Source organism: Thamnophis elegans, chromosome 1, assembly GCF_009769535.1.
Source record: "Thamnophis elegans isolate rThaEle1 chromosome 1, rThaEle1.pri, whole genome shotgun sequence".
NCBI classification, from domain to species: domain Eukaryota; kingdom Metazoa; phylum Chordata; class Lepidosauria; order Squamata; family Colubridae; genus Thamnophis; species Thamnophis elegans.
The window spans coordinates 73688678-73967877 of record NC_045541.1 but is presented as its reverse complement, the minus strand read 5'-3'; the positions used below and the strand labels follow the sequence as shown (position 1 = coordinate 73967877).

The window sequence follows — 279200 nt, the reverse complement described above, 5'->3', positions numbered from 1 at the left end:
CCCCTGGAGTGGGGAGGGAATGGACATTTTTATAGTATCCTTTCCATGCCACCCCCAACAAGCCACACCCAGCCAGCCATGCCACACCCACTAAGCCACGCCCACAGAACCGGTAGTAAAAAAATTTAATCCCACCACTGGTACAAGATAAGGAGGTGTGATGATGATGGTATTGGCCAAAGTCTATGTCTCAGAGGACAGGCTATATATCAGATCATGAGGTAGAAACAAATTGGGGATCGTTTTTAGGCATTGCCCATTTCACTACAAAACATTTCCTGAGATCTCAGATCTTATCAATAGGTTGGTTTTAAAATCTCCCCAGCTACTGTTGCTGGAAGACTACAATCTTTATACCTAGGGAGAGAATCACAGACATCAGAGGTTTATACCACTGTGGCAACCATAGTCTAAACCCACAAAGTTGTTATGTCAGTTTTAATTTTCCCATCAAAGCAGCTGGTAGTAATGTGAAGTTGGAGGGCTAATGATTAGTCTCCTATTGTGGTCAGATCATTTCTTGAGGGATACTTTCACTGCAGGTGGTGACACAAATTAGAATAATCCATCTCTAGTTCTTATTGATCCAGAGGGATTTCTGCAAGAATTTAGGGAATTGCTCCGCTATCTGATAGGCAGTTCTACCAAATATTTGGAATATGAAGGCAATCACAACAGTTAATGAGTTTGGCCAGGAGTGGCCTCTAACCTAGGAGACTCTTTTGTGGAATAAAGCCAGGAGTTAATTTGACCAAACAAAAATAAAAGTTTGCATTTGATCCTATGCTGTGATGATAAGGGTGGTTCATCTCTCCAAGCTATGTTCTCCAATATCAACATAAAACCACAATGTGGGTATTATTCCCAGATATATATCTCCACCCTGGGCTGAGTCATAGGATACTATAGACTTGATGCCTGGATTGTGTAAATGATTGGATGGGAAAGAACAAGCTGAAGCTGAATTGCTACACAACAGAGGTGCTTTGCCCAAGACTCATTTGGCTTCAGTTGTTACTTTGGATGGAATAGCAGCTCTTCTAAAGAAGGAAGTCTGCCACTTGGGGATCTCCTAGACTCATGGCCACTGCTTGGGTAGGCAGTTAAAGATGGTACAGTGGGGTCCTTTGCTCAGATTTGGCAGGGCACCAGATTAGGCTAGCCAAGTCTTTATCCCCTCCTGGATAGATTTCTGCAGTTTGCTTTATGTGGGACTGCTTTTGAAGACTACTGTACTCAAAAACATACAACTGCTATAAAATTGAATGGCTCTGCTAGATGAGACCCCCCCTAACTTTAGAGTTAGAGACCCTCTACATCTAGTATTGGTGTTGGGGCTGCTACATCAGTTGCCAACAGGTTTTTGAGTATACTTCAAAGTGCAGGTCATCACTATGAAACTGTATGATTTTGCCCCTTGGTAACTTCAGTACCACCTGCTTCAAATTGAAATGATCCGTTCTGTGTGTGCATTGCAATTAGAAATTCCAAAACCTCTCATAAGATATTTGGAATAATTATATTTCTTGGGTTTTGTTCTATGGAACGGCTTATCCCCAAAGATCCAGATTGGTCTTCATGAAAATAGTTAAAACAGAATTATTCCATAGAGGATCTAATGTATTGCTGGAATGGGACACCAAGGGAGGGGCATTGTTTACAACCTTGAACTGAATGTTTGTGTTTATAATTCTACATACTGGTATGTATGAAATCCACCAGATGTCCTCGTAGAGTTGGCAGCAGAGAAATAAATAAATACATAAATAAATCACTCCCACCCCTACCCGTTTCAGCCATTAAGATTGTGTGAACATGGCGTGAACAGCCATGGAAATGAATGACTAACAACTGAATGGTGAATATTTCTAGATGATCTCTGCAGGTATGGCACTCCATCAGTCCTATCCACTTGCTTAGCATTCTTCTGCAACAATTGATGCTTATCAGCTGCTCTCTATCTTCCACCTGCCATTCTCATTTCTTGAGACCTGCTGTCTTTTTTGATTTGAGGAAGCTTCTGGCAGAATGTGCTTCTCCTGAAGCTTGCTTCTGACTTAAATCTCTTCCCTCTATTAACCCTAGACTTGCTTGACCTGTTTTGATTTTTCTGACTCTATAAAGCTATCTGCCCCAGAAGGAAAAAAAGGAGACTATCAAACATGTAATCTCTCCATATTCTTACACCCAAAGCTATGCTTCCTGACATTAAATTGAGTCTTAAGTAAGGCTCTTGTGAAGCAGTTTTGGTTGGTGGGTTAGTTGCCATGATTTTTTTTCACATTTAACAATTCTGGCCCAAATGCCTCACACATTAATGTCCTTCTGTCAATCTTGACTTCTGTAGCCAAGTCTTGCCCCTTTCTTGTTTGTCAACACAAACCTGCATAAATCACTGATAAATACCATCCAGTACAATATCATGAAAATTGCTGTTCCCCTGCTAATTCCCATTTTGTCTTATTGATTCTATTCCCAGTAACTGCATCAACCAGCTTCCAACATTGAGGGTCATGATGATTAGCAGATTTTTATATAGTGTGAGACTGCTCTTCAATGGTGTTAGAACAATGGAGAAATTAATTACTTAGACACCAGAACAGGTAAGTTTGATTCAACTCATCTCACACTTGGCCTGGGGATACAATGAAGGCAACATCATGAGGACAGGCTGGAAACCCCCCAAGATGGCTACTGTTAGTGACAGTCGCATTTGAGAACCACATTTCAATCTGGTATGTTTTATCCCTCCTGCCAATGGATTGGGGCAGGATAATGCGACGAGTAAGGCTGGTAAAGGGACAATCTAGTAATTCATCAGATGACGAAAACCATTTTTAAAAAAGGATTTAAAATAGTCAGTTTGGTGTAGTAGAAAAGGAGCTGATCGAAAAACTAAGAGACTGAGGGTTCTGGCCAGCGGTGAAATCCTCTAAAGTCTGCTACCGGTTCGGTGAGTCTGCTCCCGAGCGTGCACTTTGTGAGGCATGCCCCACAGTGCTAAAAAAAGAAAGGTAAGTAGAGGGGAGGAATCCGCTGTGCCACACGATTTAGATTAGATAGAAAGCAGGAAATCCGACAATGCTAGCTAATATAAATCACACGTCACAGCTGATCGTTGGAAATACCGGTTTGCCTGAATCGGTAACATTTTTTACTACCAGTTCAGGTGAACCAGTCCGAACTGATAGCATTTTACCCCTGGTTCTGGCCCTCTCTTAAGCATGAAAGCCAGCTGGGTGACTTTGGGCCAGTTAATCTCTCTCAGCCCGACCCACTTCATAGGGTTATTGTGAGGGAGAAAATAGGAGGTGGTCATCATCATGATCATCCGAAAGCAGGAAGGGAGTTATCACAGAACAAAAACAGGAGTTGCAGCTGTTCTCTAAAAGAGACACTGCAGAAATGTTGAAACCAGAAAAACGGTGAATAGATCCAGCAACCAAGTCATCCTGTTTTTTGCCTTTGATTGGACAACCTTTGAATCCCCAACTATTAAACAAAATCTATTTCAAAATGTTCAGCAGATTGGAAATTATTTTGGACCTTAACAGACCACAGTGAAATATGGAAACAAAGATAAGAGATTTAATTCTTTACTTTGAAATAAGATTCCATTTAATTTTCTTCCTCTGTCGTCCTGGCCAACAGTGGGATTTTTGACCTTTGTCCACTTAATAGACACCACATCACATTTCTCTTAGTCGGCTGAGAAAGCAAATGATTTGATAGGTTACCAATGTAATGTCCCTGATTGTTTTATATGGTTGAAGAAGGTTTGTGTTGCTTGTTAAAAGGACATAATTGTTTGTCTGCACTTGGGAGGTTATGAAAACACATTTATAGGCTCTTTTACAGGAATCTAGTGGGATTTTTATGTCATCATCTGTTACAATAAATGAACTGGGCACTGTCATTCCCTTTGCAGACATGTGCTATGAATTGTATGAGGAAACGGAACAGAAGCTTGTTCACAGACCAGTTAGACTAACATCTTTTATTTGGAACTGCCCTCAGTTTTGCAATTCAACTTCAAGTCTGTCTGTCTGGCTGACTTTGGGCGATAAATGGGCTATCACTCTATTTTGTTGAATTTATGAAAAAATTCAGAAGTGTGGTAATAGTGGCCTCACGTTTTGTCAGATTAGTAATAAATGAACTGCCCAGGGCATAATGAACTGTAATTATATATGTACTGCTGTAAGTGATCACTTAACAAATATTTATTCCCTGGAGATGGGGATCCCCTCTACCCAGTCAGCCAACCCCAATATAGCAGGCCCCTATTGGGGGCCCAGACCAAGGAGCAGAGCCAAGGTTATAGGCTCTTCCAGAAGGCCAGGAGTGTCGAGGCGGATCTCAACTCCCTTACCTCAATAGTGGTTGATACTTGCCCAGTGATGTCTCCAAACTTGTGATTGAAACCCATGAATTCAATTCATCCCCAGGACAATTTCAGCATTGTATATACTTCCAAATTGGTGGGGAGCAGTATTATGTGCCAAAATGTGACTGACTTTATTGCTACTACTGGGAGGAAATGCAGTATAACCAGTAACCGTATCTACAGACAGATTCTGCATCATACTAAAAAAGTGTCATGAGTCTCAGTTGACCAAAGTTATGAGAGGTGGCAGAGGTCATTATCATGAGCCCATCTGGAAGGACTGCAGCACAAGGAAGATTGCAAAATGGAACACAACATGAATAAGATAGCAAAAGCACACATTTGAACAAAAAAAAAAGAATAAAGCAGTTATGTTCTGCATGTGTTTACTAAAATCTCTATTTCAAATACATGATTTGAACAAGGGGCAGCAACTATTGCCCCCTTACAACTTGTGGACGACTCAGGGAGTTGAAGTTCACAGGTCATAAAGAGGCCATAGTTGCCCTCTTTAATTTAAACCTAAGACAATATATAAACAACCATCACAGTACTAACATTGAAAACGATGACTGATTTTATTACATATGATGAATGAATGAAAGAAATAATTTTAAGGACATTAAAAAAATGAACGTCAAGTTCTGAATTTAGGATGAGACGGTAGCATCAAGAAGGGACCTTGCCTGAAATGGTCAGGAAGAAAAGAAGTAAAAGTAGAGCAATTACAGGAGGAAAAGTTGCATATCCTGGATGAGTCATAGATTAATTTCCCAATAGAATGAATAGAAGCAGACATAAGGAAAGAAGATGTGGAGGCTACTTGGAGGTGATGTACTAGTGGCAATGTGCTGGAACTAGTTTGCACAGGCTCACACGAGCCAATTGTTAAATTTTCTGGAATTTTGTGAGCCAGTTAAAAGCAGAACTGAGCTGCAGTGCACACTGCACCGATCAGTCCTTTGGCAGCTCATAGTGTAGCAGCGCTAATAGGCAGTAAAGCTATTTGTTATACGGTACCGTCAGCACACCACTGAACAGAGGGATAAAAATGATGTTACGAAGCGCTACAGAAACGTGTAGAGTTGCAATAATGGGAAAAACAAAAAGGATGGTTGGGGGAATGAGGATGGAACGAAACACCAGAGGAGACCCAATTGTTTATAAAAGAAAGATTGCTGCAAAAATGTGGATGGGAGAAAGTGATGGATAAAGCATAACGAGAGAAACAGATAGTTGCAAAGAAGTGGTCAACAAAAGTGAGGACTGCTCAATAGTAAAAGAGGAAAAGAAAATGCAGAATGATTTTGATGGAAACCAATGCGGAATAGTGGAATGCTGTAGAAATATTGACAAATATTGACAAATTGTGGCATATAGCTGAATATACTATCACAATATAACTGGTGATACATCATTCAGATATTAAAATCTGGATGTGGCTTCCATATGAGTAGGTGATTTGTTAAAAGGTATGGAGACTTGATTTATACCTGATGTTTAAATAGGTGATTCTAGACTTATGTCTAGTCACTTAGCATCTGCTCGAAGTTATGACAATTTCCCCCCCAAAAAAACTAATTACAACCCAATTTTGAATTTCAGATGTCCACACATGTACGTACGTACACACACACCAGGGGTGGGTTTCAACCGGTTCGCGGCGGTCCCTGCGAACCGGTTGGTCGGCGAACCTGGAAGTAAGTAACTTCCGGGAATGGCGAAGGGCCCACCCGCGTGTCTGCGCTCCTTACCCGGTTTTGACGAGTTCTGCGCTTCCACGCATGCGCAGGATGCATACAGCGCCTGCGCGATCCTCCAGGAGCAGCTGGAGCATCGCACAGACCCTAGTATGCATGCGTGTGCCGCGCGTGGGCACGCGTGCGCCACACGCGTGCACGAGGACGCCGCCGGCCCCATTCCAACCGAACCAGTTGGAACGGGGCGAGAAACCCACCCCTGACACACACACACAAACACACACACACACACTCATTCACACTCACTCACTCACTGGTCAGCATTTTGAGTACTTTGCAATAAGTTCACCTTTATAGCTATTTGCAATGTCCCTCAGTCGTATGATCATAATTTTCGATGCTTTTTGCCAGTTTCTAGTGTTTATTTCTAGTTGCCAGCAAAACATGTTCATTGGGTGAAATTGATTCATTTAATGACTGCATCATTCGCTTAATAACTGCCACATTAGTTTAACAACCATCGCAATAAAGATCATAAAATAGGGTCTGGTCATGTGGTGACCTGCTTAATGACCACAGCAATTTATAGCTGTAATTCTGGGCTTAATTACAGTCATAAATCAAGGACTAGCAGGGTTTCGCAAACTGTGAAGTGCAGGCAAAAACTTTTAGTTAGATTTAGTTACCGAACAGAGTGAAAAACTCCTACAATAAATCCATTCTTCCAAAAGTTTCGTCTTTTTTCATAGTTCATTTGTGTTTATTTTGATATTTGGATTTTTACGGGAGGTCTGTTTAAGGCAGTGTTTCTCAACCTTGGCAACTTGAAGATGTCTGGACTTCAACTCCCAGAATTCCCCAGCCAGCGAATTCGCTGGCTTGGGAATTCTGGGAGTTGAAGTCCAGACATCTTCAAGTTGCCAAAGTTGAGAAACACTGGTTTAAGGTAACATTAAAGATCTAATGGCAAAAAGTTTAAGAACCCCACCCTACACAAAGGGAAAATAGGGAGAGTGAATGCTAATCGGGTAGGATTTAGTTTGCCAATGAGGAGGAGCTTGGTAGAATTCTAACCAAAGAGTACAGGAAGTGGCAATGAGCAAAATGCAAGGCAGCTTTCTGCCTACAGAGGTCAGAATGAGGGAAGGAAAGCTTATTGTACGTTTACTGAACTAGAGAAAGAGTAGGACGAAGTAGCTTGAATTATATAATGTTTTGTATGAATATAGAGTTAATTGTTGCTTGCTGAGTAAGAAGAGAGCAGTAAGTAAAGCAAGTGTGAGGCTAAATGGGATGCTTAGTGAATGGCTCAACATAAGCAGGAAAGAAAACAAAGTTATCATCGTGAGTACACGCAGTCCAGAGGTGAGTTCCTACCAGTTCGCACCTATTCGGTAGAACCGGTTCGTCAAATCTACCGAACCGGTTAGAAGAGGTTCCACCAGTGGACCCGGAAAGCAGGCCACACCTACAGAAGAGGTTCCAAAAAATTTTGAAACCCACCACTGATGCAATCTTCGACTTACAGCCATTCATTCTGTGATCATTTGAAGTTACAACAGCACTGAAAAAAGTGACTTGTGACTGTTTTTCACACTTAAGATCATTTCAAAATTCAAGCACTTGACAACTTTTACGACCTTCTAAGAAACAAAATCAATAGGGAAGCCAGATTCATTTAACACAGTGTTTCTCAACCTTGGCAACTTGAAGATGTCCAGACTTCAACTCCCAGAATTCCCCAGCCAGCATTCGCATTCACTGGCTGGGGAATTCTGGGAGTTGAAGTCCGGACATCTTCAAGTTGCCAAGGTTGAGAAACACTGATTTAACAACTCTGTGGGTAACTTAAGAACTGCAGTGATTCGCTTCAAGTGAAGTGAGTGGCAAACTCATTTCACAAACTCACTGTCTTGCTTAGCCACATAAAGTTTGGGCTCAATTGTGGCCATAAGTCAAGGACTACTACATGGCAAGAAAGTTTGTGATGAGTGGAGTGTTCTTGAAGACATAAATGAAGGGGGTACCTTTATAGAGAGACAATGCTGTATTTTTGGATGAAAACTCAAATGATACAGGGCAAATAGAATGTTAGATTGTCTGATGCAATGAGGATGATGAAGCATGGATTAAAATATATATATCTAGGACAGTGATGGCAAATCTTTTTGGTACTGCGTGCCGGAAAGGGAGCACACATGCGCGCTCATCCGGACTGCAACCTGGAAGTGGAGCTTCCCAGGGGGCATGCCTGCACTGGAAACTGAACTTCTGGTTTCCAGCATGTGCAGGTGCACCAGCAAGCTAGTCTTCCAGTTTCTGGCACACATCAGTGGTGGGATTCAAACAATTTAACAACCGGTTCTCTGCCATAATGACCAGCTGGGTAGGCATAGCTCAGTGGTCATGTGACAATTTGGCTATGGCCAACTCACATCAATGGGCACTTCGCCTTAGCTGTTACAATGTAATAAGGGTTAACCAGAGAGGCAGTTTCTGTAAGCAGGGCAATAAAGATGAGGCTAGAAACAACACCAGAATTTTTCCTTCCTGCCTTCCTTACAGGATTAGCCCTGTAAAGTGGGAAAAAAATAAAATAAGATTTCTTCCAACAACTGGTTCTCCGAACTGCTTAGAAAGTTATGAATCAGTTCTCCTGAATAGGTGCGAACCAGCTGAATCCCATCACTGGCACACATGCATATGTGACAATCAGCTGGCTGGAGTGCATGGTCACACCAGAAAATGGAAGATCAGCTCTTCCAATTTCCAGCACTGCTGCACACACAAAGGCCAGCTGATCATCATGTACACCAGAAACCCAAAAGAGGAACAGGCAATGCCATGCATGCCAGGCGACATGGCTCCTTGTGCCATTTTGGGCATGCATGCCATAAGTTCGCCATCAGGAGGCTGTTTTCCAGGTGAAGTGGAATAAGCACTTGGAAATGAAAAAGTGGAACAAGTTGATAAATTTGCATTTCTTGGTAGAAAATTTATTCAAGATAAGAAAATGCAAGGAGACATCTTAAGTTGTGCAAATGCTGACAGAGTTAACAAATATGATGAAAGGAACAAGTTCTTGTTGAAAGAAGCAAACATGGCTGAGTATAAAAACATGCTTTGGTCCACCGTCATGTGGAATGAGAGTTGAATATGTCAGAAAATTATAAAAATAAGTTGCATGCAGTGGGAGAAGAGCTTAAGAATGTGCATGATAAAACAAGAAAAGATCAAGAGAGCAACAATGAATGGGCTGTACAGTAACGATTGAGTACAAAGGCATGATTTCATATAGAAAGAATGAACAAGGATCAATTCTCTAAACAAATGTATATGAGTGGTTGAGAGGAAGGAGAAGGCTGAGAAAGTCATGGCTGGATGAAATTGAATTCCTCTGAAGGAAAAGATGAGAAGTTTAAAGAAATCAACATATATATGGATGTGGTAGAAGTAAGGGATGGCTTGTATGGACAGGAATAGTGTCTGATGCTGTATATATTATATTTAGCTACAGTTCCTTTCATTGTCTAATCTCATGCCTTTAATTTTTTTAGCTTATTATTCTTACTCATTTCTGCACTTTTTGCAGTGTTGCTTACCCCAAAAGAGAAATATATGATTGTGTATACATATGTGTATATCTACATATGTTCTAGGCACACTATTTTCAGTGATGTGCACTAGGGTTCTCTCAGAACAATGTTAATAGTAGAGAACAAGACAAGATTAAAGGCAGAAGGATAATAAACTTTAGGAAGTTTATGAATATATAAATTAAAAGCACTGAATTAGCATGGGTAATGACTACTGGGTATTTTTTTAAAAATATGAAGCTTGAGATAAGCAAAAGGAAATTGAAAGGGCCTGTCAAAACATCCCCAGCCTAGTGCTCTCCAGATGCCTTAGGACTCTAGAGTTGGGAATTGTGTAATTCTAACACATCTGGACAGCAACAACATGGGATAGGCATTTCTATTCATCTTGTTCATTAGAGATTTAGTCTCATCAGTAAGGCGACGGGTTATTTTTCCTTCCGAGCTGGAAGAATAAGAACACAGAATATCCCATGAACACTTTCCCATTTGAGTCTCCACTAATATAAGGATCAAAGTGTTAAGATAAGTTCAGAATACAGGTAGTCCTGGATTCACAACAGTAAGTACACCTGCCCGTTATGGTTGTAAATTGTAAGTGTCATGAAATGAGTTGTCATGTGGCAGTTAAGCGAATGCCACAGTCGTTAAGTAAACCCATTGTTCATGATGGTATGGTTTTGCTGAAAACTAGAAGGGCTGGTTTTTGTCAAAACCATCATATCAGAGGTGGTATTCAGCAGGTTGTGACCAGCTCTGGAGAACCGGTAGCAGAATTTTGAGTAGTTCAGAGAACCGGTAAATATCACCTCTAACTGGTCCCATCTATTCTCTGCCTCCCAAATCCCAGCTGATTGGGAGGAAATGGGGATTTTACAGTATCCTTCCCCTGCCACACCTACCAAGCCACACCCACAGAACCAGTAGTAAAAAATTTTTGAATCCCACCACTGCATCATATAACTAGTCATGTGACCACAGAACCCCACAAATGGCTGTTAATGCAGCCATTTTGCCAAAAGTGCAGTCACGTGACCATGGGTTGGGGAAACTGTTAGAACTTTGGATCCAGGTTGTAAATCCCCATTTTTTCCAGCAGGTTGTAACTTCCAAGTATCACTAAACAACCAGTCCTAAATCAAAGGCTATCTATAGAGTACAGAAAATATAATACTAGATCATGACATGAAAAACCTGGACTCTTAATAATACCTTGATAGGCAGGCAATAGGAATCGGCCACGGCTCTCACCTTCCCTGTTGTTTAAGGGTTCCAAATTGGGCGCAGTACAGAGAATGTTTAAATTTCAGGGGGGGGGGGGACTCTCAAGAACATTTGGCTTTTAAGTATCTTGATTTAAAAAAAAATCCCCATAGGAAAGCATTACAAAATTCTCATTTGTCCCACTTTCCCTTTGCTAGCTGAACAAAAATGGAAGTTCTGCATATAAGCTGATCCTGCTCCTGCTAGCCCAATCTATTCTTCACCGGGAAAGGCCCTTGCTCAGGATGGGGCTCAAAAGTTGCCAGGTTGGAAAGAACATAGACAGAATGAACAAGTCCTTCAAACCCACGCCTACCCTTAAAGCCTCCAGCGCTCATTTAAATTATAGCATGTGCAACCATAAGCAATTTTGAGAAATAACAACTCGAAAAGAAGTATAGTCTCCTTCATCAACGTGTGCCAGTCTATTCTTGCAGATAAGTTGTAACTGGTACAACACACAGGGGGAAAGCCTCTCTTCTTTCCCCTGTTGCCCTAATTTGACAAACAAAGGGTATATTGGAGGGGCAAATCTGTTCTTCCTGTTGTGTAGCTAGATACCCAAGTGAAAAGCCTTGTTCATTACATTTCCATGGTACGCATTTCCAAATTCTTCTTCCCACACATATTCCATAAGGCAAAGCGCTTATTCTTCTTCACAGCAGCCAATTAAATATTTCATTAGTATCTTGGTTTTGTTGGTTGGGAAACGAGAACAAGAGAGGATTGCTTTCCAAAATCTGCAGAGTATTTGAAATTCAGCAGCAGTTCCCACCCCAGGCCATCCTTCTCACTTTAGGTTCCCACGCCACCGCTACCGTTCTGGCTTAGCATATATAGCCACACTCTGTCTCTTAAAAAGAAATGCTGACTTCTTGAGAAAGATAAAACATCTTTACCTGCCCAAGTTATATATTTGTAGTAAATTGTGTTATTCATGACAAAAATGGTTTTCCAGGCTAAGGAAGTTTATAGTAATGTTCTTTACAATCAAGTGGAACATTTTTGCTATGCTTCACTGTAACTCTGTGGATGAAGCTGTTCTGAAGTTATTCGTCATCTGTAACTGTAAAAAGTCCACTGTTTTATTCCTCTCAAACAGAGTCTCAGCATTTCCTCAGACATCATTATAAACACAATAAATTGGACAGCCAACTCTGTTTCTAATGTTCACCTGAAGAAAGACGACAAACAACACCCCCCCCCCCCGTCCAAATAGCAAAGCTTGAAGAAGCATTAAATTGTTTTTCAAATTATGGAAGCTGAAGTCATTGCAAGGAGGAGACACTAGATTTCAATGGCTAATAGACTCTGAGAGCCTCATCCCTTGCTGCGAATTTATCTATTCCTTTGGATCTATCAAACACAGTGGCCATTATGCCACAGTTCATAACAGTGAATTTCATCAGGACACCTCGCGTGCTTGCCGTATCAAGAAACATGATTTCACTTGACCACAAAAGAGTTGTATTTTGGAAATGGAGATGGGCTTGCCCATTTATGCCTCTTGTGGGATTTCTGAATTTTAGTTTCAAATTCACAGCACCAGATCCCAGAATTTCTAAACAAGATCACCCACAATAGGGAGGAGAGCAAAATGCTTTTGAACCATCTCACTGCGAGAGCTCAACCCTTAGCTGATCAGGACATAAGTTGCAAACTATTTAAATACCCCATTTACTTGCTTACAATTAGCCAGGCAGCCAAGCATTCTGCGCATACAGGATTCTTGCTCTGAAATAATTCTGGGTTGGCTCCCAATAAAGAGTATTTCAAAGTGCAATTTGTACACATTTCCCCCAGATATTTATAAGACTTGCCTGTTCCCAAGCAGACTAATACTTTCTGCGCCATGATATGCACTGAAATGCCAGCCTGCTTACAATAGCCCGAGCCAAAATATAAAGCTGCCCTGCCCTTGCTTAGCACAGCTCAAGACCAGCTGCCTTAAAGTCAGCTTATTAATCAAAATGGAAAGGCAGTAGGAGAGAGAGAGAGAGAAAGAAAGAGAGAGAATGAGAATGAATAAGACATACAGTGCTTGGCATCTTGGACCTCTTGTTTCCTTGCAGCATCCTCTCAGAGGTGACGGAGAGAATTTCCCACGTGCCTAAGCTTGGGGCTCTCGAAGTCCCAAATGTGACCAGATGGGCAGTTATTTCCTTCTGCAAACACCTGGAATGATTAAGCTCTACTGTTCAGTAACTGTTGGTGCGAGCACAAGCAAGGCTTGGCTAAGGTAGGTTAGGGCTGGGCTGGGAGCTAACAGTTAGTTCCACCCACTAATGTTATCCAACCGGTTACTTTCCTTATTGTTAGGTTTTCCTTTAAAAAAACAAACTTTGAAAATCAACAAGACAAGTTTGAACTTTCTGTGGCAGTGATGATAGAGCTCCTTGTGCAAGTTGCCAGAGGGAGAATCCATGGGCCTCTCCAAGTTTTCTCAGTCTTTCTACCAAAGCTAACTCAACCCACATCTCAAGTTTTAAGTCACTTTCGGAAGAATGGGGTGTCTAAAATGTACTGGGTTAAAAATGAGGTTGAATGGCCATACGATTTGAACCATTTCCTTTGTCAATTTGAAACACGGTGGAGTGTCTCTCTGACCACGGTTCCTTCCCTTGCTTTATGCCAGCTTTTCTCAACATCCTCCAGCTATTGTGGACTACAATGTCTATCAGTCTGGGTCAGCTCAGTCAATGACTCTGGCTGTCATGAGGAAAAATGCCCTTAAATGCCCTTAAGACAGGAAAGAATGCTTTCATTTCTGTCCTTTCTCTCTTATCTTAATTTCCCAGATATTTCTTCTCTTTTGTTTCCTTATTTACTTCATTCAGTGACACCATGTCAGGTCTCAGGGGCTGAAAACAATGTGGAAAATGGCAAACTGCAATTGCAAAAACAAAAGAGAGAGAGAGAGAGAGAGAGCCAGTTTAGCGTGGTGGTTATAGCAACAGACTAGTTCTGCCTTAGGCACAAAGCCAGCTGGGTGGCCTTGGGCCAGCCACTCTCTTGGCCCAAGGAAAAAGAAGGCAAGGGCAAACCACTTCTAAACTCGTACCAAGAAAATTGCTGCCACGAGTCAAGACTCACTTGAAGGCACCAAGTAAAGAGCAGCTGTTTTTAAGAGCATTCTTTATTTTAATTTGTTTTGGTTTTACTTCGCTTAATTAGTTTATATATGTTCCTGGTGTATCATAATAATACTTAGAACACCAGAGTACAGAAATGTGAGAAATTGGACCTTAAAAGAAAGCCTACAGTGCTACAGTTCTGCTGGCTCCTTTTGCAGGCTGAGTGAGTGAATTATAAAAAAAACCATTTTGGGAACAGTAGCTGTGGATTCTTCCTTTGCAAGAGGCAGTCTTCTATCCAAAGGGCTACTAGAGGTTCATTCAATATCTGAAGTTGTCTCGCTTTGAAGAGCTGCCTTATTAATGGTTGCTTCCGGATAGACTTGCCAAAACACAGCCAGCAATGCCTCTTTAGGATTTAATAGAACAGAAGCTGTTGACAACCCTTATTCATTAGTATGTGTGTATGTGTATGTGTATGTGTATGTGTATGTGTATGTGTATGTGTATGTGTATGTGTATGTGTATGTGTATGTGTGTGTATGTATGTATATATATATATATATATGCCGAGGTGGCGCAGTGGTTAGGGTGCAGTACTGCAGGCCACTTCAGCTGACTGTTATCTGCAGTTCAGCGGTTCTAATCTCACCGGCTCAAGGTTGACTCAGCCTTCCATCCTTCCGAGGTGGGTGAAATGAGGACCCAGACTGTGGGGGCGATATGCTGACTCTGTAAACCACTTAGAGAGGGCTAAAAGCCCTATGAAACGGTATATAAGTCTAACTGATATTGCTATTGCTATTCTTTTGACTGTTTTTGTTTGGTTTTTCTCTTAACAGTGGTAATCTGTTTAAGAAGAATGACCTGGAATGTAGCATTTGGATTGTGTGCGTGCGTGTGCGTGAGTGTGTGTTTACAAGGAAAGGGGATTGCAAAGTCTTCGCTCACTTTTCTTCTTTCTGACACCCTCCTTCCCTGAGTCTTCTGCTAAATTCCTGAGAGGTGAAGCGGTGCACAAGGATTCCTCACACCTGTGCCTACACTATTTTAATTTTAACTTTTTATAGAAGAATTTTAGGCTTTGAGAATATCAAGGGATTATTTGAAATTAATGTCAAGCCTCTCCTCTGCGTGGTTGTTTTTCACCTTTCATATTCACGGCAGAAAAATTATTTCCCCCTGCACATCCTCAAGGGGAAGATAACTACAAATAAACACACATTATTTTTTTTAAAAATGTTCCTGTAAGTCTGTATGTGCACACAGAGGAACAAGTATGTGGGTATACTTATAAGCATGCATATAATTATGAGGACTGGGAAAAAAGAACCAGAAATCTTATGATCAAACCCCTACAGTTTCCAGGGACGTGCAGTCAGGGGAGGTGGGGCCGCACCAGTTTCATGAGGAAAAGAAAAGAATTTTTAAAATAATTAAAAAGGCTAAGGTAGTTGCTGCCAGACTCCAGAGTCACAGTGACTCTGAGTCTGCTTAGTGCTAACTGTAGGGGGAGGTGAGAGAACTATGGGCCTCCTTTGCATAAGGAATTTTTCGCCTTTTAACCCTTGCTCAGAGTTAAGCAAGGGTTAAAAGGCGAAAAATTCCTTATGCAAAGGAGGCACGTGATTCTCCTGCCTCCTGATCTGGGAGCAGCAAATCATGCCTTGCCTAAGTAAATTGCTTTTTTATTTAATTTTTTACATTTTCATCATGGCGGGCGAACAAGAGGAGAGTTGAAATCCACAGCTGGAAAAGGTATGTGGATCGGACGGAGGGAGGGGGGGATTCAAAATGATTGTAATTTAATTTGTAATTTTTTATTGTGAGGAATTTGTGTGTGTGTGTGTGTGTGTGTGTGCGTGCATGTGTTTCTTTTGGGGTGGGCGAGGCGGTGGAACGCGGCAGTGGCAGGGACATTCTCGCCGCTGTGTCCAACAAGCCAGGCGTCTCGCGTTTATGTCCACCATAAACGCGAGATGCCTGGCCTGTTGGACATAGCGGTGGTGGGGGGAGGAATGGGCTGGCTGGGCTGGCTGGCTGGGGAGGGAGGAATCATGGCTGCTCAGGCCCCGGCGGCAGGGCTTTAAAGTGGAGGCAGGGCCCCGGCGGCAGGACTTTAAAGTCCTGGCGCCGTGTCCGCCATAGAGAGGGACCAGGTCCCGCTCTATGGCAAATGGCACTGGGACTTTAAAGCCCTGCCTCCGGGGCCCTGCCTCCACTTTAAAGCCCTGCCGCCAGGACCCTGCCGCCATTTTAAAGCCCTGCCGTTGCATCCCGGGCGGCAGGGCTTTAAAGTGGCGGCAGGGCCCCGGCGGCAGGACTTTAAAGTCCCAGTGCCACATCCGCCATAGAGCGGGTCCCGGTCCCGTTCTATAGTGGATGCGGCGCCAGGGCTTCGGCGGGGCTTTCACGCTTGCCTCTCTGGCCATGAAGCTCACCGCACGTCACTGACAGTTTCAACCTTCAGCTGTCTACTGTGGACCTCACTCTATTCCTAAGAGGTCTATAAAGGGGGCGTGCATGAGCACACCAGCGTGCCTACCGTCCCTGTCCTACTGTCCCCATTTACTTGTATTCATTTCCTTTGTTCATGTCCATGTTCATACTTATACCTGCTATCCTGTACATATTTCACAAACAAACAAATAAATATAGACTGAACCACAACATTTGAAGAGCAATATTTTACACAGGGAAAAATTGTTTGGGTACCCAGAAAACACAAACACTTATTTGGTTTGTAGATCAACAGGATAAGGAGTAAGGTAAGTCTCATTGCTCTTCCTGTTTTTGTATGTCTGCATTGGTCTGTATTTATTTAAATTATTATTATCACTAGTGGGATGCCGTAAGAGCATCTTGTGATTCTAGAGTACCTGTGTGTGAATGTTTTTAAAATGATTGAGTGCTTGGGGAGAAGGCCAGGTGGATGAATAAAACAAATACTGTAGAAATCCAAATATACCTCACTAAATATTCCAATATAAAGAGCTGGTTTGGTGTAATGGTTGAGGTGCTGGTATAGTAATCAGGAGTTTTAGGCTTCCCGCAGATATGAACACTGGCTGGGTTACTTTAGACCAGACCTCCCCTCTATCTCAGCCCAACCCACATCACAGTGTTATTGTGGGAAAAGAGGAGGCAGGATATTAGGTATGATTGTCACCTTGAGTTATACATAAAAGTGGCAGGCAAAATATGATTATTGTTTATTTGAACAAGATACTGAAGTCTTCTTTATAATATAATGCATTGTAATGTGAACTGTAGATACATAATTGGAAAAACAGATATAATGTGAAAGAAGGATGGAGACAGTTCAAGAATGGTGGTGTAAAGAGCAAGAACTGTTAAAAATAAAAGCCTTACCTGACAAAAGGTAGCACTTGGACAGCAGATCAAGTTACAGTTTCCCTCACATTTACATTTCTACTGCAATTATGGTAATTGTTTCTAAATTGGCATCTACACATGTAACTAATAAATACAAAATTTTGCACAATGCCATGTTCTTCTGTTTTTATTCATTTTACTGATTTATTAAACTTTTACATGCTGCATCTCTCCCCTATAAAAGTGACTTGGATAGTTGTTTTTTCTTCTTCTTCTTCTTCTTCTTCTTCTTCTTCTTCTTCTTCTTCTTCCTCCTCTTCCTCCTCCTCCTCCTCCTCTTCCTCTTCCTCCTCCTCCTCCTCCTCCACCACCACCACCACCACCTCCTCCTCCTCCTCCTCCTCCTCCTCCTCCTCCTCCTCCTCCTCCTCCTCCTCCTCCTCCTCCTCCTCCTCCTCCTCCTCTTCTTCTTCTTCTTCTTCTTCTTCTTCTTCTTCTTCTTCTTCTTCTTCTTCTTCTTCTTCTTCTTCTTGTGATGCTTGAAGGCCAGGAGGCAAATTGCTAGGCTGAATCAGTTTGCGGTCCAAGAGGCTGTGGGTGGTGGGAGAGAAGAAGACCGGTACTGTCCAAAATGAACTGTCTCCTGATATAATCTAGCAAATGACCTTGGAGAGCACAACTGATAAAATTAAACAACTGATTTGGGGGCAGAAGATTGAAAGTCATTGTTGAAATGAATTTCCAATCTATGATGGATCAAGTTCAGGAGTGGGCTACTGGGAGTTCGGAGGGGTTTCAGAGAACCTCTAGCTAAGATTCTGTGCAGCTCGGAGAACCCTCAAATCCCACTCCTGGCTGGCCCCTCCCCTCCCAGGAGTCCCCACATGGCCCGTTTTGGATGCAGGTAAGTGTAGGGCATGCATGGAGGCTCAGGGAAGATTAAAAACGGGCCTACCGGCAGTTCAGGAAGGTCAGAGATGGGTTTGTTTCTGGCCTCCAGAGCCTGGGGAGGCCGTTTGCGTCCTCCCAGAGGCTCAAGGAAAGCCTCTGGAGCCCGAGGAGAGCAAAAACATCCCCTCTCCACTGTGGTACAGGAGCCTGACTAGGCCCCGCCCACTGCAGCAACCGCGCAGAGAAACTCTTGCTAAAAGTTTTGAAGCCTACCCCTGATCGAGCTACAATCCTATCTAGTCTAGTTCAGCGCTTCATTACACACAGCGGCTAATTGGGATGCTCACGGATCTGGACAGGATGTTCCATCTCCCTCAGTATTTTAGGGATTCTGCCTGTGATGCAGAGGGCAGGAAATCACCATCAGGATTTGTGGCCACTGATAGCTCGACCCTCCATGAACCTGTCCAATTCTCTTTAAAACCACTCAGATTAACTGTGGCCGCAATTTAAATGTGTGATGTGAAAAGTTATTACCTCCTCGTGTTCTACCATTGCTTTTGAAGCAGAAACAATTCTTTCTGTCCATACTATTTTATGCCATCCATCTCATGTCTTCCTCTATTTCACTCCAAGTTATTAAGCCCCAATTGCTTGGGCCTTTCATTGTAGGAGAGTTTCTCCAGCATCCACATTATTTAGTTTTTCTGTAAATGGGGCCCTTTCCTTAGTACTAAAAATAATAATGGTAACCAATACTCTGTAATTAATAAAGGACATTATTATACTAGCAGTTCTATTTTCCGTTCACATTTTACTTTCCAACCTGATTTTCCCCCCCAGTAGCTTCATATTTGAATATTTTCCCTGAGCTGTCCACCATGACCCCAGCATCCTTTTTGCAGCACCTCAGATCTCATTAATGAAGCATATAAACATCTGGTTAGATTATCTGGATGGGAAGGTGCAAGCTGACAATCTTGGCATCCTTGTGGTTCTCACTGAGGCATACAATTATCACTTAATTGCACTCAACAAGTCATTTTCTTTCACACAGTAGCTACCGAAGCAGCTGCTGTACTTACTTCACTGTTCTTGTGTAACCTTCCAGTGAACCGGGATGGACTGAACAGGAGTAGTTCTTCTCCACACAGAGCAACTGTTTTAGCAGACAATTCCCATGCTCAATTACTATTCATATTAGCTGTTCCTCTGGTTTGTAGCACTCAGAGATGCAAACCAGCATAGCCATCAAGAGGCCCAGCTGTAGAAGGGAGAAAGACACAAAACGAGGATTGGCTAGCTGTTCAGCCAGGGCTATAGAAGTGCTTATTTCAGAAAGGCACTAAACTTAGCATCTTTTGTTTGCAAGAAATATAGCAGATGATGCCCTTGGTTTTGGACTTCCTTTTCATGTTCTTTAGCTTCTCGATAGCTCCTGGTTAATCTTTTCAAGGTGAAGTGTTGTCATTTGGCATCTGGAACTCTTTGTTCTGTGTCTGCAGATTTCTATCTGCCTCCTTCTCATCTAATGTGATACCAGAAATAATGCCCACCAACCCCAAGCTATTCATGACGAAGAAGCTTTCTTCATAAATCATTTGGTCGCTGCATCTTCCCATAAGGCACCACTATCAGAACTTTGCTCAGATTTCAGGATAGTGAGACAGGGTAGAAGAGTTTAAGTATTCGTGATACAGGAAGGGATATTGTAAATAATTGTGTGACGCAGGGAGGGTACAGGTAGCCCTTGATTTAGGACCACAATTGAGCCCAAAATTTATGGTTGCTAAATAAGACATTTGTTCAATGAGTTTTGTCCCATTTTACAACCTTTCTTGCCATGGTTGTTAGGTGATCACTGCAATTGTTAAGTTAGCATGGTTGTTAAGGGAATCTGGCTTCCCCACTGACTTTGCTTGTCAGAAGATTTTGATCACATGACCATGGAGATGTTGCAACAGTCATGTGTGAAAAATAGTCATAAGTCATTTTTTTCAGTACTGTTCTAACTTTGACTGGCCACTAAATAAATGGTTGTAAGTCAAGGATGACTTGTATTGGACTTTCATAGTGAAACAATGTTGGGTTTTGAAAAACCCCAAAGCTAAAGCAATTTAAGTTTCTGGGTTGAGTCCTTGGAGCCACTTCCATTAGACCCTCGTGCTGATCAGTTCTTTGGGGCTGAGTGGAGTCAACCAAGAGACAATGATCACTAGGTTGGGTTGCTTAGGAGTGCCAGCTGCTGATGCAAGCCAAGTAGAATAAGTAGGTAGAGGTTAGACTACAATATTTTTTCAGAGTATAACACGCACCTTTTTCCCTCAAAGAAGAGGCTGAAAATCTGGCTGCGTCTTATACACTAAATACAGCATTTTTTGCCACCTGAAACTCTGCCCCTTCACCAAAATGGCCATGCATAGCTTTTAGAAGGCTTTCAGAGAGGACCTGGGGGAGGGCAGAAATGAGCAAAAAATGGCCCATTTTTGGTCCCCCCCAACCCCTAGCAACACTCTATAAGCTTCCTAAAGGCTATCCGTGGCCTTTTTTTTTTTTTTTTTTTTTTGGCAAAAATGGAAAATGGGCCAGTTTTTGCTTCTTTTTGTCCCTCCCCCCCGGAGCACTCTACAAGCCTCCTAAGGGCTATTGATGCCCCTTTTTTGAAAAAAATGGGCCAGTTTTTGCAAAAAACGGACCATTTTTGGGAGGTTTGTAGAGTGCAAAAATTTAAATTTTCCTCTTCTAAACCTTGCTGCGTCTTATACTCCGGTGTGTCTTATACTCCGAAAAATACAGTACTTTTTTGTCACCTCTCTTCATTAGAAGACTAGGTTAGTCTCTTTAAAGTGTGAGAACTTGGACTTCCCCACCTCCTCTTTTTCCAAACACTACTTCTCACACTGGAGCATATATTGACTAAAAGTTAGCCTGTGCTTTCATGGCTTGGATCTCTGTATGTTAATCTGAAGCTTTCCTGTCACACAGCACTCAGAAGCAGAAAAGATGACACAGCTTTTTGAATACAGAAATCTATCTGCGAATGAAACTATGCTATGCCATGCAAGGACTTTTCAAAATGTCTTGACAAGGAGGAGCCAAGAAGTCACTATTTCTCTTTGCATGGAAACAGCTTGTAAGTAATAGGATTATGAACAATTGCATCAAGCCTGTGAAGCAAGATTTTCTAAAAAGCTGTAGGGCAATTGCCTCACCTTCAAAAGTAACTCTTGCAGAATTCTTTGTTATTATAAAATACTATAAAAAATCATGAATCTGCTGGTATCCCTGTTTGATTGACGGCCACGTCACATATTGTGACTTGTTCTTATATCTACCTCCCACTCTGTGGACTGTATTCCAGTGCTTTTGATTAGAGTTTTTGTAGAATCATAGCATATAGACTCTACCATACTCATTGTTATACACTGTTATTTGTTATAAATTGTTATTTGGATGGCATTTGAGCCTAGTAAAATAAACATTGACTGACTGACTGACTGATTGATTGATTTGGGCTTAACTCTCAATGACCATCTAGGCCAAAAGGCCCCCAATTTGACCTTCAGGGCTTCCAATGATTCACCCATCCCTACTGTGATTCCATATACTTTGCTGCTTATCATCCTCTTTTCTTTCCTTCTACACTTCCCAGCATCCCGTAGAGTACCCCAGGCAAAATGGTTGCCTACATGATTCTGATCTTTGTAGATATAGACCCATAATGGCACCTGAATATATTTCCCAAGGCCTTTATTTCTCCCCTATCAAGTGCTAGTCTGTGGTGGATTTCTTGATTGCTAGTTCTTTTACTGTTGATAGCTGATCCAAAAAAGCAGGAACTTTCCATTGCTTCAATGTCTTCATAGTCAAATCTAATGCAGGTTATTGATGTTTTTCTTCCATTTTTAAAACCACACTTTTCTTCCAATCCAGCCTTCTTTAAAATATATTAAGCATATAAACCTGAACAAATAAGGATACAATGTACAGCCTTGTCTCATTGCTCTGCTGACCTGGAGCCAATTTGTTTTACCATATTCTATCTGTATGGAGGTTTCCTATTCTATCCCATTCTATTTTGAATGATGATACAATATGTTGGGATTCCCATTTTTGTAAGAACATTCCAAGCTTAATCTAGTTGACACAATCAAAGACCTTTTTATTTAGGCTTCTTTTTGGATTTCTTTGATGTATTCAATTATCCAGCATGCATCAGCAATAGCTATTGTTGAGAAAACAACAGTCTCTTTTCTAAAACCATCTTGAACATCTGGCATTTTCCTTTCTATGTACAGCTCTAATCTAATTGTATGCGTCAAAGCATTATTTTGCTAGCATGTGAGATTAAGGATAAGGTGTGATACTATGTACACACTATTGAGCTTCCTTTCTGTCCTCTGTTTGTTCCACAGTTTGTTTTACTTTTGGAAGGAACACTTGTCTTGAAAGAGAAGTTTTCTGAGCCAAGAAACAGAGGAATACTTTGACATTTCGAAGAATTGCAAGCCCCTGGTTAGAGCGCAATTTTATCCTCATCTCATGCCAAATAAAAATTACTTCTTTACTTAGCAATTCCCAAGTACAGAACCCAACCAGACTGTGGGAACCAAACTTCAACACACAGATGGAATAGCCTCCATCAAGCATCTAAGAGCAGCAGATTATTCATGAGAAACATTGAGTTTCCACTTCCTGTCTTCTCTGCATCTGCCACTTGTGATGACCTCCTCACTCTGGATTATAAGAGGGCCAATCATAGGTATGATATATCATTATGATGATGATGATCATCATCATCATCTTTGAGTCAGTCTTGACTCTTGCCAACTGCCTAAAAACTTTCTGCAGTTTTCTTGGCAAGACTTTTCAGAAGTAGTTTGCCATTACCTGCCTCTTAATCAGGAGTGAAATTCAGCAGGTTCTAGGAAATTTTGAGTACTTTGGAGAACCAGCAAATACCACCTCTGGCTGACCCCGGAGTGTGGTGGGAATGGGGATTTTACAGTATCCTTCCCCTGCCATGCCCAGTAAGCGATGCCCACAGAACTGGTAGTAAAAAAAAATGAATTTCACCACTACTCTCAATGCTAGGAAAGAATGACTGGTTAGCTTTGTGCCTAACATGGGACTAAAACTCATGGTCTTTCAATTTGAGTCTGGTGCCTGCAAATCCGAGTAAGTCTTCTTTAGCTATCCCAACGTGATTCCTTTCAGAAGTGTTGGATTCCAGGGCCCAGATGTTCATGAATTATGGAAGCTGAACTCCAATGTATCTAGAGGGCATCAAGCTAAGTAAAGGCAGCCTGTTGTTAGAAGATGCTCTAATCAAGAAGCGCTGACTCCCCAGAGGAGAGATATGTGTCCTTAAATACAGAGGTTGTTTAGTAGGATATTGCAAAGCATAAAGCTCCTCTGTCCATGGATCCCAGGAGTTCTAAACTTGTACACATTTCCTTGCTGATTCCTCCATGTCTGCAAACAAGGGATTAATAAAGAGTATTTTAGAGACCATTAAGTTGTACGATGTTTAAACGAGCCAGAGTCTTTTGGATGCTAAACTAAATAGCCACCTGAATTGCTTGTATTTGGTCAGCATCTTTGCTCAGCAGGCTTCTGAGGTTAACTTTAATGTTAGAAGGGCATGAAATAAACTGAAACATAAAAATAAACTATAAGAGTTATGAATAGCAGTTTAACTTTGTGGGGCCTAGCCTAGAATAGTTTGGGATAATGTGTAATGAAATGAAAAAAAGCAGCCTTAAACAACAGAGCTTACTTAGTTAAGTAAGTGGAAGTATCAGGAGAATCCTACTGCAAGAGAAAGTTCTACAGAAGCCTCCAGCCAAGGAATCTGAAAAGAAAACTCAATGCATATGCAAATATTTTGTATCAGGTATAGCCTTTCCTCAGGAAGCATTAGCTAAGCTAGTCCTCTCTCCAGCCCATGTTAGATTTGCAATCAAAAAGTCCAACTTAAACATTCTAGGAGGTCCTAAAGCAGATGTATTTTTTTCAATTCCTGGCATCTCTTCTAAGGCTGAAGATATTCTTTGACAAGATATAGAACAGTGAACAATTGTTTCCAAGCCTGGCGTGGGAGGGTATAGGGCTGGGCAAAGAATTGTAGCGAAACTGATGAGAAAGGAATGCTCCTAATCAGAATAAGATCTCTTTTTCACAAGGAGTCAGTTATATATGAATGACTGGAGTGAAAACCATTATCTAAATTTGTCCTTTATTTCCTCCACCACCTCTGCTCCCAGTACCATCTCCAGATTTTTGTTTCCACCAGATGTGCAAAATTCTTTATTTTCTCTTTGAAGGAATAGCCGCTAAAGTTCTATTCTACGAAATATTCTTTTTTAAAAGGTAGATCCGGGGAAAGAAAAATAAATTAAGTCACATGTATAACTGGAGCCATTTGTCATTCCCCGGCAGGTATAAATGCTAAATGCTGGAGCAGAGAGCTGTTCTCTGGGAAGCTAATCAAATGCTAATGTGGCAAGCCACTGAGATCTGCTCCATATCTGAAGAATTGCTTATGGCCTCAGGAACAGGATCAGCACCAATTTAGGAGCTGCTCTTCAGGAGTAGAAATTCTCTAACCTATATGTTGAATATGCAAATAGGGAGTGACGCTGAGGGAAGGCTTCACTCAGGTCCGGGGTTAAATAGGACATTAGTATAACCGCTGCTCATTGGTCCATTTGAGTGGCGGGGGAAAATAAAGCAATGTCAGTGGCCAGGCTGCCTGTCAGTGCCCTTTAAAAAGAGAGTGCTGTCAGCAGCTGGCTGAGCTGCTGGCAAAATAAAAAGCTGAAGTCATTTTGAAGTCCTGCCCCTTCATTCACCCCCCAATTTAACACTATATACACCATGATTCAAGGGTGGGAGAAATTCTGCAAGGATTCTTTCTCCAGTAAGAAACAACCAGGCAAGAAGCTGCTTATTTGTTGTGCGTCGCTGATCCTGCTGCTCTTTTTATGGCGACTATTTGCACGACAGAAGGGGCGCAGTGGCTAGGGTTGCGGGAGTGACCGTTAGGTAAGAGCATGTGGGGTGCATGGGGCATGTTTTCCCCTCCCTTTCCCCCCTCCGGCCTCACCTTCTCACCTCGTGTTATTTGTGTGGCAAGCAATCAGAGATATGGCGGGGACTGGCTGCCATGCATTTAAATATTTTCAGGGAGGTCTTATTTTCAGGGAAACATGGTATTACTGTTATTTATATATTATTAACTTATCTATAGAGAGTTGCATAATCATATTTTGGATGGCTCAAAAATTGCCATTATAAAATGAATAATTTTTTTAAAGAAAAAAGCTAGTCAGAGTAAATATACTTATTACTAATAGGTTATCTTTTATTTTAATGAACTAAAGGAATTCAAAACAACCATTCTTTTCTGTGGTCAAGAAATTGGTGTATTTCAGGAGTTAGATACCACTAAGAAAAAGTTATCTCCATAGTAACAACTAGGCTCATGTGGTTTGATAGATTATTATTATTTTATTTTATAAGCTTATAATTGCTCTGATTGAAGCCAGCTCTGAGCAGTAGGCAATTTCTATTTATTGTAAATTCAAACAAAAAAAATAATTCCATTCACATATTTGATAAAACAATATAAACACATTCATCTAAAAAGATGTGGATACAAGAATCCTGTTAAATCAAAATAACTTAGGAGGACATTTGAAATATTTAAGAAAGGTACATAATCCATGAAATAATCTCATCTCAAGACATTCTGAACTGTAATGGTTTAACTTCAATCTGAGCCTATAATAGACCAGTGCAGCCAGAAAAGGGGAAAGTATAATGCGGTCAGAAAAATTGATCTTCCCTTTGTACTTCAGATTAAGTTAGTTTAAAGGCAGCTGACATACAACAAGATTCCCATGCTTACAATTGCAGGTGTGCCTTAAACGCTACAAAGCACTCAGTGGTGAATCCCCTTGATGGCAATTTTGCTTCAGAGCAAATGCATGATGGGCCTAACTTCCATCAGAGGCAGTGTTTCCCATTCTTCAGTTATTGGTGTCATATCATGTTTTATGATAATTTTGTAGCTGTTGAGATTTTTTGGCTGTATCAGTGAAGTGCTCTTTCAGTCCAAATGCAAAAAAAAAAAAAAAAAAAGTGAAATGAATTCCCGGGATTGTAAAACAGAAAGAATGCCTCAGCGGAGAGCTGAAATGGCATCTTGCTTTGTGCAGTGAAGATGCAAGCACATAATTAGTCTCCCTGGCCTGGAGCTGGCCATCTTGAGTGGAAATGGAGAACTCTCTTATTGAAATGAAGAGGGAGAGGGAGGCCTACGCCATCTCAGAAGGTGGAAATATAAGCCCTCACTCAGCTGCTGCTAAATATGGAGAACAGAAGAATCTAATAGAACAAAAGCAAAAGGGTCTTTACTTTCCTGAATAGATGGGAGAATCAGCTTAGATTCATGGTGAATCTAAGCAGCTCCTTGCTTTCTCTTTTGTCTCCTCAGGGAACCATGTTTTAAATTCAAGTTCCTCTTGCTTTGGGGTGAGTGTAATATTTTTTGCAAAGAGATATGCAAGGAGCATATCTCTTTGCAAGACTTTTCATGATATCGTGGTTTATTGGTTGTTTTCTTTTGCTTTATGGTGCTGCGGAAAGTTCTAATCAAATGTATTTAATAAAAAAGTTCTAATCATGTATTTAATAAAAAGCTTGTGGTTTAGACAAGAATATTTCTTTACATAATTGGCTTAAGGCTGATCTTTCTTTTTGCTTTCCTATTTGTAACATTTTCAGCTCATGCATTAAAAAAAGCCCGAAGAAACAATCACCCACCCAACCCCTTCTCTTCTGGGTAGTCATTTTGTGGTTTTGTGCTCAGCAACCTTTTGTGAGTTGAATGGCATGTTGAAGGCTCACAAAAGGAATAGAGGAACATAAGGATTTCCGGGAGTGGGATTGGTGAGAGGGATAAATTCAAAGACTAACCCAGGAGTTAGCTCCAACATTCTTGAACAACCCAAAAGAGATACAAGGCTTTATGCTATGGGTTCCTAAAGCTGGATTTTCAGGGGAAGACTATTCTGTAGGACAGGAGTTATCACAAAAAGTCCTTCCCATGCTTCATTGGATGGTGGAGCTTCTGCAAAGATCACCAAGCTTTCCAGTGATTGACAAGATCTGTAACAGTGAAGGTTTCTATTAAGGATCCTGGTCCCAATTATAAGATCGTGAGCCCCCAGCTAAATAGTCAGCAGACTCCTCAGCGTGGTAGTCAGCAGAGTGACTTGGTCACTCCATTTTTGACGTCTTTATGCTACATCTTGATGTAAAACCTTTCTATTCTGAAATTTTCCAGCCACAATATCTTTCATGCACTAAAATATGGATTCCTGGAAGGTTTCTTAATTCTACGGCTATCATTGAACATTTTCTAAAACTTACAGATTGGAAACCTTTTTTAAAAAAAGCTCTATTAATGTTTATTTTTTATTTTTTATTAACTCTTTAGCTGGAATGATGGAGTAGACTAACATCTACACTTATACCTTGAAATAAAGACTTTCTAGTAAACAAAATGTGTTAAACCTCCTCAATTTGCAACTTTGGAAATTCAGTCATATTTCTATAAATGTGTAATATCTTAGCTAATTTGTATATCAACATATTTCTATCACTGGTAATGAAGACATTAGTTAGTTTTGTCACTTGAGAGCCGTTTCAAATGGTTAATTAGAGTTCACATAATATAATTTGATCCAGGAACTAACTAGACTCAAGCAGTTGAAGCAGGGAGCCTAATGGTAAAGGCTTAGCCAAATTGTTCTCACATTTTCATGTTTTAATTTGAATTATGGGGCTATCAATGAAGATGTCATTATCATTTATTTTAGTTATACAAAAGCTACACCTATTAGAAAGAATGTAATAGATCTTGTTGCCTAGTTTGTACATATTTGTTAACTGATTACTAACAATTTTGTACATGTTTATTATTAATTCAGTCCATCTCAGAGTTCATTAATTCTTATTCTTAGGTGCATAAAGCTGCACACTGAATATGCCTGCATAGAATTAATGACATACCTTACTTGTTTTTAATTCTTTTAACTTAATTTACAGCAACATTCTATACATTTTAACAAAAACAGTTCCACTGAATGACATCTCGAAATAATCAGTTTTGATCCCGTCTTATTTTTGATGGGTTGGTCCATAAATATTGATACAATTTAATTATAATTTCACCTGATTGTGGGATGAAGCACATCTGGTAAATGGCTACCAGTGTGTTAAGCACATGACTGAATTCCAGCATTTTTGAAATGGTGTCTACTTCAAAAGGAATGGGCTACCTCTGTCAGGCGCTGTCAGGATATCCTTTGAAGATTTCGTGAAGGAAGGACAAGGAAACTACTATATTCACATTGTTTAGGCTCTCCATTGCTGATTGCTAGCAAGAACGCAGGCTTGGTGTCAGTTTGCCTACACATCAAGCAGCTCCTATGCCTCTGCCTTCATTCATTCCACTAATAATAGTGTTGGGTTCCCACTTAACTACCACCCAACAGCCCTGGCAGGCTTAGCTTCAATCAGCAACCACTGAATCCATCAGTGAACAAAAGAATATTCATTTTGCCTTGTAACCAACCTGCACTGAACCCTCTCCACCCCCTGGAACTTAACAATAAAGGATAACATACACTTCATCATAAGGGTCTTTATGCTAAGTTTCTTCTTCAAAGTTTTCAGTCCTCTATCTGGAAACCAGCGCCAAGGTCAAATCTCTGATCTTCCGAAGATTTCTGTTCTTCTAACCCCCAGCATCTTTGCCAAAACGTACAAGCTTTCTCATGCAATAATTGATGGCTTCTCTAGAAGTCACATTTCTTTGCAAGTATCTAACAATAAAGGTTGCGGTGCAGCATAAATCTGAACGTAAAAAGACAGACCTCCCCTCTTTCTTTTCCTTCAAGAAAAAAAAAACAAATTAAAAATGTAAGAGCCAAGCCGTATGGCATAGTTATCCTCTTAGTAAAGCTAAATGTCTTTTACTGCCTTGATGAATAAATTAAACATGGTTCACAACTCTCTAAGTCAATATTGTGCTATTTGAGACATGCATAAAATGTATACAGCAATTCTACGCATATTTACTTAGAAATATAAAGCTCATTCTTGGTAAGCTTATTCATAGGTAAGTAGAGCTTCCAAATATAAAACAGATATTAAAAGTAAGATAATGCAACGAGAGAGTAATAAAAACATAGCCAGAAAGACTATTAAATTAAAAGGAGCTATCAAAATGCTAAAGCAAACTGAAACCAAAGAAGACTTCAGCAATGCAGTTTTTAAGAAAACCCAGGTAGTCCTCGACTTAAACAGTTCATTTAGTGACCATTCAAAGTTACAACAGCACTGAGAAAAGTGACTTATGACTGTTTTTCACACTTACAACCGCCATAGCATCCCCATGGTCATGTGATCAAAATTCAGACTCTTGACAACTGAGTCATGACAGTCACAGAGTTGTGTGTGACTCATGACAGTCACACACCGCTGAGTGCTGCGATAACTAAGTGGAAAAAATCACAAATTCCACCACTAAGCATCTGCTTTACAAATGATATACATATCTCCTTTTCTAGAAGACTTCCTAAACCCTCCCCCCTTTTAGAATATAAAAAAATGAATGCACTTTCAGCATGTTTTGTTTAGATCCCTGTTGTGGCCCGGCAGGAGCCGTTGGAGCTGCCGCCAGCGAGAGGTCTTATGAGTTGGCCCTGGCGGAGGTGGAGGACCCTGGACAGGGTTCCGACTCTGAGCAGGGTGAGGAGAGACTGGTTGGCCACCAGGTGGCATCTGAGCCTTGGATCAGTGGGGAGGAGACAAGAGTGAGTGATCCAGAAAACACCTGTGAGTTGTTCCGGGATGCATGCCGTCGAAGGGCTACTTGGCGTCAAGAACAATGGAGTAATTACAAGAGGTGATTATGCTCAGCTGATGCTCATTAAGATCCTCTCCTGATTATAAAAGAGACTGCTTGTGCCACACCTTTCTGCAGAAGTCAACGTTAAGGATTAACAAGAAACAAACTTGGCAGGCTGGATTGCTGCCAGAGTTTGTTTGCATTGCTGCCAAGTTTTGTAGGACTTGCTGCCAGAGTGCTTACCTCCTTGTTTATGTGGCTTGCGGCCAATGAGAGTCTGGACTGATTAAAAGAAACCTTCTCATTTACGTTAGTTTCGGCTTTTGTTCCTGGACGGAGGAGGGGGGTCAGAACAGATCCCTATTTAAACATGATCAGGAATCAGATTTTGGAAAAAAAAACTTGATTATGTACCAGAAAATTCCTAATTTGCATCAATATTAGGATTTGGAATTTATTTATTTGCTTGTTTGTTTATCCCACCTTTATTATTTTTATAAATATTTCAAGGTAGTGAACATAACTAATACCCCTTCTCTTCCTATTTTTCCTCCACAACGACAATCCTGTGAGTTGAGTTGGGCTAAGAGAGCGTAACCAGCCCAAAATCACCCAGCTGGGAGTGAACTCTCTATTATTTTCTCTCATCCCCATGAAGTGATTTTCTTCCATGTTTTTTTTATCCTTCTGTGATGTCAATACAGTATAGTCTGAAATCTCCTGGGTACCACTTTTCTTTAACTGTTACCAAACTAATGAGTTAGCATCTCTCCTGAGAGTTTATTGGAAAGGACCAAGCCAAACCCATTGCAGGACTCTTGCCTCCCATTCTACTTCTCTTCCTTCGAAGGAACATGTCTTTCCATAGGGAAATTAAACTGGGAAATTAAAAAATGACCATGCTAGACAGAGGCAGTGATAAACTGCTTCCATACTATTGTTAAGAAAACTGTACGGATAGATCCAGCTAGAGACCAGCAGTGGAGATCTCTTAGTAAAGGAGAATATTTGTAGCTCAGGGTTGAAATGAAGGGTCCTTGCTATTCTCTGAGCTTGGTTATTTTCTTGCAGATGTTTCACTACCCAAACTAGGTAACAAAATCAGTGTTGGCAGTGCTGGCACGAGCACTGATGATGTTGGGGAATGAAACATCTGAAAGAAAACAATCAAATTCAGAGAGCACCAAGGACCCCTCATCAAAGCGATTCCATGTACAAAGTTCAGATAACGAAGATCCCTTTCTCCTGTCCTCTCCTTCTGTTCTCGCATGATCCTGTCTATTTCTGGCTCCGAGGCATCAGAACCGGTTCAGACTTTGGAGGACTCGAAGGAATTTCAGTTCCTGCATATTGATGCAAATTAGGAATTTTCTGATACACAGCTGAGTTTTTATTTTCAAAATCTGATTCCTGATAGTGTTTAAATTAGGAATCCAAACAGAAACATGCAGAAAGTGCACTCATTTTTTATTTATTTAAGAAGGGGAGAGGATTTAGGAAGTCATCTAGAAAAGGAAATATGTGTCTCTTTTGTAAAACAGATGCTTATTGGTGGCATTTGTGATTAAGAAACCTATTGCTATTGTCAAGCACAAGTACAGAATATTAAGTAGCCTTAATTTCCTTCCAAGGGTTGATAAGCCCTTGGCCAAATGCATATTATTAGAACAAATTTCAAATTTCTTATTACAGCCTAATTTTCTATTGAACATGAATGATAGCTTTAGTAAAGTATAAACTGTTATGTCTCATTATTTAAGGGTATTTCTTGGACCGAGTTTAGGAAAGATGACTTTCCCAATAGCAAATGTTTCAGTTACGTTTGCTATTGCCTGGTTTGGTGGGAGTTTTTTCTATTTTTGGAAGAGGGTGTGGGAATAGAAACTAGTGTAAATGAATAATAAGTAATAAAAAGTACAAATTAATAAAAACAAATAATAAAAACAAGCAAATGGCAATGCATGTATATTTTGATGCATATACATTTTGATGCATATACATTTTGATGCATATACATTTTGATGCATATATTGAACAAACAAGAGTCCTACTTCGATTTCGGAGATGGATTTGCATTTCTTGAACATAGTAAGTGAGAAATATTTTCCTTGCTTCTTATTCAGAGTTTCTCAGAGATTTCAATAAAAGCAAATAAGTCATAACTTGCATGGAGTACAAAGACATGATTCTGACAAATGAATCATGTATGGTTACTCATCAGGGAGATCATTAGTATCTGGACTTGGGAGCCTCCTAATATGGATTTTGTGCCATTCCTTACCTTGCATCTTTAGATTGATAGAAGGGGATATATGAACTCTTGAACCAAGAAATATAGAATAGAATAGAATAGAATAGAATAGAGTAACAGAATTGGAAGGGACCTTGGAGGTATTCTAGTCCAACTCCCTGCCTTGGCAGGAAACCCTACACCATTTCAGACAAATGGTTATCCAACATCTTCTTAAAGACTTCCAGTGTTGGAGCATTCACAACCTCTGGAGGCACGTTGTCCCACTGATTAATTGTTCAAACTGTCAGGAAATTTCTCCCTAATTCTAAGTTGCTTCGCTCCTTGATTAGTTTCCACCCATTGCTTCTTGTTCTACTCTCAGGTGCTTTGGAGAATAGTATGATTCCCTCTTCTTTGTGGCAGCCCCTGAGATATTGGAACACTGCTATCATGTCTCCCCTAGTCCTTCTTTTCATTAAACTAGACATACCCAGTTCCTGGAACCGTTCTTCATATGTTTTAGTCTCCAGTCCCCTAACCATCTTTGTTGCTCTTCTCTGCATTCTTTCTAGGGTCTCCACATCTTTTTTACATCTGAATGAGTTTCATCTTAAGTCCGACTATTTTGTCTCTCCCTACTGGTGCATCTTCACCCAGCTTCTACTGTCCTTATGAAGTTCCTGCTGAAATAATGACAGTACTGAGCATTGTGCCATTGTTTGTGCATCATGCTTCAAGCGTGCTGTTTGCTTAATGAAAGACCTCTGATCTCTCCCACCATGAATCATGCTGCTTCCCTGAAGATGTTTTGCTCTGTGGACGACTTAGCTTTGATAGTCGTCTTGTCTCCAAACCTGTACTTACGCATTTATTTTATTTATTATCAAATTTATGTAGTCGCCCATCTCTCCCAAGGTGACTCTGGGCAGCACACAATAGTAGATAATAACAGCGGCAATATCTAAATTCACATTGATATTCACTTTATATTTGTAAGCTCTATTTACTGTATCTATGGTTAAGCTTTATGGAAAGCGAGTCTTGCTTCTCAGTAAGATTGTATAAGATTGGTCTATAAACTGTAAATGAATTTTATATTATAACAACAGAGATAAAGCAAATTTGTCTCCCCTATCATTATTCTTACTGGCATTAGAGCTACTGACAGAGAAGGTATAATAAAATAATATAGTAGAATATACAACAAAAAAAATTCCAAGGCACTCAGAATCTTAACGAAATTTGAAAGCTTCACAAAGACTCGAATCCCTAGCACCCCGTAACAGAGTTAGCTCCCGTTACTTGTCCCAGTTTCTGCCAACCTAGCAGTTCGAAAGCATGTAAAAATGCAAGTAGAAAAAATAGGATCCACCTTTGGTGGAAAGGTAACAGTGTTCCATGTGACCAAGGAGATGTCTTCGGACAGCGCTGGATCTTTGGCTTTGAAACGGAGATGAGCACCGCCCCCTAGAATTGGGAATGACTAGCAGATATGTGCAAGAGGAACCTTTACCTTTACCTTCATGATTCAGAGACTGAGGAATGTGTGCGTTCTAATGAGGATATCACTGAGGAGGCCAAGCCAGAGGACTTTGAAGATGGTATTCCCACAGTGACATGGCCTTCAGCAAACCCTCTTTTTCAGATCTTACTGGGATATTCCACTTGGATGGCAATCTCCAGGCCTTTACCTGGGGTATACAGAGCTTTAAAGGTGACAACTAGGACTGTGAATTGTACCTGGGCTAGCAACCAATGCAACTCAATGGTAGTGGTGTTACATGAGCAAAACTCTCATGTGTAGCATCAGGGTGAAGCATCAGGAGGCCTTCAAATCAACTTGCTGCAGAATGCCTGGCAATAATCCAGCCACAAAATGACCAGGGCACAAGTAACTGTTAGCAAAGCTTCCTGATCTACAACTGAATGATACAACTGACCCACATAATGGTACAGGTAGTCCTCAACTTACAACAGTTTATTTAATGACCATTCAAAGTTACAACGGCACAGCAAAAAATTGAACTTATGACCGTTTTTCAGTTACGACCTTTGCAGCCTCCCCAAGGTCAAAAATTCAGCTGTTTGGTAACTGGCTCATATTTATGACCGTTGCTATGTCCAGAGTTCATGTGATCATCTTTTGCCACCTTCTGACAAGCAAAGTCAATGGGGAAACTAGACTGACTTAACAGCTGGGGAACTAACTTAACTGTTGGGAGTATACTCCTAGTGTTGGGTAGGCAATCTATATCTATCTACAATAACAAATGGTCGTTGTTGCTTTAAATGAGTGGATGTACTTAACAACTGTAATTAACTTTACTATAAGAAGGAGTCAAGAGAGCTCACTCTCTCTCTCTGCTTGTCTTATGCTTGATGACTTGATGACTGGAATTTGAACTGTTTAATAAATTGTTAATGTTTAATAAATTTATATGCTGCCCAATCCCGAAGGACTCCGGGCGGCTTACATAAAAGACAATTTAAAAGAATACTAAAAGATTTTAAAAATAAAAAATAAAGAGACAAGGCAGTTAAAAAGACACAACGTGCACTCAACCTTAGTGGGGCTGGACCTCATTCAGGCCCCAGGCCTGCCAGAACTGCAACTGTAAGCTATTGTTTGTTCTTTGAATTGTGTTTGGACTAATATCTACTATCTACTATCACTGCTTGTGAAGCAATTATCAGTAGTAAAACTACTTGTTTTTACTAGCAGTGTCTGAAACTCTATTCGTGTGTTTCTACTAGCATCATTCTTTTTCTCTAGCTGTACATTCCGCTGCACTACTTTCTGTCTCCCAACATTAACAATTGCAATGATTCACTTAAAAACAGTGGTAAGAAAAGTTGTAAAATGGAGCAAAATTCACTTAACAAATGTTTCACTTAACAACAGAAATTTTGGGCTCAATTGTGGTCGTACGTTTAGTATTGTGCAAAGTTTCTACTGGCCATAGCCTCTATCTGCTGTTCAAGTAGGAGCTGAAAATTCAGGAGGATCTCCAAATTACAGGCCAGACCCATTTGGGAGAGCACATCCCTTCCTGATGGACTCTCTCTAGATTGAGGTAGCCCCTGACTCTATAGCCCCTCTGTTTTGGTAGGTTTCAGTTTAAGCATGATTCTTCCTCTTCAGATCCTAGCAGCCTCTAAGCCCTGCAGACCCTCTGTCCCTGGAGAGGGACAGAGATCCAGAGATTGCGATAGATCAGCTGCTGAGTAGATTTGCATTTTTTATATTCTACTACAGAAATATTTGATTTTTAGACCTGAACTCAGAACATATTTAAAAACTATTGTGACTGTATAGGTCAGTGAGGGCTAACTTTTTTTGATAGCGTCCCAAAAGCGAGGGAAGCTGCAGGGGGGTTGTGCGCAGGAATGCCACACCCATAATGCTATGCGCACAACCCCAGCGCGCATGTGAACATTCCCCCCTGCGCGTATGCACGCACCTCCCACTTTTGGCACACTTTTTTCACTCTCCCCAGGCTACAGAAGCTTTCTAGGAGCCTGGAGAGGGTGAAAACAGCCTCCCCTGCCCCCCCCCCCCCTTAGAGGCCCTCCGGAGGTTTCAGGAGCATCCCTGAAGCCTCTGGAGGGTGAAAAACAGTCATATGAGCAAACTGGAAGTCCGTTCCTGAATGTCTGGTTTGCCCGTAGGGCCAGTTTTTTGCCCTTCCAAGGCTTCAAGGAAGCCTCCGGAGGGTGAAAAACAGCCTCAAAAGAAGACCAAAGTCAGTTGGAGCTGACAAGGCAACACCTCGCATGCCCTAACAAATGGCTCCGCGTGTCACCTGCCAATCATTCAAACTGGAAATGGTGCTGATTGATGGGAGGTTACTTATGACCAATTCTCAGAGTTCTGGCCATCACCGAGACCATGGTCATGTGATCATGATTTCCGGCATTGCTTGCTAACTTCCCAACTATCAGAAAATCAGAAGTTGCGGTCAGGTGAGGTCCTTGTTTAATGATGGAAATTGGGACTATTGGGATTCTCTTGATAAGTAACATGCAATATCACAGTTTATGACCACATTGCTTAGTGATGGCAATTCTGGTCCCAATGGCTGTCACAACCCAAGGACTAACTATTTATGTAAAGAAGAAAAGTATTCATAACATAGGCACACAACTACAGCTATTTAAAACTGCTTCACCTATTCCAGATTGAACCTAGCATCAAAATCAGGTGATCCATGACACGCTGGCTGGAATGAAGTCCATCTAACACTTAAGGGAGGTTTCCATGATTTACATGCAAATAATTTACATTATTTACATTTACATCAACTGCACCCCCTTGTGGACAATAGGAACATTGCCTCCATCTTCCTCTGAGCCTGGAATTCCTTTAAAAAATTGCCTGGAAGCCTTGGGTGTGCAGAATGCAGTAGTTTTTCTGCATGGTGAATGTTGGATTGGCACAGTGTCAAACCGAATATTTTCTGGCTGCCTGTATTTTTGTTCCCAGAGTGCTTTGGGGAGTGAGTCAACAAGGTGTTTTCCTTTAAAGTCCTAATTACTGAATGAATCTATCCTAAGCTTGGAACACACAGGGGGAGCTTCCCTTACCTCTCTTTTGAGGTAGTCTGATGTAGTATTGGTTCCTATTTCCTGACATCAGGGGTGTCAAACTGGCGGCTGGCGGGCCAGATTGGTCATATGCAGGCCACACCCACTCCAACTCCATAAATGAGGAAAACGTTGCAAACATCATATGACAGCAACGTAACGCAGCAAGTTTGTCACCCAGCCTTACATAAAGGAAAATATATAAGTTATGTTCTGTAGTTATAGAATAATAGGAAAGCCTGAAGATTTTATTTACTTTGTGGGTGACATCTGTTTTGATTTTAAGGCATTAGTGAGAAATAATATTAAAATATATATTAAAAACCACATGGTTCAATACTAAAATGAATATATATACTAACATAATAGCAATTAAACAGCAGTGTCTAATTGGGTTAGGTCTGTTGCTAGCCAATAGTGGCCTACTATTTAACTTTGTGTTTGCTTACAACTGTGAGATTTTTATGTTTCACTGTCACTGCTCTAATGGAGGCTTCCCCCAACTTTGTACCTCTTAAACACATTGAAGTACTACTCTCAACATTCCCAGTCAGCTTGCCTTAAAAATAGGGATCTTAGGTTCTCCTTAGGTTCCTGAGGCTGAGGAAGCTTCTCCATTGCTCAAGGCCAGCTGCCTATCCACATTCCTGCTGAAGGTTGTCCGTGTGGTGGTGGTGGTGAGGGTGGCAACAGGGAGGTCTCACTGCCTTGGGAAGGATTGCTTGAGGGTGTAAGGAAGAGCAAGGAAAGTGCGAGGAAGAGGCAGGGTGCGGCTGATGCTGGGTGGTGCTCATTGCCTCAGGAGGGTGTTGTGAATGCTCTTATCAAGTCAAGACTTGTGTCTGTGTAGCAACAGGTGAACGGATCGTTATTCCCTCCAAATGCCCCAAACAGGCAGAGAAATGTAACTCTTTCCTTGGACACCAAGACAGTTTCCCCCCCACACTTTTGTGTTAAAATAAAGAAACTAGATAGTTCTCCCCTGGTTTCTTATCCACTGCATCCTTCATACTTCTCAGTCTAACCTGGTTCTATTTTAGCAATTTCTTTTCTCCCTTGGCACCTGGCATTCTGAATGGGTGGCTCATGCTGTCTTCCTATGCAACTGCCACACCTCATGCAAATGGGAGAACATTTTGTTAAAAACTTTCAGGTAAAGTAGGAGAGAGCAACTGTTAATGAGAAGATGCACACTTGACCTGAACCATTACAGGAAGCAGAGTAATGGGATTGACATTTTTATAAATGAAAGTTTTTAAAAAGTCATCTTACTTGAATATTGACAATGTGAGCAGCAAATGAATATTTTTATTTTTTACTATGAAACAGCTGAATAGAATGAGCATTGGTTTAGGTTTTTTTTGCTTACTTGAATAAAAGTTAAGATCTATCTCCTCCAGATCTCAAGATGTCATTTTTCTAGTGGAATTCTCCAATGCTTCGGGTACTGTTTTTCAAATCACTTTACCTGGATTAACATTATTGTACCTATCAGGAGCAAGCTTCTAAGCACATGCCTTTATACTCTCTGTTTTCAGAGAAAAGGACATATGAAAAACCCAATTTTCTGAGGCCAATGCAATTAAGTTCTACTGAGAATCAAGTTCTCTGTTCAGATTTTAGCGAGACCTGATTGGTTTTAGCAAGACTTGATTGTTGCTCCTATTCATCCTTCATTACCGGTTTCACACTTCAGTTTTAGGTGCCAGATATTTCCACATGTGCTTTATTTCACACAACTCTGCCTAGTACATAGGTTTTAGATGTTTTATAAATTACACTGCTCTGCATCAAAAAGGGCGAGAATGACTTGTAAAATTCTTGCAACACCTTCACCAGGTTCTTATTTTAAAAGGATAGATTTGTAGTATAGAAGGCAAAAATTAATTGATGGAAGAAGGGAAAGAGTTGAATAAGTCTGTCTTTTGAGATTTTGCAAGCCAGCAGTGCTTAACACCTTGGAAACATTCTTCACTCTCTAAATTTAATTTTTGTTTTCTTGAAGACTAGGCACAATTAATTGAGAAGCTTGGTATCTTTAAAAATAAAGCCCATCAAGCTATTGATACTTCTACTTGGCAGACACAAATAGGTATCTACATATAGCACTTAGACTTATATACCGCTTCACAGTGCTTTACAGCCCTAAGCAGTATATTACAGAGTCAGCATCTTACCCCCAACAATCTGGACCCTCATTTTACCAACCTCGGAAAGATGGAAGGTTGAGTCTACCTTGAGCTGGTGAGAATTGAACTGCTGGCAGTTGGCAAAATTAGTTTGCAATACTGCATTCTAACCACGGTGCCATCATGGTACATTCAACAGATATCACTTGTTTGGCTAGTCCCTAGGTTTTTTTTTCTTTTGATTCATTTCTCAATTTTTCACAAGTTCCTCTAAGCCTTGTAAGCTACAGTTCACAATATGTATGTTAAACATCTTGATTTCAGTGCTATAATTTTACTAGAGTACAATGGGCATTGCTAACTAAAGCAGTAGTTGATGCAGTTGATGTGGCCAGATAGCTTTTTCTGTGTAGCAAACCTGCACTTGAAATGGTTTGACCATTTGCTTTGTCCTCTTCTGTTTCAGCTCCTTTTTGTACTTTAGTAAATAAGTTGCAGGCATGGTGAGCAACCTTCCTCCTGCAGTGGAGAAATCCAGGCTGTTGACTGCTATTGCTTAGTGTTTATATCCTAAGAGATAGCTAGGCACTCCCATCACCAATGGCATACTTTTTGGGAATGATGCAATTTGCAAATCAACATATCTGGCAACACTACTGGGGAAGGCTAATTAAGCTGCAACTGCATCTCAGGCTAGTTTACAAATAATTAAAACACAATTAAAATCAGTCAATCGAAACTATTATAAATATTCAACAAAGTGGCGCAGGAGAAAAGGAAGCAACTCAATGAATAACAAGCCATTCATCACAGGCAGCTTGGGTGAAGAATGAGCTCTTTGATGGGTGCCTAAAACTGAATTTCAGGGGAGAGGTTATTCTATAGGAATATTTCAGGGGACAGATATTCTATAGGACTGGTGTTATCATAAAACGTCCTTCCCACATATCATTGCATGGTGGAGCTTCTGCAAAGATCTCCAAGCTTTCCAGTGATCAACAACATCTGCAACAGTGAAGGTATCTATTAAGGATCTGGTTCCAATATGATTTTGGCTTTATAAGACCTTGAGCCAGCTAAAAAATCAGCAGACTACCCATTCTGGTATTCAGCAGAGTGACTTGGTCACTCCATTTTTGATGTCTCCTTCTTAGTCTCCCATCTTCAGTGGGTGGGACAGTGAGAGCAGGATGCCTCATGATTGATTAAATAAGAAGGGGTTCAGGGTGACTCCATTCCATTGAAATGCAAGTAGGAGAATATATGTATGTTCTTTGCCATTTAACAAACTAAGGTTTGATAGTCCTCAATTGTAGACTTATCTATGGCTTGCTCATTGAATGCTTATCTGACCCACAAGACAATATCAGTTCCCAATTCTTGGGTATTCGGTGGATCCTCAGGACTTTTGATTTGGTCATTCAAACAACCTCCATTCTATGGGCTCTGATTGTAATACCTGCAATGGTCCAAATCATGATCCTTTTAAGATACATAATATGTCTAGGTTGACCTTGGTCAGAGAGACTTGAGCAAGTCAACCAGATTTGCAAAAAACATCTGATGAAATAGTGAATGAAGTTCATTTTAGTCAGATGAGTGTGAAAATTTTAGGCAAGGGAGAACTAAACTGTTTTATGCCTTAACTGTAGGCTGGGGGAGGGGACGATGTCTTTGTTAGACAGGTAGGATTGAAATTTCAGTCTCATTCTTTTCATTTTAGGAATTAGAGAGAGGTAAAAACCAAGCATCATTCCCTAATTCTTGCAGACTCTTAAACAGATGTTTTTCTCATGACATTAAACCCTATGCCGAAATAGAAAACCCCCTCCCCATACTCTGGGAGGAGTTATGGATCTATAGATGGAGCATTGAGGAACTATAAATGGCCTACAGGCTGATCATCCCTGTTGTAGTAATTCAGATGGAAAGTAGAAAGTGTGTAGTCTATACATTACTATATTAGATCAGCTTTACCGGAGAACTCTAAGGAGACTTAATTTTGACATAAAGCTAAAGGTTCAAAACAGCAACTTAATGGAATTAATGTACATTTTCGCAATCTGCTTAGAGCGGCATTAGATCAAGTCTCCACATGCATGAGATACCACTCATGACTTCTGAAAACGGAGCAACAAACAGGAATGAACAGCTGTGGATACCTGAAGGTGAATTGGAGGAGAAAAGCAGCTTCACTCCCTAGAAACAAAAACCAGACCACAACCAGCTTTTTGACCTTTTGTGAAACAGAGATGCAGCCAAATGCCTGCATGATGAGATTTATTCATTAATATCATTTCATGTAGCCATTGGGAAGAGGACTCTCTTCTTTGTGATGGAACTTCACTGTGGGACTGTTTAATGCCCGTATTTTGTCTTCAGTGTGGTAGCTTTTCTCTAACAAAACGTAAAATAACCACTAATTAGGGCCAGGATCATGCCTAGGAGAGCTACTCCATCTGTAGTTGTTTGACATCATGCATTTGCCTAAGGCAATGGTAGTCAACCTGGTCCCTACCACCCACTAGTGGGCGTTCCAGCTTTCATGGTGGGCGGTAGGGGTTTGCTGTAACTATGCTTTATAAATTTTATAAGGAAAAGTTACTTCCCTACTTTATAAATCACCATTGCTGTGGAACCAGTGGGCGGTTAGAAATATTTACTACTAACAGAGATACAAAAGTGGGCGGTAGGTATAAAAAGGTTGACTACCCCTGGCCTAAGGGAACACCAGAACTTTGGGCTGTAGTCATTTGCATCAGATCCACATCTTTGTGTGTGCTTGACACGGGGCTAAGCTTCTGCCTGAAAGCTGCCGCTTTTAGCACAGAAAGAAATACTATGGTCCCTAAATAGATTGTTGTAGTAGTTATTTCAAAGAAAAGAAAATGTTTACTTTCCTAACCCCAGTAAAGAGAGAGACTGTGGGTCTTTCCTTTTCTTAGGAGTGGTTCCTGTCGGTTCCACCACAAAACCGCGTTCGACTAAAGCGCGCTCGACGAAACCGCGTACCTGACATCATCACAACGTGACAACAGCGCGGAGAAAAAAGCACGCTGTAAACGTTAAAGCTAAAATTAACCCCTAAACCTAACCCCCCTAAACCTAATCCTAAACCTAACCCTAAACCTAACCCTTAACCTAACCGTAAACCTAACCCTAAACCTAACGCTAAACCTAATCCTAACCCTTAACCTAACCCTAAACCTAACCCTAACCCTTAACCTAACCCTAAACCTAACCCTAACCCTTAACCTAACCCTAAACCTAATCCTTACCTTAACTTGAATCGGCTTGCTTTCAAAGCACTATTTAAAGCGCCCTTTTTTCTCCGTGGTTGCTGTTGTTGCCCTGCTGATGACGTCAGCGACGCGGTTTAATCGGGTGCGCTTTAGTGGAGCGCGGTTTTGTCGTGCCACAGTTCCCGTCCACATTTCCCCACCTCTTTGGTTCTAAACATAGCCCCCCAAAGAGTTATTCAGAATGCCACCGTGTTCTTACCCTGCCCAACCGCACCCCACCCCACCCCATCCCATGAAAACCTGTAGGACGGGGTTGACGTTAATAAAACAGATCCTGAGCACTGCTTAGGAGACATTTTGCTGATGCATCATCATGCTCAACCAGCTGTAAAGAAGAACAGTAAAGTAGTGCTGGGTTTTTCCCAGTTTAATATAGTAGAGAGCAAGTATAAATTCTTTCTTTTGTAGGACACCAACCGGGGTGGTGTCTACATGCTTTAATGTATATATTTCTTTCTCACTTCTTTTATCACTTTGACTCCTGATTTGACCTACTTCAAGCTTAGTTGGCAGCAATTTGGTTACTGTGACCAAATTTGATCCTACTTGCCTAGCAGGTATAGTTTGACTTTATTGTACTTGTGTCCATTTTTTTAATTGCCTTAGAAAAGAAAGGCAGATTAAAGGACAAAAACAGAAGGGATCTGTCTGTCAATCCATCATTGTCTATCTATCCACAGGATAATGTTGATTACTGTTTCGGGTTTGTTGATAAAGAGCCAGTTTATAAGCAAAAAAACAGACACATCTTATCAATTCAAAACTGTAAATCAAGGATGGCACATTGTTTTTCCACTGTAAAATAAAAATCTTCTTTTGCTACATATCACACTTTGTAAATGTATAATTATTCATATAGTACTACCTTTTTGCACATAATTGAAAACCACATTCAGATGTTTAAACTAAGTTACTCTTCAAAAAGCATATTAATGGATAGAGGTTTAAATATAAACCAGAACAGCCTGAGAGCGGAGCAAGCTCATTTCCTCTGCATAAGTGACCTGCATCATTTTATATTTCCAGCATAAAGTGGTTGTCAGCCAACTGGAGAGGTGACAGATTCAAATGCAAAACAGACAAAGGTGCTTCAGATCCAATGCAAGCACCCTGTCTGAACCTGTTGGATATTCCTTAAAGCAGCAGTGAATATTCCAGGATTCTCAAAGTAGCTGCATGAACGTAAAGAGAGTTTAAAATGCAGCAACTGCCTTCTTAACTGTAATAAGTATTTGCCTTAGCCTGCATGGGCCCAAGACCCCAAAAAAGATACTATTTCTTTATGGGAAAGGCAATAGGTCTAAAGCGAGTGCCCACATTAGATAGGAAGCATTCTTGCCCACTATGGATCCAAATGCATCTTTAAGGCTAACCTTTTTACACATTCTCAGAGGTAAATCTGAACATTTGCACATGGTGTTGAATTAAACTCATCCTAAGATTTAAAAACCATGCGAAATATTCTCCAAGACTCCAAGAGCCTTCACATTGATTAGTAAACGTGAGGCATTCCAATTCTTTATTCCAAAGTTCTTGCAAATAATGCATCTCCACCCACAGGCCTTTGTGTAGGGCAAAGCAGAGTTCCATTCCCCCCTACATTCATCCACATATTTAAAAAACACACACATACATAGCCCCACCCTGGCTGAAAATAGCTAGGGAGGGAGGGACTTGGCTGATCTGGTTTTCTGCATGTGAGGTACCATATGGGACAGCAGCATTATTGATGCTCTTCTTTTGTTTGTTTGTTTGTTTGCTCAGGCTGAGCAACCAGCCACATGAGGCAAATATGATTCTGATAAGCCTCGGTGCCTGTCTACATCCCTGCCTGCTTATTACTGCTAAAACATGCCTCATGTGCATTCAACACCCTTGCCAAAATCTGTAACACAGAAAACCATACTGAAAAACTGAATCAATATCACTGATCAAAGTTGTCTATAAAATAAGGTACTATGCTCATATAAAATGAATTCCTCACCAACTACACTTACACACTGCGCTCTCTCTCCCCCCTCCCTCTCTCTCTCTCTCTCTCTCTCTCACACACACACACACACAGAGCCTTTACATTCATTTTAAAAAAACCAAAAACCAAGAATATACATACTGACCCAGACAATTTTCTCATTCCCAGCCAAAAGGAAGAAGGGGGGAAAAACAGAAATTGAGAAGAGGAGAAGGGCAGCAAAGAAAAGAGAAAGGGATTTTTTTGTTAGGTGTTACAAAAATAATTACAGTAACCAAACAGCTCCTTGAAGCAACAAGCTATTTTCATGGTGAGTTTTTAAAAGCTTTTTCGGAAAGATTTGCAGAGAGTTAGCATCTCCTGCTCTTTTCTTGAACAGACTCTCTTTTTAACAGCATTTATTCTTATCAATCAATGGAAGAAAACTCTCATAAATTTAACAGATTGTTCAATAAATCTACCTTCTCCTGATTAATATTCATCAACTCGGCTTTAGCCCGAATATTCTACCTGATATATACCAAAGAGCATTGTATCACACTTTTGTGTGCGATGCTATTCTGTTTATAACTTCAGGTGAAAACATATTTCAGGTATATTTTCTTGGGTGTAAACTGCTCTAATAAGTGGCTATATATGCCAAACATTTCTGAGTCAGTTCCCTCAAGGAAACTCCACTCCTGCCATTGACAGCACATCATTCCAGATGTTCCAGTCATGTGAAGAGCAGTCAGCTCATTTTCTCCTTTCGTGTGTTTATTTCTACCAATGCTTTCCACACAACATGCCTACAGGATAAGAACAAAATGGAGATATATTTGGAAATCATTCCAGGGTTTCCATCTCTGTTTTAGCAGGAGGAAGAAGGGGGTTAGCCTTAGATCAGCTCTCTTGAGTTTGTTTGCATGGTAATCCCAAAGGTGATTTTGATTTAGAAAAAGAAAAGTAGTGAAACCTCATTCACTCTCTATATTTGATGCACTGTATATAAAGAGAGATTGCTCCAAAAACAGTCCTTGAGTGGTGGTGGTGGTGGGAATGGTCAGCCCCTTCCTACCAAGTCAAAGGTGATTTTTTCAAAAGGCAACTGGATGTTTTGTTTGTCTTTGGAAACGTTTTGCTTCTCATCCAAGAAGCTTCTTCAGTTCAGTTCTGAGTGGATGAGAAGCAAAACATCTTCAAGGAAAAACAAAGGAAGACCAGTTGGCTTTTGAAAAAGCACCTTTGGGACAACCATGACTTGGATGACTCAGAATCACCATAGATGTTTGCATGATAGGCTGACTTGGAGGAGGGGTTGGAGCAGTGGTGAAATTCATTTCTTTTTACTACCGGTTCTATGGGTGTGGCTTGGTGGGCATAGCAGGGGAAGGATACTGCAAAATCCCCATTCCCACCCCACTTTGGGGCCAGTCAGAGGTGGTATTCACCAGTTCTCCAAACTACTCAAAATTTCTGCTACCAGTTCTCCAGAACCTGCTGAATTTCACCCCTGGATTGTAGCCCCAACCAATTGTGCCTTTATGGGGCAACAATTAATCCCAGGGCTGATTGGGTTTAGCTGAAAGCATGATATGCTCACCTGAGCCAGTTAAGTAGGTTATGAAAGAACTAACGAGACTAATTCCCTATTCTGTGAAAACAGGACTGCATCTGGTTGAGTACAACAGCACCTGACAGAGAGGATGGGAAATCCTTTTGGTGATCTGGAGGAAGCAACAATTGAGCCTGCAAAGTGTCTTCTATCAATACTGCAGGCCTTGTTTGGGCCTCTGCAGGAAGGAAACTTGGTACCATGACTTCAAACGAATTTACAAAACAGAAACTCGAGAAAAAAAATCAGAACCAGGACATTTACTTTATTTTTTTTAATAACAATATCCATTAAAAAAAATCAGACATAACTTTCTGAAAACAGCTTTCTACCTCATAATTTCACAGAAATTAGCTTGGAAATATTGTTTTGCCCTTCTCTCTACTCCTGTTTTGATACTCTCACCATAGCAACCCAAAGATGAAGCCAGAAAGTAGTGAAACCTCATTCACTCTCTATTTTTGATACGCTGTATATAAAGAGAGAAGGTTGCTCCAAAAACAGTAATTGAGGGGTGGGGGGGACATGGTCAGCCCCTTCGTACCAAGTCAATCTTTTCAGTCCCTAGTCTGCATTCTTAGGTTCTGTCTCTCCCAAATAAAAAGGATGTTGGTTGTGGTTTTTAAAAAATGTTGGGTTTTCCGTTAACATGGCACAGAGTAGGAAAGTATGGGCAGTGACTCCTACTGTAAACCCATCACAACCCAAAAATTCATTTGTTCCCAGAATTTCTATTTAACCTTTGCTTCTCTGCCGACAATTACACCAAACATATTTTGCCTCTCGTGTTTGTCCAGTCTTGGTCCGTACCAAGCAACAGATGAAGAAAAATGAGGAGGATATTCAGAAGCAACTATGTTGTGGAAGGAAAGGGAGTTAGTTGCACTTTCTGCTTCCTGTTCCTTTGCCAATTCTACAGCCTCTCTACCTTTCTACTGGAAAGGTATCCTGTTGTTGGGAGTCTAGGTGTCTCCCAGGGGAGAAAAGTGGAGGTTTGATTTTAGAGGACCCAAAGAGGTAGGAGAACAGAAAACCTAAAATACTTCCCATTCCTTTGATGAGGAAATCACACCACAAAAATGCTGGAGCCCCAAAGTTCCAATAAACTCTTTCCTGGCTATTCCTTCCTCCTTATAAAGCTAATTTTTCAGGGGAGTGCATTTGTTCCACCATCTCATATTGGAGATGGTTATTTATAATTCTGTTGTATGCAGAGTTCTGGAGCAATTCCTACCTCAGCAGTGGTGGGTTGCAGGTGGTAAGCCCTGGTACGGACATACCGGAGCCTGCCCGGAGCACAGGGTTCCATTCTGGTACGGTGCTCCGGAGGGCCCACCCGCTTGCCTGAGCTCTACCTGTCCTTTAAGTCTTTAGCGCTTCCACGCATACGCCTGCCATGTACAGTGCCTGTGCGATGCTCCACTGAGCAGCTGGAGCATTGCAGAGGCTTACAGAGGCATCACAGGCAGGTACGATGCATGCGTGCGCCACGCGCATCCATGTGGGTGATGCCAGGCCCGTTCCAACCGTACCAGTTGGAACGGGATCCAGAACCCACCACTGTACCTGAGGCACAATATAACTGAGGGATTGGAGCAGCAAAAGCAGCAGAGCTAGCAGGGAACAAAAATCCAAAATTGTATGGAAGGAACTGGAGCACCTCTCACCCAATACAAGTCTTTTTATGCCCCTTTGAGATTTTTTTTACAGTTCTATTCAGCGTCTCCCACTGGCATGAAAGTGTGCAGTGGCCTAGACACATCAAGAAGGAACCATTCGTGGTTCCATATTGAAGAGTCTCCCCCCTTCCCTGCTCACTTCAGGAGTTAAAGTAGGGCAAATACAGTCATAAACTTTTCCTGACAGTTACATGAGCTTTGAGAAGCTGCACCAGCTCATTCCTGGTTGGCAGTAATACTGGTGGGCTCACCTCACTCTCCTATTAGCAGTACTCCTTGCCTTTCAGCACTACCGAGTTAATAAATGTAATTGCTGACTAAGAAATTAGACCCTTTAAGAAAAAGTCACCAAAAAAACCCCAAATAAACATGGTTTGCTTTAAATAGTAGTTCTGTAGAAAACCTCCACTCCAAGTGCTCTTGGCCTGGCCTCTTGACAGATGCTGCATCCAGAAGGCTACCTGTAGCAGTAGAAAAACTGTGCTGGGTCATGCTGTGGAGTCCAGTGGCTGCTGCTTCCTGCTTAAAGAAGACCAGGAGGAGGAGGAGTCTAGCTGATGGCCGAGCTGGTGCTTAGTCTTTGGGTGTCTTCTTGCCGTGTGAATTCCACATGCCACGCTTGGAATGGTAGTAATGGTAAAAGTTCCTGAGTCGCAAACGTTCTACCTCTAACCCACTTTGAAGCACCCTAGAAACAATGGGAGTAAATCAGGCGATGGAAGGGAAAAGAGAAAGACAGGAGACAGAAAGATCACGAGTTAGCTTTACCAAGGAAACATCAGCTACAGATAACACATTCACACATAACAGGAATATATCTTCACACGTATGGATTATCTGGTATGATTTGGAGCTAGTTCACAAGCTGCATCTGGTGCAGGAACGTCCAGTGCTATCAGACCTGGCCTGAAAAAAATCTGGATGACCCCCTAGTTGCCATCTAATGATCATCAGATCATTTATACTGATACTAGTATCCCCAGATATTAGGGATACTAACTTGGACTGTGGAGCATCAGGCCTTAAACTATTTCTGTCCATGTCTGACTGGGCCTCATTTGTTAAACTTGGTTCCATTTATTTGCTGCTTATCCTGCCATGGGGCTTGAAATGAAGACATTTGTCTCTTAAGACCTAATTGGTTTCGAATCTGAATATTTGAAATAGTGCCTCTTCCAATATAAATGGGCTCATATGCGTGAAGATAAATGTGGCCAGCAAGATCCTGTATATGACCTTACATATACAGTAGGTATTTCTCACACAGTATGTGATTCATATCCCCTCCTGAGCCAAGGTGGCGCAGTGGTTAAATGCAGCACTGCAGGCTACTGCTAGATCAGCAGGTCAGCGGTTCAAATCTCAGCGGCTCAGGGTTGACTCAGCCTTCCATCCTTCCGAGGTGGGTAAAATGAGGACCCAGATTGTTGGGGGCAATATGCTGACTCTCTGTAAACCGCTTAGAGAGGCCTGAAAGGCCTATGAAGCGGTATATAAGTCTACTGCTATTGCTATTGCTCCTCAATTATAGCATTCTCCCTATAGAGGTAACATACACTTGGCAGCTTGTAATAGATTTAGTCACTTGTGTGGTACATACTGCCCCAGTATTTTTAAACAGTAATGCCCCACATTTAAATGTTATTAAATAAATTATAAATGTGTTGATGTGTATTGGTATTGATACATCTAGCTGCATAGAAGTTAAAATGTTGAACCTACTGTTTTTCCAGTTCTTATTGTACATTGTCTCTTTCAATAGGAAATTTATCAAGACTATTTCATACTTTAAGAAGACCTCACTAAGGACAGGATTACATTTAGAAGTAAACACAAATGATGGGTACATCAAATCAAACAGCTAAGGCTATAATCCTCTGCCATCTTTATTAAATTCTATAGGATTAATTTCCAAGCAAACATGCATACTCAATCTGAGCAAACCTGTTGCCCTGCATAACATTTTGGGCGGTGCCCTCATTGGTTATTCTGGGATTCTGGAACTCCTTTTCTCAAGATTTGACAAAGTCTCAACTCAAACCATTTCCAGCGGGCAAAACAAGACTGTTTGATCTACCTAGGGACATGCAGGAGTCTGTGGTTAGTTGAGCATCTGACTTACACATTGTTTACATTGTGAATATGCACTGCCTTTACTTCAAAGGGACTAGTTTCCTCCCCCCCCCGACCCAATAATTTATTTTCAGAATGGGAGATTGCCTTTGATTTATCGAGAATAGAAGAAAGGAAACAGTAACCTTACTGTGGGAAAGAATGTATGTGGTTGGAGAAATACTGTATGTATGAATTGCTTTGGGCACAGACAACAAAAATAAGCCATGGTGTGGACTTCTGGGGGGGCGGAGCCTGTCGCCGAGGAGGGCTCAACCGAGCTCTCTCAGAGATCTGGTCTGTATATCTAAATAAGATCATAGATATTACCCCTTTTTGGCTATAAAGGGGCAGGGAGTAGCTCTGTGGTTAGGGTCTATTCGTAATTCACAGCCTTTTTCTTTTTTTTTTGGCTGTGGATAGAGATTAGATCCAGCGTGAGCGGAACTTTTATCTCCAGCCAGTTCTTCTCAGCTGCCTTTTTTTGCAGCCCTAGACAGGCGATCCCCCCCCCCAGGACAAAGCAAAGTTGTTTGAAGCTAGGATTAATACGGGCGGGTCCCACTCCTGTGAGATTTATGCTTTTATTACTATCTTAAATACCAGCACCATTTGTCTTAGAGGCTTCTTTGTTTAAACGGACTTCAAAATGGCGATTTCTCTCCGTTGGTGACTGATAGGGGATGTACGTAGCCGGTTTTACTTTCCTGCAGACCGCTCCTTAACAAAATAACTTTTTTTGGTTTTTTTTTGGAAACAGAGGGGAGCGAAAGCGCTGTTTATTTGTTTATTTATAATGGCACCCAGGTCAAAATCGAAGCGTCTCTCTACAAATGTGCCTAAAGAATCTGTGAATGAGCTTAAAGAATTTACACTGGAATCGCAGCCCTTGTCTCCTACGCCCTCTACTGGAGAATTCTTAACACAGGAATTTTTTTTTCAAATGTTTAATGATTTTAAACAAGAAATTAAGGAATTTGTATTGGAGCTATATGGTGATTTAAAGTCTAAAATTGACCAAATGAAGGCGAATACGTTTGCAGCCGTGTCTGCCCTGTCAGATTATACCGCTGAAATAGAGAATAAATTGGAAAGTTTGGAGGAGGCTAATTCTAATTTGACTACTAATATTCAAATATTACAACAAAAAATTAGAGACACCCAAGAACAGCTCGTTATGATAAACTTTAATAAGAAGGCATTCGCAATAAGAGTCAGAGGATTCCGCGAAAAGGAGCGAGAGAATCTGAAACAGACCTTTGTTGAAGCCCTCAGCCATGCGGTGGGAAGCCCGGGACTTAACTTTGATTGGCAGATTCGGAAAATCTATCGCCAGAATTCGTTGGTAGCGGAACAGCGACAGCTCCCGAGGGACATAATCATATATTTCTCCACAAAAGAATCCAGAAACGCGATCATGCAAAAATTTTACAATAATAGATTGAGAGTTGATGGCCAGGACTTGACTGTCTTCAAAGAAATACCTTTCCAGATGTTAAAGGCAAGAAGGGACTATACCTTTTTAACTAAAGAGCTTAGAAATCATCAGATTCAATATAAATGGGAGGCCCCAGCCGGCATTACGGTCACATTTGAGAATCAAAGACTTCGTCTCAATTCTGTTTCGGAGGCTCGAGATTTCTATTACAAGACTTTGAAGGCGGGACTTCCTAATTCACTTGGAAAAGAGGAGAGACAAGCCGAAGGAGAAGGCAAGCAACAGACCACATGGCTGCAAGATGGAGGGGGTAGCTCCCCCTCCCTCGGAGAAGCAGAAAAGCGGAGTTTGAGGATTTAGACATTCTAAAATATTCACCAAAGTTGTGGATTGAATGGGGGTTTGCGACCTCTCTCCGGCAGAAAAGCGGAATGTATTGGTGGGGTGATACTGAATGTATATATGTAAAATGCATGCAGAATGATTTACGTTGTTTAAATTTTGTTAGAAGGGAAAGTTTGAAGAGATTATTTTAAAATAGAAGGTAAACTGATTCTTGTTGAAACTATTATTTGAATATGTGGAATGATCTATGCTATTTAATTTTTATTAGAAGGGAAAGCTTGGTGAAATTATTTTGAGCTAGATTTTAAACTAATGTTTGTATAAATTTGATAGTGGCAAATATTAGAGAAGCAAGGGATGAGGGTAAAATGCATGCGGAATGATTTACGTATATTGGTGGGGTGATACTGAATGTATATATGTAAAATGAATGCAGAATGATTTATGTTGTTTAAATTCTGTTAGAAGGGAAAGCTGGATGACATAATTTTAAAACGGAAGGTAAACTGATTCTTGTTGAAAGTATTATTTGAATATGTGGAATGATCTATGCTATTTAATTTTTATTAGAAGGGAAAGCTTGGTGAAATTATTTTGAGCTAAATTTTAAACTAATGTCTGCATAAATTTGATAGTGGTAAATATCAGAGAAGCAAGGGATGAGGGCAAAATGCATGCGGAATGATTTACGTTGTTTAAATCCTATTAGAAGGGAAAGCTGGTCGGGATCAATTCAAGATAGAATGCAAACTGATTTTTGTGTAAAGTAATACTTGATCCACGCTGCTTAAACTTTACTAAGAAGGGAAAGTTTGGTCAGATTATTTTGAATTATTGTTTGAAATTAAGGTTAAGAAAGGGAAAGTTTGATTATTCTTCTATAAAGTAATATTTGAATATGTGGAATGATCCACGCTGCTTAAATTTTACTAGAAGGGATTATTTTTGAGTTAGATTGTATATTGATGTCTATACAAATTTGGATAAATGTTTATCTGAATACAAGGTTAAGGAAGAGGAATGGGAGAGTCTACAGGAGGTCGGGGTAAATAACAAAGAAGCAAGAGACGAGAATAAAATATAGATAGAATGACTTACACTATTTAAGCATATATAAAGATGGGGGGCTGAGCTTAACACAAAGAGTTTCTTTTTTTTTCTTTTTTTTCCTTTTTTGGTTTTTTTTTTTCCTTTAATATATTGCTTTTATTTTTAATCCATATGAATATAAGATACTTTAGATAGAAGGCAGTGCCAGGTGTGGGCCCTGGGAAGTCGGGAGGAGTAGGGATGGGGATTTATGGGGGGTGGGTGGGTGGGTGTTAACATAGTCTCAATAAGAACAAGAATGCACTTATATACGGTTGTTCTTTTTTTTTTCCTTTTCTTTTCTCTTTTCTTTCTTTAAATTTTTTTTTCCTTGGTTTATTTTACTTTTTATTAGATTATAATAAACAACACTTGAATAAAGGCATACACCAAGGAGGGAGGTAGAGGGAAAGAGGAGGGAGGAGTAAGGAAGGAGTAAGGGGAATGTAAGGAGGGCGTGTTGGGAGTAAGGGGAGAAGGAAGGTTTGAGGGGAAAGGGAAGTAGGAGGGGAGAGTTAGAGGGAGGAAAGGAAAGTTGGAGGGGGTAGATGGGGTGTATGGAGGATGGAAGTGTCAGGTGGGGTTGTGAATGATGAGTTGTGTTTTTTTTTTGTTTTTTTTATTTTCTTATAGCAAATACCCTGTATATAAGTGATTGTAAAATGGAATGTGAAAATGAATAAAATATATTTAAAAAAAATAAAATAAGCCATGGTGTGGAATACTGGGAGTTGAAGTCCATGTGTCTTAAAGTTGCCAAGAATGGGAACCCCTGCTCTAGAGCTTGTATAGTTGAAGGAGAAACCAAGAGAAGTTGAGAAGACAATGCAACCAAGAGGGTATATAGGGTGCCTTTTGTACCTGATTGAAAAGCTGGGTAAAAATAAAACAATGTGCTAGTTTTCTGGGGGGAAAATTGTGCTAGCCCCTACTGGTGTATTAGATCTTGGAGAAGAATCCCAGAATATGCCAACATTCAAACTAGTTATTGTGGCATAATAATTTTCTCTTCTCTGAAAGGATTCTCTTCTTCTTTTCAGTCTATATACAGGCAGTCCTCGGCTTATGACCACAAGTGAGACCAGAATTTATGTGCCTGTGAGAAATTTGTTAAGTGAGTTTTGTCCCATATTTCAAATTTTTCTTGTCACATTTGTTAACGGAATCACTGCAGTCATTCAATTAGTAATACGGTTCTTAAGTGAATCTGTCTTCCCCATTGATTTTGCTTGTTGGAAGGGTGCAAAATGGGATCATATCACCCCAGGACACTGCAACGGTCGTAAATGTGAGTCAATTCCCAAGCGTCTGAATTTGGGTCACATGACCTCAGGGACGCTGTAATTTTCATGTGAAAGATGGTCATAAGTCACTTTTTTCAGTGCCACTGTAACTTCAAAGAGTCACTAAATGAACTGTTGTTAGTCAGGGACTACCTGTATACCACTTTCCTGGGTCAGTTCTACAGGGTAGAAATTCCGGCTCAGAATATAGCAGCTACAGTAGTCATAAAGTCGAAGAATTTAGAAAAAAATAAATACAAATTCAGAATCTGAATATATTTGCTTGCAAGTCTAATTTAAACTGTTGATCCTGGCTGTTACAGCCTAAAAATCATGCTGAGATGGGCGGCAATAAAAATGACTGACTGACTGACAAAATTGCAATCTTATGACTGCAGGATGCTACAAATGACTGTAAAGGTACCCATGTTGCTGAGCTCCTGAAGTTTGGCCACATGACAATGGGGGTCCCCTGACAACCAGACCTTTGAATGTGGGTTGTAACTAGCCCCAGGGTACATCTGTTTTAACTTTGAACAGTTGGTGAGTTGGTCATAAGTTGAGGACTGCCTGTATTGTCCTGGATTGCTTTGCTGACCAGCAGCAAGTAAATAAAATGAAAAAGATAAAAGACAAATACTTGGTTCTTTGGCTGAATCAATCAAAGGGAAATGTACCCTATCCCAAGCCCAAGGGAAAACAGAGATAGCCCCCAACTGTTCATTTAATTATGGTTCAAAGTTACAATGGCCTTGCCAAAATGGCTTGTGACCCCTGCTCGCACTTATGACCTTATACACACAGTTACATGATTACAATTTTGTCAGTTTCCAGCAAAACAAACAAGCTGGATTTGCTTCATGATCACAGCAATTCATTTAATGACAGTCATAAAAATTATTGTAAAATTGGGTCCAATTTCTTATGACCATGGTGACGTGACCAAAGCTGCAGTCCCAATTATGGCTGTAGGTTGATGACCATCTGAAAGTAAAATATAAGTTAAAAAGCATTCTTGGAAAAACCTGGGAAGACTGGATTTCCCTCTTTGAAGCAAGGGTTAAAAATAATCAAGGGAGGGTGTAGCACTCTAGTTCTCGGGGGGGGGGGGGGGCGGGGGGGGAGAATGGTATCTATGTCACTTGAAAAGGAAATCTTCAATAGGCTAATAGCCTGAAGGCATTTTTGCACAGGCTTCAAACGCATTTTAGATTTTGCTTGCAAGCCCAGGTCTTTTTAAAGTTAGGTTTCACAACTTCTAGTCCACATATAATAAAAGCAGACAGCACAGACTTGCTGGGAGAGAGAAGGGTGGTGATGGGGAGGGAGAAGAATGTACTTCAGTTTGCCCTTGCCTATTGAAAATTGTAGCTCATTGTGTCTTAGAACAGTAGAAGTGGAAAGCATTGCTTGCAAATAATTTAATGATCCTGCAGATGTAAAAGCAAATATATAGATAGTCATCAATAGAAACCTCTCTGCCTAATATTCCTAGCTATTTGTTCAGGTAAAAAAAATAGTCTGGTTTTTCTTGTGATCAACAGAATTCCAAAATGGGCCAGAAGAGATCTGGGGAGTTTATAGAGAGTAGCCTCACCTGTCCAACAGCTCCCAGTCTTCCCCGCCCCAGCGGTCCCGAAACTCTTCTGTGTTCATCCCCCCAATACGATCAAAGTCAGACTTATAGATCCCAAAGAGGCCAAAGCCATTTACTTCCCAGTAGCCTGAGAAAAGACAAGCCAAGAATTCTTTGTTCAGGTTTGTTATGGAAAGCATCAAAAGCTTGAATGGTCCTGTTTGGATCATAGCACTATGTCCCGTAATGGTAGCAAATGACATTATCTCATGTACATACGAAAGACATGAGGAGGTAACATTTGCTTGAACCAATTTAGGGTAGGGGAAGGATACACCAATTTAGGGTACACCAGCTTCATATGTCCCTTGTAATTGTACTTTTGCTCAGATCAAATTGGTTTCCAATTAGTAAAGAATTGGCTCCATAATGAATGTTGTCACTCACTTATTAATGAACAAAATGCTGGAAGAGTATGCATGTACCTTCTTATTCAAAATAATTTTCTAATGGGTCTATACACAATAGGTATAATTGCCTGCTATAACATGAGGATTTATGAGAAACAGTTTTGGGAATAGAAAGAAGATAAACACATCCAGGTTGGGTATAATCATTCAGTCTTCCTGATACAGTATAAAATGGCTTTCCTATTGCATTCTTCCCGAAAGTTTTGTTTGTTTATACAATATTTCATGTGTTTCCCATTCCTAACAGTCCAGTTGGCTCACAATGAGATAAAAGCTATAGACAAACACGTATCATATTTTTTGGAGTATAAGACGCATCGGAGTATAAGATGCATCATGATTTGTAAGAGGTAAATTTAAAAAAAAGGACTTTGCACTCTGCAGGCCTCCCAAACCCTCGGCACATCTTGGTTTTTTTGCAAAAAAAAGGGGGAAATGCAGAGCTTTGGGAGGCTTGTAGAGTGCTCCTGGGGGTTGGGGGGCAAAAATGGTCCATTTTTCCTCATTTTTGCCCTCCTCAGCCCCCAGGAGCACTTTGCAAGCCTCCCAAACCCTCTGCACATCCATTTTTGCAAAGGGAGCAGGGTTTTGGTAGGCCAAAAATGCTGTACTCAATGTATAAGACGCACACAGATTTTCAGCCTCTTTTTTGGGGGGGAAAGGTGCATCTTATGTTCTGTAAAATACAGCAATAAACAACACCATAAAGTTAAATGATAAAATATTTCCTCTCTGGGTCAGCTAACTTCAACTCAACTCCATCTTCTTATCCAAAGTCTATTGGAAAAACATTGTCTTGATTCCTTTCTGAAGATAACAAGGGAGGAGTCAACTGTTCAAAAGGGAGGGGCTGCCACCAGGGAGGCCTGTTTCCTCCTCGTGAGGGAGAGGTTCTCCACCTGTTCTCCTGCCTTGTAGAAAGTGAGAAGGTAAACTTTACCTCAGTCACATGATCCCAATGTTATTGAGGGTCTAAGTCACAAAAGATTTTAACAAAACTAACGCTTTGAAATTGTATCCAAAAGTCTACTAGCAACTGGTGCAGCTCCCTACATTTTTTTTTCTTTTGCACCTTCGAGTTACTCTTGACTCTTGGCAGTTGCTTGGACAAGTCCATGAAGTTTTCTTGGCAGAATTGTTCAGAAATGCTTGGCTATCGTCATCTTCCTGGACTTAAGAGAGAGTGACTGGCTCACTCATTCCAGGGTGCAAGGCATGGAATAATGGATTTAAGTTACCATGAGGCAGATTCTGACTAAATGCTAGAAAGAAGCCTTCCTAACGATAGGCACAGAGGTCAATTATCCAGTGGGGTGGTGATCTCCCTTCCATGATGGAAAACAGTTGACTGTGTTCAACCAGTGGCTGGACAGACATCTCTCTGTGATGTTCTCATTTGGATTCCTGCACTCAGTAGGGGCTAGACTCCAAAGTGGTTTTTATAGATGTCCTTGTCTCTTTCTCCACATCCAGAAGAAGCACAACTAAAGTATGCAAAACAAGTAATTGCATTCTCTTTTTGGGATGCATTTTTATTTCATTGTGCTGGTGCACTTTTGTTTTTGTGTTTTTATGATTAGTTGTAAACAGCTTTGAGCAACTGGAAAAGCATATGTAAATATTTTAGTCAATGGATCAATCTATAAAAATAGCAGAATCTAATTTTATTTAAAATACAATGTTGACCTTCTCCAAGGATAAAATGTCATTAAGTCTAATGTATTCGTGTTATTTATATACCAAAGGTATGCCTATTTTATTTCTCATTAGAATGTACCTGAAAGAGGCTTGTAAGCCATTCTTTACAATGTGAAAGGAAAACCTTCCCATTCTGTTTCCCCCACCCTCATCCTCCTGTCGATAGTATCCATATCGAAAATATTAGGAGATATGACTATATTTGTCACCAACATCTATTTTATCTATTTCACTTTTGCAGGCTAGAAATGAATTATCTCTATTCAAATGTCATACAAGACTTCTTCCCCCTGGATGCTTGTCTAAACATCAGGGAAATTCCATTTCTGATCCATTATGGAAAAGAATATAGAAAGTGGGGAAAGAAATAGACTTAATGATAATTGTACTCAAACTATATCAGAGACAGGGAATTTGTAACCTTCTAGATTTGCTGAACTACAAGTTCCAGCAGCCCTAGTCAAGAGTGATCAAAAGGGAGGGGTACTGGGAATAGGAATTTAGCAACATCTGGCACAGATTTTGGCCTCTGGTCTAAATCTTTCCTATGTTGCCTTCTCTGCAAAGACAATGCCCCTGGAGAAGAAGTCATCTACTTCATATTTCCAAGAATAGTTACAACTATGAAACAGAATTTTACGAGATGAAAATTAGGCAGAAAGGAATGTCTACTGCACAGAACTCAGATGATCCTGAAGACTTTAGAGAATAAGCATATGGCCCCATTTATACAATAATAAGTCATTAATAGCAACAATATGGTACATATTTTAAAAAGAGTACACTTCCTCTCAGCTCTTTTCACTAAAACAGCCACACATATGCTGACGGCTTTCATTGAGCAGCCACACTTGTCAGTGTTATCATTTAGTGCTTTTTATTTCAAAACCACTTAGTGGAGGCCTCTTGAAGGAACGGACTAGCCAGGATTTCCCGTTCTGTGCCTGAAAATGCTACACCAATTCATAAGCAATAGTTTCCCAGTAGCAGCAGAGGTACCTTACCGTTGGGTTCTCGTGGAGAGCTCCCACAGCCCAGCCTCATGACAATGGGTGCATAGGCCAGCTTTCCCTCCACGCAGTGTTTCCGGATGCTGTCCAGAATATTGAGGGGAAAGTGAATGTGCAGGTCACAAAGGAATACAATACTGCTGCCATCCTGAGGGATGAAAGAACATCATAGGCAGGCCATGAGTGTGGGGACAAAGTAGACATTCAACACCTCCCACTCCTCAGGAAGACCCACTCACTTCTCCTTGGGTCTCACCTCTATGGCGTCCACCCCGGCCTGTAAACCCGCAGAGCGCTCAAAGTTCCCTGTACGTTTCAAATACTGGTACCTGTAAAGGAATGGCAAGAAGTAAAGACACAGAGATGGGGGAGGCCAGCGGGAAGCATAGTCCGTTCAGCAAAATGGCTCTAAATAGCAGAGGTTTCCCCAGTATCAAGGAAGTGGCTACAAATGAAGAAGTGATTATTCTAGTTGGAGGAGAGCATATGACAGTCAAGAAGAGGACATGCAAGAAAGTTGAGCATTTTAACTCTTAACTTTTAAACTTTTCAGCCAAATGTAAATAAATTCATATCTTATCAAAAGTTCACCAGTAACTTTTTAATCAGTGAACTCTTCAGTTATTTTAAGAAGGAAAGTTCATCATCGACATTTTCTTGCTCATTGTAGAACGATAATTGAAGCTAAGAGACATAAAAACAAATGGATAATTAGGAGCTGGCCCACGAATTCAGAATGAGTTTTCTCAGATGAATTCAGGCGGCATGCTTAACAGGGCATAAATCCTATTTAACTCAGTGGAATTACTTCTATGTTCGTATCCACAGGCTCTTGTTGCAAAGTTTTAAGTCAATCACAGGACCACTCCCTCAGCTCTTCTGGCTTTTCATTACAGTTGTTTATTATTACATTCCTTATCCGTCCCTCCCCACCCTTTTTGGTTTAGACTGTCAATAGGAGGGCAAGGAGCCTCTTGCTTCTCACTGCAGAGAATAGGCAAGGATGAAGTAAGGGATATTGTCACCCTCTCTGCTTCTTCTCTGCTCTTTTCTTTTTTCTTTTTAGAAAAAACCCTAAAAGTGATTGACCCTTAAGTTGCCATACTCTCAAATGGGTGGCTAACTGTTTTGTGCCAACTAGGGCTTTTGAGCAATAGCAATAGTACTTAGACTTATATGCCACTTCACAATGCTTTAAAGCCCCCTCTAAGCAGTTTACAGATCTAGTCTATTGCCCCCAACAATCTGGGCCCTCATTTTACCCACCTTGGAAGGATGGAAGGCTGAGTCAACCTTGTCTCTGCATGCTCAAGCTGGGTTATAAAATCACAGTCATAGCTGTCTTTCTTCTTTCCTTAACTCTATATTAATCCTGGGGACAAGCTCCATATAATAGTGGTGACTTCAAGCTGATTATCCTTTAATTTTTTATATCTTTTAGGTTCTTAAGTGGTTCAGTTTCCTTCAGTTATATCTGCCTATTGGCTTTTGGAATAATTATATCAAAAACATTTAGCTGAAGTATAACTAGCTGTTTATTGATACACTGATTATTTATCCTTTTCAATGAATGGGATTTATCAAAGTTGTTTTGGGAATTCTTTTGGCTGAATAAAAGGTGAGATATGCATCCACTGTTTTCAGTGAGGTTCACTTCCTAGTACATATGTTCATGGCATCGCTTTAACCTACCAATAAAACTGATTAAAGCCTGCAGCTCTAGAAATGCTATCTGCTTATTAATTTATCATCTTGATATTTAAAATAGTTAATAGAATTAAGAACTCATTCAAATTTAATAGAGTGAAGGTATTAACTAGAAACACTACACACACACACACACACACACACACACACACAGACATCTTTGAACTCTGTATAGCTGTGTTGTTATTGTTATTTATTTTTTATATACACAAGCACTGGTTCATTTGTGCTGTTATCCTTTGCTACTAAAGCCTCATTCCCCTACACACTGAAGAAAACAGGTTATTTGCAATGAAGTGGCAAGTTTAGAGAGGGAATTGAGCAGATTTTATTTAAAAAAACTTTCCATCTCCCTAGTGGTTAACTGAACTTACCATATGTTGCACAGAAAAGTACTGGGCAACGTTTGCAGTCATTAAAAGAGGTTTGGGAGTTTTAAGATTTAGCGGTTGAGGACTTAGGGAGAACCGTCGGAAATGGTTCTGAAGCTTTCATCACTGCTTGGGTTACCTGGGCAGGTGAGCCTCCTGAAGTGCTTTCTCCACATTCATGTCGTCACTATCAAAATCCACCAATATGATATTGAAGTTGGCATCCTTGGTGTTCAGAAATAGGCTGGCCATATCTGAGATGAACTGCTGTACCCAGCGTGCTTGGTTTTTCACTGCAAAATATGAACAGGGTTTTTTGTCATTTTAACACAAAAACTCAATAGAGTATTCATGGGGAAACATTCCTCTAATTAAAAGCTTCAATTATCTTTATGGACACACAATAGCAAGGGCATATGGACAATTCTCAGCATAGGTTTCAATCATGACTTCAAAAGACTTCAGAAGTTTCTAGCCCATAGAAATTCAGTATTTGAACATTACATTCTTCTAAGAGCAGAAGGAAAGAATTATATAGTGAAGACATGCTAATATAGGTAAGCACCCAGGGGTGGGCTGCTGGGGGTTCGCAGGTGTTCGGGAGAACCTCTAGCTGAGATTCGATGCAGTTCGGAGAATCCCTAAATCCCACTCCTGGCTGGCTCTACCCACCCTGCCCCTTCCCTCCCAGGAGTCCCCACATGGCCCATTTTGGATGCAGGTGAGTGCAGGACATGCATGGAGGCTTGGAGAGGGCGAAAAATGGGCCTACTGAAAGTTTGTGAAGGCCAGAAACTAGCACCTTCAGAGCCTGGGGAGGCTGTTTTCACCTCCCCGGAAGCGCAAGAAAAGCCTCCAGAGCCTGGGGAAGATGAAAATGCCACCCCCCCAGTGCCGTGGTACAGGAGGCCGACTAGGCTATGCTCACCTAACAACCGGGCAGAGAACCCGTCATTAATTTTTTTAAGCCCACCTCTGTAAGCACCAATATAATTTCCTTATCACCTATTGATCAGTGCAGCTTTGCTCCTTCTGTAGCTTTGTTGTAGAATATGGGATTTATCAATCCAAGCAAAAACACATAATTTAAGATCTGGGATACAGTAATTCTTTATTTGCTACTCTTCTTTCATGGTGTACAGAGATTAGCTTGGGAGGGACAGATCTTACTTATTTTATCCTTCTCTCATTTCCTTTCCACATAGAGCATAGACAAGAGTTTCCTTTCATAATTTCTCCATTTCTTGTCAAGAGGGTCCCAAAGGAACAACAATGAGGTAGAAGTAAATTCATCTCTGGTCAAAAATCTCAAGCATGGCTCTTTCTTTTGCCTGACTTTTTTTTTAAAAAAAAATACGAAGACAAAATGAAAAAAGATTGCTAATTATGTCCATGCAAAATATATACATGCCAAATCTTTTCCTATTAAGCAAATTATTGATTTTTTTAAAAACCCTGAAAATTCCACTTATCCAGAAGTAATAGCAGGATAAACAGAATATTTGTGTATTCAAAGACAGGTTTCTTTTCCAAACTACTTTCAACCCCAACCCAACTATAGTGGGTCTCCGGTTTTGTTTTGCCCTCTGCCTCATATGTCATGCCATCTCTGCTGGGAAAAGTAGCCTTTCAGCCCTGGGATAAAGGGATTGAATCGCTTACCTGGGACGACAAAATGTACCATAACATCATGCCTCCAGCTGAGCCGCAAAGGTCGGCAGAGGATGGGTTTTCCATACAGAAGACTCCAGGCACTAGGTGGTGGTTGAGATTGAGTGGACACAGTTGCAGGCCCTTCAGGGTTGACTTCAGTGCTGTCCTCTGACTTGCCCTGGTGGAGCAGGACATAGATGTATTCTGAAAGCCGGACTGTTCTCTGGCCCCTCTCCATCAGCTCTAACTCCATCAGATAACGGTTGCCTCGGGCTGTGTCTCGCCGCTTCTCAACATTAATAATTCGCAAGAGGGTGTAGATGCTGGGGAGTGGAAGGACAGAAAGCTCTCATATGGAATCTTACAAATACACAAATATACAAATGTAACCATTTCCCCTAGAATAGTACACCTAATTGCTGAATGGAAGGGTGAAGGGGAACCTCACACCGCCCTTATCCATTCTGGAGATCATACCTCCCTTCACATAATTCTCTTCCATTCTTACCCGCCATTCTTCTCATTGAGTTTCTCCATATACTGAGCCACCACATCTACCACCTCGCTCTCACTCAGCTGCAAGTTTCCCGAAACGTTGCACCTCAGATCATTCCAGTCTGAACGGAGCAATTCAAAGTCAACAGGGCTGACACTAAACGTCCTTTGCCAATTGATGGAATCCTCTAGCCAGCTCTGCTGTATCTCAGAGTTTTCATAGCTATAATCAGACACCTCCTCTTCCACTTCTTCCTCCTGGGTCTTCTCAGGGCCTTCAAGCCCCTTTTGTTGAGATTCTGTCTTTTCTGACATATGTAGGAAAGATGTCACTTGCACACCTTCAGACAGCACTACCTCTGAAGAATTGAAATCTAACATAGTCCTTGCTGGAGTGGTGACTTCAAAGTTTTCTTTGCTGAACAGCCCTTCTGCGGGCAAGATTGAGGCACTTGGATGCATCTGCCGCTTAATACTGTCTTTGAAAGGTTGCCTACCATAAAACTGTTCCCATTTTCGGTTGACTTGTAGGCCTTTCCTTTTAGAAATATCTGTTTCCTTGGTGGTATTATTACCAACAAGCGAAGATGTTCTATGGGCAGAGAGAGAAGGAAGTTTGGTGGAGGGAGCAGGGCGACCCTGAGGGATCCTGGAGTTCCATCGCACCTTCCTTGGAGATCTAGGATAGAGGAAGACTCCAGGGAAAACATCTTTCTGTGATGGGGTCTTCTTCTTACTGGGTTGCAACCTGGTCACATATACTTTCTCTGGAGGTTTGTTTGTCTCTTTCTTTGATTGCTTCTCCTTCTTAGGAGTCTGCTGCTTGGTCTTCCCAGCAAAGAAGGGCACAGAAAGGTGAGGCTGGAGGTTGAAAGAGCTGGCTTTTTTTGAAGATGACAATAGTCCCTGATCACCTTCCTTCCTTCCCTTCTCCACATCTTGTGCCCAGTTGAGTGACCGGCCATTGATGATGACATGTTCTCCAAAGGGTGCTGCATTCTCATAAGCCTGGAAGCTCTTAGATGGAGTCTGAGGACTCAGGCTAGGTTCACTGCTTGGTCCTACAGAGACAGGCTGCCTTGTGAAGTCTCCTTCTTCATTAAACTTCTCTTGCTTCTGAAGAAAGCTATCATAGTCCACATTATTCCCGTAATCTTTTGTGGCTAAGGGCCTATCTTTTCTCTTCATTCCAGTGAACACATGGGCACCCAACTCACTGGGGCTCTTGACATCAGGAAAAGGGTCAGTAGGTTCAGGACTATCAGCACCTTCCTCTTCCTCGTCAAGGAAATCTAGGAAATTATTCACAAAGTAGGTCAAACCTTGGAGCGGCATCTGTGATTGGTAGATGACTTATGGGTAGGGAGGTTGTGGCAGACAATGAGACAAAGAACACAGTTTTGAGTCAACAGAGCCTATAAGAGGAGACCGAGAAGAGACTGGGGAAGTAGAAAACAGCAAACATTTAGAATGAGCATAAGCAATTGGAAAACAGCCATAATATTCCTATTTCTTAAGCTCAGCAGCCTCCATTGCTCTGACTGTACGGTAGGGTTGACTTTTTCTTAAATTCAATTTCCATGAATCCTAGACAGCATGGCTAATGGTGAGGGATGATGAATGAGGCAGTATAACAACATCTGGGGGTGTGTAACAGACAAGTTGTCCCTCCCTGTTCTATATAAGATACTTGATGAAATAATGAAAAACAATAGCCTTATGACCTTCATTTACCTGTACTATTGTTCTTCCCTGTTTCTAGTCTATTCTGGCTAACAAACTATTTTGGGTCAAAAAATAAACGTACAAAATTACTGTGCACAAAATAAAAAAATACATACTATGTAGATTTCCATTATTTGTTTTAAATGCAGAGTTTTTATATTTTGGGGATAGAACTAGGAATTTGAGTGATAGTTTCCTTGGTCTGTTTCCAACCAGAAACATTAAGATATTTTTTCTCTCCATATAATTAACAAAGCCTCTCTCTCTCTCTCTTTTTTTTTTTTAGAAGAATCAAGGCTATATTTTGCAGAGGCTAAAGGTGTAATATTCTTGCTACTGCAAACCAGATTTAGGTTAGGAAAAGTACTGATTCCATTTTAAGTCAAGCAAAATATTATTCTCAGAATTAACAGTATCTAGATTGCAAAAATTACTTCCTTGATTGGGACAGCTTTTAGAAATCCAATGTCACAAAGATATAGGGAAGAACAGAGATCAGTGAGCTGCTGAAGGTACAGGGAGTTCTTGAGTTATGATAGTAATTGGGACTATAATTTTAATGGCTAAGTGATGTGGTCATTAAGTGTTGTCCTGCTGGACAACGGGGGTTGGACTAGATGGCCTCCAGGTCCCTTCCAGCCCTGGATTGCTGTACTCTTTCAAGGTATCCTTTGAAGCTGCATCTAGTGCCAGGTTGGTGTCCTTTCTCCTTCTCCTTCCCCCCCCCCCAAACCGGCAGGAAAAAAAATACTTTAAAAAGCGGAAAAAAGTTTCCAACAATCGCGTGGCTCACAGCTGAACCCCACGATCCTCAAAAGCTTTTTTTTTTTACTACCAGTTCACAGAACCAAGGACAATCATCCCTACCGGTTTGGCCGAACCAGGCGGATTTCACCCCTGCTTCTGTGCTCAGGCGGTACTGTATGCCTTTAATAAGGCCTCTTGAGAATCTGCTCGTGTATAGCCAGCAGGATGTGCACAAAACCAATATGTTCATTTTATACGTATATATATATATAAGAAGAACTGATTTTCAAATTAGCTTTCTGCATTCAGAAATCACCCCAAAACACAACCTGCCACAGATGGAAATTTAAGCTCTGCAAGTGGATAGTTCAAAAAATATCACAACAAGTCCTGCAAGTGGATGGTATTATTATAATACTGCTGATAGCCCAGGATTCAATAGCTGCTTATAAAATAGGTTAAAAACTAAAAAGGGCTCTCTGATTGGCTGGAAGAAGCTGGATCCTGGGAATACTCACTATCAGGATTCAGGAAGAGGAAGGCTCTCTGGTGTAGATCTTCCTCCTCTTCATCCATTTTCATGTACTTAGAAAAGCCAAATCTGCAGGTAAAAAGAAAAAATGTTTCAGACAGTGTATGTATACATACACAAACCCTCACACAATCTGTCTTGCTCAAATATAGCTAAGGGTCTTGGCCTCCCTTATCCTATTTTTCACAGATTCTAGAAGGGCATTTTAAAGACTTATAAATATTGCAAGGGTAGGTTTTTGTGAGTCACAGTCTGTTTCATCAGATGTCTGGGGTAGTCTGCTACATACATTTACTCACCTGGATGCACCATGGTATTGAAGGACAGAGAGAGTTGTTGAAACTGTGTTTCTGAACACTTAGGTAGAAAAGAACACAATGCACATTGGTGAAATATATTAGTAAGGAGCAAAGCATGGGAAAGGTAAGACCCAATTTCAATGCTGATGTCAGAAAGCACTCATAATATTTAAGTCACAGAAATCTGTACTGGTTGTACATGACTCAGTTGTAATTAAAACTGACTCAAGTATCAGGAGAGTGTCATGCCGAGGTGTGTCAAGGGACCCCAATCCTCCTCTAAGCCTTCTCCATGGGGTTCACACCTGTCCTGCAAATGGGGCCTTGTAGAAATATAACCATAAATGCAGAAATTTTTTCACAAGCTGGAACCTGAACGGATTAAAATCACAGCTCATGTGTGACTCATGTAAAGGCTCATCCCTGCAATTGTTGATAGACAAGAAGTGGGACTCGACAGCATATGTAACGTGTCATGAAGTTGCTTCTCATCCAAAGGTTATTTTAATCAGTTTTTTAAATGACAGAGTAGGGCTGTGGGCATCTTCTACAGGGCATCATGATTAAGTGGGACAACTTGCTTCCAGAAGTTGTGAATGTTCCAACACTGAAAGTTTTAAAGAAGAGATTAGACAACACATTTGTCTGAAATGGTATAGATTTTCCTGCCTAAGCAAGGGTTTGGACTTGAAGACCTCCAAGGTCCCTTCCAACTCTTCTCTCCTCTCTCTCCTTCTATTCCTATTCCTACCACATTTCTATTTCTATTCTACGGATGGCAATGCAAATATGGCTAAGATAAATTGGGATATCTGGGAAGGGAAAGAGAGGCAAATCATAAAAGAATGGGTCAACAGTATTTGACCTCTAGCCTTTCTATCATTATGTGTACCAGAAGCCCAAAGGTCAAATATCTCTTGCATTCTTATTTTTTATTTCAAATATTTCCACAGAGATGTTTTTGCTGTGCTCCCCTCCTGCCCCAGAGCTGGGAGGAAATCATGTCAGCATAAATTGTGCTGCTCCTAAAGACCATCCAATGTGAGGCCATGCTGTGCTTCTTTTTGTGCAACCTCTCCAGTGGCAATATGAGAGCAGGGACTGGCACTGTTCCTTGGTTAAATTCAAATGTCACTAACGATAGGAAAGGCCATTACCAAATGCTGTGAAAAATGTGCACCTGGATAGTGATATATGGTCTGGATGATCTGTTCAATCATTTCTTAAATTCTTTTCCCAAAGAGAAGTTGATCTAACAATAACTAGATGGCAATTACGAGTTTCTTGTTCTAACTGCAATGTGGTGGTTGTGTGGATTTGCGCCACTCAGGTGAAGCTGCTGAATAAGTGTTCTTGGAGAGTTAAACTGTTTTTAGTGTGTCTCAGAGAAGTGTTCAGCTATGGGATGCTCTGCTCAGGCACATCCATATAATTTCTCCAGTTTTATTTCAGATCTATTTTTTAACTACTAGATGGTGGCAACCCCCCTTCCCCAAAAAGAGCCTCTCTTCCTTAGCCACCTAGCGAGCATCCAGATTCTGTAACTGAGATATAGCTACAGTAGTGCATTGTTAAAGAGCTGGATATTCTTTAGCAATTCATTTTTTTTATAATTTTATTAAGGATTTTTTTAAAAGTTAAAAGCTAATACAAACTAATGAAAAATGAAGAAATAAATCAAGGGGAACCCTAAAAATTCAAGAAAGAAAAAGAAGTAAAAAAATAATACAAAGAAGTAGTTTCCAATCTTCTTTAGAGCAGCTATATGTACAATTATAATTTACCCCTTATTCTACAGTTATAACGCAACTCCCTTCCTCCTACAATTTATTCAGTCTACTCATCAAAGCCATAAATCACAAATTCATTTTTTTCCTTGTTTCATGCAAAACATCTATAAGACATTGCCATGCAGCAATAAACATAGTCATTGCCTTTTCTTTGATCAAACAATTCAATTTAGCCATCTCAGCAAGTTCCACCACCTTCAACACTTCACTGATTCATGTATCACATCACAGCACACATACACAGTTTTGAACATCCAAAATGATAGAAGAGGAAAAATTTATAACTGTATGTTGAAGTCCTATCTGTACCAGATTGCAATTTGCAAGTAACCTTTTTTTTTTTTTAAAGAAATTATAATTCTGGGAACAGAGTGACTGAGGGGCATTCCCAGAGAGCACTGGGCACTGGGCAGGGTTTACCTCATCATATGGGCCACAGAAGCATCGTTTTCTGATTCTATTACACTTGTTGAGGCAGAGAAGGCTAGTCATGAAGAAGCTTCATGATCTCTAGGTCTACCAATCACCAAAACTTAAAGTGGGGATGAGGAGGGAGGATGTCCCTGTGAAAGTGTGACAATTTTAGTCTCCCACAGAGTCAACAAAGTACCACAGAAACAAGTATCAGGCTCAGGGACTGAACAAAAGGGGGTGGTCCCATCACAGGCCTGTTAGATCAATTGCAGCTGAGCAGATTTGCACCTCTGATCATCTCCCCTCAAGCTTCTTCCCCCATATGCCAAGGAGCCACGGTGGTGCAGTGGTTAGAATGCAGTACTGTAGGCTAACTCTGCCCACAGCCAGGAGTTCAATCCTGACCGGCTCAATGTTGGCTCAGTCTTTCATCCTTCTGAGGTCAGTAAAATGAGGACCCAGATTATTGGGGGCAATATGATGACTGTAAACTGCCCTGAGACTGCTGAAAAGCAATATGTGGCAGTAAATAGGTGCAATTGCTATTGCCCAAAAGAGAGATCTTCTAGAAAAATATTTATTTCATGCCAAAATACCTTGGACCCACAGGCAACATGCCTCAGTAGTAGGCTACCTACTAGATGAGGCTCCATTGCTAAGTCCACAACAAACAGATAATGGGACATATTGTCATTGCTGTGAGCAGGTCATATGGATGAACCTTCAATCTGTTAAAAGATAACATACTTTCTTTCACCAATAGACTTTTCACACTTCAATCACTTCTTTCAGAGGTGCTTTGTAATGACTCTTCTTCATACTTACTTCTCTAGGTACATTGGAGATTCTCTGTAGAAGCATTTGTTTTCTGATTCCATGTGTGTAAGCCGGGTGAAATCATTAGGATAAACAAAAGAGAGGTAGACCTGTAGAATGGGAAAACTGGTAAGAAAAGTCACAATAAGATGTCTATCATTCCAGTTTCAACAGAGATGAAGGAAAAAGAAGAACAGGTGTGTAGTCTATATCAACAGGAACAAGGAAATCCTAAAACATGATTATTATATAGGACCATAAACCTTCTTAACTGGGGTGAGAGAAACTGTTAAGATCTGCATGTCAATATCTGCATTGTGTTATATTTTAAATCTAGCTTTTATTTTCTTTCATAGAGAAACAAACTTCCACTCCAGGATATTGTGGCTAAAGAAACATAGGGATTTATTAAAAAGACATTAAATATGGTTTCGGCATTCAGGCAGCAATTACCTTCCCTGTCTCTGCTCTATCCCTTCCCAATTCTTTCTTCCTAGAGTCACCTTCCTATCTTTTCTGGTTTACTAATGTTAATGCTGTTCCCATTAAAACATTCTGATTACTGTTGATGCTGTTATTTTGCATATTAATAAGAAATAACAAAAAGGCTAGAGATGTGCGCAGGGGTAAAAATGGTAACAAAGCCCATCAGACACTTACAAATTGCAGGCCCTGATAGCGGGCAATAGGAAAATCCTTCACCACATATGTGGGGCTGTAGGCACAGGGGACCAGCACATTCTCCACATGGGACGGCTCAATCTGGGGAGCTGATATAAAGGCAATTAAGAAAGAAGAAATAAGATCTTTCTAGACCACATGATGTTCCAGGGTCCACACGAACTCAACATAACTGACTATTCACTCCAAATTGTTATCTTCTTGTCTTGATTCGTCCTCATCTGTGACATTCACACTTAATTTCTTCAGATAAGTGCCAGATATTTATCTTTTTGGCACTTTATGAGGAGGAATTTTGCTTTCTGTGGCGCATTCTTCCTTCCAGCATAAAGTGATCTCCCTACCCTACCATATTATAAACAATACCAGACCAGTTTTCATTATTCCCATGCTGAGGTATCCTAATATTCCTGGTGAACATCAGGTTAGAAACATCTATCTTACCCTTTCCAAAGTTTTCAAGATAGTAAAGGTGGTCAATTTCCCACACATAAACACTTTTTATGAAGGCCTGTTTAACACTTTGCTGCTCACATGGATATTTACTTAGCCTAATCCCCAAGCTTCAGCTTTTATCGTACTTCAGAGCACAATACAGTTTTCTAGTCTCCAACTGTGTTTCTCTTAGTCAAATTGTTTCTTCTCTCCCACTTACTGAGGAAGAAAATATCCCGAGGGTCAGGCTTCAGCATATCAGCTCCATGTTCATCTCTTTGTGCAGCCCAGAGGTAGCTGTCAGCATGGCTAGCAAGAGACTGAGGCACATGGTCCACCTCATTCATTTTCAGGCTGGATTCATCTGAGGGCAGAGGAAGAGAGGGGCAAGAAAAAAGGAGGTATGACTGGTGCAGTTAAAACTTACATATCCTTGGATATTCGCACAGCAAAGATAGTCCACATCTCACATTTGTTAGAAATAAACATCGAGCAAGAGGCTTCTTGGAACAGATTCCTAGCATTTTCACAGAGCCTATTAGCAGCAATCAGCCTACCCCCAACTAGCAATAATTAGTGGTTTTTCTTCCTTATGCAGTTCTCTTGTTCTTATTAATGCCATTTTCAGAGGGGGGGCATTGTAATTCTGAGAAGCTGTGAGTTTTCTAGAGCTCAAATAGTTTGCATGCATGTGCCCTTGCATGAACGCACACACAACATGTTTAACATATCATTAGAAATTCTTAGACCAAAGGCTTGATTTACACTGCAGCATCTTTTTAATGAATGTGTCACTACTTTCTTTGTAAATCTATGCTACTAAATCTGGTGATCTTGTTGCAGAACTTGCTTGGTATTATGGTTCCCATTTTCACCTAAAGGCCCTGCCATTTTTGTTACTGCCTGCATGTCTCCTTTATAGCTTATCAGTTCTTTGTTTTCTGCTTTTTGTTATTCATGGTTGGGTCTCTGTCTGTCTGTCTGTCTGTCTATCTGCCTGCCTGCCTGCCTGCCTGCCTGCCCCCCCTCTCTCATCTATTTTTACTCTCCTTTAAGTTTTTTTTATTTAGATTTAGACATATGTCATATTTTTATTTTCTGTTGCTCCTGGGGTTTGGATAGGGCTTGTGACCAAAAGGAAGTTGATGGAAGGAACAGACGAGGGGTTTCAGTTTTTACAAGATATGCAATGAAAAACAAGTTGCCAAGAGAAGTCCATATAAGATCTATCAAGGAAACAATGAGCACACAAACACTACAAATGGCAAGAGATATAAGATTGCACTACTATTGGAAGGATACAGGATGATGTAATGAAATGCTATAATAAAAACTAATTTAAATTTAGTTAAACTTAGAATATTACGCATAAAATGAAGTAATAATAGTTATTAATAATAGTAATAAATGATTAATGATAATATATATATGATTGATAACATGAGATTTTATATAAATTGTAAATGAGGATTATGGAGAGGATGCGCAGAAGTTTTGTAACCAAAGATAAATAATTGTATATAGAATGCAATATGAAAATGTAATATTACTGGATGGTTTTAGGATGATGTAATGAAATGCCATAATATATATTTATTCTAAATTTAGGAAATCTCACATAAAAGGAAGTAATAATACTTATAATCAAATAAATGTTAATAGTGATAATTTTATACATATATATTAGATAGATAATATGAGATTCTATATAAATTGTAAGTGAAGACTATGGTGAGGAGGCACAGGAGTTTTGTGACCAATCGACATACTGTATGTAATTGGAGGATGGTTTTTATGGTTAATATTTACGTTTCATTGTTTAAAAATAAAAAAAATATTATAAAAAAATATTCCCACAAATGTCCGGTTCATTTGTCTATTTTAATTCCAAATTATTCCAAAGCATATTCACTAAAGCAATGGATAAATAATAAAAATAAAAAAATGAATTTCAAAATAACTATTCACTTTATCTTTTTTCAACATCCATTTCTTGTTAAGCTATTTGCCAAAAGTCTTTTAAAATATAAAACCTTGCCCCCCTTTTAATCCAGAAAGAATGTTGACTCACCAAGGGGAAGTCTTTTATCCTGCCACTCAGAAAATCTGCCCTTAGTTTTAGTTACATCTAAGAGTGTTTAAGAAATTGATTCATGTGTCCATATATGCTGCATTAAGGTTAATGTATGCGTCACTGAAAGAACAAATAATTGTTGATAGATCTAACAAAATCTAACAAAAACCTAATAGAGATACTAAAAAGAAATACAGAAATTCCTTGTTTATTTTGGTTCTTGAAATAGTGAGAAAAGATATAAGATTAAATGAGAGAATGAAATCATTGAATAAGGGAATACATGAAATCATTTTGCAGATGACGGGGTTGATTTTGAAAGCTCCCTTAAAGAGAATTGAAACATTAATGGAAAAACTAAGATAAATTAGTGCATTAGCAGGATTTAAGATCAAAACCAAAGATGAAAATATTAACAAAAACATGAAAAGAGAAATCAAACAGAATTGATGAATAAAATTGTTTTTAACATTGAGAAGAAAATAAAATATTTGCATATCACTATGACAAATACAAACTGCATTTGATTTCAAAATAATTATGTTGCTAAGATGGGAGAAACTATTGAACAATTGTTACTGCTGGGGAGAGTTTTGGTAATAAAAATGAAAGTCCTGCCTAGAATGATATTTTTATTTTACATAATATCTATTTTGACAACTGATGCATAATTTAAACAGTGGGGAATGTGTGTGGCAGGGGGAAAATCTTTATATTAAACATGAGTTAGATATAAGGTATTACAAGATGCAAAGGGAAGAGAAGGATTGGGTTGATCTGATTTGAAGATGCATTTTGTAGCTTACTGTTTCATTTGGATGAAAGAGTAGATGTTGCTGAGAAACAGAAGGTTTTTGGAGTTAGAAGAATATAGCCAGAGGTTTGGATGGCATGGGTATCTATGGCACAACAAAGTCAAGGTTAATGTGGATTTTAAAAGTCATTATGTTATATGTGACATATTGAGCATATGGAAAGATACAAACCCAGATTGTGCCCAAAACACATTTGTAGCTCTCCACAAGAAGCATTTTATAGATGAAAAATCATTGGCAGAGAAAAATGACTAACTTATCAAGAGATATTATAATTTTGTCAAGGGAAATAAAAATAAAACCAAGAAAAGAACTGGTGGCATAGTTGCCAATGGTTTTATTATTTTGCAGGTATTAGGAAGATTTAAAGTAGACAAAATAATTTGTTTCTGAACATTGGAGAACTCCGTTTGAAATAGAATTGTGTACAAATAAACATGCAATTTCTAAAATGTATAACTTATTGATATTTGAAACATAAGAACAAATAAAACAATTTACAGGTAGTCCTTGACTTATGAGTGTTCATTTAATGACAGTTTGAAGTTATGATGGCCTGAAACCAGAGTTTAAAAAACACTAAACTAGCAGATCTTGCATTCACCATAATCTCATTCAGGGTTTGCTCAAAATAATGCTCATCAAGTGAGTGCTTCATGTGAATCCTATTTCCAACAACGTCATAAAAAGCAACATTATTTATCATTATTTTCTCTCAAGAGCTCAATAATGTCCATAGTGTCATCTTCTCCCATTTTTCACTACCATCATGGCAACTCTGAGAAGTAAGCTAGGCTGAGATAGTAAGAGGTGCCCAAAGTCACCCAGTGAGCTTTTATAACTGAGGGTGGGTTTGAATTTGAGTCTTAATTTTACATCATGCAGTCAGCACAGCTGTCCATCAGGAGAAAAGCTAAAGACATATTTCCATTTGCAAGATTTTCACATGAGCCAGGATCATATAATAGCAATAGCAGGTAGACTTATATACCGCTTCATAGGGCTTTCAGCCCTCTCTAAGCAGTTTACAGAGTCAGCATATCACCCCCACAGTCTGGGTCCTCATTTTACCCACCTCGGAAGGATGGAAGGCTGAGTCAACCTTGAGCCGGTGAGATTAGAACCGCTGAACAGCAGATAACACTCAGCTGAAGTGGCCTGCAGTACTGCACCCTAACCACTGCGCCACCTCGGCTCTAATACAGCTGAACACATGATATTGATCACATGTGAGAGATATCAGTGCAGGGGAGACTGGATCCTCATGTGCCAAGTGTGTTACACCTGGAATAACACACAGGAAGGATTGTGGTGCTACATCAGTGTCTTTCCTCCACAAGAATCCAAGCAGCTCACAGATCTCCAGAAGGGACTCTATCACCTATTTCTTACTTGGCTTCTCATCTGCCCCAACACAATTTTTTGCTCTTTATATTGGAATTTGCTAACTTCATCTATAGATGGGATATCGACTGTTTATTGTCTGTACTCTTTGTTAGTTTTTAGACTTACAATGTACTATTTACTTTGTCCCTATTTTGTGAATCCCAGAATAGTTCTGGGTTGGAGAAGGTAGAATGGAAACTTTCTTTTTCTGAACTTCCTTCAAATAGCATATGTTAGAATTTACACTTTGGGAGAGGGGAGGGGAACAATTATTTCTCTCCTACACGATCTCCTAGAAAAGAGCAGTATTTTTTCAGTACTACAAACCTAAAGCTTCAATTTTCTGGATTCTGGTTTATTTCAGCCAATAAATAAGCCAAGTATCTTTTAACATGGAAGGGCGGAGTAGTAGGGAGGGAAGAGTGATATAGAGTACACTGAGGATGTTAATTGCACCATGCATCACACTGCTGAAAGAGCAATGGCTGCCTCAGTGGAGGGAGAGAAATGTCAATATTAGTTTTCTTTCCTTGGATCAGCATGAGATCCTGGCAAGTCTGCTGGAGGTAAGGCAGATTCACCCATCAAAGAAGAATAGATGGTTCCATTCTTATCTGATTCTGATTCTCTGGTGCCAAGATAACTAATGCTTAGAATACAGGCTTGGCTAAGCTCTCTAAGGAAAGGGCAAATGTGATTGCAGTAAAGAGCTTAACAGAGATATTGGAGAAACAATTTCTGTAAAAATGGTGGTTTATAAAAGCTGCTCTTATTATACTTTATGAAAGAAGAACTAATTAAAGTAATTAAGGGGAGGTAAAAAATATAGATCATTTCAACAAGACTATTTTGTTGTTTTTAATTATTTGTATTCACCAGAAGTGGGTTCCTACCAGTTTGGACCAGTTTGGCGGAATAGGTAGTAACTTGGCCTGCCATATCCCCAAATCTTGTTTTCTGTTTGGTACTGTGCATGTGCACATAGCACGCATCAAGAATGCACACACAGGGGGCGCGTCCTGAGCAAGCCAGCAGTAGCAGCAGCCAGAACCTACCCCTGATATTCACCATACAAATCCAGTCTTCTATTATTCATTTATTATTTTTGTAATAAGCAACTTGTTATTTAGGCCAGTTAACCTGAGAGATACAATCCAGGATTCTTCATAACAACAGATTTCCCCCCCTGCACATTTCTACACGAGAGCAATCAATACCTACCATTGCTATGCAGAGCCTCTTGCTTTAAAGTAGTTTAACCCAAAACACAAAATATCAGGTCAAACAAGTTTTGTCGGAAATTGAGGCTTTAAATTATTCAGCATGTCTGCATGTCCATTATTCTCCTGAGACACCTTTTAACAATTTGTCTTTAAAACCATACTAGCTCCATCTGTTAAAACAAACAGAAGATTGATGTTCCTAGAAATATTCTTTCAGAACTGCAAAACATTTGCGGTTGGACGTCATCTCCTTTCCCCAATCTTGTATTGTGCTTCTGTACAAGGAGAGTTTGTTACGTAGAAATTCCATAAAATCAGACACTAAGGAGGCTTTTGCTGTCAAAGTGGCTTATGAAATTGACCTGAGTCTTTAAAATGATGGGCTTTCACGGGTCTATGACAGCTCGCCACGACCAATTCACCACAGCCAACTTGCTATGGCCAACTCATCATGGCCAACTTGCCACAGGACAAGAGTTACACTAATATCGAAGAAATAGTTGAATAGGATAATTAAAGAAAGAATGACAAAGGAGGGACAAAATAGATTCTGAATGACAAAAATTAATTAATTTTTTTTAAAAAAATAAACTGAATTGTTGAATTGTTCCACAGTGAGTTGTTCCATGGTGAATTGGCCCACGGTGAGTTAACCGGGGAGAGTAAGCCATGGTGAGTTGGCTGTTTCAGTTTCAGTTTATTGGTATTTGTATGCCGCCCACTCCCAGAGGACTCTGGGCGGCTTACAGAAACAAGGGAACTAAACATTAAAAATAGAAGTAAATCATTTAAAAATTACGCAACATACATATACTTAAAATGGGCTGGATGCTGATCAACAGCCCCAGGCTTGCTGGAACAGCCAGGTCTTAGTGGCTTTACGGAAGGCCAGAAGAGAAGTGAGGGTCCGGATCTCTACGGGGAGATCGTTCCATAGGGCCAGGGCAGCAACAGAGAAGGCCCTCCCCCAGGGGGGCGCCAGCCGACATTGGCCCGCCGATGGTACCCGGAGGAGGCCCAATCTGTGTGATCTAATCGATCTTTGGGAGGTAAATGGCAGTGAGTTGTCCTATTCTGGGCCGGCACTTGGGGTGGAGGGCGAAGAATTAATGTTGGGCATTTTGTTGTGAACAGTCCTGGCCTGTACCTCTTCAGATCCCTTAAATGAGCCAGCACAATATTCAGTTCAAAAGGTGCATCAGAAAATACTTCAAAAAAGGGGGAACCATTACTTCAAAGTAATGATTTGGAGAAAAATCAATTTAAAATACGTATTCTAAGCAAGCCTCAGAATATTTTCAAACTCATAAGAAAGCAGGATAGGATGGGCATTTGTGTTATCATATCCAGGCTGAAAAGAGTCTGATTCATTCATCACTGTTTCAAATACACAAAGAGAAGGTGAGAAGCCTGAGAATTGGTTGCCTGGTTACTGATATATATGAAAGAGTAAAATCCAGTGGATGGCCAGCTCTAAGAGCCAGAAAGTAGAGCCTTCAAGTAATTCTAACCAGGGCCACAATTATTTGGCTAATTCAGTTTATTTCTGAAAATCTTTGCTCTTTTTTGCTAATTACTGCCAAGGCACTAACTTTGAGAGCACAAAGCCATATTAAACAAAACAAAACCAAAAAAATATGCATCATGATACTATGAAAAACAATTCTGAAAGCTTTCAGCACTCGCCTTGATTAAAGGTTTCCTAGCTACAGTGAGAAACTACACTTTCAAAACATGAAAATAATCCAATCTAATTTTCTGAATTGGATGTGAAGCTAATGTGAATGCCTAATGTATCTCTCTAGTTTCCATTCCTTCCATCAGGCAACATGGATTAAACAGTGCAGAAATATAAATTTAATTTGCCCCTTTGGGGCAGTGACCTAAATTGCTATACAGTATTCACAAGTTGATAACGACACAAAAATAAAGGTCACATTGGGAATTTCAGAGCTATCACCAAAGAGCAAAGTCCATGTATTTTGAAGCCCTGAAAAATAGCGGTCACTTCTCTCTTCCTTATAAAAAGATGCTTCATGAATGTTATGGTCATATCGGTTTAGCAAAGGTTTTCATCCAGATCAATATTAAGAAGCTGCTACAGCTGCAGAAAAATAGAACATCTTCTGGCTAGATTCCTATGTCAACTGAGTTCCATGTGGCGACACCATCTTCCAACCCAGCAGGATCGGAAGGAACTTTGAGAATTCAGAATTGAAGCAATCATCTGCATGTTTGGATCACACTAAAAGCAAGCAGTGGTAATAATATTTCACTTTTTTCCAAGTTTACCTCTAAGACAATACAGCTTGCATTAGCTGACAGCAATCTTTATTATTAAATTTCAGAATAGCCAAAAAAAAATGGCCAGAAATGTCAATCATGATGTAAAGATATAAGATATTTGGAATGGGTGTGAGAATGGGTGCAAAAGAAATATAAAAGTGAGTAGACATTATCAAAAGATAGAAGTTGAGTTTACTGGTACCTTATTTCATAAGTCACAACATTGCCAAGCTGGCATGAATTTTTACAAGTATTTCAAATAACGTAAAGAGATTCTGCCTTAATAAACAGACCACAGAGGCAGGAATTGTCCAACTTTCTGTAGTTACGCTGGACTAGCATTAAAGATACTTTACTGAAATCTGCACAGTTTCTGTTTCCTTGATCTTGCCTAGCTAGTTGTGTTGGGTTTGACAAAAGGACACTTTGCTCTGTTTTTGTGCCATGGCAATTAATTTGTCTTAAGAGGATTATATATTTGTTTAGCTGTGTAAAATAGAAATATGAGGATAATACTTTAATGTATTCTAAATAGTATCATTATTATCCATAGATTTTAGGTTTGATGTATATAAAAGAGAGCAGTTATTTAGAGACCTTTCTTCCAGTTACACTAAAAATGTAATGACATGTTAGAGGAAGCACGATACCAGAAGGACAAGAGTGCATGTCACTCAGTCTGCACTTCAATTGCTTTACCAACTCTCCCAAGGAAATCCCTCTTGAATAGCTGGTACATATTAACTACAACATAGTTTTGTTGTGTTGTCTTGCATTTTTTCAGACATGCTTGCTGGCTGTTTTCTTTTCAAAGTGTTTAGACTCTTTTTGATCAAAGCTTTGCAAATAATAATGGGTGCTACAATTTAAAAAAAAATATTTTAGCAAGCATTATTTTTTTAAAAAAAAAATGATCGGGAAAGCAAATATATAGGCTAAGAAGAATAAACAGGTAATGCTGCAAAAGGAAAAGCAGATAGGGATAAATAGCCAGACAGAAGTAGCTTGAGGAGATGGGCAGAGTAAAAGGAAACAACTGCAATCAAGGAGGGTAATTCCAGATGCTAAATAGCAGCAAAATCTGTAATAACATCCACAATATTCATCCACTCATCTGTATCTGGCAACCAAATTACATAATTAAATCTAGCTATTGTTATTAAATGCTTTGGGGTTTTCCAAAACAAAGCTTTGCCTTCCTAGAAAGTTACTCTTACCTGTTTTTCAACTAAGACAACCTAAAGGCAGGAAATGATACGGGTCTATCAAGAATTGTATTGTTACTAATCTGGTTTTTAGGTAGCAAGAGTCTTGCCCTTCATCATACTGTGAGGTAGGCTGGAAAAGTTCATTAGATAGGCACTTCTCTAATAATATAGAGTAATGAGGTACAACCTTCCTTATTATAGTCTGCTTTGGGAAATATAACCTCCCATTTATTCCAACTGCCTTTGAAGTTAGTGACTGATGAGCTGCTTCTTGATTTTAATGTGAGTTGTTGATTCTGTTTTTGCAATTGGGCTTAATTTCTGCATTATTGCTGTTGTTATACCTAAACTGCTTCATAAAATTTGAAAAACACAATACAAATGCAATAAAAACTGCAGTGAGAATTGCATGAATTCCCTGTACGGAATACATCTACAGAAAAGCTTATTTTAGTCATCCCTGGACACAGCTGAATAATGATCAAATGCAAAAATTATGCCAGTGATAATTTGTGTAATGGTTAAAAATATATTAAATATTAAATGGTAGTATTTTACCCTTTTCCTTCCCATCTCTTATAGGTCCATATGCAATTATTCCTGTTCTATTATCCTTTTTTTTTTTTTTTTTTTGGCAAAGGAAGGAATTTCAGGCAAAGAATGAGATACTAAGGAAATCACTTTTCATGGAGTGGTAGACGTAGACCAGAGGACAGAGGTGAAAATTCACAGTGACTGATGTCTCCAGAAGGAAACGTTCCCTCACAGCCCATCTATCTTACAGGCACTTCTGTCAATACCCCAATTGCCCTGATCCCTTGTGCGCCAGTCATGCCCCCGTACTTCTTACACACGCCCTCTGCTTTATCTATACCTTCTGCTGGATACTTAATTACAGGCACCTTGTGTATTGAGTGCCAGGCAGAAATCTATTCATCAAGCGCCTCCTGCTGCCAGACCAAGTTATGAGCAGGAAGTGGAAGATCTATGGATTTAATTAAATCTGGCACTATCCATCCTTGCTTACAAGACAGCTGTTCATAATTCAGTTTAGGAAGCATCATCTGATGGACATTTGCTGGGATGGGGCAAGGGGCTTTCATGCTAGCCTCTTCTCCTTTTGCCCAGAGACCAAAGAAACGCCTAGAAGCTTCTGATGCACCTAGAAAGTATTTTATTTATATATACTGCTGCCCAAGAAATATTGCACATATGCACTTTTGCTTTTATGCAAAGCATCAACGTTTCATGTTGTTTTACAGTGCCTTTTTTATTTGTGAAATGCCTTTTATAGCTCAAATGCTTGATCCATCTGGTATTATTTTATGGAGTGTACTCACAGCTTCATAAGCATTCGGCCAGATTAATAGACTAAAGACCAGCAGCGATTCTAGACATGAGTTGCACCGCTTAATTTGAATTAAACTCAGCTAAAGAGTCTTAGACACATGACATGGCATGGTTATATATTACTTCCCACTGCATATCAGAAAGACATTATTAAAATAGTTGATTGCTTCAATCAACATGAAGGTGTGGTTCCTTATCATACCCACTGTGGTTAAATTCCAGCCCTTTTCTCCTACTCTTCCTGCAGTTTGACGAATATGTGCATTGGGCTTCTTAGCGTCTGACCTCAGAAATCCTCCATTTAATCCCCACACAGGGAGCTATTTTGTATTAGATTCAGAAGATACTATCAGAGGTATCCAAAGAAATTTAAGACTGATTGAATGCAAGGTTAATTAAATAACTTTAGATAATGTGCATTCTTCAAATTAATATTTCACCTTTGCCTTACAAAAGGAAAAGTGAAATATCTTTCCAACCCATTTTGGTTTATCCAGTTGTAAATGCTCACAAAAAAGTTAGTCCCACCATCTAAAGTTTGTACGAAAAACAACCAACCACTTTTCCCCTTTCTAGAATGAAAGGCTTTCAAAGATGTAGTTTTAGAAGACTGGAAAAAAGGCTAGAGTGCAAGATGATAACTCAGCACAGAAGGGAAGCCAATATTCTACAGTATTAATAAAAGAGCTGGTAAAGTTTTGAGAAAAATGAATATGAAGGAAAAAGTTCAGGGAAAAATTTATTCAATTAATTTATCCAGAAGATTTCTATTTCACCTTGAGGCCTCTCTTGCTATTTACATATTCTATAAACAGCAGCATTATGAAATAGTAATAAAAACACAGCAGTTACACTTTTAAAATGATAAAAGATCGGAGAAAAATAAACTAACAAAATCAAGCAATAATACAAACAGCCAACAACAAAATTAATCAAACTGACTAGCAGTTTCAGAAAGTAACAAAATATAATGTAATTGGGGGGGGGAACCCCACAATATTTAATCAACAAAGCTTGAGCACATAAACAGGCTTTACGTGATGCATAAAAATAATAAATCCAATAAAGTTGAAATATGATCCTTAGACTGTAAACCAAGTTCAGAATTTTATGCCTTCTTCTCTGATTGTCTGATGGAAGATCGAGAGGCAAAGCTGCCCCTCTGCCTAAGAAAAGGGATCCTTATTCGTATTTCTCTGGGATTTCTTCTATCCTGTGCTGATCAACATTTCTTAACACTAATTATACTGAAAAGATGATCCTCTCACCTATCACAATGATGCTATATGCCACAAAATTGGCATACAAGGGCTCAATACAAGAAAAATATCGGAATAAATGGTCTTTTAGACAGTACATACAGATGGCCCTTTACTTTTTTTGCATACTCTCCTCATTAACCATAAACACTGCAATCCTATTTATTAGTATGCAGGGGGAAATGGTTTTCTAGGGTTTCAGAGAATCTTTACCTGTATAGAGTGAGATATAAGGGGAATCAATGACTTCAAACTTGAAGCTGGGAAGGAAAATTCGCCACTGAAAGAAACAAGAGAAGTCCTTTAATTTGCATGTGTTTATATTCATAAGTAATAAAGTTTATCACTGAAACTACAGAGTATATCACATAAGTATAATACATAAAATATAATGCAAACATGATCAGATGTGAATAAAATTGATTGAACACAATTGTAGCAAATGTAGATATCTATCCTAACTTACAACATTAATGTCGTTAAGAGTCACCAATTCTAAAAGTGCAGCTTTCCCAGGGATCTTAGACTAATTTATATTTCTTTCAAGCCAACAACAAAATAAGATTGACTACTTAGTAACTAATATAAAGGAACACACACACACACACACACACACACACAAATCTATACATTCCACTTCAGAACCCATTTCAATCATCTGATCCAATGTTTATCTCCGTGGCACCATATTATAAATGGGACAGCAGATAATATAATGGCTGCAATTCTTCACTAAAAACAGGTGCAAATCCTATTTCACAGGAGCTTTATGGAATTTTCCTTCAAGATGCATTGAGGATATAATTTGAAAACAAAACTTCTTCCTTAATAAAAGACTGATAATTTTGAGTAAATACAGTGTCTAGAATCTATTTTGTTTGCATTGAAAAGACCAAACTTGAGCATTGGCATAAATCTACATCTGCAGAGCCAAACATGGATCTTCTTCCTACTCACAAATTTAAGGGTGTGGTTTTTTTTTTAGAGAGAAATGATCCAGGCATTGTAGGAAAAGGCGATACCATTCTCTTGGGTGATGTCTCAGTGCTTTTTGACTTGCAGACAAATCCTTTATCCTTCTGTTGAATGTATTATTATTATTTCCTTTCAAAGAATGTAAGCTAAGTGTTTCTATAAATGTACTAATTGCTTCCCATCCTGTGCCTGTCATATGAACTCATCTTTTGAATTTCAAAATGCAAATATTGCATACAGTATTCTAAATAGCAATGCAAATACTAAAATCGAAAAGCAATTGTAGCCCCACCTACAATTTTAGGTTTCAATATTATTCGTTCACTTTTTTAAACAAAGCAAATGATAAACAATCGCAAAACTGCTCTGGATGTGGAAAATGGTTTCAGAATAACACTGTAAAGGCAGTGTCATTTTAACAAAATTTCATCTCCCTCTAGTGAATACCTTAAAATAATATGTGTCAGAGAATCCTCTAAATAAAGATCATATGTGAGAAATAGCACCTGGATTATTCAGAGAACTGATTTTGAAGGTCACTGATAATATTCCTACAGCTGGCCTGAGAGTTATTGTCCTGTTTGTGATGCTTCCATTTGAAATATCTGAACACAAAGCTGTTCCAGTAACTTTGATTTTCCCCTTAAAAAATCTATTTCCCTTTCCTGCTCTTATAGGTTCAATATTTTGTGTTGCTATGTTTAATCCTGGGAGGGCACCTTGAGAATAATTGATAAGCATTTGGACACTGTGGAAAAGTATCAAAAGCATTCATGTGTCGGAGTTTATCTGCTTGTTTTATAGACTTGCATATGCTGTTCATTCATCAAATTTAACATTGACCCAGGCACGTCACCTCACAATAGTTTTACAGGCCCAGGTGCTTTTCAGCAGCCAAAGGATGGTATACATCATGTTAAACCCAAGATAATCCCATGGAGCATCTTGCTCATTGCCTGTTCTCTGGGTGTTACACCTCCCAAGATGATCCAAAATCCTTTGAGAAAGACTTCACAGTAGGTACAGACAATCCCTGGGAGGGAAGAACATTTACACTGAGTGGCTATTCTTCCTTTTAATTTAGAAATGGGGCCTCTTTTTTAAAAGACTAATATTTCACCTTCAGCAGCCTGCAGTGCAGGGAAGCCTTATACAAAAGGAATACAGCTCGACTAAGAGGCAAGAAAATGAGCCTGGTTTTTTGAGACATTTTATCTTGAGAATAAAAGCGTTTAAGAAATTAGCAGCTAGGAACTCTTTCTCACTCTCTCCATTTTCCCTAAAGAAGACTGCAATTAATTTGAAGCGGGGGGGGGGGACGGGACCATTCCCAATCTCCATTACAGGCATGAGAAGATGGGACTTATCTCTTTCTCCCTTATTCTTTGTTTTACTATAGACCCAATTAAGGCACTTCAGGGGGAAAAAATATGCTTGTCTTATCTGATAAACATTGATCTGATAGACATGGGCAGCTTGTTTTTCAACTCATACCCCAGATAGCCTGCGTTAATGAAAGTCCAGTTAATATTCTGCCAGAAATGCTTTTGGGGCTAGGGCACTTTTGTATGATATAAATATGTATTCAATGACAATATTTTGAGTCAATAACCCAAAAGCTGGAAGTCAGCGTTATTGCTATTTTTTTTTTTAAAAAAAGCTATTTGATTTTCTTAATGGATTGTTGTACCTGATGGGGAAAGTAATCTGTAGGGATTTACTTACACCCACTTCCACATGGTCTGATCCACGGTCATCCTGCTTATGGAGGAGCTCAAAGTAGTAGCGCCTGGAGGAAAGGACACTAGGTGGAAAGAGAAAAAAAAAGGGAAAGAGGTTATAGCCGCAGTTTTACAGGACCTGAAGGAATTCTCTTTGGTAGCACAAACTAGAGACTGAAGAGGTGGGGGAAGGAAGTTATGGAGCTGATGAAATAAGTTGCCACTGACCCTGTTTCATATGGACTGTCCAACAAGCGGCCTCGTGTGTTCCCAGGAATAGAGAAAGACTGCAGAATAGGAGTCCTATTGGCTATACATTTTGGTCTCTCTTTACACAGAGGTACTGAACAGACAGTATCATCACAGGAATAATGAATAATACCATAGTTCCCTACAGGCTAATAGGAAAGAGCTCAAAGGGCCATTCCCATTTTCTGCTTTCTATTTTCAGAGAAAAATGCTGCAATTCATCAACTTTCATAAGCTTATCATAACTATTTGTATTTTCATGGGCTTAGGAATAGTGGATGTAACAAAAGATAAAGATAAGAGGTAGGAGTGCAAGGATTAAGTGTATCAGCTGAGATCTAAATGACAATGGTTTTATCTCAGCCCTAAACTTAGCAAATGTCCTTTTGAAAAGCCCCGATTTCCAGTCTCAGGTTTTTTAAAACCCTATTATTTAAGTTATAAGGCCTGCCTTGAAGGGTTATTGTAGAAATATTGGGATTGCTTGAAATGGGCTGAATAAATGCTAAAGATTGAATAGCAATATTTGCTCATGTGCCTGCTCTCTTTGTGCAGAAACATATAACATGTAAAGATTGCTGAGGCATCCAATACTGGGGATTGAGCAAGCTAAAACAAAACTTTACCTCCCTACCACATATTCCAGCAATGTATTATCATGGAACCTAACATAATCCTTACTAACACTATTATCATCTTTTCCTGAAAATAAGACCGGGCCTTATAATTTGTTTTGACCAAAAGACCCATTAGGTCTTATTTTGGGGGGATATCTTATTTTGTGGCCGGCCGGCCGGCCGCTCCCACCCACCATCAGCTTGCCTGCAGCTGCAACAGCTTACAAGGCTTCCCAGGACAGAGGCACTTTTTGCCCAGATAGTAGGGAAGGAGGAGGGGTCAAGAGAAAGAATGGGACCTTGACATAAATACTTTGCTTAGTCATTGATCATATATATTCAACACTTTGCCTATTTGTGGTTCAATTATTTGTAGGTTGTTAGATGCCCAGTGCCATCATGCAATGAGATGGGTAGCAAATCAACAAACAAACAAATAATAAAATGCAATCATGACAACTTTGAATGTGTCTTCTGATTTTGCTTGTGCAAATAAAATTGGACTTCAATCATTCATTCAAAAGTGACCCAAACCTTCTATGTATTTCCAAATCACATATGCATAACTTTGGACCATAGCTTTTAAATGTCAAATACAATGCAGTACTGAAGCATCTATGGGAAAACTTCAAGCATTCAGAAAGCTATCTTTGCTATGAAGGAGATGAAGCATTGAAGGAATAAAAAGATGAATTAGAACAAAAGCAAAGAGGATGCTGTCAGTAATTCCAGCTATAATAGATGACCGCCTCCAGCTGACACAGGGGAGATAGATGAGCTGCAGCTACAGCAGAGATCCTGCCATGGTATCAGTGCTGCCTGTCAGTTCTGATTGGTGAGAGCAGAAGACTCCTAAAATCCTCCTTGCTGGCTTGGTGCACTGCATGTTGCTGCTGCTGCCATGGAAACCATATCCATCTTCCATCCAGGGAGCCAAAAGACTGCTTTGAACTAGCTAAGAAACTCAATCAATGCAGTGTGTTATTCATTTTAATAACAATACAAACTCTCCAGAGTTCAATGAAGTTTGATAATTTTGTAAATTAGGGATTTTTAAGCCCTGGGAAGAAAACAAGAAGACTCTCCATGGAAAAACAAGGCCCAGCCTCCCAAAATATAAGCTGGAGAGTTACTAACTTTAGCTGAGGCTTGCTAACTGAGCTGTGGCACTATCTTTGCGGAAATGATGGACGTTTTTCTAATAGCAACAATATTGGGCTACCCAGAACTTGCTAAGAACAGGGGCATTATAGGTAGTTTACTTCAAAGATCACAGGAAGCCACGATATAAATGACTTCAAAGAGCTGCCCAAATGTGCCACAATCAACTTAGAGAAGCCATATTTAATCCCTGGCATCTTCATTCCAAATAACAGAGTTCAGATGCTCAGAAAGTACTTGGTTGATAGCTCTTTACATTCTTAGTTTACACTTCTTCAGAAACTTTCCACCCCCGCAAAAAAAAAAAAAAAAAAAAAAAACCCCGGAAAAAACAAAATGGCCACTTTGCACCAAAAGTGGTATTCTAACAGTTCAGACCAGTTCGCCTGAACCAGTAGCAGAAATCATGGGTGGCCCCGCCCACCAACTCTATGGCATCTCATTTAGGCCCCTTTTAAGCAAAAAACTCAAGTGTGGAAGGCTTAGCATATGTGTGGAGGTGGCGCATGTGAACAAAGTGCACGCAATCACGCATGCGCGCCCTCCAGTGGTGGGTTCCTAACTGGTTTACTACCAGTTTGCTGAGAGGGCATTTTGCATGCATGCTGCTTGCTTCACTCGTGCGCCCGTCCACCGCACATTGCTGCACATGTGCAGTTGACTGAAAACTGTTCTGTGCATGCACAAAAACATGCCGGCAATGGGAGAAGAAACTGGGGAACTGGTTCGAGGGTGTGGCAGGAACCAGTTCCAGAGACCCAGGCTGCCATACTACTACCGGGTCAGTCGAACCATTCTGAACCCACCACTGGCGCGCTCACATTTGCGAACCGGTAGGGAAGGTAAGTAAATACCACCCCTGCTTTGCACCATTTCTTTACTTCAACAAGTGTTTGTCTGAATTATATCATTTGAAAGACAAGTACTTCTGGAAATCTAGTTCAAACTAGCACTTCTGAAACTTTAGTTGCCTAAGGAAAGTAAATAAGAGTACCAAAATCTCTGGTCTTGAAAAGATAAATGAGAAAGAATTGATTAACCACTAGTTTATACAGATGCTTAAATAAATTTAAAGTTCCTTTTCCTTATCGGATCAATTCTACAAAAGGGCCTAATGAATCTTCTTTGAAAAACAGGTTTCCAGTTGAGACTTGAACTCTCTTCTGATATTTTTGTTTTCTAGTCCCTTTATTTCACTTCTCATAGTGATTCATTAGTTTTTAAATTAATTCTCTACCACTCCAAAAGGAATATGAATCCCCTTTCCAAATAATTATCTATGAAGTAGGGGGATCATCTTAGGTGCACTGAATGGAGGCAGACGCCTTTTGACAAGGAGATTCACTGAGAGTGAGAACTGTAGAAAAACACTTAGGGTCCATGGATGAATTGTCTTCTCTATGGATGTGCTCCAATTGTCCATAATTCTTCCTCATTGTTAAATCATACATTCAAGGCCATCTTTCTTTTTATAAATACAGTGCATTATACTGCTTTTTGACTGAAATGCTCTATAGAAAACCTTTTTTTAGTTTGGTTAAGCTCTGATTTTTTTCCCTCTTTTAAATGCCCTAAATAGCCTGTCTCTGTTGCCAGGTTATCCTTGGATTTTCTGTTTACATCAAGCTTAGATTCTTTGTTCTTATCCTTTTTCCTTTACATGATCACAGGGCTATTCAAGGAAGAAGTAGGTACAAAGACTTTCCTTTTCAAAGAGCCCCATGCTGTGGTAAGCATGTTGGGCATTAAACGTTAAGAAAAAAGAAGAACAGAGAGACTTCTGGATCTTTTCATAAAGTTTAGAAAGTAAATCTCCATCTGCCCTTGGTCTGAGGTGAAGAATTTTCATACATATTTTTTATTAAAAATTGGAATGACCTGCATCGAATTGTATAACTCAATGTGGGCAATGACACTACATTTACCTCTCCTGGTTCATTAATACCCAGCTGAGATTTTTAGACAGAAGCTCAGACGGGCCATAAAACGTAAACGACTTAACAGATATAGCATATGTTATCATCTAAGAAGGAGATGGGTCAGAACATAGAATTCAGGATCTAAATATTGGAGATTGTACGATCTCTTCATACCTATGAACCTTATGATCACATAAACATAAAAGGAGTGATAGATAAAAGATACAAAGTTACCTCTCTGCTGGCCCTTAAGTCAAATAAATGTATTTAAGAGACTAGGAAACGTTATGATGCAGTTTAAATTCCAATGAGAATTTCCTTCCCTATGTATATCTTAATACATTTAACTCTTATTTGAAATATTTGTGTCTGTTAGCATTCACTGATAGCTCCATTAGGCCTAATCTCAGCATCCAAGAAAAGTACCGTATGTTATGAGCTATTTTCCTTTTGAATAGGATTCAATGACTTACCGGTATATAGTACTCTTACATATGTTCAGTAGCACATCCTCTAACAAGGATGTTCCTGAAAAATTCAAATCCCTAACATAAACTGCATACCTGCTTGAGTTCAAGAACACAAATGTTGTTTAGAACCTGTATATTTCTGTTCCTTTCTTTCTTCTCTTAGTGAGGGATGAAGGTCTTACAAAGTTTGAAAGCATGTCTATGCATTTTAACCAATAAACAATCTCATATATTTTACATGATGTATGACGCTAATTAAGATCACAAAAAAAACCCCAAACAAACATGGAATTACAAAATGGAATGACTGAAAGGGATCTTAGATATGATCAAATCCATCTCCCTATTCAGTACAGGAATCCACTAGTGAAGCATCCCTGACAGGTGACCATCCAGAACTCACTTAAACATCTCCAATAGAGACGAGTTCACTCTTTGAGACTCTCTTATTTGAAAAGCTCTTATACCAACATTTACCTTCCTATAATTTAAAACCAACATTGTTTATCCTATCTTCTGGATCAAAAATTGTTCAAACTAAAAGAGAGGTTTCTTTATGAAGATATAGTATTTTGGGAAGGAAGGGAATGGAAAGAAAGAAAGAAAGAAAGAAAGAAAGAAAGAAAGAAAGAAAGAAAGAAAGAAAGAAAGAAAGAAAAGAGGTGATCCTGGAGTTTTCTCCAAGCCAGAAGTTACTGTTTCTAAGATTACAGATCACAGAATAAGCTGCTAGTAAAAGGCAGTTATCCATTTGGTTTTTTTAAAAAAATAAATAGGAGTTGTGCAATACTTTAGAACAGTTGCATGTTGCAATCTAAGAGGCAAAATTAAGTATATTTCTGGCTAAGACATGAATGAAGGAAGTTTATATGATCCAGCAGATGCACTCAGTGATAGAGCTCAATAAGGCCTGGGAACAAAGCAACAAAAAAAGGTGTAGATTAGGAAACTCATGTGATTGTGTTTGTTTCATTTTATTTAATGGGTTTTTAAAAATATTAATCCACACACTGAACCAGTGTGATTTATAATACCATTAAACACACACATACACAAACACTAAAATATGTCCCAAATCAGACACATAGACACTTTTTATAGCATATAGGTGTTGTATGTGCGTATGCTCATACATACAAGCAGGGCATGTAAACTAGCAATGTCAAGTTCTGCTCATCACAGCTGTACTTCAATTGAACAAGGATAAAAAGCTCCTCTAATTTCCCCTGAGAACTCCTGGAGGTAAACAGACTTCTTGCTATCAAAGCTGGCTAGCCTCCAATCAGCTGTTTCATTGAACTGGGTATGGCAAATAAGTTCCAACAATTGTCACCCCTACTAATGATGCCCACCCTTCCCTTCCACTTTTTTTCCATTGGCTTTTAATTAGATTACCACAGTACTTTGTCCCAAGCTAATCAACTGCAAGGCAATCTGCAGCAACGTAACAACTCTCTCCCCGTCAGTTTGAAAACACTAGCCACAGGAGAAATGTTATACAACTAATGTATATCGCTTGGCTAACCAATGCCAAATGTTCAAAAGTTAGACCCTAAGTTCACTAAGCACTTATTGTATACAAAGAGAAAAATAAAAAAAATAAAAAGTTAGACCCTTTCATTTAAAATCACAGTTTCCAGAAAAATGAAAAAACACTGAACCAAAATAAAACAAGCACTCAATTATGGATTGTATCAAATCATTTCCAGGAACATAAATAAGGAATCATAAATCATTAAGAATGATGGTGGTTCAGTGGTTAGAATGCAGTATTGCAGGGTAACTTTGCCGATTGCCAAGAGCTTGATCCTGATTGGCTCAAGGTTGACTCAATCTTCTAAGGTCAGTAAAATGAGGACCCAAATTGTTGGGGACAATATGCTGATCTGTAAACAACTTAGAGAGGGCTGTAAAGCACTATGAGGCGCTATATAAGTCTAAATGCTATTGCTAGCTCAGCGTTTCCAAGGAGAAGTTCCTAATGATGGGCTATGAGCATGTACTTAATGCATTTAAACGAAGTATTAAGTATCAGGACATGCCTGCTTTACCCAAGAATGTTTTCTTGAACATACAGTGAGATGGATGAGTAATGATGGTAAGGCTATAAAATACCTTTGCTAGCTTGCTCCTGACTTTGCTTTGTAGTGTTCAGAGAAAATCCAACAAAGGCATTTATTTTTTAGTTGTTTCAAGAAAATTCATGAGCAAATACTTTAGTTCATAGGTTAGGGTTAAGCTCTGTTCATTCCTTTTTTTCTCATGGGATTTGAGAACACCAGAGGTTGGTTGCTCCCGATTCAGCCCGGTTCAGCCAAACCGGTAGTGGAATTCAGAACTGGCAGTGACCCAGGCCGGCCATGCCCCTGAACCGGTTCCCTTGCCACTGCTGGACTGCAGCCATTTTGGCTTTTAGTCACTGCGCATGCGCAGTTCACTGCAAATTGTTCTGCGCATGCGCAAAGAACAATTTGTGCTCTACTTGAGGCTGCCCCTGAAGAGTGTTCGGAGACTACAATTGGTCCAGAATGCAGCCGCGTGAGCGATGTCAGGTGTACCTAGGTACACCCATGTTACACCTATCCTCCGCGAGCTGCACTGGCTTCCCATTGGTCTCTGAATGCGCTTCAAGGTGCTGGTTGTTACCTTTAAAGCCCTACATGGCTCAGGACCTGGATACCTATGGGATTGCCTCCTGCCACATACCTCCCAACGACCTATAAGATCCCACAGATTGGGCCTCCTTCGGGCACCGTTGACCGGGCAATGCCAGTTGGCGACTACTCGGGGGAGGTCTTTCTCTGTAGCTGCTCCGGCCCTGTGGAATGATCTCCCTGCAGAGATCCAGACCCTTCCCACTCTCTCGGCTTTCCGTAAAGCCACTAAAACCTGGCTGTTCCAGCAGGCCTGGGGCTGTTGACCCCAAAATATGGTCCAGCCCCACTTGAAATGGAGTGCATGGTGCGTTTTTAAATCTATCTTTTCTTTCCTCTTTTTCTTTTGATTTGTTTGTATTGTTAGCCGCCCGGAGTCCTACGGGATTGGGTGGCATACAAACGTTATTAAACTTCTAATTTACATTGAACAGTGCACATGCACACAGGGGTTAAGAAACAGTAGTGAAACCTGCAGCAACCCACCCCTGGAGAACACCCAAGAACACATACCTGAGATGTTTTCAAGAATGGGACACATGGGAACGGAAAAACAAATTCATTTTTTTTAAATTCATTTTTGGGCAAGGGTTCAGGGAACTTCAAGGTGCTACTTATCACTCATAAAGCCCTTCATGGTAGTGGGTCTGCGTACTTGAGAGACCGCCTCCTGCCAATTACCTCCCTGCGACCAATTAGATCACATAGATTAGGCCTCCTCCGAGTTCCATCTGCCAGTCAGTGCCGACTGGCAACTACACGGAGGAGAGCCTTTTCAGTAGTAGCTCCGACCCTTTGGAACGATCTCCCCGTGGAGATTCATACCCTCACCACCGTCCAGACCTTCCGCACAGCCCTTAAGACCTGGCTAGCCCGTCAGCCCTGGGGACAAAGATAACTGTCCCCACCCGAATGATGAATGAATGTTGCTTACTATTTTATTTCTATGTATTGTTGTGTCTATTGTCTGTATACCCCCCCCCCTTATTTTATGTAAGCCGCCCTGAGTCCCCTCAGGGAAAAGGGCGGCCTATAAGCATTAATAAATACCTAAATACCTAAAAATACCTTTAAATCCATAGCTTTTTGGAGTTGAAATAGTGAATTACTCTCAGTCTCATTACATTTCCAACAGAGAAATTGAGGTAAAATATATATTGGCCTTTGTTTCTTGACCTGCTGAGTGCTTTGATTGTTAACTGATAGAAGTACATGCTAGATCTTAATATTCCTCCTGCATTAATCAGTGTTAGATCATTGAAAGAATCACATTTTTAAAATTCTGCTGAAATACCAGCATGGTGGCATTGCTGCTGGAAAATTTCCATCATGCCAGGCATCAGCTTCATCTCAGCTCCTCTATTCTTTAGGCATGTGCTTGTCCATTCATATTCTGTTCCTCCATTTGAATGACTGTCCTCATCACTATCCTCTAGCAACAGAGAAGCAATAAGCATTCAGCACACATCTTCATTATTACTTTGGAACGGTCAGTGTATTGACCCTAGCGAGGAAACTCTAAAAGACCCACACTTCACCTCCCGTCTGATGATACAGCATAGGCTGTATGTAGAGAAAAAGGAGGCTATGCAAAGAAAAAAGAGAGAGAGAAAGACAAATATATATTGGGGGTGAGGGGGGAATGAAACTAATGCATAGGCTGTGACTTCCAGAAAAAAGCTTGTAACCTTCACAGAGATCTATTTAAATATTACTTTTACACCATTACAACTATGTGCGAAACAATTCCTTACTCACTGCATGAAAAGGACAATGGAGTTTATATGTGTTAAAAGAGCATCAACTCACAATGTCATGAATGGACATTAGGAGGACCCTCTCTGCAAAAAACAAAACAAAACAAAAACAAAACACACACACCCATTTTATCTCCCCCCCCAAGCAACTTGTGAGATACAATGGGCTGAAAGAAAGTGACTTCCCCAGAGAGAGTAGTGAATTTCCATGGCTGAGGATCAATTTGAATCTTAGGTTTTAACCTCTGCATTACACTGCAGCCATTTTACCATATGTCAAAATAATATATTGACAGGAGGCATGGTAACTCTTCCATGAGAAGAAACAGAAAATAAGTTCTGTATTCAGAAAGAGAACTAGAACTAATGACTGAAGATTCCAAAAAGATGTCTATTTCTAACAGACAGGAAGCAGGCAAAATCACACCAGATACCTATACAATTAGCAGAGGAGCTCCCAAGACTGTGTGCTCTCTCCACTTCTCTTCTTTCTCTATACCAATGATTGCACCTCAAATGATCCATCTGTTAAACTACTGAAGTTTGCAGATGATACAACAGTGATTGGTCTCATTCGAGACAATGATGAAACCGCATACAGATGGGAGGTTGAACAACTAGCCTCGTGTGCGACTGGAACAATCTGGAACTGAACACACTCAAAACCATAGAAATGGTGATAGACTTTAGGAGAAACCCTACCATACTATCACGTCTTACAATACTAGACAACACAGTGTCTAGTATTAACAGTAGAGACCTTCAAATTTCTTGGTTCTATCATATCCCAAGACCTAAAATGGACACCTAACATCAAAAACGTCATCAAAAAAGCACAACAAAGAATATTCTTTCTGCACCATCCCAGGAAGCTCAAACTGCCCAAGGAGCTGCTGATATAGTTCTACAGAGGAATTATTGAGTCTATCATCTGCACCTCTATAACTCTCTGGTTTGGTTCAGCAACCCAAGAAGATAGACATAGACTTCAAAGGATAATCAGAACTACAGAAAAAACAATTACTGCCGACCTGCCTTCCATTGAGGATCTGTGTACTGCACGAGTCAAAAAGAGGGCTGTGAAAATATCTACAGACCCCTCACATCCCGGACATAAATTGTTTCGGCTTCTACCCTCAAAACAATTAGGGCACTGCACACCAGAACAACTAGACACAAGGACAGATTTTCCCTGAATGCCATCACTCTGCTTAACAAATAATTCCCTCACCACTGTCAAACCATTCACTAAGGCTGCATTACTATTACTATTAGTCTTCTCATCGTTCCTATCACCCATCTCCTCCCACTTATGACTGCAGGACTATAACTATGTTGCTTGTATCCTTATGGTTTATATTGATATTGATTGTTTCCCGATAGCTAATTTGTACCCTATGACTATCATTAAGTGATAGTCTTATGGTTTTTGACAAATGTACCTTGTCTTTTATGCACACTGAGAGCAAAGACAAATTCCTTGTGTGTCCAATCATACTTGGCCAATAAAGAATTCTATTCTATTCTATTCAACTTTAGGAGAAGCTTCCTAAAAGTAACAGCTGTTGCCTTGGGCAGTTACAGAGTTCCTTCACATGATGCATTGTATTGAAATAGAGAAAAGGCTCCAGTACTGAAAATTCTGTACGAATTGGAACAGATATCTTCTAAGGATACCCACTTACTCAAATGGCCTGTTTTTCTGTTGACAGGGTACAAAACAAGAGAAGATAATTTTGTACATAAGGGAAATACCTCTTCAGCAAAATGCCAAGAGAGGTCCAGCTTGACAATGAACTAATGGACCAAGAGAAGACGCAGCCATAAGAGTTGCCAGCTTCACTGAAAGAAGAATAAAAACAATGGGAATGAAGCTGTCAGACTTCTAATTTGACAGAAAGTAGCTTAACTTCAAAGTGACTGGCCTTAGCGTAAAACAGAGAGAGAAGAGAAGACAGTAAAGGAAACAGAGAAGATACAGAGGACATAGTAAGAAAAGGAAAAGGGCTAATAGAAAAATAAGTTTAATTGCCATTTTAAGCAGCTTTGAGAGACAAACTGGATTTGCACAGCCTAAAATGAGGATGAGCAATTTATGGTTCAATGTTTGTTGAAGTTTAGGTATAATCTTAGCACACCATGTAAGCAAGACTATCATGTTAAGTTGTGGTGTGATTTATGTGATTGGAACTACAATGTTATGAGAACACAGCAAATTGCTTTGTGAACTTGGATTAAAACAGGTCTTGGGTCAAGAAAGTTGGGTTTAAGCTAACCATCTACAGCCAGTGAAGTCAACTGACCTAACTCAATTTTCAGAAAATTAAATAATAATAAGTCACAAAATAAAAAGACCTGAAAATAGAATGCAACATAAAGCAAAGATTGTACCAATGATGATAGGTGTCTTGGGTGCAATCCTAAAATATCTGGAGTACCACTTAAACATCATCAGCATTTAAACATCATCAAAAATGCCAAATCCAGTCTAAACATCTGGCTGACTATGTGACTAACAACAACAACAACAATAATAAAAGTCGAAAGATGAATACAAGAAAGAAGTAATTGAGTAATTGAGAAGTGAGCTGAAAATTGGAAAAGCAAAGCTATGCATGGCCAATATTTGAAAAGTATTGAAGGCAAAGCTGACCAAAAGCTAACTTGGAACTGGTTAAGATCAGGAGGACTGAAAAAAGAAACAGAAGGCTTTATTTTGGCAGCTCAAGAACAAGCCTTAGCCACAAACTGCATGAAGGCAAAAATTCAACATGTTACCACCAACAGCAAATGTCGCCTCTGTAATGAGAAAGACAAGACAGTCGACCACTTGATCAGTGGGTGCAGCAAAATTTCACAAACTGTCTACCTACAATGCCATGACCGTGTTGCTAAGATCATTCACTGGAAATTGTGCCAAAAGTTTGGATTTGAGTACAGCAAAAACCACTGGGAACATCAGGTTCAGAAGGTTTTAGAGAATGAGAAAGTCAAGATCTTGTGGGACTTCAGAATTCAGACTGACAGGCACTTGGCCACAACACACCTGACATAAAAATAGTTAAAAGAAAAAAGTATTGCTCATTGACATTGCAATACCTGGAGATGCACGAATTGAAGATAAACAGCAAAAAAAAATCACAAAGTACCAGGACTTGCAAATTGAAGTTGAACGACTGTGGAAAAAGAAATCATGTGTTGTCCCAATTGTAATTGGAGCCCTTGGATCAATACCTAAAGGGCTACCTCGCTATTTGAAAAATTTAAATTTATCAGACTTGAACATTCTGATTCTACAAAAAACCACCCTACTTGGAACAGCTTATATCCTCTGACGTTACCTTAACAGTTCCTAGGTCCTTGGTTAGGACTCGAGCTGTTGAGCTACCAACCAGCCCCAAAGGCTGTGAATCTCACCAAAGATTAACATAATAATAATAATAATAATAATAATAATAATAATAGGGTAAGGATAAGATCATGGAGCATTTTCTGCTTAATGAGGAAAGGCAACGTTTACCATCACTAAAAACTGTGCCAAAGAAAATTTTGGCCCCTATCATGAAAATGGTTAATGCAGTGTTTTCAACAATTGAACCAGGATCCATCTTGGAAACAAACCAGTTAATGTACAGCGCAGCTGTAATAGTCACTAATGAACTAGGCATTAAAATTAAAGTACCTAGTCATACAACAGAAAAAGCATCAAAGCCAAAGTGGAAAATCCGTTTAGAACAAAAAATAAAAAAATTAAGGGCAGATGCTAGTAACTTAAAGAACATGCATGAGCAACGGCTTAAAAACAACAAAATCATAGATCGGCTAATCAGGAGATATAGATTGGATACAAGAAACATCAATGAAGCTGTAGAGATTGTAAAACAGCAGATAACAGCAACAGCTAGAAAAATTGAAAGATATGAGGCACGAATCATCCAATATAAACAAAATCAGCAATTTTGATCAGACCAACGGCGTTTTTATCAAAGTCTTAATGTAAATGGTGACACCAAAAGTGAAAAACCAGAAAAACAGGCCACAGTTGAATTCTGGAAAGAATTGTGGGAAAATGCAAAGGACTACAACAAGGAAGCAAAGTGGATACATGACTTTGAGAAAAGCATTGGCAACAAACAAATGCAAGTATTAGAAATAACAACTGAGATGGTCAAAAATCGAGTTAAAAAGGTAAAGAATTGGACATCACCTGGAAAGGACCAATTACATGGTTTCTGGCTCAAATATCTGACCAGTTTACATGCAATATTGGCCAGGCAACTGAATGAAATTTTACAAAAGGGCCAAATTGATGAATGGTTGACAACTGGAAAAACATACTTGATTCAGAAAGATCCAACTAAAGGAACAACACCTGAAAACTATAGACCAATAACATGCTTGCCAACAACCTTCAAATTACTCACAGGCATTATTGCAGATAACATGATGGATTATTTGGAAACAAACAACATCTTGCCAGTAGAGCAAAAAGGCAACAAAAGAAGGAGCAGGGGCACAAAAGATCAGCTTCTAATTGATAAAATGATATTAGAAAATTGTAAGAACAGAAAAACGAACTTGAATATGGTCTGGATTGATTACAAAAAGGCATTTGACTCACTGCCACATAGTTGGATCATAAAATGCTTAGAAACAACTGGCATTAGCAAAAATATTACATCCTTTACTGAAAAGGCGATGAAACAATGGAGAACTGAGTTGGCAGTAGGGAATGAGAGCTACGGAATGGTTAATATCAAGCGAGGAATTTTCCAGGGTGATTCACTTTCACCTCTTCTCTTCATCATCGCAATGATCCCACTATCAGTAATCTTGAAAAAAATGAAATTAGGCTACCAAACAGCCAAAGAAGCTGAAAAAATTTCACATTTACTATATATGGATGATTTGAAACTCTATGGAAAGTCAGAAATAGAAATCCAATCATTGACAAACACAGTCCGAGTATTCAGCACCGATATTTCAACGCAGTTTGGCATGGAAAAATGCGCCACTGTATCCATAAAAAGGGGCAAAATCACTGCATGTGAGGGAATTGAAATGCCCAATGGCCAATTAATTAAATGCAAAGAAAATGAAGCCTACAAATACTTAGGCATTCTGCAGTTGGATAACATCAAGCATGGAGAAGTAAAAACTATTGTCAGGCGAGAGTACACCAACAGAGTTAGGAAAATTTTGAAATCTAAATTGAATGGTGGAAATACAATCAAGGCCATAAATACCTGGGCAATACCAGTTATAAGATACACAGCTGGCATAGTTAACTGGACACAAGCTGATTTGGACCTTTTGGACCGAAAAACCAGGAAACTAATGACAATGCACTACAGTTTACATCCACGTGGTGATACTGATAGACTATATCTGCCCGGAAAATCAGGTGGCAGAGGATTATTACAAGTGAAGCAAACAGTTGAAGAAGAAAAACATGCACTGGCTGATTATTTAAAAGACACTCAAGAACATCTATTAATCGAAGTAAAGAACAAAAATCTACTGAAGGCCCAACAGACAAAACAAGAATACAGAAAAGATGTGATAAAATCAAGAATGGAGAGTTGGCAGAACAAAGCACTGCATGGTCAATTTCTGGAAAAAATAAAAGATAAAGTGGACAGTGAACAAACTTGGTTATGGTTAAAAACAGGTACATTAAAGAAAGAAACAGAGTCACTAATCCTGGCTGCGCAAGAACAAGCTATCCGCACAAATGCCATTAAGGCCAAAATCGAAAAATCCTCTGATGATGCCAAATGCAGACTTTGCAAAGAAGCTGATGAAACTGTTGATCACATACTCAGCTGCTGTAAGAAAATCGCGCAGACTGATTATAAATTGCGGCACAATTCAGTAGCACAAATGATCCATTGGAATTTGTGCAAAAATTATAATATTAAAACAGCAACAAACTGGTGGGAACATCAGCCTGAAAAAGTCACCGAAAATCAGATGGTCAAGATCTTGTGGGATTTCCGTATACAAACCGACAAAATACTGGCGCATAATACACCAGACATCACACTGGTTGAGAAAAATAAGGTAACAATCATAGACATCGCAATACCAGGTGATAGCAGGGTCGCCGAGAAGGAACATGAAAAAATCGCAAGATACCAGGACTTAAAAATCGAAATTCAACGACTATGGCACAAACCAGCAGTGGTAATTCCAGTGGTAATTGGCACACTGGGTGCTATTCCAAAAGCACTGGAATTACATTTAAAACAGTTAAAAATTGACAAAATCACCATCAGTCAAATGCAAAAAGCCGCACTGCTTGGATCTGCACGCATATTACGAAAATACGTTACGACGTCCTAGGCCCCTGGGTGGGGCCCGACTAGTAACCAATGCCAAATCCGGCGAAACAACTGGCCGCTGTGATACAATTGTATAATAATAATAATAATAACAACAACAACAACAACAACAATAACTCCGCCGTTGCCGGTCCCAAGCCCGGATGAGAAAGGAGGAGGGTTGGGGTCAGGTTGGCATCTGGTCCCGTAAAAAAAACCCCGCCAACCCATACAATATGGTGAAAAAAACAAATAAGAATTCCATACCGCATCGGTCGTCGCGCGGGTTAACAAGGGCCGCGGCGGATGTTGGGGTCCCTGGACATCCGTCGACAAGTGGGCTACAAGTGGACCAGCCAACAAAACGACAAAAATATAGTGCAAATGAAAACCGTGCCATAATGGCCTGTTACTACAACTCAGAGCCAGAAAAAAGAGGCTATTTAAAGCGAATGTATGAATTATGGAAACAACAATATCCAGATTCAAATGTTAGTGAACAACGACTAGCAGATCAAAGGCGATTTATTATACGGAATAAAGTGTTTAGTGAAGTTGAACATGAGGAAATTCAGGCAAATTGCAAAACCCAAAAAACAATATCACAAGCGGAAATAACTGATATTCAAGACACAACTAAAGACATTATAGTAGAACTCCCAGAAGAAGCTCTCGGGGAGGAAATAACATCACCACCACTAGAACCAGTTATCACTGAACCAACTGATGAACTAACTCAAAAACAAAAAGAATTGAAGGATAAGATCATGGAGCATTTTCTGCTTAATGAGGAAAGGCAACGTTTACCATCACTAAAAACTGTGCCTAAGAAAATTTTGGCCCCTATCATGAAAATGGTTAATGCAGTGTTTTCAACAATTGAATCGGGATCCATCTTGGAAACGAATCAGTTAATGTACAGCGCAGCTGTAATAGTCACTAATGAACTAGGCATTAAAATCAAAGTACCTAGTCACACAACAGAAAAAGCATCAAAGCCAAAGTGGAAAATCCGATTAGAACAAAAAGTCAAAAAATTAAGGGCAGATGCTAGTAACTTAAAGAACATGCATGAGCAACGGCTCAAAAACAAAAAAATCATAGATCGGCTAATCAGAAGATATAGATTGGATACAAGAAACATCAATGAAGCTGTAGAGATTGTAAAACAGCAGATAACAGCAACAGCTAGAAAAATTGAAAGATATGAGGCACGAATCATCCAATATAAACAAAATCAGCAATTTCGATCAGACCAACGGTGTTTTTATCAAAGTCTTAATGTGAATGGTGACACCAAAAGTGAAAAACCAGAAAAACAGGCCACAGTTGAATTCTGGAAAAAATTGTGGGAAAATGCAAAGGACTACAACAAAGAAGCAAAGTGGATACATGATTTTGAGAAAAGCATTGGCAACAAACAAATGCAAGTATTAGAAATAACAACTGAGATGGTCAAAAATCGAGTTAAAAAGGTAAAGAATTGGACATCACCTGGAAAGGACCAATTACATGGTTTCTGGCTCAAATATCTGACCAGTTTACATGCAATATTGGCCAGGCAACTGAATGAAATTTTACAAAAGGGCCAAATTGATGAATGGTTGACAACTGGAAAAACATACTTGATTCAGAAAGATGCAACTAAAGGAACAACACCTGAAAACTACAGACCAATAACATGCTTGCCAACAACCTTCAAATTACTCACAGGCATTATTGCAGATAACATGATGGATTATTTGGAAACAAACAACATCTTGCCAATAGAGCAAAAAGGCAACAAAAGAAGGAGCAGGGGCACAAAAGATCAGCTCCTAATTGATAAAATGATATTAGAAAATTGTAAGAACAGAAAAACGAACTTAAATATGGTCTGGATTGATTACAAAAAGGCATTTGACTCACTGCCACATAGTTGGATCATAAAATGCTTAGAAACAACTGGCATTAGCAAAAATATTACATCCTTTACTGAAAAGGCGATGAAACAATGGAGAACTGAGTTGGCAGTAGGGAATGAGATCTACGGAATGGTTAATATCAAGCGAGGAATTTTCCAGGGTGATTCACTTTCACCTCTTCTCTTCATCATCGCAATGATCCCACTATCAGTAATCTTGAAAAAAATGAAATTAGGCTACCAAACAGCCAAAGAAGCTGAAAAAATTTCACATTTACTATATATGGATGATTTGAAACTCTATGGAAAGTCAGAAATAGAAATCCAATCATTGACAAACACAGTCCGAGTATTCAGCACCGATATTTCAACGCAGTTTGGCATGGAAAAATGCGCCACTGTATCCATAAAAAGGGGCAAAATCACTGCATGTGAGGGAATTGAAATGCCCAATGGCCAATTAATTAAATGCAAAGAAAATGAAGCCTACAAATACTTAGGCATTCTGCAGTTGGATAACATCAAGCATGGAGAAGTAAAAACTATTGTCAGGCGAGAGTACACCAACAGAGTTAGGAAAATTTTGAAATCTAAATTGAATGGTGAAAATACAATCAAGGCCATAAATACCTAGGCAATACCAGTTATAAGATACACAGCTGGTATAGTTAACTGGACACAAGCTGATTTGGACCTTTTGGACCGAAAAACCAGGAAACTAATGACAATGCACTACAGTTTACATCCACATGGTGATACTGATAGACTATATCTGCCCCGAAAATCAGGTGGCAGAGGATTATTACAAGTGAAGCAAACAGTTGAAGAAGAAAAACATGCACTGGCTGATTATTTAAAAGAAAGTCAAGAACATCTATTAATCGAAGTAAAGAACAAAAATCTACTGAAGGCCCAACAGACGAAACAAGAATACAGAAAAGATGTGATAAAATCAAGAATGGAGAGTTGGCAGAACAAAGCACTGCATGGCCAATTTCTGGAAAAAATAAAAGATAAAGTGGACAGTGAACAAACTTGGTTATGGTTAACAACAGGTACATTAAAGAAAGAAACAGAGTCACTAATCCTGGCTGCGCAAGAACAAGCTATCCGCACAAATGCCATTAAGGCCAAAATCGAAAAATCCTCTGATGATGCCAAATGCAGACTTTGCAAAGAAGCTGATGAAACTGTTGATCACATACTCAGCTGCTGTAAAAAAATCGTGCAGACTGATTATAAACTGCGGCACAATTCAGTAGCACAAATGATCCATTGGAATTTGTGCAAAAATTATAATATTAAAACAACAACAAACTGGTGGGAACATCAGCCTGAAAAAGTCACCGAAAATCAGATGGTCAAGATCTTGTGGGATTTCCGTATACAAACCGACAAAATACTGGCGCATAATACACCAGACATCACAATGGTTGAGAAAAATAAGGTCATAATCATAGACATCGCAATACCAGGTGATAGCAGGGTCGCCGAGAAGGAACATGAAAAAATCACAAGATACCAGGACTTAAAAATCGAAATTCAACGACTATGGCACAAACCAGCCGTGATAATTCCAGTGGTAATTGGCACACTGGGTGCTATACCAAAAGCACTGGAATTACATTTAAAACAGTTAAAAATTGACAAAATCACCATCAGTCAAATGCAAAAAGCCGCACTGCTTGGATCTGCACGCATATTACGAAAATACGTTACGACGTCCTAGGCCCCTGGGTGGGGCCCGACTAGTAACCAATGCCAAATCAGGCGAAACAACTGGCCGCTGTGATACAATTGTATAATCATCATCATCATCATCATCATCATCATCATCATCATCATCATCACCACCACCATCAGTCAAATGCAAAAAGCCGCACTGCTTGGATCTGCACGAATATTACGAAAATACGTTACAATGTCCTAGGCCCCTGGGTGGGGCCCGACTAGTAACCAATGCCAAATCCGGCAAAACAACTGGCCGCTGTGATACAATTGTATAATAATAATAATACTTTAGTTGTTTGCTGTTAGCAAAACAAACAACAGAAGCCAGGTCAGTTGCAACTCTGCTTTCAGCTGGCAATTGGCAATTACCAGCAAAAAAGCACCCACTAGGCTGATTAACTGGCAAGGAAGGAGAAAGATGTCGTTTCATAGCATTAAGTTAGTCCAGTGCTATTACTGAGCAAGCCCTACTCCATAGTGGGGTCACAACACAGGTATGAAAGGAAAGGGCTTGCCATAAGTAATCCCGCTTTGCTGCAGACTCCCTGCTTGCCTCAATATATTTTCATAGCTGTTATTCTGCAGCCTGTTTCTTCTAAACAGTCAACATCCTTAATACCCAGTATGTTACTTCTAAATGTGGAATCACATGGTACATGACCACCTGATAGTTGTGAATTTATAAGCTCTTTGAAAAAAGCAAGTTCACCCCCCACTTCAACCATACCTCCAATGTGGAGGTCATTATTCTACCTAGTCGGGCAAGAAGTTCAGAGCAACACTTTTTGGACAAGGGCCAGTTCTGTCCATCTCATGGAACTAATTCAATACTGAAGCTGAGATTACACCGACTCTGATATAATATACTGAAATGCACATGAAGTCTTTCTGCAATGTGCTCTTTGCATGACTTTTTGGGAAGAGGCCTTTGAACAGACTCCTTTAGAGCCTTTAAGCATCAGTTCCTAGAGGCCTGAGTGGGGGACTGTGAGAAAATTGAGAAATTCAGAAGAGTGTTTGGAGAAAGAGAACAAGACTCTCTGCTGGGTTGAATTTGTTCTGGAGATCCCAAAGCTCCTCATAGAAAATCTTCCCATCCGCAACAGGAACAGAAACACAGTGCTCTGTGGCTGGCCTGGGATTTACCAATTCCAAAGTTCCATTTACCTGTGTTAAATGATTTCAGATTGAGCCCCATGGATTATGCACTCTTGAGGCTACAGTAATCTCTATTTCCACAGATTTTAGGGGAGAGAATTAAAGCAAAAACAAACCAGCCCGAAGAAAAATGAAAAGCCATTCTTCCATTTCATGACTTGGCTGCTCTCCTTTGTCAGTTTCGAAAGAAGTGAATTATTCTTCCTTTAATTCTTAGGATCAGTCTATCCATCAAAATGAAAAATGGAAGGAAATGGCGGGAGTGCTTACCGGATTGGCTTCGAGACTTGAGAGCTAAATTTTGTGAATTCTCCTGGAGCAGTCCACTCAGAGCCCAGCTAAGGAGGTGGGAAAAAGAAGAAGAAATGAAGATATTGTTTCATTTTTTTCCCCAGAAATAAAATGTATGGATGTTTCCTAATAACCTCATTAGTGACAACTGACATCTGCTTAAAAAAGCAGCTACTCAGAGAAATTTGTTTCTATTGCCTTCCAGTATTTTTTTTACTTTCTAGTCTCACTTACTGAGATCTCTTGATACTCTCCTATTTAAGCACTAATCTAACTCAGCCAACTTTTGCAAATAGGCAAGATTGAAAAGGACTGATCAAACAAGAGTGGTTTGCAACTGGTTATTTCAGTGATAATGCAAAAATGGTAATCTTGTCCCATGATAGGGCCTCCAATCTCTATAATAGTAAGAGTCAGTTTGGTGTAGTGGTTGAGCAGGTGGACAGGAAATCAAGAGATTATGAGTTTCTAATCCCACTTTAGGCATGAAAAACAGCTGGATGATTTTAGGCCAGTCACTCTCTCTCAACCCAGCTCACCACAGAGGGTTGCTGTTGTGGGAAAAATAGGAGGAGGCAGGAGTATTAGGTATGCTCCCTGACTTGAGATAGATAGATAGATAGATAGATAGATAGGTAGGTAGGTAGGTAGGTAGGTAGGTAGGTAGGTAGGTAGGTAGGTAGGTAGGTAGGTAGATAGATAGATAGATAGATAGATAGATAGATAGATAGATAGATAGATAGATAGATAGATAGATAGATATGGCTCTGTGTGTGTGTGTGTGTGTGTGTGTGTGTGTGTGTGTGTTCCAGCATAACTCTGGAATGCCTCAAGCAATTTCAACCAAACATGGTACACAGATGACTTATTCTCTGGAGAAAAATACTGTGGTGGTCAGACACCCCTAACACCCCTCGGGGGGGGGGGGTGTTCTGCTAAGATGCAGCCTGTTGTGCCTTGAAATGGCTTCTACTGTACTGCTGTAAAATGGCTTCTACTGTACAGTGCAGTGGAGTTGCCATGGTAACAGTTTCACAGTACTACACAAGGGGGCTCCCTCTGGTAAGAGGGAAAATCCAACATTAGAAAGTATGTTTGGTCCTGACATTCCCTCCCCTATAAATAAATATCTGGGCAAAACCGGGTTATCAGCTAGTAAAGTAATAAAAGCTGGATTAAAAAACTAAAAAATAACTAATGCTTGAGGTAAAAATACTTGTAACTTTACAACAACTTAAAAGCTACAACTTTTTTCTCTCCTAAAGGCACTGTCTCAATTTCACCCCACAAATTATTTTAAAAAAATTACTTGTGTCTTTCTTAGCATTCCCATCTCTGCTACCTAGACCTGGAATCAAAGAAGATGGAACAGTATGGAAATTACAAGAAAATCAATGCTCCAGCCTTCATTTTATCCCTCCCAATATCATTCCCCCCCCTCTTTGTATTTGCATTTATGGGAAGGGAATAAAAATGGTAGCTTTGTGAAAGTAACACCAAATCTGCTTTTCCAATTACTCTTAAAGAAAATGGGGATGGGGGATGAAAAAGGCACTACAGCATGTTGTCTTCAGGAGAGGAAAAATTCAAGAGGGTGGGAGGCAGAGCAATGGAACCCCCAAAGGAAAAGCTATGAAACTGCCTTTGAAGCATTTGTTATGAGGTTACAACTAAGCTGTAAGTTAATAAACTCAGCTTCAGAAAATTCCACAGCATTCTCATAGAACAGGGATGTGGCATTGATCCTAGGTCTGGGTATTCCTTATATGTGAAAGTAGGCATAAATGTGCAAGTTTTGACCCTAGCCTTTGTGCATCCATTACAAATATACACATTGAGAGAACTACGGCTGTTCTGGGACTTGGCCATGCAAGTTTAAAATATGACGATAAAGGAAGATTTAATTTTGTTTTGCTTTAATTTGTTAACAGGATGTCAAAAGCACAGTTTATAAATCTGTGTACCCTGGGGATTTCAAAACTTCCTAGTGTTTCAGAGACAGTCTTTGAAATATAAGTGAGATAAGCAATAAAAACACATGTTCAGAGGAAGGGAAAACAGATATGAAATCTGATCAATTTCATATGAAAACCTCTGTGTCTTGAAAGAGTGTTCCTAGCAATTGCCTACTTTCTAGAATCAAGCTATTAATCATACATACAGTATTTGTATGTGTTTTTCTCCCAAGAGTTCTCTTTCTTCTTTGCTCTTTACTGGCAAGCAAATTCAGAGGCTTTAATTCAGGGCAGAAAAAAACTTTCACGTCTTTTTCTGGCACAAAACCATTTTGCTTAAATTGCTATTTTAAAAAACCCAGTCCTTCCTGGCTTCTTGAAACAATTGTGAAAGTAATTAAGAGTTTTTGCAAATTCCTCTGTTCCTCTAATACTCTTGGTTGGTATAAGGAGAGTAACTCCTTATTGGAATTAGAGAAGTAACTCCAAGCACAGGAAACTTTTTCCTAGTTATTTCTTTGCTTGGATCTGCCTAGCTGGTGTTGTCCAGATGTATCTTTGATCTTTGATCTTGCTGGCTGCAAGTTGGAGAGATGCAATTCCTGAAGGCATTAGACCAGGAGTGGCTAGACTGAAGTAGCTAGATATAATAGTCCTGATAACTAGGGGATAAAGTAGGAACACCGTTCTCATTGTGTGTGAGAATTCTGCTCAAATAAAAGACAACGTGCATTTCCATCTTTAAACATTATATAGCAGGTATTACCAAATTCTTACTGCTCAAAATATACCCTTTAGGTTTCCAGATTTAAAAAAAATAATCCTATTTGTGTGAACCCAGGCTAAGGGCACAGTCAGACAACTCTGGATTTGTTTCACTGATGCAACCTTTTTTTGAAATCTTTTGCTGATTCCATATAAGGTATAACACGCCATTAGTATTTAACGTATAAACACACCAGTAATATTGAATGAGCAGCCCTTGAGGCCTCTATCATAACTTTGCTGCTTCTGTCAAAGATACAGATTTTGCTGAACAGCAAAACAGCGCTACAATTGTAGAAATCAAAATAGCCTAAGGAGTTGCATTAATTCTCTCTCTGTCCATTATATTTGGGTCGGTAAATGCACAGGAATGCACTTTTCCCAGATTCAGAAAAATCTACAGAGGGACTATTGACAGCATGGGGGCAGAAGCACTTATTTAGCTGTTTTCAAACATTTTAAAGTTGAACAGCTGAGCTAAAACTCACAAACATTGAAGATTTCTCCGCTGAAGTTATTTTGTACATTTGCTTATGCTTCTTATATGCTACATTTTTCCCAACACAGCAAAGCGTTCACAGTAATGACTGGATTTTAATAGAATGCCCAACTGCTTGGGTCACATGAAGAGATAGATATAGGAAAAAGAGGAAGCACAATTTGGTGCAGATTCCTTGAACCTGAAGGTTAGACTTCTGAGTGTCTTAGTAAATATCAAGTTTATTCATAGCAAGACCTCTTTCATTCATGAACTGGTAGCACGTGAATGGGCAGACTCAGCATGTATCACTAAAACCGATCAGGTGAAGAAGGCAATATAGTTCTGCTAGATACAGTATATGCCCTCCTAGATTTCAGGTCCTTCAACAACCACCTATGATGATACCCAGTTGTATAAAATCATCCTAGGCCAAATCAGAGGTGCTGGAGAAATCTTTGACTCATGCTGTAAGGGAGTCATAGCTCAGATTGAATCCTCCTTTATTTCTGATCCTTTAATAGATCTGAGGAGATTACACTCCCCTTTGAAGAGAATGATCTGTGGCTTAGGCAATTTCCTGAAAACCTTCAGGTCCTACTAGAACAAGAAATAGACACCAGGACCAGAGGAGCTCTTGCCCATCTTAAATTGGTGTGCAATTTGCAGTCTTTCCTGAGTAAAGAAACTTTACCATATGATCACACCCAACAATTAAATGACTATAATCTGGGAGTTATCTCTATCTGTAAAATTCAATTGGTAAAAATGCAGTTGCCTGGTTAGTAAGAATTGTAATATGATGTTGTGGTTACTATTAGTTTTCCAGAGCCAATCCACACACCCCCAATCTGTAATGCCCTTTGTGATTGGGCTTTAAATTATTTGAGGACCTGCCTCTCCTAATTGGATGCTCCCCAACCTATACATGCATGAAGGGAAGGGATGCTGAGGGCCCTGACCCCTGACAAAGTTAAGGGGTCACAGACCCAGAAACTGTCTTCCAGTGGCCATAATGCTATGGAGTAATTTAACCTTGGTCTAATTCAGATTTTCCTCCAATCTGCCAGAATTGTTTTGTTTATCACCTTTTAAAAAACAATGTGTGCTTTAGCAAACTTTTATTTATTTTTTGTGACACTGGACTCCTGCTTTCTTTTTATTTGATTGGTGTTTTGGGTTATGGTGGTTTGGTCTAGCAGTTGGACAGACTAATTGTTTGGAATTTTATATGATGCTTTTACGATAGTTAATTTGTAAATCATCCAGAATCTGGGAGCTTGGCAGTGCATAAATAAATGTAATAACTAATTAACTAACTCAATAAACCAAAGCATTTTGCCTGAAATCAAATTGCAAATTTCCTACTTTGTATGGGAAAACATGTCTTATTTCCACCATTTCTTTACTCTCTAACATAGAGGTAAATAGACTCTCCATACATAGTATGGAAATGAGAACTCTATTTTCACTCTAAATGAACTGAGAGAAATAAGCATAAACCTTGTGCTATAGCCACAGACAAGAGACCTACAATGCAAGGCAGTGTTAGTGAAGAAACCAAATGGGTTCAAGCTGTGAACCACAGGAGCAGAAGGGGGCTTGCATATAAAATATCACTATTGCAACATGTGAGAATTTCAAACAGATCCTCAAACACACACATTTGAATTTTGTACAATACATCCAGGTTTTAATTATGCAGCCTCCAGATGTAAAACTCACAGCTGAGTTGGTTCAAGGTTTATATGTTTCCCAGTGGCAACACTACGGTTTCATTTACATTTAACTCTCTCAGCAAGGAACCAAAGAGATGGTGCCAAATGGTACTGTTTGTAAGAAGGCTGTAAGAAGCAGATCGACCCATGGAAAGCTGCTACAACCCTTTTGTCATCATCAAATTATCAGAAGTTGCCCACCTTGCCCACAAACGCCACCAGACGTATATTGGCCGGGGTCTCATCAGAGCTGAGCCAAAATTCAGAATTATCATCCGAAGCTACAGAAAACTGAAAATCTCCTGTAAGGAAAGAAAAGAGAATTTAGCTAGTAAGAGCAGGAAAGTTGAAATTTAAATTTGTTTCCTGTCCTGGCAAGCTACCTACATTGTCATGTGATCTTAAACATTACTGTCTGATCTAAAAAACCTGGAGTGACAGTGCCTTATTGTTTGGTTTATTTTTAAGAAGGAGGTGGGGAGAGAGAAAGAAATACTTTATTCAAAAAAGTCTCTTAAGCTTTTTGAAGGCATGAAACTTGTGATCTGGGAAGGGCACTGAGGAGCAAAATGTGTTACAATCATTACTTAGATAATCTGACTTCTTCTGGAGCTGCACAATAATGCCCAGGGTGAGACTGTGGGAGAAAGGCAATAATAGGGGATTTTAAAAATATTCTGGCATGAAGCTAGGGGAGAGAAACTCCAGAAAGGAAGCTCTGCCCTTGAAGGAAAAGTTATTGTACTCACCATCTTTGAAGGGATGAATGTAGCCAAAAATACGTAGCCCGTAATTTTTCCACTTGGGTGACACAGCCAACTTTTTTATTGTTGTACGAGTCTAGAAGTTAGAAAGGGGGGAAAAAAGAGGCTCTTTGCATGTAACATTCCACTTCACAGTGGGAAACTGGAATGTTGGACAAATGCTATCCAATTGTATTCACTGTGATAGCACACTGGAAAACCGAGCTTATATATATGAGCTTCTCCTATGTATTGTGCAAATTCAAAGCATTACATAAAACATCAGCAGAGTGAGGGAATGCCAATTAAACTTTCTCTTCAGATACAGTAAATAATGTCCTATTACTTTAGTGTTACTGTCGGCTTTATTGTGTTGCACTATTATCTTGGTGTTTTCCTCTTCTAAGCTCTTTTACATTGCTGGCCTTTGGCTATAAAATTCATTCACTCATCCAGCAAAGTGACTATTGTAAGAATTTAAAGGCACCATTATAAGAATAAATGAAGTCAAGTGGGAATTTCTATTGTACTGCTGATCTTCCCACACCGCTGTATAACTTACTCTATCAGATTCTAATTTTGTGAGAGTTCCCATATTTGGACACAATCATAGGGACAGGAAGTTGTATAGGCTACATTTTTATTCAATTTTCTGTCCTTAGGTTGTACTGAACTTCAATTCCAATAATTTCTGGACAGCACAATTTTTAATTAGGAGAACCTGTAGCTCAGCAAATCATGATGGAACCCAACAGAAAAGACTGGTTGTGATTATTTCACTTTTGTACACTTTGATTTTTCTTTCTTTGTTGTATACAAAGAGTCAGAATGATAGGAACAGTTTACAAATGTCGTAAACAAATGAATGCATGAAAAATACTATTAAATGAAAGATATTACTGGCATTCGCTATCATTCAGATAAAGCCAAATTACATTTAACAAAATGTAAATTCACTTCAGAAGTGCTTAAGAATATTTATTGCATAGAAAAAGAGAAGAAGCACTCTCTTGGAAGCTATGAAGAACTGGCATCTTTTTGGAGATTAGATTATACTCACATGAGGATATAGGGGGAAATGCAGATTCTTCCTTAGATGTCCCACAGCTCCTCCACACCAATCTTCAAATACATGCAAGTTTGCTCTCCCTTTGTACTGCAAAATAAAATGGCATCACTTAGGTTATACATAAATTCTCTGGAGGTCTTGTAGTTTATGGTGTATATATAGGCATGCAGGTGTGTGGATGTAAAAAATAAGAATAAAGAACCTGAGTTCTTTAAAAAATGGATTTTAGCTTGTATCACCCCAAACCAATATTAAATGGATATGGGGGGGGGGGGTTGTCTTAAATACAAGTTTAGTATGTAAGATATCTTTCCCCTGCCAGGTAGACACCTAAGTTATTGATAATATTCATCAGTTAGCAAAAAAGAAAGACTATGAATGTTATTAAACAAAATGAAGCATCACTCTATATTTTACATGGTAAATATTACCGAGCACTTACTGATGAAAATAATATTGTACATTATGAGAGGTCCTTTATTTGCTGATAAACAAATTCAATTTTTTAAAGATATACATTAATATTTATCCTTTAAGGAATCTCACACTTCTCCCGTATATCTTTATTTAACATATTTATAACTTACCTACAATGCAGAGGATCTTGTAGTAGATTATACTACATAATGCATTGTACTGATAAAGGAGAATGTTTGTAGTTCAGGGTTGAAATGAGGGGTCTTTGGTGCTCTCTGAGCTTGGTTGCTTTCTTGCAGATGTTTCATTACCCAAACTAGGTAACGTCATCAATGCTAGTAAAGAGTGGGGTTTGCTCCCAGTTTATATTCTAGTGGCCTGCCCTGTCAGCATTGGTGGGAATGATTTTGGAGGTTATTTGGTTGGGTTGTTTAGTGCTAGCTTATTTGGCAGTTCCTTGACTGAGGTATTGTTACTTCTTGATTGTTGATCTTGGTGTTAATTTATGCTCATCTGGGTGTTTATTGTTGGTGATGAGGTGCTTGACTCTTTTTGTTCCCTTTTGGATTGTTCATTTTCTCTTGTGCAGCGTATGTGGATATTGTTTATATGTATTGTATCTACTGATGACCAATTTGTCAGAGTGCCAGGCTTCCAGTACTTCTTTAGTGTTGTTGGACTTGGCTTGTTCTTGTGTAAGAACTCTATTTAGATAAATCCTGAGCAGCAAAAAAGGAAACATATAATCTGTACAACATCTTCCCACAAAATGGATAGACTAAAACCAAGATTAGCATCAGATCAATGATGTGAGCATCAGATTATCATCAGACCAACAATCAAGAACTAAATATTGCCCCAATCAAAGAACTGCCCAACAAGCAAAGAGTAAACAGCTCAACCAAAGAACTGCCAAGACAATTCCCAACAACATTGAACAGGGCAAACCATTAGAATATAAATAGAGAGCCATTTCTTACTAGTACTGATGATGTTACCTAGTTTGGGTAATGAAACGTCTGCATGAAAACAACCAAGCTCAGAGAGCACCAAAGACCCTCATTTCAACCCTGAACTACAAACATTCTCCTTTATCAGTACAATGCATTATGTAGTATAATCTACTACAAGATCCTCTGCATTGTAGGTAAGTTATAAATATGTTAAAGAAAGGCACATGGGAGAAATCTGAGATTCCTTAAAGGATAAATATTAATGTATATCTTAAAAAATTAAATTTGTTTATCAGCAAATAAACAATTAAATAACTGAAAGTTCTGGCTTTAGATAAAAAAATCCTTAACTATAATAAAAGAATGTCGAATGTGAATAGTTGCAGAATAAACCTTAGAAATCAAGAATGCCTTTTTGAAAACTTAGAAATCTCCAGATCTGAACAAACCAGGGGTGACAACAAATGTAGGTGCTATATTTTCAGACAGCCAGTTGCAACTTGATGTATTTGATAAAGTATTGGAGAACATTATGGCCTCTCAACTCTAGCCAATAGTGACATTACCATCCTAAATTAATACTATTACCTCAACTCTGGCAACTTTAAGCTGTATCGACTTCAATTCCAATAATTCCCCCAGCCAGCATGCCATAGTCCATTCAGCTTAAAGTTGCCAAGGTTAAGAAACAATGATCTAGGCTCATGCCAGTCAGTCTTGGTTATGGGGAAAACAGATATAATATTCTCTTATTAGACAAAGAAATATAAAATGGAAACTATTGCACCTGGACTGCCAGAACAATTTATGAAAATCTTTCCTCTTGGTATTGAATTTTTGCCAATTGTCAATTTATATTACGGTCACGGAACAGCACAAAAAATTAAATATTAAAATAAAGCAAAACCGAACAAGGCATAGTAATATATTACAATCGATGATGAAATCATCAGTGGGTGATCAAGGTCTGCCTAATTTTACAGACAATGTAACAAAACTTAGCTACATTCAGAAAAATTGGATCATACAATTGTAGTTGTACATAAAAACAATCAGAATTACCGGAATATTTAATCAGGTAAGGTGTTATGAGTCCTTGAATCCCTATAGGGAGGTTGGGGGGGGGGCAATACACAGGATATGAGCTGTAATTTCAGTGGCCACCGTCTACAGGAGCACAAACTCAGCTCATATGGAACTTTTTAATATCGGTCCTGCAGAACTGCTGTGGGCAGAACATTATGGGGCAAAGTTAATGTCCTCTGAAATTTTAAAGACAGTTATATGATATAAATATCTCACTCTATGTTCAAGAAAACATTCTTGGGTAAAGCAGGCATGTCCTGATCCTTAATACTTTGTTTAAATGCATTAAGTGCATGCTCATAGCCCATCATTAGGAACTCCTCTTTGGAGAGGCTGAGATAGCAATAGCACGTAGACTTGCATACCACTTCATAGTGCTTTACTGCCCTCTCTAAGCGGCTTACAGAGTTAGCACATTGCCTCCAACACTTCGGGTCCTCATTTTATTGACCTCGGAAGGATGGAAGGCTGAGTCAACCTTCAGCCTGGATGTTGCGAGTTTTAATAAAATGGTTCTAATCTATGTTGGTTTCTAGTTGCCCTCCATAAGGAAAGGACTCAGATCTGTAGGGAAGATCACACACCAGTTTCAACCTTGAACAGCTCTGCCTCCCTCCTTAGAACTGCATTAGAAACACTGTGGGATACCTGCATATTACCGTTTTGTAATACAAACCCACTCAGTTGGTCACAGCCACATGAGCAGTAATGGCCTCTTTCTACTGCTGACAGCTACACTTTAACATTAGCCAAGCCAATATTGCTACTAAACATAACTGATAATCAAGCCACATCATTTGTACCATCCAAATATTGTCTTGGCTAAAAAGAGGAAGTCTGTCCAGCTAGAGCAAGATATTTGGCAACTGATGCATATTTCCCAAGCTGTTTTTATCAACACAAGTCCACTGGAAAAAGCAGTTCCAAATCCAACAGATAATTGTGTTAAACGAAAACATTATTATAGTACAGTAATCTCAAAATTGTATGGAGATCACCGTTTTATTAAGAAAATTGAGAATTTCTTGTTAGAGAATCTTAACTCACACTGAGCTTCTTATTCCAAAGGTTAAAGTCTATGTTGAACATATGTGCTAGTTCTGTCCTTGCGTATCTCCACCCCATGTTTCTCTAATTATTTTGTAATTTCTTTCTAATTTCTTTCTGCCCTCTGAGGCTCATTTTGCTAGTTAAGCACTGCCACCAACTTAAGACTTTATTTATTCTTTCATTATTACTACTGGCTTCCCCTGTAGTGATTCTGGTTTATAAAATAGGATAGCATACTGAAGAGACAATAAAATGTACTTTTATTAATGACTTGCATTAGCAAGATTATGACAATTTCTCAATGGAAAAGGAACTTATTTATAATTTAATAAGTTTGGGGCCACCTTGTTAGCCCATGGAAATCCAATACCTGTCTTAATAGGTTTTTTTCTAGTGTTGTGTGCTGCACAGAGTCTATTGGATTTGGTGACCAATAAACTTAAAATAATAACATCACCAACTACTCATGTGAATTACATAACAAGGAGAAGTTAGCATTATACTTCTTCTCTATCACATCTAGGCACTCTTGAGCATAGGAAACTTCACTTGAAGGCACTTTCAAATACATACTCTTGATGTGTCTTCTAGAGTAATATTAAGCCATGTGAAATAGGGCTCTATCATGGATGAGCATGTATGTTATGCACCTTTAAAATTAGCAGACTTACATGAACGAGAAATGTAGAGAATAGAAAAGTTCCTTTGCTACTCAGAAATACCCTCTGCTATTTTACCCCACTGATAGTAGGAAAAAAGAAGTAGCTATCACCTCTAACTAGCACCATCTAAATGTTATTTGACGTACATTTCTGGAAGTTGCAAGATAGGTACTCTATCATTTGTGCAGTTCCATATAAACTGGATATCCCATTTTTATAGAGGTCCTTTAGGCATGTTGAAAAATTATTAACCCTCATTAGCATATGTTAACACATCTTCTAAGCAGGACATATAACTTATTCCCCACAAAATCATTTAGACTTTGAAAAGATCCTTAAGAGAAATTGTCTATAATATATAAATTTATGTTAAATTTATGTTGGAAATGTGAACAAGAAGAGATATTTTATCATGTTTGATGGATGGGTTTAAAAAAAGCTAGAAAATTTGGGATTCAAATACACACTGATTCAGAGAATTTTAAAGATTAATGTACAATTGAAACCAGAAGTTTTCCCCCCCCCTCTTTGGGTACTGATGGGACAGTTAAAAAATAAGTCATGGAACTCTGTTTCCATTTATGATAGCTGCAGTGAGATTATTGTGCACACAAAGATGAAAAGATACGGCACCACCCACAATGAGAAATGGTTGATGAAGATGGTAGAACTTGATGAGATGGCTAAATTGATTTTTCGTTTATTCAGAGAAGAGACAGTATCAACATTTATCCCTGACTGGAAAATCCTTTAGATTTTTTGAGTAAAACAGAAAAAAATGAATGTACAACAAGTGGGCAAATTATAGAAAGAAGGGCATGTTGTAACCATAGAGTAAGAAGTAAATTTATAATTGTACATATAACTGCAGTCAGTTCTTTGTATGCCTTTTCTCTCTCTCTCTCTTGCTTGTTTTTCTTTCTTGCACTTTAAGATTTCTGTTGATTTTTTCTTGCTTTTATCTTCCTTTTGAATTTTTTAAAATATATATAAATAGATTTTGAAAACATCTACAAACCAATATCCAGTATTTCAGATGTAACAGAAACAATGTAAAATTATGTTTAAAAGTCTAGGAAAAGATTAAATCAGTTAACTCCTATTCAAAATGTCAGGTAAAATAAAATATTATTCAACAGTTTCTTAAAAATCATAGTGAGGTGATGCCAAACATACTCATACAAAAGAAGTCCATTTCCTGAGATGATTCTGCTGAGAAAACATTTTTTTCTATTTCCTCCTGACACTAAAAAAGCTACTACACATAATATGGGTAATATTTGATTCCAAGAGTGTTGGCATCTGCAGCTGAAGGTCAAACCAGAGGTCATTGCAGTTATCCCATATCCACCATTCACAATTATCAACTACAAAACAGCAATTCCTGAATTCACAATCTTGCTGAAAATGGGCCTTTCCCTTTCATAACATCTCTGTTGCAATGATAATCCCATCCAGCAGTGATTCATTATGTCCTTCTTTCTTGCATTCAGCTGGCACACCTCAGCTGCTGCTCCCTAGTATCATTGTAATTCTTGAAATAGAGGACTGGCCACAAGTTTCATTAAAGTCAAAGGAGCTGAGGGTATTATGGAAAAAAAATTATGGCTGAAATGGAATAATATCAATGTAAATCCCTGATATAACCCAACAGAGTATCTTCTCATAAAAGTCAGTGTTTCAGAACCGATGCTTCAATAAATACAACACATATCATGCTATTGTTATTTTGCATGAAGTTAATGTAAGATGCTGATCAGTCTCCTGTGCACACCTAAGTAATGAATAAAGCAAGTAACTAAATTTATTATCCTTTGTGACATATCCCAGGAGAACAGGATACAAGATTCTCCCTCCCTCTCTCTATAGATGTATATGTATATTTGTATGTGTTTATATATATAGATACCTCCCGCCTACCAGGCACCTGGAAAGCAGGCCTAGTCAACAAATGAGCCCTACCCACTACCCAGACAAAACAACGGACACACAGTATATATATATATATACTGTTGTTATATATATATAACATCCACGCATATATATATATGTGTGTGTGTGTGTGTGTGTGTGTGTTGTGTGTTGTGTTGTGTTTGTGCTGATAAATAAATAAATAAATAAAATATATTGTTTTCTGAGGTTTTGTGGGTTTTCTCCTGCGTAAAATTGGAAGTGTCTTCCGCCCTTATTGACAAATGAGTCCCTAACACGAGGAATGACACCAGACCCACACTCACAAGAGCCACACAGGATGTCACCACCAAACATCCACGCAGAAAGCAGACTCAAACCCACATTGATGTTGAGGCACGACCAAGGACCAGAAGCCAGACCACAACTGCACTATTAGCCACTTTAAATCCCTCCAATCCTTACATGAAGCACAAACCCCCAACCAATCAGAACACACCTCCACCCAATCAGAACACAGCCAAGCTCCCACCCAATCAGCTCAAACCCCCACTGGCAGTTAAAAGGAAGAAACAGCTGAGATCTCACATTGCTCCTGGAAGCACGAAGCCGAGCAAACAAGCCTGAAGATGATGAATGAGACTTCGTCGAAACATCGGCAAGACACTTCCAATTTTACACGGGAGAAAACCCGAATAACCAAAGACATATATATATATGTATGTATGTATGTATGTATGTATGTATGTATGTATGTATGTAGGGTAGGAGGGTAGGGAGGACCTCACAAGGGGAGGATGGGACAAGATGGTCCAGAGGGCAGGTGCAATGACAGAGAAGGCTTTTCTCCTGGACTCCGCTAGCTGGAATAATCGGATTGATGGGGCTCACAGCATGCCTCTCTGTCGGCACGAGTGGAATGGGCCAATCCCAGTGGGATGCATTTCTAATAGCTTCTCTGCCTATTTTCCTGTCATAATGGCAGCCAAATAGCATCTAAAATGCCCAGATGGAAATATCTGTGTTGCAATGAGGAGTATTATTCCAAATCCTGTAAATAAATCTCAGCTAAAGATTCAGCAGGAGGTGAGCCGGATCAAAGAAGAGGAAACTGAATCAATTAAATCTTATTTATTTGCCTGAACTAATTGTAGAACCTCCCTGGCAGCATTTAAAAACATTGTTTAGCCTCTATGAACATAAACCTTCAGGAAAGGTTCAATTATTGTAAGATCATTTCATAAAACAATGGTCTCCTCAGCCAAGAATTAGTCTATTCACAGGCTGTTACAGCCTTTTGGCAGAGAACGTAAGCTTGACATCAAATGCTGAAATCCATTATGAAACTTCTATGAAGCATCAGAATAGAAACAGAGCAAATATTCTAATTTTTTTTACACTTCCCATTCACTTCAGTGGATTGCATCAGGCTGATACACATAAAAGATCAGATGATTAGGCTGATGTTTTATGTGATTTTGAAGCTATTGTGGCTTAGTGTCATTTACAAACCAGACTGCTCTGGCTGATTTATCAAATCATGATTTGGGTTAGCTCCAACAATTCAATGACCTCAATGTTTCATTTAATAATACTTTCTAAATGTTCCCCCTGCAAAAGCACCAACTCTAAATTACCTTCTCTCCCTCTTGATGAGAATGATAACTTGCATAGCAGGAATCAAACACAGAATGAAAAAAAAGGTAGAATTTAAATTTTGGTGTATATATACAGGCTTTGTGTGTTGCATATTGAATAAACATCTATTATACTTAGCCTCATTCTTATCTATAACAAGATATCTACACTAGCCAAGTTGTGCCTGATAGTCGACCAATCAATTCCAGAATAAAGGCTGAGGGCATAGACAAGCTAGATGTACAGAATCTTTATGTATCATTGCATTTGTATGCCGCTAATTCCATGTTGGCTGTTGGTTTACACAGAATCCAATAAAAATAAATTCCACAACATTCAGTAAATCTTATAGCAACAATGACCCCTTTGTTATCAAGCTTATCTATATGAGCTACCCAGTGGTGGGTTCCGGATCCTGTTGCAACCGGTACAGTTGCAACGGGGCCCTGTGTCCTCCACATAAACGACGCAGCATGCATGTACACACATGCAGCGCGTGCATGCGTCTTACCGTCCAGCAACATCTCAGCGAGCCTCCGTGATGCTCCAGCTGCTCGGCAGAGCGTCGCGCAGACGCTGTATGTGCCGTGCACATACGCGGAATCCCCGAAGAGTTTAAAGACAGGTAAGAAGCACGGGCAGGTGGGCCATCTGGAGTACCATACTGGAACAGTACCCGGTGCTCCGGGCAGGCTCCGGTACACCTGTACCGGGGAGTACCGCCTGCAACCCACCACTGGAGCTACCAAATGTTCTCTAAAAAAATCCATTTTGAACTATGCTTCTAAAAGCCAGATATTCTATCTTTTTGCAATAAAGTATTCCATAAGCATGGAGAACTTGATTGAGGAACATTGTTTCCTTGCTTCCCTCCTCAAACCTTACATGGGAAGGGCTTTTAACTTCATGTTGGGAAGCCAGTGTTGGATGACTGGACCAACCATATTGGATTTTGAAAATAACAACCATCACCTTCAACTATATCAGAAGTGTAATGGAAATCAATGCATTCCCTATAGTTATTCTGGGCCAAAGTATCACTTACCTCCTCATTCCAAGGCAGAACATGGCTTGTTACATTTGGTTTTGAGGATCTTCCAGTTCTGTCGTGACTATACCTTTTAGAAAACCACCCATGAACTCCTTGATCTTCTACCTGTAATTTAGAAAAAGGGAAATGTAAACAAAAGAAATATTGAATAGGATGCGTAAAGGACCAAAGAAACATACTTTTGGAATTATGCCTGATAATTCCAAAAGATACCAGTGCCAAATACAAAAGCTTTGAGAAAATTGGTTGATAATAATAGAATGCAAGTGTTGAATGAGATATTCTGGTCCAGTTCTGTCAAACTGGCGGCCCGTGGGATGCATCACACCCAGGGCACACCCACCCCAGCTCCGCAAAGGCAAAAAATGACACAATATGTCACATGACACAATCCAGTTTGACACCCATGCTCTAGACCACCTTCCTATGTACAGGAATCTATCACTACAGCAGATACAGAAAGGGTGCAACAGAGGAGGTAAATCTTCTAGGTCTTTTCAGATACACAGTGCTATCACTCCTGAGACACATCCAGATTAGACACATCAGCAGGAAATGACTCAGACCTGCCCAATCAGCTTATGTCAACCATCCTTCCTTTTAAAGAGACAAATTACTTAGGCAATTAGGGTATTCAAAGAAAGGAACAAAAGTCTTAGCTTGTGATCAATGACACCTTGTCAAATTCCTCTTCTGGCAGAATTAATTCTCAGCCAGCTGCCACTTATGAAGGAAGAAAGGGAAAACATCCCAAGATTAGCTGTGTCACACCTGGCCTTCCCTCCAGTAGCAAAGGTTTTGCTTTTTATTTGAAATGCCCGTATCAGCTAAAGATGGGAGGCAGATGGCTGCTTTCTGCAGGATTGGGACTTTTACACCTGGCCTCTAATTCGCTAGCTTCTTCCTTATGAAGAAACTGTAGCTGTCACTGAGGCAATCAGTGCAATGGTTAGAAGGATGTAAAGGTGAGCTGTGGCTCTTGGAAGCACTTGCTCCCATCTGTGGCTCTGATCTCATTCCTGAGCATCCATCATAAAAAAGGATTGGCTGTCTGAAATGACAACAGATATTCTATCTCTCTGGCAAACACACAGAAAGACGTGGGCCTCTGTTGTTCACAAGAACTGCCACAGAGAAAAGAGCTATTTGCAGAACTGAGCTACATCATAATAGAAACTAGTCTTCTCTAGGTGGTGTTTTCTCCAGCTGGGAATACTGGGAAGGTGGTATCTTCTCCAGGTGGGAATACTACGGAGTAGTCTAACATGTTGAGAAGATACTAGGGCAATGATGGTGAACCTTTTTCGTATGGTGTGCCAAAATTGTGTGTGGATGCGCTATTGTGCGCACATGCATGCCCACACCAATTCAATCTTCCCCACCCACCTGCACATGCGTGCACGACCCAACCTGCACATGAAAGCATGACCCCTTCCCAGGCTCCAGAGCTTTCCTGAAGCCTGGGGGGGCAAAAACAGCCTCCCCTAGGCCCCCAGAGGCCCTCTAGAAGCCTGAAATGATTCGTTTCTGAACTGAGTCCTTGGGAGAAGGGCGGCATATAAATCTAATAAACCTAAACCTAAACTTCCGGTTGACTGTTTGGGGCCGTTTTCTGCCCTCCCTAGGCTTCTGGAAAACTCGTGAAGATTGGGGAGGGCGAAAACAGTGCCAACGAGCCAACTGGAAGTTTGGGAACAAACTTCTGTTTGGCCTGTTGGGTCTGTTTTTCACCCTCCCTAGCCTCCAGAGGCTTTCCTGAAGCCTGGGGAGGGTGAAAATGTCCTCCCCCGGCCCCACAAAGACCCTCCGGAAGCCTGAAATGATTTATTTCCAAACTTCCAGTTGACCCGTTGGGCCTCTTTTTCGCCCTGCCCACCTCCGGAGGCTTTCCTGAAGCCCAGGGAAGGCGAAAATGGCCTCACTGAGCCCAGACCTGGAACAACAACAATAACCACAACAACAGCAACCCTCAATGACAACTGTATTTAATGCTATTATTTTTGAGCTGACTTTCACCTAATACAGGTGACTCATGAAAAGAAGCAAGTGAGCTCCTCTTACGTGGAAGCCAAGAATATATTGCCCGAGATTTGAATTCTTATGTGTGTGTTTTAAATGGGTGAAGACTGGCATGAAGATGTTTTATTTCATTATTCTCACTTCAGCTCTGTGTCTTGGTAGAATGTAATAAGGCTTTCTATTCTTAAAAGAGTATTCTAATAGTAGTACACAATGAAACCAAGAAAATATTCTGAGGATGCATTGCAGCAACTAACTTCTTCCAAAACATTTACTTGCTTGGCAAAATTAAAAAGGGCAGACAAAATGGAGAAGCGGACAGTCTATATCGAACCTGTGGCACGCATGCCACAGGTAGCACACGGAGCCATTTGTCAGCTGGCCAGTACACATGCGCATGCTGGCTAGCTGAGTTCACCCTTTTTTTAAAGCCATTTTTCGCCCTCTCCAGGCTCCAGAGGCTTTATAGGAGCCTGGGGAGCGTGAAAAGAGCCTCCCCACCCCTCCCAGAGGCTTCATGAGCTTCCCTGAAGCCTCCGGAGCGCAAAAAACTGGCCCTCCGGGCAAACCGGAAGTTTGCGAACAGACTTCCGGTTTGCTTGGAGGGTCATTTTGACTGCTCCGAAGGCTTCAGGGAAGCCTCCTGAAGGTCCCTGAAACCTTCAGAGCACTTAAAACAGCCCTCCGAGCAAACCAGTGACTTCCGCTTTTCTCGGAGGGTCATTTTGACTGCTCCTGAGCCTTAAGGGAAGCCTCCTGAAGCCTCCAAAGGGCTTCTGGGGGGCAGGGGAGGCCTCTGGAGCCTGGGGAGTGTGAAAAAAGCATGCAAAAGGACATGCCTGTAGTGCGTGTATGCACGTGTATGACCCCCCCCCCCCTGTGCTCCCTCCACTTATGGCACACAAGCCAAAAAAGGTTTGCCATCGCTGGTCTATATAGTATAATCTACAGCCTGAAGTATTACAATCCAACCCCAATCGGCAGACCACATTTATGATCACTAACTGGCAGACAAAAGAAAAGTTAAAAGTCACTTAAACCTGGACAGACCCAACCAGAGTTTCTGCTGGGAAACTGCTAATATTTTAGATCAAGCCAAATGAAAAAATGCTAGGGCAGGGGTGTCAAACTTGATTTCATTGAGGGCTGCATAAGGTTTGTGTTTGACTTTGGGGGGCAGAGGTGGGTGTGGCCATGGTGGGTGTGGTCATCTCGATGTCACTCATGTCAGGGGCTCATGTCAGGGGTGGTCCAAGCACTCCGCCAAGCTCTGTTTCGACTGTGACGGCCTCCTTCAACACTCTGCCAATGAAAATGGAGCTCGAGAAGGTCATATGCAGCCCTCCCAAGCTCCGTTTTCATTGGCAGAGACACTGCGGGCTGGTCATTTGCTGTTTCCAGGGTGGCCCCGCAGGCCAGATCTAAGCATCCTACAGGCCAGATCCAGCCCCCGGGCCTTGAGTTTGACACCCCTGTGCTGGAGAATTCCTGGAAGCTTGGCTTTCAGACAAATCAGCAATTAATACATCTATAGACATAAATCCCATTCATATATCATTTAAAAGATACAATCAGAAGCCTAAGGAGGAAACAAACAGCTGAGAAATATATCTTCCAGTGGCCAACACTCAGATAAGCATGGAACAACATCAGATAAACATTTTTTGAAAAAACAGTACTGTATTCTAATAATGGGACCATCAAGTAGAAAACGAAATTTGCACTAAGACTGACTGGGCAAAGTACCATGCACACTACAAATAAGCAGCAAACCTCACTGTCCCTCACACTAATGATGCTACCTCGCCTGGTTAAAAAAAAAAAAGCCAAGTATCCAAGCTCAGAGACCACTAAGAACCCAACCATGGGCTACATACATTTTCTTCTGCTGGAATCCAGATTTAAGTTACTGTTATTTTTGGTTTGTTAAATCTAGATCTGACCTGATTCTAGATTCCTTTTCGTTGTGCAGATACAATTTCAGAGTTCCCGTTACCAGTTTTTGAGTGGTCTGAATTAATATCCTTATTTTTGTTTATTTATTAATATATTAATATATATGTGCTGCCCATCTCATCATTGAGTGACTTTTATTATGGAAAAAAGGAGGTAAGGGATGTGTATTTGATTACCGTATTTTACTAAATACTCAGCTATGTACGCAATTTTCCATTATTAATGAATTATGAATAATTATTAATACAATATCATTCTCATGAATCCTTACAAATTATCCTTAAAAAGGCAGTGGAAAATGGTTAAAAAAATATATCAACCCTTATCCCAGCTTATTTTACTGATGGACATGTTCTAGCAAAATGCAACAGTTTGTGTCACATCCCTAAAGATGCATTCATTTCTATGAAATAAATAATATGTATCTCGTGTATATCAATCACATCTATTCATGTCTATTTTGCCTCATGCTCATGCTGCAGGAACCTAAGGCCAATTAATTTTTCACCACAGACAAACACACGTTGTACACTTCCAGACAGCTATATTAATCTACCAGCCAAATGCCTTGCCTTCGGGCGGTTTTCATGACACCATAGCCTTCCCATCTGTAATAAGATTTCTCTCCTACCACATTTCTCCTGATGAGGGAAAAAAAAACATTTTAGCTTTAACCTCTTAACATTATTAATATTACTATTACGTTCACAGCCACACTTCTGCAAGGTGTGTGTGTGTGTGTGTGTGTGTGTGTGTGTGTGTGTGTGTGTGTGTGAGGAAGTGGGGGTTGGTCTGTTTTCCATTGCAGGGAAATCTGGTCCTGCTACTTTAGGTCTTGTCCTGTGTTTAACCCCTGCATGGTCAAACTTGGGCATAGACAGCATCTTCAATCTACTCACTGGCATTCAGGTATAGATGGTTAAAAATGGATCTTCTTTCAGCCTACTTCCCACTTGAGTAAAATGCCTCCACAATTACAGCTGTTCAAAAAGCTGTTTAAATGGAGTCATGCCCCTATTAGAAAGCCTATCCAGGCTTTTCTATCAAGGCTTTTCTATCCAGGTGTGCTGCTATAGCACCATGGCAAATGATACATTGCAGTTTTTGCAATCATTTTTCCCATTTCCCAACCACTACCACCCACAGCATCCTCTCAGAGAGCTGAATTTTAGAGGGGAGATAGAGACAAATTGCAGATCTTTTTTGTGGTGGAGGTGTGGGTGGAGAGATACACATTTTTCTTCTTATGGAGAGAGGATAAGGGGTTTTTATAAACTCGTGGTCCATTAGAGAATAGAACATGCAGCTGTTGCCCAGTTTGAAAGTAAAAAGGGAAAAACTCTTCCAACCTTTATACTTCCAAAAATAAAATCACGCCCTTGACGATAGTATCTTAGTATCAAAATAGATTTGAAAAACATAAGTACAAGTTGGAAACATTTAAATGTGTATTTTTAAGTTTTAGGAAGCTGAAAAACTGGCAGTCTGGAATAACGTATTGTATGTTTGCCACCTGTGATTCTGTACATTCCATATTCTTCTTTTGGCATTTTGTACATTAGTTAAGGATTTGAAGCATGTTAATCACATTTGTTATTTCCACTTCCTACATGAAAGTATCCATGCAATGAAAACAAAGGCATGAAAGGTGACAGCGAGGTTCTGGAGGAAACTGGCAGCCTCTTTTATTTTGTCAGTTTTAAGTACACCACTTCTTATCAAGAAAGTGCAATTCTTCATTTAAAAAAAAAACAAATAGCAGGGCTATAGAAATGATCCAAAAGAGGCAACAGACTTATGCAACTGCTTCAAAAGTTGTCTTTGGCAATCTGGTGTTGTGGATATAGATGCCTTGCAAAAAAAAATTCAAATAGTCATCAAAATGATGTAATTGCTTTAATGCTTTGAGAAGAGATCTTTAGCAAAGCCTATTTCTGACCCCCCCCCCCCCCCCCGGATTAAAAGATGAACTGGTTTCTGTTACAGAAGTGAGTCAGAGAAAAAATTCTCCATCAGATTCAAAATACTGGACACTAATATTGATGTGGATATATCTGTTGTTGAATGCATTTATAGCACTAAATGTTTAATATCATAAACACAGATATATCCAAGTCCACAATCTTTGACAGGATCAGGAAGAATTCCTCATATTGTGCCCAATTTACACACCATATTATAAAATGAACGATCTTATTCTCAATATAAATAAATATCACATTTCCCCCAAAATTCTGTTTTTTCCCCTAGCATAGAAGCAGAGAGGAGTATAGGGAGATTTCATGAAGGTTATGATTCCTTTTCCCCTGCTGCAGTGATTTTGGTGGGCTCCTCACAAATTTAACTTTCATTGCCAAGATAAGAGTCACCATGAAATTACATTCCCTTTCCATTCCACTATACCCCTAAGAAGTGGAAGATTTACCAGAATCCAGGCTGATGTATAACAAATTACTGTTATAGCATTGTCAAAATGATGTCTCTGTTTTTTTCCTCTGTTCTTCCCTTCTCCCATTAATTTTTATCTTTTAGTTTCTATTGAAAGTCTGGGCTTCTGGCCACCTCTACCCAAGCACCTATTCTATTCCATTTTATTATTGTAAGCTGCTTTTGGAGAATATTCTGATAAAAAGCAGAATAAATCATAGCAAATTATTTGATATCAATTTGTGTATTAATTACTTATTGTAGACATTAGGTCTCTACCAGAATGCATTTAATAAGCCAGCTCCAAAAATGGGGAAAACTCCCTTAAACCCAAAGTTAACAGTCATTTCTGTGAAGGATGTTAAAATGAGGGCTGGGACTGCACAAAGATCCACCCTTTTTTTTAAAAAAAAATAATTTTTTTGGCATAAAAAGATATCAGTTTTCTTTACTCAGTCACAGCTGGCAACTCATTTTTTTTAAAAAAAATTATCTATGGATATCACACCCTGATCCTTTTCTTGCCCCACCAAAATGGTCTTACTAAATTTCTTTTCCTCTATTCTCTGCAATCTTATACAAGTTTTCCTGGAAACTCCCAGATTTAAATGAACATGGAAAGAATTTGCTGAACTACTGGTTGCTGGCATTACTTCAGCGATGAGAGAGCCAAAGGGATGGTTGTTCCTTTCTGCAATTCTACAGTAATGTCAAAAACTTGGGACCAGACAAATGGAATCCATTCTGTCATTCCTTCTCATGCCAGGATAAACCTGGCATGGGCAGTTGTTGGATCTCAAGGACCCACCAGCTTCTCACTTGGCTGGTCCTCCATGCTGAGCCGCTGGCTTGGTGATCCTTCAGTTTCATTTCCCACAATGCCTTTGGGATGACGTCATGTCTGCTGCTTTGAGGCCCATTTGAGAAAAGGTAATCTCTCAATTACCTTTAAGTTACTGCTGCTGTTGCTGCTATCCCCAAGTAAAAGTGTACCTTTGAAATCTAGAACCGATTCCTTCATAGGGCCCAGTTCTAGTTTGTTTCCTTGCTATAGGCCACAAGGGGAAGAAAGGTAGGATCAAAATCTAATAAATTAATCACCATCACCAAATAATATTAATCACCCCTTCACCAGAGTCCAAAGCTTTAGCCTGTTATCTTATTTTCAGCTCTAGCAGAAACAGTGGAATAGACATTCAATGAATAAGCAAATAAATAATCAAACAATGCGGAACGAAGCTATTTCACCTGCTGCTGAGATCACACAAGCATGCCAAATATGTTGCAGCACCAAGCTGCTTTTTTTTTATACCTGTATATCATTTGAAGATCTTCAGTAACAAAACTGACAGCGTGACATACTTTTATTCAGCTTTGTTTTGTGTTGTGGATTTTTCTCCTTTCCTTATTATGTCCTCTTCAACTTTGGACTGAAACAGATTTACTCAGGAAGCAGCAAAGAGATGCTTATTGATCGCCTTGGTGATAATTAATAGGAAGTAAATGGCACTTGCAATCATTGCTTCCACTACCTATTCATAAAGCAGCAGCTCTAATCACATATGGGCTTTGTTAAATTCACCTGCCATTAAAAGCATCCTTAATTTGCTGGGAGAGGTGGGGTTGTCTCCAAAGATACATCAATAGCTCTTAGGTATGTCAGTCTCAGGTTTTGGAGCTTTCATTCTATGAATTTTTACCAGGCTGGATGATTTATGTAACAACTTTTGTATCATAATTTAAAAATAAAAACTAAAACACTTTCAGTATGAAATTGCCTGCAAGGTCATACTTGGAATGCTGTTATTATTATGCATAATTTTTACTGTGAGACTCTGACACTAAAATGTCTTTCTGTTCTACTTAATCTCAAGATAAGCAATATGCATGTTACTAGGAAATTCGAAGAGAACTTTTGGCTCATGTTCTGATTCGCCGCTACCGTGAACAATAAAATGTTTCTTGTCCTAACCATGTTGTAGCGGAAATGGTGCAACTTAGAAAGACTGTCGGAGTCCTTTCCCTCAACTCTGTGATCAGGACTAGTGTGGCAAAGAAAATATACTATCAATAAACTATCTGCCCATGAATGGAAATAGAATGAACAAAAGTAAATCATTAAGTCTAGTTGAACATAGCAAAAACATCACCAACATCACCATCATCCTTTCTTTAAAAAAAAAATAGGAGGAGGAGGATGGTGGTGGTGATTTTAAACTTGTATGCTTCCCAGCTTTCAATGATTCTGGGCAGCTCACAACAATCAAATTACAATAAAATCAATAGAAGGTAAAGATAAAAAATGGGAAGTACGATGAAACAAGAGGTCTCACTCTTCCTCATCAAATGCCTGGGTTAAGAGACAAGTCTTTAAGACCCTTCTAAATAACAGCCAAGTGAGGGCCATTCAGATCTCAGGAGGAACCTCATTCAAGAGGGCAGGCACTGCTACGAAGAAGGTACATTTCTGGAGCCCTCCTGGATTGTTGTTGAAGGAACCCAGAGCAGGCCAACTCTGCAAACTAAAATGGCTAGGAAGATCCTATGGGAAATTAATCTGACTTTGTCTCACAATGGAAATAAATTACTCTGAACTTCTCCTTTATGTAATAAATAAGGAGAGAATAATAGGCACATTATTGAAACATGCTTCTTGCAGAGTACACTGAAATAATTTTTCAAATCTCCCCTCAGGATAGAAATACAAATGGCAATAGTATAAGCTTATTAGTAGTGGAGATTAAATTGTGTGTCTGTTGGGCAACACATTGTACTATAAACCTTCTCTAATCCAGTGGTTCTCCAGATGTGCTGGATGACAGCCCCTGTCATTCAGTCAGGGTATCTACTGAATACATTTCATGGAGCCAATAGACAGCTATAAACCAAATTACACATTCACCAACATAGTGTTGTGTAAGGTCATTCTAAAACCCTTCTGTTCTTTAGAAGACTTACACACATACACAAATGCTGTTGGAATGTGCAAATATGCCTGTGTACATGATGTACGGTATATGTTATTACAAGATGTAGTGTGGGAAGAGAGGGAACATACTCCTGTACTCATCAACACTCCTGTGGCTTTTTGAACTACTTTTGAGGCTGGAGGGAAGCACAAGTCAAGGCATCAATTAGTACTGTGTGTACTCGACAATGTTAGGTAGAAGAACAAATACTTCTCTTTGCTTCGGGAAATAACAAAATTTATACAAAAAGCTCAACTTATGTGTGTCATATTTAGTCATACACACTTAGTCCCATGAGATAAAGCATCTTCCACATATATACTACATATATACTACGGAGGGAACTTTGATCTCCAAAGAATTTATTTTATTGTGTGCATATTTTTTAATTCTGAAATAAGCTAGTAAATCCTAAGGGTGCAATGTAAATGTCGTTTTAAAGACTTAGCTTGCTGATAAAATAGAATTGAGAAAATAACATTTTTGCTTTTGTAAAGAAATACTTTTTTTTTAAAAAAAAGTAAAAGTATAACTTTCTTATGTCTACCATGTGTGCATCACTGCCCTCTTCTGGGCAGTGATACACACAAACAATAAGTACAAACAATTGCAACTCACTGTGCCAATATTACAAGGCAGGTAAGATAGCAGAGACAACAGTCACCAGGAATTTTAGCAAAGTGACATATTAGTATTTGTAAACCATACGTGTATGTGTATGTGTAAATACACACACACACACACACATACACACACACAGAGTGATACATATGTACCACCCAAAATATCTAAGCAAAAATCAAAAACATTAAGTTAATTATCTATGGAGATTCTCAATCATCCAGGTCATGGTTGTCCCAAAGGCACTTTTTCAACTGGACAACTGGACTTTCTTGTTTTTCTGAAGATGTTTCACTTTTCATCCAAGAAGCTTCTTCAGCTGGATGGTGAGGAATAGAATAGAAAGATTTAAATTCCTTACAGACAGCAAACAATCCTCTTTCAATTGGGGAAGAGAGATATGACATCATCTATCTCCAGTCTACAACACAATCCTTTCAGCAATTCCAAGAAGGCTCCAAACCAGTGGTGGGGTTCAATTTTTTTAGAACCTCTTCTGTAGGTGTGGCCTGCTTTGTGGAGTGGCTGGCAGGCCATGTGACTGGGTGGGAGTGGCTTGCCAGCCATGTGACTGGGTGGGCGTGGTCAACTTGTAAACTGTGGTGAAACTCACTTAACAATGCTCTTGCTTAGCAACCAAAGTGTTGGCTCAGAAACTCTGGCATTTGAAGCATGCAAGTCTTAAAGCTGTCACGTTACCTTGCACCCCTAACCGTTTAGAAGACAAAAACCCAGGGGTGACAGCTTTAAGACTTGTGGACTTCAACTCCTAGAATTCCTCCTCCAGTCACGTTGGCTCAGGAACTCTGGCATTGAAGTGTCCAAGTCTTAAAGCTGTCAAGTTAAAAGATCCTTGCACCCCTAACCCTTTAGGGAAAAAAAACCCCAGGGGTGTTCAAACTTGACAGCTTTAAGACTTCTGGACTTCAACTTGGGACTTCAACTCCCAGAATTCCTCCTCTTGCTCTTCATCTTGATGATGTGCAGATGGGTGGAGGGAGGGAGCTGGAACCGGTTCTAAATGGCACTGTAGATTTGTGGAACCTCTTCTATAGAAGAGGTTAGAACTGGCAGGAACCCACCCCTGCTCCAAACCCATTTGCACTACCCAGGTGACCCTCCCACATTGCCTCAATGACTGTAAAAGAATGCAAATGACCAGCTTGTCTGCAAGGAATATAAATCCGTCCATTCCTTACTATCCAGTCAAAGTTGAAGAAGCTTCTTGGATGAAAAGAGAAAGTCTTCAAAGAAAAACAAGAAAGTTCCCTTGTCTCTTTAAAAAGCACCCCTGGGACAACCATGACCTGGATGACTGAGAATCTTCATATATCTCTATTCAGTTACTTTTTTAACTACGTGGGGGGGGGGGGGGGGAGAAAGAATGTGTTTTTCCTGTTTTTATAACAAAAAATATACATTAAAGCCCAGAGAAGAATAGCTTTCTTAGTGTCCTCTTGCCCTATTTCCCAAAGAGAGGCACTTGACAGATAAAAAAAATCAAAGAAGATTATTATTTATGATCTTCAGAATAATGCAGGAGGGGGTGCCATTTGTCATATGTAAAATTATGAATAGGAGTTAATAGGTGGACATGATGTTAATGGAAAAAAAAATCCATTTCAGACACATTAAACTATACCGGCTAAAGCAGTGTTTCTCAACCTTGGCAACTTGAAGATGTCCGGACTTCAACTCCCAGAATTCCCCAGTCAGCTGGGGAATTCTGGGAGTTGAAGTCCGGACATCTTCAAGTTGCCATGGTTGAGAAACACTGAGCTAAAGAGAGCAAAAAGGGAAAAAATAAAACCCTTTAGACAATAAATAAAAGATTGCAGTTTCACACGATGCATAGATAAAAGCTAAGAAGCCCGTAAATCTCTAGTAAGAATGGCTAAGGTTGCAAATTATCACTTGGTATCCAGAAACTGGCACCGGTTCAGAGAAAGCTCTGCAATGGCTCAAGCATCCGAGTCAGAATCCAGTCCTTGTTTTTTTTTCTTTGCCTGTGTCTCTTCCACAGATGCAATTCCCACATAGGAGTTAGTTGAATCGGAACAACTTAATTCTGAATAATTTCCTCTATACATTCCAGAAGTGGGGGGAAAAAATGCTGTTTCAATAATAAACACTTTGAAACATGATCCCGGGATCCAACAGAGAAGCATTAAAGAAAAAAAATGGTGCAGGAGAGAAATATTGTAAATATGGAAACTTTTATTTCATTATTATTAAACTCCAAGAAGCATGTGTGGGAAGTTATCATCCAGCCCTCTCCCAGAAAAAAATGAAATATCCTAGGAAATATTGAAAAGGCAGAATGTTTCTCTGGATGTGAAAAGAAGCATGTTTTAAAAGACAGAATAGTTGCCTGTAGCTTTTTGCCCACCCCCACTTTGTCAATAGGCCATTGAGAAGGCCAGGCTAGCCCACTTTACATAATAAAGACTTTTCCACTGCAGCTGTAGGGGGAAGGGATATTACTCAACTCTCCACATGGCATCTGAGAACTCATACCTGGATTCAAAACAGCCTAGAGAGTAGCCCCCTGCATGGCACCATGGGAGTCTGACAACCAATCAGAATACATTTCTTACACAGGAACAGGAAACAGAGAGGTGGGACTAAACAGGGTATAAAAAGCCTAGCAAGCCCCTTCCTCACCCCTTTTCTCTTCTTCTTCACCAACATTGAAGCATGTGATCACCTTTTCTGTTCAGGGCTCAAGCCATGTGGCCCTGTCCAACAATAAACCATCTTTCCAAGCAGCCTCCATGTCTCCAGTGTCTTCTTCCCCACTTGGAGCTGAACCCAGAAGGACATTTCTTTCAACACATGAACGGGGAGGGCCTTTCTCTATTAAAAAAAACCCAAGATATAATAGCTGTGGTGTGTAGTCTGGGCTTCTTTCTGCAAGCTTACACACTCAGTTTCTCCCAGCAGCTGCAAAGGGGGAGGTTTGGCTTTTATTACTGAGGAACAGAGGCTTTTTGATCTGCCACTGCTGCATGCACACACACACACACACACACACACACACACAGAGCTGAGAAGGAAAGGGAAGAAGAAAAAAGTCAGTGCATTCAGTTTTCACCACGTTTGTGCTACTCTTCATACACAAATATCCAAGCGCAGAGGGTGCACAAATTAGATGAAAACAGAGTTCTTTAGAGAGGATTGGAGAGTTAAATTAAGGCTGTTCCATGAGGAAAGTTTTCAAAGAAAATGACTGTTTGGGAGAGATGCAGAGACACCTTGTCTGTCCGTCCCCATTCTTTCTCCACCCCCACCCCCCACCATTCTTCAGAAGCAGAAATGGCAGCCCACCCTTCCTTCCCCCATCATCAAAGCAGCAGACAAATCTCTTTCATAGCCACACAGTTACAAATTTCAAGGCACCAGAAGAATTTTTTCTTTGAAAAAAAAAATCACATCACTATTATACCATCCTCTTAATATTGCCTTCAAAGGACATTGTGGCTTAAGGGGGGCTTAAATTAGCTCACTTCAACAAAGTTGGCTAATTATTTCTTTGGCACTATGCATCCTAATGGACTCCCTTTTGTTGACAGTATTTATTATCAGTCACTGCCTCTCTTCTTCCTGGCCTCAATTCTTCATGCTGTGAAACAAACTTTTTTAAAAAAACACCACTTGTTGGGATGTGAATGGATTCATTACCTAAACTCCTGAATGAAAACCTATGTGAAATGAACTCAGACAATTCAGAGAACATACCTGTGATTCAAAGGCAAACTCTTTTCAGGGAAAGCCCTTATTCATAGTATGACACTAACTTTGGAAGTAGCAGTGAAAGAAAAAATATTTCATAACAGAAGGGAACACTGGGACCTGTACAGGTAGACACTAAGACAGCCAGTGCTATGAAAAATACCAAACTATTCAGGATGTTGGTACTTCGCAAAAATAGTGCAAGGTTCTTCTAGACAACCATTTTGCAATGGATCCAGTTTGGAGCATCCTCAAAACTGCAGTATCCGTGGAAGACTCTGGTGCACAGTCTACCACGACTGGCCAAAAAGCAGCATTCCAGTAAGAGGAGTTGGCCAGGGGTGGAGGGTGGGGAGGGATTCAAACCAAGCTTGAGGGGAAAAGGAGAATAAGGAAATTGTGTGGCAGCAGATCCCGTAGTGATCAGCAGCCCAGCAATCTTTGCAATAACAAAGTCACCTCCTTCCATAGCCTGCATTGGGGGAGAATGTACATGGTTATCCAGGAACTCTCTAGCTAGCCCATGGCTCTGATTCTTACATAGCTACAGGAGTTAAGAGTGTGTGGTGTACCTGTCCTGAAGCATCCCACAGGTGCTGCCTTTTTTCTTCCTGTTAACAAGGATGGCTGAACACTAATGCTTGGAATCAAGAATTGGAAATTATTTAATTAGTGCAAAATTACAAAGCTGGAAAAGAGCAGTACCCAGTAAATAGAAAGGGCTCTCCAATTTTAACTTTTATGCCAAAATACATTTAATGTTTGATAGAAGTATAAATGATCTAAATGAGTGTGATTAAATATCTGTTTTTTTCTTCCTATGCTCTCAATCACCAATGAGAAGCCTGTGTCGTAAGATTTATTACATTTTGATTTACAATAATGAATTTTGGAATAATTTTATTTTTGCAAGCTTTTCAATGAGTCCAGGCCATCTTTTGCGTGAAGTCCAGCTAGCAATATTTCTGAATAAATTAGGATAGATTGTGGAAGAAGATCCATTTTATGGTGAGGAGATTCTCTATTTCTTGAAACATTTAACAATGTTTTAATATTTAGTATTTTGTCCCTTGAATGTGTGGTCTTTCTTGAGGGTCACTTCACACATTGCTCTTAGTTTGCATAAATAAAGGTAAAGGTTCCCCTCACACATATGTGCTGGTCATTCTCGACTCTAGGGGGCAGTGCTCATCTCCATTTCAAACCCCAAGAGCCAGCGCTGTCCGAAGACATCTCCATGGTCACGTGGACGGCATGACTAAATGGTGAAGGCCCACGGAACACTGTTACCTTCCCACCAAAGGTGGTTCCTATTTTTCTACCTGCATTTTTTGTACATGCTTTCAAACTGCTAGGTTGGCAGGAGCTGGGACAAGTAACAAGAGCTCACTCCATTATGCGGCGCTAGGGATTTGAACCGCCGAACTGCCAACCTTTCTGATAGACAAGCTCAGCGTCTTAGTCACTGAGCCACCACATCCCCTTTTTTTGTATAAATAATAGGAGTTTATTTAAGATATTTGCATTTTGTATATAGAAGAAATATCCTCCACTTTCATGCAGTTGTGAAAATTTAAAATAAAATCTTCCTTCCTTCCTTCCTTCCTTCCTTCCTTCCTTCCTTCCTTCCTTCCTTCCTTCCTTCCTTCGACAAGTAATGTTAGAATGTAATATATTTTTAGGCAAGAGTGAAACTAGTCTATTGGCATATACGATGAGAAATATTTAAAAATAATAATTCTTGTTATAAATGTAACAATAGAATGTTAATGGTAAGAAATCTGGATAAAAGGGAATAACAACGATTGCATCCAATGACAAAAGAGAAGATTGACAGAAAAACCAAGCATTGCTAGCTTTTGGCATTGGCTACTTTATCTGTTTTATTTGTTTCAAAAACAATGAGACCAGCAAAGTAAAAATACGGTAAGGATAAATATGACAGTTTTCAAAGCATCACAGATGGTAGCACTTCGTAACACTCCTGAACACACAGAGAGGGAGACAAACACGCATCCATATTCCTTTCCTCCTTTTACTACTGCTTCCAATCAGTAGGAACATAAAATCACAGTTCATTCTAAATGGTTGTTAAGGGGTGGCCATAGAGCAGTAGGGGTTAGAAAAGTCAGTCTAGTTTGTATTTTCTCTCTTCAGTTTGGGTTGTGGGTATATTTCCTCAAAGCAGAGCTAAAGAGCTTGGGGTGAGTTTCCTTTACCATTCTACTCTGGATAATTTTTTTGCTTCAGAGTCAATATCTGCTGTTTGAACTTCCATCTTGAATAGCTGCACTCCTACAGATGATGTTCATTTCTAAGGTAAGACCAGACAAAACTTAAGATCTTTCCAAAGCTATTTTATGCCAAGGGAAAATGAATCCATGCCAAGAGATTTGGCAGATATTGGAAACCCCCAGGAGATGAGAAATTAATTTTGTAATGAACAAAAGCATGAGGCCAGATAAACTAAAACAGAAGGCTGTTATAGTAAGAACCCCGGAAAGGACCAACATAATCAATTTTAAATTATTTCCTGGAATTTTATCCAGCATAATGGTTTTAAAATGAGTCTTAAATGACCCATTTACACCTTTTTTTTTTACCAATTACTTCCCCTAGTGCAGCAATATGTAATCTAATTGGAAAATAAAAAGAGGGATGTTTTTATATACATCAAAGCAAGTCAGGAAATGTGTTCAGCGGGATCACAAAATGCAGCCTTCTTGAACATTTATCTATGCCGAATACAGGTAGGAGATTGCCTATTGGAATACTGTCCTGCACAGGAAATTAGCATTTCAGAGGGGAAACAGGCTGGGTGAGACACAGTTGTTTACTTCATGCAGGGAGCTTTAAAAAAAAAAGTCAAGAATGAATAAAAATTCAACGACAATATAGCTGCAGCCTTCTTTAATAGGAGCTGATAGAACCAATGGCCTTTAGGGGCTGTTTTAAACACTTCTATAGAACAGTGGCTTTTAGATACTGCGACTTGAATAAAAAGTAAAACAGAGAACTTGCTGAAGGATCACAGTGTTTCTCTACTAAAGGAGTCCAGACCTCTTCTGAGACCTCTAGGGCTGCTGCTTAAGCTACCTTAAAGGAAGAAAGGCTGCTGAGATTTAAAAGTCAGTTTGTGCCTAAAACAGGGACACGGTAGCTCATTGGCTAAGACGCTGAGCTTGTCGATCAGAAGGTCGGCAGCTCACTGGTTCGAATCCCTAGTGCCACGTAACGGAGTGAGCTCCCGTTACTTGTCTCATCTTCTGCCAACCTAGCAGTTCGAAAGCATGTAAAGAATGAAAGTAGAAAAACAGGTACCACCTTCGTTGGAAAGGTAACAGCATTCTGTGTGCCTTCGGTGTTTAGTCATGTAAGCCAGCGCTGGCTCTTGGGCTTTGAAATGGAGATGAGCACCGCCCCCTAGAGCTGGAAACAACAAGCATGCATGTGCAGGGGGAACCTTTACCTTGTGCCTAAATGTCTGTTTGTGCCTTCTTTTTGTCCCTGATTTCTTCAAAGATGGTTGCTAGGGTCACCAAATAGCTTTATGATTATGATCAGAATGGAAGGAAGGCAAGCCTAAGAATCAACTTTTCACTGCTTTTTGTTAAGAATTTTGCACACAGTAAAAGTCATATCCAAAGGGGGAAAATAGAAAAAGGAAAAGGCACAAGAAAAGGAAAAAGGGAAATAAACTAAAGTTAATAATTATACTAATTACTTCCAACCTTCCTCTCAACAGATATTAGCAAACCCTTTGTCTCCCTTCCCTCTTGACTATTATTCCAGAAATACTGTACCTTCAATCCATAATTTAATTCTCATCTTTTCAATCTTCAAATCCATAAATTATCATTCCACTTTGTTTTCTTTTAGTAAAAAGCCCATAAATGGTTTCCAACTCTTTTTAAATGCACTTGTCTTTTTCTCCTTGACAAAGAGGTTAAAATTACGGCATTTTTACAATTCATTCCTCCATTGCGGGAATTTCAGTATGGGATAGGATACTGGGGGTTCTCAGGGGTTCAGGAGACCCTCTAGCTAAGATACTGTGCAGTTTGGAGAACCTCCCAAATCCCATTCCTGGCTGGCCTTGCCCACCCAGCTCTCCCCTCCCAGGAGTCCCCACTTGGCCCATTTTGGATGCAGCTAAGTGCAGGGCACGTGGAGCCAGGGGCAAAAACACCCCCTCTGCCATGGTGCAGGAGGTCGACTAGGCCACACCCACCATGGCTACGTCTAACCAGCAACCAGGCAGAGAACCCCTTGCTAAAAAATTTGAAGTCCATCCCTGCTCTTGGCGCATATAATAATCTTGTGAGTGACCAACTTTTTAACTAATATATTGGCTGCCATGATTCTGAATCCAGGCTGTGTCACAGTGCAAGATAAATCTCCTATGAATGTTGCATTCCTGACTGGAATTGCTTCTCTACACAATATCATCTCTCAAGTTAGTTTCTGTGCTGGGCTGAAGAAAAGCTGCAGTACACAGTGAGGTGCTCCCTTAATTCTAAATAGCATTCGAAGGGGAAGCAAAAAAGACATAAAATTGGTGATTTTTTTAAAAAAAGCAATCTCTGTGGAGATTTCACAGCAAGACGCTCCTTCCTCAGAAAAGGTGACAGATTCTGACCTCAGATCAAGAGGATAAACTTATGTATGATGTCTTTGGAATGCCCTTATGTGTCTGTCTTTATTTGTGTGAATGGGAAGAAAGAGAATTTCTACCGCATACATACATACATACATACATACATACATACATACATACATACATACATACATACATCCTCGTATTGATGAACTCTTACTAAGGTCCTTTTCTCATTAATCCTGAGCATATATGCCTGCTAGTGAAATACATATATTTAGCCAAACAAAATTCTAGGTTCTTTGAAAAGCCAATGTCATATATAACTTGGCAATTTAATTCAAATATGCATAATTAATTAACAATGAAATATCTGCATATGGAATATTTATTTCAGAAAATTTACTAGTGGAGATAAACTGGCTTTCAAGAGTTCTAATTTCTGTTCACAGCTCTGTGGGCTGTCTAGCCCAATATTGTTTCCAAATGAACAAGTCACAATGCTATCAATCAAAAGATTATGAAGCTAGTCATATGTAGCAGAAAAATGATTGAAAAAGCCCTGGGAAAATGCAGGAACACCATTGGGAGACACGATCTGAACTGGAAACTCCTGCAGGCACTGTTCATATGTCTTTCTCCCATTTGATCAGATGAACCCACGATACCAGATGTACTAGAAAGTCAGAATGCTTAGGAGTACCATGTGTTTAAGCCATGTGCTTCCAGATTCCCGTCCAAATTAGGGCAGTCAAAATTAAAGATTAAATTGGTAGTAAAATGACAGGAAATATATTTTTGGTTTATTTTATTTTTCATGCCAACTGCTATGAGAGATATGCTTCTGCATAGATTTATACCTTCCCTTTAAGTCCTGTTCTACCCTTATCTCTAAAGACACATAATCAACATACTGTTAAATGGGGACTTAATTGGCATTTCTATCCATGGCCAAGTAACATACAACCCTCTCCTTTAGTTTTTGTTAACTATTCTTCATTAACACATCCAACTTTGTCAATATTTTCTCTTCTACAGATAATCCTCAACTTATGACCAAATAAATCCCAATAAATCCCAAAATTTATGTTGTTAAGTGAGACATTTTTTTAATTAGTTTTGCCTCATTTTACGAACTTTCTTGCCACAACTGTTAAGTGAATAACTGTAGTCTATAAGCTAGGAACCTGATTGTTAAGAGAATCTGGCTTCCCCATTGACTTTGCTTGTCAGAAGGTCGCAAAAGGTGATCACACGACCTTGGGACACAGCAATGGTCATAAATATGAACCTAGTTTCCAAGCATCTGAATTTTGATGATATGATCATGGGGATGTTGCAAAGGTCATAACTGTGAAAGACAGTCATAAGTCCCTTTTTTCAGTGCCATTGTAGGTTTGAACAATCACTAAATGAACAGTTGTAACTCGAAGACTACCTCTATTCTGAGATGCTGATGCCTTTCAGATAATCACCACCAGTGGTGGGTTCCGGATCCTGGTGCAACTGGTACGGTGCAACGGGGCTGAGCATCCACCACATGAACACACGCAGCATGCGTGCACATGTACACAGTGCATGCATGTGTACTTACCCCCTGCGATGCCTCTGTGGTGCTCCAGCTGCTCGGTGGAGCATCATGTAGGAGCTGTACGTGCCATACACTCCGTGCACATTTGCGGAAACCCCAAACAGGTCAAATACAGGTAAGGAGCACGGGCAGGCCTTCTGGAGCACAATACTGGAACGGTACCTGGTGCTCCCAGCAGGCACCGGTATGCCCGTAACAGGGTTTACTGGTTGTATCCCACCACTGATCACCACTATCACAAGGGAAATATCACTGGTAGGCACAAAATCATTCCCCGCCCTTTCAGATCAAGCTCTTTAAGTGTCAATTTGCTTTCTATTTCCAGCCAGGGTAATAGAGCCAAAGCTTCATCATAAAGCAACGTGCTAACAGGAGCTTTAATGGAGTCCTTGGTGCTCTTTATACTTAGCTATTTGCTTGCAGACATTCCATTAGGTGATGAATGAATCATTCTGCAAAGAAACAACCAAGATCAGAGAGTACCAGGGACTCCACCGTTCAACCCTGAACTATAGATATTCTCTTCTACAGGAGTGTTAATGTCTTCTCTTAACCAGCCTTATGAGACAATTTAATAAGGTAGCTCTGCAACTTCAGCTGACAAAAGCCCAGCTAATTTTTCCTTCAGCTCTCAAGCGCCAGCTGCCAAGTCCAGTAAATTGCTGCTTAAAGAACAATCCCTCCCAGCACCCCTCAAAAAAAAAAACTTTTTAAAAAAGTCCAATATGTTATAGCTTGGGTCTCTTTAATTGATACAGATATTTCTTTAGGGATGTTGATGTCACAATTACTTTAATTCCAATTTTAAATTGTCATGGAACTTGACCTCAGCAACCAACCCTCTTCCCCCCACCCTTTGCAAGAGCCACAAACCATTATTAGAGAAAATTTCCCAAGGGAAAGGGGGAAAAATAACATGGAAAATGTTAATACTGGAGGTCAGGAACAAATCTGTACAGATTATTAATCATGCTGAAATACATTATGTTAAATGCAACAGGATGAAATATCTTGCTAAACCACCCTTTACTAATAACCAGGGCGAAAATCTAGCCAACTGTCTAAGCCAGGTGTCACTGACTTTCAGACAATATATCAATACCTAAATAAAACCAAGGCATGCTTGTATTTTAGTCTTTACCGTCTGTGTAATATTGCAGGGGTCTGTAATTGCATCTGACAGCTTGACAGTCGTGCTAATAACCCCTGCCCTTCTTAACATCCTGGAAAAGAGAGTCTTCCTTCAACCATTCTGGCTTCACAGAGTACAGTCATACAATTTCTCACTGTTTTCTTGTTATTTTTAAAAACATGGCTAGGCTGTTTGTGGATGCCTTCAAGTCAGTCTTGCCTCCTGAAAACTGCCTGGGCAAGTCCAGGCGTTTTTCCTGGCAAAATTTTTGGAAATGCTAGGCCGCTTCCTCCTTCCTAGAGCTGAGACAGAATGACTGGTCCAAAGTCACCACCAGCTATCTTTGCATCAAAGGCAGGACTAGGAACCCCTGTCTCCCAGTTTCTTGGCTGGTACCTTTAGCCACTTCACCAAATTGGCTCTCTTACCGCTGTATTAAGCCATGATGTGAGAACCCAGAAACTGTGGCTTTAAAAAAAAACAGTTTATTGCTTAGCATGGCAAGTGATTTTGGCCACTGTATGAACCTAATCAGTCTGAGATCAGAAAGTGTCTTTGATTTTCTTTAGTTCTAGACAAAAATCAGAGTCCAAAGCATTGCACCTTCAGAAGGTGAAGAAGAGTTTTGGTCTCCAAGTTTGAGGGAAGGTGCAGATTATTTGCCTATGGAGATTCTAGGTCATCTAGGTCATGGTTGTCCCAAAGGTGCTTTTTCAAGAGGCAACTGGACTTTCTTGTTTTTGCCACAGAAAGTCCAGTTGCCCCTTGAAAAAGCACATTTGGGATGTGCAGATTCTTCTTTGCACCAATAGCTTTTGGAGCATGTAGTGACAGAGGCTGATCTTCTGGCTGTATCTAAGCTCAGAAATGGAGGAGAAATGGAGCACCATCCATCGCCTTATACAGGACTTCGGAGAAACTCTAGATAGGAGAAATGGGGGACCTGTGACCCATCCAGAATGAACTCAAATTCCTGTTAGCAACAATCCATGTTTGGGGATGGTGGGAGCAGGAGCATACCATCCTCCTCTTTTGGGGTATTTTGCAATCACAATTGCAAATTTTCATTGACCCAAAGTAGTCTCCTGTGGATACCAAGTAATTCATCTAGACACCATTAACATATGATGTTTTCTGCTTAAAATTGATAAAATCTTCCTAGTCCTGGCACTTCTGGCTTTCTGGCTGATGTCTACATCATGCTCAGACTTCAAAGCACTTCCTTATAGGCATCCCGCCCCCACCATCCTCAAGCCTACTGGAATCAGGAAAAACCACTTCCTTATTTTCCTATTATTCTAGCAATCTACTCCCCACACAATCATGATTAGAGATCTTTATTTCTCAATAAGTAACAAGGAGAAAAAGCACAAAGCCAGGCACAAATGAAGTTACCATCTGCTCATCTTCCCGGCTCTCACTGGAGTCCTCAGCCTTCCTATGAGGAGAGGGCACATGGGCCCCAGCTGCTCGCTTGCCAGGATCTGTCTCTTCTCCCAGTCGCTCACCATCTGCAAAAGAAAAAGCAGATGCATTGCAAGCCATGAGAAGACAGCGCACAGAGACAAGGGCTGCACCAACCCTCGCCCTGTCTGATGCTAGTCTTCCACCTCCAGTGAGAGTGAATACAAGAATTAATCCATTATTGAGCAAGCCGCCCATATGATTATTGTCATTTTTATGTATCGTTGTATGTTTTATGTTTTTAATATTGGAATGCTTAGCCACTTGAAGCCTTTGGAATAGCATAGAATACAAATGCCTGCAAATAAATAAATACATACGTTATCCTTTCTGAAATTGATCTGCAAAAACAATAAACTCTGCAAGGGTTCCAGTGACAACAATCACAACCTAATAGTTCTCCAAAAGGCCCCTGGGTGCTTGGGTCATTAACTCTCGGGGGGCTACTCTGGATCCCTTCCAGATGGTGAGTTTATAATGCAATAAATATGCTACTGTTCATATTGTATTTGAAATCTGACTGCATTGTCCCTCAAAGTAATGCCTTTGTAGTGTTGTTCAATACTCCAGCTAGAATATTTTTTCCTCACTGCATTGAGCCTTTTTTTTCTGTTACATTTATTTCCTTTTTTTTCCTCCTCTGTCCAGGAACTTAAGGCAGCATATACTAGAATGTCACCTCATTTTATCAACAAAATAATAATCCTGTGAAATAGGTTTGGATTCAGACAGAATCACTCACCCAAAATCACCTGGTGAGTTTTCGTGGTAAGCATGGTTGGATCTCTGTAGACATTTTCCAACACTTTAAGCACTATGTCAACTATCTCCCTAGTTTCTCCCAGATTGCTTTCTGGCATTTAGCATTGTAATTTAAAAGCAAACAGAAAATAAGGTTACAGTGTACAGTGTACAGTTCTTCCCAGTAATGCATCATGTTTCTATAAAGTTGGTTTTGTTTTCAAGAGTTTTAAAAGTTCTTTGAAGGGAATTTACTTTCTCTCACCCAACCACTGAATTTTGTCTCTTCCAGCTTATAAAAAGAAAAGTGAGACACGATCTCCTGCAACAAAGCTGAAGATTTATACATTTATTGTGCGGGGGGGGGGATATTGGGTGATTAGTACTTGAAACAGGCTAGTGTTTGTGCAGCATTAATAGGAGAAATTGCTTAAAAAATGATAACCTTAGGATGTGGAGAGAACAGATGGAGAAAACAGGTAGAGAAAAACCTACAGTAATAAAATGTTCATGTCCAAACAAACAAAAATTCACTTGAGCTAGTTAAGAGTGTTTCTTTTCAATCAAAATGAGAAATATGTTGAATCTACTGAAGTACCATTGGACATTTATGGAATTTGCTAGTATCCACCTCAACATGTATTAGGGAAGAGTGTTTACAAAAAATGTTACAGCAGCAACAACTTGTTTATTGTTACTTTAAATCATTCATGAACAATGATAACATGAAATAATGCTTGAATTTGTGCTCTGCAAACATAGATAGATTTAAATAGCTTCTTGGACTTCTAAGATTAAGAGAGCAGACAAATTTAGAATGAGCCATGCAACCCTCCTCTGAGGGCATTGTTTCATCTTAAATTAGGCCAATTAACATTGATATTCTCGACTTCATTCTCTCATGCATTTTCATGCCCCCTTTAATACAGGATACGAAACCCCTAAAACTAGCACAGCTGGTGAGATTACAGACACTGCAATTATCCATGCCAAATCACAATGCCATCATCTGCTTCATGTAAACATCTACTACTTACTGTTCTAAATAGAGGTAGCTCAGTCTTTGGGACCAGACTTCGCCAGTGCAATAACGTATATGCATGGCAGCATAAGTACTAAACAAACACCCCTTCCTTTATAAACTAGTTTTACTGATTTATTTTGGCATGTAATGAAGATAGCTGTAAAATCTGATGAGTTCTTCCCTTCTGTGAAGACTTATTACAGAGGTAAGGAACTAGCGTTCCTTGAAATGCTACTGAGTCACAATTCCCAAAAATCTCGTCACAATCACAATTCCCAACAACCTTGCCCACTGTCAGTAGTGAAGAAGGTTGGGAGTTGAGAAACATGGAGTTGAGAAACAGGAACATCTGGAATATTCTAGATTCTCTGGTTTATTGAAATGCAAGTAAAAATTATGGAGTAAATGAAAAGGAAATAGGGCTTATCATTTATTGATCTTATTTATTTGATGTGCCATTTTTGTGGAAAATGAATATTCAAGTAAGCTTAAAGGTCAGACAAAACACTCAGAGTACAAAAAAGCCAATTAAATTAAAACATGAATAATAAAATAATTGGCCATCAAATAGTCAAGGGAAATAAGAGCTCCATTAAAATCTGCCTTGGCTCTTCTGTATTTGGAGCGCTCTTCAATTCTGAGGCCCAGCCTTGAAAATTACAAGGCTGGAATTGTTTCAGAGGAGAAGTATCAAATAATAAGGGGTTTGGAATCCAAGCTTTGGGAAGGGATAAAGGTGCTGTACATATAGCTTGCAAAAGAAAAGATGAAGGGGAATTATGATAACAGTGGCCCAACATCTAAAAGCTTGTGAGCTGCAACTCTTATTTTCTGTTCAAGCCAATACAGAATAAGCAGTAACAAGTTGAAATAATAAAAAAAGGCTGGATATTGCGTCGACTTTCCTGGTGGAAAAACTATTAAGTGGTGGAAGAAGCTGCCGAGAACAGGGGTAAACAATTCTGTTTGTTGAAAGTATCATGGACAGCAGTAGATTGGGGAGACATCAGCATACTGATAGTGAACCAGTTTAAATCACTAAATGAACTTCCCTAATGGTTTAATGTACATGTTGAACAGCATGGAGAAAAGATGGGCTTATATGGGACAACACCATATTGTCCCATATAAGCCCATCAGTCAATAGTTTAAGTATGAAATATCAGTTTCACACATCATCATGGCCTGACAGGAAGAACATGAAAAATCAAGCTCAGGACTGAGAATCTGGAGAAGAAACTTCAGGTATGTCAGCCTCAGGAAAAATCACATGAGGCCAATTAAACACAAGCAACATCTAAGCAGTTCAAAGAGTCAGAGGAGGAGAATGTAAGTAAGACCTTCCAGCCCCCACACACAGTGAATAGAAGGGAGAGCAGAATAGAGGTCTATTAGGCTTCTCACTGAGAAGTAAATCTTTCTATTTTTGACAGCTGGCTGCAGTCTATAAAAGAATCTATTCCGCCTTTGTTCTCTTTGCTGGAGACAATATCTGACATCCAGCTTGTGCATGATATTTGTGTCTGGATTTCTGCTTCTTGGATCTCTAATCTTTGGATTGGCTGACAACTTTGACCTGGCTCTAAACTGACCTTTGCCTTCATTTGGGACCTGGACAATTCTTCAGCATGCTCCCGTTCTCAAAGCAAACCTTGTAGGCAAGAGAGAGGAGAAAGGAGAGAGGAGAAAGGAGAGAGAGAGAGGAGAAAGGAGAGAGGAAGAGGAGAAAGGAGAGAGGAGAAAGGAGAGAAGAGAAAGGAGAGAGAGAGAGGAGAAAGGAGAAAGGAGAGAGAGAGGAGAAAGGAGAGAGAGCGAGTGCAAATACATTCTTCTCAGGCTTGGTGAGAGCCAATCCAAAGGGCTGCCCTAGCACTCGTCTAAGTAATCCTCATCTCACAGACAGTTGGGCTTACCCCAACAAATGGCAGTGGTTCTGCAAACATCTCCTTTCTTACGGTGATGCTGAGCTGCGTGCCTTTTCTCATCCATCCATTGTTTAATTACACATAACACAGAGTAAGAATTAGGAAAGGTTCCAGCCAGTGCATTAATAAGTACCCTCTCAAGCACATGGGCAAGTGCTCAGCAACACCATTCAGCTGGTAACACCAAGGAGCTTGGCATCCTTGGGCAACCCTGCCTTCATAACTGCTGCCCGCCAAGACTGCTGCGTTCATGCTCTGAATGACTCCTCTTTATGTTTAGGTGTTTCTTTATTCTCCAGAGAATTCAATTCCGGAATGGGCAAGGAGTACAAATGATTGCAAAACATGAGTACCATGGAGGATTAGCTCTTGCTTGGGAAGAAGCCATCTGCCTGCCAAAATCAAATCATTTTTGTAACATCTAAACAAGGTGCCTCTTTCTTTCTTTCCTTCCCTGTCTAGTTACTTTCTCTCTGCAATGTCCCCTCCATCAATTTTGTTTCCCCCTATTTTCCCCCCAGTTTGCAGCTATTCTTTCCTCCATTCTCTTTTTATCCTTCCTTTGGATGCTTTCTGCTAGAAAGATGGAGAGTAAAATGTGTTTGTACTTTTTCAGTGGAAAATATTTTTTTTTAAAGGCAAATTTGTTTTAATAAATATTTTTTAAATCTGCCCTTGCTTTTTTCTACAGAATGGCTTCTGGCAGGTGTGTGTGTGTGTGTGCGCGCTTCTCATATACATTACAGGTAATCCTTAACTTATGACCACAATTGAGCCCAGAATTTATGTTGCTAAGTGAAAAATTTGTTAAAAGTGAGTTTTAAAAATGCGACTTTTCCTGCCACGTTTGTTAAGTGAATCACTGCAGTTGTTCACCTAATAACACAGCTGTTACATGAATCTGCTTCCCTGTTGACTTTGCTTATCAGAAGGTTGCAAAAGGTCATCACATGACCCCGGGAACCTGCAACCGTCATAAATATGAACCAGTTGCCAAGCATCCGAATGTAAATCACGTGACCATGGGGATGCTGCAACAGTCATAAGTGTGGAAAATGGTCATAACTCACTTTTTTCAGTATCATCGTAACTTCAAAGGGTAACTAAACGAATTGTAAGTCAAGAACTGCCTGTGTGTGCAGACACAGGGAGAGAGAGAGAAAGCAAGATTGGTTTCAGCTACAACAGACAACCTTAAGTTGACACGGTAAGGAAACTGGGTGCACAATTTATGTTCATGCTTATCTTTACCTTTCCTGTTTATGCTTCCACTTTTGGAAGGTCATCTTAGATTCATGCTTTTCCTTTTGCATAAAGATAGCCTAGAACTGAAGGATGTGATATCAATTATGTCCTATACAAGTGCTGTGTTTGAAGCAAAAGGAATTCTGCTCAAAGGATTGGGATATACAGGCAATTCTCATATGCTACTGAGAAGGCTAGAATAGCTTTAAAAAAAAAACATTTTCCCCAGACAGGAAATATATATTTTAAATCCCAAAGTACTATTTAGAATGATAGCTAAGATTAGTATATATTCCATCCCCCCCTTGTTTCTATTTAGTCTTTCCAACCTACTCAATAACCACTCTTCTTCAGGTGATTACTAATGCTCAAATACTGAGGCAAATTTGAAAAATTGTACCAAGCAGCTTAAAGTATTTTACAGATGAGAGAGAGAAAATAGCAGCAAACAAGCAATTTGTAGATGCATTCAAAGATGTGTGACTCAGCACTGATAGTAATTCTTCCATCTGTCCCTAAATTGTAGTATAAGACAGCATAAGCTTGGTTTGCTACTGAACAGATTGGCAACTTTTCTGTGTATATGCGATCTAAGATGTGCACAGCAAGTGAAAAAAACACACTTTCATTTCCCACAACAAAAGGTCAGTTCTGTCAATGAAAAGCCAACTGAGGACAGGGTTTAAAGCTTAGTAACATTTGTGACGATGGGCCCCACCAAATGACAGGAACTTCAAGACTGGCTTTTCCAAATCTCAACAATAAAGACAGCTGGAATGTCTACGAGATATTTCTTAATTGTTTACATATAAATAGCATGTTACCCACCTAGAAGAAAACTTTTGCAACTACAAACAGAAGGGCTATAAAGGAATATAATAGACAACCTGGCTTTTCTGGAACAGAATTAAGACCACACAGTGCTTATGTATCATCCTTCCAGCTGAAGTTTGAAAGGCAGCTCTTAAGTATAAATATATAAATAAAACAAATCAAGTTATCCTTTGTTAAAAGCATACCTAATTTAGGATGGTCTTGTAAAGCTTAACAATTTTACAGATGACTGGAAATGTTTTGTGTTGACTAATAGAATCCTTCCGATAAGTAAGAGTCAATGGGAGGACCCATTATTAAGTGGCAGTTTTAAGTGGCCTGAGAATTTGCATACAGTAACCACAGCACTGATTGATGAAAGTAATGAAGGGTGCTGCAGGTTACTATCTACCTATTGATGAGCCTTGGTATATAGAGGATTGAGACTGGAGTGTAAAAGGAGAAATGGTAAACCACCACAAACTAATGAATAAAATGAAAGAAAGAACACAGACATGCTGTATGCCTGTCAAACCAAGAGAAAGGCCAACTAGATAATAAATCTGTATGAAGGAGGTCAGATCATGTTCAGTGGAGTTGATGAACACAGGGAAGTGAAGCTGCAGGTTAATTAGTGAGAGCTAGACTATATGCCAGAAAGTGAATTGCAATCATCTGGGTTGTCATGGAAGCATATAAAAACAAAACTTCAGTGCATGTTATTATGCTCCAGTGAAGGGTTAGAATAAAAGAACCAGGGATGTGTTTGGGAACAACTGTGCAATATTCTGAATGAATGTGATCTATTGGGGAAATTATTCTGCTTGGAGACATGAATGGATGGATGAGAAAGCAATGAGAAAGTTCAGAAAAAGATATTTGATCATTCAGAAACCCAAGTATTAATGAGAATTGTGACTTTTTAATGAAATATTTGCTTATTTCATATAATACAGTTCCGCATAAACCTATTTGTACATACACAGAACAAAGGAATTAATGTAACTCTTAAAACATAACTGATTTGATTTCTGTTTATGAAGAAAGACTGAATTTACCAAGATGGTAAAGGTGATGAGAATGCTGAATGTGCGACAGATCATTTTCTAGTACTTCCAAGACATGGAAGAAAATGAAATATATGAAATAAACTAGAGTGAAAGTGGAATTACTGTAGAAATAGAAAGTTCAAGCCCTGAATGAAACAATATTAAAGACAGATTCATCTCCTCACAAGATGAATGGGAAGTGAAGACAAGAAAAAAGAGGATATGAGGAAACTGCTTGGAGAAGCAAAAAGAATAAAGCACCAAAGATGCCTACGGGGTTACACTAATAGGAAATAGTAAAAAGAATGCTGGGTAGAGTAAGGAAGTGAAAGAGGCTGTGGATAAACTGCATAAAAGCTGCAAAATATGAAGGTGTGAGAAAGCTGGGATATCATCTGTATAGCAAGAAAAACATGAGAAAGTTGATTGAATATAACCAAAGATAACAAGGTAGCTAAGATCCAAGGAGGCCAATAAAAAAATAGTTTCGATTGGAAATAAAGAGCTGTTTTAAAAATATGAGATGGGAGCTGTAAAAATTATTTGAGACAAAACTGAAGTGAGGTAATCTTGGAAGTCAGTCTTTGAGAGATTTGAACAGGAATAACAGAATTACATTGAAGGGGGAATCCAAATAAAAACTAAATGCATTAACATCTCAGAAAAAAAATTAACTAAAAAAAGTCATAAATGATGTCAAAATAATGATGAATGGTAAGGTGTAAAAAGGCGTAACTAAGGAAAATGTTAAAACATGGGTACAATTTATTTATGAAAGGGCTCTGCAGTGAAATCTAATCCACCTTTGGTGAGATGGCTGGTTACATAAATTTAATTCATTTTTAAAAATTCTGAGTAAACATATGTTGAATTAAATAATAAAAATGCACTTTTCAAATGGGTTTTTTCTGTAATCCAGGTGGCTCAATCTGAGAATCCTGCCACTTTGAGGTACCTAAAATTCTTCCACCAGCTCCTTCATACTAGCCAAAGACTTGTACAGTAGACTAACATTATCACATAGCAATCTTGCCTCACATAAATAGCTCTGCAACTAGTGCTGCATAAAAACTGCACATCTTTTTTGTTGACCAATGTTTGGTTTATTGATTCAAAGGCCTGAAAAAGTAAAGAATGGCTGCTTGAACAAGACCTCCTCTCCAGACATGGTTATTCAGCAGACTCTTCGGAGAAGCTAGAGCATCTTTTGTCCTTATGATACCTAAATAGTCTTTTTGCTAACACATATTGAAGGTAGAATGCTGTCTTCTTGGTCATTTGAATTGACTACAAATGCAGGATTCTTGTTCACCTTTAACTGTGATCTTTGTCAGCCCCAAGCTTTGCTGGAAACTTCATTTATGTTGAGAACAATCATGCCAACTACTATAGGGCCATCTAAAAGAACAGGAAAAGTGCCTACTACTCCAGCCGTTAAAACTGGAATAGATACAATAGAGAGTATTCTTAGAGCACTAGATGTCAGCTAGGCTGCAACCATCAGAGATGGATCTTAATTGTATATTGGCAGGAAACTGCTCTCCTGTGTAACACAAATCCCATTGCCAAAGAGAGCTTCCATCACTCAAACTCACATTTACCACTCTTGAAGGGGAAAAGTACTCAATAAATGCTTCTGGAATGAAGACACTACAAACAGAGCCCTCACTCACTTTAAATGATCTATCCAATCCATCTATTGATCTCAGCCTAAGATTTGGCACAAGCAAGGCAATTCTGGCCTTGGATGAACCAAATACAACACTACCATGCTGATCTGGATAAGTAATATATGGCATTTTCCCCAAATGTGCACACAAAGACAGCCGAGTCACATAAACAAAGAGAAATAAACAAAACTTCAAATCCATCTGATATTAGCACAGATGTAACAATATGTACATTTTTCAATTTAATATTTGTACTTCTTCCAAACAGGACACTGGGAATTCCAGAGGGTAATGCTATATAAGAAACAATGCAAGTAATACAATCATTACATCTATAAAGAGAGACATACAAACAAAGCATTCACAGTGGCAAAAGAGTAAAGCATAGCTAGAAAAATCTATCAGGCAGATATAAGACAAATATTAAGGGCAGCTCAAATAACCAGCCAGGGGGGAAAAAATGAGACAAAAACAAACACAAGATTTCTCAGTTGATGTATTTTACACCCACAGTAAAGGTGACACTTTTTATTTTCAGAGCTGGGGGAAGCATTCTTTGCCTCTGAATGCCGGTTGTAAAATGACACTAATGATATCTGCCACTAACAACTACATTCAATCTGTAGACTGACTCTGAAATACAGATTTCGTGCCTGAACCATCTGGCCTGAGTTTTCAACTTTTCTGTTTCTGTGCTGCTTTTTTGTTTTTAAAACCAATATTTGGCCTGACAAAAATCTGGCACATTTTCATCAATTTTGGGTTTTCCTATTAAAAAAAACAGTAGAAGTGAAGTTGGTTGACCTTGAAAAAGCTAAGTTGTGTTGGACCTGATTAGCACGTGGATGGGAAACCAACTGGAAGAACCAGCTGCAACAGGTTCAAAATGGAGCAGAATTACTTTGTACATTCATTCACTTTGCATGCATTTAGAAAGGGACAGGGCAGTGGTGGGATTCAAATTTTTTTACTACCGGTTCTGTGGGCATGGCTTGGTGGGCAGTGGCAGAGGAAGGATATTGTAAAATCCTCATTTCCTCCTAATCAGCTGGGACTCGGGAGGCAGAGAATAGATGGGGGTGAGGCCAGTCAGAGGTGGTATTTATCGGTTTTATGAACTACTCAAAACTTTCGCTACCAGTTCTCCAGAACTGGTCAGAACCTGCTGAATACCACCTCTGGGGCAGGGCTTCAATTCACAGTTATATCAAAAACCAATGTGGAAGAAAACAATTGCAAACTATTCAGGTACTTCTGCTAAGAAAAGAATACAGACCTGTCTATGAAACATTTAGCTCAACTCAGCAGCAAGACTATTGAATGCACAAAAATGGAAGGGCACTTTGATTCCTACCATGGAAGAATGGTTGGAGAAGTTGTTGGAGTTGGCTGAAATTGCAAAACTGACTACTTAAAGAAAAGAACATAAGTACTTTTGTTTCCAAATGGAGACCGCTTCTGAACTTTGTGCTTGATGTGGAAAAGAATGAAAGTCTGGTTTTGGGTTTTACAGATTAGACTGATAGATCTTTACAGAAATGACTTGTTCATACTATTATGGAAAAGCAAAAAGTTGTGATTTGATGTTAATGCCTTATTTTACTGTAACAGAGAGAGTCAGAAGTCGATGCTTCTTTTTCTTTTTTTTTTTCTCCCTATTTTTCCTCACTTCTCTTCTATTTACTTTTGTATTTTGTATTTTATAGTACTTTATAACTCAATAAAAATGTTTTTTAAAGAAATTTAGCTCAACTTAGGATAGAGGGATCTTTTTCACAAAAGCATTAATCACTTACAGATTTAGTGTCCTCCCACATAGATCACAGAATGTGGTCATTTTAATAAAACTCCTGAAAATTGAAGAATATTTATGCAACCAAGGATATTTTATATCATTTAAGTAATCTCATTATGCCAACTGTATAAATTGATGCAAATGATGCAATTTGCATCATTAGTGTAATGACCATATCATGCAAATTGAAGTATAATTTGGCTTGCTGCAGATAAAGTCCATTGAGCCAGATCTGGTAAATCAAGGTTTCACTATATGTTTAGTTTAATTTTACTAGAATTTCAGTTTTTTCAATCTTCCTTTTCTATTGCTGACAGTAGATGTTTAAGTTATTGGTACTTATATTATTCAGTTTGTTGTTTACATAAGATAGAACTCTCATAAATAAATTTATTAAATAAACACTGTTATTTCTTTGTAAAATAGTAAAAATTTTCTGGTTCTAGCTTCATAAAAGTTGAATGAAAGTAACTAGATTGCATATTATTATGGCTGCCTGACACCAATGGAATCCAATATGTGTTATTTTTACTCCCTTAGTAGAAATGATGGAGGACATTGACCAGATAATGTCTGGTTTCCTTTAATTTCTGGCTCAGAAGATCTTCTTCTGACTAATATTAGTCTTAGCCATTAAAAAAAGTAACTGAAGAAAAAAGAGATCAGAAAGATGAGGTCAATTAGCGGTTATTGTAAGACTCAATAATAGTATCTGCTGATTGCTGTTCTACCAATGGAATTCTGAGAATCTTCTTAGATATGCCTTAACCCAAGAATTTCTCCTACAACCAAGCATATTTGCGAAAATACAATGTGTTTATTAAATTGATGTGCCACCCATTTCACTGCCAAGAGACTCTAGGCAGGTTAAAACATGATCAAACAACTATATAAATCAAAGCATTTAAAACAGAGCATTATAATTCGAAATATTAAAAATTAACCCCAAAAACCCTTTAAAAAGGGACTTAAATGTAAACTGAGTGGAGGGTGGATCTTCTCCTAATCATCTAACCAACTCCAGAGTGAGACGCCCTCAACAGCGCCCCAACCCCATTGTCAGAACTGTTTTCAGGCCCTTTTGGAAGGCCAAGAGGGAGAGATTAGATCAGTGGTGGGATTCCAATTTTTTTACTACTGGTTAGGTGGGCGTGGCTTGGTGGGCATGGCAGGGGAAGGTTACTGGAAAATCCCCATTCCCTCCCGATCAGCTGGGACTTGGGAGGGCAGAGAATAGATGGGGGTGGGGCCAGTCAGAAATGGTATTTACCAGTTCTCCAAACTACTCAAAGTTTCTGCTACTGGTTCTCCAGAACTGGTCAGAACCTGCTAAATACCACCTCTGGAGCAGATGTCACCTCAAAAGGCAGGTTGTTCCTGGAGCTATGGCAGAGAAGGTTCCTCTCTTGGACCCCACTAGCTGGAATTCCTTGGCTGGCAGGGTCTGCAGCATGCCCCTTCTGCTGGACCAAGTGAGGCAGTCCAATCCTAATGAGGTACAATGGTTCCTCAGGAAGCCTGGACCTATGCTAGGAATACTCTGTTTCCCTCCCAAAATACAGACTTTACCATTCATTACCCGATGTTTTATACACAGTCTGTCTTCATTGTGAAGTGAACAACTAAAACTCTTTCCTCTGAACAGTGAAGCTATTCTACGTTGAACATCTCAGCACAATGTGGAAGAAACTGCAAGGAATGCAACTGTTGTTATTGACATGTTGCATTTTTCTTGATCATTGGAATGGAGGACCAAAGAGAACAAAGTTAAATTTAGCCCTGGAAGCTCAGAATCCAACCAATCATTAACGCACATCCAAAGAGAATTCCAAGTGGCAACTGTTCATCTAAAAGTGGGGCTTACAAACACACCATACAGCAAAAGCACTAGCACTTTGCACAATGTATATGTCAGCATAATAAACAAAAGTTGGAGGTTGAAAATTCATCATTACAGAGCGATGTTACTTAGGAAGAAATGTTCCTCGGTAAAACTAGGAAAACACACAAACTTAAAAACGATTGCCTTTGCTGATATGAACAGCTCTTTCCCTAACAGCCCATTTTGACTGGTTATTTATTCATGTATTTGATGCTGAAATATACATTTAGTGAGCTGCAGAAGATATTTCAGATTCCTAAGTGCCACCATTATATGTTTAGGCACCAGACTAAGCAGGACTGTGAATGGAGCATAAGAAATCTTCCGATATCCGGAATTTCAGCTGCTCTCCCTCCCCCTTACACTCTCTAACTTTTTCTGAATAGAAATAACCATTTTTCTTAGTTACTTTAGAAAAAAAATAGCTCTGAAATAACTCCACCAGAATTGGACTATGAATGGCAGGACTAAAGAGAACTGTGCCATATCTATTGTGGCGCTTGTTCTATAGCAGAGGTGGGGAACTATGGTCTCTTTATGACTTGTGGACTTCAACTCTCAGAATTCCTGAGCCAGCCAGCCTTTTATAAAAGGGCCATATTCCCCATCTCTGTTCTACAATTTCAGTTGCTCTACCACTTACCTTAGCAGGAAACTACAGGTAGTCCTTGACATACAACCATTCATTTCCTGACCAAAGTTACAAAGGCACTGAGAAAGTGACTTATGGCTGATTTTCACACTTACAACCGATGCAGTATCCCCATAGTCACATGATCAAAATATGGACACTTGTGAACTGGCATGTATTTATGTCAGTTCCCGGGGTTGTAGGATCATCATTTGTAACTTCTCCAGTTGACTTCCAACAAGCAAAGTCAATGGGGGAAGCCAGATTCACTTAACAACATCAGTGATTCGCTTAACAACTTTTGCAAAAAAGATCACAAAATGGGACAAAATTCACTTAACAACTACCTTGCTTAGCAATGGAACTTTTGGACTCAATTGTGTCTCTAAGTTGTATGGTCAGGTTTAGCAATCATTGTCAAAAAGCAGGCTCTGAACATCACAAAAAGGAGATTGATATTGTAGATTACCTCTCTTTGCAACACGTGGAGTAAAAAAGACTTACTGCCTTGCAGAAAGCTCAATTTCTTCCAATTCCAGCCAGCATGGCAGTGATAAAAGATAGAGAGCTTAACTCCAAAATCTCTGGAAGATACCAGATGGTGGCACACTGGGGAAAGGTCCAAGGCTTTGCAGCTTGAGCCCAAGACTGCAGATAGATACCATGATGAGCACATACCATTTTTCATCTAGTGCTTAGTTTCAATCAGACAACACAGAAGTGAAGGGAGAAAAATCTCCTTTGTATTTGTTAAATTGGGAATTTTAAGTCTGCTGCCAAGCTATTCCTGCACCTTAATGTCTCATTGTGCAAAACCAAGGACGAATGTTTGCCGAGTCAGGATTATGAGAAAGGAAGTAAAAGGTATTTATTTATTCAATTTCTATAGCTGCCCATCTCAAGCAAATGGCTCTGGGCAGTGAACAATCACAAAACAATTAAAAACAGTTATAATAAAGTGCAAAAATTAAATATATATGGCAGGCAAGAAAAAAACATGTAATCATAGAAACCTTTGGGCTTCCATGCCTGAGAACAAAGCCTGGCGATTAGGGCCTTGTGAAAAGTCAACAGGGTAGGGGTCATCCTCAACTTTGAGGGGAAGGAAGGGACTATGGCAAAGAAGGCACATCTTCTAGTGTCCATCAGCTGACATTTCTTGATTGACAAGACCCACATACGATGGAAAGGCCCAAACAGGTTCCAATCCATGATCCCTTAATCTTGTAGAGCCTGCAGTAGTTTGCTATAAAGTATTATTTTATTTAGCACCTTTAGCATTATTCCCCATTTTAGTTTTCTGGTTGATCAGGCTAGCTGCAAGTACAAATCCACCACTGAAAGAAAATAAATTGAACAAACTGTTGAAGCACAGAGGCAGACTGCATGCCTCGTTCCTGGGATTTGCTAAGTAATTTTCACCAAATTGACTTTTTTTTTTTTTAAAAGGATACCTTCCACAACTAATATCCCAACCCCAATTCTCACAAAGCAGCAGCACCTAACCCTATACTACCATTAGTATTCCAGAACCAACATGCTCCCTTCCAATTTCCACAGCCCCAACCCATCTCCTAGGCAACAGGAGCAGAAATTTCATCCATGCAAAAGCTGCATGACAGGAACAGGAAATTAAGTCTTCAAGTTCCTGTATAATGTTTCTAGCCATCATTGAACCTCAACAAACCAAAGTTCTTTTTTCCCCTTTGGGATAATTATGTTACTCATCACATGCCTCACCTTCAAAGCATGCTATGAATCTGTTAAATATGGCATAAAAGAAGGATATTACCAGGATTTTTAAAAGGTAAAGAAAATCAAGAATTTTAAAAGGTAAACCACACACACATACCTCCCCAACTCATCCGCTCAACAGTTAAACAGATTGATAGGATGAAGAAAGAGAGTGAGATGGTATAAGAAACTGATACTCTGTATTCATTTGATTGGTTAACAGTATTTGCAATCTATTCACTTCCAAAACACAGGCAGCTAACAACACAGTACAAAGTAAATGAAAAGCATGCAAAACAAGCAATATAAATACTATAAAGAAAAACAAACAAACCTATTTGCAAAACTCACATTTAAGCCTATCACAATATATCCAAATCTATATCACTAGAAGCAGACCCGGCTCAAGATATTTTCCTGCCCCAGATTGAGTAGCGAAGTGCAAATTATTTAAATCCGGTCAAATTGTAATGGCTTCAGTGAAATTCCCATAGGTAATTTTCTCCCAAAAAGTAAAAATACAGTTATGATTTTCAGTCCTTTTAAGATACCAAAGATGAGTTGTCTGAAGCAGGGGCCTCACTGCCTCTTTCCCCTGCTTGGACAGGCCCCAACATAGGCTTACTCCCTGCAATGAGTGGGCTAGCCACTAATGCCCTCTGCCCATTTCTTAAAACAGAGTGAACAAACTGGACATCCGCTAGGCAGGTCCTTTTAAGTCAGCAGCCCCCAACCTTTGGGCACCAGGGTTTTTCCATGGACCAGAGGGGACGTGGTTTTGTGAGCTGCCTGGATCCCACAGATGGGGTTTAGCTTGTTTGCGCAGCCTGGTTGCTGGCATGCCATGGACCAGTGGTGGTCCAAGAACCAGGAAACGACCATTTTGAGTGACCAGAGCATGTCTGAGCTTATTTTTTGGTAAGAATTAAAGCTTTGGACCTGATAAAGACCTCCTGGGAGGTGTCATGCAATTGGATCCAAGTGATGATAAACACCTCATGGGGTCAGGGATGCTGCCTGCCTTGAAGGAAGCAATGGTATGCTCCCCTTTTCAAAAGATCATCCTTGGGCTTGACCATGTTAGTTTGTCTGGTCTCCTTTCTTTTCAGAGGAATGTTTTTGAGAGGGTGGTAAACACTCAGTTTTAGAGGACCTGGATAAAGCTGATTATCTGGGCCCCTTTTCAGTCAGGATTCAAGCTCAGTTACAGCATTAGTCATGTCAGTGGATGACCAGCGGAGGGCTTGGGATGGGGAGGGAGGTTTAGTACATTCATCCTACCTCTCCTAGATCTCTTGATGACTTTCAATATCATCAACATGGTATCCTTCTGGACCAGCTCTGAGTGTTGAGAGTAGGAGGCACTGTTTTGCAGTGGTTCTCCTATCTCTGTGACTAGTTCCAGTAGATAGTGGATTAAATCAAATAGTCCCTGCAGTTTTCTTGGCAAGATTTTTCAGGATTGGTTTCAGCCCTTGCCTCTTCCTAAGACTGAGAGAAAGTACCTGGTCTAAGGTCACCCACCCAACTTTGTGCCAAAGGCAAGATTAGAATTCATGGTCTCCCCGTTTCTAGCCTCTTAATCACTACACCAAACTGGCTCTGGTGTATAATAACTATCAAAAGAAAGAGTAGTTCTACTCCAGTCCAAACCCCAAAACCTTGCTTTTTAGTTTCATTGCCTACCGATTCTGTCTTCATTTTCTTAACAGTGATTAATAATTCCATGGGGAAAGTAATTAGGGTGAAGAAAAGTTTAGATGCTTAAAAACTTCAGTGAAAAGCAGAGCAGGAAAAAATAAGAAAAAATTCTTACTGGCAGAAGGCCAACACCAATAACTCATAATCTGGAACTACAAACCAAGAAGAAGAAGAGGTATGCAGGGGTGGGTTCCTGCCAGTTCTAACCTCTTCTATAGAAGAGGTTCCACAAATCTACAGTGCCGTTTAGAACCGGTTACAGCTCCCTCCCCATGCCCGTCTGCACATCATCAAGATAAAGAGCGAGAGGAGGAATTCTGGGAGTTGAAGTCCACAAGTCTTAAAGCTGTCAAGTTTGAACACTCCTGGGGTTTTTTTTCCTAAAGGGTTAGGGGTGTAAGGGTCTTGTAACTTGACAGCTTTAAGTCTTGTGTGTTTCAAATGCCAGAGTTTCTGAGCCAACATTTTGGTTGCTAAGCAAGAGCACTGTTATGTTTCACCACATTTTGGCCACGCCCATCCAGTCACATGGCTGGCAAGTCACTCCCACCAGTCACATGGCTGGTAAGCCACTCCCATCAGGTCACATGGCCAGCAAGCCCCTCCCACAAAGCAGGGCACACCTACAGAAGAGGTTCTAAAAATTTTGAAACCCACCACTGAGCATGGTTTTAGATCTGATGAAAAATTAACTTTTGATCCAAATGGCTCTCCCCCTCCCCTCAATTGAGGAAATTGACTAGGTGTGGGTTTTGCTGATTATATAGGTTTGTTGTTATAGAAATGGCTAGTTATATTACAGGTAGTCCTTGACTTACAACAGTTCATTTAGTGACCATTCAAAGTTACAACAGCACTGAAAAAGTGACTTATGACCGCTTTTCACACTTACGACCGTTATAGCATCCCCATGATCTCATGATCAAAATTTAGATGCTTGGCAACTTATTGATAACCGCTGCTGTGTCTCAAGGTCATGCAATCCCCTTTTTCGACCTTCTGCTTAGCAAAGTCAACGAGGAATCTAGATTCACTTAACAACTGGGTTACTAATTTAACAACTGCAATGATTCACTTAACATCTGTGGTAAGTAAAGTTGTAAAATGGGGCAAACTCACTTAACAACTGTTTCACTTAGCAACATAAATTTTGGAGCCAATTGTGGTCGTAACTCAAGTACTACCTGTATTGTGTAAAAGCAAAAAGTTGAGGCAGTGTGTTATTACCTTTCTTCTTAGCAGTTAGACTTATATACCGCTTCATAGGGCTTTCAGTCCTCTCTAAGCGGTTTACAGAGTCAGCATATTGCCCCCAACAACAATCTGGGTCCTCATTTTACCCACCTCGGAAGGATGGAAGGCTGAGTCAACCCTGAGCCGGTGAGATTTGAACAGCCGAACTGCAGAACTGCAGTCAGCTGAAGTAGCCTGCAGTGCTGCATTTAACCACTGCGCCACCTCTTCTTTTTATGACCCTGAAGTCCCTTAATTTAGTGTAGAGTTGTGGCAACTGGATGGAGCTAAGCTGGCTAGATGCCCTTTCTGACGTGCAGTAGATATTTTTTCTTTGCCCCCTGGGAGAAAAACATCTGCTACTATCTAGGATTGAATTGTCAATCTTCCCAGTAGGTGGTGAGCATCTTCACCACTAGGCCATCATGCCACTTCATGTTATTACTTTATTCTACTGCAGTAAAATAAAGTCAGAAGTCCATGCTTTTCTTTCTTTTTCTTCCCTTTTCCCCCTATACTTTTTCCTCTTCCCTTTTTTCCTCCCTTTACTTTCATTTTTCTTTGAATTTTATATTTTGATAAACTAATAAAAATTTAAATACAAAATCTCAGCTGAAGAAATGTGGCAGCTCAGATATGAGGAAAACTGCATCCGTAAGAAAGTAAATGTGAAAGGAAGCTTCATATGGCACAGATGATTTTGAAATGTGCAGGTTGCATTCTCAAACCATCTTCCTGTTTTATCTGCTGCTGAAACGCTCAACAATGTGAGAAGAGCTCTGACTTGGTTTCCATCACAGCAATATCTCCCACTTGCAGTTCATTCTTTTGTAAGAGTGAATAGCACAAAGAAATTAACAGCAATTATTCATTGCAAAGTAGAAGGCAAGAGATGACACAGGGGGGTTGTGATTAATTTGATCCTTGTGGAACTAGAAAGATGCAATGATAGGAATCTCTCTGCTCCAAGAATCACGAGCATACTATAAGGTTTATTACATCCTTGTGTGAATACATGGGAGTCCTTGACCATTATGAGAGAAAAGAAGCAGAAAGTACTTAGGAAAATAATGTGTAAGCAAGTACAGAGCAGCTAATGTCTGGAACAAGGAGGGACTCAATGGAAACAAAGCAAAAACCAATCTTTATATTCTACTGTGACTTCTCTAACAGAAAAATATAGGTTTCTAAATTGCCTCAAGGCCTTTTTTAATAGCCCAGTATTTCACAGACATCAAGGAAATCAGGTGTTTAGGGATTTCTATAGAATCAATGTAGCACAAAACAAGTTTCACCAGTTCTCCGCTAAAAGAGTGGCACATGAGTTGGAAACAAGCCCAAAGCATTAATGGTGAAGCATTTATAACCTTCTCACATCCACCACTGCAATGCAAGATGTTTACATGCAATTAGATCTTAGTGTAGCCTCAGGGCCTGAGGCATTGCGGTTACTCTGTATTTCTATTATTAATTAATAATGCCATTCCACTTGTGGGAGTCAGGTTTGAGAAGTTTAACACATGATTCAACCCACTTCCCAGGAGATAAAACATTTGAAGCAATGGCTGGCCACACCAATGCCTACTGTCCACAATTCACCTCCTTATTCTTGAGCAATGGCACTTGAAAGACAGATTTATGTATAAACACCCACACTATTCTATTTGGTCCAGAAATAATGGTCTATCTTATCTAAGGTCTTTTGGACAACAGCCAGCACCAGAAACACTTGAAGACTAGCAAGACAGGAACAGTTACAACTGCAGTATTTTGCATTATATCTAAGTTGCCATATGAATTATAAATTATAAATTTTCACTCCATATCCACTTTGTCTAATCTACTAATATATTTAGTTTTAAATAGCTGTAACCTCAACTGACTTTCAATGAGCATCTATTTGCTTCAGGTTACTAGAAAACTAACCATTGTCTATGCATACCTTATTGGATTTCAAGCTTCCCAATATGTACTAAGGAATCCTTTGCACATCTGCTATGGAATTTTAACCAGCCCAATCATATCTAGGGTAGCACAATAGCTCAGTGGTTAAGATACCAGGTTTGTTAGTTGGAAAGCTGCCAGCCTGGGTTCGAGACCCAAATGTCGCACGATGGGCTGAGCTCCAGTCTTCGGCTAGATCCTGCCAACCTAGCAGTTTGAAAGCATGTAAATATGAGCAAATAAATAGGTATCATTTCACTGGCGAGAAAACAGTGCTTGGTGTTGTCATGCTGGATACATGACCACGGAAATGTCTTTGACAGCACCAACTCATAGCCTCAAATTCACGGAGATGAGCGCTGCCCCCTATAGTCAGCAACAACTAATGGAGTAAAATCTGCAGGGACTCCCTTTCCTTTCCTTTCCAATTATGCCTACCTGAAAAATCCAAGGATCCAAAAAATCCAAACTCAAATTTTAATATGCCAGATATAGTAGGGTAATTTTGGCATGCTGAAAAAGACTGTTCTTGCAGGTATCAGTCTTGGCTCTAGTTATTGCTCTAGTCTCTTTGTCAATTACTGATCATATTGGAAGGTGTTGATGCTATCTTTTCAATTTCTAAATGGCTTAGAGCCTCACTATTTTTTAGATTAATTTTCTGGTTATGAAAATATACATTCTAAATGTAGAGAGTCTTGGTATTTCACTTCTGAAGATGTCCCTGCTTTTCGAGGTCCATTTATACAACTCAAGAAAAAGATTGTGTCTCTTGTGTCACCCTACACTGTAGGACTCCTTCTCTCCACCTCACCCCGCAGGAATTTGACTGCCACTCTCTCTCTCTCTCTCTCTGCTTGCCAAACTTTTAATTTTCAGCTAATTTGAGTAATACGTTTACTATGTTTTAATATTTTGATCGTTCATTGGGTTTTTGTATTCTGTATTTTTAAATAGTTCCTTTAAATGGTATTTTCATCTAGCACTTCGAATGTTTTAGTAGAAAAGCAAAAACAAAGTTAGCATACCTTTTTTGGGAAAACACAATATTCCAGAAAGGAACACTTTTCTCAAAAAAATAAATAACTAAATAAAAAGTTATCTTTTAGGAACCATACCCATGTACTTCCTGGTTATATAAAAGCATTTTCATTTCATGCACCATTTGTCTCTGAGTCTTCAGACCTGTTACCTTTTCATATATCCTATTATGGTCTATAGCTAAAGACTTAAATATAACATGGCTCCATTTTGCCAGCAATAGCCTTAAGATTATTGTCTCTAACCATACAGTAGTTGCTACAACTGACACCAAATATAAAACTCTGGGTTAGGCACTGAGGAAATTTGAAAGAAAAGGAACATAAAGCAATCTTGAAGTGTAAGTTTTCTATTTCATGCAGCTTTTAAAAAACAGAATTCAAGTATTTCCATCTGTACTTCTAAGGCAAGCCGACAGCCAGCAAGGCTGACCATTGCTCAGAGGCTCTCTTAAATCCTCATATCTTTTAAGAGGATTAAAGGGGGAAAAATGGGACCAATGCCACCAATATAACAGACAGAACAACTCCTTTTTCCTTCCAGCCTGGAAAAAGATGAAAAGCAATCCATAATAGATATCACTCCTCCACCCCAAGACATGGAAGACTTTGGGAGCAACCCAGTGGTGAAAGAAGAGCCGAGGTGGCGCAGTGGTTAAATGCAGCACTGCAGGCTACTTCAGCTGATCAAATCTCACTGGCTCAAGGTTGACTCAGCCTTCCATCCTTCCGAGGTGGGTGAAATGAGGACCCAGACTGTGGGGGCAATATGCTGACTCTGTAAACCGCTTAGAGAGGGCTGAAAGCCCTATGAAGCGGTATATAAGTCTAACTGCTATTGCTATTGCTAAATGCTCTGAAGTCTGCTACTGGTTTGCTTTGCTACCGGTTCGCTTTGCAATTGGTTTGCTTTGCATGCGCAGGTGGCCAAACACGTGCTTTGTGTGGGTGCGCACCAGGTTAAGAAGCCTTTTCTGAGTAGAACAGTGAGGGAAGGGGGAACAGCTGTGCCGTGCAATTTAGATTCACTAGAAAGCAGGATTTCCTGATTTCTGGTGAATATAAATCATGCGGCACAGCTGATTATCACACAGCTGATCATCAGAACTTTTTTTTTACTTTTTTAAAGCATTTTTTTACTACCAGTTCAGGTAAACCGGTAGTATAAGATTGCTAAAAAACATTTTTTTAAATTTTTCGGTTCCGATGATCAGCTGTGCCACGCAATTTCTAGCGAATATAAATCACGCGGCATAGCTGATTGTCACACACCTGATCGTTGGAACTGTAGGGGGGGAAAGCTAAAAAAAGTTTTTAAAAAGTTCCAACAATCAGCTATGCGACAATCAACTGTGCCGCACGATTTCTAGCATTTTTTTAACTACTGGTTCAGGCAAACCGTCCCGAACTGGTAGCATTTCACTCCTTGGGGAACCACTTGGTGCAAATGAAACCAATTAAAAATTGCCCATTTGGTCATGACTGCTGATTCTGAAACAGAGACTGCTCTTTTATTGCTGAATAAATAACAGGTTGTTCTGAGTTGGCTGGTTCTGGTTTGAAATTACAGGTGATCCTCGCCTTACAACAGTTTGTTTAGGAGGGACTGTTCAAAGTTACAACAGTGCAGGAAAAAGTGGCTTAATGACCATTTTTCACACTTATGACCATTGCAGTATCCCCATGGTCATGAGATCAAAATTCAGACACTTGGCAATTGACTCATATTTATGACAGTTGAAGAGTGGCGGGGTCCCCTTTGGGTACCTGACAAGCAAATTCAATGGTGAAGCCAGATTCACTAAAAAACAGTTTGATGAATTTGATAACTACGGTGATCCACTTAACAACTGTGGCAAGAAAAGTTATAAAAGGGGGCAAATTCACTTAACAAATGTTTCACTTAGTAACAGACATTTTGGGCTCAATTGTGGTCGTAAGTTGAAGACTACCTCTATAAGTGTGTGCTGATTCATTAATAATAAGCACATGGCTTATTTGGCTGGTGGCTCAAAAGCATTTTGAAGACAATTGTGATTTCAATATTGGTCACAAATTGAGTAAATATGATGGACCTGGATTTCGAAGATGTGTGGTAAGATTTAGTCATGAATTGGGTGGATGGCTCATGGCAAATTATTCTTAGTTTCAAGTTTAACACAGGTGAGAGATAATTGAAGCCTCCTTCACAGGGATATTGTAAAAAGGATTCTCAATAATCTATGTATAGAAGTAAAACCACAAAAGTCAATGATATCATTGACACACTTCCTGGAAATGACTTAAGCTAGAATACACCAAAGCACCTCTTCAAGCAAAAGCACTTAGACTGATATCCTGCTTCACAGCCCTCTCTAAGCAGTTTATACAGTCAGCATATTGTTCCCAACAATCTGGTTCCTTGTTTTACCAACCTTGGAAGGATGAGTCAACCTAGAGCTGGTCAGGATTGAACTCCTGGCTGTGGGCAGAGTCAGCCTGCAATACTTCATTCTAACCACTGTGCCATCACAGTTTATGAAAGATGCTGTTCTTTTTTCAAGCCACCACACATTGTAGGTTAACATTTGAGAATGCCCGCCATTTCTTCCCTTATCTGAAGTCCGTACATGCTGTATGCAATCAAGGCTGAGACCGTTTCTCCATTAAACTGAACCAAATTCTCTGATAAAAGCCATGACATCTGTTCCTGTGTTCAAGCAATTTAAATAAGTTTATGTGCACCTTTTTACTCTGCATAATTTATTATCTTTCTAAGTTTTGCCTTTTCAAAGAGATTAGACAGCATTGCTACTGCTATGAAGCTTCCTATGATTAAGGCATGGAGGATGTCAGCATAAGGAACTGAATATGGCATCCCGTGTGAAGTGAAGTCATCCAATCCGAGCACTTGAAGTCTGATCCTTCTCCTCTCCTACAGAGATTACTCCATGCAATGCCCACAGCTGCTTTCAATCTTTTATCCATGCCTAGGCATATTCCCCTCCCTCCTTTTTGGACAGGTACCAGCTGCTTCTTTTTTAAATCAATCTAGGGGAGACAATGTCTTCAGGATGTACCCCAGATGGCTATTGTCTTTTTTTTCTTGGTCTTAAAAAAAAATCACAAATTTTGCAGAATGCACAGAAACATAAAACGCTTCCTCTACCAGCTCCCCTCCAGTGTTACACCTTGCTGTTCTGACAATCAAATAAGGAGATGAATGAAATTCTTCCCAGTTAACAAGTACAATTCTACAGTTGGGAGATTGCTACTAGGGAAGTACATGACTTCTCTTCACAGCCATCCAGGTACAAAGACAAGGCTGCCCCTCTTCACCGTTCCCTCCCTCACCTCCCCAAAATGCAGAGCTGTAACAAGAAATCAGGACATCTTGTAAAGCATTGTTTTTGCCACACAAAATCAGAACAGTGCATATGCTGTTTAAATTAAAATCTCATTAGGAAAACGGGAAGCAGTGCCTAGTCAAATGCTGATTTTTAAAAAAGAGAAAAAAGTTTACTCCTTTCTCTTTTGCTACTCAGTGAAAATATTACTTTTTATCCAAGGCACATAAAAAGGGACAATCAATATTTTGTTTTAAATGGTTGCATTTTAAAATATGGTAGATTTTTTTTTCTCTGGAGCAGTGGACAAAACTAGAATGTTTGATCTTTTCTTCAGTTTTTTCAATCACCATATTAAGTGTGCATGTCGGAATAAAATCTCTTAGACACGGTCGGATGTAAAGTATCAGATCAATTCCTGATTCTTTAAAGCGAGCCCCTCTCCTTCTTTGACATTGTCAGAATTGAGAGTTTGGTTTTTCAGCATGTAGAATATAAAACATAGCCTTCTTTCACTGGAGCTCCATGACTAAAGTGACTACATGGATTTTTTTTTAAAGAACAATACAGAAGTCATAGCTTGCCACTGTATTCTTTGGGGATTTGGGGCTTATGTAGCCCATAAGTATTCCAATCAGCCTCAAAAGAAAGTCTCAGCCCTTTGGAGATAAGCTATGTTGGAAATAAACCATGAGGAATACTCGAACATTACTTTGTTGCTATAGGCAGGGTATGAAAAAAAATATATCCTGAGTGCCTCTATCTATCCCCTATACCAAAGAGAATTAAGATGGGATTGTTTTGCATTTCTTTGCCACCTACACCTTGGGGGCTAAATGGATGCTTATCTAACCATTCTGGGCATTTCTTCCTCAAATTTAGCTCTGTCCTCTTCTATAAGAAAAGAAACTTGCTACCGCTGAATGCACCTGACATTTTGCCTCTGCAGAGCAGAGACCGCAATTGTCTTGCATAGCAGCCTGGCTTGGATTTATGCACACACCCGTCCCATTTTCCCTGTGGGGCTCTTTTCCTTAGGATATGCTTCTCAATTAGCAATGAAGCAGACAGAGCATGCATTCTGAAGAAGCAGATTTGCTGTCAACTCCCATTCCTGCAGTATTTTCTGCTCAGCTACTGCTCAAAACGTTAGTTATAGCTCTGTGCCCCAAAGACAAGCTAACTGCTCTAGATCATGTTACTCTCCTCAGGAATAGGAAACTATCCAGGATAAAATCATTCTGAACTTTATTGGACTTTACAATATCCAATTCCCCAGAAGCTATAATTAGAGCTGTTTGCTTGCTGTGCATTTGCATGCACGTAGTTTCACCCAGGGTACGTTTTTTTGTGCAATAGAAGTAATTTTTTTTCTTCAAGTTAATTTCCACTTCGGGTGATTTCAAGGACAAATCCATGTATTCTATTTAACAGCAATATGCAAGGAGCGAGTCATTTCCTTCTCTTACAAAGGCTTTTCCCCAATCTATTCTAGGGACCTAGTTTTTCCTGGTGCTTTTTCATCTAGATGAGATGAGTCGCACATAAATAAAATGATATAATAAAATAAATCCAAGAATTACTCAGAATTACCCAACTGATCCTATTGGCTTCTGAAAATTAGTCAAGGTTTACTAGGATATCTAGCAAATTTTATAATGGATCAACCTTCCATCCATCTACTGTATTTCATGTCACATTTTATATCTGAGTATGGAACAAATACAGATATATACAGACCAAAAGCTATAGCAATGAACATCCACTTGACCCACAACTCTCATCAGTATTTCTTCGTCTTTATTTATTAAAACCATGCCTGGGATGGCCTGATCAGGTGTTTTCTAGGTGACTCCTGCAAGAAGAACCAGCCTTTAGCAACACCTAGAAGATACCAGCCATCCCAGATATGGTTATTAATAAGTACTGCGTATAACTGAAAATTACTCAGTTGCAATTTACCCAGTTTAATTGACATATATAATTCAATGCTTGACTCAGAACTGGGATTCTGAAAGCATGAGACAAAATAAATCAAGAAAATATGCTTCACATATTACATCAAATCCTTTCATTTCAAATTGCTCTATGACAAGTCTCTAAAGGCACAAATAAATTCAGACTTTCTCTAGATAAGAAATTACTAGCCATTAAACATAAAGGCCACACATATGCCAAATTGCTGTTAAACCGTCTTGCCATTTTTTAAAATCACAACTATTAATAAGTATAATAATTATAATAACATAACTATAAGTCCTAATAATAACATCAGTTAATTGCAAAAGGCAGCTTTACTTGCAACATCTTTCATCTTGTGGTGATCTTTTTAACACCATCAAACAACATCTTCCTATTCTAGGTCCTTAAGAAGTATCTGGTAGGTGGATAAAAATGCTAAACTAGTCTAAACATCTGGCTGGCTATGCAACCAACCATAATAATTAATAGTAATAATTTTATTGAATTTATTTGCCACCCAACTCCTAGTGACTCTGGGTAATTTACAATTGTTAAAAGCTTTCTAACAATCTTCATGCCCACCTTCTCTTTTCAATTTTACACTCATCATACTCCTTGGCCACTTTTTTCCCCTTAAAGTCTTGGTTATTCTTGTCCCGATGACAGAATAAATAAAACATCATAGGTATGGGTGTTTCATTTCTTTCAGGACCCAGAATCTGTTGCACAGCTGGATTTATGCATAAAAATTTGTTTTAGTCCATTCTAATCTAAGCATGCTAGCAAGCTATTTGCAATCCACATTATTTGTAAAAGCCACATCAGCCTTCAAGCACCTTTAATGTATCACATCAGCTTTTGGTGAACATAAAAAATTAATTCTTTATTTACATTCAGGGGTTTGCTATGGGTAGTGCTGGGCAACAAATACTCTATCAGACCAAGACTGGATTTTCCCAGAGTTTATAGCAATGAAGGTTACAGCAAGCAGGTACACATCTTGAAGAATATTACTCTTACTGCAGAATGAAGTTCATCAAATACATGAAGCATGGTTGGTCCTTAGCTGAGAAGACAAATAATTAGTGAGAGCAAAGACTCTTGGGCTTTTACAAGAGATTTTATAGAATTGGTGACGATTGGCAAAGGCTTTAGTTGAAGATTATAGGTGAACTGTTTATAACCAATGGTATATGAATACACTATTTCCCGCATATTTGGAGAGGGCATCAAAAAAGCAGTCCATTACTCTGATAACTACCTGTTACAAGTCAAGGTGCCACCTTGGGCTGCTTCTCTTCCCAGCATCTAATAACATCTGCAGTTAAGGATTTATATATTGCCTCAGCATTGAACCTGATCTATAGTAAAAGTAGTCCTTGACTTACAATCATTCATTTAGTGGCCATTCAAAATTACAGTGGCATTAATAAAAGGTGACTTATGACTGGTCCGTGTACTTTTGACTCCTGCTGCATCCCCACAGTCATGTGATAAAAATTCAGATTCTTGGCAGCCAGGCCTGTGGTTACAGCATCCTGGAGTCATATGACCCACATATGTGACCCTCCCAGATGGCTTCCAACAACAATGGGAGAAACTGGGCTTAATGACCATGTGATGCATTTAACAACTGACAACCATTGCAAAAAGGTTGTAAAATTGGTCAGGACTCACCTAACAACCGTTTTGTTTAGTAACAGAAACTCTGATTCCAATTGTGGCCATAAGTCAAAGACTACCTATATTACCCATTGACTATGTCTTCCTTCCTTCCTTCCTTCCTTCCTTCCTTCCTTCCTTCCTTCCTTCGTTTTTCCCCTAGTATGGTTTTTTTGTTTCCTAGTATAATTTAATTGCTTATTAGTAACCTATGACTATCACTAAGTGTTGTATCTTATGATTCTTGATGAATGTATTCTATTTTATTTTTCTTTATGTACACTGAGAGCATCTGCACCAAAGACAAATTCCTTGTGTATCCAATCATACTTGGCCAATAAAGAATTCTATTCTATTCTATCCTATCCTATCCTATCCTATTCTTTCCTTTCTTTATCTATCTCTCTCTCCCTCCCTCCCTCCATTTGTGTGTGTGTGTGTTTGTTTGTTTGTTTATGACAAAGTATCTATCTAAGGAGTAAATTAATATGGAGTAGACATTAGCAAGCAAACACATTTGGAATCTATTGGGAAAACACAATTTTCTCCCAAGACAATCTGCATGAAACCATCATTCAGGAGACAGTATTTTTCAAAGAAGAACGGTAATTTGAGCTCTTCGGATTTAACCATCACAATTAATTCTGGTTTTCTTCACAAAGGATCAGATTAACCCAGATTTTTTTCCTCCCAGCAGATGTACGCAATAACCATGTTAGAGCGGGGAAAAATAGTTGATTATTGCTGCTATAATATGCAGCAAATCTACACTGCTATAGAGAGACAGTTGTTTAGAAATGTCACAGGCTGTACCTCTTGCATATCATGTCTCTGTTCTGTAACTGTGTGAGGGTATCTGCAATATGATGGCATTTCATACATCTGATATAATTCCAAACATTTATAAGAAAGACTTCGGGGAAAGGCAAATAAAACATGTATGCATTTATCATGATAGTGGCTCCATGTACGACTTTTTCATTCCCTTTTTATGGTAGAATATAGACTGGATTCCCAGGAGGGAGGGTCTGCATTCCAGAGGACAAAGAGGCAGCAAAGCATGGAAAGTTTGGCTTGGAGAAAGAGAGTTAACAGTGTTCCTCCCTAGAGATTCCCAGAGCATCCAGTTTTGGTCTCCATGATGTAAAAAAGATGTGGAGACTCTAGAAAGATGAAAGAAGAGCAACAAAGATGATTAGGGGACTGGAGACTAAAACATATAAAGAACAGTTGCTGGGATTGGGTATGTCTAGTTTGATGAAAAGAAAGACTAGGATGACATGATAGCAGTGTTCCAATATCTCAGAGGCTGCCACAAAGAAGAGGGAGTCAATCTATTATCGAAAGCACCTCAGGGTAGGTCAAGAAGCAATGGGTGGAAACTAATCAAGGAGAGAAACAACTTAGAACTAAGGAGAAACAACAGTTAGAACAACTAGCCAGTGGAACAGCTTGTGAATGCTCCAACATTTTTAAGAAGATGTTGGATATCCATTTGTCTGAAATGGTGTAGGGTTTCCTGCCTAAGCAGGGGGTTGGACTAGAAGATCTTCAAGGTCCCTTCCAACTCTGTTATTCTATTCTATATCTACAGTATAGTGGTGCAAATAGTTGCTTTAGTCTGGCAAGATTGCCATTTATAGTTGAGGAACAAAAAGGGAAAGTGCTTAGAAATAACTCCACAAGTCTTTTTTGGTTCTCAAGGTCTAACGCTTTTTCAGCTTAAAGAATGGTGTGCAGAATTCTACAACATCCTTCCCCCTCTCCATTGTTTCAGGGCATCCTCTGAAGTAGCAGTGCAGCAAAAGTCACATCAGAGTGTCCAGGTATCAGCCCTCCCTTCTTCGTACAAGTGTCATGGCTGCATACATGCATGAAAGGGGCAGAGCTTGCCCTGCAACACTCCCTGAATCATTCTGATGAAAGCAGAAGGCTCCTATGGATACTGTTGCCTTATCTGTTATGCTATCTTTTGTTCTGACCACAGGGTCGCATGGCTTCAGGGGCAGCTTGTCAGAACAATAAGGGACAGCATAGGACAGAGAAATAAGAGGTATAGATAAGTAGGGGGGGTGAATAGGCTACCATATTCTCAAAGGGTATCTGCCAAACTGCACTAATAAAGGGCAACAGGCAAAAAACAGAGGGGGGGGAGAAGACCTAATTTGAAAGAAGGGGGCCAAGTCATTCTAGAGGCTGGCAGGACACTAATGACAGTCTGTCCTTTACCAGGCAGAATAGCTATTAAAGCTACTGAACTGGTGATGTTAAAGTAGGTCACAAAAGATGTTTAAACAAGGTCCTTTAGCAATATATCAGTGATGGGCAGGGATATTGAGGCCATTTCTGCTTCAAAGAGTTAATGTACCAGGAGTTTTGACAACTAAGCTTCTAAATGGGGAGAAGGGAAACTTGCTTTGCCCTGTTGTCCTACCCACTAATAGGCTGGAGAAATTCCACCAAGCAATAAGGAGGAATAAGAGTTAATTGCATAAAGTTTTGCAATTAAGACATAGTGACAGTGAGCTTTAAGTAATGCCAAGGCAGTGACACTGATCACATTAAATCAGCATGCAATATGGAATAAAAATTCTCCCAGCTTCTGATGGCAGACAAGGTCATAACCCCAAATTGCATGATTTAGTTACTTTTTCAGACAGACCTGATAGAAAAGAAAACCTATTAACAGACCATGCTTCCGATTTCCAAGGCTGCAGCGTGAATATATTTCCTAGCCTATTCTTCCTATTCTTATAGTGATATTCATATTTTACACCAACAAATCTGTAAAGCAAGCCCAACATTGGGTTGGAAAATTTCTATAGGTAATTTAGTTTCTGCTCCCAGTCAATCCCTACAGGGTGTTGACATTTCCGTGAGTATCATGCTTCGTTTGAAAAGCCTATTTACAACTTATGGCTTTCTCGCTATTTGATGGTTCTGTTAAACTATTTTATTTTTGTGGAAGGGTTCCTTTTCATCCCATGCACTTCCTTCCATTTTTCTCCCTCTCAGTTAAAGAACTCTGCTCTTTCTATGAATTGGGATCAGACCCATTCCTTGCTCTAGCTATGAAGCATGTTCTAGCAGGTGGAATTCCTTTACCAGATCTTTGGGATCATCTGATTGTGGGGTTGGTTCTGATTCTGAATCTGGTGTTATTTCAGATTCTTGACTCATTTTCCGTAACCCCTTCTGACTGTTGAATGTCATTTTCATTACTGTATCTCTGTTATTATGTACTGCTTCTCTTTGAAAGCTTTCTGGGTAAATCCAGGTGCTACTGGTTAAAAACGGTTGGTGAATACTATTATTTAAATATTACATCTCATCTGGAATCATCTTCTTCTTCCTCTTCCTCTTCCTCTTCTTCTTCTATAAAACACTTCATGAGTTTATCTATTTCAATTTTTAAGTCGCAATGCCTGTAGCCTTTGGTTTTTATCTGATAGGTCAGCACCATTCCTAATCAAGTTCTGTATTTTAATTTATTCCTTCTTCTTTAGGACTATTTAGTCTTCTGTAGAAATAAGAATAAGCATTATGTGTATGTTGGATCCAGCTTGCTCCAATTCCATAACTCACATGTTGTCGTATCTGCACCTTTTGTTGGTAAATGGTCTTGCAAAAGTTAGCAAGATAAAACTTTTCTTCCCAGAAATCATCTGATAGCCTTCTCCTTAGCAGGCCTTGATTTCCCCCCTTCCTGGCAGCAATTCTGTTAAACTTATTTTCCCTAATAATTTCAGATTTACAAATTTTCTGAATATTAATGTACAGGGCGGGGCATAACCTTTTCCTAGGGGGTCACAGCAAGATCGACAGCAGTTTACAACTTCCGCGACACCTCATTTTAAAGCCCATAAAAAACTGAATTGAATGAGCTATTAAATGTTAAATTTGCTTTAAGAATGGCTGGAAAATTCGATTCGGAAGAACAAAGGATCATTGACAGAATAAAATGCATTGCCTTTCGAGAGGCTCGCGATGCTGGAGCGACGTTTATCAATCGAAAATGGATTGCAAACAAATTGAAACGTCATCCAGATTGGGTTACTGATAATTGGAACAAAACAGCCCAAGAATGTTTCACAAAATTTGGAGAAGGGCGTCCTCTGCAACTGTCCCAAGAAAGCAAAGCCATCATTGCAACTGGCAGTCGCAAACAACGAAAAGGAAACCGAAAAGTGGCCCAAGAAATCCTTCAAATTCGTGGAAAACGAGTTGATCAAAGGACAATCGGCCGATATCGAGAACGAGAAGGTTTGAAGCCATTCCACGTCATTTGCAAACCATTGAAAACTCAAACACACGTTCAAGATCGGCTTTGGTTGCGCGATTGGTTGTCTGAATGGACCGAGGAAGATTTTCTTCATTTGGCGCCATCTGACGAATTCTTCGTTTATGCCATTCGAAAACCGAATTTCCAGAACGATCGAATTTGGGCTAAAGACGTCGACGACATCGCCAAACATGAACGATATCGACAAATCGTTCGCAATCCGACTTGCATCGGGATTTTCGTCATTTTCACAGCCAAGAAACTGCATTGGGTTTTGAAGGATAAAGGGGAATCCTGGGATGGCAGTTATTTCCATGAGAAAATTTTATTGGAGAATGTCATTCCATTTCTCAGTGATCCAGACAATGTCTTGGTGGTTGGTGAGGCTGTCTTTCTTCATGACAAAGCTCCTTGCATGCGTGCAAATGCGACTCAGCAATTGTTAAAGGAAAACAATGTCGAATTTTGGGGCAATGACGTCTGGCCGGGAAATTCGCCAGATCTCAATCCGGCAGAGAACATTGGGGCCATAATTAAGGATGAAGTGGAAGCTCTGATGATTCAGGAGCAAGGTCAAAATCGATATTCGGTTGAAACTTTGAGAATGAATTTGGAAACTGTGTTGAAAAATCTGGAAAATCGAACGGAACTGTTTGAAGATTTGTTGTGTTCTTATCCACCTCGTTTGAATGCTGTTCGAAGGGCTAATGGTGGTCATACTGACTATTAAATCATGTCAATAAACTCAGTTTTTGATGGGCTTTCGAATGGTGTATGAATTATTTGTGTTGTTATTACAAGTGTTGCTGTGACCCCCTAGGAAAAGGTTGTGCCCCGCCCTGTACAATTGCAATTCCTGATCATGTCTCTCTTAACGTGTCCCAGATTTCATACCCTGAAGCATAGTTTTGAATCAACTTACAGTTGATTGAGTTCAACTCTAGAATTATTTCAGGCATTAGTAACCTATTCTTTTTTATCACAACTCTCCTCACTGGGGCTTCCTCTGCATCTCCAAGGCCATCAGAAAGGGTCAGTCTTTTCAAAGAGTGCTTTCATTGTAATGTTCTAGTTGCTACCCAGTTGCTGTATTCTTTTCCTTAACCATGAGATTCTCCAATTCCGAAGTCACCACCATTTTCAGAAATATTATGTTAGCTTTGAAGGCATGAAAAAATATCCTAATTTATAACAAGACCTTGGTGAATAATCACAAATCATGGCTTCTGAATGCTGTTTCAACTGTATGCTTGGCTAAGATCCTGGAAATAAACTGGGATGTTTTGTAACTGGAATGCTTTGGGTGATCAGATTTTAATTCTGGTTCCCTGCTGGATCCATAATTTTTTTGTTGGAAAACTGTGGGTAGTTTAGTTTGCACACAGCAAAGTTTCAATAAATCCCCATATCCATGTAAAAATAAGCATGCGGGTCATTCAGTTCAAGCAACAACTTACAGCTTAATGTTATGGGACTTCAAGCAGGCAAAAGCAAAGAGAGAGATATGAATAAAAGGAAACGATTTACATTATTGGTGTATCTCTAGCATTATACCAAAAAGTACTTTCAGAACCACTGGAAACAATACTGTGGTAATTTACATACACAGTGCCAGAGTGTTAGTTATTCCAGCCTCAGTCCTTTAAAATCTTCCTTCCCTGCCCCTCTCACACGCACACACATACACACAAACCTCTTTGTTGTCATTACCATTAACTGGGTGGAATAGTGCATCATAGAGCGACAACTTTTGAACAAGATACCTCAAAGCAGCTAACATACAGAAAGCATCAAAGATCTGAGACCCATGACTTCCAAGGGAATTAAATTTGAGGAAATTGCAGCTGTTTCAGCTGCTGCTGTGGTTGAGCTGCTCCTGCAGTCACATCATGATCCTCTTAAACTTTCTGTGACAGTTTCCCAGCCAGTCTCACAATCCCTTACTCCCTCCCCACCCAGCAGCAAGAAATTCATTCATCATGTGGCTCTTAAAGAAGCAACAATTTTAAAGTGACTGAAGAAAGCTCTGGATATTTTAATTACTTTGCCTGTCCCTTCACTGGGACCCAAACATGCACATGTATCTATATCCCACCTTTGTTCAAGGCACATACTTAGTGTTTATTCAAGGCACATAGTTAGTGTTCATCCTCCTATATTTCTTCACAACCTTGTCAGATAGTTTAGGCTGAAAGTCACCAACTGTGCTGCTGCGGCTACAGATGGAGTGGAAACTAAATCATTCTGGTGTCACTCAAATACATTAATCAGTATCCCTTAGCTCTTGCCCATACTGTTTCATTTTTCAACCACTAATCTAAAACTGAGTATAGACTACCCCGCTTCTTCAGTCGCTAGGCATCATGTAGACCAGTCCCACCTTAGCCCTCAGGAGGTCATTGATCATATTTTTAAACTATCCATAACAACTTCCTACACTTCACTAAAGAAGTCGGCAGAGATTTCTGTAGTGAGAGCTGTCATGTGCAATAGTGTGGCAAAAATCAGTAAAAATATCAGCAGCATGCTTATGACACGTTTAAAGAGGGGGGGAATATCATGGTCCAGACATGTTACCAAATGTCAGTGTGTGGCCAGGAGGAGACAGATGAAAAAACAGAGGATGAAAGGCCTGCACATCTCCAGAATCACAAGGAAAAATACAGAATGAGAAGATAAAAGATGAAGGAGGAAGCAGAAGATCGACTTAGGAATATTTGGCAACCACTAATTTCTGCAAGTGTCCTCAACCCAACAATATCCACCTTCAACAACAAGTCCTCAACAGAGAAAGAGCAAATCAAAGTGCAGGACTTGCACAATGCAGAATTTCTGCTGATGTTGGTGCCATGGTCAAAGTCTTCCCCCACCGTCATGCGTTCCTGTTCTCTGGAAAAACCAGCAATTTCTGCTGTATGAAGGGAAACATCAGATTAGGCAATATGCCATCTCTACCTAATGAAATCCTCAGTTCATATAGCAATGATGAATCAGTTGGAAACAAAGTCAGGAAGAACATCAGACAATACAACTGCCTTTTTCCCAATGAAATCCTTTAAAAAAAAAAAAGTCCTGCCAAAGAAGTCCTTCCAATGAGGAATGGATGAAATCCTTATGTGATTATTCAAGGACAAATCCATCATTACACCATTCATTTAATGCCAGACCCCAATCAGCAAGCCAAATTTATTCAAATTTGTCTCATGGATCCTCAAGATAGCATAGAATTGAGAATGAATATACTCCACAGTAATAGAATTCAACATGAAATGGTTGGTTGGTTGGTTGGTAGGTAGGTAGGTAAGTAGGATGGATGGATGGATGGATGGATGGATGGATGGATGGAAGGAAGAAAAGTTTCCAGAAGGAAACTCAGTAGATAAACTGGCAAGAAGTCAGAAGTTGTCCTACTCCCACTGATTTTTTGCCCATTCGTGTTCATTCTGTTTTTCTATTTAGATAAGGAAGTATCTCTGAATAACACAATATGGCACTGTAAATAATGACAACAGGGCAGCTCTTCTCTATTCTGCACCATGAAAGATAGAAACTGGTGGGCAAAGATGATATATCTCAGAACTGGACCATCATACATTTCAAAGATACCTATAAAAATCTTTTTAATGCAAATTAAAGTGTAATGTAAATTACACTATGTAACATGCTTACATAGTGTAATTTACATTAGAGTCAGTTTGGTGTAGCAATTAAGGCAACAGTCCAGGAGATGCTGGCTGGCCTTGGACCAGATTCTCTCTCTCTCTCTCTCAGTGCTAGGAAATAGGCAAGAGCAGACCACTTCTGAAGAACCTTCCCAAGAAAACTATAGGGACTTATCCAGGCAGTCACCTCAAATCAAAGGCCGATAAATACATACATACATACATACATACATACATACATACACACACACACACACACACACACACACAACTTTTTCATTTTAAAATCTGAGATATCCTCCTTCCTGCCCCTCTCCTGCCAACAAATGTATATAGTTCCTGAGGACTGGAAACTGGCTGTTCTTCTATCAAACATCACATTAAATATTTTTTTATCATGCAAGCCTGTCAGAAATTGCCATAAATTCTGTTCATTTCTGGCTGGGAAGAAGAGACTGGTTCTCCAGAAAGACTTCAGACTCTCTAATTATCTTTAACTAAAGAGAGCAAATAGTAAGTCTAACTTGAAAAGTATCACAGTCGGGAAGCCACAATTAGCTGCAAAAATTTGGACCCATTTATCAGCAGGTGCCCCCCAGGTGCCCTCTCTCCTTGTAGGAAAGAGATCCCAAGGATTACTGTGACAAAGGTCTTGCATTTAAAAGCACAATGCCCTATGAATGATTTTAAATTCATCAAGCCAGAGCAAATGAAGGGAAAAGGGGTAAAATAATAATAAAAAGACAACCCTCAGGCCTGGGTTTTAATTAGCAATGCTTTGTATAGTGGAATTGCAACCTTTGCTGGAAAAGCTTTACAGAAGAGGTGGGAAAAAAACTTAGTTAACTCCATCATTACCAACTTTGGCAAGAATTTGGGGTGCAGAAAATCCAACAGAAGAATCTAACTCAACTTAACCTGCTGTCTTCCAGAATTGTTTTACTTTAGGCCCCATGCATTTCATTGATATATAAGCAGTGGCTATGCTGCATAAAGATTATTAATTCATTCATCTCATTTGTAGAGCTGCCCATCCTGTGAAAATCCAACACATCTGGAATGCAATGCATACAAATTCATTTTGGCTCAAATCCATTGTTCCAATTTTACATCAGATTCATTTCACTGAGACTGACACAATTTCTCTGGCATGTAGCTAGAAATGAGCCTCAGTTCCTTATATACCAACTTTGGGATGAGATACTAGCCTTCCTAAACTGTATTGTCTTATTACATTTAAAGTCAGTTTGATTCTAGCTCAAGATCCTTATTCAAAAAGATGAGCTTAAGCCATGGTTCCTTCCAATATATCACAGGCAACAGGACTGCTGCAGCAAGATTTTGATTAACTTCCAAAAACTGGCATGCAATAAGAGACGGTGAATGGAAAAGAGGACATGTGTTGGCCCAATGACTATGTTCAAAATCTCTGGCATCTGGGCATAGCTGGAGTAGAGAAACATAATCCAAGAGACATTTCTGTTTCTCAGACTCAACCCTAAAGATGATATTGTTTTGTTTGCACAGCACACAGAATTCAAATTTATAATTACTCATATAAATCTCATTATTCTTTATGAATGCATTCTTTGTTTGTCCCACCTGGAAAAACCTAGGCGCTGCCTTCTTGCACTGTGCTTGGGAGTTCTTACAAGAAAGCTATCAATACACCATCGAGTGTTTTCCAACCAGCTGGTTGTAGAATCTGATGCTGTTTTGGACTGAAAGAATGTGGCCCAAGGTGACCCAGCTACCTTCTGAACCCAAGCAAAGACTATTTCAGAACGTGGGTCTCCCTACTTCAGTACTGCAAAGTACACCACTACATTAAACTGATTCTCATAACTATTCCTTATTAATTTATGCATTAAAATAGGTAAAGACTTTATCTATTTGAATTCCTGATTTAAGTGCCATTATATGCTTAAGAAATAAAATACTTGATGTTAACATAATTATCAAAAGTTCATACTGGCACAACGGATAATACATATTTATGAGCCCTCCTCATCATAAGAGTTTACAAATAAAGCAGCTGTCTGAACCCCAGTGATATCTATAGGACAAGTGCTACGCTCTTAAAATACCTTACTCTCTTTAATTTGCATTGAATCATAACCAATGACTTTGACCTATAATGTCTTTTACTCCTCCCTCCTCCAAACCATCCAGCCTGTCCTCAAACAACTGTAGTTCCTTGAATGTCCTTCCTAGATCTAGAGCTGCAGAATATAAGCATCTTAACTAATAAATAATGGAACAGCAATAATACAACTGAAGCTAACATGAAAATATTAGTGTCACAATAAATGTACCTCAGAAACTGAGATATAGTGTCTGATCAGCTGTGCTTGGGATAAAACATGGATAGGAAAGCAAGGGTGGAGAAGTTGGATTTTTGTGAGGAAATGCTGCATAGTTACTGTTAGATAGTTCTCATTTCTGCAGAAGGCAAGGAAGGGTTATGCCTGATATCTGCTTATAAAAGAGAGTTGCAAGGTATTTCTTATTCATAATTTAACATTGTAAGGTGTTTTTTTTATTTTTAAGAGCTTTAAGCTATCATAAGGGGAATGTGGAAAACTGAACGTTGAAGAAAATCAGATACCTGAAAGCCAACCCATAATGTAGGCACTTACAAAAGGAGGATAATACAATAGCAGAGTTGGAAGGGACCTTGGAGATCTTCTAGTTCAACCCCCTGCCTGGGCAGGAAACCCTATACAATTTCAGACAAATGGCTATCCGACATCTTTTTAAAGACTTCCAGTGTTGGGGCATTCACAACTTCTGGAGGCAAGCTGTTCCACTGATTAATTGTTCTAACTGTCAGGAAATTTCTCCTCAGTTCTAAGTTGCTTCTCACCTTGATTAGTTTCCACCCATTGCTTCTTGTTCTACCCTCAGGTGCCTTGGAGAATAGTTTAACTCCCTCTTCTTTGTGGCAACCCCTGAGATATTGGAACATTGCTATCATGTCTCCCCTAGTCCTTCTTTTCATTAAACTAGACATACCCAGTTCCTGCAACAGTTCTTCATATGTTTTAGTCTCCAGTCCCCTAATCATCTTTGTTGCTCTTCTCGGCACTCTTTCTAGAGTCTCCACATCTTTTCTACATCGTGGCGACCAAAACTGAATGCAGTATTCCAAGTGTGGCCTTCTATCCCTCTGATTATGTAGCCTAGAACTGTGTTGGCTTTTTTGGCAGGTGCTGCACACTGCTGGCTAATAATTAAATGGTTGTCCACTAAAACTCCAAGATCCCTCTCACAGTTACTACTATTGAGCAAGGTACCATCTATACTGTACCTGTGCATTTCGTTTTTCTTGCCTAAATGTAGAACCTTACTCTTTTTACCATTGAATTTCATTTCATCAGATATTGCCCAATGTTCAAGTGTGTCAAGATCCTTCTATATCTTAAGCTTATCTTCTGGAGTGTTGGCTATTGCTGCCAGCTTGGTGTCATCTGCAAATTTGATGAGTTCCCCATTTATTCTCTCATCCAAATCATTGATGAAGATGTTGAAGAGTACTGGGCCTAAATCAGAGCCTTGAGGTACTCCACTGCGGTTCACCAACAAAAGCGCGCCTGACAAAACCGTGCCGACAAAACCGCGGAGACAAAAGCGTGAGTTCAAAATTGCGCCGAAGAATGAACACAGAAGCACGCCAACAACCGTGCGCCGACAGAAGTGTGCTCTAAACCTAACCCTAAAGGTAACCCTAAAGATAACCCTAAACCTAACGCTGAACCTAACCCTAAATCTAACCCTGAATCTAACCCTAAATCTAACCCTGAATCTAACCCTAAACCTTACCCTGAACCTAACCCTAAACCTAACCCTGAACCTAACCCTAACCCTAACCCTTACCCTTACCCTAACCCTTAACTTAACCGGTTCACCTATCCTTACTTTAACCGTAATGGCGCTTCTGTCTGCACTCTTTTGTGGGCGTGCCTTTGTGGGCGCGCTATTGACATCGTGGTTTTATCGCCGCGGTTTTGTCGGCGCGCTGTTGTCGGGCGTGCTTTTGTCGGGTCACGCTCCACTGCATACTTCCCTCCATGTAGATGCAGTTCCATTGAGAACTACATGTTGAGTGTGGTTGGTCAGCCAGTTATGAATCCATCTGGTGGTGATGCTGTCTAACCCACATTTTTCTACTTTATCTAGTAGTAGGTTATGGTCTACTTTATCAAATGCCTTACGATGAGTGAATCTATTAGGATTCATGTACATTTTGATTCACTCAGTAAGTAAAGACTGGTTTTCTTTGCTTCTTTGCAATGAAAGAGTCTAAGAAGAAGCTTAAAGTCCTGTTCCTCAGAAGTGGTCTTTTACTATATATTTAGGCCTAGCTACTATTTGACTCCTCCTATTTCTGAACTTCTCCCCTGCACATCCTTTATGTAAGAGCTGGTATTTCAGTTCTTATTTTCTCCTTGCCCTCTTTTCTCTATTTTAAAATCAAGTCTATTAACTCATAATTAATTTGGCTTGCCAATTGCCTTTGAATATTCTGATGCTTGGCAGCATATGAGTATAGCAATCAAAGAAAAAATATATAATTCCACTCAGTGTCCAGAATTGTGAGCCCCACTGTGTAACTACATAGCTCAAATACAACAGAAACCAAAAGGATTACTCCTGATAAGAGTGACACTCATTGGAAATATTCAGATTTCCCATCTACTGCTTATCCTATTTTCTTTACAAAAAACCATAAGAACTTTAATTTTCAATAAGTTGGCTGAAATCAGATGTAAGGTTATACTTAGTTGGACACTCTGTCTCTGCCAGCAGAACTGATTCTTATTTCTCTCTCTTTGGCAGAAAACCTAATCTGTTCTTGAAGATTAAGGGTTAGGGTCAGACCAATTTTGGAAGAAGGGAGAGCTACTTTGCAGATACAACTACTTAGAACAGACACACTGAAACAGGGAGACAGACTAATCACTTCTGGCATAGTTTCACTGATTTCAAGGATTCTCATTTTAAGCATGACTGGATTTGGATCCAACCTGTAAGATTTTCAATCATTGCAACAGTCATCTTGGTAAAAAAAAAATAGGGATCAAATAATAATCAGAAGTGTACTGGGTTACTAAAATAAACAACAAAAACAGAAATGGCAAAAAATGTTGCCCTTCCCCTTGAGAATGGCATAGTTCCTTCTGATGCAGCCAATAACTCTTAAAAATGTTGGGATACCCTCCAAGAGGTTTGCCTTGGGACTAAAAGAACTGTCCTTAAACCCTGAGTCCCTTCATATATTTTGTTTCCCAAGTCAATTACTAGATTAATATATAGGTGACAATAAAAGTGATTATTTTACAGTGGCTTTAACAGCAAAAACCATTATAGAAAGGTTCCAAAGAAGTAAGCAAGATGATAGTTCTTAAGGAAAACATACATACTATCTTTAAATCCAATTTTTAGATCTGTATTTAAATTAGGTGGAAACTACCACCCCACCCCGAATACGTTTCTACCAACCTTTCTGGTTCTGTTTCCCTTTTGTTTGCTGTATACGCTAGGTTTTTATTACAACCTTTTCCTTTGATTGGATTTTTGCAGTTTTGTATCCCCGTGGAGTGTTTCTAGAAGCGTCAATTTACTTTTTTCTGAGACCCCCTGCTAGCAATGTTTTCCATTTTTATTACTTTAAATTCAATTCTGTTCAATAGATGATTACACACAGTCAAGTAACACAATGTGTCATATTCCATAATAAACATAAAAAAACTACCAGGCAATTTAGTATGAAATAGATGCCAATTGCCTGTTTTTCTTCTTAAGCATTCCTATATGTTGGCCTTGACATTAAGAAGCAATGGAACTTTTGAAGTTACATGGGTCCAGGATTGAAGGCAAATATATGTGTCTTATGTTGCAGGAACCAATCTGGGTCAGTCACCGGGACCACATTCTGGTGAGGGAGAAGTTCCCCGAGGATGGGCTCTAGCACAAAAGCTCCGAAGACTAAACCTCTAATCCGGGTGACCAACCCAGATTGGATCTTACATGGGTTCCTCAAATGTGATTCACCAGATATTATTAGGCTACAGTTCCTATAATCCACAGTCAGCATGGATTGGATGATAGGGGTTGTAGTTTAAAACAATGGTTCCCCCCTCCCTTTCCAGTTTGGCCGACCAATAGGAGGGGCAAGGGGATGGTTCCATGCACCTGCCACTTGTACAGATTGAGCTCATGTGCCTTCACCTGCTGCTCATGCAAGTGGAACGTGTATGGCCCAGTTCTAAATGGGTCATGGACATGGTACTGGGCAGTGGCCCTGGGGGGTTGGTGACCCTGGGTTTTAATGATGGGAGAAACTGAATTAAGGACATCTTTATTTTTTTTTTGAAAAAAGAATTTTAATAAACCAAATAGAAAGCTAGTGACATCTACAGAATGGGGTGTAGCAAGGGAAATCAGAGTGACTCAAGCAGTATTGCAGCATCCAGATAGAAGGTCCACCCTTGCAGGAATTTTGCTTTGGTCCTTCTGAGGAAAGCAGGAAGCTCCTGAGAAGGCTGCAGAATGGATTTTACAGCCTTGCAGGGATGGCATATGCACAATATATTTTCCTTGTTCTATTCTCTGCCATCATATTGCCCCTAGGCCACTTTGGAGATCCCCCCCCCACTTTAAACTAGGCTGCTAGGAACAACTGAAACAATATTTTTATGAAAAGTTAATTTTAGAAGAAGCTGAAAAGATCTGAAAAGATAGCCAACTTCCAGTTCACCAAAAAGAGGATAAAAAATCAGCATGTGCTATGTTATATGCTTGATATAAAATTAGGAAAGAATTGCTATAATTTAATTAGAAAAATATCTTAATCAAATTATTTTTCCCAAGATTTTGGGAAGAGAGCCAAGATGAATACATTTATACAAGACTCACAGTGAAATTAGAATGTAGCTTTGGCCAAAGTCATATTTACTACACCCCCCCCCAAATCTAAAAAACCACCAAGTGTCAGCAGTGAGAAGACAAGACACTTCTTGTCCCTATTCTAAATCTTGCAGAAATAGGGCAAGGAAGTAAGTCATCTTCTCTAGGGAGGCATGTTTCAATGAAATATCTGCAATGTATTAATCCTAGATGACACTTGTTTCTTTCAGGGGAGAACCTGCCCTTAGGCAGACACTTTTTAAATTATTATCTCTCGCGGCAAGATGGGCAGCAAACAAATTTAATCAATAAAATGAAAATAAATAAAAGATTATTTGCAAGTAACAAAATCAGGAAACAATTTTTTCCCTGCTGGGGGAAGAAATAGTTAATTTTTGCAAAGTTGCATTGAAAGTTCTTGCAGAACAAAAGCATTTTTCATAGGTTCGTAGAGTTTCCCGGGTTCTTGCCATACTAATGATCGCATCAGACTCAATCAAATCAGAATGGAAGAAAAGGGAACAATACAGTCATCCTGAGAAGGAGAACGTTACCCGTGTTGTTTGAAACAATAAATGGCCAGGAGAATGGCCAAAAGCCAGTTAACAACTATAAAAAGACAAGTTGCATATTGGTTCTTATTTTGCCTTGAACAGTGTCAGTTCATGACTCTGAAGAAGGGAATGGAAAGGGCTAATCCTTCCAAAATCCATAGAAGATGGATGCCAGAGAATCAGATGTTGCAGTTGTGGAATTGGCAAATGTCATCATTAAGGATCCTAAAAAAGATTTCATTGAACAGCTAGCTATCAACAAATGTAAAATTTGTTGTACATTCAGATTTTAATTCCCTGGAAAACCTACAATTACAAATACAGTCTTCTAAGCTCCTCTAAAAATGGTATGTGAAGTGAAGCAATACTAGCATGAGATGTCCACATGACTTACAAGGCCTCAGTGTTTTTGTATGCATAATAGGCCCCCACCCAAGATGTCAGCCCTAACTAAGAAGCAGTTGGATTGAATTTTATGACCTGTCTGTAGTTGTTTTTAGAGGTATACATTTTTACTCTGTTAGTGAAGCCTATATTTGTAGGGTGGGTGATGACCAGAATTGTGCAAAAAGGATAAGGCAAGATGTGTTGTGATATTGTTCTTCTCCAAATATGCATACACCAGAGATAAACTGTAATGCAAAATTCCACTTCCCATCTAATTTTTTCAGCTATTCTTAAAATTGCTAGACACAACATAAGGTAGAATTTCCTTTCTTTTAACAACACATGATCCTCTCCATAAATAACCAAATTTATTTCTATTCTGCAACTCTTATATCAGACCTGAAAAAATCTTTGATTTCCCCAGATGTTCCAGAAATTGACTTCCAAGCATTTCTTTCCATGGACCACACTAGCCATGGTAGCTGATAAATCAGCAGGATCTAGAGGGCCGTAGATTTCCTATTTCTGATTGATACAATTAATCTTTCTCCAAAACTGTAGTTGTAATCATCTGGAGTGCTGACTTCATTTAATGACTTATGTCTTTTTTTTTTTTTTTGGCTCAACAAATGAAAAAACAAAACAGTGAAACTACAAGAAATCCAGATACAGCTATAGTCTGGTCTATGAATAGGTAAGAGAAAGACACACATACACACACACATCAGTGGTGGGTTTCAATTTATTTTACGACCGGTTCTCTCGTGTGTGCGCGCATGCGCAGAAGCATCCAGGCGGGTGGGCGGAGCTTCCTGCCGCCACCACTACCGGTTCGCCCGATCCGGGGCAAACTGGCAGAAACTCACCTCTGACACACATAGAGAAAGAGGGAGAGGGAGAGAGAATGGAGAAAATGAACACAAATGGAACACAAAGGCAATCAAATCTGAAATGGTTGGAACCATTTGTGTGAGTTACCATGAAACATTTGTGGGTTAGTTTTTTTGTTTTTGTTTTAGTAGTTTCTGCACAAGGCTTCAAAAGCCCAGCAGCAAAAGTTAGTTTTCTTTACCCGTCTAGTAGTCATCTGCATTTTTTTCAGACCAGGTGCATTAGTTTCTTCCATTTCAGACCATATGCATTACATTCTTTAAATGATAACTGTTTTTAAAAAATGGGCTTTAAACATCCCCCAATGGGCATTAAGCACTAGCAGATTTCAGGACTGAAATTAACTAAAATAGAAACAACTGAGAATAGGACTAAGAGTATGTAACCAACCTCTCCTTACAAGATCACAAAAAATGACCTTTTTTTTAATTTGCAAAATTTTCGTTTAACATGTAACCTTGGTTTTTATGAAAATCTTTTCTTTTCATCTTAAAGTTCTTATCTGCAAGCAAAGAAAAGGAATTCTAACAGATAGCATGTTAGTCTAAGGAACCCACAGTGGGAAGAACGGTCCTGGTTGTGTTTAGCGTAAAATGTAAATAAATAGTCACCACTGCCTCTCATTTCTTGAAGTCCTTGTCTAGAATTCCCCACCTTTCACCAACAAGGAAACTCCTATGGGAATTCACTAGTTCAAAGAGACTTGTATTTCTTAAACAGTAATCTTGCAATCAACACAGTCCTGATTTCATAGCCAGGAATATGGCAAGAATGAAAGCAGCAGAACAAGAAGATTTACAGAGGGACATCCATATCACCGTATGGTAGAGAGTAAAGGGGTCATAAATCTACATTTAATCAAAAAAAGGAGGTGGGGAGAGGAACAAGTAATAAACTCGATTAACAATATAATTAGAGCAATAAAACAGGGCAATCAAATAGTGAGCAACAGGCCAATAAAGGACCATAAAATTACACTCATTAGTGATCTTTCAGTGCTTTATTATGAGATTTTTCACTAAAGCAAATGATAAGCCACAACTCTAAGCCCATAGAAGGATGATTCAAGGATGGTAAATACCATAGACAAGCAGTGATCTTTTCCAAGGTTCCTGCATCTAGGAAGAAGATACTAGCTTTTACCACCCTCTGAAAATTCAATGCCACTGGGTACAGTACAGTATCCCCAAATCCCTGTCCAGATTGCTAACATTAAGGAAAATGCCGAGATGATTGGATAGGCTGAAAGTTTCTTTTATAAAGAGGTAACAAATGAGTCAAAGCCGGCTATTTATTACTTATTTTTTTATTTATAAGAGCTATGGTGGCGCAGTGGTTAGAATGCAGTACTGCAGGCTACTTCTGCTGACTGTTGGCTGCCAGCCAGCAGTTTGGCAGTTCAAGTCTCACCGGCTCAAGGTTGATTCAGCCTTCCATCCTTCCGAGGTAGGTTAAACGAGGACCCAGATTGTTGGGGCCATTATGCTGACTCTGTAAACCGCTTAGAGAGGGCTGTAAAAGCACTATGAAGCGGTACACAAACCTAAGTGTTATTGCTATTGTTCTTATCAGTATTGTACACACATTTTCCCAGTGTTGGCATAACAGTAGTTTAGTAGGGAACTTACAAAACACTATCAATGTATTTAATAACTTTAAAAAAATGCAATCCCACTTACTTGAAAAGTTAACTTGCTTTGGTGGGCTACTTAACTTTTACTAGCAAAACATATGTGAATGTGTTTGCTAATGTGAACTAAAGGTTTAGAACTATATTGCACAGGGAAGATAAAACCAGAAATGTTGGGCAACAGGACCAACTTTTGGATTTACGTTTCAAACCTCTTGAAACATGGACATTTTGGGGTCAGGCATCCTGTGGGCCACCTCACTTTCCACAGCCTCCTTTTCTCAGAAGTTATCATTCTAGAATGACTGATGAAATTATAGCAATAAAAATACAGCTGCAAAGTCACCAGGGGGCCTTAGGAACCAGTGGCATTTCGCTTGAAAGTTGTTTCCTATGCCCTCATGCTGGATAAATACTGTGCAGTAAGCAGAGGAGATTCTGACTCAGAGCTTCAAAAAAGCGAAACGCAAACACTGCAAGGAACCAGCCACAAAAAAACCCAACCCAACATGCAGTCTGCTTAATTAGCAAGTTCCAAACCATAACATCAGGGGAGACTTCAACGTCTGCTTAATATGGTGTGGGAATATATATTTCAGTTTCACAACAAAACCTGCCATACATCACAGTATTTATGATAGCCTGGACCAACTGCTGCTCTGAATGCCATGTTTGATTATTAATAACTCCTCCAGAAAATCATTTTTAAAGCAGCCTAAATACAGCTATAAGCAGAACTCAAAGGAAACCAAGGAAGGTGTTCACTGCTTTACTTTATCAGCAAACATGGGCTGTTGTTCCAGAAGAGCAACTCAAAGACAAAAGAGATGTCTAGTGCACATGCAAAAGTCCGCCTGGACATATATTTTTCTTTTCGGCTTCCAAAAGAGAAGACCAAAGGAATTCTCACTAGCAGTCTTCGAATACTTGGAGGAAAAGGACATTTCCATGCTTGAAACCAGGAGATTGTGAGTTCTAGTCCTGTCTTAGGCACAAAGACAGCTGGGTGACTTTATGCCAGTCACTATAGCCCAGCTTAGGAAGAAGGCAAAGGAAGCCACTTCTGAAAAGTACAGGCAATCATCAGGTGTCAACACTGAAGCCTCTATCAAAATCACACAGATCCCCAGGACTATCTGAAGAATGGGGTGTGGATTTATTCTCCATGGGGCCCAAGCATACGAAGGAGTCAATGGAAGATTTACAGAGGGACATCCAAACTTGAAATGAGAATGTCCTGATCATTAAAGCTACAAAGCAGTGGGACAGCTTGCTTTATTGAATCCCTGGGGGTTTTTGAGGCAAGGTTGGATAGCCATTAGTATGGTCTCATGATTCCTGCCTTGGCTGGGGGTTGGACTAGAAGACCTCCAAGGTCCTTTGCAACCTCATGATGCTATGATAAGCAATGGCATAAATAGTCCAGGTAGAGGGTGGCAGCCTTGGAGTTCGCAGGCAGTGGGCATCTGCAGTTGGGCACTTTGCAGTTGGACTTTCAGACTTTAACAAATCCTGGTTTTTGACCCAATGGTGGGTTCTGGATCCCATTGCAACTGGTATGGTACAATGGGGCTGGGCATCCAGCACATGAACGCACACGCGTGTATGCGTACTTACCACCTGCGATGCTCCGCCATGCCTCTGCTATGCTCTAGCTGCTTGGCGGAGTGTCACGCAGGCACTGTATGCTCCGTGCACATGCGCAGAAGCCCCGAACTGCTCAAATACAGGTAAGGAGCAGCAGGCGGGCACGTGGGCCCTCCGGAGATCGTACCAGAACGGTACTTGGTGCTCTCAGCAGGTACCGGTATGCCCGTACCCCACCATTGTTGTGACCTATCTTAGGACTTGCAGACACCAGGTAAGATAATGAGTGGAGTCAAGTTAAAGTAAGCTTATAGTTTCAGCATGTATGATTCAGGTGATTCCTAGATGGCAACAAAAAGGTACTGAAAATTAAAACTTTTGCAGCAAAGATCTGATTACCCTACTGACCGAGCCATCCCATAAGAGAGAACCAGGAGTTGCAAATGCTGATATCTTCTCTGAAAATACATTGTATTTTCAAATCATTAGCACAAAACATGTCTACTCTTCCAAGCTGATTCCCAGCATTTGGATGAAAGCCCCATCTGAGAATGGGTGTATTTGGGGGGGGGGGGGGAAGCATATGGTTGTTCCCTGTTCGCTTAAGGAAAACAATAATGCAATACCAACTGCAAAACTGTGCAAAATGTACCATTTCATTATCGATATTTTCATTTGCATAACATTAGTTTATTTAAGAATATTGAATCGAAGAGTTTGAAGCCTCAGGTTAGATTGTCACAAGGTCAATTTTTGCACCTTTCCACTACTTCTTCTCTTCCCAAGTAGCAGCATAGAGCAGTCATTTTTCCCTGGGAGTTCAAGCTGGGTTTCAACCTTGTAATGTATCATTATGTTCTCAATATGTGTACCAAATTTAATTTGGGAAATTTACATTATAGCATATAGAATTGAGGATGTACACATGCTGAGGATGGGGGAGAAAATTGATTGTATCTCGGGTGTTTTATTTCTTCTCAAGAAATATTGTACATTTTTTTCTCTACTAGATAATTTAAAGTTATAAAAGGAAAGAGCTGGCTAATTTCCTGCCAGGTTCAATGACCTACCTGTGCTGAACATTTGCTAATAGCCACTATCAGAAAACAGCAAGCAAAGGAAACAGCATGGCACTGAGAAAGACAAATGAACCCATTTTACAGTTCTGTATCTGTGTTAGGACCCAAGAAAATTGGCAGCATACAATGAAGAAGCACATATAAACAGAAATATAGAAGACTCCCTGCTAATATAATATCATCTCAGGTTACTCTGAATAGTATAGAACAAGAAGGGAGGAAACAATTACCATGCCCTACTTTTCTTTCTCAAGAAAACCTAAAGGTATAGAGAATGGGGAATGGATTGAGAAACATCTATGTTGAAAATGAGACATTCTGGGTGAGGTCAATAGAGAATGATCTTGATAATAATGGTCAATAAGAATCAGATAAGCGAAGAGTATCCAATCATGGCAGTGGGGGGAAAACAAACCCAGCTCTTGCAGAATTGTTGCGTATTATACTGTGGAAGTCCCAGAATTTCATTGGAGTCAGGTAGCGCCTAAATTGAAAGCCATAAATAAATCCCAAAAATGCATTTTGCAAAGGTTGCTGCTTGGTATAAATAAATCAAAATGGTCATATAGTCCTACAGAAACATTTAATTTCCGAAAGGTCTACACTGAAAAGAACATGTGTGTAAACGTTTCTAGTCCCAGATATATTAAGGCAGTTTTCCCCACTTGGTGCCCTTCAAAATTCATGCTGGTTGTTAAGTTCTGAAAGGTGCCTGGGGGGCATGAGTTTGGGAAAAAAGCTTGTTTAAAATCTCTATCATCAAAATTTTAATCAGCTCCCTGAACTTCCAATTATCTGCTATAGAAAGGATGATCGTTTTGTCTTCTATTCTTTATCATTATCCATCTGGCTAAAATTGAAAGAACAACACCCTGGTTTTTGTGTATTTCAGCTTCACCTTTCAGCTGCAATAAGAGAGGAGCAGAAGTTAGCAAATGTTTTTCTACCAACCTGATGCCCTCTGGCAGAAGGCTATCCTCAGCATCTAGGTCTGCAAAGGAGGCGAACATCTATTCCCTTGAGCTTCATCTCTCCTACAACTCAGGCCAATTATTTATGGCCCAGTGAACAACATCCCACCAATGTATCATTGGGGGAAAGTAAATAAATGAAGGTTAATATCCCTGGCAAACTCACTTGATACACTGCATTGGTAGTGATAGCAATGGAAAGAACAGGCTTAATAAAGCATTTTCACACCACATAAACCGTGGTTTAGGCACGCTTGCCTCTTCATACCACCGAGACTAAGAGGCAGCAGCTCTCTAGGGTTTCCTGCAAAATGCCTCCATCGAAAAGGGAGGGAAAGCAAATAACCAAGGCTGTTGTGTTATTTTTTTTCCTCCTGCACTGTCAGATTGTCCAAATAGTTTGGCAGAAGAAAGAAAGAAAAAACTGCAGAAGGAAAGGAAAATACTGCAGAAACCTGCTAAAAATTGATAATTGCAATGCTTCCCCCCAGAAGCTCCCTTGCTTATCAGAAAGGGCATCAGCTATTATAGTGCATTCAGTGTCCTTTCTTTTATATCTGAAGTAGATGGGTCCATTATGTTTCCTTTACAATGATGGCTTACAGTAGTAAAAATGATAACCAGGCTTCTAAAGCAATGGGGCAGGTTTTCTTAAGGAGAAGTATGTGTTTAAACAATATTAATTTCTCTTCTCCTCTAAACTTGGTTAATCCTTAAAACAGTGTGAGCAAAATTTTCCTCATTTAGCAGCTCCGATTATGTGCCAGATGTAGAGCTCTTTCTACACAAATGCTTCTCAGCTCAGCTTTAAAATGTGTGGACTTCAATTCCCAATATTCACTGGGTTGGATGGGGAATTCTGGGAACTGGAGTCTATACATCTTTAACTTGCTGAGAAACATTGCTCTACACCAGTGATGGCAAACCTTTTAGACACCGAGTGCCCAAACTGTGTGCGCGCACATGGCCAAACTGAAATGGCATGCATGACCATGTGCATGCATGGACATGTGAGGGCATGTGCAGACATGTGTGCATGCACAGCAGAGATCCAAAGACCAGCTGGCCGGTGGGAGGTGGGACATACCAACACCGGGTAGCGTGGCAAGAGGTACAATCTTTTTCTTTTGTGAGCTTCTATTTCATCGTTTGCATAGAAGCTCATGAAAGAAACGCCATGGAGATCTGACCTGGGCCAACACGTGCCATAGGTTCGCCATCATGGCTCTATCCTGTATTTTTTAGGAATTTTAGTGACCTGCTCTTGTTTTCCCTTTCGGACAAAAGAAAGACTCATCCTATGCACCAGGGGTGGGTTCCTGCCAGTTCTAACCTATTCTATAGAAGAGGTTCCACAAATCTACAGTGCCATTTAGAACCGGTTCCAGCTCCCTCCCCCTGCCCATCCGCACATCATCAAGATGAAGAGCGAGAGGAGGAATTCTGGGAGTTGAAGTCCACAAGTCTTAAAGATGTCAAGTTTGAACACCCCTGGGGTTTTTTTCTAAAGGGTTGGGGTGCAAGGGTCTTGTAACCTGACAGCTTTAAGACTTGCACACTTCAATGCCAGAGTTCCTGAGCCAACATTTTGGTTGCTAAGCAAGAGCTTTGTTAAGTGAGTTTCACTACATTTTACAAGTTGGCCACACCCACCCAATCACATGGCTGGCAAGCCATTCCCACCCAGTCACATGGCCAGCAAGCCACTCCCACAAAGCAGGCTACACCTACAGAAGAGGTTCTAAAAATTTTTGAAACCCACCACTGATATGCACCTTGACTTACACATAGAAAATATTGCACAGTTGTCCCTATTTGGAGGAACCAATGTTGAAAAACCACAAGGCTCTTTCAAAATAACCCTGAGAGAGATGGGCTGGAGCGCCATTCCCTCTGATACATTTACTATTGACTTCGTAATAGAGCTAGTTATTAAGACTGCATATATTTTAAACATGTCAATAACATGATATAAACAGAAACAACAACAACAACAACAGATTGGGCCAAGAGCCTAAATAAAACCACTGTCTCTAATAATAGAAAATTGCCCTAAGCAACTCATCATAGATTCCAAACTAAAACAATGGTCTCTGTGGGGCAGAGGGGTTGCAATAGTTCACTGGGATATTGGGGGGGGCTGCTACCTAAATTCAACCATGAAGAGATTGTTTGAAGGAAAAAGATCAACTTACCAGCCTAGTTTAGGCCGCTTTGCAGTTGGCTTTGCCTTGCAGGCCTTAAAAGCAAACATCCTGAAGAAACATTGAAGATCAGAAAAGAATACATCTTTCTCTTTTATTTTCAAAGTAGCCAGAATACTGTATATCCCAGTGTAGGTGTAAATTGTAGCATTTTCCTTATTGGCATTGCAACAAAGAGAGTTGTACTTGATTTCTTCTAACGCTACAAATTACTCAGGATGGGTTATATTAGAAAAATAGTCTAGGCGGAAGGGTTGGTGTTTTGTTTTTTTAATTCCTTGTACCAATCAGTTCAGTATGTCATTTTCATTGCTATTAAAATAATCAGAAATGAGAGAATTTGTAATAAATCTCCAGCATCTCACATAGCTGAGCCCAAAGAAAATTATGAAATTTGGAAAGCGACAGTTTGATCTTTTATTATTGAATAGAATAGAAACAGTTTTCATATTTACCTCTTAAGGTTCTGAACAAGACCAATTATTATTGTGTCTACATTTAAAAAAAGAAGAGCATATTCTCAGGTTTTTTTATTGGCAATATTTGAGTAATATTTTATTCAAGGGTTTGCATATTTAATTTATTACTGTAGTTATTACCCATCCATTCTGGTATGTTTGGGAAAGGCAATACGTGTCAGTTGTGTCATTAGCACAGCATGGATAAGAGCAGATGTTTGATGACAAATTCTCTTGGCATTCAGAACAGCAACCTTGTGAGTAATACTTGTAATGTACTTTGCATTGCTCCCATTTTATACCACACTTTTGGTGATTTTGATGATTAAGGAAATTGTTCTTGTGACTTGGGCAACTATTATAAGCTTTCTAAGTATGGGGAGATAGGGAGAACAAACACGGAGTACTCGTGTTCAACATTATTTTTTATTTGATCCATCTGCACAATTAGCCTTTCACTCTTCATACCATTACAAAAGTATTGAAGGAGCAAGAACTTTTCCTGACAAGCCAGCAAGTACATAGTCAACGCAAACAGGTCCAGATCTAGCACTTCATCTGCATTTAATTATAGCAACAGTTAAGTGATTAAGATTCTCTGTGATTAACAGAGAAAATGCTTGAACTTTCCAGCTCCTGATCCAAAACACTGAAACTCAAAAGGCTGACAAAACTATATATCCCAAAAACTGAAATCTATTTGCCTCCTTTATCCTCTGCTGTATGCTCGGGTCCTCTTGGCTCATATTTTTAGTGTATGAAAAACAGTCCCCCATATGTTATGACAGCAAAATGATGTATGGCTAATGTAGGCCATAAAGGTTAGAAGGATAATTACCTCCGCATCTTGATGGCTGGCAGACATCAAATACTTTTCCAGACATTTAGCAGAGCTACCAATTAATCTGAGTCCTTGCCACCTCCTGGGACCTCAGCAGCTTCACCCACAAAGACCCGACAGAATGAATGTCAGAAATCTGGCACTTTCTTTCTAGGGGCAGAAGGCCCTTCTCCCTTCCTCTCTGCTTCGCAGGAAGGGAGCCCATTTCTGTCAACATAATAAAAATAATGAAGATGTGTCTAGGACCAATTTCTTTTCTGCAACACAGGAACTGCAGAAGCAACTCCGCTGTCAAAATGAAGTGAGAAGATTGCAAAGAGCCATTACAGGCAGTCCCCGGGTTACGAGCATTCCCTTAGTGAATGTTCAAACTCACATGATAAGTGCCCCCTAGAGTTTGCAAACAAGGCCGAAACTACAAATCTTGCAGCACCACGGCAGTTGTTTGCCCTTAGGAACAACCGCAGAGGATCTGCAACATTTGTCCTGAACATTTCCGGTTGAAAGGGAGCTTCTGAGGGGTGGATCTGTCCCTCAGAAGGCCTGTTTGGCCATCCATAGGCATCCCCCGGCCTGTTGCAGCCCAAAACGAAGCCTCTGGGGGCTGGATCCAGCTCTCCAATGTTCCATTTGGCCATCCAAGAGGCCAGGCGAGACCCACGAAGGGCCAAACAGAGCGTTGAAGGACTGGATTTGCCTCTCAGAAGCTCCATTTTGGCCAGCAACTTGCCAGGCAAGGTCTGTGGAGGCCCGAATGGAACTGCAGAGGGGTGCACATGGCTGAGAGGCTGGAGAGGAGACTGCTTGCTATACCGTCACAAGGTAAGTGACCTGGCATGGCAGGTTGGGGGGAAAGCAAGTGTGGGGAGCATGAGGCATTTCAGTGGGTTGGGGAGTCCTTGGGTGGTCTTAGGCAGGTGGCCTGTTCCATCAGTAGACCCCCATGGCCTTCCCCACCCTGAAGTACCTCATATAACTGAACAAGCCTCATATTCGATTAGCGAATAAGGGGGGAAGGAGGGAGTGATCCCGTTCAAGGTACGAAATTCACTCCCACGAATCCTCTATTAATGGAATGAGCAGGCTCCATTACATTTGTAACTCGAGGACTACCTGCATTCTTAGTATTGAGAAGTTCTACAGTGTAGGATTACCTAGTACAGTTGAATGGTGCTCAAAATTGTCCTGCCAGGTTGGAGCAACACTGAAGAAACACCCATGCTAAAGGATGATAGGAATTATATATGGTTCCAAAAATTCCTATTATGATGCCTTGTTTTTTGCTCTTCTATATTCGCAATAAGATACTGTCGGACAACATGGTGCAAACATATCAGATTCTCCCATTTTAACTCAAGGACTTCAGTCAATACCCCAGGTTTTGCCTTTATGCACGAATACTCTACCTTTCCAAGCCTATAGGCCATAATTTTAAGGAACCACGGCATTTGGGTTGACAAAGATGATTCAAAATACCGTATATACTCGAGTATAAGCCGAGTTTTTCAGCCCACTTTTTGGGCTGAAAAAAGCCGCCTCGGCTTATACTCGAGTCTACAACTGGATCCGGCAGTGCTGTTGCCTGTTGGAGGAGGAGGAGGCGAACCAGCCTGCCATCGCCGGCCACCGCTAGCCCCGCCGCTCTTCCCGACCCCTTCCAAGCCCCACAGTCCAGCGGATGGAGCAGCGAAGCCCCGGGGCTTCGCTGCTGCTCCCCGCATTTTCTGCACGGGGATCCCTTGGAGAGGGGATTCCAGTTGCCGGGCAGAGAAGAGCTCTTCTGATGGGACAGGTGAGCTCCGAGTCGGGGCGGCTGCGGAGGCTTCTCCCGCGCCTCGGCTTTGAGGGCTCCATCTCCGCCTATTACCCGTTCCTTTTCAGGGGCAGCCGCCGAAGAGGTCGAGGAAGGAGAGGCGGGCGGGTCGTCAGCCCCCCGGCTGTGCTGCTGTTGCTGCTGTCCCCCTTTGCCCTGAGGGTGGTGAAGGAGATGCTCGCGTAGGCGGCGCAGAGCAGAGCCGGCCTCGGCGCTCACGCCCTCCAGGGGCTCTGCCGAGGAGCAGCACAAGTTGGGCTGAGAGGACGAGAAGACGCGGTCCAGCACGTGTTTTCGACGCCTCAAGCCGCCCCACCTGGAACCGACGACGACGCCCCCTGCTAACAAGTCCGCCTTGGCCGGCTGCTCCGCGGCGCGACTCCGCGGAAGCGACGACGAGGTGTCCGCACTGCGGCGTTCGGCTCCCGCTTTGCTGCTGCCTTTGCCTTTGCCCCCCAGCTGCAGGCTCCTCCACAGGCGGCTCTGGAAAGACGACGCCGGCTCCCCTTCGCCGGCCTTGCTGCTCCCTGTTGCTGGTGCCGCTCCGGGTTCCTCGGCTGCTGCCATTCTTTTCTCCCCGCCTCCCTCCCTTCGCCTCCGCCGCCGCCTCCGCCTTTTCCACCAACCCCGCCGCCCGTTACCGCTGCAAGCGCGGAGGCAGGAAGAGCAGCAGCGCGCGACGGCGGCGGCGGTGGCTTCAGCCCAGTCCGGCCGAAGGAAGAGGTTGCACTTGTTCGCTATCGCAGCGGGCGACCGCATCAGGGGCTGGGCCTGGGCGGCTGGAGGGCTCCCGCTCTCGGTGCGTCGGAGGCCGCGAAGAGAGGAGCCGCGGCTCGGAGCATGGCAGGAAGCGCGGAGAGCTACCGAAGTTTCGACGCGCCTGACTTTTCCTGATTAGGAAGGAGGTCGGCTGTCTCCACCGGCCGCGCAGACTCGCTTTGTAGGGGAGGGGTGGGGCACAATAAAAAATGATTATCGGGTGGCGTTGTTAAACACTCGTCCCCCGTCCCCCCCAGCAAAAACAATAAGACCGGAGAAAGTAATATATTATAAGGCAATTGCCAGAGTTAAACTTCATCGACGTGGAAGAACAATGCTTTATGATGTAAATTCGGACTTGTATGAATTTGCAAAAGTTTCTCTTGAGTTGTTTGCCCGCTTCAGAAGGCTAGAAGAAAGAAAATTAAAGGTAAATGCAGCGTGTCTCTCAATATCACTGATCAACCCAAGGGTGCTTTTTCAGGAGGCAACTGGACTTTATTGTTTTTTTCTTTGGAGACGTTTCGTTTCTCACCATTCAGCTCTGACAGGATAGTGGGGAAGTAGGATAGTGGCAGAGCTGAAGAAGCTTCTTGGATGAAACGTCTTCCCAAAAAAACCCAAGAAAGCCCAGTTGTTGCCTGAAAAAGCACCTTTAGGACAACCGTGACCTGGATGACTGACAATCTCTACAGACCCCCGGGGCTTCGCTGCTCCATCCGCTGGACTGTGGGGCTTGGAAGGGGGTGGGAAGAGCGGCGGGGCTAGCGGTGGCCGGCGATGGCAGGCTGGTTCGCCTCCTCCTCCTCCAACAGCACTGCCGGATATCCGCCCAACGCTGCGGGGGCGCCAGCGGGAGCTTTGGCGGCTTCACCTCAGCCGTAGCGCTGGGCAGCAAATGTGCTGGTGCTGTTGGAGGAGGAGGAGGCGGCGGCAGCAATAGCACCTGAGGACAGGACAAGAAGCAATGGAAACTTGTCAGAAGGAGACTCAAGCTGGAAATAACGAGAAATCTGACAGTAAGAACAATTAAAATCCTAGGAAAATGTCCTTTCATGAAAAATTACTTTTTCAGTTAACTCTGCCTGACATTAGTTGGGCGAACAGAAATATTAGTTGGCCAATTCTAAAAGGGAGCACCAGAAAGAACTTAAAATATTTTTTAAGAGAGCTGGGTTTTTCATTTATATTATATGTATGAACAGAATTAACACAAATTGCAGATACCAATCAAACATAAAGAAAAAAAGGATGAAATAACGCTCATTTTTAAAAACTCAGTGAAAATAAAAACAATATACCAAGAAGGTGGCATACTGGTTGTGATTTGATCTCTTCGGGGGATCCCGGGGATCCTCTATACAAGTATTTTAATATTGCAGACTTGCAGTATTATAAGTCATACTGATATTATAGAACACTTTAATTAAGCGGGTCCCTTGAATAAACATAACTTTGAGTTTCAAATAACACTGATTTTTTATTTTTGAAATTTACCGTAGCTGCTGCATTTCCCACCCTAGGCTTATACTCGAGTCAATAACTTTTCCAGCTTTTTGGGGTAAAATTAGGTGCCTCGGCTTATATTCGGGTCGGCTTATACTCGAGTATATACGGTAAGCAGGAACTTTTTTCCTCTTGAAGGATTACATTTTTTCCTATCCTGTGTTCCATTCAATATGAATGTATGGGGCTGAAATAATATATCTCCTAAATTGGGAGATTGAGCTTGTTTGTTTTTTTGTTTGTTTTATTCTTATTGATGTCACAAGACAATCAATGCAACCCCTCCAAAAATACTCAATCTTGATTTAGCATTAAAAAAATAACAAGATCTGAAATTTAATGCAATTCATGAAACACCTGTAATTCATATATGAGGTTCTTTTTAGACTGCAGATTGTAGATTTACCACCATACTGGAGATTTTCCATGCTATGCATTCAATCTCAAATTACAATTAAAGCAAATTCTTTTCCATGCTGTACTTCTGGTTTCTTTCAGTCCAAAATTCAGAGTAACCTAATACGCATCTCTCCTCTTTTTCTCTCCAAAACCACATTCATTAGAAACTTAGGACAATGTGAAAACATTAAAACTTAATTTAAAGTGAGCAATTAAAAAATAATCAGAAAAATAAGATGGTTTTGCCTTTATAATCAGAGCGGGTGTCAGGCAAGGCCTTGCAGGAAGGCTAAATGAATATAGATATCAATTGCACTTAGGTTTGATTTTGAACTTCTAATTCTGAGTGTACTTATTTGGTTTTGTATTCTTCGTTACAGAAAAGATCCAGGGTAATGAAATGATTATGTTTTTCAGATGCATATAAAGAGGTTTTTCAGAGATTTATTTTCCTAGTAAACCTGCTGAAGATGGTCAGCTCCTTTAGGCCAGGGATAGGCAACCTTGGCCCTTTTACGACCTGTGGACTTCAACTGCCAGAAATCCTGAACCAACCAGGAACTCTGTTTTCTATCTGCTAATGCTGGCTCAGGAATTCTGGGAATTGAAGTCCACAGATCATCAACAGTCATAATTGCTCAACCCTGCTCTAGGCTCTGCTGGAGCGTGAAGGAAACACACCTTCCCTTCTTTACTCTGTCCAGAGTTACAATTCTATCAACTAATCTGTACAGCATTAAAGAGCTTTAGGGGAGAAAGGAGGCTGCATAATTTATATGCACTTTCTATTCATTGCAATGAAAGAGCGTAGGTGTTCTGACTCTTGATAATCAGGAGACAAAAAACAGACATCCTCAGATACATAATCCTCCTACCACATAACAAATTGCTTACAGAATATTCTAAGAATCATTGACAATGATTATTATGTCATCAATTCACAAAACAAAGCAACCCGTACTAAGCAAGAAAAAAATGTAGCATAAAGACCTTAAGAGCTTTCTAAATGATCTGGATGCATAGAACTGCTCTGATATATCAAATGCAATGTCCAGCATAAACCCTATACTCTTCCCCATACCTAGTAGGAACCAAATTAAGGCAAATAGCAACTTAATTTATATTCAGAGTAGAAATCAACTTCTCCTGGCACCTAACCTTCTCTTTTGTTTAAGTGATTGGGTATATTCACATAATATGCTTAATCCTCAAGAGATGTAAATGTTTGGTTCTCTCATACACCTTCTCACTCATCTAATAATTGCCTGGAGATGTCTGGCTTGTTAACTTAGCAGTGAGGTGTTTGCTGTTTAATATGTGTTCTGTGCCAGCAATTACAAATGCAAGAGGTCATGTGGATATAAAAGGTCTTTATGGCAGCTATAAATCTCACTGCAGTGTAGGAATGCAATTACTACTGCAGAAGGTGAAGTTCTGGGCAGACAAATTCAAAAACCAGGAATCAGAGGTGAGTGTTATCTTGTACCTAGCCAGAGGTCAGACAGAGAATCAGAAGCAGCCCCAATTCAAGGAAATCATGTCCCTGATTGAAAAATGTATTTGCCAACAGATATATGATTACGAAGCCTTTCTTTTACAGCATCAATTCAGACATACCTCCTCCTTTCAAGAAGCCTCATTGTCTGCTGTTGTGCTTCTGCAATAAGGAGCAGATTACCTGAGAGATCCAATTTGGAGTCTGACTCATTAGATATCATAATATTACTGGAGTTCTGTGCATATTTTGAAAATGTGCTTCTGATTATGTGCAACTACAGAATCTCTCTGCTATAAATTAAAAGAGCACAACTTTTTAGATATTATTCTGTGACCTTGAAAAGGATGCTGCTGGTTTAAGATTCGCCTGAATGAGTAGATTCTTTAAAACAGTGCTAATTTTTCCAGGATTCCTTTTTTAATAAATAGACAAAAGGAGGTGCGCTCAAACTACATCCAACCTTATCATTTAATTATTTTATACTTGTGTTTGGTCAGTACTGCCACTGAGTATTTACGCTATTGTCCTGCTTCTGATTCCAATTAAACACTCGCACAGTTGCTATGGAAATTAGCAGTATACTCAAGGCCAAAAGAAGGAATGAAAACCAAAACAAAATCTGTGAAAGAAGCTTGCCTGATTGGATTGTCTTTAATGGGCGCACACAAAAGAACAGTCCAAGTCCAGTCTAGAGTTCCAAGATCCAGGTCAGGGTTGTCAGCTAGTGCAGAATTTCACAAGCAGAATCTATATTTGACTATCACTCCGGAGCCAGAGATCAAATGGTTAATTCCAACAAGGAATGGTGTATTAAGGCTATCTCTTAAATCATGCTGCAGCCAGCTGCCCCTAAGATATTTACTTTTTTGGCAAAGAACCTTATAGAAAGTCTTTGCTTTGCTCTCTTCTTTCCTTGGCAGATGTGGGGGCTGGGAAACCTTACACCATCCTCATTTAACTTTTCCAACTGCACAGGTAGTGTCTGTGTTTGATCAGCTCCACGTAATTGAATCTCTTAAGTCTGACATTCCACAGGACATTGGAGAGCTTCTTCACATTCAGAGTTGTTTTCTCATGACAGCTATGGGAAACAAGTTTTAATACCCCATATTTTATGCAAACACAATTGTAGGGAACTATTATCTCTCTGTCTTAGTTACTGAAGATCCCAGGACTTATGCATTAACACAATATTCACTTTTTTCTCAGGTCTGCATTTCTGGGAATAGTGGTACCTTGGTACTGACTGGTTTACAACTCATTGAATTTGGTGTTCAATGCATTTTGATGTGAAACTATCCTGGTACTTGTAGCTTCTTTAGTATTCGGTGCACTGCAAAAGGAAGAAGAGGACAGCCCCAGGGGGGAAGACAGGAAGTCAGACATGCTGGGAAGATTGCTGAAGTAGGAAAAAAGACAGACATAAGGTATTTCTTATGAACGCAGCCGCGCGAGTGATTGCGGGTGCACCCCGATTCACCCGCATTACACCTATCCTCCGCGAGCTGCGCTGGCTACCTGTCGATCTCCGGATGCGCTTCAAGGTGCTATTGATCACCCATAAAGCCCTACATGGCAGTGGATCTGGATACTTGAGAGACCGCCTTCTGCCAATTACCTCCCTACGACCTATAAGATCCCATAGATTAGGCCTCCTCCGCATTCCATCGGCCAGCCAGTGTCGGCTGGCAACCACAAGGAGGAGGGCCTTCTCAGCAGTGGCCCCGACCCTTTGGAACGAGCTCCCCGTAGAGATTCGTACCCTCTCCACCGTCCAAGCCTTCCGCACAGCCTTGAAGAACTGGCTCGCCCGTCAGGCCTGGGGATAAGGATCCCTACCCCGCCCGAATGTTGTATGCATGTTGCCCATTATTATTATTTCATTATTTTATTATGTGTTGTTGTCTCAATGTTGTATTTCCCCCTTCCCTGGTTTTCTGTGAGCCGCCCTGAGTCCCCTCAGGGAAAAGGGCGGCCTACAAATGCAAATAAAACCATAAAACCATAAACCATAAACCATTTCTTGACCAAAACAAAGGGTCGCATACTAGTAGTAAGTCACTTGGTTTGTTTGGCCTTCATAGTTTTCAGTATTCAACGTGCCTCCTGAAACCAATTAATGTCAAATACCAATGTACCACTGTAACAATATATCCAAAGATCAACTCATTGTAGTTTTATGGCTAAAGGCATTCTGGCAGGTACACAGAATGCAATACCCAAGGTGTTATGGCAGAATATCCCACAAGAGTTTTTCCAACCATTTTACCACATATCTGGAGATCACTAGTTGGGTGAAGGGGCAAGTAAACTTTTGATCTACAAATATTAATGGCTTCCAATTAACATCACCTAATTCTTATGAAAATTCCATAGGGAATACTTCTTGCACTATCTATACATCTTTGTGATAATTATCTGGGATGTTGGAAATTCAAACACATTTGAGGGGTGAGAACTAGATGAAATGTATTAACTTCTTCAAACACATTTGATGTATTTAAGTATTAATTTCACATATTTAAATAGCACAGTTCCAACAATAATCTAAAAATAATGAACAATACAATAATGATCTTTTAAAACAATAAATATAATAAAAACAGAGGCAAACTTCCCATAAGCTGACATCATTAAACAAACAAAAAACAGATGAAAAGCACTGCCTCTATTGAAAAAAGATTAAAGAATATTTTTTAAATGCCACAGAAGAAAACTATTTTTAAATTGATTTGGTTAATATGCTTCTCTGAGCCATATTTGTCTCCAATGCTCGGAGCCAAGTCTAATCATAATTAGCAAAATATAATTCACAGTTTCCTGCCATTTTGATGTGGGAAACATATGAATGTTGTATGCAATCATGATCATAAACTTAATGGAATCTTAAAAAGCAAAAAAAAAAACAACCCTAATAATCCTCCAGTTTCCAATTAAATTCCACCACACTCTGGTCTTATCTACATTAAATCAAAAATTTGCTTAGAGATGTCCCATCTTCCAAAAAATATTAAACATAATCCTGAATTAAAGGATGTCATGGCCTGTTCAGAACTTTCCTTCCAGTCAAAGGAAATATTCCTAACAGCTAAAATCAGGCCAAAATGCTAACTAGTCTAGCTAATTTGATTGTATATAATAGAGAAGTAAATGGTGGTCTAGTAGTTAAGGCACCAGGCTTAGGAGATGGAGAGTTCAAATCCTGCCATAGCCATGACAGCCAACTGGGTCACTTTGGGCCAGTCATTTTCATCTGACAGGGTTGCTGTTGTGTGAAAAATAGGAGGAGGAAGGGGGGGGGGGGCGTTGGATACGTTTGCCACACTGAATTATTTGCGAAAAGAATAAAGGCAGGAAATAAATAAACAAACAAATAAACAAGCAATCCTGAGTGATAGTTACTGCAACAGGCCCATAGGCCAACATAGCACAGCTAAGTTTAGCATAGTTAGAATTCCATTATGTACCACATCTGGAGCTATGCTACTGCCTAACTGGAAAGCAAAGCCAACATTTGAAAAATGGATCTTCCTTCCCATGCAAAGATACAAGGGATATATTGGTTCTGAAGAATAATATTCACCTTGCTTATTATTGTTAGTGCGATCAAGGAATAAATAAATACATTCTGAAAGGCTAGTTATGTAAGACACAGACCAGTGGTGGGTTTCAAAATTTTTTAGAACCTCTTCTGTGGTGTGGCCTGCTTTGTGGGAGTGGCTTGCCGGCCATGTGACCTGGTGGGAGTGGCCAACTTGTAAAATGTGGTGAAACTCACTTAACAATGCTCTTGCTTAGCAGCCAAAATGCTGGCTCAGAAACTCTGGCATTTGAAGCATGCAAGTCTTAAAGCTGTCAAGTTACAAGACCCTTGCACCCCTAACCCTTTAGAAAAAAAAACCCAGGGAGTTCAAACTTGACATCTTTAAGACTTGTGGACCTCAGCTCCCAGAATTCCTCCTCCAGTCATGTTGGCTCACGAATTCTGGCACTGAAGTGTGCAAGTCTTAAAGCTGTCAAGTTACAAGACCCTTGCACCCCTAACCTTTTAGAAAAAAAAACCCCAGGGATGTTTAAATTTTACAGCTTTAAGACTTTAATGTTTAGACAGGACTCTTAGAGGTGGGCGGGATAATTGGTGAGCCAGCCAATCAGTGAGCGGCAGGCGGGGCAAGTGTGGTGCGGACCGGCAGGGGGAGGGAGCTGGAACCAGTTCTAAACAGCATGGTAGATTTGTGGAACCTCTTCTATAGAAGAGGTTAGAACTGGCAGGAACCCACCCCTGGCAGACATTGTTACACAGCTCAGTTCCATCTATATTCACAAATGGAAGATGCAATTAAATGCAAGATCAAACAAGCTGTTTATACACAGAGTCTAAAGCTACAATCCAATTCATACTAACATTTCTGCATTCAGTGATCATATTGAGACATTTTAGTCCTATGACACAATTCTTTTTTGGCAGTAGTAGATTCTGTCCCTGAATTTGCTACTACTGATAGATACTTTTGCAGACCCTACCAACATTCTATTTTGTGTGGCTAATCCTGTATCTTAATTCTAATTGCTTGGTTATCCCTTCATGAACTCATTCTTGAACAAGCTATTGGAAATGCCTATTTAATTCTAATCAATCTCAGGAAATCACGTTTCCACTACATTAATGCTCATAGGAACTCATCACAAGAGTTCAGAGTTATTTTTATTTGCTAAATTTTGGTTCATAGAGGTCTAAAGCAGAGATGTTTAGATATTTGCATGTTGTGGAAACCATTAATTAAAAAAAATCTAGAATCCCTGACCAAGAGGCAAGGCTCTAATAATAGAAATTTGGACGTGTTTGAGCACAAATCTCCCCTTTTAATCTCTCACTGAACCCTATCATGTTTTTGTGGAACCCCAGGTCCCACTGAATACATTTTTTAAAAAAAAACATGATTTGATTCCTTTCAGCTAAAGAATAAAAACTCACCATCTCATCTTAGGAAGACTGCTTTTTATATGAGGGAAAAACACCTCCCTTCCAATGGCTTTCATCTTCACTCTGACATTAGAGAATCTGTCCATATACTTTCAATTTTATAGTTCAACTGAAAAACATGATGTCTGGAAATTTTTAACACCATTGTTCTTCCTTTCTACTCATCCCCGAATAAAGCACTCCATGTGAGGAGTTCTTTCTTTTGATAGTACTTCAGCACTGCATCTTGTCCTTGAGTAAGTGCATACAAAATGAAAAACAATCATTTTATCCAGACACATAAGAACAATGAAACAAAAATGACAGTAATATTTATTTAAATTTTACTGTGCAACGGTGGCACATTAAAAAGCACAATAACAGATTGGCATCTTGTTCAGTACATGATTTCAGCTAGGGGAACTATGACTCCTGGTCCCATCCGAATTCTCAGCCTGCAGTGTTATTAATTGTGGCATTGCAATTAAATATCCTTCTGAACAAGGGGCTGCAGTGGCCTGGGAGTTAAGGTGGTGGCTGCTGACTGAAAGACTGGTTGGTTGAGATCCAAGTACCATGTGATGGGATGATTCTACTCAGTCCAGGGAGGAGAGATTAAACCCTCAAGTGCTCACTGGGGAATGTTACACTGCTTAGCAATTTCCCTACAATATCTACATGAAGCCACTAGGTAAGATTATCCCTCACCGTAAATTGGTGTATTATCAATATGTCAATGAAATCTGGTTACATTGGCTGGCTGAGCAGGAAAAGCAGCAAAGGTTTTGTCTCTGTAGTACCCAATGGCAAACAGGGTCAGGATGGGGAGAAACTATTTTAGGCTGAACCTTAGCAAGATTGAGTGGTGTGGAATCCAACGTCAACTGATTCTTTGCATAGGTTTCTGGCCATCTCTAGGTATGGATGAGGCTATGGGAGGTTCTCCTTTGAGGAGAACTGATTCACAATCTGGGGATCCTAGAAAACTAAGGGGAGGCTATGCGAGAACTTGTACAAAGTGTGTGCACAATTACATTTTGTGCACCAATTATTACTGTTCCCAGGGGAACAGTGTTACTGGGGGACTTTGCATATGTCCCTCTCACCTCACATCTGGACTATTATTCTAATTAGCCTGCTCCTGAAAGACCTTTTGGAGAGTGCAGCTGTTTAAAATGCAACATCCAAATGACATGGGTATGCCTAAGTTTCTCTAGATGACACCTTTACTGCAGAGGTGGTATTCAGCAGGTTCTGACCAGTTCTGGAGAACTGGTAGCGGAAATTTTGAGTAGTTCAGAGAACCAGTAAATACCACTACTAAGTGGCCCTGCCCCCATCTATTCTCTGCCTCCCGAGTCCCAGATGATCGGGAGGAAATGGGGATTTTGCAGTCACCTTCCCCTGGAGTGAAGAGGGAATGGAGATTTTACAGTATCCTTCCCCTACCACGCCCACCAAGCTACACCCACCAAGCCATGCCACACCCACCAAGCCACGCCCTCAGAACCGGTAGTAAAAAAATTAATCCCACCACTGCTTTACTATAAAAACAGCAATGGCTGTTACCAGTGTACTATAATTCAAGAAGCTGAGGTTATCTCTAAAACTCTGTATGCCTCAGTGCTCGGGGGTCTCCAAAGCTAGCTACTCTAGAAGAAATCTGTCTGCCCAGTAAGACTGGGAAAAATAGGTGGGTTAAGAGTTTTATCGCCAAGGGAATGTGGTTATCAGGTTTCTCATGATTGAACATTCTTGGTGATGGTCCTCCCTCTTCTGGAACAGCCTTTCCCGGGACATGAAATCAGACAGTCCTCTTAGAGCATTTAAGATCTGGCTTTTTGGAGGACTTTGAGGGAAGAAGCAGAAAGACAGTTTTTCTGCAGAGGGTAGATGGAGTGAAGTTAAGATTGGTTCTGCTTATTTTGATTTTTTTTAAAAATCATTTTTAACATTGTGGAGGTTGCAGGAATTTAAGCCACTCAGTGTCCAGACTGGAGTGGCATAGAAACCCGAGAAAATAAATTAATAAATAAATAATCCATCAAGCAGGTAGTATACACTGGTAGTCCTTGACTTACGATCACAGGTAGTGAGTTCATCAAATTAAGTGGTCTGGAGAAAGGCCACTGACTGGGATAACAAATCAGTTGTGAAGAAAGAAATTGGATAAGATTTCAGAGATAGCATCAAACAAATTAAAGCAGTAGAGCAAGGTGTGTACGGAAAAAAGAAAAGTTTGAATGGGTAGCTGTTGTGGCCCGGCAGGAGCCATTGGAGTTGCCACTAGACTCCAACAGCATGGGGGCCTATGAGTCAGCCCTGGAGGATGTGGATGACCCTGGACAGGGTTCAGACTCTGAGCAGGGCGCAGAGAGACTGGTTGGCCACCAGGTGGTGGCTGAGCCTTGGATCAGTGGGGAGAAGACAAGAGAGAGTGATCCAGAATCCAACTGTGAGTTGTTCCGGGATGCACGCCATCGAAGGGCAAGAACAACTACGTAATTACCTCTGTAATTATGCTCAGCTGATGGTCATTAAGCTCCTCTCCCAGACTATAAAAGAGACTGCTTGTGCCACGCCCTTCTTACAGAAGTCAACGTTTGGGACTAAAGAGAAACAAACTTGGCAGGCTGGATTGCTGCCAGAGTTTGTTTGCATTGCTGCCAAGGTTTGTAGGACTTGCTGCCAAAGTCCTTATCTGTTTGTTTATTTGGCTTTCAGCCACCAAGAGTCTGGTCTTGTTATTAAAAGACATTCCATTTTATGCTTGTCTCGGCTTTCGTTACTGAACGGAGGAGGGGGTCAGAACAGGTAGCTACCATATTATAAAAAAGGGACATCAAGGGGGGGGGAGGACAGAAAAACACTGATACATTGCAAATTAGAACAGAAGCCTGGATATCCACAGATATATAGTAATCTAGTACTTTCATAATAAAATGTGAAGACACACGTTATAAAAATATGCAGAAAAGCTAAGTAGGATAATAATGCCTCCACTACATCATTCTTCAATTCCCTAATTTTCTTTTCTACTCTTGGCCCACAAGCCATGTGTTTAGAATTCTTTTTAATGAGCCAGCAGGGATAGGCAGGCTGAAAGCTAAACAGCCTTGAAATATCAAGCAATCCAATGCCTGATTAAAATTCAAAATCAGGAACTTGCAAGAAACCTCTTTCTAAAGTAATTCCTTCTCTCTCTAGATGCTTTCATTCAAGTGTCACTTTTACTTCAGCTTTCTCTGGGTGATAACCAAGTGCAACAGATAACGTTTTGATGGGCACCATAGGAAGCCTTCCAATGAAATAAGCTTAAGAACAAATATACAAGAAAGACAGTGCTTAGTTGCTAAGATATATCGTATACAGAGAGACTCTGTGCACGAAGGAGAGGGGAAATCCTTCAGTAGGTTGCAGGAATCTGAAGATTTGAGCCCACAAAAAGATTTTACTTTCTTGCATGGAAGGGAGCTGAAAGATGGCTGTAGGAATGTTTGATAGTGAAAACTAAACCTGCTGGGAGGATTTCAGCTCTGTGCTAAGCTTAAACCCTCTGGCAAGCAGCTGTTTGCTCTCAAAGGTCTGCCTGCTTGAAAAATTTCAGCTCCAAGCAGAGCTAAAATCCTTCAGAACAGGAATTTCCTCCAGCCATTTAATGACATGGGAAATTGCTTAATGACCTTAACCAGTTATATCAGTTGGGTCTTTTGCTTAACAACTGTTTTGCTCAACAAGTGGGATTGCAGTCTAATTGTGATCTTAAGTCAAGGACTAACTGTGTGTACCATTTGTTGTTTCTCTTCAACCATTGCATGGAAAAGGGAGTGAGAATAATGTTAGTCATTGGACATTTCTTTTTCTGTCTTCCCTGGTTATATTGATAACTTTTAGAAATAAGAAAAAGCAAACTAGAATTTTAAAAAAATGAGCAAATTTAATTATGTATATAATAAAATTAATCATCAAATTAGCAAAAGGTCCATAAACTTATTTCTATTGCAGGTTTGAAAGAAATGGTCTGAAAGAAGACTATATGGTTTATTAATTTAGCCAGGAAACAATGTATGAAATATTTTACCTTCAAGCCAAAATTCCAAATCAGAGTTTGATCCCTCACCTGTAGATCTGATCGTTTAAATCAATTTCCTGGTTTGGTTTTGAACTATGATCTAATAGGAAGGTTGATATTAGGCAAATTATCACAGGTAAAAGTATGGTAGTACTTGGACTTATGGTTTGTTGGACCACCACTTCTAAGTATGAAGAAAGCTAGAGTTTTGGATTTTAGTTATCAAATCTAAAACATTTTTCAATTCCTGAGGTGATAGCCTTCCTTTCTCTTTAGAATTAGGTTAAATAAGAATCTAGACTTGGCTAGGGACATTTAGAAAAATTTATGGATAATCTCCAATGCCCCAAACCAGTGTTTTCGATATTTTAACTATCTCCAGGGTACATTTTTTTAAATTGTACTTTACATTTATTTTTGAAAGGTCAATTACTATACAAATATTAATCTAGGTGCCAAGTTCTATTAAAAATAAAGATTTTGAAGCACCCTATTTTACATCTAGCCTACCTATGAAAGAAACACATTGTACTAAAGTTGTCTATACTTTGGGATTTTTCTTTGATTTCTCTATTTGCTATTTGATTACAGGAATGTATTACTTTTCCATTTAAACAGTAATGAGAGTGTTCAGAATGAAGGCTCTCAAGGACAAGAGAAGGTCTTTAGTTGGTTTTTATTGCGGGCCACAGAAGCTACAGCCAGTTTAGGCATCTCTTCCATTAGCTTAAAATAATCAGCACTAGTTAGTGTTGGGGGAGAGGGATTGAGTCTAGCACCCTGACATGCCAAGTGCCACAAAGCCTACCCTTTAACAACTACATAAAGCTACTGAGTGAGGCCATCCATTAGTTTGGGGCTAAGTATCATCAGTGGGCTTATAATACCTAGCAATACATCTCAACCTTGTTTGTGTAAGTAACACTGCCAATGACCTTTCCCAGTGTCTTATGGTTGTGAGGATTTAGATGAAATGGAACAGGATCAATTCAACCCTGGTAAAACTAAATGGCTATGATTATTTGCCCCCTCTGGATCCAGAAGTTGTTCATCTTTAGTCCTACTCTACTCAGGGATGAACACTGTGTGTGTGTGTGTGTGTGTGTGTGTGTGTGTGTACGTACGTACGTACATACATACATACATACATACATACATACATACATACATATGGGTGGCTATATAAATACATTTATATAGCCACCCATCTCACAAACAAGTGACTCTGGATGGTATACAACAGAGCTAAAGACAATTCATGAAGACTAACGGCATTAAAAATTATATAAACCAAACTAAAACAAAAAGTAATTAATGAAGGGATGTTAAAGATAGCAGATCAACATTATTAGTTCATCTCTCCCCTTCCCTCTCAGGTCGGTTGGCATAACCAGGTGTTGAGGCTCAACAGTCATGAGGTCAAGCTCAATGCAAGTTTGTTTGGGGATCTTGATAGACTTGCAGCTGCTGCTTGGATAGCAAGCGACAGCTATGACTAAGACGAACTTCACACTGCTTCATCTTGTGCATCAGTTGCCCCCTTTGTTGGATCAGAAGAAAACACTCTACATGAGGCTGCCCCTGAAAACCACTTGAAAGCTGCAGATGGTGCAGAATAGCATGGGTAATTATGGACATAGTATCTTTACTATGAGGGCTGCACTGGTTACTGGTAGGTTTCCAGTGCAATTTAAGATGTAATCCGGTTAGCATCCTTAAAGCCCTTCATGGCATGAGGCTGCTTGAGGAAAATAGTTCCCATAGTGCCTGCACATCCTATTTAATCTGACAGAGTCAGCCTGCTCCAGACCTATCACTGAAACAATGATTTTCTTTTAGTTTATTAATCCATTCTTTCAATTCAATCTTAAGGAATTTCTCCATTTCCACCACCGGTGTTAAAGGAGAGATTCCTGGCATTAGCCGGTATCTCCATTTATTCCATAATTCCATCAAGTTTTTAAAAAAGAGATTTTGTATCCAAACAATTTTTAATATCCCTTTTAAACCAATATGTTTCTATAGGATCACCTATATCTGTTTTTAATATGGTATGCCATTCAGAGTAATTTTTGATGTGGGTGACCTTACAAGCCTAATAAAGAAATTTGCTATTTATTTGTTTTGCACTTTTTTTGTTTCTTGCTGGTGTTTAAAAAATCGTTGTAAACCACCCAGAATACTTGCTTGGGATGGGCTTGAGATGAGATATAAACTGAACAACCGAATAAATTAAATAATCACTCTTTGTTCATGCATGTTATGACACAAAAAGAACTACAAGGATAAAACTAATCAAGCAGAGCATATTACATAGATGCAGCTGCTAGGTTTTAAAATAATCTGGCTAAGCTTATATGGATTCTGTCTCTAGCCTGCTGTGCAAAGACTCTTTCTGGTAGTTATTTTCCTTCCAATTTTGTGTCATTGAACTGTCCTTCCTGTCTGCTCCCCTAAATCTTCCATCCCACTGAACTGGAATCTACTGAGCTGGGCTTTAAATAACACCTTTTAAATGAGTCATGATTAAAACCCACTGAACACAATTTTCAGACCCATTGCTTTGCAGCTCAGTTCTGCAAACATATGTTTGAATAGACTTATTTAGAGGCAAGCAAACAAACTACCTAAGACTAACTGGCTTGGGGTATATAGTCTCCTGGCATTTTGGGGTACTTTTTAAAAACTATTTCTATTAGGTTTTATGGATAGGCAAATAGCTTATTTTGGCTCTGTTACCAAAGCGGGGGGAAAAACAAAAAAAAACCACAAATCCCAAGTAAAAATTTATGCCAAAAACAATGTTTCCTTATTTCTAAGCCAAGAACATTTCTTCTGATATACTATGGTACATAGAGTTGTTAAATTCTTCCGTGCTGACTTCTTTAGTGGTTCAAACATGAAACCATATCCATCTGCCAACATTCGGCACCCTCTGTCAGTCTACCCAACACAGCCTGTCAAAATCAGTTCTGCCCACAAAGCAAGCTTAGTATAGAGAGAGGCAGGATTTTCAGGCTTCCCAGCTGATCACGATTTCATTACGGGCACAAAAATTCTGACATACACCATTATTGTCATCATTACTGAGCATTTATCTGGGTCTCTGAAATATACACAAGGTTTTGTACCACGCTTCCTATCCACTATGCAATTCTCAGGAAAAGGATACAGTAATCATCATTTTCATGATCCAGTTTAGGGCATTAGGAGTAATTGCAGCCTAATGCAGAATTTTCATTGTCAAATCACTAAGGGATGGTGCAGCATAAGGACCACAAAGGAATATTTTCTATGAAACCACTTCCACCTTTATGAAGATTATGCAAAGGTGGCTAATGTCACAGTTGATTACCACAGTACTAAGTTTCCACAATACGCATTGTTCAAAATAGCCTGGGCTGAATAAATGACATTCAAATGTGGAATTGGCAAATGTTGTATCTTTACAAGGAAGTCTTCCTCTTTGGCTGTCACCTAAATCTGGCCTTTAATGTAAAGAATGGGGGGGGGAGGTTGTGTAGAACACTGTATTTTGTATCCCCCCACCCCCTTCCCCAAATACTTCCAGATGTACAACATTTAGCTAATGAAAACAGCATTCCTTTTTTCCCCTAGTTTATCCCTAAAGCTTATTCCATTATTTCATCACATCATATGACAGGGAGGAGAAAACAAAAATACTGGCATGTATAGGCAGACCTTTATCCATCCACAGCTAAGGCAAAGTACTAATCAACTTCTTTCTCTTCTCTTAATCTCCTGTTCTTTTCTCTAATCAAATCAATCCATTGGGATCCAGCTTGAATTCCTACTGTCTAATGAACCTGGAAAGAGTTCCCAAGAGGCATACCTACAGCAGTGCTAGCACAACCTTTTACTAATAAGACAGGACTGGGGCTAATGATGATCAGGCTGGTTAAAATTTTAGTGTGTGCCCACCCACAAAGAAGGCAGCATTTCTCAGTCTCAGAAGTAAAAGTGCCTTTAAAAGTATTTGGGGGAAATCCCGATCATTAATAAATGTATCAATTTACTTCAATTTATAAACTGACTTGCAAGTATATTGCAGCCAGTGGTGGGATTCAGCCACTTCACAGCTATTTGGGAGAACCGGTAGTTAACCTTCTAAGCAGTTCGGAGAACCGGTTGTTGGAAGAAATCTCATTTTGTTTTTTTCCACTTTACAGGACTAATTTTGTAAGGAAGGCAGGAAGGAAACATTCTGGTGTTGTTTCTAGTCTAATCTTTATTGCCCTGCTTACAGAAACTACCTCTCCAGTTAACCCTTATTACATTGTAACAGCCTAAGGCGAAATGCTCATCAACCTGAGTGACGTTGAGTTGGCCACACCCACCCAGTCACATGACCACTGAGCCACACCTCCCCAGCTGGTCATTAGGGCAGAGAAGTGATTGTTAAATTATTTGAATCCCACTACTGATTGCAGCTATATATAGGTAGTTGATTTCATTTAGTGAAATCAACAGTTCATTTAGTGACCGTTCCAAGTTATAATGGCACTGAAAAAAGTTACTTATGACCATTTTTCACACTTATGACTTTATAGCATCTCCATGATCATGTGATCAAAGTTCAGATGCTTGGCAACTGGTTCATACTTATGACCGTTGCTATGTCCCAAAGTGATGTGATCACCTTTTTTGCAATCTTTTCACAAGCAAAATCCATGGGGAAGCCAGATTCACTTAACAACTGTTACTAACTTAACTACAGAGATTCACTTAACAAGTGCGGCAAGAAAGATCATAAAATGGGGCAAAACTCACTTAACAAATGTCTCACTTAACAACAGAAATTTTGGGCTCAATTGTTGTCTAAGTTGAAGGTAGTTTAAGTTGAAGACTACCTGTAATACTTATTTGACATTCTCAATTATCATAGCCTGCTGTATGTATTTTGATGTTGTTTTATTTTAGTTACAAAAAGTGTCCAATTGCAGCTGGTTGGTGAGGACTTTGCGTTCTTGTGATTACTTCTCTTTAGTGCGTAACTTCAATTATTCAACTTAGAGGACCTGACCTGGGGCACTCACATTGCAGCACTAGTCAAAAGGGCCCAGCAGAGATTATACTACTTAAGACTTCTTGGGAAACAGCAACTGAATGAAAAACTGCTGGTGACCTTCTTCCGCTGCACCATAGAGAGTATTTTAACTTACTGTACCTGTATATGATTTGCTAATTGCACAGTGGCAGACAGGACAGCACTTCAAAGGGTCAACCTCATTGCCCATAGGATGATTGGTTGCCCTCTCCCCTCTCTGGAAGAGCTTTACAGCTCCCGCTGCCTGAAGAAAGTTTAAAACATTCTTAAAGATCCCTCTCATCCTGGGCATTCCTTTTTTTTGAACTATTACCATCTGACAGGCGGAACAGGATAATAAAAACAAGGACAAATACTGTATTTTTCAGAGTATAAGACGCACCAAGATTTTGAAGTGGCAAATTTTTTTAAAAAAGTTTTTGCACTCTGCAGACATCCTAAAACCAGCCATTTTTTTGTGAAAACAGGCCCATTTTTTTTAAAAAAGGGGGCATGCATAGCCTTTAGGAGACTTACATAGTGCTTCTGGGGACTGGGGTGGGCAAAATTGAGCAAAAAAAAACAACGGCCTGCTTTTCACTCATTTCTGCCCTCTCCAGCCCCCAGGACCACTCTGAACGCCTCCTAAAGGCTATACACTGCCATTTTGGTGAAGGGTGTGGGGTTTCTGGAGGCAAAAAATTGTTGTATTCAGTGTATAAGACGCACCCAGATTTTCAGCCTCTTTTTTAATAAAAAAATTTTATTTTTAATTTAAAACATAACATACTTCTTTACATGCTGTAGAAAGTGTTATCAGTTGGTTACAAAAAGACTTTCGTGCATCTCTTCCACCGTCAACAAACATAATTCATATTAACTCAAGCATTTTAACTCAAATATTTATACATGTCACCATCATCATATCTCCATTTTCATTTGACTATAATTGCTTAAGTGTCCATCATAAAATATACCAAAATTTAATACATAACCACATACTGGCCTTTCAATTACTATTTTTAAAATCCTCCACTAACACTAAATCCTTATGTCCTATTCTAGCTAAACATCCATAATATTTAATAACAAAGTTTTCTAATCCTCCTTTCCAAATCACTATTTAAATTTACATCCAGTTTCCTTATGTTATACCCATATCTATATATATGTTGTTATTCTTATCCCTCCTTTATTTGACTATATCCTGTATCATAACATTTCCCCCCTAATAATCAAAACTTTAACTGTATCTAACTTGGTTCTTTTTTTATTATTAACCTTTATGTATAATCCAAAGGGATTTCTAATCTTCCTTACATGGGTACTGTTCAATATTCATATCCAATTATACTCTATACACTATACATTGTATACATTAGTAACATTTCAATTATTTATTTAAACTATATCTATTGTCAATAAATTTCACTAGGTTTGACTAGTTTTAAATTATATTCTTCCATCTATCAACCTGTATCTTTCCAATAGCAAAACAGTCTCATATCTTCTGCCATTTGTGGTGCCAGTCCTCTAATCATCTCCTTGATCAACTTTGTATGGACTTCTCTTAGCAACTCCTTGCTTATAATATCTCTTATGTAATCTGGATGCCCTTCTTCTGTTTCCTTAGTCAGCTTATATTTGATTGTCAGTAGTGTTATCAATGCTATTGCTAATAAAAATTTTCTCTTTAAATCCATAGATTCTTTGGTTTTTTTCTTCTTCTGTATCTTGCCCTCTGGGATAAATTTCCCCTCCATTTAATTCCTCTTTCAGTATTCCACTCATTCCATTTTCAGAGACAAACCAATCACCATAAATATCAGCAAATTTAATCTCTTTATATTCATTTTCCCCTTCAATTTTTTGAGTTTTAACCACCACGTTTTGGATTTGATAAACATCCTCAACTTCTTCATCATATTTTGCTGTTATATGCTCTAAGTCTTCCAGCTTCTTCTCTATCCTCTCATGTATTTGATAATTTCTGTATTTCTGAAAATATCTTTTGCAAGCTTAAGATTTCTGTTTACTTTTAAAATTGTGCCATTCTCTCCAGCTAACAAACACAGCTGCTCTAGCTTGGAAGGTTAATAAAATTAAACATAGATTCACAGAAACGTTTTGTTTTCACTTTTCTCTGGTTAAAGATATACTTCAAAGGGACATCTATATGCTTCCCTTCTTATCACTCTCTATAACCAAGCAGTGAGACCTTGTAGTGCCAAGCCAAAATAATCAGTGAAGAAAGAAAAAAAGTGTTCCATTTCCAATACACAAACTCCAATACACAAATCTTCCAGCCTCCGAGTAGCAGTGTTATTGTTGCAAATTTCCTTATTTATTTTGTATCTTTTTTGTATTTCAAGTTAGAAAAAAGAGTCCAGTTTTTAAATGGGTTAGAAAAATACCCACAGTAATGAAAGAGGAAAATTTTAGACCATAGGTTACAGAGAATAATAAAAGAAAAAATAGAAGAAAACTTAATCCATTTGTTTTAAAAAGGCTTGCATAAATTTCATCCATGAAGATAGCATTTAAAAGTAAGATAACCACTGTCCAAAACCATTCCAAATTTAATTCCGCGGCTTGATTCTTCTGTTCTCCAATTTAAATTAATTGTAAGTTTTTTATAGGCTGTCTCTTTTTAAAACAGTAAAAGTTCCTCACCAGCTGGAAACACTTTCTCTTTCCGTATCCTTCTATTTTGGAGCCACCTTGACTTCGGCAGCGTTAGCTGGATTTTTTTGTCGCTGGCTTGAAGAACTTCTCTTGCATCGATCAGGGACTTTGCAATGTCCCTGAGGTCAGCAAGATGTATTCTTCCTGTTCACCGTCTCTTTGGGATGGTTTAGGTCCGATTGGAGCAACCAGCGGCAAAAGTAACAGCTGCGGTCTCGGAGCATTGAGACCGCACATCCGTATCATCGCGACATTGGCTCCACTTCCATTTTCAGCCTCTTTTTTTATACTCCAAAAAATATGGTAGCCTGAAAAACAGCTTCTATCCCAGGGCAGTAACTATATTGAATTCTATGGTATAGTGCAATATTAATGCAATATTAATGCAATACCGGGTTTTCAATTTCAATTATATAGCATATGAAGGATGTGTGTTTGTGTTTTTATTTTTATAGTTATAACGTACACTGAAGATGGCATTTAATTTCATTGTACGATGTGCTATGACAATAAAGTAAACTAAACTAAATTATATGGCAACTTCAAAGCTGAAATCAGCTGAGATTCCTGGTGGTAAATTAGGTTGGCAAATAACAATATAAATAAAAACTGCAACTTTCCCTTCCTCACTCCAAATTCTTTAAATTACAAAATAAATTTTAGACAAGTTTTTTTTAGAAAGTGGGAAGTCAAAAAGGACAATAGAACATGAGCTAATGCTAAAACACTCAGAGAAGCCATAGTAAAAGCAAGCATGTCAATTTAAAGTACTACCAATAAATTCAATATTGAAAATGATCAACCAAGGTTAAAGGCAGTCCTTATTACAGGAAAAAAATATTCTGTCTAATTTACATAAAATGCATCCTTAACTTAAAAAAAAATATTAGCATTATTTTCTTGCCTACATATTCTATGACTATATTGAAAGGTTGTGATAAAACCAGACTTATTTAATCAGAAAGTCAAAATGATAAGTTTAAGAGTTCTCATGTGATATTATATTCTATCAGTTCTTTTTATAAAGCAGAGTATTCTTGAGCAGGGATTGTAGTAGACCAGATTTACACTATCTCTCAAAAATTCAAGAGATCCCAGTTATTTATAAACATTCAAGACTTAACACTGTATGTAATACATTGGTCAGGAGTAACATTGGTATAGATTATAAATTATTTTTGTTTAGAAGCATAGCAACAAAAGGTCATCCTTAATTATGAAATAATAATTTGCTGTTTCACAAAACCTATCTACTATTCTTTTTTTAAATTATATTTACTGACTCTTTTCCTTTCCCTTCTTTCTTACTTTGCTAATTGCATCACTCCTATTACTTGCTTCTTCTTAGCTTTCTGCATGGACTTCCTTAAGAGGAAGTGCCCAGTTTACTCTTTATTTGCAATGTACAGTATTAATGAAGCAGGCTATACTTTTTCTTCTACCTAACAATGGGGTTTATGTCATGTAAATGGATCTTTCGCTTCATGCAAACAATTTGGAGCCCACAAATTTTGTAACAAAGAGAAATATGAAAACATCTAGGACAGGAAAAGGCTGAGCCTAAATATTCAAAGATGTGCTGAATACTCAAGAGATTTTTGAGAAATCAAAAAAAGGGGGAAATCTTCATTTTATTACTTCTGAAGATGCTAGAGAAGCTCTTACTACGAATAGAAAATATAGTATAGTTATACCTTACCAAGCTGAAAAAGTCTTCTCCTCTAACTTATCTGAACGTATATACAAGCTGAAGAAAGAAACAGATTTTGACTCATGCTGATGCCTGGACAAGAAGTCACTCCCTTTTGATTGGCTTGCAAAGTTAAAATTAAATTATAAGGTTCATTAAAGTTATAGTCAGCTTCTGGTCACCAGACGTAGCAATGGATTTAGCAATAAATAATACACTTCATGGAAGATTTTGCTTTTGAAAAGGTGTTCACCATCACATCTAATTGATGGGATTGTCAGGGGGATGTAGGCGACTGCTACTATATATATAAAATTAATTTAAATTGGCCTCCATTTATCTGACAGTCTCCAGGTGTCTTGAGCATTTTCCTCCTATAGGTTTTTTTTAATAAAAACCTTCCAATGCTGTAAATCTGAATGAGGAATGGTCAGTGCTTCATAATGATAGAAATCAGTAACACAGTTATCCCCTCACTTAGCTTCTATTTATCAATTTTACTGGCAAGTCCTAGAGATTTGTGAAGCATGATAGTGGTGTAATATAGGTGATCCTTGAATTAATGGCCACAATTGAGACCAGAATTTCTGTCGTAAGTTGTGGTTGTATAACAATATTGGCATGATGGCCGAAACCCAAAAGAAATATGGCCATGAGAAGTCACTGCTTCTGGCCAGATTTCCCCACTTCCTGCACATCTTTCTATCTCACTGCTCATTCTCACTGCTAGCTTAGAGATCAAACTGGAAGCCTCTATGGCACAGTGATCTGTGCTTTAGAAATCTAATTTTCAGTTGCCTGCCTGAAAGCATTTCAGGAAGTAGCAGAGACAAGAAATGAGGGCTATTTTGGCTCCCTACTGTGGCAAGTCAGAACAAATAAGCCATAAACTAAAAGACACGTTAAAAGGATGACAAGGGCTTATATATTACTGCAACTTTAGCCCTACAAAATAGGGGTTGGAACTTTTACAAAACTGCAAGGGAGCAGTCTCTATATATATATTGCTAGTCAACATACATAGAAATTGAATGAAGAAAAGCTTGAAGAAATAAGAACAACAGAGAATAAAAGTATACTCAATGCCTAGTATGGAAAGCACAGAATTCTGATTCAGATTTTAAATGTGTTTCTTTTATGATCCACTTAGTTTACTGGGCAAATCTATTCTAAAGGGAGAATTAAAGGGGAAATAACAAACAAAGCACTGTATTCATGCAAGAGATTGAATCAAAATGTATTGGATGAACTAAAACTGATTGGCCTGTAGAACATGCTAAGCTGCAAAATAGTTTTAAGTCACAATGATTGGCTTACATACCATGCTAAGCAAATCCCAAAGATCTACATTATAGTTAGTATGATGTCAGGTCAAGGAGCTTTGCCCAAAAGTTCCACTCCATTAAAATGTAAATAGTAAAGATATTGATAATTGGCTGTTCTCTAAAGAGAAAGACTGACCAGGAAGCAGGACAAGAATAATTAAAAACCAAGTGACTACTATAGAATGTAAAATGTAGAAAGCAGAGTTTGCCTACATGTCAAATTGGATTTGGGGTATACCAAAGGCAAAGAGCTACAGACAGTACAATTCTTGTTGCTTGCATCTAAAAGTTGTCATGTCTCAGAAGTTATATTTGTGGGAGGTTCAGAGGAATATTATTTAATCCACCTCTGACCTATTGGTGCAAAGAGTTTTTATTTGCTGCAATTCCATCTGGACTACCATTCTACTTCACAAGTTAAAATACTGCCCTACATTTTTCAGGTCACTGCTTTGAATTCCATTCCAGACTCAGCCTAAGAAGCAAACTTCCATCAACTCTACAATGATCATTGCCCCCAACTCTGTAGTAGAGAAACCTTCTCAGTTGCTCTTCAGGCATGGCCTTTCAGGGAGGCTCCTGATTTAACAGTCCCTCTGTAAGGGTATCTTCAGTACTTCATTACGAGAAAAAGGCATCATCCATACATTTGATTGCTACTTTTATTTACTTGCTGCACAGGTTGCTATCTCACTCCATGCTACTAATCCCTCAGCCAAAACATACAAATGGAGAAAAGTACATCATCCAAGAAGAACTGCTGCTGTTTGTGATATGTGTCTACATCAGATAAAGAAGTGCCCTTATTTGCCACCAATAGCACTCCTGCAGAATGTCTCTGGGCTCTTTGCATTCAGGTAGCAATATAGAAATTGCAGACAAGACCTCCAGACGTTGACATATTCTTCAACATTCACCATGTTAGCTGTTGCTGCCAGGAACTGCAGCTCAAGAATTGCTGGAAAGCCACAAATCCCGGCCTTCCTCCCTCCAAAGAAGAAAAGGATAGGCAGGCAGTCTTGTAGATGTGTGGCCTCAGCCTTAAGTAAATGTCCTTACTTGTGTTGAATATGTGTGCTTTTAAGCAAGACATTTTGTATTACAGTCACAGACCAGCATTACAAATAAATAGCATTCAAAAAATAAAAATAAAAAAATAAAATAAGATAATATTTAACAATCAATATTATAATAACTTGATATAAATGCTATTCTGAAGGCATCTAATTTTATTACTTGACTAACATAAACAAACATAGACAAAGACATTATCTTCTACTTCTTAAATTCTCTCAGATGCAATTTCTGGATTAATTGATCAATTAATTCAGTCAAACATAGGTGTTTTGGGGGGAATAGTATTAACTCTGAAGAGCTTCCAGTGTGTATTTACATAGTTTTAAAGCGATATTATTTATCTATAATTAGTATTAACATTTTCTGTCCTAATTTTCTTATGTGAATGTCTGATGCCCGACAAGAGGGTGTTTCTCAGGCATGTAATAATGAAAGAGGACATTGCTTAACAAACTCTTAGTAGCATTAATTAACCTATTGAGCATTATTCCATAATCTCACAATGACTCAGGCACAAAAAATACACAGGACTACTCTTCTCTCATAAAGTTCCAGACTCTAATTGTTTTGACAGCAGCTTTTGAGCATGATGAAAGCAGAAAGCATATTTGCTACTCATTTTTCATATATGGTTCCTATTTTAGCCAAGCCCCTTCATCATCCAAACCTTTCAACTCTTTTATTCCCTTCAAAATTCAAATCTTGTCTTTCAGCTTTTACCAACTCTTACTGTCAGCTGAGGAGCTAATGGAAGTCAGATATCCAGGAGCAAAAGGGCTAGCTAAGCCATGAACCTGTTGCAAAGCTGACATATTTCTCAAGAGTGCTGATAGAAAAAGATTGACAGGGGAGTGCTTGCAAACCACAGCATACCACAGATAATTTATCCAACAAAGTTATCCAGATATGGTAGAAAATCCAGAAATCAAGTTCCAAGAGTTTTCCTTACTATTGACTTTCTAAACCCTAGGATTGATATTTGTTTTACTGTAATGTTTGATATTGCAGTAGGGAAGATGTGATTTTCACATTAAGAAAAAATGCTTCTTCCTTCTGTGTCATTTTTGTTTAGGAATTGCTATTCAACAACTACTTTCATGTAATCTAAAGGACTGAAAGCAGGTTTGATCTTCTCCAAATTCAGGAAATAGCCAGATCACTTTTAAGAAAGAAAACTTGACACGTTGCATACAGAATTTTGAAAAAGATATCTCAGATATCATAGCAAAAGCACTTCCTATGTGTTGTATTTAAAGCATTGCATGTGATACAAATTATTATTTTGTTTTTAGACCTATATACCCCTGGAATTCACATATTTAAGAAATCAAATCTTAAATCATGTTGAATTCTCATTAACTCTCTGCAAATAATCATAAAAAGAATTCAGAGCAATTCAACGATTATCAGAAGTAGCTTCTTACTTTAACCAAGCCTTCCTCTCTCTCTCTTTCTTTCTCTCTCCTTCTCTTCCCCTCTCTGTCTTTCTCTCTCCCTTCTAATGGCTTTACATACAACAGACACACAAAACCTAAAGAGAAAAGTCTGATATTTCCAGACAGAAAAGAATCCAAGAGAAGAGCGTGTGTGATATTTAATTCCACTGGACCTGGGATGGCTAGGACGAGAAAACAACTTATCAAAAATATTTTTCTTCTGCTATTGTATCTGCTGTTTCTGAAATTGCTATCATTATGGCACAGCATCACCTCATCATACCACCCAACAGTTTCTCTGGATTATATAAAAATGTCTTCTTTTCTGCAGTTGAAAAACCTCCCACTTAGATAGAATGATGAGATGTCATAGGGAGAATGGGTAAGTGATACAAAATCACTGAGATCCTGTAGCATAATAGGGCTGGTATTTCAGATATGGCGGAGAATGCTTTGATCCACAGCAGAAAAACTAAAATGCTAGGTTCAAGCACCATTGTCAGGGAATACAAATACAGAACTCAGGGCAGAGTTTGATAAAATGCCTATTCCATCCTCCAGCTGTTGGTGAATAGCATGTTGTTATCCCCATGTAACACAGGGGAAGAGGCAGCCGAGTTGAGTAAAACATAGGAATACAAAGTAGCTACGGATCGTCACATTTGCAAGTGGTGAAGGGCTGCGTTTATGTGCTGTCTCCACAGTGCTCTGCTAATATGTGTGAGTAGAAGAAAGCAGGAGACTGTGCTGGGATGCCCCTGAGCAAATGTTAGCAGAGCAGCTGCTCAGGGCATTTCAGGTAATAGTTTGCATTTTGCCTTTCCTTATGCAAAATATTAATAACAAGCCACCAGACAGACAGTTTCATTTAGCTAGCTGTTCAAGCTGGTTGCAGAATTCATAAATCTACAAAAGCGCCTTTACAGATTGTACTTCAATGTTAGCCATATCATTTAGGATTCTAACTTTTGCCTTCCCTGAAATACTACGCAAGATTTTTATATTGACAGTGACACTAGCTTTCATAATTATGTAGCCAACGATATATTTTCCCCTAAAATAAGTGTATATGCAAATGACATGTAAATCCTTATTTCTGTTTGAAAATCAGGATGTGCTATAGTGCAATAATGGGAAGCTTACAGATAACTGAGTTCAAACGCAAATCTCAGTCTCATGTGACCTGTTGCAGATAAGCTATTCCTTCAAACGTTGGTTTTCTTAACATAAAATTTCTTCTTTTCTCGATTAATCTAGTGTTGGGTTGTAAGCTAGCAAAACACATATACGCACACAACACACACACACACACACCATCTGAGCCTAATAACTCTGGAATAATTTCTTTAAAATAGTCATTTTAGAGAAGGATAATTTATTGTTGTGTCCCATCCAGGTTCAGGTAGTGAGGGCTTTTTCCCCATTCAAGAACAGATGATACTACACGGTTTATCTGCCCAGATACCCTGGAACTTAGATAGTATCTAGGACGTTGTGGCTATCATTTGAGTGTTTTAAGGCTCTGAATTATTTATTATAGAATTATGAGTGCTTCCTTTTGACTACAATTTCTATCAGATGAACTGCCTTACAGCATCTTCATAGCATCATCCATCCATTGGGGATGTGATATGAAGTCTTCCCTCATTACTGTTATTTTGATCCAATAAAAGTAGACTCTTTCTAGAAGAGCTGTATGTCACTGGTAGGGTAGTGACCACAAAAGAAGAAAAACTGTAGGAGTTGAAGAAATACCTCCATCATCTACCACCACCCTGCTGTAATGTGGACTGTATAGACTAGAGAGACTTCAACTTACAGCCATCCCTTTAGTGACCATTCAAACATAGGACCACACTGAAAAAAATGACCTCTGACTGGTACTTACAACTATTGCAGCATCCCCATGGTCACTTGAAAAAAATTCAGGTGCCTGGCAACAAACACATATTTACGATGGCTGCAGCATTGTGGGGTCATATTGGCTGTGAGGGCTCCCTTGGGCGCCAGCTCGGATGACAAGGAACAGCTGGCTTCAGGTGCATCTGAGAGGGATTAGGGGGAGCACCAGGGAGACATAGAAGGCTCTGTGGCAGAATCAGATGGTTGAGGCAAAACTCTGCTGGGAACATCAGGGGAATCCAAGAGAGAGCAGTCAGACTAACAGGTAGATGTGCAGGTTGGAGAATAGGCTTAGCTGCAGCCAGTCAGCTCAGAAGAAGAAGAGTTTCTTTCCCCACGCAATCGCAGGTTGGACCGAGCTGAGTGGAGGAAGGCACAACGTAGGTCAATGAGGCTAGTCACAAGGAGCTGCCTTAGCCTTCCTTATGAGGTGCATTGGTCTGAACCTATTTACCTCTTGGTTTGGAACCTAGTCATGGTTGGAGACAACAGTTTGTAATCCATTGATTTGTGGATGCAATTGTCTTGAACTCGCTAAGACAAGTTAGTGTTGCCATGCCTTGCACTCATTGAAGTCAAGTTGCCTTCATTATATAGCTGCTGGAATTGTGTGGCTTCGTTGTGCAGTCTTCACCGTGCCTTGAAGCCCAGAGCATCATAGCAGCTGCTGTCCTGCTGGTATTGTTCCTGGACTGCTGGCACAGAAACAACTGTGGCACATTTTGTTCCCGTTGCCTTCATTCTGTCCAGGTTGCTTGGATCAGATTTTAAAAGACTGCACACATGGAATTTGGGGAAGGGTTTGTTGCATGAAATAAACACAATTACTCCATTTGTGCTCTGTGCATGTGTATGTGTGTGCGCACATGTGTGTCTCTGTGTGTGTGGACTGGGACAAACCTGGATTTGTTTAACAATGACATGATTCCCTTAACTGCAGTGGGTTGCTTAACAACTGTGGTTAAAAAAAAAGTCATAAAATCAGGTGTGACCTATTTAAACATCACCTTGCTTAGCAAAGGAAATTCTGGATTCAATTGTAAGTTGAGAAATACCTATTCTCAGGTGTTAAGAGTGCAGCCACTTTATATGCTTTCATTTCATTTTTAACAATCTTGATCTATAATCCCTTTAAATAAAGTCCTAGAACTTGATTTCTTTTCTGTTCTTTGTCTTTTTTTCACAAGATTCTTCAAAACTTGAATAAGCCCACTTTGTGAATCCAATATAGAAAAAGTTATCCAGGCTGCTATTTTTATACATCGTTTTTAATTATTAAACCATCAGCTCTTCATTTGCATAACCAGTAGAACATATTTTTCCATATCATTCTTTTAGTCTGTCATTTTTAAATCCACTTTCAGATTACTCTCACTCTTGTCTGTTAAATCTTGTCCTCTTTCATAACATCTTTTAAATCTTTTTACCTACAATGACAGACACTCTTAAAATTAACTTTTGGGTCCATTGTTCACAAATATCCTTCAGTGTGTCCAATGTTAAATTATTTTGTTCCATTCTGTAATACGTCAAATTTAAGTGTTTGTCTCCTTTAATTGCAATCTTTAGTTTCTTCTAGTTCTCTCTGGAATATGGAATACGGAATATTGAATAAAAGAGAAGGGAAGGGAAGGGAAGAGAAGAGGAGAGGAGAGGAGAGGAGAGGAGAGGAGAGGAGAGAAGACTTTATTTGGCCAAGTGCAATTAGACATTCAAGGAATTTGTCTACAGTGCAGAAGCTCTCAGTGTACATGCAACATAATAATAATTATAATAGCGATATCAATAAGAAGGACAATAGAGAAGATAAAAATGATCATAATAATGCTACAGCCATATTACCTTGGTAAATAACTTTAGACATAAGACAATACTGTGAGAATTAAGTGTTCAGTAGAGTGATGGCATGAGGGGGGAAAAACCTGTCCTTGTTTCTATTTGTTTTGGCACACATCCTGAGGGGAGGAGTTGGTGGGATGTGGTGGCTCAGTGGCTATGACGCTGAACTTGTCAATCAGAAAGGTCGGCAGTTCAGCGGTTTGAATCCCTAGTGCCGTGTAACGGAGTGAGCTCCCATTACTTGTCCCAGCTTCTGCCTACCTAGCAGTTCGAAAGCAGGTAAAAATGCAAGTACAAAAATAGGAACCACCTTTGGTGGGAAGGTAACAGCATTCCGTGCGCCTTCGGCATTTAGTCATGCCGGACACATGACCACATAGATGTCTTTGGACATCGCTGGCTCTTCAGCTTTGAAACGGAGATGAGCACTGCCTCTTAGTGTCAGGAGCGACTAGCACATGGAAGTGGAACCTTTACTTTACCTGAGGGGAGGAGTTGAAACAGTTTATGTCCCGGATGTGAGAGGTCTGTACATATTTTCTCAGCCCTCCTTCTAACGTACACAATATACAGGTCTTTTATGGAAGGTAGACTGGGTGCAATTGTTTGAGTATATAGTGTCCAACCTTCAAAGTCCCACCTTGGTGTTTTTTTTAAAGAATTTAAAATAAAATATTTTTCTCATAGGAAGGAATATTTTAATTAATTTCATAGTCCATTTGTAACTTTCCAAAATCAATATTCCAATCAACCTTTTGCTGGTTACCAGTATTAAAAAATATTCCAGTGAGGAATGGTGAACTAATGCCCCACATTTTTTCCACTCCATGGATCATGGGGTTGGAAAGGAATTGGGGACGAAAGGAAGTTGGATGCTAGATCCAGACTGCCAAAATTCTTTCTAGAACAAAAAGAGATCTTGAGATTACCCATATGTACTTGAGACAGCTTTTTTTAGTAGATCACAGAAACTGACATTTTTGCAGCTGTTTGTGATCAGTTTGGAGTTGGAGTTTCATCATGCTCTGAGCCATTAATGAAGCTTTTCTTGGAGTCAAGGCTCAATGAAATCTCATCATTTTATCACTGGAGCTTTATTTTTAATTGTTTAAGACAAAAAAAAACCTTTCATAACCAAAAGTTTAATAGTGTCTGGGTGAATTACTTTTCAATTCATTTAAAAAAAAAAAGTCTTCCCAGTTTTGTAAGATCTTTATTTTTTGCAATATACAACAAAAGGACAAAGATAGTGTTATTTTTTGGGGGGAAATTAAACACTAAGGGTTTGGGTAAAATTGATTTAAAGGACTTTGAAATTAATTAGAAAGATCCTTTTGCATGGAAATCTGTCTTATTTACATTTCAAACTGATAACAAGACTTTGAAGGTTGATCACTGAGGCCACCAGATGGCTATTTTAAAAGCAATGTTTGATCAATGGGTTCAAGAAATGCGTGTACTTTTTAATTCCACTGGAACCAAAAGTTGCTATAGAAGAGGAACAAGTCCTTTTGAAGAGAACTGAAATGAACTTAAGGTAAACTTTAAAAGTATAATCTATAAGAGATAGAAATATTGGATATGCAAATAGAGCTGGACGATCATTTTTTTAAAAATTGAAAATATATAAATAATGTAACAGAGCAATGTGGATGAACCTTTTAAATTGAAATATAAGAATTTACAAAAGTATATCAGCTGGTTACAACATGCTTTGGTGCTTCTCTTCCATTAACTCATATTAATTCAAATATCTTGACTCAAATGTTTACCATATTAACATCATTATACCTTCAGTTTTAATTACCTATAGTTATTTAAACGTCCTTCATCCTTAACTATGCCAAAGAATTAATCCATAACACATGCTGACCTTTCATTTACTTGCTTGTAAAATCCTCTATTAGCATCAAATCCTCATATCCTATTTTAGCTGAACATCCATAATATTTAATTATATCATATATCATAACATTTTCCCAGTATTGATTAACATTTGATTGTATGTATTTTATTTAATTTTTATGATAGTAATAATTGTTGTAGTTAATACTCTTTATGTATAATTCAAAAATGTTTTCTCATATCCAATTGTTATATATCATATCAACTCCACATTATATACATTACTATCAATATCAGTTATTATTCAGCTATATCTGTTACAAAGAGAGCAATTAGGTTTAGCTAGATTTCAATTGTATTCTTCAGTCTATTAGCCAATTCCATATTATATACATTACCATCAATGTCAATTATTATTCAGCTATATCTATTACAAATTAAAGTAATCAGATTTAGCTAATTTTAAGTTGTATTCTCCCATCTGTCAGCCTGTGTCCCTCCAACAGCGAGATTTTCTCAGTCCAATAGCCATTCGTTGGATAAATTTACCAAATGTTTTTATAAGCAAATCCAGACAAGGATATCTTCGCACCTTTTGACTCTGAATGTCAGTGATGAAATAATAATGTTGTCCCGGGCTTGTAAAATTTTTCAAATTGACTTTAATTCTCAAGGGTGGATTTTCCATTCCTCCTGCACTCTGTCTCTTTAAATGAGTCTTCTTTATAGCTCCCCCCCTCCTTTCTTCCTCTGAGATAGACCAGACGCCATTTCTCACATTTTCCATTTGTATTTCAGGAACATTTAAACATTCAACGATCTCAGTTTTTACTTCATATTTTAAAATCAGATGATCCAATTTTCTTTCCAGTCTCTGGTAAGAGTCAAAAAGCTCTCGACATGCGGAAAAAAGAATCTGGAGTGAAATCTCAGAGGTATTTTGAGACGCCATGATGTGTCGCAGTTAAAAATTGCAAGCTGATCGTAAACAGAGCCAAGTAATAAAAATGTCAGATCGTGATGGGCTAATTAGTAGAAAATAAACTTTACGATCCACTTAGGGAGAGTCAGAGGGGGGAGGATGTCGAAAAGTTTCTTGAAGTGTTTAAGAAGTAAAGTAGCCACCAGCCATAAATCCATTTAAAAAAAAACAATTCGCCACTAAATTCTTCTATTCTTTGGTTTCAATTAGCTTAAGCTTTTAGTGCGGACAGTCTCTCTTGAATAATAAAATCAGCTTACCAGATGACATCACTTCTGCCATTCTTAGGGGCAACCTGCAGTTTCAGTTAGCACGCAGCTAATCCAGAAAGGAATTGGCACGAGGGGTTAATACCCCCCCAGAGACTTTGCGAACGTCTCTGAGGTCACTGGGTCTCCCCTCACCTTTCACTGTCGTCTCCGGGACAGCTAGGGTTTAAAAACCCGTCCAAAAATCCTTCGGTATAGAGGAATTTCAGGAATAGCCTGAAACTCCATCTTCTCACTGCTAAGCCCCGCCTTCTTCCTTAAGCCCCGCCTTCTTCCGCTGATATACTTCTTTTTTTTTTATAATAGATACCTGTGTTTTGTTTTCCTTTCCTGCCTTGTCCTTTGTAGTTTTTGTCTTTTTTTTTTTTTTTTTTTTTTTGCCTTTTCTTTTTGTTTTGTTTTCTTTTCCCACTGGTGTGGGCAGGTATTGTTCAAGATTATTACTTGTATTAATATTTTTAAATAATAATTACAGTCAAATGAAAATGGATATATAATAATGCTTGAGGTAATATGAGTTATGTTTGTTGATTGTGGAGGATCTGTAATCGATTGATACATTTTCTACAGATGTAAAGAAAGATGCTGTACTTGTTTTAATTAAAATTAAAAAATCATTTATTAAAAAAAAAAAAGAATTTACAAAAGGAACTACCGGTTCAGCGCCTGAAAAATTATCCGCGAGTGTGCGCATTTGCACCTAAAAAGGTCTGTGCATGTGCACATTAAAAAAGGAAAAAAAATATACATTTTTCAATGAAGATTGTTCTGCACATGTGCAGAATGGAAAATCAAGATGGCACTGCCGAGGATAGAACCTGTTCGGGTGCCTGTCCAGTTGAGTTACTACCTACTCAGCCAAACCGGTCCAAACTGGTAGAAACCCATCTCTGACTGTATCTCTAATGATGTTTTAACTGGCCAACTATGATGATCAACTAAGTGTAAAGGATTTGTTTGCATTTTCTACATTATTATTTTTGATACATGAATAAGAGTTTACCATTCCTAATAATGTTTAATAGTTTTTAATTTTTTGTAATATTTAATTAACTGGAATTAGATTTTGATAATTAAAGGGAGTGATGAAGAGGATTTAGATTACATGGAAAGTGGAATTATATAGGTATTTTTAATTTTTATAACATCTTTGCTGATGAATGAGAACTGAAGATTTAGAGATGAGTTTAGAGAAAATGAAATGAGATATGGAAAAAATATATTTGGTTGTATTTTAAGAGACAGTGACAATTCGTTGATGTTGATCATACTTGCTGGGGATAAAGAGAAAGTTTCTATTTTTTATTGTTCTCCCCTTTTCCTATCTTTTTTGGAGGGGATTTTTTTCTGTAATTTTTTAATATTTATTTTTCCTTTTGAACTAATATATTTGTATTAGGTTATTGTATTAGTTTTATTTGCTTAACCTAATTATTGGTAAAATTTTCTTTAAAAACACAAGAAAGGGGTTTTTTTAGTCCTTAAACCTATATTTACTTATTTCCCCCCTCCCCTGAAAGATTGGAGAAGACTCAGCTGGTGCTATAAAAAATTTTCATTCCAAATTTCTTAATAAGGGAAACAGTATTATTAAGTGATTTCCAAAAGTTATTGGAAAAGGGAGAATGTGAATTCTGTAATCCATATCAGGGGTGAAATGCTCTGAAGTCTGCTACCGATTCACTTTGCGCACATGTGCACCGCAGGCACTAAGAAGCTCTGCAAAGTAGAAGAGCGAGAGGGGGGAACAGCTGTGCTGCGTGATTTAGATTAGCTAGAATATAAATTGCATGGCACAGCTGATTGTCACACAGCTAATCATCAGAACTTTTTTTAAACTTTTTTAAAGCATTTTTACTACCAGTTCAGGCAAACTAGTAGTTTAAAAATGCTTTAAAAGTTGTTTAAAAAGTTCCAACAATCAGCTGTGTGACAATCAGCTGTTCCACACGATCGTCGGAACTTTTTAAAAAACTTTTTAAAACATTTTTTTAGCATCTGTTTGGGTGAACTGGTAGCATTTCACCCCTGATCCATGTGGACACCATCTACACTTTGGGTGAAGATGTGTTTCCTTGTCTCTAAGAATTCTAAACCACTAGAAAACTTTTATCTTTGATCTCCTCACGAGGGGCAACTGTCTGGAGCACTAGTGGGTGATCTCAAGCCCACTTCTTTTCTGAACAAAAATCCCCAAGACCAGACCATTGACCAACCCTTCATTCCACTGCAATTGTTGGCTCTGCTTTTGATGGAGACTTCTTCAGTGCACTATTTCTTCCCCAGAAGTCACTGGTTATCATTTTTTTAACAACAGCAGCAGCAGGGAAATACAAACCCCATAATCCTACACTCCTCTCCTTCAAAAGACTGGTATAAGAAAGACAAAGGGATTGGGAATTCAGTTTCTGAATTATTTAATTCAAATTCTGGTTTTATCTGTGGCCTTGGTTCATGGTTCTTGGATTCCTTAAGTCTAAAATAAATAAATTTTATTTTATAAATAAATTCCTTAAGTCTAAAATCTGCCTTTTCCTGTCCCAGGGTTGTTATAGGGTACTAGTTCATAGAAGAACACCATCTGAATTAAATACATGCATAATTATCAAAGAGAAAGGCAAACAAACAAAGAGACAGCACCTAAGTAGGTCACAGCAGGAGAAAAGACTGAAATAAAATGAAATGTATTATTTTTGGTTTTGGTGTGTGACTAGACTGAAACTGCCATAACTAAAGAGAACAAAAAGCCAGGAGTCTTGTCTAAAAGATCCTCTCATTGAGGTAGATAAAAGGAAATAAGTCATTAAGGACAAAAGGGGGAAAATGTCAGCTGAATCAAACAAAGGAACACAGGGGTGGGGAGGTGGGGACCCCAATGCCAACTGCTCAAGAAAGCAGGTACTTTGAGGTATAGGAAAAAGGGTCCTGAAGCCCACTCACTCCTTGAATTGTCTTCCATCTCTGTAGCTAGTGCTTCCATCTCTGTAGCTAGTGCCTGGCAGCCTAGTTGAAGAAGAGGTGGGCCAGGGTGATTGAGTCAGTGGTGGGTTTCAAAATTTTTTAGAAGCTCTTCTGTAGGTGTGGCCTGCTTTGTGGGAGTGGCTTGCTGGCCATGTGACTGAGTGAGAGTGGCTTGGCAGTCAAGTGACTGGGTGGGCATGGCCAACTTGTAAAATGTGGTGAGACTCATTTAACAATGCTCTTGCTTAGCAACCAAAATGTTGGATCAGAAACTCTGGCATTTGAAGCACGCAAGTCTTATAGCTGTCAAGTTACAAGGCCCTTGCACCCCTAACCCTTTGGGGAAAAAACCCAGGGATGTTCAAACTTGACAGCTTAAGACTTTAAGGTTTAGATAGGACTCTTAGAGGTGGGCAGGGCAATTGGCGAGCCAGCCAATCAGTGAACGATGGGTGGGGCAAGCATTGTGCAGACGGGTGGGGGGAGGGAGCTGGAACCAGTTCTAAACAGCACGGTAGATTTGTGGAACCTCTTCTATAGAAAAGGTTAGAACTGGCAGGAGCCCACCCCTGGGTTAAGTGTTATCTAAGTGAACTTTTGCTGTTACTTTAAATCAGTGTTTCTCAACCTTGGCTACTTGAAGAAGTTTGGACTTCAACTCCCAGAATTCTGGGAGTTGAAGTCCAGACATCTTCAAGTTGCCAAGGTTGAGAAACACTGATTTAAATTCACTGGGTCTCTATGTACTCCAAAGAACTTGTGTCTGAATCTTCAGCGGAAAGTGATCTGTGCATGTCCCTAATTACTTCCCAGCTGTTGACCAGGGTGGGGTGCCTTGTCTGCTCTAATTGAACATATATGGAAAACCCAGGAAGATTTGAGGGGGAGGGAGCTTACACAATACATGTCCCTCAACAAGCTGTGAGTGTGAATGAATTAATGGTCATAAACTGAACCTAGGAGCGTGTGTAATAGTGGCAAAATGAGTCCAAGAAATGAAAGCGCAAAAAATAAAAGCAGCAATAACAACTCTTTAATATGCCAAAATACATATTGCTAGGATAACTTGCTCCTGAAACTGTTATCACTGTCATTTAACCAAATGAGAATCAGGAGAATATCCTGGTTAATGCATTGGACTGTGATTAAAAGGATGAAGGTGTAACCTTAACACTCGCGTGCAGGAGTTGTTGGCGGGTGCGGATGTGCTTTGTTTGCGGCGGGCATGCGGCGCTCTTGCTCCATTGGGCTCCTGGTTCCCTCCCTTCAACCCCTTTCAGACAAGCTCTTTGGCTGCGCCCACGTTTGCTTTGACAGAAATCACTGCAGCCCCAAGTGCACCGATCTCGGTGTTTTTTGCATTGGGGCGTGCTGCAAGAAGAGGAAGTGAGTGAAGACCTTTTCTAGCTGGCGCAAAGGATTTCTTTTCTTCTCCTCCACTAGCCTTTGTCCCTCCACAGTAGGGTGGCTGGGGGGAGGAGACAGCCCGCCCGCCCAACTCCGCAAAGGGGGAGAAGGAGAGGAGGCCCGTCTCCTCCCCGCAGCCGCCCTACTGTGGAGGGACAAAGGCTAGTGGAGGAGGCGGGGCTGGGGGGAAGCCAGACCGTGGCGGCTACTGCCAGTCCCGGCCTCCCTAGGGAAGGCCTTCCCTTGCTAAAGGCTGCCGCCGCCCACCCAAAGCGGCAAAGCCTCCCGATTCCCACCAGTTACTCACCAGTGAAGCAGCAAAAGCAAACGTCGAAGGTGAAATGAAATGGAGACTCGCACGGCATGCTTAAGCGGACTCCAGCCAATCAGTGAGCTGGCTGGGATGCCGCATGCTTAAAGTTTTCCATCCCAGCCAGCTCACTGATTGGCTGGAGTCCAGGCCAATCAGTGAGCGGCAGGCTGGGTTGGCTTAGATTTTTAGTGTAGAATAGAATAGATGGGGGAACGGAATGAGCGAGCTAACAGCAGCTGATGGGCGGGGGAGCCAGTGAGCGCCAAAATAAAGCGGGGGGTTTTGAGAACAGCCCAGGACACGGGAAAAATTATGAAAAGGCGTGCCTGTCCCGCCAGATGCGGGACGTCTGGTCACCCTACTCTTCACCCCAAACTGAAAAAAATATGTTCCGGAGAATCCCACTGTAGCAGGACCTTCATCAGTTGAACAACAACACAGGCACAATCAGTCACAGATACACAGTCAGTCACTTGTCCAGTGAAAGTAGACACCGATTAATAAAACTGACAATCTCCCCTTAGCTCTAGTTAAGGACAGTAGAGTGGGCAGCAGAGGAACTATAAAGAAAATGATGCCAATTTCCACTTCTAAAAGACATTTAGCATAATGCTTTAGCTCCCTTAGCAATTATAAATAAATACAGATGCAGAAAATCCTGGGGAGGATCTTATCCCATATCTTTCATTGCTTTATCTTTACCATTGTGGAAATTCTCTCTAATATTGGAGGGCAATTATACTTTTGTATTGTTATTTGAGCTATCCTCACTTGAGGTACAGATGACCAGTTTCAAACTATCATACATTTTGGAAATATTATGCAAAGACCTAGCTTCTGGAGAGGTCTATAGGGGGAAGATGGAAGGAAAGAGAAGACGACTACCAGCAACAAGATGAATGGACTCAATTACAGCACATCATTGGAAGTGAACCATTGGAAGACCAGAAGAACTAAGTGGGGGAAATCTCTCAATGTTCATGCTAAGTGTCAAGATGATTGCATATAATAATAATGGTTATTCGATTATAGCCAATAAAAATCCCACCCAAGTGGTACACAATGATTGCTTGTGGGGTATTCTTACCTTCATAACACCACCCAGAGCACTTGTCTAGGATGAGCAGCTATAGAAATTGAATAAATAAATAAAATAATAATGTAGGATAAAAGAAACTATAGGAAGGAATGCAAGTCCTCAGCCTGTTTCCTACTCTGAATCAATCTTACAGCATATTATGTCATCTATAACTTGGAGACCTAACCTCATTCTATTTACCTGCTTTCCAATAAATGCTTCTCAAAACACCTTTCCTTGTACAGTCAGATCTCTCCTCCTAAATCCATATTCCTTTTTCCCACTGTTGATTGTCAGGCCATTAATATTCTGCAAGTGAATCTGTTAAAGCTGCTGTTTACAGCTCAGTGCAAATAAACCTTATCGTCTGTTTGACTCCTCCAGTGACCTAAAGTGTTAAATCATTCCCTTCAGTGAGGCACATGCCAGGGAAATCTCCAGCCAGTGAAATATTGGTAACCTCCATTAAGGATCATTTCATGGGTGGGGGAATTTTTTTACCCGACCCTTACTAGAGTCCCCGATATGCTTTGCAACCTGGAGAGTATGGTAACAGTCTCATTATTTCAGCTGAGGAATCTCTGTGTTAAATTAGGCAGAGAAAAGTAATTATCTAATTGTAAGAGATAAGAAAAAGGTTTATTTTATCAGAAACATAATCCCCTTGTGATCAGGATTCAGATTTATACATGTTACAATGCAAGAGCCTGGCATATCCTCTTTATGCATTGTGTAGTGGAAATGTGCACATCTAGTCATCTTGATGCACAACCAGCCTGCCAAAAGCTTAATCTGGTGATTTTAAAATTAAAAAGTGCTAGAACTCTATTAAATCTCCAAGTTTAGCTTTTCAGGCAGGATCTTATTTACCAGCTATCACAATCATTTCATATGTCAGAATTTCCAAACTAATTCTATTGACAACAGGAAAAACAACATGTGCCAAACACTCTGCACATATAAAGTGCATCTGCTTAGAATTGGCCAATTTAACAAGTAATTAACCTTTCTGTACATTCTCCACTTGGTTGATTTGAGATCAGCAAAGTGAGCCATTACTGTACCAGGGAAGAAATTGGTCTGTGCTTCTTTTGCAACAGAAGCTCATCAGTCATAAAAGGAATGTGAGAATATGCATCCCACACTGTGGAGTCCTTGGTACACAAACATTTTGTTGGCAGATTAGGTAACATCTTCAGTGCTAGAAGGGAGTGGGACTTGTTCTCTATTTATATACAATAACTGGCCCAGTCAGTATTGGTGGGGGTGTTGTTTTCTCCTTGGTAGTTCCTTTATTAGGTTGTTGTTTACTGTTTGATTTTTGTTTGAGTTGCTATTTCCTTGATTAGGGCATTGTTTACTGTTTGGCTGGTTGGTATTAATCCTGGTGTTAATCCCTGTTTATCTAAATGCTGATTGCTGACGAGGTGGTGTTCTGGACATTTTATTCCCTTCTTAGCATTTTAGCTATTTTACTTTTGAATGGTGTTTAAACATTATTCATCTCTATGTGCCTGTTGATGGTTGATTTGTCTGAGTGCCAGGCTTCTAGGAATGCGCTAGCATTATTGGGCCAGTAGTGGGCATGTAATTTTCCACAGGTTGAATTTGTGCTTTAACAACTCTGATTTAACTAGAATTTGTGCTTCACCTCCTGAGGCTTCCTTCCTTCTGCCAGTTGGGAGGTGTCATTGCTCTTTGCCACCATCCCTTATCCACCACAGCAGTGTTTTTCAACCTTGATAACTTTAAGATGTGTGCACTTCAACTGCTAGACTGGCATGGGAACTCTGGGAGTTGGAGACTATACATCTTAAATCTATCAAGGCTGAAAAACACTACTCCACAATCACATCATCCAGAAGTTTTACTGTTTCCCAGATAGCGGCCAGCCAGAGTTTTTAAGCGAGTCTTCTCTCACTAAAAAAGAAACAATGGCATGGGGGAAACAAGGAAGGTGGTAAGGCACTAAGGCCAACCCGATTGGCCAGATAGAAGAAATTCTGCCTGGCTAGAGATGGGTTTGGTGAGGAGGAGATGGGAGTGGATGGGATGATGTGGAAGGACTCAAAGACATGACTTGAAGGCAAGAGATCTTTCCTAGACTCTTTTCAAGACTGAAGGACTTATACTGGACAGGCAAAGAATTGTCATTTGAAATGGTAATTGTCAGGCCAAAATAACTTCCGTTTCTCCTGTTTCATGAGGATTTTTCAATATGAGTTCATAATATCAAAAAACAATTTTTTTTATCTCAGAGAAATTTAGATGGTATATTATCCAGCTTTAATGCTATAGTTAGAAAAATCAGAAAACCATGAACTAATCAGGATCAATATGTTTCTAGACCTTATGAATATGGTGAAACTCTTGTCTGGTTGATTATACTACTTGTATAGAGTACCCAAATCAAAACAGTGACTTGGAAGCACCCTTTATTTAAGAAATATCTTCAAATAATATAGCCTAATTAATAATGTTCTTTTTGTAGGCATAGTCCACAAATGGCTGATGTATGAAAAGGAAGAATACAGGTGAACCACTGTCTAAGGATGATTTTGTGGATACTTCATGTAATTCTATTGGCAGCAGTACAAAAATGGTTTGTCATGAATTTTCTCCAGGATGTTCAATGAACAAAAAAAGTTTACCCTGTAACCTGTACATGTTTTCACAAGGATAATTTCAATATTTTTAAATCACACCAGACACACAATATATTTCTCTTCTGAAGCTTTACCTTCTACTCTTCAGAGTTAGCACTTTCAATTTATCTCTCATTTTCCCTCCTGCCGCATTCTACCCAACCATCAAATATCCCCCATTTCATCATTTCTCAACTCCCCAAAGAAGAAGAAAATGTTCCCAACATCTGTGCTCATGTCTTTTTCAATGAGCAATATGGAAGATTAGATTTGTACTGCCATGCAGATATTTTTCTGGGAAAATGGTTTACAAAGTAAGCTTTTTAGGACCCGGACTTTTGGGAGCACTGTATATTAATTTTCAAAAACAGAAATATGATTCAGTAGTGACACAAGTGTGCATAATGGATGGAGAGGGGATATTTAGAAAAAAACTGAATATAACAGTTTATCAGTCAGAGTAGTTTATTCTGTAGCCTGGAAAAGCAAGAAAAGTTTTAACATACTATCTTCATTTTTTTCCCCTCTGTTCTTCATCACCTCCTTCCAGTCAATTAAACAGATGTCGGATTTAAATATCCCCCCCCCTGTTACTCCAGTTAGCTGATAACTGATTTCCCTTCCAACCACAACTGTGCAACTAAGCTACCCAGTTGCTGCAGCAGATGTCATCAGCATCTTCTTCCACAACTGGAGGTCAGAGGAAGGTTAGCCTTCCATCATTTGGCATCAGCACAAGGACAGCTTGAAACAAACAGGAACAACAATTCAGGGGTATGCTTATGATTTCTTAGCATTTGAAAGACTCCATGATTTCTTAGCATTTGAAAGATTAACTCTCTGGGGAAGGCTCTCATACTGAGAAAGGTGGAAGAAAAGTAAAGAAGAGGATGAGTAGAATAGTAAATGGACTAAATTACAACAGCAATGGGTGCACTACTGGGACTCCAGGCTGAGGACAGATTGTCCTGGAAAAGATATGTGGGGTCGGTAAGAGTTGATACTGACTTGATGACACACAATCAATCAATCAATCAATCAATCTTCCAAAACTGCTTCACTCACACCAAAAGTAGATTTAGATAATCTAGCATAGTTCAGATGCTTTGGACATCAACTCCGAACTTGTTGAGATGGGTGGCTATAGAAATCAAATAAATAATCTTGCATCCACCCCAAGGAGAACTCTAGTAGCAAAAAATTGGAACCCAAAACATCTGGGAGGCATCATATTGTCTAGCAATGACTCAGGAGAAGTTGTTCTCTCTCAGTTCATTTATCTCATCCTGAACCCCTCCTCCCATACCATCTGGCATTACCTGGCAATAGCAGCTCTTGTTCAGCACCACTCCTTGGGGGGACAGAATCATAATGTTGCACCTTAATCTCTCCATCTGGTGACTGGAATGTAATACTGCACCTCCTCTAGCAGGCAAGGCAACACAACGCTGAGCTAACTACTGTTTAAGTTTACGTCTCATTTTTTTTGCCATGAAACAAACTATCTATATAAACAATGTCCAAATGCTGCATTGCAGTACTCCTGCCAGGTAGGACTAGAGTGTCTGCAAACCTCAATGACATTTTTCAGTCAGAAAAAAAAAAGATAAATCTAATGTGTTGTATAGTAAAAGTTAGTCCTCGCTGTTACGAATGACAGCTCGGCAGCAGCCAGGCGCGTCTTAGCCAATCAGACGCGCCTGTCAGTTGCCGGGCGAGTCTGAGGAACTATAAAAGGCAGACTCGTTCAAACTGTCAGTTGTTCAGCACCAGAGCAGACGAACTCTCCAGTCCAGCTGGAGCTGCTTCTCTGCCTCTCTCTCTACACAGATCATCCTTCTGTTGCTACATTGTTAAACCAGCACCCTGCCTGGTTGTTACCTGTTACTGTTACAAGTTGTGTTAAAATAAATTGGTTACAGAGTTACCGGACACGAGCCTCTGTCTCATTCCTGAAGATATAATACTGGCGACGAGGACTGGGGACCTGTAACCAGAAGAAAAAGGAACCAACTGCCACTTCTCCAACCAACTGCTATGGCCGGAATGCCAATGTTTGCCCCTTTTGGGGTTGGAGGTGAAACCTGGGAGGCATTTCTTGAAAGGTTTGAATGCTTTTTAATCGCTAACAACCGTCAAGGTCAGTCTCAAGCGAGGAAATGTGGGTTCTTCCTTACGGCTTGTGGCCCAGAAATGTTTGCCACCGCAAGGTCCTTTGCCGCCCCTAGAGCGGTGTACGACCTCACCTGGCAAGAACTAACAGACGGATTGCAGGCATACTACGCACCTACTCCATCTCAAATAGCCAGACGCTTCGCTTACCGCAGGCGAGTCCAAAAGCCTGCAGAAACGGTAAATCAATTTTTGCAAGCCTTGAGAGTTGCTGCAGCGCAGTGTGAGTTCCCAGATCTTGAGGCAAATCTCGCAGAGCAATTCGTCTGTGGCCTAAAGGATATTTTTCTCAGGCGTAGACTTTTGGGCAAGCCTAAGGTCACATTAGCTTATGCCATAGATGAGGCTCGCGCTGCGGAGTTGGCAGATTCATCCTCCAATGAAATAGAACGCTACCTCGCGCAGATGACGGTTGCTGGAGGGTTACCTGCCACTCAAGCCTCAACCGTTCCAACTCCTCCTCCGCTCCAGCAGCCAACGTACATTACAAATCTAATTGATGAGCTAGCCCCCCTGCCTGACTATCTACAACAACTTCAGGTAGATAGACTTGGAGCACAACCCCGCCGTCAGCAGCCTCGACAGAGTCAAGCCATCAGCCGTTTCCCTTCAAACTCCTCTGCTTGCATTGGCTGTGGCGGAGCGCACGCCCGGGCTAATTGCCCCTTCAAGGCAGCGGTTTGCCGCCGCTGCGGAAAGAAAGGACATTTAGCCCATGTCTGCAAGGTTTCACTTCCTACTCCTTCTGCAGCAATCGAGCCACCTCCTCCATATGGTCCTCCTCCACCCCCGCCGAAGAGCTCCCGGCAGCGGAAACCTGCTCAGCGTCAAGACGAATGCTTTAACATCAATCAAGCTTCTTCATCCCTGCATGACACCTCCATCAACTCATCCTCACAGGGTACGGACAAAATCAATATTAAAATACTGATTGAAGGGAAGCCGTGTCAGATGGAAGTGGACTCCGGCTCATCAAAATCCCTTCTTTCTTGGGACACTTTTTCTATGTTGTGCCCCCACGTGAAACGTTGTCACTTGTCACCCCTTAACGCAATTTTAACAGACTATCAAGGCTCCCATATCTCTATCCTAGGTTCATATGCCTTGAGGGTTTCTTATGGCAAGTTTTGCGCTGTTTTACCTGCTTTAATTGTTCAGAAACCTTTACCAGCAATTCTGGGGTTAGAATGGTTTTCTCCCTTGGGTATCTCCCTTCAGGGGATTCATTCTACTGCGGACACGCCCCCAGACATAGCAGCAGTCTTGTCAGATTATGCTGATATCTTTGATGGCCAGCTAGGCCATTACAAAGGCAGCCCCATATCCCTTAGCTTGGACCCCCAGGTTGCACCAATCAGACTGAAGGCCCGCAGGGTGCCCTTTGCATTAAGGCCAAAGGTTGAAGCTGAGCTCGATAAGCTCGTGGCGCAGGGCATACTGGAGCCCGTCGACCACTCACCTTGGGAGACCCCCATTGTGATTGCGGTGAAGGCCGACGGCTCCATTAGGATCTGCGCCGACTATAAGTCGACCATCAACCTTGGCCTTCAGGCAAACCCCTATCCAGTCCCTGTTGTACAGCACCTGCTCCATTCCTTGGGGCAGGGCCGTATTTTCGCTAAACTGGATATGGCGCAGGCCTACCAGCAACTCCCTGTGGATGACGATGAGGCGGCTGCCCAAACCATCGTCACCCACCGGGGGGCTTTCCGTTGTCGCCGCCTTCAATTCGGCGTTTCCGTTGCCCCGGGGATTTTCCAGAGCCTCATGGAACGTCTGCTCCATGGGCTCCCTGGAGTGGTACCTTACTTTGATGACGTCCTGATCGCTGCTGACAGCCGCTCAGACCTCATCAAAGTACTGAGGAAAGTCCTCGACCGTTTCAGGGGCGCGGGTCTTAAATTTAAACGCAGCAAATGTTTCTTTGCTGTGCCCCAAGTGGATTTCCTGGGCTTCACAATTGATGCCCAGGGAATTCATCCTACCCCTTCTAAATTGGCAGCTATCAGGAACGCTCCCACTCCTACTACAAAGGCGCAGGTCCAATCGTTCCTGGGGCTTCTAAATTTCTATGCGCCTTTCATCCCTCACAAGGCATCACTAGCCGAGCCGCTACATCGGTTGCTCGACCGATCCGCGCCTTGGCAATGGGGCAGCCGCGAAGCGCATGCATTCGCGGCTGTCAAATCCCTGCTGATGTCAGAGGCAGTCTTAGTGCAATATAGCGACAAGATGCCCCTGACTCTAGCATGTGATGCCTCCCCCATCGGTTTGGGGGCTGTTCTGAGTCACGTCCTGCCCAACGGCTCAGAAGCCCCCATAGCTTTTTATTCCAGAACACTGTCCTCGGCTGAGAGGAACTACAGCCAGATTGACAAGGAGGCTCTGGCTGCAGTGTCTGGAATCAAAAAGTTTCACGACTACCTATACGGGCGGCACTTCACCCTATTCACAGACCATAAGCCACTCCTTGGGCTACTGGCTGGTGATAGACCGACCCCTCCTATCCTGTCCCCAAGGATGACCCGCTGGACGGAGTTCTTAGCGGCGTATTCTTACGCCCTGTGCTACCGTCCGGGCAAGCAAATAGGGCATGCAGATGCCCTTAGTCGCTGCCCTCTTCCGGACACGGAAGATCAAGCGGTTCCTTGCCGTTCTGTTCTGGCAATTGCTCAGTTAGAATTGCCATTGACTTCTACCGATGTGGCCGCCTACTCTCGGTCTGACCCCACACTGTCACAGCTATTGAACTGGGTCCTGAGAGGCTGGCCTGCGGGTGAGTTACCACCTCAGTTCAAGCACTTCAAGAACAGACAGTGGGAGCTTTCTATACATTCAGGCTGCCTACTGTGGGGCGACCGTGTGGTCATCCCAACGGTCCTCCGACAACAGATTCTGCAACGTCTCCATGAAAGTCACCCCGGAGTAAGCAGAATGAAGGCCCTTGCTCGCAGTTTCGTTTGGTGGCCAGGGTTAGATGCAGAGATCGAAGCCTGGGTCGCCAAATGCGAAACCTGCCAGCAGTCCCGACCATCTCCTCCTTCCTCTCCCTCCCGGGAATGGGAGATGCCTCGGGGTCCCTGGTCTAGAATACATATAGATTTCGCTGGCCCCTTTCACGGCCAGACTTTCCTTATAGTTGTGGACGCGTACTCTCGATGGGTGGAAGTATTGCTCATGCACTCCACCACATCTGACAGTACTGTGCGAGCCTTGCGACGATTGTTCGCAACCCACGGGTTGCCGGACACAGTAGTGTCCGACAACAGCCCGCAATTCACGTCTACAACGTTCCAAACATACCTGGCCGAGCAAGGGGTCCGCCACGCGCTGGTTGCCCCTTACCACCTGGCCAGCAATGGCCGAGCGGAAAGGGCGGTTAGATCTGCCAAGGAGGCTTTGGGCCGTCTAAACCGTGGAGACTGGCAGGCAAGGGTGGATGCTTACTTATTGGCACAGCACTCCACACCTTGCCCCCTGACACAGAAAAGCCCCGCGGAGATGTTGATGGGCAGGCGCCTGCGGACCACCATGGATAGATTGCATCCCGTCTATTCAGGAATTCAGTCTGGCAACCTGGGGCCTCCAACCCCCTCCCGCACTTTTAAGCCTGGGGACCTGGTTTGGGCTAGAAACTATGGAGGAGAGACGAGATGGGTGCCTGCAATTATAACCGAAATAACAGGGCCCGTTTCGTTTGTTTGTTTGTAGTTTATTTATAGGCCGCCCTTTTCCCTGAGGGGACTCAGGGCGGCTTACAATCAAAAAAGGAAGGGGAGTGTAGGACAATACAAAGAAAGAAATGTGCACAAAGTAAATTAGACAATAAAACTCAACATTCAGTCAGCATTCGGGGGGGGCGAAATAAGATTATCCCCAGGCCTGACGGGTTAGCCAGTTCTTGAGGGCTGTACGGAAGGCCTGGACGGTGGTGAGGGTACGAATCTCCACGGGGAGATTGTTCCATAGTGTCGGAGCCGCAACAGAGAAGGCTCTCCTCCGAGTAGTCGCCAGTCGGCACTGACTGGCGGATGGAATACGGAGGAGGCCAACTCTATGCGATCTGATGGGACGCAGGGAGGTAATTGGCAGAAGGCGGTCTCTCAAATAGCCAGATCCACTACCATGGAGCGCTTTATAGGTGGTGAGTAAGACCTTGAAGTGCACCCGGGGACCAACAGGTAGCCAGTGCAGCTCACGGAGGATCGGTGTTATGTGGGCGAACCGTGGTGCGCCCACGATCACTCGCGCGGCCGCATTCTGGACTAACTGAAGTCTTCGGATGCTCTTCAAGGGCAGCCCCATGTAGAGCACATTACAGTATTCCAGCCTAGAGATCACAAGGGCTCGAGTGACTGTTGTGAGGGCCTCCCGATTCAGGTAGGGCCGCAACTGGCGCACCAGGCGAACCTGGGCAAATGCCCCCCTGGTCACAGCTGAGAGATGGTGGTCAAAAGTTAGCTGTGAATCCAGGAGGACTCCCAAGTTGCGGGCCCTTTCTGAGGGGTTTAAATTTTGTCCCCCCAGCCTGAGTGATGGTATGGTGGTCAAATTTTTGGGAGGGAAACACAACAGCCACTCGGTCTTGTCTGGGTTGAGTATCAGCTTGTTCGCTCTCATCCAGTCTTTAACGGCTTCCAGTCCCCGGTTCATCACGTCCACCGCTTCATTGAGTTGGCACGGGGCGGACAGATACAACTGTGTATCGTCCGCATATTGGTGATATTTTATCCCGTGCCTTCGGATGATCTCGCCCAGCGGTTTCATGTAAATGTTAAATAGTAGGGGGGATAGGACCGACCCCTGCGGCACCCCATAGGTTAGGGGCCTCAGGGACGATCTCTGCCCCCCCACTAACACCGACTGCGACCTGTCCGAGAGATAGGAGGAGAACCACTGCAAGACAGTGCCGCCCACCCCTATCTCCCGCAGTCGTCGCAGAAGGATACCATGGTCGATGGTATCGAAAGCCGCTGAGAGGTCCAGGAGAACTAGGATGGAAGCATGGCCTCCATCCCTAGCTCTCCAGAGATCATCAGTCAATGCGACCAAAGCGGTTTCTGTGCTGTAACCGGGTCTGAAGCCAGACTGGAAGGGGTCAAGATAGTTAGCTTCCTCCAAGGTACGCTGAAGCTGGAGAGCCACCACCTTCTCAACAACCTTCCCTACAAAGGGAAGGTTGGAGACTGGACGATAGTTATTAAGAATAGCTGGATCCAGAGACGGCTTCTTCAGGAGGGGTCTCACCACCGCTGTCTTAAGCGCGGTGGGAAAGTACCCCTCCCGAAGAGAAGTGGTAACAACCGCCTGGATCCAGCCTCGTGTCACCTCACTGCTGTTGGCAACCAGCCAGGAGGGACACGGGTCCAGTATGCAGGTGGAGGCACTCACAGCTCGCATAGCCTTGTCCACATCCCCAGAGGCAACTTCCTGAAACTCAACCCAGAGATGGTTTGCCAAGTTTTCTCCTTGTGTCTCGGCTGGATCTACTGGGGTGGAGTCCAGGTCCGCTCGAAACCGGGCAACTTTGTCCGCCAAGAACTGGACATATTCCTCAGCCTTACCCTGTAAGGAGTCCCCCGTCTCCCTCCTATTTAGGAGGGAGCGGGTTATCCTAAACAGGGCGGCTGGGCGGGACTCGGCGGACGCTACCAAGGAGGCAATGTATGTTCTTTTTGTTGTTCTTAGGGTCCGAATATACTCCTTGGTGCATGCTGTCAAAAGTGCCCGTTTCGACTCGGACCTATCGGACCTCCACGAGTGCTCTAGGCGTCTCCTCCGGCGCTTTACCTCCCGGAGCTCCTCAGTAAACCAAGGAGGCCTCCGGGGGCCGCTGACCCGGAGGGGCCGTAGCGGCGCAATCCGGTCGAGAGACTCCGAAGCTGCCGAGTGCCAGGCAGCGACGAGTCTCCGCCGAACTGTGGGCAAGGGTATCAGGAATAACCCCAAGCTCCGTCTGGAACCTAACAGGATCCATCAGTCGCTTGGGGCGGAACCAGCTGGTCAGTTCCTCCTCCCTACGGTGGAGGTTTGGCCTCCGGAAGTCTAGCCTCAGTAGGTAGTGGTCTGACCACGACAGGGGTATGATCTCATTACCCCTCAGACCAAGATCGTAACTCCGCTGCTCCGAGAGGAATACGAGGTCAAGCGTGTGACCCGCTGAGTGAGTTGGGCCTCGAATTACTTGAGTCAAGCCCATGGCTGTCATGGAAGCCATGAACTCCTGCGCTCCATCAGAGTGTTCACCGAGCGAAGGCAAGTTAAAGTCCCCCAGAACTATAAGTCTAGGGAACTCAACCGCTAGCTCGGCTACTGACTCGAGGAGCGAGGGGAGGGCTGCTGCAACGTAGTTGGGAGGCAGGTACGTAAGCAGCAAACCCACTTGACCCTTGAGGTCCAGCTTCACTAGCAGGGACTCACACCCGACAAGCTCCGGAGCAGGGATCCTACGAGGTACTAAAGACTCCCGGACTACAATAGCCACACCGCCACCCCTTCCCTGGGCTCTCGGCTGGTGTAGCACCTGAAATCCGGCTGGGCACATCTCGACGAGGGGGACTCCTCCCTCAGGGCCCAGCCATGTTTCAGTAATACATGCCAGGTCTGCGCCCTCATCAGTTATCAAGTCCCGGATGAGGGGGGCCTTATGAACAACAGACCTGGCATTTAGCGACAGCAGCCTGAGACCAGGGTCCTGAACACCCGCGCCATCTGACCTTGGAGTGGGACTCCTAGGGCCGGAAGGAGGGATCTCTATGACACAGCGAGCCCTCCTTCCCCGATGATGGCCTGCCCTAAAGTCCCCGCCGTATCTGCCTCTCCCTGTCATGACCGCAATGCTCCGACCCTCACCCGTGGTTGTGGTCCCCCCAACCACCCCGATGACCCCCGCATACCCCGGCAGGTCCTCCGAATCAGTCATACCCAAACTCTCACTCAAACAATCCTCACGAAATAATTAAAACACAAAGTTACAACAGTAATAGTAATAAAAGTGAGATCATTCATATCATCCCAAGCAGTCCCATGCACTCAACATACCGTATTAAAGTAAAATTTAAAATTTAAAAGTTTAAAAATTGCACGGGCTCATAGACACAATGTTCAGTTTAAGGTAGTCCAGAGGTGTCTTCTGCCCTCTCCTAAGGGAGGGCCTACCTTGAGGGGGGGCTCTTCTGAAAAGTTCAGTGTAGTCCAGGGGGGGGAGGGGCTGGGGGGTAAAGTGAGTTCGGGAGTCAGCTGCAATGGTACAAACCGGGGAGTTAACCATAGTAGCAAGAAGTCTGGTAAGTGTGTTCATTTCAACAGCTTCTTTTGATGACATTTCCAGGATCAAAGGAGTCCAAAGAGTCCAAAGAGGGAGGGAGGGAAGCCTATCTCTGGTAGAAGGGGAGGGGGGGCGCTCCATTCAATAATCGGGCCCGACGTTCTTGGGGCCCAGCGCATCAAAAACAAGTCCAAGGTGGTCAATTTCATTAGCCAACAATGCTGGCGTCTATGGAGGCTGGCAGCTCGGAAATTAAAGTTTGCCGGTCCGCTGCCAGCTGTGAATCATAGGACTCTCCACCTTCCCTCAACTCTGTCCCAGGGGCCAATTTCCCCCTCACCAACTCTCTCTTAGTTCTCCTTTAATCTCCACGGTCTCCACCAGTTCCTTCTGTTCAAGCCGCGATGTTAGGCGGCATTAGATGGTAACCACGGCCGGCAATGTCGGTGGCCAGCAACAAGCAGCGTCCCTCTGCGTCCCTGACGCTTCCCAAACTCCCCTCTCTCACCAGCTCTCTCGTTGTTTGTTGTTTAAGTTAGTTCCAATCTCCACCGTCTGCTACGCTCGTTCGTTCGAGCCGCGATGTTAGGCGGCTCAGATGGAAAGAGACACAACGCTTCCACAACCAGCGAGCCAACAGACAACGGGGGCCGCGGCACCAACAATAGTCGGGGGAAGATCAAAGTTTCCCAGGCAGCTTGGCCATGAAGTCCCAAAACAGCTGAGCTGAGCCGCGGCGTTTTTCAAGCCGGCAACGGCAGGCTAGCGGCACAGCGGAGGTCGTAGTCGCGGCGGTCAGGCAGCAAACACGAAGGGGGAGGTCGGGCTTCTCAAACCAGCTGGGCCGCGGTGTTGGGCGGCGTCAGCGGCTTCAACTGTGCCGGCGTCTTTCGGAGCTGGCAGCTCGGAGAAGTAGAAATTTGCCGGTCCACTGCCAGCTCCCGGACCACAAGAAGTTCACACCACCCCCAGCCTCCCTCGGCTCAGCTCCAGAGCACAAATTCCTCCTCTCCACGAGATTTTCTTTCAGTGCAAAGCCAGAGCGGCGAACTCAGCAGCCATGTTCCTTGCCCATGCGCAGTTGCTGGGATGAATCCTATTTCCTACAGGATTCGAGTTTCAGATGGATCAACCTGGAGAAGACACCTGGATCAATTGAGACAACGACGGTCATCAGAAAATGATTCTCAAGCCGACACGCAAGGTCCTGGCTTAACCGTTTCTCAGCCAGACCTGAACCCGCAACCGCAGTTAAATAACCACAACTCTCCAGCCTTCTCCAATCCAGGCCAGCCTAGCTCAGTATCACAGCCCAGCAGTGCTTCTCAATCCGGAGTTGAAAACCCCAACCCATTACGTTTAGGCCAACATAGACCTAGCCTTCCCCTTCCAGAGGCCGCCTACCGGCCTAGTCATAAGCCGTCAACATCCTCGGCCGCGCCCCCTTCGCCCAGCTTACCATTCAGTGGGAGTCATCCATTCAGGGTTCCTCTGCCATCAGACGTCACCTGGAGCTTCACTCCCCGAGGGGAGGAGCTCAGACAGGGACATCAATGCGATGATCCGCCTGCAATGCAATTGCGGCGTTCGGGGCGTGTCCGCCGTTCTCCTGTATACTTACAGGACTACGCGTGCGCAAACATCACGCATGCGCACAGCTGGGGGGGGAAGAAGTGTTGTATAGTAAAAGTTAGTCCTCGCTGTTACGAATGACAGCTCGGCAGTAGCCAGGCGCGTCTTAGCCAATCAGACGCGCCTGTCAGTTGCCGGGCGAGTCTGAGGAACTATAAAAGGCAGACTCGTTCAAACTGTCAGTTGTTCAGCACCAGAGCAGACGAACTCTCCAGTCCAGCTGGAGCTGCTTCTCTGCCTCTCTCTCTACACAGATCATCCTTCTGTTGCTACATTGTTAAACCAGCACCCTGCCTGGTTGTTACCTGTTACTGTTACAAGTTGTGTTAAAATAAATTGGTTACAGAGTTACCGGACACGAGCCTCTGTCTCATTCCTGAAGATATAATATAATGAACAAGAAATAAGCACATTTTGTGCAACAGGAGATGGATCTGACTTTAATATACTTGATGGGCTCAGACTATACTGCCCACTAGAGCAGTGTTTCTCAACCTTGGCAACTTGAAGATGTCTGGACTTCAAGTCCCAGAATTCCCCAGCCAGCAAATGCTGGCTGGGGAATTCTGGGAGTTGAAGTCCAGACATCTTCAAGTTGCCAAGGTTGAGAAACACTGCACTAGAGTACTGATTGCACAAAGAAAGGATACATCAGGAGTGGACAATTGTGGCCTCTTTATGACCTGTGGACTTCAACTCCCAAAATTCTGTTTGGTTCAGGAATCTAGGAATCGAAGTCCACAGGTTGTAAAGGGGTCATAGTTGCCCACTATATCTTTATGTCTTCATAACCCACTCTTCACTACCTATTACTTAACCCAGGCAATTGAAATATAATCCACAATTAATTATTTTAGTTTAATTTTATCTTAGCATGACAACAGCATGACTGTTATCAAAAGAAAAAGCAATGACTTAACCTATCTCTTTCTCTTCTGACTGGGCAGAAATATATAACTGTACAGCAGTGTTTTTTCATCTTGTTCTAAAATCAAATCCAGCTTCTATGGTTTGCTAACCATGGTTTTTGACTTGCTATGACATGTAAATCTAGATCATTGTGGCTTGTTCAACAAATCACAGTTAATCAACAAAAAAACCTATCCCTTTATTTATATGCCACCTTTGTTATTTTTATAAATAATTCAAGGAGGCAAAATTACCTAATACTCCGTCCGCTTAGCAATAGCAATAGCAGTTAGACTTATATACCGCTTCATAGGGCTTTCAGCCCTCTCTAAGCGGTTTACAGAGTCAGCATATTGCCCCCACAGTCTGGGTCCTCATTTCAACCACCTCGGAAGGATGGAAGGCTGAGTCAACCTTGAGCCGGTGAGATTTGAACTGCTGAACTGCAGATAGCAGTCAGATGAAGTGGCCTGCAGTACTGCACTCTAACCACTGCGCCACCTCGGCTCCTGCCTATTATCTGCTTACTATTATTCCTACAACAACCCTGCAAAGTGGGTTGGATTGAAAGAGTAGCTGGTCCAAGGTCACCCACCTCGGCTTTCGTGTCTAAGGTGGAACTAGAACTCACCACTCCTTGTTTCTTCCCTGGTGCCTTAACCACAGACAACAATGGAACTTTGTGAGATGCTCAGATTGCCCACTTCAAACTGTAATTGTGTCAATTTTGGGAGCAGATTTCAAACCTGACTCAATCATAAAATTCAATCTGTTAAGGAACAAGCTTCAGGATGCAAACATTTTTAAATGTTATTCTCCTCCTTTCATTAATTTAATCTTCATCTTGTACAGAACAATTGTTTAGATAGAAGAAGAGCATAAGCTCTTTGAGTGACAATGCCTCTCCATCCAAGCGAGCTATAACAGATGCTGTGCTGGCTCTGCCTACAGAATAATTTGACAATCATCAGGTATTTTTATTTCTATAAATCACAATTTGAAGAGGGTCCTTTCATTTACATCTCTGACTTTGTTATTGATTTTCTCCTTATCTTTTTTTCTTTATTTTAACCCATTTATATACATTTTGTTTTCAGCCTCATCTTTCCTTCTGTCTATGAATGCTTGGTTTCATTGCAACACAGATGAAACAATTTCACTTGAAAAGAATCTTATACAGACATAATCCTAATTCTACCTGCACTCTTCTTTTTTAAAAAAAACTCTGATCTTAGGGAAAAACAGAATTCTTCTGCAATTTGAATTTCAAATCTTGAAGTGTCCATATTTTTTATTGAAGATGCGGTAATCATTTCTGTAAGACACAAACTGAAAAATGGAAGGAAGTAAAATATCTCCAAATATCATTGCCCATTTCAACAGAACTCATTTTCTTACTTTCAGATCTGCTCCATCAATTTAACAAGAGGAAACAAATTGGTTTCTTCTTTGCATACTTATAGGTAGCATACAAAAGCTTGCTTTCTATTGAAATCAAAACTTACACTGAATAAAAAGCACAGATTGATATCTCTATAGTGACAGTAGTAAACATGTGGCTTATGGACAAGTAGACCTCTGCTAGGTCTGAATGTTTTCAGAGATACTGCAGTGTTATCGAGAGAAAGAAACTTTGTCTTTCTTTTCCCATCAGGCTAAGGTGACCAGACGTCCCGCTTTCAGCAGGACAGTCCCTCTTTTGAACAATTTGTCCCCCGTCCCGGGTTTTTTTTTTTAAAGTCCCGATTTTTTTTAAGTTACGAAAAAGCCACCAGCCGCCTTGAGGCTCTCCTAGCAATTGGGAGCGTATATTCTTCTTAGAGACGAGCGCATTCCCGCCCATGCGTCCTTGAGAGCTGTTGCCAATGGCTGAGGGACGAGAAGACTTTACTCCATGTGGAGACCGCGGGCTTCCCTCATGGATTTTTTCTTCTTCTGTTGCTTTGAGCAGCCCCTCCCTCCCCCCTCTCTCTTTCTCTCTCTCTCGGAGCTGGCGGGCTGCCTCCAAGGCTGTCCAAGCTCAGCCCCCCCCCCCGGACTGCTGCTTCGCTTCGGCTGCTCGGGGCTTCTAAATTGACATTGCTTGTCGTTTGGGGAGGAGATTACTGTGCCATAGAAACACAGAGTACGTCTCATGTGGCTGATAACCTGGTCTCTAAACAGAAGAGGTTATTTTAAAAACTTCAGCGCGAATCCAGAAAGAGGGGAGAAAGAGGCTGAAGGAGTGTGTGCACAGGAGGGGGGATTTTATACACATCCCAGTGAATCCAGAGGGGAGAGAGAGAGAGAGAGAAAGAGGCTGAAGGAGTGTGTGCACAGGAGGGGGGATTTTCTAAACGTCCCAGTGAATCCAGAGGAGGGGAGAGAGAGAGAGAAAGAGGCTGAAGGAGTGTGTGCACTGGTGGGGGGATTTTCTAAACGTCCCAGTGAATCCAGAGGAGGGGAGAGAGAGAAAGAGGCTGAAGGAGTGTGTGCACAGGAGGGGGGATTTTCTAAACATCCCAGTGAATCCAGAGGAGAGAAGAGGAGAGGAGAGGAGAGGAGAGGAGAGGAGAGGAGAGAGAGAGAGAGAGAGAGAGAGAGAGAGAGAAGGAAAGAGGCTGAAGGGGTGTGTGCACAGGAGGGGGAATTTTCTAAACATCCCAGTGAATCCAGAGGAGAGAAGAGGAGAGGAGAGGAGAGGAGAGGAGAGGAGAGAGAGAGAGAGAGAGAGAGAGAGAGAGAGAGAGAGAGAGAGAGAGAGAGAAGGATTGAGAGGCTGAAGGAGTGTGTGCACAGGAGGGGGAATTTTCTAAACATCCCAGTGAATCCAGAGGGGGGAGAGAGAGAGAGAGAGAGAGAGAGAGAGAGAGAGAGAGAGAGAGAGAGAGAGAGAGAGAGAGAGAGAAGGAAAGAGGCTGAAGGAGTGTGTGCACAGGAGGGGAATTTTATAAACGTCCCAGTGAATCCAGAGGAGGACTGTGTGTGTGTGTGTGTGTGTGTGTGTGTGTGTGTGTGAGAGAGAGAGAGAGAGAGAGAGAGAGAGAGAGACTATCACTAAGTGTTGTAGCTTATGATTCTTGATGAATGTATTCTATTTTATTTTTTCTATTTATTCTATTTTACTCTACTCTACTCTATTCTACTATATTCATTTCTATTTCAATTTTAATAAGGAGTTTAGCTTGTCTCTCTTGAAAATGTAAGCTAGCATAAGACATTATAATGCAAGTTAGCTTTAGCTTTCAAACAGTTCATTTAGTGACCAAAGTTACAATGGCATTGAAAAAAGTGACCATTTTCACACTTAGTAACCATTTTTCACACTTAGCGACCGTTGCCGCATCCTCATGGTCACGTCATCAAAATTTTGATGTTTGGCAACAGATTCGCATTTATGATGGTTTCAGTGTCCTGGGATCATGTAATCGCCTTGTGTGACCTTTTGACAAAATATAAAAAATTTAATCAAGCCCCCACCTCCACCCCCGGTCAATGGTGACCCTCTTTGCCAATCTGAAAATCTGGTCACCTTAAATCAGGCAGAAATATTTCAGTTTAGTTCAGTTTCAGTTCAGGCTTTGCCTAAGCTGAATGAGGCAGATGATAAAAAGAACTACTCTAAACCAGCTTCTAGAGTGCTGTTTAATTATTGTTAGCAATAATTAGCATAGGTTAGTTAGACTGTCAAATCTGCAAAAATTCAAATAACACATAGATGGCATGCAGGAGTTGTTTCTTCTCTATCCCTTGACTGCCATCTAATGGTTGTAGGGCAATGTAGGCATTTCTGTAGCCTAGAGGTGGTAGTTATACATTTATATTAATAGGAGCAAAAAAATTCAGTACTGCCTCAAAATACAAATTCCAGAATAGCCATTTCTGTAAAAGTTTCGGCAAACACGAATATTGTAGCATTCTAAATGCTTTAAAATTAATATTGTTTAAGGTTTTGTGCAAATACAGTTCATATCAACAGATACAAGAAGTATGCTGCGCGCATGCACACACGTGCGCGCGCACACACACACACACAGTTAAATGGGGGAGAATTAGAAGAGTGAAACGAAATGTAGGGAGGATAGATTTTTGAAAATTGCTATAGAGAATGGCCGCTGACAAATCAACTATTGGACCTAACAGATAATAAAAAGTTATGGCAGGCAAAATCTATTATTCAAATCTGGAAATGTTCAATATCACTCCATTTAATTTCCTCACTTTTATCAGTTGTCCTACACAATGCTGCCAATAGGCGTCAATTTTCTTCGACCCTAAAACTTATTGCCCTACAACATGGAAGCCACTTTTTTTTAAAAAAAAATAATGTTTGTTCCGCTGTTCTGTCTTTGCTTTTTCTATGTATTTTCTTTCTTTCTTTTTCAAGTCCTTAAGTGTCATACTTCTGTTTCCATACAACCTTGTGTTAACCTTCCTATAGATCTGAGACACCTGAGGAGAAACTCATGCTTTTCCATTACATTGTTCTCAGTTATGTTCCCATTTTCCTTTTAGCCACTGAAACCATATAAATCTCCTAATTCAAATATTCAAACACAAAAATAGCATTCTGCAGTCAAGAGTTTTATTTTAAGAAACAAAGATCCTTTTATATCTTCTTTATTACTCTTTCTTCACAATGCTGTTTCTTACAAGCTCAGGTAAGCATATGTGACACTTTCAGACGATCAAATCTGGGACTAATAAATCAGGACACACCTGTGTTGTATTTACCTACAAGTAACTCCTTTCCTGGCACTTTCTCCCTCCACATAAATGATAAAACAAGCTAGAAAGCCACATTTAATTATAGCTTTCTGTTAACTCCTAACCAGGATCTGTGATTATTTTTGAACAAAGCAGTAACTCATATTTCAACATAAGGGCAATCAGCAGATAACAGACTGATCAGGCTAATGATTTCCCTGTTGGGGAAAAAATGTGGCATTGGGCAAAGGTGAGATTAACAGCCACCCCTTCAGTTCTTTATTAAATAATGTTATGAATTCAGCCCTATAATATTATCAGTATTATATCACTGTATACAAATTTACCCTGTTGAATTTACTAGAAAATTTTTTTCATCCTTTGACAACCAAAAATCTTAAAATTCTTAAGAGCTTAGCTTTCACACTATGAATGACAATTGTTCTGAAGAGTACAGAGTAATTACTTAAACCAGCAGCCCATTACTATTTTGTTCTTTTCTAAGTAACAAACTTCATTTAACCTGTCTTTTCTTCCGACAGTTTAATCACTCCCAGCACTTACAGCCTCATTTCTGTTTAGTGTAAGACAGTTGGAGAAAATGTGGCATTTATGGTGATTCAGTTCTTCTAAGTTGAGATATTGGAGGTTTTTTTGCCTTTCAGTAACATTCTGTATTTGTCTTTTAATATTTTGTTTCAGCTCTAAACTGCTTCTCCATCCCTCATAAAATGTTTACATACTCTCTTGTGTTTTGTAAATTCGATCAGGGAGTACTCGAGATATAACACGGACCTCCAAGGATGAACTTCTGCAAACTGCAATCCAACATTAACTTTGAATTGCAATGATGTTAACTCACCAAGCCTCAGAAGTGGAAGAATCATATTGCAACTATGTACAGTTCTGAAATCATTATTCATTATTTCCATTGTCATTTGGAGGCAGGTATCACCAAGAGTAAAAATAGATGACAGTTGCTGTACTTATTAACACTCTGTTATAAAAACACCATCAGTGGTTTTCTCGGAATACTTGCAGGCAGAAGAAGAGGATATAATGGGGTGTATGTGCAACCAGGAGAATTTGATTATCCACAACATCTTCTTAAAAATCAGCCTATGTAGTTAATAACCAATGACAGTAGTGGTTTCAATAGCTTAAGCCTTCAGAGAACATTCTGATTTATCCTCTGATAGAAATGTGGTTTTTGTGGCATAGGGTTCTGTAAAATTCCTGTAATGCATTTGTATTTCCTCCACCTACTCATTTGTAAAAGCTGACACAGCTCAAAGTAAGTTTGAGGTGGCAAAATCAAAATTTTACTTCCTGATGGGCCATGTTTTAACTATACGTTTCTGAATAAAATATTTGAGTTTAGTTAGGCCATGACAATGGCTGCTTGTGCACATTATACTAAGTGCAAAGTGAGTCAAAGTCTAGGTTCATGCGTCTCTCAGTGGGATGTGAACCCAGAGTTCTACTTTCATCAACAACCAAATGCACAGGTATGATTCATGTGACTGAATCATGAAAAGTGATTGAGGAATTTTAAAATAAAAGTTAATGGCTGGGTTTCACATTGTGCTAAGTCATAAGTCATGTTTAGAAACCTCATACTAAACCACAACTGAATAAGACACATCATGGCTTGGTCTGAGCCAATGCGTGGAGATATAAAAGCAGTATCTGAATTGCAATGTTTCAAAGGGGAATATGGATGGAAATGAAGGAACTTTAGTCACTAGCCTCCCAGCAGCCAAAGTGATACAGCCCAGGCAGGTCCTTCATTTTGGTGAGGATGATGTTTTAATAGCACTAGCTATTAAATATGAAGAATTATTTCCCAAAAATATTTGGAGAAGATGGGAAGATGCAGTACAAAACAAATATCATCTTTTATTGTTCCAAACCAATGTTTATCTTAAGTGCACATCTTCCTTGTGTTTTCAGTTTCATCTTGAAGCTCAACACAACTGTTTTCACACAACTCATGGAGTTCCCAGATATCTGTGGGAAATGGAAAAAGCACCAAATGGGGAAGGCTGCTTTAGACCCTGTTCTTAAATTACTCGTCCTAAGAGAAGAAAACAGATATATAAGGCAACAAGCTGTAATAAAATCTTCAAAATAGATCAAGCTGATATATTTACTCAAGTTGCATACTATTCTGAGCAGTCATTTACACTTGTTCCAAAAGCCACTAGTAAGAAGATACTTCATCCAGCAAAGTGGAAAAATGTGCCCTTGATGTTTTATAAAAAGGTTTTCTTTCTTTTATTTTCTACTCTCAACCACCTTACACCCTCCTATCTGTTTCTACATACTGAGCAGTAGAAGTAGTTTCATAATGTTGCTATATCCAGTTACCAGGTTTATCAAAGCAGAAAATATTTTTTTTTAAATCAATAGTTGAAACACTTGGGTATTAGGAAAATAAAATATCCAATTTTACCTTGCTTGTAAACCATCATCTTACTGAACCTCTGAACATGAGCATAAATACCACCAGAATATACAGTTTTAAAAATTGTGTGATTTTGATAAAAGTTTCATTGAAGAGTCTACATTCATGGTAGTTTTGTCAAAAGTCATTTTAACAGGTGTTTTTCTTTTTTTGTATGTCCCTTTTTGTATGCATGTATGGCAGATACTCCTATATATCTGAAGCATTTTAGTCTGCAATAATATGACTAAATTTTCTGTGTGGCTATAGCAGCCTAAGATTGCTTAGAAACAGACTATAAATGCAAATATTACATTTCATAGTATTGGCATGAATGTTATACTTTATTCAAGTTACTATACTGATGATGCAACAGAAGTCATTGTAACGATACTGCTGCTTAAGGTTTTTCATTTTAAAGTCCGTTTTAGAAGAATGCCTTCTCAAATTATTTACATACTAGAAAAGACATTGATAAATTATTGACCCAAGTAACAATTTCATCATACAAAACTGATTTGAAGAAGAAGGTCTTCAGGTACCATTTAAATGCCAAAACTAAAGCATCAGCTGATTGGAACAGATTTACAGCCTTTGCTAAGAAGTTCTAGTTCTTTAAAAGTTATCTAGCATATTGATCTGAAGAAGGCCCTTCAGCTAACCTTTAAATTCTTACTAATTTCAGTCCAGCAGTTTGAAGTCTACCACAAGCTTTGCACCGGGTTCTTCTGAACATCCCACCCAGAACTGCTTGTATCATATTATCCAAATCAGCTACATTCCCAACTCACAAAAACTATATTTTTACTTCAGCTGTTCATTCCCATTCTGGAACTGAATTCAGATACCTGTGAGTCAACAGCACCTTAATATCAAAATCCAATTCTTTAGCTGACCAAAAGTTTCATATAAATGAGAAATAGTGGGCCTGTGATTGAGAATGCAGCTCCCAGCATTCCTCATCAATGGTCAGTTGGTTCAGAATTCTAGTTCAAAAATATATCTAGATGGTCACAGGTTCCTACTCCTTAATTTTAAAAGTACTAGGAATAAGATAGACCCAAGCAGACCTCAAAAGACAAAGAAGAATGAATAGAACAAATGTCAATCATTATTACTTTCTTAAACTGATCAGTTAGGAAAGACTGAAACCAATAACTATTGGGCCTTCTAAATCTAAGCTGGGAGCAAAAGCTAATGCTGATTTTACACATCCAAACAGGTTGTGTCCACTCCAATAAAAGTCATTCTCCAGACTGGGCAAAGCTATTTGCATACCATGTCCAAGTGCAATCCAAGCCTCCACAAAGCTATCCAAGGCACAGTACCATTAAAAAAATAGCATAAATCAAGCAATTATAATAGTATTAATACTGGTGAACTCCAGAGTCATATACATTTGTTCTCTTATTTCCTGGATGTACTGAAGTAGTTCTTTGTGCACTAAAATTGAGACTCCATTTGAGAGGTATATTAGTTAAGGTAGTAAGCTAGAAACCAGGAGATAGGAGTTCTAGTCCCACCTTAGGCAGAAAGTCAATAGAGTGACCTTTGGTCAATCACTTCCTCTCAGCCCTAGGAAGGAGGCAATGGCAAACCACTTCTGAAAAATCTTGGTAAGAAAAGGGAAGCAGGGACTTGTTCAGGCAATCTCTGAGAATCAGACATGATTAAATGGAAGAAAAGAATTGTGCATTTTGATATGCGCATGTAAATGATTAAGATTTTCAAATAATTCCTAATGGTTAATCATTTTTTTAAAAACAATCCAGAATACACATATACTTCAGTAAGGTTTGACCAATAAACAATACAAAATTACTAAAAATTCCAGCAATCTTCCGCTCCATTTTTATATCAAAATAGGCTCGATGTTTAAACCTTTTACCATAAAACACAGGGTTTGTTTACAATGTAAAGAAAAACACTCCTGTGAAATAAACTTGTATCATCATTTCATCTGAAGATAGAGATTAAAGTTCAGTTCCCAATGTGTAACTTCAGATGTATTTGAATTATTGATTATTAACACCAAGCAGCTTTATGATAGCCATAGATTCTGTAAAAGTATTTAAAAAACCAGAAGTATCAGAATTTGACACATTATACACCAGGCAGACTAAAAGTGTTTAAGCCAAAAATAACAAAGCTATACTATGGCTTCCAACTATGTGCCTACAGAACACAGACCCATTAGAAGCCATTCAATCAAATTTCTTAACTGGATATATTTCAGATGCTACAATGGATCTCAAGTACAATTATTTAGGGAAACACTGGATTGGCATTAATAAAACTTGAGTACACATAGCACTTGCACATGTTAGCTCTGACTTAAATTAATTTTCAAATCAGTTTGACCCTGCAAGTCAAATTTCAATCTTCTTGGTGGAAATCACTTTGTTCCCCCTTAAGGTAGTAGGAATTCTTTCCTAATGCAGTGGTCTCTTTGGGTTTTGAACTAGCTAAATCATTCTTTGAGGAATAATCCAGAGATGCTGACCTGCAAAATTATTGCAGTCAAGCTCCATCTTACTTCATTCCAGTGACATACTTGAAGTGTTGATTCTATCCATTACTTGTTTAAGATTGCACCACAAAATACCACAAGAGCATTTACATTGCCCTTCTATCTGCTTTTCGGGAGGGCAGATTTTACAATGCTTCTAAAGAGCACGTTCTCCGCCCATGTGCTGAAAGGAAGAATAAAACCATCCAATATGTCTTGCTACACTGCCTCTTATATAGAGACAATTGAGCTGTGTATATTTTCACATTTACAGTATAACACAATACCTAGGCAGGACCAAAGATGACATTTCAACCTTCTATGGGATGGATCAGGATGCAAGAATGTCAGGTAGCAGAGCAGATGTAGCACATGGCTGTGATGGAAAGTGGAATGAGTCTGATTAAAGTCATGTTAAAATATTTAGTATACTGTTTAAGGCACATCATGCATTATTTTTTTGATGTGTCTACTTTACAATTATCTTACTTTTTAAAATTGTTCTGGTCTGTGGCCATAATAAACTAAATATGGTTTTTTGGATCATTGTGGTGTAAACCAAGTTACTTCAAACTATACTTCTATTTGATGAAGCAAAACTAAAATAAAAAAGCAATTGGTTGTTTTAAAAAATGCAGCTGAATAGAAGAACAAGAACTTATGCTGAAGTCCCAAATCTTCTTAAATCTATTTCTACCGTCTTCTATAGTAGTACAGATTACAGTCAGTTTTGTAACATCTAAGATTTAGATGTCAGAAGAAGGTCCACTAACACGTTCTTTTTTTCTGTTGCAAAAAGGACTCCAAACTAAATTCTAGCTAAGGTATATCTAATGCCCTGTGATTAAGAGAGAGAATGCAGAGCCTTGTAAATTACAGATACAGTAATTTCACACATCACAGTAAAACATGGCTTAATCATAATGTGCTGAATAAATCACAATTGGCTGCAATTGCATTATCTGACAACCACACATTATGGCTTAGCAAATGATCAAAGTCAGTCATTGTAGTTTAAGGCATCTTCCACAGATATTCACAAACTTTCCTTTTCATTTTAAAAATTAAATTGATTATAAGGCCATTCCACATAATTATTCTTCCTCTAGCCAATCAGCAGGCAGAAGTTTTGAAACATTTTTAAAAATTAAACATGTGAAGTAATCAGAAGGGTTTTCCCTAACCCACTTCATTATTTTTTGTCCTCTTGACATTTCTCCAATTTCTCCTTGACCATTAAGGAATGATATGGTTCAGCAAATAACCAGCCCAGGAGGACATGCCCCCATTTTACCTCCTTAATCTGTATGAGATCAAAGCCCTCCTTTGTTACCCCTGAAATTCAAATGGCATAAAGAAGACATTATGGCTATGGCTTCTCTTTTCTCAGCCCCGTGTGTGAGTTCAGCAACTGACTCAAATAGAAAAAGCTAGATTTTTTTTCCATGCGCTTAGGAATTCCTTTCCTCCCCAAGATATACAGTAGAGCTCTGTGTGCTGGATTCAGAAATCATTATTCAGTCCAGCTCTAAAGAAATATTGAGCTGCTGTTACAAACATTTCGCCACGAAGACTAAAGACCTGGAGGATTTTAGACAGCCTGTTGGAAATTGTAGCCAAGTGCCTGACCTCAGTTCTGGAACCAGTTAAGTGCACAGAAGCTCTTCTGTGGGCTCCTCCGAACTCAGTTGGGGAAATGAAACCTGCAAACCAAGCTACAGTCGTGTAGGAGAAAATCCAATTTGAATACTTTGGAGGATTCAGAATAACCTGCGTAGGGTTGAGCTGCAGAGTTTGCAAGAGTTTTCCTGTTATTAAAAAAGAGAGATTCCAACAACTGGGAGAATGTCCCCTTAGCAGACCAAGGTTGATAGAAATAAAAATCTGATAGATGCCCTTGAACTGAGATCAATTCAGATAATTGCAGGTCACTGCTATGAAATACCACCATTTATTGACATATATATACACACATATCTTCAGAAGTTTTTCAAAAAGGGCATCTTACAATCATGCAAGCATTAAAAAATAAAATACCTAGTGGTTTAATAGATCCCAGGCTTCCTCAACAAAACCAACTTACTTCATCATTTCTCAAATTATGTTTCCCACTATCAGTTTTGGTCTCTCACGTCAACCCGGGGGACCACATGGTTGTCTATGTGGTTTTCCTGGCAATATAAAAGTGGTTTTGCTAGTACCTTCTTCCTAGCATTAAGAGAGAATGACTGGCCCAAAGTGCCCCAGCTGGTATTATTGCTTCAGAGAGGACAATAATTCAATCTCACAGCTCCCAGTCCAGTGCCTTTAACTATTACACCAAACTGTCTTCTCAAATATGTCAGATGATTCTAAACAGGTGATTCACTGCCTTATCCTGCAAATGAGACTGTAGAAATAATAATGCAGCCTCAAAAATTAGATGCTCAGCATTGCTGGATAACAAGCAGGTGCAAAGCTTTTTTAGGATGCTTTAAATATCCCTTTCTAAGGTATTAAAGATACCAATTTATTGATGGATCAAAGGGAAAAGGGAAGATTAGAAAAATATGCAAAACACAAAGATGAGCCACCTCGAGAAAGTGGCTGATAATTCAGAATGCTTCTTTGCTACCCTTGAATCCATTTGCCACCCTAACATGACAGCACTCCCCTCCTTGCTTTGCAAATATCCCTGCCCTATTGCTTTTAGATGAGAGTTGGTGTTATTCCAGATTAATCACTCTAGACAGGATGAGCACGATTTTGTGCAACTCTTCTACAGATGGCTCAATATTTAAATTCAAAAGAGACGCGGAGAAGGGAAGCAAAAGAGAGCACGAGGATTGGAGAGTTGGGGAAGAAATTGCAAGCAAGCAAACAAACAAGGTGGGGTGCCGGTTCCCCGACAGCCTTGAAAAGAAAGCAAAGGCATCGAAATTGGGGTGGGGGAGAGAGAAGGGGACCGCCCACTTGCTTACCCCGGCCGTAGGCGAAGTGCAAGCGCAGCGCTTTGCCTTGGCGCACCAGGTTGATGTGCAGGTAGGTGAACCAGACGGCGAAGGTGAGCAGCACCAGCAGCAGCAGCAACTTGAATTGCTTCCGGATCTTCTTCACCGGGAACCACAGCATCCTCCAGGCAGCATGCCCGGGGGGGTCTATCTACCCCCGGGGGGTGAGCTGGGTCGCTCGAGCCGTCCTTCCCGCGGGAGGATGAATGGGAGAGGAAGGGCGGCGACAGACGCGAGGGGTCAGCCCCTAACCCGGCCTCCGCGTCGCCCCCTCGCAGCTCATCTTGCCCCGAAGGCAAGGACGACGCTTTCTCCCCGCCGGCCGCCGGCTGGGTTGTCGGGTTACCTGCAGCGGCGACGGGAACAGCAACTTTGATGTCTCCGGACTGGCGCGCAAACTTCGTTTCGGCGCTGTCCAGCCGAAAGGGCTGCCGATCGGAGGAGGAGGAAAAGAAGGAGGAGGAGGATGCTACCGAGAGCTGCCCCCAGAGGATGCGGGAATGGGTGGGGGATCTTAATGCTCTCCCCCCCGAAAAGCTCGGCCGCCTCCAACCAACTCCTGGCGGGAAGGGACAAAGGCATCCAGGCAGCAGGAGACTCCCTCCGACCGCGAGCGATCGAGCGGCGCGGGAATGTAGAGCTCGCTCCCTCGCCGACACCTCCGTTTACCTGAGGCTCCGTGCATGGAAAAGCAGCCCGGAATCCCCGCCCCACAGCCAAAAGGCGAATAGAATTCGTCCTCGGCAGGCAATGAATGGAGGGAGAGAAGCTGCCCAGAGAGTTTCTCCCCAGTCCCGGCTTTGGGCTCTTTCTCGAATTATTGCGGCTCCTCGGCCTTGCACTTTAGAGGATTTTCCTGACGGATGCAAAGCCGGAGCTGCCGCGTTTCCTACTGCCGCCTTGCGCGCGTGGCTCGTGGCGATGCCCTGGCGGCATCATCGCCTCTTCGCCGTCGCTGCTCTGGCTTTTGGCTCGAAGAGAGCAGCATCCGCACGCTGTGATGCAACCGAGCCTGAAACGGGGCAGCCAGATGGGCAGCCCTACGGGACCCAATGGCAACCCCGTTTTTTTCGATCCGCCCAATCCTCTCGCTCAGGAGGCGGGTCAAAGGCGAGGTTCGGCTGTGAGCGGCGTTCATCTCCACGCCAACGTGCAAACATCCACCTGGGGAGCGGATTCCGTGCCTGCCTAGGCAAAGGAGGGGAATGATATATTTGAGGGGGGGAGGGAGGGGGCTGCCATCATTCTCTTGCAAACCTCCCAGGCCTTCCGTCTCCATCCTGAAAGAGAAATCTGACTGCTCTAGCTTCAGAGAGAAAAATCTTCCCGTTTTCTATGTATTGTTCGTTTGAGATGCCACTTACAACCCTTCTAGAGCGTCCCCTTCGTGAGGGATGGTATCTTCCCAGCAGATGCAAGCTGGCACTTTAGGAGAAGGGAGCAAGATTTTTCCAAGATGGTAAAAGGCTGAGGATGCAGACGGCCTTCTTGGAGATGGCTGCAGGTGAAACTCTGTGGTTGGCTTCCCTTGTGGCAGAATGCCAGAAAGGGATATATCCCAACAGTAAAGAGTTCTGCTGTGGGGCTCAGCCATTGCTTCCCCTGGATATGGGCAAGTCAAACTCTCTGAAACCTGGAAGGTTTCAAGTATACCCATCGGAGCATCAATCAATGCTAGACTTGCTTCTGAAAATCCTTCTGAATCATCAAGGAAATTGCTTTGCTAGTGCTCTTCAGAAATTAATTTGCGATAATTGACTTCAATTATTGTTGGTTATTGCATGATGTAAAAAGTGGAATAGGCAAGAGTTGTTCTGAAAATGTCTAATTTAGATTGCCCTCCCCATTCTGATTTCATAAATGCCAAGTGCCAATCGGGGGCAGCTGAGAACGGTTGCAGCCAATGTGTTCTCAAGAGACTCCAGTAAATATTTTATGGTTTCTCCTCTGTCCTTGACATTGTCCTGCCTGTTTTGTAAGCAATCAACATCTGTAACATTTTGTAAGCAATCAGCATCTGTTGATTTGACAATGGAGTTTAGCAAAGAATACATTAGAAGAGAATAACAAAAAATGAAAGCGCAGGAGCTGTGACTACCTATGTTAAAGCAAGAAGGGTTTCTTTAAACATGTCAGTTGCAAAAGAAACTCAAAAGAGGCATTGGAGTTGCTTTTCATTCTAGATGGAGGAATCTTTGCAGATGGCCAACAGAACTCAATTCCTATTTTCATCCCCACAAAAATAATGGTTTGAGTATCTTAGACTAAGAATGAACACAACAGGTAAGAAAGAAAGTCAGAAATAATGTGGTAAACACTCTTCTAGCTAATTTGAATGGCCATGCTCCTATGTCCTGATGAAACAATAGAATATGGAAGGGACTGGTGGAAGAGCTCTAATGAGCTCTGTTCATTATCTTTGAGGTGATCTGGAAAATAAGGGAGATACCAGAGCTCCACAGAAGAACAAATTCGGCCTCCTTCTTCTAGAAATGAAGAAAGAGGATCCCAGTAATTACCTATTAGTGAGCTAACAATACCCGAGAAGGAGTTAAAGCAGATAATAGGGCAGACTATTTGTATGGAATTTGAAGACTTCCTATGTATCATGTAAGACAATTTCTTCTCTATCAAGGTAACTCATTATTGGCAGGGGAATATACTGTAGATGTAATCTACCTTGATCTCAGCAAAGTTTTTGACAAGGTTTCTTTGATGAACTATGAATTGTGATAGTGTGGTTTGTACTGGCACTACAATAAAATAGCTGGCTAACCATGTTCAGAAAAAGCACTGGTTAGCTTTACATCAAGATGGACAATCACCAGATTACAAAATTGGTGGATGCCTATCAGATACTTAGATGACAGGGGTGTTTGGCTAATACTTAGGAAGAGTGGAAATACTATAACATAATATAATTTGAACAGGTTGGAAGATTAGATTGAGAGAACAAAATTTCAGGGATAATTTTAAGATATTATATTCAGGCGGTGGGGTGTATGATATAGAGCACACACATATAGAGCTTCATGGCTTGGCAACAGTACATTAAAGAAGGAATTGGGTGATAAGCTGACCATGAAACAGCAGTTTGAGACCGTGGCATGACAAAACCGCGGTCCACTAAAGCGCGCCCGATTAAAGCGCATCGCTGACATCAGCAGCAGCGCGACGACAAGGACCGCGGAGAAAAAAGGGCGCTTTAAAAAGCGCTTTTAAAGCAAGCCGATTCACGTAAAGGTAAGGGTTAGGGTTAGGGTTAGGTTTAGGGTTACGTTAAGCGTTAGGGTTAGGTTTAGGGTTAGGTTAAGGGTTAGCGTTAGGTTTAGCGTTAGGTTAAGGGTTAGGTTTAGGGTTAGGTTAAGGGTTAGGGTTAGGTTTAGAGTTAGGTTTGGGGAGGTTAGGTTTAGTTTTACGCGTTAATTTTACCTTTACCGCTCACAGCATGCTTTTTTCGTCACACTGTGATGACGCCAGGTACGCGGTTTCGTCGAGCGCGCTTTAGACGACCGCGGTTTTGTGGTGGAACCCACCCTCCTCTGAACCTGATCTAAACTCTCCCTTCTCAAAAAGTGATGCTGGGATTGTCCACAAAGTCCAGATATGGTCTCAGTAATGCAGAAGAGAAAATAAGGACTATATAATTTTTGTACAGCATTTCTTCTGATGCTATTTATGACTGCAACAGGCCTTCTAAAAGCTGTCTCAAACGGTTCCACCACAAAACCGCAGTCATCTTTGTGGACAATCCCAGCATCACTTTTTGAGAAGGGAGAGTTTAGATCAGGTTCAGAGGAGGGTGACAGGCTTAATACAGGGACTTGAGAACACGTCCCTGAACACGGCTGAAGTGACTTAGGATCTTCAATCTGGAAAACATAAAACAAGGGGAATCATTATATTGGTGTTTAAGTACATTAAAAGGTACTATAGAGAAGAGGGTCAAGAATTATTTTCCATTGCCATAGAAACAAGGACCAGAAATAATGGGAATAAGTTGCACCTACCTACATTTCATTTAAAAATAAGGATCATCTTGATGACAAGATCTGAACATCAGGGAGATAGTTTGCCTATGGAGACTGTGGGTTCTCTAGTCCTGGATGTTTTTGTGAGCTGACCTTTGGGACTTTATCTTCAGACCTGGGAGAATAAGAGTGAGGTAATATGGACTGGGGTTGTTGATTTTGTTTTGGTGAAATGTATTTTCTTGGCAAGAGCTGTTGGCCATAAAACCTCTCCCTGGGTGAGAGCCAGAGAAGGATATTGGTAGGGGGGGGAGAGGGCACCTTGTTGATGTGGGGGGAGGAGTGGGCACCCCTGGCAGACTGATGAAAAGGGGTTGGTTTGAAGTATCTGGTGGGAGGTAGATACTGCTTGTGGAAGTTGCTGTAAGGAAAAGTTGGAAGCAGAAAGTACATGAGCAAAAACACCACCAGAACCAAGATGACCCCAAGGAAGATAGGTTTTTTTGCTTGGATATGGTGGGATGCTCAGACTGAGGAGAAAAACGGTATGAGTCATTTATGTCATGATCACAGATGAGAAGGTTGATTTGATGTGTATTATCAAAATCTGTCTGGACATGGAAGGAGGTGTTTTCTTGGAGGTGGGCTTACCTGGGTTTCTAGTGTGGTGTTAACCAAGAAGTCAGGACAGAATTGGGGAGGGGGAGTGGCTATGGTTATTCAAGATTCTCTGGGGCCATTCAAGGGCCTGGTCTGAAGATCAATGGATGTGAGACCCTGCTGCTAGGTTGAAGTCTAGGATTTAGCTGACACCGTTGCTATTATGCTCGTTTCTCTGCTGCATATCAACCTACCTACCTATCTTACCATCTTACCTATCTTACCATCTCTGCTGCATATCAACCTACCTACCTATCTTACCATCTTACCATTCTGTGTCCAGGCTGCTGCTAGTGTTCCCCAGGATGGTCCTGTGGGACTTCAGTTTGACTACTTTGGGGGCAGAGTCTGAGACAGCTTGAGAGTTCATCGTCAATATGGCAGCCATGAGCCTTTCATGGGTCATTGAGGGTCTGACACATGACAACAGTCACACACCTTATTTGGTTTACCTGTCACAGTAGTGGCAACATGGAATTGGGTGAGACTTCTGTTACACTCTTGACAAGGTTAGATCACTCTCTGGTAGTTCTAGAGTTCTCTGTGCTAGCCCCACAGCAGGAGGCTGGACTTATTAGATCAGTCCACCTCCAGCAAATGATGAACCCTACTAGGTTCCAGTGGGAGGTTGTGGTTGTTCCTGAAAGTGTGCTCATGACCCACCTGAAGGCCTGCTTGCTACTTGGAATGAGAGGGTTTTGTATCATGCAGTGTCCTCCTGTGGAACCTGAAACTCCTGGTTTACAGAGCAGCTGAGGGTGATGAAACAGATGAAAAGACTTCCAGATCAGGAGTCTCCAACCCATAAGCCATGACCTATTCAGAATTGGACTGTGTGAGTGGCTGGTCGGAACACAGGGGTAGGCGCAGCTCAACTTGCTTAAGTGGCAGGTGGGCACTCACATGCATGGACAGCAGAGATGGTATTCAGCAGGTTCTGACCAATTCTGGAGAACCGGTAGCGGAATTTTTGAGTTGTTCAGAGAACCGGTAAATGCCACCTTTGACTGGCCCCGCCCCCATCTATTCTCTGCCTCGAGTCCCAGCTGATCGGGAGGAAATAGGGATTTTGCAGTAACCTTCCCCTGCAGTGGGGAGGGAATGGAGATTTTACAGTATCCTTCCCCTGCCCTGCCTACCAAGCCACACCCAAAGAACCGGTAGTAAAAAAATTTGAAAAGATTTTCCCCTTCACTAAAATGGCGGGCATGGCCAGTGTGTGACACATCCAGCCTACAGGCCACTAGTTTGACAGCCTATGCTATTAGGTCTACCTCATGGCAGTGAGTGTGGTGAAACACCTGGACAGAAAAGACTCAGAGGTCACTGTGAGGAAGATGCTAAGCCTATGTCAGATAAAGTCTCAGGGATTCACTCCATGTTGGACTCCACCCTTGAAGCAAGTTCTGTGAAGGTGACTGAGGCTCATTCTGGCTCATTCAGCTTTGGTTATCTTGGAGGACTTTGATGCTATTAGTCCTTAACAAATGGGATGGGTTCTTGGGACTCAATCATCTGTATTTTAGATTCTTGTCCCACCTAATTGGTCAAGACATCCCAGCAGGTAAAATGTTTGTGTTGAATTTCTCTTGAAGTGAGGAGGCGGCTTTGTTGTTCCTTAAAGAGGAAATAAATAAATTCAAGTCCAAATATGCCCATACACAATTTTATTGTTGGCAGGGTTTTGATTTTTCATATGTTTGCAAATAGATCCAGTATTTCTTAGATCCTGTTTTATTCACTTCTGCTAGCAGCGCTCACAAATTAGAAGTTGTGCAGAATGAAAGCCTAGATTTAATTCCTATTTCCATTCCACCTATGCTCCTATTGAATCCACGAAACGTTAAAAGAACTAATGAACAGAAACAAACAGGAATAATCTTAGTTTCGTGTAAGGAAGCATAAAACTCAGCTACATACCTGAGATCTGAGGGGTCAAACTTAAAAATACATTAGATGTTTCAATCTTATGCATTTATCCCTTTCTTTTTGTCATTTGTCATTTATTTCTAAAAGTTTTCTGAATGAATGGTTTCATTCTTATTATTTTAATATTTTCTTCTGTAATCGCCTGCAGCTTTCCCCCCTTAGTTTTCCCTGAGTAAAACACCTTTACCCGCTTTCCTACTAAAGCTTGCAATCCTATACATTGATGGTTATCCTATTTAAATCAGTGAAGTGTATTTACAGGGCATACAAACTTTCTATCAAATGATTATTGGTTAGTATCATTAGAGGGAGAATTTGTTCTTGTTTCAACCAAATACTGCACGTAAATCAATTTAGATAAGCAATTTAGTAGTGGCAAGGACTACTATAAATTCTAACTTATCTCAAAATAATATATACTGTACATATCATTTCTTGAAATAATATACACATATTATTTGTATCTATGTATAATACATACACACATACAATTTCATTGATTTGGAGAAATAGTAGTGATCTGCCAAATCCTTCCTAATTTAGTTTAAACAAATCTGTAAATTTTCTAGTGAGAAGTAATGCAACTTCTCATTTTGTCTAAAATAAATGTTGTCAGCCAATAATGAGGCTTAGAAAAGAAGCATTACTGCATTCATAACCCTATAATAATCCCAACGCAAAAGTAAAGTCAAAAGCAATTAAAGTAAATACAAACGTATGCAATTATAAATATAAACATATATAAATGCATAGACGTAAAGCTTTTTACATAAACTCTACCATACATTTTTAAATTGGGGAACCAATGAAAAAAGGTGTATTATTAAATAATATTAAATCATTTCCTCAGAACTGTAACTAACACTGTACTCCCATTGTTGGAACCTCAATAATAGCAAGTTTCTGTTTTGTTCTTCTTTTTCTCTCTGTTTCTTTGATGTTAATGTTATTCTTAAAATTAACCAAGTACAAATCAGAAGTGCCAGCCTATAATTCCTGCAGGCTTACTAATGACAGTCTAAATAACAGCTTCAACAAAGGTGAGGTTGACACTAACACTTCGGTTCCTCTCCTTAGTGATATTTTTGTGAAATGGCAGCAGGGTGTGTTTTGATATTTATGGAACCAGCAAGTCAGACAATGGTTTAGGAAAAGCACCATGCCTTTTTAATATTAACTGAGTTGAAAGATAATGATATGTATAAAATCTATCAATGAAAAAGTCTACTAATTTTCACAGAGTACGTGTTATTTTTTCTTTCTGCCATCAAAGATTGTCTGTCAGATACTCCAAATCAACCTGGTTCACATGTTACAAATATATCCCAGAGATGTGGGACAAAATCATATCAGGAATTCTAGATTAGCCTTCCAGGGGAACATGAATATTATTTTCAGAGTTGTCTAAGTAACAGTAAATCTACAATTTCTTTACTTTGAATGATATTTATTATGTCAGATTTCAGCTTGTATATTCAGTCAGAAGAAGTTTGTTATTTATTAAATTTATATTCTGCTCATCTCACTGTTGAGCGACTCAACAGTTAACAGCCAAGTCAGTATTTTAACACAGGTTATTAAACAATTCATTATAATTCAGTGCCAACAAAATGCTAAATCATCATCATACTTAATGCTGATCCAAAAAAAAGTATGTATGAAGAAACCCTGATTCTCAAAGGCTTTGAGTCATTGTGATGCTAAGTCATACTAGCAGTCCATTTAAAGTGGCAGTACATTCATTTTGGCATTTTTTTTTTTTGTGACTAAAAAAAAACTAAGCAAGATTAAACCAGGTTAGCACTTGGATAGGAGAGCACCTGCAATAGAACCGCCAGCTAAAAGTGAGGGGGCCCTGATTTGCGGGGGGGGGGGGTAGAGTGTTAAAAGGCATTCCATTTTAGAGTCTATGGGGTGGGGGAAGCAGGAAGTGTTTGAGATGGAGCCCTTGGATCTATATCTGGCTGCATCTGTAGCTAGAGCAATAGCACTTAGATTTATATATCACTTCACGGTGCTTTACAGCCCCCTCTAAGTGGTTTACAGAGTCAGCATATTGCCCCCAATAATCTGTGTCTTCATTTTACCAACCTCAGAAAGATGGAAGGCTGAAGCCATTGCAAACTTCTTCCATATTGTAATGATCCAGACTAGATGGATGTATCCATAAATTCAAAAGGAATTTAGTTCAATCAAAGAAAGCCCTCCCTTTTTTAATACCAATCATAATAGTATACTTAAAAAAAAAAGTCTGTGGAAACAGTATTTTCTCATAGAAAAATTCTTATGAATTATTGCCATTTCATTATTGTACCAATATTTTTATCATACATTTTATGGACAAAACTCCAGTACAGATGCATTCCAAAAAAATTAAAGAGTAACGGTAAGTATTCTGTATGGGGAAGGTACAGATGAACATTTTACTATACAATTTTTCACTAGTAAGTTCAGGTATAGCCCAGCTTTTGCTTTTTATGGGTACACAAGGAACACTGAACTCTGATACCTTTGTAAAACTGAAGCCTAGAGCAGAATTTAAACCAACATCTTGGTAAACACAGAATCAGTAAATAGCAGGGATGAAATCTACTTACCTTTGCTTCCGGTTTGCAAATGTGAGCACCTCCACACATGCACAGAAACTTTTGTGCATGTGCAGAGCATCAAAAACAGATGTAATGACATCTGGGCGGATGGGTGAAGCTTGCTACCGAGTGTGCCTGTAAAGGTAAGTAGAACACCACGGGGGGGGGGGGGATCTGCTGTGCCACATGAAGGAAATCCTACTTTCTAGCTAATATAAATTGCACATCACAGCTGATCGTCAGAAATACCTTTTTGCCCAAACCGGTAGCATTTTTTTACTACCGGTTCAGGTGGACCAGTAGCATTTTTTTATTACTGGTTCAGGCAAACCAGTCCAAACTGATAGCATTTTAGCCCGGACAAAAGTAGGTCTCTACCAGCCTTAGTCTTCATTTCTTAGGCTTCAAATTATGTGTTGGGCTTCAAAATATGTGTTTCCACTGCAGCATTATTCACTTAAGATGCTGAATCACAAACCAGTCCATCATGATTTAGCCTGGCATGTCATGTGAATCCAACCAATCAAAAGTTATCTTACAATTCAGTAGCAGGTTTCATGCAGTATGCTAAGCAAAACTAAATGTTATTGGGCTGTGTGAGGCTCAACATAATGTAGGAACTCTTGGCTTAGGATGCTGCATGCCAGTTTGGTCTAGTGGTTAAGGCATCAGGTTAGAAGTCAGGAGTTCTAATCCTTTCTCAGGCAGGAAAGCCAGCTGGGTGACTTGGAGCCCAACTCACTTCGCCGGGTCGTTGAAGGGAAAATAGGAGCAGGAATGAGTATTAGGTATGTTTGATAAGGAAGGCAAGATAAAAATAAACTAAACCAGTACGTTAAGCCATAATATGGTTTGTTGTTTGGGCTTAGCATATTTCATGAATGGTGCAGTTGTTAGATTTAGTAATTATTGTGTGAATCCAGAAAATAGCATCAATTCAGTAAAATCAGTTAAATTAATCAAGGCTATCTTGTGGGGACATACTCAGTTCCTCCAAGTTCCTGTTGGTAAATATATACATTCTTTTTCTTTCAGCTCCCCATTGCTGCCTACTAAAATTTCATTTAACCAAGTGAAAATTGCCCCCCTCCAACCAGCAATCAATAGGTTGGCTAGATGCTGAGAACTGTTTTTGCTTTCTTTCATGTTGCTTTTCTCCGCTGTTGACATTTTCAGCGGCTTAATTGATCGAACAGCCATTTCTCCAGAGCCTATTCTGTTATATAAAAACTGCTTAGTCCTGGTGCCAATTCTTTCTCCTTTTTTGCCTGGCAGCAGAGGAGGAAAAGGGACAGGAGTTCCTGTGACCTTCTTATGATTTGATGTTGAACTGCTTGGAAACAGCATTATTATGCAACACGCCGATATGATGATGATGATGATGATGATGATGATGATGATGATGATGATGATGATGAAGAAGAAGAAGAAGAAGAAGAAGAAGACGACGACGACCATGGATGGTCTTAATTTTGGATGGCGTCAAATCTAACCTTTTTCTTAGCACTAGGTGGATTCTCCTTTATTTTAATATTTCTAATCTGTTTTAAAAGGTTTTCCATTCAAGTCTCTCATCTCATCTGAATACTTGGTGAATCACTAAAGGAGTTGCATGCTATACTGTGATTAACACCTTGCAGTAGAAACAATGGCTATGTAAATCCACTCTGCCTTTCACAGTTTGCAAGGGACTTGATAACCCACCTATGACTCCTTTCATGCCCTTTTACAGAGCCTGAAGTTGCCTGCCTTTCTCAGCCCTTAGGGCTTTTCCAGACAGCTGGAGTTAAAATGTTGTTTTCCAGCCCCAGCAGAAAAGTCTTCCCACATAAATTTATTGGTCCCTATTGCAGATCCCCATTCTCTCACCGTAACAGCTGGCACAGAGGGCAATGCTCATTTATTTATTGATTGCAGCAAATACACGAAGGAAAGAACTTGGTAGAGATCCCTGGCTGGTTTCCCTTCCCACCAGGTGCCCTTATTAGTGGGAAAAACAAGCACCACTCACTTTCCTTAATATGGGGCAGGAGTGGATGAGTTTAGACAGATGCTTAGAATGCTGCATCGGCCAAAGAGGGTTTGGGCAGGTGAGAGGACCTTTTCCTATTATCCTGGCAACACTTTGTGCCTGTCACATATCAGTTGGATTGTTACTGGCCACAAGTTTGCAGTACCAGGATGGCCTAGAGGTGGAGCTCTTGCCTCACAATCAGGAGACTGTGAGTTTGATCCTAGGTAGAGGCAGATATTTCTCTCTCTGGGCACAATGAGAATATATCTGCTGAACAAAATTCTGCATTGGTGACAGGAAGGGCATCCGGTCAGTAAACACTCTGCTAGCTCCATTCAGTTGCCCAGACTCCAGCCCACAAGAGATTATGGGGTTAATGCCGGGATTATGAGGTTGATGATGATGACAAATTTACAAAACCAGAGCCATGTCTCAAGGGTCCAAGCTCCAGACTGACCCAATAGGAAAAGGCCACACAGTGAGGAAACAGACTGTGTTTATTCAGCTGGACTCTGCCACACAATGAGTTAAACAGCAAAACAGTTGGTAAACCAGTCTCTTAGCCATACCTCCTCCCTGGTGGCTACCATGCGCCAAAGCTTCAGCCCAGCTGATTGTCGAGCCAGGACAGTTGTTCCCCATGCTGCCATGCCTCTCTGCCTCGCAGATGATCCCGCTGTCATCTTGAGCCAATCGAACCCATCTGACAGATTACAGATCAGAGACAGGCTGTCAGCAGGTGATTGCATTCCAGGTTTGGCTTTGTGGTCAGCAGCCTGTGGAAATTAGCCAAACAACAGCCATGAAGAGTATGCAGCTGATTAGCAATGCACAATACCAGGAGTCATTTCTGCAAATTGAAATGAAGTGGGCAAAATGGAGCTAACCCCTCACCATAAATAGCTATGGTTCATTTTGCAAACAACAATGAGAGTTGCAGCTCCATGATGCTGGCTGTGTGAGCATTGAGGAGTCAGGGTAAGGATGAGTCATCAGAAAAAACCTCTGCCATAAAAAACCCATTCATTGGCAAATCCTTTTGTTAAGTGAAACATTTGTTAAGTGAGTTGTGCCCCATTTTATAACCTTTCTTGCCACATTTGTTAAGTGACTCACTGCAGTTAAGTTATCAATATGTTCAACAGTGATTAAGTGACTGCTTGTCAAAAGGACACAAAAAGAAATCACATGACTCTCGGGGCACTACAACGGTCATAAATATGAGTCAGTTGCCAAGTGTCTGGATTTTGATCCCATGACCATGGGGATGCAACAGTCATAAATGTGAAAAATGGTCATAAGGTACTTTCCCCAGTTCCATTGTAACTTTGAATAGTCATTAAACTGTTGCAAGCCGAGGACGACTTGTACAGAACTTATACAGAACACATTAATTCACAACACCAGGGACTGAAGCATACAAAAATATCTGAGCATATATAGATACAGTTCTACATCAATCTATTCTGCACACAATGGAATCTAAGTGATCTTTTTAAAAAGTAGTTAGATTACCAAACAAATAAGATGCACCCTCATACTACTGGGATTTAACTGCTGACTCTATACTGCATTATAGCCATCCTGCAGACAGAATCTGTCTAATAATAATAATTGTCACCCTTTAGTTGTGCAAGGCCCTACTCTCTTCCAGATCCTCAACTGTGCAACTTTTGTTTGCTGAGAACGTACAGTTCTCACAGGTACCGTATGGGATGATATTGATAGATGCAATATGATGATGATCACAGGTAGGACAATCCTCTTAGCTTTGCCTACCCCATTAGATGATAAATGAACCTTTCCCTTCCATGCCACTTTATTATTCTTGGATTGAAATTTTATATACAAGTCTTTTCCACTCTAATGTCTGAATTAGACGTATTCGGTCAGAAAATCATACGGTTTACTACTCAGGACACAAAAACAAGGAATGGTGTGGCTTTTACAATCAGAAAATAAATAGCAAATATTATATTTGCGTACCAGGTACTCAATAACCAAATAATATTAATTAAATTTGTGGCAAATTGTATCTTTTAATATGATGACTATCCAAATTTATGCTCCAGTCACCCATTTAAAAAGGGGGAATTGACGAGTACTGTGGTCAAATTCAATCTGAAATTGACAACTTATTCAAGCAAGGCGTTCTGCTTGTGTTTGGGAATGGAATGATAAAATTGGAAATAGCAAGGAAAATATAGTTGGACTGTACACCTTGGAAACAAGTGAAGTGAGAGAATGATTTATCAGTTTCTGCCATTCCAATTACTTTTTCATTACTAACAGTCTTCAAACAACCAAAACAATGCACATCATCAGATAAAGTGCACAGAAATGAAATTGACTAATAATATTGGCACAAGAAGGAGAAAGAGCTTAGTTATAACATCAAAGATCTGACTGGAGGCTGACTTTATAACATATTACAAACTGCTCAGGTGCTATTTCAAGTGAAGCTAAAGTGGATAAGAAAGCCAATCAGTTTCTACAACATAATCTTGAACATACACCCACATTGTCAAGGAGAACATCAAGAATCACTTTGAAGTTCTGAATCTCGTTGATGGAAACCCAGAGGAACTGTGGAATGAAGTCAAAAAAAGTTGTTAAGAATTAATGTGAAAATAAATTTCCAAAGACTAAAAAAAACAGAAGAAAGCAAACTGGATCTGAACAGACAGTGGATAATTGCCAAGAAGCGTACAGAAGCCAAAGCCAAGAAAAGCAAAGATCTCAGGAATAAATTTAACAAAGCATTTCATGAAGTCATGAAGATATACACCGTCTAAAGCAGTGGGGCATTTTTGTGCCTTGATTAATGGGGTATAAGGATGAGCCTTTAGAGGAGAGAATGGTTTCTCAGTTGGTTGTTCCATTATCATTATTTATTTATTTATTTATTTATTTATTTATTTATTTGTTAGATTTGTATGCAACCCATCTCACTGAACAAAGCAACTCTGGGCAGCGTACAAAATAATGAAGTCATAAATATAAAAGCATTAAAAATGTGTTCTGTTTCAACTGGACTAAAATTAATGCTATGGAATCTTAGACATCATTTGTGCAGTCATACAAGCAATGGGAAAACTTTGGCTAGACAGTAAATTGTCCCTTTTACTACTGCCTGTCATATGGTGAGGGTGACTGAGCAGTAGAAGTTAGTCTGCACCAAACTTGAGCAACTAAAAACCAATGGCAAAAGCGTCTATGGAGATTCTCAGTCACCCAGGTCATGGTTATCCAAAAGGTGATTTTTTAAGATGCAACTTTCTGTTTTTTCTTTGAAGACATTTCTCTTCTCATCCAAGAAGCTTCTTCAGCTCTCAAGAGAATGATGAGCTGAAATGATGAGAAGCAAAATGTCTTCAAGAAAAACAGAAAGTCAGTTGCCTCTTGGAAAAGCACCATTGGGGCAATGGCAGAAGCAATTGCAGAGAAAAATATCTAAAGTTGTTCCACAGTAAATACAGAAAAGAACCTAAACAGTCTTTATATTCAGTTATTCTAGATATACATTGACACTTCAAATATTGATTTCTAGGAGAGAGTTCAGAAACTGACAAGAAGCAGTCTAAGAGGATTTTCCTTCTATCATTACATTTTGGATTTCTTCTGCCTGAATTGTATTGGCATATACTCATTTGCCCCTTAATATTAAAGAATTAATGCCCTTGCTGTAAGATCCAATTGCTGACATAGCCACAACTTTCTGGAGATGGTTTCACCCATAATGTAACAAAAAATATGAGTTTTCCACTTGGAAGAAAGCTGTAGTAGATGTGATGTGCAAGAGTCTGATTCAGTTTTTCTTACCAAATTTATCCCTTTCAGTGGAATAATTGAATTGCCAGATCACTTAGTTGAGGTGAATTATATCAGGTGACTTTGAACAGATCTGAAAATTTCATAGACTTTTGTATGTATCTATATGGTATTTTATCAAATGGAAAATTTAAATCAAATCAGATCAATTGGACATGACTCTTTTAAACAAACCTGGTGTTTTGGTATGCTACCTACAGGGGTGGGTTTCAGGCGGTTCGCAGCGGTCCCCGCGAACCGGTTGGTCAGAGAACCCAGAAGTAAGTAACTTCCGGGAACGCCAAAGAATCCACCCGCCCGCCCACGTTTCTTACCCAGTTTTGACAAGTTCTGCGCTTCCACGCATGCGCAGAACGCATACAGTGCCTGC

General features: G+C 40.2%; 1 protein-coding gene across 1 annotated transcript; it reads right to left on the bottom strand.

The window, feature by feature from the left end:
- Positions 1-48236: 48236 nt before the first annotated feature.
- B4GALNT4 (beta-1,4-N-acetyl-galactosaminyltransferase 4) lies at positions 48237-263958 on the bottom strand. The gene is made up of 20 exons (XM_032223663.1): positions 263808-263958; positions 142815-142930; positions 120370-120480; positions 111599-111694; positions 110545-110635; positions 109997-110097; positions 104859-104926; positions 84651-84729; positions 82164-82230; positions 70570-70713; positions 69894-70003; positions 69243-69343; positions 65901-65983; positions 62924-64202; positions 62425-62738; positions 60902-61055; positions 58941-59013; positions 58679-58832; positions 55528-55654; positions 48237-48351 (listed from the first exon to the last, which is right to left on the bottom strand). Exons 1-20 carry the CDS (start codon positions 263956-263958, stop codon positions 48237-48239), a joined length of 3534 nt encoding a protein of 1177 aa, XP_032079554.1.
- Positions 263959-279200: the final 15242 nt, after the last annotated feature.

What these genes read in the sequence shown, in the direction of transcription:
- B4GALNT4 (XM_032223663.1), bottom strand. Translation starts at nt 263,958, where the DNA reads ATGCTGTGGTTCCCGGTGAAGAAGATCCGGAAGCAATTCAAGTTGCTG. An exon ending in GCCGGGAAGATGAGCAGATG is followed by an intron (nt 120,481 to 142,814) that starts GTAACTTCATTT and finishes TCTAAATTACAG; the next exon opens with GTAGAAGATCAAGGAGTTCA. An exon ending in GGTACATTTTGTCGTCCCAG is followed by an intron (nt 61,056 to 62,424) that starts GTAAGCGATTCA and finishes CATATTTTGCAG; the next exon opens with TGAAAAACCAAGCACGCTGG.